At 39.3% G+C, this 288358-nt stretch overlaps 2 protein-coding genes across 7 annotated transcripts; both read left to right on the forward strand.

Annotated features, from left to right (window-relative positions):
• The first annotated feature begins 348 nt into the window (after positions 1-348).
• Positions 349-196300, forward strand: taf3 (TAF3 RNA polymerase II, TATA box binding protein (TBP)-associated facto). Of its 2 annotated transcripts, XM_048554559.2 has the most exons (7): positions 349-857; positions 25524-25766; positions 144013-145817; positions 158157-158239; positions 187840-188104; positions 193447-193553; positions 195444-196300. In XM_048554559.2, exons 1-7 carry the CDS (start codon positions 692-694, stop codon positions 195556-195558), a joined length of 2784 nt encoding a protein of 927 aa, XP_048410516.1. In that variant the 5' UTR covers positions 349-691; the 3' UTR covers positions 195559-196300. The 2 variants fall into 2 exon arrangements, with proteins under 2 accessions (XP_048410516.1, XP_059510449.1); XM_059654466.1 differs by lacking the exons at positions 349-857; positions 25524-25766 and adding an exon at positions 73341-73462.
• A 41242-nt stretch (positions 196301-237542) lies between these two features.
• Positions 237543-266681, forward strand: gata3 (GATA binding protein 3). 5 transcript variants are annotated; one of them, XM_048554113.2, is made up of 8 exons: positions 237543-237746; positions 239200-239246; positions 246505-246902; positions 248053-248592; positions 251446-251547; positions 253287-253432; positions 256309-256434; positions 264370-266681. In XM_048554113.2, exons 3-8 carry the CDS (start codon positions 246668-246670, stop codon positions 264667-264669), a joined length of 1449 nt encoding a protein of 482 aa, XP_048410070.1. In that variant the 5' UTR covers positions 237543-237746; positions 239200-239246; positions 246505-246667; the 3' UTR covers positions 264670-266681. The 5 variants fall into 5 exon arrangements, with proteins under 5 accessions (XP_048410070.1, XP_048410069.1, XP_048410072.1 ...); XM_048554112.2 differs by lacking the exons at positions 237543-237746; positions 239200-239246 and adding an exon at positions 245821-245980; XM_048554115.2 differs by lacking the exons at positions 237543-237746; positions 239200-239246 and adding an exon at positions 245821-245980 and having other exon boundaries at positions 253290-253432.
• The last annotated feature ends 21677 nt before the right edge of the window (positions 266682-288358 follow it).

A 288358-nucleotide genomic window follows, 5' to 3' on the forward strand; every position in this document is an offset into this window, starting at 1 on the left:
CGCCCCCCCCCCCCCTCTCCCCCTCTTCCCGCCCCCCCCGCCGCCCATCTCCCCCTCTTCCCGCCCCCCCCCCCCCGGCCGCCCATCTCCCCCCCCCCCCCCCCCCCCCGGCCGCCCATCTCCCCCCCCCCCCCCCCCCCCGGCCGCCCATCTCCCCCCCCCCCCCCCCCCCCCCCCGGCCGCCCATCTCCCCCCCCCCCCCCCCCCCCCCCGGCCGCCCATCTCCCCCCCCCCCCCCCCCCCCGGCCGCCCATCTCCCCCTCTTCCCCGCAAACCGCTTCCTTTCCCCGCCCCTGCGCGGTGATGGCAATTTATTCTAAATCGCCGTCGCCCGGGCAACCACAGTGACAGGCCTGACGAGCCGATGCGGCTGCCTCGATCGTTCGAGCTGCCGGCGTTCGATGGGTCGTGTCCGAGAGTCCAAGGAGCCGGCGGGCGTCGGGGGCACAACATGGCGGCTCGGGAGTGAGGGGCCGAGCGGCGGCGGCGGCGGCTCCGGGAGCAGTGCTGTCAGTTGGCTGGGCCGGGGAGTGATGGTGGTGATATGAAGGAGGGAGGGAGGGAGAGAGAGAGAGAGACGGAGTCCCAGAATAAGGCCATGCCGACCCGCCGCGCTTGAAGGACAGAGTTGGTGGGGGGGGGGGCCGGTTGGGTATTAGCTGTTTTATTTTAACAGTATTTTGAGGCCGGGATGTGCGACGCTTACGGCAGGGCCTTGCTGCGGGTGGCGGTGGCTCAGATCTGCCAGGCTCTGGGATGGGACTCGGTGCAGGTCACGGCCTGCGACATCCTCACCGACGTGCTCAACAGGTACATCGAGCAGCTGACCCGGGGCTGCCATCGTTACAGCGAGCTGTGTGAGTACCTGAGACCCTGTGATCTCCATCCATCGGGCACAGACACAACCTCACTCATTACAGCACACACAGTCTTCACCCAAACAGCCTGTCTCTGAACAGCCAGCCCGCGTTCTACACTTGTAGGCCTCTAGCTCCCTGGACTTCAGAAGATGGAGAGGCGGTCCAGGCGAAAACATATTGTTCCCAAAGGGGTACCTTGACAGGTTGGGTGCTGAGATGACTTTTCCCCACGCCCTCTGGTTGTTCGCCCTCCCCCTTCAGATTCCCTGCAGCCCCAAATATCGGCTGTGTCTTAGGGTCTGGAGGAGGGTTCACCGGGAAAGGTTTGAGAATCTTTGGAATTCTCTTCCCCCTCCCACACAGCCAGGGATGCTCTGTCAATTGAAGGCTGACATTAATGGATCTTTCGAGTATTACGGGATATTGGGATAGTGTGGGAGGACACAGGCCAGAAAGGAAATCAGCCCAGATCATCCTGAATAATGGAGTTGGCTCGAAGGGCCAAGTGGCCTGTTTCAGTCTCTCTTTCTAACATTTTCACCAAGCCTGGATGTTCCTGTTTGTAGCGCTTGTTGTTTACAATTGACAAGCTTCATGGATTTTGAGATTTCAGCTGATACCTCCAATCTGACTGAGCACGTTATTATCAGGAAAAGCTCGGCAGCTCTGGCAGCATCTGTGGAGGAGAAAACAGAGTTAACATTTCGGGTCCAGTGACCCTTAGAACCGTTCTGAGGAAGAGTCACTGGACCCACAACGTTAACTTTTTTTTTCCTACAGATGTTGCCAGACCTGCTGAGCTTTTCCAGCAGCTTTGTTTTTGTTTCTGATTTAGAGCATCTGCAGTTTTTTAAAAAATATGTTATTTTTTAGTGTTAGCAGCTGAACATCCCTGTAAAGTAAACATTGATTAATACTAACTTAATTTTTTTGTCTTCGGCATTGCCATTTAAGTGAAGTGGAGTTTAAATGATGGAGTACAAAATAAGCAGTAAGCTTCCACTGTTTTGAGCACTTAGTACCTGCCAAAAGCTTCCTTTATTTCCTTGACCAATAGTGTACATTGCTTGATATCCAAGATGGCCTTGAATTGTTTGTACTTTTACTTTCATTATTTCACTTTTGAATGACTCCTACTGTTGAAATGTAGACTAGCCTAGAAGTAGTTGCTGCCAGTCCTATTTGGTCAGAAGGGTTCTGAAGAAGGGTCACCAGACCTAAAATTTTAACGCTTTTCTCCTCCACAGATGCCACCAGACCTGCTGAGCTTTTCCAGCAACTTTGTTTTTTGTTCCTATTTGGTCAGATCCTGTCTTATGTTAAAGTCAGCCTTCCCTCAGTTCATAACTTTTACTTCTGGGCCATCTTTATCATTTTTCACAACAACCTTAAATTTCACTGAGGTATGGTCACTATCACCAAAGTGCTCTGCTACTCACACGTGCTTGGATATTCTCCCTAAAATTAAGTTGAGAACTGCCCGCTTTTAAAAAATATCCTGGTACATTTTAAGAATTCTGTTCCCTCTAAGCCTTTCACACTTTGTCTATCGCAGGTAATATAGGAAAGCTTGAAATTGCCTTTTACTGTGCCCTATTATTTTACACTTCTTGAGATTTAGCCGATATATGTATTCTTTTGGTAGTCCTTTACTGTTTGAGGGTGTATAGTACACTCCCAGAAATGTGATTTCCCTTCTTTAAGTTCTGCCCATGTGGTCTTATTTGAGGAACCTTCTAAGATATCATCCCTCCTTATTACAGTAATGACAAGTAATTGACTCCTTGATTAGTGTTATGACTACTCTTATGCTCTCAACTAGCCTGACGATTCTATACTCCAGAATATTGAGCTGTCTGTCCTGCCCCCCTCACAACCATACCTCAGTGTTAAGAACGAGAGCATATTTCTATATATTAATCAATCATCCTCACCTCACCTGCCTTATTTGCAAAATTCATTGCATTAAAATAAATGCCATCCAGCCTTGTGCTCCTTTGTGCCTTAACTTTACTATATATGTGTGTGTGTCTTACAGACTGGATTTTTCCTTTGTATTTGACTGTATATCACCCACTGGGCAATTTACAATCCCCAGCCACTCATTCACCTACCCACCACACCACACAGATATCGGTCCAGTTTCTGGGTCCGGTGGAAGCCATTGGACTAGTACAGGTCCCACCTTCCCTGGAAATAGACCCACTCATCGCGGAATCTAAAGATTCTAGACTTGCACCAATTCTTTTAGCCACCCATTTAACGGTGAGATCTGCCTATTCCTATGCTCACTAACACGTGGAACCAGATGTAATCCAGCGGTTGCAACCATTAAGGACCTGTTTGTCAATCTATAACGTAGCTACCTAGATTGTTGTTGTAGAACTTCATCCCTCTTTTTACCTGTCGTTCGTATCTATATAAACTTCAACTTCTGACTGTCACCTTCTCCCTTCAGATTCCATCCAGCCATTCAGTGACCTCCTTGATCCTGGCCCCAGAGTGGCAGCACAACGTCCTGTACTTGCATCTGTACCACAGAAATGCCTGTCTGGACCCTTCACCATTGAATCTCTTATCATATTGATCTTCATCTCTTTCTTCTCTTGTGCAGCTGGAATCTGGCTGCTCTTCCCAGAGAAGGCATCACTTCCTCCATTTTGCAACACTGAAAAGCTGTTATTGAATGAGATGCATTCTGGGATTTTCCTGACTACCTATCTATTTGCCTTATTCTGACTGGTGATCATGATTCCCGTTTCGACTGCACTTCCTTAAGCTGTGTGGTGACCATATTTAAAAATATGCCTAAGCTCTCAACCTCAAGGACCCACTGTATGTCTCCGGCCAGTGCTCAAGCTCTGAAACCATTGTTTGAGCTGGTCAAACCTGTGACACTCCTGCTTATGTGGTCATCTAGATTGCCAGGAACATCTACAACTTCCCACCTACCACAGGCCATACAACACAAGATTGAGCTCCCCTATTAAAGGCAAGTGCAATGTAATTTAAATCGTTTATTGTTTTTAAGAAGTCTAACTTTTTTTTAAAAGAGCTCTAACTTTTCCTTAATCCAGAAGTGGAGAAAAATAACTTGCCCGCTACGAGCTAATCAGCCCTCTGTTTTGTGCTGATATAAATTTTGCCAGCTTTTCTGAATGCTGGAGGGGTAATTTACTGCTCCAACTGGTCTGATCTCTTGTTCATACTCCCACTGGTTTCATAGTGTAGATCTCCTCCAAAACCTGCACTCCTTTCTCCTGCACTGGTGTGTAATGGCCCAAACTCCTGCGATCTCTCACTCTTTCTCGTTCTGGTTTTATGGCTCTGATCTTGTCTGTTTCCTTGACACGGGTTCTGAAAAAGTACTTAAATGAACACTTAAAATGTCTCAAAATATGGGGCAATGGCCCAATTGCTGGATAATGGGATTAGAATGAATATATGCTTGATAACTTGCCCAGATATGATCAGATAAAGGGTCTATTTCCATGCTATAAAACTCTATGATAAACCTCAACCTCAGACATAATCTGTTCTCTCCCTATTTGGTTTAAGAATTTTAGAAACTAATGATATTGACATCTAGCTGGTATCTTGTCTACATAAGCAAATTTTAAGGTGATTTTACTTAGTCTTTATGTAAGTAGCAGTTGTATTTTGTAATTACAAGTGCAAATGGCCATGCATTTTTGAATGCATCATGATATTTTGAATAAAAACTGAAAGAACTGCGGATGTCTTAAAGCAGAAACAAAAATAGAAATTGCTGGAAAAGCTCAGCAGGTCTGGCAGCATCAGTGGAGAGAAATCAGAGTTAACATTTCGGTTTGAGTGACCTTGCGTCGGAACGAACCTGTGATCCCTGGAATGCTATACCGGTTTAAAAATACCTTGATTCAATTTGGAACAAATTACGTGAATTTCTACACACCAAATTGTCTGTTGCAAAGTTGTTTTTGGAGAGGTACAAAATAACTTGTTCTGGAGGGCTGTTTTAAATGATGAGCTCAGAGACAAGACTGTAAATATGTGATAACTGACAAGCTATTATACAGGAATTGTACGTACACTTTACATTATAACACTATTTACAGAAACATCTATGATTTGTTGATGAATTTTACGGTTGTGCATAATAGGCATTATATAGTCAGTGTTTAGCTCCAAAGTCAAAAGTTAATAAATGACAGTTCCATGCAATAATATTTAGTCTCCTGCTGACTCTTCCTGTTACTGTCATTCTTTGTTCACCAGATATTTCTTTAGACTAAATCCTCATCTCTACAGCTGAGGCAAATAACAGTTTTGCATTTTACAAGATGCCTTTTGACACTTGTAAATAAGTTTATGAGGAAATGGCAGGAGGTTTGTTCGATAATTAAGATGCCATAGGACTCTATCTCTGTAATCTTACTTCCAAGATGTTGCAATTTTGTTGCATTAGAGGATTGTACTGAAAAATTGCATCCAGATATACAGATTGTGACTTTTGTATGCTCTTTGTATTTTGTGTATACATGTTTCATTTGACACTGATATTTTCATGATGAATTTAATAGTACCTATGGTATAAATCTGTTAATAATCTTACTGGTGTTCTCACATCTGCTCAAAACAGTTACTAATGACCTTTGACTTTTAAAGTCTAGGTTCAAAATAGTAAATGATTTCACTGCATACATGTAATTAAAACATTGTTTTCTAAATTAATTTTGCTAATTTTGTTAAAGTCAAATCAATCAATGGTGTTGTCCTTTAGATTCCCTTAACCTGTGGTACTCAAATAATTTTCCCACTTGCCGAATTGTGAATTTTCTGTATATTTAAAGTTATCACAATTAATTAGTCCATTCAAAAAACAATAAAAGTTAAATCAATGAGTACACATTTATGCCATGAGACAACTAGTGTACCATGGTGTGATAATTCTTAGATTTTCTGCAGAGGCAATAATGTACAATGGCAACTTAGGGCTGATTGTGGCTCCAAGTAAAAGTATGTTGCCTCAGATTAGTACTTTCCTGGAGGAACAGAAGTGAGACTTGAAATTGACTGCAATGTTGTGAGTTATTTGCAGTCTAGCATGCTGCAGCATTGTGCTACTAAAACAATTAAAACTTATTCAAAATATTTTTGTTTGATACTCTGAAACACCAATGACTTTTTATCAAGAAATTAGCTAGGAGGCACTTCTGAAATTAATTGTGAATGAACAGCATTAGTTTCAGTGAATATAGCTGTGAACCCAGCATTCTATTGTAATTTTATTCAAATAAACCATTTATTTGCTCCTTATGCTTTTGGATTTCAGTGCTTTTCGGTGCAAGTCTACAGATTGCTTTCATGAAAAATATGTTTAAAACGCAGTGAAGAATGTTACAACATAGGGATAGCAAGCCAAACTAAATTGGTCACTATCGCTGGATTTGCAACACAGTGATCTTAAAACATTCAGTCGCCCTCAAAATTGCTTGATTGTTCCTAACCAGACCTTAAAATAAAAGATCTTGGACACCAAATTTATAACTTAAACAAAAAGTAACAATTTATTAGTAAGAATTTAACAGTGGAAAAAGACACAAATAAACCATAAAGCAACTTAATAATTATCTCTAAGCCTAATCTTCTTTGAATCTAAAACTCTACACACATGGACAGACACAGTTGAGGGACAAATTGGGGGAAAAATCATAATTTGCCAGTTTGATAACCATTTTAATGGTGAGTATGGCAGATTCTAAAGCAAAACAGTCTCCTGCCCAAATTCCAGCTGTTCAGTTCCCTTTTTTTATCCCTCTATCAGCATTCTCTGTGGTTGGCTGACCAGCGTCAGTCCTCCCTTAATTGGCCAATTCAACTGTTGGATTGTAAGCATTTCAACATCTTAGTGCCCAATCGTCTACTGTCCACTTGGAGCAGTAATTAACCAGCACTATCTTTCCAAGCTAGTTTCCAACAACCAAAAATCAGTCTTTTGTTCTCGCCACTTTTAAAACAAGCTACTGTTCAAAGATCGATTCTTAACTTCAGGTCTGAGTTCCAAATCAAAAATCAGAAAAATAGTGATAGTCTCAGCAAGCATACTAAACTGTACAGTTTCTTTTAGTCTATTATTTATCCAGTAGTGTTACCAAGAAAGTTCAAAATTCAATCTCCAGTTTTTGTGGAGCTTTCCAATCCCAGCTTGTGGTAGTGTTGTGACAGTTAAATTTGGTTTTAGTGTCCCTGTATTCGGAAAGTAAAAATTAATTTAGTATTCATGCTCTTGATTTCTGTCAGCGATCTTTGATAAAAGTACACCCTTGCAGATAGGATTGTGCTGTGCCATGATGTTCCCTATTGTCAAAACACATCAATCACTGTAAATATTGACACTGATTTAATAAAATGGAAGCAGGCCCGAGGCTTTTATAGCAAACAAACAAGGAAATTCATAGTCCATGGAATTGAACCTCCACAGAGGCAGTGGTTTCAAGAGGAAAGGGGGAAAAAGTTGAAAAGAGGAACAAATAAGTTTGACGACTTATAAATAATTATGGATTTCAAGCATACCTGAAAGGGATGTTAGCATGGTAGCTCAGAAGATTGATTTTGCCATTTAGATGACTGTGTAACCACTGACCATCAATCACTTGCACAAGCACCATAAATGCCTTTACTGTTTAAGTAATTACATGTTGAGCAAGTTTATTTAAAATAATCCTTCATTCATCTTTTCAATACCAAGTCTGTTGGAAAATGGCTAGCAGGTTTTGAGGCTGATGTGTGGGCCTAATGGAAAAGGGTTAATGGACCTTTGCGGGAACTTGATTGAGTTGACCTCTCTCTGGATTATTGTTTTTGTCTGATATTTGGGGTAATCAGCTAAATTAGAGTTGGTGCTAAATGCACGAGTATTATATTAGGTGGAAAAAAATCTGCAGTTACTTATAGCACTGCAGCAAGTGGTATCTCCATAGGTTTTCTGAGTCAATTTGTATTAAAATGTGTCAGACAGTTTACAATCACTTGACCATGACAAGTAGCAAATATACTCAATATTTGGTGACTTGATCTGAAAGTCCTGTTAAGAACTACCTTGTTATTTGTGTGAAATTGAATTTCAGTACATTTTTACCGTTGGGGTGGTCCAGGATTTTGACATGATGACTGTGAAGAAACAGCAATATTGTTCCAATTCTGAGTGGAGTGTAGCTTGCAGAAGTTGCAGGTGGCTATGTTCCTTTGTGGCTGCTCCCCTTGTCCTTTTAGATAATGGAGGTCTTGGGTTTGGAAAGGAAATTTGATGAGCTGCTGCAGTGTATCTTGTGTATGGTACAGACTGCTGCCACAGTCCACTCATGGGGCAAGGAGTGAATGCCCTAAAAAAACATACACTCCCTTGTAGATCAAAACTCTGATTAAGTTCATCCTTAAATATATCTGACAACCCAACCTCAACTTTTGTTGGAGGTAGAACATTCTGTTGATTTACAAAGCTCTGAGAAAATAAATTTCTCTTCTGCACTAATTTAAATGACATCCACTCAGTCTTTCGTAACATCTACTCAGTCTTTCGTAACATCTACTCAGTCTTTCGTAACATCTACTCAGTCTTTCGTAACATCTACTCAGTCTTTCGTAACATCTACTCAGTCTTTCGTAACATCTACTCAGTCTTTCGTAACATCTACTCAGTCTTTCGTAACATCTACTCAGTCTTTCGTAACATCTACTCAGTCTTTCGTAACATCTACTCAGTCTTTCGTAACATCTACTCAATCAAGCTCTTCCAATTCCTATACACTTCAATGAGTTAGACACCTCTCCTGCTTCCAACCTTAGTTACCCTTGAGAAGCACCTTGAATTGCTGTAGATGGAACCAGAATGTTGCTGTAGAGTGAGATCCAGCAATACTAAAGGAACAGTGATGTAATAAATCAAGATGGAGAATGAAATGGAGGTGCACAAGCAGGTGTTAGTGTTCCCATATGTATGTTTCCCTTGCCCTTTGAGTTGAAAGTGCTCTCCAGTTTGGAAGGTGCTATCTGAGGAGCCTTGGTGAATTTCTGTACATCTGGAAGATGATACGCACTGCTGCTACTAACTGTCAGTGTTGAAGAGAGTGGATGTTTTTGCATGTGGACTGCTTTATCCTAGATGTTGTCAAGATTCTTGAGTGTTGTTGGTGCTGCACTTATCTGGCAAGTAAGGAGTATTCCATCACCAGTCCTGAATTGTGCTTTGTAGATGGTGGGCACGTAGTGAGAGTCAGGAGGAAGGTTAGTTACTGCAGGATTTCTAGCCTCTGGTTTGGTCTTCAAGATGTTGAATGTATATGGCTAGTCTAGTTCAGTTTCTAGTCAATGGTAATCACCCAGGATGCTCAGTAGTGGAAATGCCATTGGATATCAAGACATTATGGTTTGGTTCACTCTTGTTGGAAATTACCATTGCCTGCCATTTGTGTGGTGCAAATGGTTTTGCCACTTTTCGGTCCAGACTTAGATATTGCCCAGGTCAACATGGACTGCTTGATGCATTTGAGGAATCATGAATGGTGCTGATCATTGTTCTATCGACGACAAGCATCCCCACTCCTGCAAAGAACTGGCAAATGGAGTACAATGTGGGAAAGGTAGAGGTTATGGACGTTGGTAGGAGGAATAGAGGTGTAGTTTATTTTCTAAACAGAGAAAGGCTTTGGAAATCTGAAGTACAAAGGAACTTAGCAGTCCTAGCTCAGGATTCTCTTAAGGTGAATATGACGGTTCAGTTGGCAATTAGGAAGGCAAATCATTCATTTTGAGAGACTAGAATATAAAAGCAAGGATGTATTTCTGAAGCTGTATAAGGCTCTGGTTAGACTGCATTTGAAATATTGTATGCAATATTGTCCACTCCTATATCTTAATGCCTGTGGTCTATAACACACACGTTTGAGACACTTTTTCACAGTCAGACCATGCGTACTAAATGGCAAACAGAAATGGAGCTCTGGCAGAAAAATGAAGCTAGTTTCATGCTATAAGCTTTTAAGATTTGCTTATTCATCAAATAGCTGTAAGACAGCAAGGCCTAATTTTGCTGCTACCTCTTATGATCTTATGGCTAGCAGTACATTAAGTGCTGGAGCATGTCTTCAGTACTATTGCAACAATATCAGGGCTCACAGCCTTGGCAGTAATCAGTGTCAACTCTTGCTATTTCTTGATATCACGTGGACTGAATTGCATTGGCTGAAAACTGACACCTGTGGTACTGGAGCCCAAGATTGATTATCACTCGGCACTACTAGCTGAAGATATTGGGAATGCTTCAGCCTAATCTTTAGCACTGATGTGTTGGGCACCCCCATCATTGAGGATGGGGATATTTGTGGAGCCAGTGCATTATTTAATTTTCCACCATCATTCCTGATTGGATGTGACAGAAGTAGAGAGCTTAAATCCGATTTATCATTTGTACAATCATCTTACTCTGTCCTTCACTTGCTGACGTTATTCGGTATGCAAGTAGTCCTGTTATGTAACTTCTTCAGGTTGACACTTCATTTTTAGATATGCCTGGTGCTGTTCCTGGCGTACCCTCCTGTACTCTTCATTGAAGCCAGTCTGACCCTGAGATAGGAATGCAATCCTTGTGCCACAAGACCCTTGTATAAGTATTTGATAAATATGGTAGAAGAGAGATAAAGAGTTGGCCTAACCAAGCAGCAAAAAGAAAATTTTTTTTGGAAGCACTGGACACAGCTGAGGACAGTGGACGTAATTGAGTACTGCACCTATCTTCACGGAAGAAAATTATACTGCCAATATCCCAGTAAAGGGAGGAGGTGGTAGAGAGATTTACTGTGAAAATAGATCAAAAGTAGGCATTTAAAAGTGTTACAGCATTCAAAGTTGAAAAACTTAGTCTAGGCAATGACAGAAATTGTAGAGGTTTTGATCATAATTTTCCAGTCTTCCTTAGCTATGCAGTTTGTATCTGAGCATTGTTATTTGAATACTTTTTTAAAAGTGTAAAGATCGACCTGGCAGTTACAGCCTAGTCATGTCAATGACAGTGGTGTGGAATCTTGTAGTGACAATGATCAAGGATAAAATTAATTGTCACTTTGAAAAGTGAGTTAGTAAATGAAAGCCAGCATTCTATCAAAATTTTTCATAGTTTTAGAAGTTTGAAGTAATGAAATGTCAAGTTTTTGTTTAAGCTTTCAAAGAAACTACTTTGAGTGTTTGTGTTGTTGTAAATCTGCAAATGAGGTTTAGATTTACCAAAAGACTCTTCATTAGTAAGGGGTTCCACAGTGACAAATGATTGATTTTGAACAATCAGTGGGGTCTTCCGTGTGGACAGGAACTGTGAAACTGACAGATTTTCAATACGCTGTTCCTTCGGAAACAAGTTATTTGTATGTTTTTGACCAAAGGTGAAATGAGGCTATTGAGACCTTTCGACATAAGTGGTAGACAAAGAACATTCTCTGTAAAATTGAACAATACCTATTCGTTTTTAAAGAGGAGTATATCCAAGCACTGGAAGCATGCCACTGATAATAGTGCAGCAGTGTATGACACACGGCAGTTCTAAAGGGTGAAAGAGAATTTTAGGAGTTCTGAGTACATTGTAAGTGAATTTGATTGAGAATTATGGGACTAAATAACTGACATTTATGATAAAGTCAGTGCTTTGTGTTAATTTCTTGAGCTTACATGCATTCCAGTATTTTTTTTTCAATATTGACATATTTATGTAACAGATATACGGTAAAGGCTTCTCTGAGATTGAGCAAAAAAGAAAACGGTACAGGTGTAGGTCATTCCATCCTTCAAGTCAGCTCTGCTGTGCGAATAGAGAAGCTGGTAGAGAGTAAATAGGAATGGACTGTTTGAGGACATTAGCTGTTTATTATATCAAAGGAAATTTGTTTCAGATAAATAATGTCTTGTTAGAGTCACAAATTGAAAAGTTTTATCGCATAGTTAGCTATGGCAAGGTCATCCTTCATAGAATGTATACATGGACATATGAAAACCGATGTACAAGGAAGGCCCTACTGATCCAAGCAGACTACCCACTCTGTAGTGATACCTAGTGTAGCAAAAACATAAACTCACCACTGCCCTCAGAGCCATGTGATATCCAGGGGGAGGTGAAACTACAGCCAAAACCGTAGGCCACCTGGGGCTAGAAATCTGGAAAGTTCATCCCTGGCATCCTCAGTTGTTCAAAATGAATCCAGACCATCACCCTGCCTTCGCCATAATATCCCTCTATGAGGGAAACATGGGAAACCCTTGCTAGAAGGAATTGAGACTATTTGGCATTCTCCAAATGAGATTGCGAGCTTTTCCTCTGATCCACTATTTCCTAAAAGAAATTTCTCCCTAACTTGGTTGAACTAGTTGGTGTACACAAAGACTCTTGTTCTGCAATTATCTTAAAATCCACGATCAAATAGCCTCTAAATCTGTAGATTTTCTTGGAGACCCAGCTCTTTGAGTCTCTCTTGGTAAATAAGATACTTTAGTTACTTTAGTCAGCCTGTTTAGACGTGCTTTTATACACCTCTGGGACAGGGTGGGACTTGAACCCAAATCTTCAAGATATTTTGCAACAGTTTAAATTGAGTAGTGTCCTCTGTATCCTTTCCAAAGCTTCAGCACTTGAACTACGAACTCAAAGTGTTATATCTGAAATGTAAGCAATGCCTTATACAAGGCTAAAATGATATTTTTATGTTGTGAGTTGTCCTGTAAGTATACCCTAACACCCTCTTCACTTCCATTATATCTTCACAGCTTTGGTTGTAAACCTTGATGTGGCAATTCCCTACAAAGTCAAGATCTCTTAGTTTAATTATTGGATTCAATTCTTAGTCTGAATATGCTCAGCCTCTGCTTTTCCTTGCCCACACTGACCTATCCTTGTGTGTGGACTCAGTTGGCAGGGCAGCACAGTGGCTGAGTCGTTAGCACTACTGCCTCATAGTGCCAGGGACCTGGGTTTAATTCCAGCCTCGAGTGGCTATCTGTGTGGAGTTTGCACATTCTCCCTGTGTCTGTGTGGGTTTCTTCCCACAGCCCCAATATGTGCAGGTTTAGGTGGATTGGCCATAGTGTCCAGGGATGTGCAGGCTATGCTACACATACAAAGAAGATGAGTCAAACATGACCGATGAGGGAAGACAGAGACAGCATAAAAGCAAAATCATACAATGTGGTGAAGATTAGAGAGAAGCCAGAGGATTAAGAAGCTTTTAAATCCCTTAGAAGATAACTTAAAAAGGCAATAATCAGGGAGAAGATAAAATCAGAGTAAGTTTACTAATAAAACAAAATAGATTGCAAGAGTTTCCTTTAGTTATATTAATGGTGTGAGAGAGGCAAAAGTGTACACTGGACATCTGGAAGAGTCGTAGTGTTGAATAAAGAAATGGCAGAGGAACTGAACAGGTACTTTGCATCAATTTTTACAGTGGAAGACATCAGTAGCAAACCAGAATTTCAAGAGAGTCCAGAGAGAGGGGTTGGGGGGAGGGGAAGTGGGGGAAGTGGGTACAATGGTGAATGTAGTGACCATCACTAAAGAGTTGGAAGTTTTGAAAGCGGATAAACCACCCTCACTGATGGACTACAGCCCAAAGTTCTAAAGAAGATAGCTGAGAGATTTTAGAGGCTTTGGAGGTGATCTTTCAGGAATCGCTGGAGTCAGAGAAGGTCCAAGAGGATGGGAAATTGGCTAATATAACACCCCTGTTTAAGAAGGATGGGAGGGAAAAGACAAGAAACTGTAGGCCTGAGTCACAGATAAGCTTTTAGAGACCATTATTAGGATGAGATTACGGACTACTTGGAAGTACCTAGTGAAATAGGGCTGAGTCAGCATGGCTGTGTCACAGGGAGGTCGTGCCTGACAAATCTGTCAGAATTCTTTGAGGAGGTAATGAACAAGTTAGGCAAATGAGAGCTACTGGACACTCTATTTGGATTTCCAGAAGGTCTTTTACAAGGTGCCACACAGGAGGCTGCTATATAAGATAAGAACTCATAAATGTTTGGGCCAAGGTACTGGCGTAGATAGATGATTGACAGACTGGCAAAAGGCAAAGATTAGGGATAAAGAAGTCTTTTTCAGGCTGATAACTGAGGTGTCAGTGTTAGAGCCACAACTGTTCACTTCATAGATTAACAATCTGGACGAAGACACTGAGGGCATTGTAGCAGAGTTTGCAAGTGACACAAAGGTACATGGAGGCGCAGGAAGTGTTGAAGAATTGGGAGGGCTGTAGAAGGGTAGGGACATGTTAGGCAAGTGGACAAAGAAGTGGCAGGTGGAATACACTGTGGCAAAGTGTGTGTGACCATAGATTTTGGTAGGAGGAACAGAGGTGTAGACTATTTTCTAAATTGGGAAAGATTTCAGAAGCCTGAAGCACAGTTGGACTTGGGAGTCCTATTTCAGGATTCTCTTAAGATTAATATGGAGGTGCACTTGGCGGTTAGGAAGGCAAACGCAGTGTTGGCATTTATTTCAAGAAGCTGAGAAAACAAGAGCAGAGATCTACCACAGTGGCTGCATAAGGCACTGATCAGACCGCATTTGGAACATTGTGATCAATTTTCAAACCGTATCCGAGGAGGGATGTGCTGGCATTGGAGAGGGTCTAAAGAAAAATTATAAGAATGATCCTGGGGATGAAGAGCTTGTCATATATGAGGAGTGTTTGTGGACTCTGTGTCTACAGAATGGAGTATAGGATTGGGGGGATTTGGTTGAAACTCATAGGATACTGAAGGGTCTGGATAGAGCGGACATTGTTTCCACTCTTAGGCAAGATCAGGACTCAGGAACACAGCCTCCTGGTGAAGGGATGCCCCTTTAGAGCTGAGATGAGGAGGAATTTCTTCAGCTAGGTACTCATGACTCTGTCTAACTAATTGTTGCAGACAGCCATGGAGGCCAAGTCATTCTGTCTATTTAAGATACAGATGGATAAGTTCTTGATGAGCAAGAGGATCAAGAGTTATGGGGAGAAGGCAGGAGAATGAAGTTGCAAAACATATTGGCTATAACAGAATGGTGGAGCAGACTCAATGGGCCAAATGACTTAATTCTGCTCCGATAACTTATGGTCTTATTAACCATTCCTTGAACATCATTCATGGTCTTCTGATTCATCAGATTGGTGAAAAAGGTTTTCACTGCTTTCATGTTTGTCCGTGGTCCTGCTTTCCCATTGCCCTTTCAGCTGCTTCAATTGTTCATTATTTAATGCTGTCTTACGATCCCCCCTTTATGTTGCTTTGTCAATTAAATTTTAGTGCTTAGATGCAATTTTGTTTTTTTTTCCTTACCTATGTTCTGTCCCTATGCAGTTGTGTTGACCAACTGACTTGTTTCAAACCCTTTACATTTTAGTAAACTGAGCTTTTCATTGTATTGCATAAAGTCAATTAGTGACTTTGTCCAATCATGCAAACAAATCAGTGCAACGACTATTTAACTCAAAGTTTTCATAGATCATAGAATCCCTACAAGGTGGAAATGGGTCCTTCGGCCCCACAGGTCCACGCCGATCCTCTGAGCATCCAACCCAGATCCATCCCCCTATAACCCATCTATTCTACACACCCCTTTTTGCAGCGGAGAGCGGTCCGAGCCGGGCGGACGTGAGGTCAGGGCAGACAGGCAGTTGGGAAGGTAAGTGAGTGCTATTTAAGTACTTACCTTGAAGCCAGCGGGTCCTTTTTGCAGCGGAGTGCTATTTAAGTAGGTGTGTTTTCAGCCCCAGGTCCTACACGGTAGGGCCTCCCTCCCACCCTCCTCCTCTAACCTAATTAAGAGTCCACAGACTCACAGCAAACACACAAGGGCTGAGGGAAGTGCCTGGTGAGTAAAGTGCGAGTTTTCGGTGAAGAGGCTCAGTGAGGAGATTATGCCACTGTTGAAGAGGGTGAAGACATGACTGCCAAGCTGATTCAGTGTGCTGCATTCATGATGTGGGAGGTCAGGGACACTGATGATGTTTCTGGCTCCTATTGCTATGGTAAGTGTGTACACATTCAGCTTCTGAAGGAGGTTGTTGCAGCACTGAAGAAAGAACTAGAAGACCTCAGGCTCATCTGAGAGAATGAGAATTTTCTGGACAGGACCTTCAGCAAGGTCACTACACCGAGGATACCTGAAGAGAAGAAGGGGGATGTCGATGACAAAGGAAGACATGAATGAAGTACAAGATACCCCAGGGGAAGCACCTGTTGTAAACAGGCTGACTGTCTTGGAAACTGCCGAGACAGACGACACTGCCAGTCCGAGAGGTGGACAGGCCTGCGAGTCAAAAATTGCTGTAGAGGCAGAGCCGAGAAGTTGGACATCACGGAGAGCTGTCGTAATAGGGGACTCCGTTGTGAGAGGGACTGACAGGGGTTTCTGTGGCAACAGGCGAGATTTGAGGATGGTGTGTTGCCTTCCTGGTGCCAGGATCCAGGACGTCACTGATAGAGTGCGGTGAATCCTCTAGGGTGAAGGTGAAGACCCAGCGGTGATGGTGCATGTCGGCACTAATAACATCGGGAAGAAAAGGAGGAGCATTCTACAGCGGGACTTCAGAGAACACGGAAGAAGGCTGAAAAGCAGGACTTCCAGGGTGGTAATTTCCAGTTTGCTTCCAGTTCCTCGGGCAGGAACAGAGAGATAATGGACCTGAACGTGTGGCTGAGGGACTGGTGTCGGAAGCAAGGATTTAAATTCTTGGATCACTGGGGTATAATTTGGGGTAACAAATTTGGTTGTTATGGGAGATTTCAACATGCGGGTAGACTGGGAGAATCAGGATGGTACTGGACCCCAAGAAAGGGAGTTTGTAGAGTGCCTCCGAGATGGATTCTTAGAACAGCTTGTACTGGAGCCTACCAGGGAGGAGGCAATTCTGGATCTGGTGTTGTGCAAAGAACCGGATTTGATCAGGGACCTCAAAGTAAATTGTACAGGAGGGACGGTTTGCATCTTAATAGGTGGGGGACCAGCATTCTGGCAGGCAGGTTTGCCACTGCAACACAGATGTGTTTAAACCAAGTAATGGGGGGGGAGGGGCCAAACTGAAAATTTAAGAATGAAGTTAAAGGAAAAGTGAGAATAAGAGACGTTAAGAAGGACAACAGAATCAACAGAGCAGAAAACTCAAGAAGGGATCATACGGTATGGCCAAGTGAAATAGGGATTGATAGGAAGGGTGAGGGGAGGAACAAATTAAAAATATTATATATGAATGCATGAAGCATAAGAAATAAGGTGGATGAGCTTGAGGCTCAGTTGGAAGTTGGCAAGTATGATGTTGTGGGGATAACTGAGACGTGGCTTCAAGTGGACAGGGCCTGGGAAATGAATATTCAAGGCTATACGTGCTATCGAAAGGACAGACTGGTGGCCAGAGGGGGTGGGGTAGCCCTGTTGGTGAGGAATGATATTCGGTCCCTTGCGAGGGGGGACATTAGAGTCAGGAGATGTAGAGTCAGTATGGATAGAGCTGAGAAATTCTAAGGGTAGGAAGACCCTAATGGGAGTTATCTACAGGCCCCCAAACAGTAATCAGGAGGTAGGGTGCAGGTTGAATCAAGAGTTGAAATTGATACCAAAGGTATCACTACAGTTGTTATGGGAGATTTCAACATGCGGGTAGACTGGGAGAATCAGGATGGTACTGGACCCCAAGAAAGGGAGTTTGTAGAGTGCCTCCGAGATGGATTCTTAGAACAGCTTGTACTGGAGCCTACCAGGGAGGAGGCAATTCTGGATCTGGTGTGCAAAGAACCGGATTTGATCAGGGACCTCAAAGTAAAGGAGCCTTTAGGAGGTAGTGACCATAATGTGATAAGTTTTAATCTGTAGTTTGAGAGGGAGAAGGGAGAATCGGAAGTGTCAGTATTGCAGTTGAATAAAGGGAACTATGGAGCTATGAGGGAGGAGCTGGCCAAAGTTCAGTGGTACAATACCCTGGCAGGGATGGCAGTGGAACAACAATGGCAGGTATTTCTGGATATAATGCAGAAGGTGCAGGATCAGTTCTTACCAAAGAGGAAGAAAGATCCTAAGGGGAGACGGGGGCAGCCGTGGCTGACGAGGGAAGTTAAGGACTGTATAAAAATAAAAGAGAAGTATAACATAGCAAAAATGAGTGGGAAGCCAGAGGACTGGGAAGCTTTTAAAGAGCAAAAGCAGATAACTAAAAAGGCAATACACGGAGGAAAAAAAGCTATGAAGGAAAACTGGCCAAAAATACAAAGGAGGATAGTAAAAGCTTTTTTAGGTATGTGAAAAGAAAAAAAATGGTTAAGACTAAAATTGGGCCCTTGAAGTCAGAAACAGGTGAATTTATTATGGGGAACAAGGAAATGGCAGATGAGTTGAATAGGTACTTTGGATCTGTCTTCGCTAGGGAAGACACAAGCAATCTCCCAGATGCAGTAGTGGCTGAAGGACCGAGGGTAATGGACGAACTGAAGGGTATTTATATTAGGCAGGAAATGGTGTTGGATAGACTGTTAGGCTGATAAGTCCCCGGGACCTGATGGTCTGCATCCCAGGGTACTTAAGGAGGTGGCTCTAGAAATTGTGGACGCATTGGTAATTATTTTCCAAGGTTCTATCGATTCAGGATCGGTTCCTGCGGATTGGAGGGTGGCAAATGTTGTCCCACTTTTCAAGAAAGGAGGGAGAGAGAAAACAGGAAATTACAGACCAGTTAGCCTGACGTCAGTGGTGGGAAAGATGCTGGAGTCAGTTATAAAAGATGAAATTATGACTCATTTGGATAGCAGTAACAGAATAGGTCAGAGTCAGATGGATAAGGGAGAGCCAGTGGATGTAGTGTACCTGGACTTTCAGAAAGCCTTTGATAAAGTCCCGCATAGGAGATTGGTGAACAAAATTAGGGCACATGGTATTGGGGGCAAAATACTGAGTTGGATTGAAAATTGGCTGGCTGTCAGGAAGCAAAGAGTAGTGATAAACGGGTCCCTTTGGGAATGGCAGGCAGTCACCAGTGGGGTACCACAAGGTTCGGTGCTGGGACCGCAGTTGTTTACGATATATATTAATGATATAGATGAAGGCATTAGAAGTAATATTAGCACATTTGCTGATGACACAAAGTTGGGTGGCAGTGTGAAATGTGAGGAGGATGTTATTAGTATACAGGGTGACTTGGACAGGCTAGGTGAGTGGACGGATGCATGGCAGATGCAGTTTAATGTGGATAAATGTGTGGTTATACACTTTAGAGGCAAGAACAGGAAGGCAGATTACTATCTCAATGGAGTCAAGTTAGGTAAAGGGGAAGCACAACGAGATCTAGGTGTTCTTGTACATCAGTCAATGAAAGCAAGCATGCAGGTACAGCAGGTAGTGAAGAAAGCTAATAACATGCTTGCCTTCATCGCAAGAGGAATTGAGTGTAGGAGCAAAGATGTCCTTCTGCAGCTGTACAGGGCCCTGGTGAGACCGCACCTGGAGTATTGTGTGCAGTTTAGGTCTCCCAATTTGAGGAAGGACATTCTTGCTATTGAGGTAGTGCAGCGTAGGTTCACAAGGTCAATTCCTGGAATGGCGGGACTATCATATGTTGAAAGATTGGAGCGACTGGGCCTGTATACTCTTGAGTTTAGAAGGATGAGAGGGGATCTGATTTGAGATGTATAAAATTATTAAGGGATTGGACACTGTGGAGGCAGGAAGCATGTTTCCGCTGATGGGTGAGTCCAGGGCCAGAGGACACAGCTTAAAAATAAGGGGTAGGCCATTTAGAACAGAGTTGAGGAGAAACTTCTTCACCCAGAGAGTGGTGGATATATGGAATGGTCTGCCCCAGAAGACACTGGAGGCCAAGTCTCTGGATAGTTTCAAGAAAGAGATAGACAGAGCTCTTAAAGATCGTGGAATCAAGGGTTATGGGGATAAGGCAGGAACAGGATACTGATTGTGGATGATCAGCCATGATCATAATGAATGGTGGTGCTGGCTCGAACGGCCGAATGGCCCACTCCAGCATCTATTGTCTATGGGCATTTTAGCACGGCCAATCCACTGAGCATGCACATGTTCGGACTGTGGGAGGAAACCAGAGCACCTTGAGAAAACCCACACAGACACTGGGAGAATGTGCAAGCAGCACACAGACAGTCACTCTAGGGTGGAATTGAACCCGGGTTCCTGGCACTGTGAGGCAGCAGTGCGAACCACTGAGCCACTGTGTTGCCCATATATCAGTAGTTATGTTATAAAACGTGCTGGAGAATGTTGGATTGAACTGTTGCCCCAACTGGTTAAGGAAAGAGGTGCCTAAGTGCCCCATTATCAGATCTGTCCCAGATTCGATGCTGTACCCACGTTGAGTTACATAGAACATAGAACAGTACAGGCCCTTAGGCCCATGATTGTTGTGTCAAACTTTTACCCTAAACCTAAGATCTATCTAACCTCCACCCTTACCTTATACCATCATCCATATGCCTATCTAACTGCTGGTTAGATGCCCCAAATGAGGCCGACTCCACTACCCTCTCCGGCAATGCATCCTACACCCCTACTGTTCTCTCAGTAAAGAACCTACTTCTGATGTCTCTCCTATAACTACCTCCACTCACTTTAAAACTATGCCCCCTCGTAATAGCTACCTCCACCCTAGGAAAAAGTCTCTGGCTGTCTACTCTATCTATACCTCTGATGACTTTGTCCACCTCTATCAAGTCACCGCTCATCGTTCATCGTTCTAGAGAAAAGCTCTAGCCCTCTCAACCCTTCCTCATAAGATCTTCCCTCCATTCCAGGCAACATCTTGGTAAATCTTCTCTGCACCTTTGCCAATGCTACCACATCTTTCCTGCAATGAGGCGACCAGAAATGGACACAACACTCCAGATGTGGCCGAACCAGGATTTTGTAAAGCTGGAACATAACTTCATGGCTTTTAAACTCAATCCCTCTGTTAATGAAACACCCCATGTGCCTTCTTAACAACTCTCTCCATCTGGGTGGCAGCTTTCAGGGAACTGTGGACATGAACTCCAAGATCCCTTTGCTCTTCCACGCTGCCGAGAGTCTTTCCGTTAACCCTGTATTTTGCTTTCAAGTCTGTTCTTCCAAAATGAATCACCTCACACTTTTCAGGGTTAAACTCCATCTGCCACTTCTCAGCCCAGCTCTGCGTCCTATCAATGTCCCTTTGTAACCTAGAACAGCTCTCCGCACTATCCACAACTCAACCCACCTTCGTATCATCCACAACCTTACTGATCCACCCTTCCACTCCTTCATCCAAATCGTTCACAAAAATCACAAGTAGAGGACCCAGAACAGATCCTTGTGGTATACCACTGGTAACTGAGTGCCGTGTTGAATATTTTCCATCCACTACCACCCTTTGCCTTCTAAGGGTCAGCCAAATCTGAATCTAATCTGCCACATTTCCCCGTATCCCATGCCTACTTACCTTCTGCATGAGCCTACCATGGAGAACGGTATCAAATGCCTTACTTAAATCCATGTACACCATATCCTCTGTTCTACTTTCATTCACGTGTTTTGTCCCCTCTTCAAAGAATTCATTAAGGTTAGTGAAGCATAATCTACCCCTCACAAATCCATGCTGACTATCATGAATCAAACAGTGCCTTTCCAAGTGATCATAAATCCCATCTCTCAGAGCCCTTTCCAATAATTTGCCTACCACTGACGTAAGACTAACTGGCCTATAATTTCTGGGGTTATCCTTATTCCCTTTTTTTTTGAACAAAGGAATGACATTTACCTGTCTCCAATCTTCCAGCACTCTACCCATGGACAGTGAGGTTGAAAAGATCATCGCCAAAGGCCCTGTGAACTCTTCCCTCGCTTCCAATAGAATCCTTGGATAAATCCCATCAGGCCCAGGGGACTTATCTATCTTCAAGTTCCTCAAAATTCCTCGTACATCTTCCTTACTAACCTCAAACTCCTCTAGCCTACCAGCCTGTTTCACACAGTCCTCCTCTACAACTAAGTCCCTCTCAGTTGTGAATACCAAAGAAAAGTATTCATTGAGGACCTCCCCTATTTTAGGCTCTGTGCACAAATTCCCTTTACAATCCTTGATTGACCCTACCGTTTCTCTGGTCATTTTCTTATTCCTCACATACGTGTAAAAAGCCTTGGAGTTTTCCGAATTCTTTTCTGCCAAGGATTTCTCACGCCCCCTTATAGCTTTCCTGTGCCCTTTCTTCAGCTCCTTCCAGGCTAACTTATATCCCTCTCGAGTCTTTTCTGATCCTTGTTTTCTAAACCTTATATAAGCATCCTACGTCCTCTTAATCAGTCATTCGACCTCTCTTGAGAACCAAGGCTGCCTCACTCGACCACATTTTCCCTGTCTGTTAGGGACAAACATTTTGAGCACACACAGTTAGGTTAGGTGATTCAAATAATAGGGTGTCCTCATTTGACCTCAGCACATGGAGGGATAGAGTCATGTGAGTTTTTGCTCCTAGTTACCATGTAGCGAGTAAGGAACATGTTGTTTCTGGATATTTCACATGGCTGTGATCAGATTTGGCTGTGATTGCTTCTGTTTGACCTGTTGCCATGGTTAACCAGCCTGCCAGCATTCTCAGCCAAAGAATAGTATCCTGGTAACTATATTTCTTTGAGGTGGGACTAGAGGACCAAGAAGTAAAGAAGTTAACTCTTCGACAGCCATATCTCATGACTGACTTTTTTTTAAAACTACTCTTGGACTTTGGAGCAAGCATAAAACGTGGAAGCTTTGTTAAACATCCTCTGGGTGCAAAGATGAGTATTAAAAGGGCAATACTAATGGCTTGGCCATATTTCTTTGGCCAATGACTCTATGCTCAAAGATCATCTGTATGGTGAACTAGTCACTGAGACACAATGATTTTGGTGTCTGTTCCTCTGTGACAGCAACACCTACAAGTCAGCTATGAAGATGGGAAAAATTGCAAATGCGAGCTGGCAGGGTTTTGTTGATGGCTGTAAGCTGTGGATGTAGACAGTTTGGAAGAACATGGGAAAAGTGAAGAAAAGTCAAAAGTTCAGTTTTGTGAAGAAGAAGGGCCAGTGTAAAAAGAAGTGAACTAGTCATGAATTTTCTCAGCCCACTATCTACTTGAGCAGCAAATATGGCAGAGACTGCTGTGCCTGAGTGAAGTTTCTGAATCACACAAACTGCTTTTAACACGGAGTTGACCACTACAACACAAACCATCATAAGAAATGAAAGGCTCAAGAAATTTCAGTAACATTTGGTCATTTCTTTTCTCAAGGATAATGGAGAAATACTATGGTTCCAATTTGTAGTTAAAAATAATAAAAACTGCAAGAAATTCAGCAGCTGTAAATCAAGAACAAAAACAGAACTTGCTGGAAAAGCTCAGCAGGTCTGGCAGCATCTGTGAAGAAGAATCAGAGTTAACATTCCAATCCGGTGACCCTTCCTCGGAACTGATGGCTGCTAGGAAAATGTTGGTTTACATGCGGAAGATAGGGTGGGAAAAGGGGGTAAGGAGTAAATGATAGGTGGGAATAGCGCTTTTCTCTCTCTTTGGGCTGTATCCCTACCTATTGTTTACTCCTTACCCCCTCTCCCCAACATATTTTCTGCATATAAACCAACATTTTCTTAGCTACCACCAGTTCTGAGGAAAGGTCACCGGACTCGAAACCTTAACTGTGATTTTCCTTCACAGATACTGCCAGACCTGCTGAGCTTTCCAGCAACTTATGTTTTTGTTCTTGTAGTTAGACATGTAAGATTTGTGATATCATTAAGATGAATTTCACCCAAAATTATTTGAGCTATTAATTTAAAAATTAGCATAATTGCATCTTTCATTTTGCCAATTTTCAATGGGAACTTCCAAAAAGTAGTTAAATGTAATAACAAAAAAAAACCTGAAGGTATATTCATTTAATTAATGAATGTCCTAAGGACAGCACAGTGGTTTGGTGGTTAGTACTGCTGCCTCGTTTGCACCAAGGACCCAGGTTTGATTCTAGCCTTAAGAAACTGTGCAATCTCCATTTAGACGTTTTCCCGAGGTCTGTGTGGCTTTCCTTTGGATGCTCCGGATCCCTCCCACAGTCCAAAGATGGGCAGGTTAAGTGGATTGGCCATGGGAAATGCAGTGTTATAGGGATAGGGCAGGGAGGTGGGTGGGATGCTGTTTGGTGGGTTGGGAAGCATGTCGAATGGCCCACTTCCACGCTGTAGGGATTCAGTGATTCTAACTGCTAATTAAAATGTTGGATTATTTATACCACTGTTCCAGTGCTGTTGACAACACTGTCATGATAATGATGTGTACTCTAATGTAGGGGGTTCATAGCCAACAGAGGTGTATTTCACAATATGGCTTAAATGTTTCTTTTTTAAGACAATGCTGAAAATTTATATTTTTGCAGTCGTGTTGGCAAAATAAATAATTTTGAAGTCTTTGCTGAAAAACATCAAAGTTTAGTATGAGAAAATTTGGTAATTGCTGAGGGAATATTAATTGCTGAAAAGAGGTAAGTTTTAAAATTTATTAGACATCCCTGGCCGATCTATTGCCCATCCCCAAACGCCCAGACTGCAGTTGATGGTCAGCCATATTGCCTTGGGTCAGCAGTCGCACATAGGCCAGACCAAGTAAGGATAGCAGATTTCATTCCCTGAACAACACTAATGAATCAAATGGGTTTTTCCCACTAATCGGCAATGGCATTGGTTATCATTTTATTCTTAATCCCAGATTTTTATTGAATTCAAATTCCACCATTGCCATGGTGGGATTTGGAGCCGAATTCTCTGGTCATTATCTTGGTCTTTGAATCCATTGTCCAGTGATAATCCCACTAGTCCACCCTTTAAGTACGATCATCAACAAAGGGCTAATCACTAATTCAGGTTCATTTAAATTCACTTTATTGAGAAGTTGAGTGAGAGTTTGTATTGCGGGCAGCCTTCCAAAGAGAGAATGGGATGGATATTGGAATAAGTTCAGAATTTTGCTGTGATAAAACATGGAACTTGGCACCTAGTGATATCACCTAATCAAATCTCATTATTTTGACATCTACAGTGATTGATGTATTTACATATAGTTTATATAAAACCAAATTTATATTAATGCAGGTACCTTTTCTACAGTTAAACGCCCTCTTGTTGTTCAAATGCAGCACTTTGGTTACTTGCATTCGGCCAGCTTAGTAAATTCTGCTGTTGATTAGTTCTTTCAACTTACATTCTAAAAATGCTACAGTCAACAAGACATTAATAATAAATCATGACTGGTCAAAAGGTGACAGACTGAAATGTTGCTTCTGTAAAGTGGCGAAACTAGCCATATGAGTAACTGCAAGTTGGTTTACCACTGCTTTTCTAGTACTGACAGAGGGAAGTTTTCCTTCACAACAGCAGGAAAGTCGCAAGGAGAAGTTAGGTTCTTTCCCAAAAGGAAGGAGGGGAAATTGAGAGTTTGAATGCCTTAGTTTGCTGTGACCTACAACAAAAAAATAAATGAACAGACAGGCCTGAATGAAACAGTAATAGCCCTAATATTGTACTTAGCAACTGATTATTTATTTTTTCTTTACAATAATACTCAACTGTGCCATTAAACTTTCCTTTCTTTATGCTTTGCCAGATGGCCGGACGGATCCTGTTTTGGATGATCTAGGCCAGGCGTTTAAGTTAATGGGAATCAGCCTTTCAGAGCTTGAAGACTATATTCACAACCTCGAGCCCATTGGATTTGCACACCAAATCCCAGCATTTCCTGTCAGCAAAAACAATGTGCTTCAATTCCCACAGCCTGGAACCAAGAGCTTTGCTGAGGAAAAGGAGTATATTCCTGAGTACATGCCACCACTCATCTCATCACAGGAAGGTGAGATCTCTTAAGTATTAAACTTGACCATTTGGAAAGATTACATGAGCATTTCGTCAGAAGCACCAGGAAAACAACATATTAGTAAGGCCTTTATTTAAAGTCAACGTGGCAACTTTTTGCAGTGTAATATCCTCAGGTGACAAAGAATGAGGACGTGAGTGGATCATTTTGCACCTTTAACTTCCTTTGTCATTCAGTAAAACCATAGCTTATTTCATCTCACCTTTTATGCTGCTTAAAACTGCATTCCTCCTGCAAACTTTCAAAAGTTAAACCAGAGTAAGAATGAGAGAACTTGCACTTATACAGGTCTTGATCAATACTTCACAAAAATACATCACTATCAATGAATTACCTTCAAGGTACAGCCGCTGTTGCTTTAAGGGCTTTGATTGTACCTAGTACAGAGCAACCAATTCGTCTGTGTTTACTAACACTTTTTGGGGAGAAATATTGAACAGAAATTGGTGAATACCTAAATGTTCTTTCTTTTCATCTGAATTATTGAAATAAGCATAATGGGCATCAACTTAACCTGAAATATGCTATCTCCATCAGTACTACATTCCTCCAATTGTACTGAAATAGAAATTTAGTTTATGCGCTCAAGATTCTTTAAAAAGGACTACTTTAAATTAAATAGAAATTTCATTAAAGCGCAGGGCAATATTGAGGAATTCAGAGTTGTTTGTGGAATCCATCAAGATTAAATACATTCCAAACTTGCGTCTACAGTCTTCTTGATAGTCTTATACCTGAGCAGAAACCTCTTTCTGATGTCGGAAATGATCCAATTTGGTGCTAATGTGGTTAGGCATTTATTATTAGAAATTGAAAAGGAAATAAAGAGCAGTTAGATTTTTTAAAATTCAGAAATCTGCTAAATACCACCCATATTTGTAGCTGCTGGGAGCATACTCAGAAGATGAATGAAGGTGTAATGGAACCTAAATCAGATTATTCATGCATATTAAGTGCTTTATATTAGTTGCAAAATACAATGTGCTTGTGTTTTAAGGGCTGTCTTGATGCTTTTTTTTAGAACATCAAAGTTTTACTTATGATTTTTAAATGAGCTTGTAAATGGTCAAACTTATAAACATTTTTTAAGCAATTTATAATTTGGAGAAGGTGCCCTTGTGTCAATTTCTGTTTGTTGTACATATATTTATGAGCCAAGAGATTGTCTAACCTTTTGAGATTAACCTTTGAGCACATAATCTAAATTTGCTATCTATTAGTGTAGAGGGGTTCTGCATTGTATGGGGCATCGTCCTTCACATGGATCTTTAACTGGAGAACCAGTCTTCCTGTGTGAATGACAAAGATCCCATGGATCTTGCTATATACAAAATTGATTGACCTGTTGACCATAACAACAGTCATGTGCTTTCAAAGTAATTCATTATATATTTTATTTTACTTAATACTTGGAATGTGGCAACACTGACAAGGCATGATTTATTGTCAGTCCCTCAGGGTATTAAGGATCAAACATGTGCTGTGAGACTAGATTCACAGTTGGGTAAGAGTGAGTGGCAATTTCCCCTCCCTGAAGGAATTAGTGAGCCAGCTGTGTTTTTGTAACACTCTGGCAGCTTTCATTATCATTTTTCTTTCTGGTGTCAGGGTACAAATTACCAGATTTATTACATTCATTGCTACAATTTGTCATAATGGGAATTGTACCCATGACCTTAGATTATTTGTCAGTATAACCAATAAACTACTGTACCTCCTTTATATGAATTGCTTGGGATTTTCTGCAAGATTTAAAATAAGCTATAAAATACAAGATTTGGAGATACTGTTTGTAAATTTACCTCACATTTGCAAGTATTTATATAATTTACATGTGTTAAAATGTGTCTTTTATTGGTTGACTTTACATTATTAAGTCAAATGTTTTGATTTTCAGCAAAATGTTTTGGTCAAATACTTTGATCTGCTAGGAATTTCTTGTTTCATTGATTAAAGTTACAATTCTGCAATTACAGATAATCATCAGAAGGTCATAGTCATTCAGCATGGAAAATGGACCTTTCAGTCCACACTGACCATGTTGCTGAATTAATTTTGTCCCACCTCCCTGCATTTGACCCATATTCCTCCAAACCTTTCCTATGCTGGTACTTGTCCTAATGTCTCTTAAACATAGTGACTGTACCTGCATCGACATTTCCTCTGGCAGTTCATTCCCACACAAGCCACTATCTGTGTTTAAAAAAAAAGTTGCGCCTTGCCCTTTTTAAATCTTTCTCCTCTCACCTTAAAAAATGCCCTCCAAGATCTGAACTCCACCTTAGGGAAGAGACCTTTGCTGTTCACCTTATCTGTACCCTATCATGATTTTATAAATTTCTGTAAGGTTACCCTTCAACCTCCTTTGCTCCAGTGGTAAAAGTCCCAGCCTGTTTAATAACTCAAACCCTCCATTCCCAGCAACATCCTGGTAAATCTTTGCCAAACCCTATCCAATGTAACATGTACTTCCTATGGCAGGGCAACCAGAGCTGCACACAGTACTCCAGAAGAGGCCTCACCAACATCTTGTACAATATCAACATGCTGTCCCCACTCTTATACAGTCCTCAGTGCTATAGTGTGATAGTTGTCTTCTTGTGCGACCTTGCACTATAGAAAATAGCGCAATAAAAATAACAGGGCTTATGGAAAAGATAGGGTTGGGGCGGACCACCAAAAATATTACCTAAAATTGAAATAAATATAGTAGCTTCAGGGGATAGCACAGTTTAAATAAATGTTGAATTTAATATCTAATAATAAAATAATACAGTAAATTTAAACTTTGAAAAAAATTGAAGATAACATGGAGGAAGTGGCCTTGTGTCAATTTCTATCCGTTCACGATACATATATTTCTGAGTCAAGAGATTGTCTAACCTTTGAGATTAACCTTTGAACACATAATCTAAATTGGTTATCGCATAATGGGATGGAATCGCAGAATAGCCAACACATGTATATGAAAGTTCGCATTTTACAAACAACATCCAAATATTCGTCAGTCATGTTACAGCCAATTTACATTAACAAAACATGCATAATAGCAGAAAGGACTGTACTCAAAGGTCTGAGCAATGAAGACATGCTGGCTAACACTTTCTTAACTGCCTTCTCCAAACGTGACGCGAACTTCAAAGAATTATGTACCTGAACCCCTAGGTCTCTGTGTCCTACAACACTGCCCAGGGCCCTACCACTAATTATATATGTACTGCTGTTCTTTTACAAAAATGCAATACCTCTCATTTATCCAAATTAAAGACCATCTGCCACTCCTCAGCCCATTGGCTCAACTCATCAAGATCTCTTTGCATTCTTCGATCAGCTTCTTCACAGTCTGTTATACCAACAATTTTAATGTCATCCACAAACTTACTAACCATAGTTCCTTTATTCTCATCCAAATCATTTGTATAAATCACAGAAGTGGACCCAGTAACGATCACTGTGGAATATTGCTGGCCACAGGCCTCCAGTCTGAAAACCAATTCTCCATCACCACCCTCTGTCTCCTACTGTAAAGCCATTTTTGTATTCAATTTGCAAGCTCACCCTGAATATCATGTGATCTAACTTCACTAATGGTCCACGACAGAGAACCCTATCAAAGACTTTAGTAAAGACCTAGTAAACATAATCTACCACTCTGCCCTCATCAGCCTTTTTGGTTACTTTCTCAAAAAACTCACTCAAGTTTGTGAGACGTGATTTCCCTCGCACAAAACCATGCTGACTGTCTCTAATCGTTCCTGGCCTGTCCAAATACAAGTAAATCCTATCTTCTAGAATCACCTCCAATACTTCACTCACCACCAATGTCAGACTCACGGGTATATAGTTTTCAGGCTTTGCCTTACAGTCTGTCTTAAATAAAGGCACAGCATTAGCCACCCTCCAATCTACTGGCACATCTGTGGTTACAGATGATATAAATATTTTTGCTAGGGGCCTCACAAGTTTCTCCCTAACTTCCCACAATGTCCTCGGATACACTTGATCAGGTCCCAGAGATTTATCTACCTTTGTTAGACCTCCTGCACTTCCTCTTCTGTAATGTGAACTGTTTTCAAGACCTCCACGATTTATTTCCTTGAGTTCTCTAGCCTCCATTTCATTCTCCACAGAAAAACTGATGCAAAATGTTCATTTACTGTCTCTTCCATCATTTGAGGTTCAACACAAAGATGACATTGCTGATCTTTAATGGACCATACCCTCTCTAGTTGCTCTGTTACACTCAATGTACTTGTAGAGTCTATTTGGATTATTTTTAACCCTATATGCCTATATCTCATACCCCACTTTGCCTTCCTGATTACCCTCTTAAGAATGTTCTCACCATCTTTATACTCTTCAAGATTTTCATTTGATCCCATTTGTCAATATCTATTATATAATTCCTTTTTTATTCTCAATATCTTTATCTCCATTGTTCCCTACTCTTATGTTTTATTCCCACAAGAACATAACGACTGAACTCTCATTTTGGCACTTTTGAAAGCCTCTCAATTGTCAATGGCACCAACTCTACAAAGTATTATTCGGAAAGCAGTTTTAGTGATTTGAACTTGTCCAGTGAAATTTCATCCTGCATGAGCACGGAATTATCTTTCATTTTGTAAAGTTGAATTGTGTGACCCAAGAAGCAGTTAATAATTCATTTAAGTTGTTACTGCTATTTAAACAGGTTGTTATAGGACTATCCAACGTTTTTCTTAGTTTGTAACATGATGGAATAAGTTCAATAAATACATGTAAAGGCAAGTACATTTAGCATCTTTAACATGGACGAATGGTTATTTCATTTAATTTGCATCCATTGATGTTTATTAGAATAACATTACCTAGTGAAAGCATAGATGTGCGATCACGTTATTATTCATTCCATTGCAATTCTATCTAAATTTGATCTTCCTCATTACACATTTTCGCCTAACACACAGCAGTGTGTTTCTTCTATTTTTGCAAAAGTCATTTCTTCATTTGGGAGTTATTGAGAGATGTCTGAGGTAAGTCTTCAATTCCTTCAATTCAAGTCCTCAATGCCTTTCCACAACAGGGTAGTAAAGAGGAGCTGTTCAGCATTTTTAGCCGACTCAATTTCTGTCTAACCTGAGGCTGTTTAAAAAGATGAGTACTGTTTTGCACATTATATAAGCACCAGGAGAGCCCAGGCTTCCTGTCTTTGTGCACTGCATGAGTGTGGGCCATGGAGCTTCTTGGCAACATAGAAAGTTTTAAATGAATATTTCTAATTACTGCAAGAAAGTCAAAATACAGATTGTAACAAATCTTGGTCTACTCTTGGCTTTATTCATGAAAAAAAAAGTTTTTTGGACTTTTTGTGACCTCAGGATGTCCCACAGCAGCTTATCGCCACTAAGCTACTTCTAAAGTGTAGTCATTGTCTTAAAAAATGTGACAGGCAATCTGCACACAGCTTAGCTGCCCCTCTTCAAATAGAGTGAGAAGATCTTTTCAGCCCACCTGAGGGACAAATGGCTTTTTCAACAGTGCAGCACTTTTACTTTGATCTGAATTAATCATCTGACGATCAACTAATCTCTTCTAATAAAAGTCTGCTCAGTTTGAAAGTTTTTTTCTTGGTAAAAGAATGTGAGCATATATTTCTCCCGATGTTCAAGTAAACTGTAACATTTGCCTCCTACAAGAATACATTTAGATTTCTCGTTAGTGTATCCCTTGCCATGATCACTTCTCTGTTACGATACATAAGTCAGAAAAGCTGCTGCTAACTTTCTTGCTGCTGGGTCAAATGAAATTGAATACAACTTGAACAAATTTCCTCATGATCAGTTGCTGATTTAACAAAAGTAATTCTGCTTTCGTAAACTTTTAATTTATTGCATGTTATCATTATATGGGATACACTGGTACAGGAAAGGAACTTTTAAACGGTGTTGGCAGTGATGCAACACAGTTCACTTGGAGTCTGAATTGTTATGGCAACATGCACTTTTTACAAAGATAAAAGGAACTGCAGATGCTGGAGAATATGAGATAACAATGTATGGAGCTGGATGAACACTGCAGGACAAGCAGCATCAGAGAAGGCTGACGTTTCGGGCCTAAACCCTTCTTCAGAATTCATAGTCCAGCTATGCATAGCGATGACTGAGGTTCCAAAGTTCCTTCTGTCACTTGGCTGACTAAGAATCACACCTGCTGTTACTGCCTGTCATTAGTGTACATTGAAGGACTTATAGGCTCATACCCACCTTTTTTGACCACTTTATGAATGTATCTTCCTTGAGCATTCCAAGATGGCACTTGAGCCTGGAGCTTCTGGCTCAAGGTGCTACCCAATGAATGGCACCAACATGAAACTCTAACGCTATGTAAATAATTTTGAGTAGACCTTAACTTCCTTGCTTTCATTTGTTGTTTATTTTGTCCAAATCCTTCAGTTAGGCTACTACTTTAAAATCACTGCCAATTACCCTCAGTTCTGTAGTAGGGTACTGTGTGTATAATATGTTTTTTGTATATTTAAGGCATCTCTCATATTTATATCCAGTAGTTAAAATTGAGTTGGTTGCATTTGACAAGTATTGTCAGGATGCATTAATTTGCATACTTTTGGTAAAGATTACAGTTTACATAACATGAACAACTGTCTCACAAACCTTTGTAACCATTTGCTTTTAATCTGTTCCCTGAAATATTTACTATAAATTCCCTTCTGCCTAGCAAAAGAAAATACTAAAGAAACTTGAGCTTTATTCCTGTAGCTCCCAAATAGAAATTATCAACAAGTTCTTTTACAAACTATTTGAACATGAAGCTTGACTGGGTGTTCAAGGTAATACATTTTGCAGACTTTTCAGTAACTCTTGAATAGTTGATTTTTTTTTGGTTGGAAAGATTGATTCTTTAGAAGATGAAGTGGGAATCCAGATTTTAATCTGACAAAAGTTTGGGAAGGATTAAAATATTTCCGTCTGAAAATTGAAAATTCTTAAAATAATGACACTGAAAAGGCTTCTACAGGCTTTTTTAAAAACTAGATTACCACTAGCTTAATTGTACTGTTTGCTGTAGTAATTTAACCACACGGATTTACTTAGTTGTGCAGTGGGCTCTATTCAGGATCTCTGTCATGAGAAACAAACAATGGGACCATTAAAGTGTCAAACATTATCTCTTGGACAAACATTTTAATTATTTTAAATGGATGCCAAATTGAAGTATTTTATGGCCTGAAGTGATTAGTTGATGAGTTAGCAACTGAAGTATTAATTAAGTATTCTTGTAACCTAATGGCCTGCATTATCTTCAGGAAAATTATTCCATCGAGTCTGTGGTAGATGTGATGGTGCTGATCATATTCTTTTAACCTCCCAATTTCTTCCCTTATCTGGATTTGCATTACCCCTCAAGTAGCAATTTTCCATGTTTAAACATGTTTAGCTGAGAGTTTAGTATGTTCTTTCCCAATTTTCGCTCCTCTTTTACTGCTCTTGGACAGTGACCCTTTTGGGTTAGGAATCTTCAGCACCATCAGTCTTCCAAAAGCCAACTTGAGTGCCAATCTTAAAATGTGGTTCTGAACAATGAATATCAAAGCCTTTGGATGTTTCCACAAAACGAAAATTATGGCCAGTTTGCCAATTTTGGCTAAATCAGTTCCGACACAGTCAAGGTGCAATGACTACATAGTTGGGTCAGCTGTACTGTTATGACTTATACACAGAGAATGCAACAGGCAAAGACAAAGCTGTTGAATTGTTGCCCGTTTTATTAATCTGAGGAGTATAGATGGAAGTGATTGCTTATGTATGCAGATTAGATCACTCCAACCGACTGACCACCAAAGAATTTGAAAATAACAATAAAAATTCAAAGCTGAAGGTTTTCAGTAATACATGATCTAGATTGTTGCACATTATCCATAGATCTTCAATGTTTTACATCCAATCAAATCTTGTGAATAAATGAAGGACTTGGCTGTAGAATAAATTTTAGAATACATTCTTTAATTGAATGAAGATGATGTATAGAATCACTTTATTGAAAAGCAGAACTTGACTATTCCTGGATTGCTAATTTGCTTAACAATTGAGCCTTTGATAGAGACACTCAGGAGACTATTTAAATTGATATGAAATGAAAGAGATGAAAAAAGGTCAGAAATGTCATAATTGTTGCTATTAATCTTGGCAGGTATTAGTGTGGGAGTTAATGCTATTTGAAATAGGATAGAGTTGTCTTAAGTTCCAGTATTATCATCATTCTTCTCCTGAACGAGAACTTGATCTTACTTATGAGCATTGTGCTTAGATCCATCAAAGTATGGTGCATTTCCTTGGCCATTTTAACTAAAAATTGTCTTAAGCATTGGAAGACATGATGAGCTGATTTTCTTTTTGACATTTTTTATTAATGTCTTCTGGAACTGCTGCATATAGTTTGAGTGGAGCATCAATTTAGTTTTCTAACCTTCATACTTTTAAAGGGCCTTCACTTGGTAGAGCATTTTGTGTAAGCAAAAGGGTGATAATAGTTGTGTATTACAATACACAATGACTAAGGATTTGTGGTTGCAATTACATCATTGTTTCTGTCATTATGATGTGGAACTGACTGCAATTTTTTTGTGTCCATATGTGCTCATATAAGCATAGAAATGTAGACTTTGCTGTTAGAGATACCCTAATCATCCACAAGATGCTTTGTTGCAGTCTTCACAGATGTAGTCAACAAAGAATCAGTGATTTGAAATGAATTTAAAGTTTTTACATATTAGTCTTGGTTGAAACTCATTGAAAAGGTTGAACTTTGTTGAATGAGATATAACTAAGTTTTTAATGATATACTAAATCATAAGCCTTGCTGAGCCCTGAAAACTAACTTTCAAAGTGCAGAGTACCGAGAATATTTAAAATCATGCCACTTTTACATTTTTAAAGCTAGTCTGATAATTCAGCTTCAATCTTAATTCCATGTGAATGCTCTTTTCTTTGTTTTCTTTCTGTACACTGATTAAAATCTAAATTACAATCTGTTGTTTCTTATTTCCTGCTGTGCTGTCTGTACGAGTTCTTCTGATTGGCTTCATCCTGCTTGATGCTGTCACTGATTGTGGATGTCTCATGCTTTAAACCCTGTTAAATGCAAGTGATCAGTTGTTGTCAGGATCTGTAGCAAATGCTAGCACGAGTGTAGTCCATTACCATTGACTGCAAAATCTAGGCAACTGCTTTCTTGTTTTGAGAAACAAGCCAAGATTGATGCTATTGACATTGTCATTTCTGTTCTGATTTAACTGTTTTGTTTACATCACAAGAAACTAACCTTCTCTTTGAAAGGCCAAAAGAAAAGAAAAATAAGATCAGCAATCCAACAACTTTCCAGTTTAAGAAGAAAAGAATGGTTTAGTGGGAGGCAACAATGAGTCTTGATTTCAGAGTGTTGAAATGCAGGGTGAAAATAAAACACCCAGTACAGGATATTTAGAAATTAGCAGGAACAATATGCAAGTTCAGAGAAGCTTTGAGCATAGTGCTGACACCATTGTATCACTTATAACTTCACAAGTCTTTTTTTTCCACAGTAATTGGTTATTGCATATATATACTTTGCGGAATCCTAATATGTTCAGATTTTTGCCAACAGCCATAATTATGGACAGCTTCATGTACTTGAATTAATTTTATATGAGACACTGATTTCAAGATGTAAATGCAACACTTCTTAAAGACATTTGTGCAGTTGTCAAAAGATTTTCTGAAGTTAAATAATATGCACAGTGATAATCAGGAAACTTGAAGAATCTTTTGGTTTGAACTTGTAGGCCACAGATTTTCATAGGTTTTTGAAGGCAGGAGAAGAATCCATCTTATTTTGTAAAAGTGCAAAAGGCTAGATGTTTAATGGCTTTAAAGGTAAAAAAGCAGATGGGTAGTAATCAGTTAGAGAGTCAGAGGGAGTAAGCTAAAACATAGGGAGGCATAAAATTCCCATTTGGGGTATGTAATGGCATCTAATAACATTTTTTAGAGTTTGGGTTTTAAAATAGTGACATCTGGGGTTTGGATTATTTTTAGATGGGCTCAAAAATAATAATAACTTGGCCGGATAGTATTTCTGGAACAGTAACCTAATCCAATGTCTGTCAGAGAGCAGAATAATTCAGCAGTATTAGTGGAATATTGTTTGCATTGTGCTGATTTACAATGGGGAGTAACATTGACGGCCAGGAGTTTGTTTTTGGGTTGAGGATAGCTGCTATTTGAACAATTTGGAGGAGGCCTGACAGGGATCTCCTAAGAAAGGACTATTGAACAATTCAGTTTATAAAAAAGTTACTTCATTGCAAAGGTTTAGTATGTGCAACTTTCAGAGACCAGGAATGTTTGGTTAGAAATCTGCAGGTCATTAAAAAGCCGAGAAAGTCATTTTGTGAGTATTCATAAAATCTGTTCTGAAGAAAGAATCAGCTATGTTGAAATAAAAGAAATTGATACACAGGAGTAATTTCTCTGGATTTGAATTGCTGCAAGCTCATGCTGTTTGAGAATAGGCTGAAACTTTGTTTTACTGGGTTTTTTTTCCTAACTGTTCTACATTCAGATAAGTTTTTTTTATTTTCATCCTTTGTTTAATAAGCTTCTGCTTTGCGGCTCAAGAAACTCTGCAGCTTTGCATAAAAATATTTCAGTGAATGACCGCTTCATTAACTAAAACCAAGCATGTGATTTTTCAAGCCACACTAACTTCAAGAAGACCACCATCATCCCAAGATCTAAGAAAGCGCAATTAGAGACCATATGCCAAGGGTTTCATGTTTTCAAGAAATACCAATGCACCAGATGAGTGGGAATCAGTTACATGCAAGTGATTCACTTTTTGGTTTTTAATATTTTTGTGGAATAATACAGGACAGAACATGTTATCTGATGTTATGTGATAGCCACCTTTAATGCGGCCGCACTTGGAGTATTGCGTACAGTTCTGGTCACCGCATTATATGAAGGATGTGGAAGCTTTGGAAAGAATGTAGAGGAGATTTACTAGGATGTTGCCTGGTATGGAGGGAAGGTCTTACGAGGACAGGCTGAGGGACTTGAGGCTGTTTTCGTTAGAGAGAAGGTTGAGAGGTGGCTTAATTGAGACATATAAAATAATCAGAGGGTTAGATAGGGTGGATAGGGAGAGCCTTTTTCCTAGGATGGTGACGGCGAGCACGAGGGGGCATAGCTTTAAATTGAGGGGTGAAAGATATAGGACAGATGTCAGAGGTAGTTTCTTTACTCAGAGTAGTAAGGGTATGGAACACTTTGCCTTCAACGGTAGTAGCTTCGCCAACTTTAAGTACCTTTAAGTCAGCTTTGGACAAGCATTTGGACATACATAGAAGAGTGGAGGTTAGATGGACTTCAGATCGGTATGACAGGTCGGCACAACATCGAGGGCCGAAGGGCCTGTACTGTGCTGTAATGTTCTATGTTCTAACCTGCAAACTGGGTGTTGTACCTTTGTCATAGTCATGCGATACAGTCAAGGAATTATGAAGAATGGACCCTTTTTACATAAAGTTAAGAGGTCAGAAGACTTTTTCTATATGGAACGACACAAGGCTGTAGAGATAGCCTTCATGGCTGCGCAAGATATTAAAATACAAACTTTCAGGGCATCTCATTGAGAAATTATTAAAATGTAGCAGGCATGTCCTACAGATTAATGCTACCCTTATCCAAATAATTACAGAAACTGGCTCACTGTGGAAGTTTAGACATTTTGACTTTGAAGTGAAATTCTAAAGGTTGGGTATGGGAAAAAGTCACAGTAATATGTGAATTGGTGAAATTTTGACCTTATTGTTTGTCAAGTTATTAGATGCCGCTTGTGAGGACAAAGATAAACAGTATGGCCGCTTAATGGAAACTAGGATTCCAATGAGGAGTTTAGAAGCAACAAGGCAGAGAGACAGTTCAAGATCAGCAGAGATGAACTATATGCAAGGCAGTGAATTCATGTTAACTTATATCAGTCTTTGAAAAACCAAGCCAGGTTTTTGCTTGTTTCATGTTAACCCCGATTGGAGTGAAGCCAGAGAATTCTGCTGCTTCAAGCAGTAAACCAGTATAAATTTATTTTCTTCAAACACCAAACTCTGTCTTCGTTGTGCCAAAAACGAATCCAAGACCTGTAACATTTTAAGGTTTCATCTTGAGAAGCAAGTGCCACAGTGAATTTTGAACTTATCAGACTCAGGTACGTGCTAACTCTTTTGTAATTGCCATCTTTTCTTGTATATATGCCTATATGTGTGTATGAGTGGGTGGGGTTGTGTGTAGATTTCTGGTGTTGACCAACAAAGATTTTTTTTCTAAAAATGTACAAAACAACCTGTCAGTTCAGTCTCAGCACTCTGGGGTTAAAACAGTTTTATACAACAAAATACTGTGGCTATTTGAGATATCCGGTACAGAAGTTCAGCACTGCAGTGAAAAGTTTATAATGTTGGTTTTCATGGCACCATCTTGACAGGTACCTTGGACTTGATAGAGGTGTGCAAAATGATCTGAGGTACAGATAGAGTAGCCAGCCAGAGACTTTTTCCTAGAGTGGAGGTAGCTAATAGGAGAGGGCATAGTTTCAAAGTGAGTGGAGGTAGATATAGGGGAGATGTCAGACATAAGTTCTTTACTCAGAGAGCGGTCGGGGTGTGGAATGCATTGCTGGAGAGGGTAGGGGAGTCTGCCTCATTATGAGCATTTAAGCGGCTATTGGATGGGCATGTGGATGACAGTATAAGGTGGAGGTGGACGTTAGGTCGACCTTAGGATTATGGTAAAAGTTCGGCACAACATTGTGGGCCGGAGGGCCTGTACTGTTCTATGTTCTATGTTCTACCTAGGTATGGATTTTAGGGACAGAAAGAGGAGTAAAACAGAAAAGAAGTTGTGTAACCTGATACTGATTCATGGTATAAGTTAGAAGTAAGACGTAGTTAAAACGATAAACATTACAGTCAGATAAATAAACATTGCCTTGCAGTAGCTAAGCACAGCTGGTCTGAACAGCCTTGCAAGCTGCTGACTGCCTATGCCAGACCACAGTCCAACAACTGTCCCCACTCTGGCTCTCAGTCACCCCATATCTCCAGTCTCCTCTGCTTTAGCTCTCAACTGCTCCAGCCTGCATCGCTCTGGCTCTCAGCTAGTCCATGCTGCTCGAAGCCTCCAGCCTTCTCCACTCTAGCTGTCAGCTGTTCTAAGATACGTTTTCTTGTCAGAAAAGGAGAGAGAAAGTAAAAAGGGGAATAAAGTGATGGTTGATGAGTCCTGGCCTGAGGAGCCCAAAAGCTGCCGCCTATTCTGTCGCCATAAACAAATTCACTGAAAAAAAATCACATTAGTCCAGGATATAAATCTAGAGAAAACAAATATTTTTCTTGGTTTGAATTTGCTATCAGTAAATTCTCCTCTTCAAAGTTGTAAAAATAATCTCAGGCCTGGATGTACCTGTGATGAGAGAAACAGAATTAATATTTTGAGTCCAATGATGCTTCACAACACCTTTTAATTCTCTTCTGATTGCATATCTTAATCATATTTGGAAAGTCATAATCATATTTGGAAAGTCATATTCTACTATTTCTATGCTGTCCATGCAAACAATATTCATTCTTGTGACAAAAAAATGTACAGTGAAATATAAATGGTTTAAAACTGCTGTTTTGGGGCACTCAACTGCGTACAGTCTACCCTGGTAAATAGGTGTTAATTTATCCATGTAATGTGAAAATGGTGCAAGTTAAAATGCCCTTGTACCGTAAAATCTTTATAAGATAGCCTAGTTGTGGGTATTGGGATAATATATTGGCATGGTTAGAAGATTGGCTTGCTAACAGGAAGCAAAGAGTAGGAGCGTCAGCTTTTGTGTTCCTGAGATGCTGCTTGGCCTGCTGTGTTCATCCAGCCTCACATTTTATTATTATAGTAGGAACAAGGGGGTCATTTTCAGGTTGGCAGAATGTGACTTCTGTGTGCTACAAGGGTCTATGCTGGGGCCTTAACTGTTTTCACTTTAAATAAATGATTTGGATGAAGGCATTGAAGGTATGGTAGCTAAATTTGCTGATGATACAAATATAGTTGGGAAAGTGAGTTGTGAAGAGGATGCTACGGCCTCCTAGAAGTACCCAAGCCACAAGTACCCCTTAGACTCTTAGTCTCCCTACCAGGCACTCCATCTCACAGATTAGACAAGGAATTACAAAGGAGATTCAGGCACCTCATCAGCAAGTTACCCCAGTCAATCCACTCAGCCCAAGAATTCGTCAACTCCATCAAAGACATAAGGATAGATGATGAGGAGACAGTGATATCGTTTGATGGCACTGCCCTGTTCACAGCTATAGATATATCACTAGCGAGGGAAACAATGGCAGCACTGCTGTAACAAGAGCAAGACCGCAGTGAAACCATCTCCACAGACAACATGCTCAAACTACTGGACTTATGCCTCACCATCCACTTTCAATGGTCAAACATACAAACAAATCAATGGGACACCCATGGGATCACCTATCTCCGGGCTCCGAGTAGAGGCAGTGATGCAAAGGCTAGAAAGGACGGCCTTTCTGCTAATCCATCACTAAATGGAGCAATCTAGAGGAGATACACAAACTTATGAACAGCACCCTCACCGGAATAAAATTCACCAGAGGAGGAGAGGAACAAACAGCTGTCATTCCTGGATGTCAGGGTAGAGCACAAGACAAATGGGGAACTCCAAACGAAAGTACACTGAAAAGCCACATACACGGACCAGGTACTGAACCTCAACAGTAACCATCCCAACACACAAACGAAGCTGCATGCGAACACTATTTAAGTGGGCAACAACACACTGCAGCAACACAGAACTACGCCAAGAGGAAGAAGTATACCTCTTTAAGGTTTTCAAGGATAATGCATATTCAAAAAAACTGGGTCAGAAGATGGCTACACGAACAATATCAGGAAGATACTACACGCCCCAACACACTGATCATACTATGCTACATCAGTAACACATCGGAACTAACCACAAGGCTCCTATGACCGCTGGGCAATAGAGTGGCACACAAACGCACATCAACCCTATGACAAGTGCTCACCCGAACTAAAGATCCACTGTCTGCCTTGGACAGGACCAGTGTCATTTATAAGATCCCCAGCAGAGACTGTGAGAAACACTACATCAGACAAACAAGAAGGAAAACTAACAACGAGGATATATGAATAGAAACTGACTACAAAAAGCCACAACCAATACTCGCTCATCTCAAAGTGGTTCTCCTTATCCACTTTTCAGGAGTCAGGGGTGACATAATTGAAAGATATAAGATCTTTTTCAAGCAGTGGAAGATAAATTCATGATTACAAAAGGGTATAAAAAATTATTGTCGATGTGCAGGAATGTAGAGTTGAGGGTAAAATCGGATCAGCCATGATCTTATTGATTGGCAGAGCAGGGTTGAGTGGCCTACTCTTGTTCCTTGTTCATTGTTTGTTTTTTGAACTATAAACAATGGCAAGCATGTAATTCACAGCAGATACCCAAATAATTTTGAAGTTTTCAAAAATAGTGGAAGGTCATGTGGAGCAAGATTTTGGTGAATTTTGGTTTTCAATAAAAACAATTGCTTAATATTCATCTTGGAATATATTTGCTAACAGAGACTTAGCTGTTCATCGAAATTTCATTATTCATTTTCCGGGTAGATCCACATTTCATTTTGAAGTGTTTGTGATTGTTTTTCAATTGTGTAGTACTGCAGATTGTTTTAACACCTGCAGGTGGCAGTCTTAGCTCAAATTTGGCAATAGTTGTGAACTGATATTCAATGTGATTGAAGTAAAAAAATGGCCCCTTTGAGTCAGCAGGTCCAAAGATCCAATAAAATACAAGTGAAATGTAAATGAATCTTGGTTAACTAATGTGTGAACTAATTCCCTGAAAACTTAATTTGAAATTTCAAATGCATAATCCTACAAATCAAACACTTTGGATTTACAATCTGAAATTACCAGAATGTTTAATTCAGTATATTAAGAATAGAAATCTCTTTCACTCCCTCCTCTGTTATCATTATCATCATTTTAAGCATTTTTGAAAAAAATCTTTCCCCCTACTCTGTACACTGGAGTCTCATGGACTGAGGTCTCTGCCAATATTATTGTGTACTTGCTAGGAACTGTTTCTTTCTATTTATTTTCACTTCACTGTAAAGAAATAGCTCATCTCTGCTTAACGCTTCCTCATGAACAATTCCTGTTCGGAGCCTTCATAGACACATTGTCTCGTTTCTACACGTATTGTATTTCAAATCAAAGCAGAAAAAATAAAAGTACATATGTGGTCAATAGGTAGCTGTGGAATTAAAAATAATTCCTTATGGCATTTAAATGTATATTTATCAGAGCTGAAAATACTTATCTGTGCAAGAAAATGGCAATAAAGAATTGACAAGCATAATTTTGTATTTTTACTTAATATTCCCAACTTTTTAATATTTACATTTAATTTAGTAAAATTTACCATCCAGTTTCTAAACTCATTGCAAGTCTTCCTTTGAGATTAAAAATATTATGTTTGACTGGTATGTAAGTAGAACTTAAACTTTCCCTAGTTTCGAGTTTAACAATAAATCTCTTTCACAGTATGACTGTTGTGCCTTCTGTGTATTTGCCATACCGATATAACCAATATCTGAATCTAGATTAGAATGTATAGTAGATGTCCAAGCTAAATTGTAAGTCATGGACTATCTTAAACAGAGTCCATTGAGTATGAAATTGACCACTGCATTTTGAGACACCATTTGTTCTCAATGCTGTTGGAAAAATAAGAAGTATGACATTGTCAAACTCTTATGACAGGCACAACTTCTAGAAAGGTGGTGATTGAAGGATAGGCTGTGGCAGTGATCAGAAACTGAACTTGCATTTTCCTGGACAACTTTCATATTTGAAGCTGAAAGTGTTGAGACCTCATGATGCCAATTCTCAAGAGCAACACTAGTCATAAAAATCTTACCTGATGTTACTGACGATTCAATTTGGTGTTAAATCCTTCAAAAATTCACCATCTAGGACAAAGCCACCCGCTTGATTGTCACCACATCCACAAGCATCCACTGCAGCAGTGTGTGCTGTCTACAAGGTGCAGTGTGGAAATTCACCAAAGTTCACCAACAGCACGTTCCAAAATCACAACACTTCCATCTGGAAGGACAAGGGTAGCAGATATGTAGGCACACCACCACCTGTAAGTTACCCACCAAGCCATTCACCATTCTGACTTGGAAATATATCATGGTCCCTCACAGTCGCTGGTCAAAATCCTGGGATTTCCTCCCTCAGGGCACTGTTGTTTTACCTGCAGCGCATGGACTGCAGTTCATCACCACTTTCTCTAGAGTAACTAAGGACCTGCGATAAATGTTGACTTAGCCAATGAAGCCCATGTACCATGAATGATTTTTGTTTTAAAAAGCCAACTATTAACTTGCATTCTATTGTACCCACCCATAATAGGTCAAAAAGATTGATTTTTTTTGCTACGCATGAAGCTCTAGTGTTAACTATTGGTAATAACACCACGCGTATGCAAAAAATATAGCAGAATCCGCATACCTGGCTAATCTTTTCAGATACTTCTAACAGCTATTAATTTCAATATCCTACTTCATTTCTAAGGTTGAAGAATGTGCTTTCTTTACATGGAAGGCCTTGAATTGAAAAGGGAAACTAATTATGACACGTTTACATTTAAGTTGGTAGTGGTGGGGCTCCTGAGCCAGAGACCTGTGACCTCTGCTGCTGTCTTCTATTGACCTTAGTGCTATCGCTTCAGATCAAGATTCATTGGAGGCTAGAGACCAACGATTAATGCTGCAAGGCCATGGAATCTGCCTGTACATGCGTACAGATAGTATGACCTAATATTAACTTGCAATGCCTACAACATTATGGGTCTCCCATGTTCTTGGGACTGTGGAACTATAATATGGACTTTCTGGTTCAAGATAAATATGCCCACATTTAATCACTGAGAATCATGGCCACAAGCCTTTTTTGAGTTTGTTAAGAATTCTACAGGTCTCTTTCTATTTTTGTACAGCACTAATTATCCCTGTCACACACTATTAAGAAAGAGTTGACAGGAAATAATAGTTCACAACCAACCGGCAATGGAGCAAGACATGCAGGAACCTCTAGTGCCACATGAACTCAGGAAGGATCGCTTTTCATTTCCTCCTGACTCCAGCGTATTTAAGGAGAAGAATGCCTGGCTTGAATTTAAAAGAACAGGATAAGATTCCTTCGGCTTTCTCTGCCTTGTGTCAGAATAGTCAATACTGTTAGTTTCCTGATAGGTGGCTCATCTCAGCTGGATTCTCAGTTCAAAATGAACTTGTTTTGACCACTAAAGGGCATACCATTGGCTAGAAACTCATGCAGTATTTAGAAGAATTTGTTGTCAATGTCAGTTTCCTTTGCTGCTTTTATTAAGTTATTAGCTGTTGTTTACACACACTGTTTATTGATTTAAGAGAGTACTTTTATATCTAAGATGAGTTCTGCCCAACTTGTTTCTGCTGTATGGTGAGCTATATTTGTTAGAATTTTGGCGAGGACGCATTGGCAACATTTTGAAACTTGCTTCAAAAGATTGTCAGTGATTACTTGCATTTGTCTATGACAATTGATGAAAATGACTGTAAACGCTCATGTTAGCCTTCTAATATGTTGCAGCTATTGACACTTGTTAAATATCCTGCATGTAACAACAGCCTTGTTACTTATGGCAATTGTATTCTCAAGGCTTCTTTAAAACAGTGTATGCAGACAGAAAAACAAATTTTTATGTGGCTAAATCTGTATCTTTTCACAGAATGGGCATACATTTTCCTACAAATTAAAATTACATTTGGCAAATAAATATAATTACCCTCCAACACGGTGTTCCATCTGTATTTTCTCATTTTCCTAGAAAAACTGGTAGTGGTTCTTGTTAAGTAGAATTGTTCGACCAATGAATGAAAAATATGTTGAAAAACTTAGTGGCCGATGCACCCAAAGGTTTTAGGACTATTATGTGAAAAGGAAGACTGTTGTATGAAAGATAAAGCGGTTTCATTTTCCTGAGCTAGGGAACCTCTTATGCAAATACTTATGTTATAATGGTGCCTGAATCTTGCTGCAAAAATAAATGGCTTTTGGGTTGGATTGAATCCTGTTTTGTACTCGGACTTCTTTATCCAGTGTCTGTGAGGAGGCCATGTCCTCTAATATCCGATAAGTAATTATTGGTGTACACAATTCATTTTGTAGAACTGTTAATTTTTGCATTTCTTGCCATTGAAAACATGAGCTTCTAAATGTTGAAAGACATATGTAGAATTATTTTTAAGATGCTAACCTTTTTTGAAAATAATATTCTTTGTCTGTTGCCTCATAGCCTTCATGGTTCCTGCTAAAATTGTTTTTTAATTTGTGTTCAAACCATCTATAAAAGTTTAGCAAAAAACCATTCGACCCACAGTTTATCAAGCTTCCCTTCCACAGTCACAACTTTTTCCTAACCCATGCCCCCCCTTGCACTATTGTGACCCCTACACATGATCAGTACTACTTCTTTTACTTTTTTTTACTCTCCTGTCAGATTTATTAATATCACCTACAGCTCTTAACTTGCTTTCATGTGGATAACATTGTCGGGATGACCCTGAGAAACGCCACATATTTTAAGTTGTACGTCTGGCGAACGCAAAACTGTGGCAGAAGTTAATGTGGAGCACGTCTTAGTACCACACTGCAAGCAAATAACGCTTTTATTCTATTCAATTTTGCATCTTTGAATGAAATTCATTTTTTTTAACAAAGAAAAGAACAATGAAAGTTTTTACTCTCATTGTGAATTGCATTTATCGTGTTTAGGTAGTATTTCTTCTTGCTTAACAAAATTTTCAGAAATATGGTGCAGCTAAATAGACAAGCCTCTCAGTTCTCACTGTAGCTAACCTCTGAAAAGTATATGAGAACAGCCCAGAGGGATGGCACAACTAATTCACTGTCCCTACTCTTCAATTGACACATCCCACGCGAACACATTTCTTTTGTAAAGCTTTGTAATCTAATATGTTGTCAAGTTTCTGTTAAAGTTTTTGTATCATCTAAACATTGACCCTTCCTTTCTTGATTGCCAAAAGCGTATGGGTAACTCTGCAAATATTAGTAATTGAGAGAAAGCTGAATATAATAGATTCTATTGGTAGATGTATGGGATAAAATTCTTTTCTGCACGAATGCTTATGTTTATAACATTACTCCCAATATGTAGAGGTAACTCCTGCAGATTTGTATGAGAACACACGAATGATTAGCCATTTATTCTTTTTTCTGTGATAATGTGCAGTTAAAGTCAAAGCAATAATTTGAATCATTCTTTGGAATTAATTTTGTTTCTGAAATGTGACGTGCTACCCTGCAGAGGTGTACTTCATTACCTTTACATTAGATGGTGCTATTAAACCAGCATTCTCGTGGCCAATTGTTTGGTCACTGATCAAATCTGAAGCAGATGTCTTTATTCTTCAAGACCTCTTGTATAAGTGTAGAAGTAATATCTGGAATCAGTGCTATATTAACTTTTTTTCCATTATGAATGAGGGAGGTAGCTTGGATAATAGCTTGAAGGAATTGGGAATAGGGGTTGACGTTGTTTATGATGAATAGCGGTCAATCTAGTCTTCAATCTTCTGAACTTTTAAATATATATTAGTATATTCATTTTTGAGGGTCTGTTTTGAAATAAACATTAATATTTAGATTAAATGTCAAAATGTGTTTGTGACATTTAATTAATGAAATAGTCCATTTAGTTCATTGGAATTTTACACGTCCAAAGCTACATGTGTTTTAAAACTTTTTTTTCTATTCTGTCATTGGATTTTGCCTTTTGTATGATGTATTTTGTATCAAGTTTGCATTTGGGGTCATATGAGTTTTGAAGTAACATGTCAATTTAGGTTTTTAGAAAATGTCTTTTGAAGTTTGTTGAGAATGTTGTTTGCGATACTACACATTTTTGAGTAGCAATGACATTGGTCACCAATTATTTTTCGAAAGACATTGGTAGATGCAAATGTCAAGTGACCATTTCCTCACCAACCAGAATAATAGAACACTGGATTTGTTGTTAGGGTGGTGGTGGTGTTGGGTTTATTGTTGCATTTTGTCTACATATAGCCACTTTCTAAAGACCATGCTATGAAGTAACGTTAGTGAACACTGAGGTTTCTTTTAGCGTAATTCACAAAGAATGGATAAATGGGTATGAATTTGAAGTGATTTTCTATTCCTTTCTCTAAAATATGGAGATTTTAGTGACAGTCACTGAATATGTGGATACTTTCTTTAATGGAAAGCAACTTCATTTTAAAGTTGAAATAATGGATGCACATAATTAAAAATAAAACATGCAGTATAATATTTAAAAGGAGGTCAGACTTTATTGCACAAATTGACAACATTATGTGATTTGTAAAGTGTTCTCCAAAACTTGACTATAGTTATGTAAATTTTTGATCAGTTTTGCATAAAACTGTTTTGGTTGAAATACTTAGAACATAGAACATAGAACATAGAACAGTACAGCACAGAACAGGCCCTTCAGCCCACAATGTTGTGCCGACCATTGATCCTCATGTATGCACCCTCAAATTTCTGTGACCATATACATGTCCAGCAGTCTCTTAAATGACCCCAATGACCTTGCTTCCACAACTGCTGCTGGCAACGCATTCCATGCTCTCACAACTCTCTGCGTAAAGAACCTGCCTCTGACATCCCCTCTATACTTTCCACCAACCAGCTTAAAACTATGACCCCTCGTGCTAGCCATTTCTGCCCTGGGAAATAGTCTCTGGCTATCAACTCTATCTATGCCTCTCATTATCTTGTATACCTCAATTAGGTCCCCTCTCCTCCTCCTTTTCTCCAATGAAAAGAGACCGAGCTCAGTCAACCTCTCTTCATAAGATAAGCCCTCCAGTCCAGGCAGCATCCTGGTAAACCTCCTCTGAACCCTCTCCAAAGCATCCACATCTTTCCTATAATAGGGCACCCAGAACTGGACGCAGTATTCCAAGTGCGGTCTAACCAAAGTTTTATAGAGCTGCAACAAGATCTCACGACTCTTAAACTCAATCCCCCTGTTAATGAAAGCCAAAACACCATATGCTTTCTTAACAACCCTGTCCACTTGGGTGGCCATTTTAAGGGATCTATGTATCTGCACACCAAGATCCCTCTGTTCCTCCACGCTGCCAAGAATCCTATCCTTAATCCTGTACTTAGCTTTCAAATTCGACCTTCCAAAATGCATCACCTCGCATTTATCCAGGTTGAACTCCATCTGCCACCTCTCAGCCCATCTCTGCATCCTGCCAATGTCCCGCTGCAGCCTACAACAGCCCTCTACACTGTCAACGACACCTCCGACCTTTGTGTCGTCTGCAAACTTGCTGACCCATCCTTCAATTCCCTCGTCCAAGTCATTAATAAAAATTACGAACAGTAGAGGCTCAAGGACAGAGCCCTGTGGAACTCCACTCACCACTGACTTCCAGGCAGAATATTTTCCTTCTACTACCACTCGCTGTCTTCTGTTGGCCAGCCAATTCTGTATCCAATCAGCTAAGTTCCCCTTTATCCCATTCCTCCTGACCTTCTGAATGAGCCTACCATGGGGAACCTTATCAAATGCCTTACTGAAGTCCATATACACCACATCCACAGCTCGACCCTCATCAACCTTTCTAGTCACATCCTCAAAAAACTCTAAGGTTTGTAAGGCATGACCTACCCCTCACAAAGCCGTGTTGACTGTATTTGATCAAGCCATGCTCTTCCAGATGGTCATAAATCTTACCCCTCAGAATCCTTTCTAACACCTTGCAGACGACAGACGTGAGACTTACCGGTCTATAATTGCCAGGGATTTCCCTATTTCCTTTCTTGAAGAGAGGAATTACATTTGCCTCTCTCCAGTCCTCAGGTACGACTCCAGTGGAGAGCGAGGATGCAAAGATCTTGTAATGATTTGATGGAGAAAACATTTTGTATCATAATAATCAAAAATCACATTGTTTACATTGCAGTATCTTAGTTTTTTCAGTTGAGGGGCATATTTACTGCAGAGCTGCTCAACCTGAATTTATTTCACTGTATTTGATGTAAATTTGTCATTCCTTTAATAAGATTGTCAAAATAATGCTTATCTTCCTGAGATGTGTAGATTTCTGTTCTCCAGCTAACGCTGTAAGTGTATCTTAGTAACTTGCAGACAAGAATGAGTTCAAGCGTTGTGAATTTCCAAAGGGCCTGATGATCATAATTTTGTATGAGCATCTGAAAAACAGAAACAAATTCAGACAAACTCAGTAAATTATGTTTATGATTGTTGGCCTTCCCTGGTGCTGCTCTGTTGTGGGAGAAATTTAGGGAATGGAATGGGTTAAAAACTAAACCTGAGAGTACCAGAAAAAGAACTTCACCTAGCAGTAGTTTAATAAAGTGAGCCGACTAATAGCTCTACCCAGAGATTGAAATCGGAATCCAGTATACCAACAAAAATGTACTGGGGCAGATCCGTCCGGTCCAGCACTTTTTGATTTAGGATTGCAACATCAAAGAATATAAATCAAGGTTCTTCTAGTAGAGGTCAACTTCAGTGTAATGCTATTATTTCAGTTATGTTTGAGGTAGGTAGAGTGGGGAGGTGGATGGAGAAGAATCAGTTGTTTCAGCACTTCTAAGATATATGATTTTCCTTCATCATTCTGCCTTCACCCCTGGCAACATTGGGTTAGCCAGATTTATATCTTTTCTAACTAATCCTTTGGTGAGATGGAGCTGTCTGTATTTTACTAAAAAAAATGAAGAGTTTGTAGTGCTGTTGTAAATTGTCTCGATCACTAGTGAATTATATTCAGATTTTGCGAGACTAATATGCAGAGTCGTCTTATTCTTGCCCCTGCAATTGTTTTTCAAAAAGAGCTAGATCAATTTCACAATAGTTTTCCATCTACCAACTGATATTGCTGCTGATATACCCTTCCAATATTATCTCTACAGCTCTTATCTCTCTACGTTTCACTCACTGGAGGCTATCAGTTTTTGTAGTCTTCAATATTTCTTCAGAGGAAAGTCCACATAATTTAAAAAGACTATTTTATTTACAAAGATAAGAGCTTTGGGATCAATGTGGTCAGAATTTATTTTTGTTTAGTATCAAGTTCATGCCCTGATTTTGGAAAGGACTGATACTTAGATTTTAAATATATATCCTGACTTAGGACTGGTGCAAAGAGTACAAATTTCTTTCAAAAATGCTTACTCTCTACATAATCAGACATAATATTTTTCCCCTTTTGATCTTGAATCTGGCACATATTTTGAGAAAATATTAAAATGAATTTTACATGTGTATTTCATTGCTCTAATGTTATGTTTGCGTGTTAATGTTACTGCAGTGTTTTACTGTTTGATCAATAGTGCTGGTTAGTGAGGATAATGGTGTCATAGACAGCATAGGTGCTATAGATTGCAGAAAAGGTGTACGTATAAAATTATAGGAACAATGTTTCATAATTAATTCCATTTGTTTCGTGCTACTAATTATTTATTTTTATTCTTACATGGGACGAGGGCATCACTTGCTAGGACAGCACTAAATTATTAAGTTAAGAATCAACCACATTGCTTTGGATCCAGAGTCTCACAGATCAGACTGGGTAAGGAGAGCAGATTCCCTCCCCAAAAGATATGAGAGAACCAGATGGATTTTCCCAACAATCGATAATGGTTTCATGGTCATCATTAGACCTTCAATTCCAGATTATTATTGAATTCCAAATTCCTCCCTCTGGACTAACAGTCCAGTGGATAAAACCACTAGGTTGCCACTTCCCCTGATTCATTATCCAATATTCATCATTGGGTTTAAAAATAATAATTTATATTTCTCAGACAATTTACCCACAATTGGGATGAGAGAGAAAGCTATTGAGCATCAAACTGAGATCACTTATTTGTTAATCTTTAGGGAGTAAACTAATTAACTAAGTTTTCATTGACCATTTAAGTTTCTCTGAGTGCCTTCTTTCAATTGTTCATTAATGGCATTTAGTCATCCCTGGTGAGGCTAATATTTAATGCCTATATCTAATTGCCCACCTCTGACCTTGAAAGGCTGTAGTGCATTGATATAATGCTGCTGTTAAGGAAAGAGTTCCATGATTTTGATCCAGTCATACTAACCCATGACTATGTGTATTGCTAAGTCAGAATGGTGTGTGCAGTGGTGTTGCAAGGCCTCCTGCTGTTATCCTTCTCATTAGTAGTAGTTGGGATTTGTAAAGTTCTGTTGAAGAAGCCTTAATGAGTTTTTGCAGAGCATCATGTAGGTGATACACACTGCTGCTGCTGCGCATCATGGAGCGAGTAAATGTTGAGTGCAGCAGATGTGATGCCAGTCAAGTGGGCTGTGTAGCCCTGGATAAGATTGAGCTTCTTGAATGTTGCTGGAACTACATCTACCCAGACAAGTGGAATATATTCCACCACATTCCTGACGTGTGCCTTGTGGTCACTTTGGTGAGACATAAATTTAGTCTCCCAGCACAGAATACCGACTCTCTGATTAGCAGAGCAGGTTCCAGTATTCATATGGCTGGTTAGTCTTCCAGCATATTTAAGCTATTTGACCATTGGCTATTACAGTTAAGAGGATCCAGTTCTGTAGTCCTGTTTCATATGAGTGTGTACAGTTACCAGTGGTTTGAGGAATGGAGGTATGAGCACAGATGTTTTATCCCTTCAAAACTAGGGATATACTGCGTCTGTCTGAGGCATTTTTGGTGGACTCATTATTCACACCATAGATTGTATCAACCCGTCAGCCTGTTAGGAGACATATGAAAATTGATTTCATTTAAGGATAATATGAAGCTTTTCATACTACATGGGAAAAAGTGTATTGTAATAGAATCCGTACAGTGTGGAAATGTGCCCTTTGGCCCAACAAATCCACACCAACCCTCAAAACATCCCACCCAGACCCATTACCCTATAAACCCACCTAATCTACACATCCCTGAACATTTGAGGCAATTTAGCATTTCAAAATTCACCTAGCCTGCATGTCTTTGGATCATGGGAGGAAACCAGAGCACCCGGAGGAAACCCACACAGATATAGGGAGAATGTGCAAAATCCATACAGACAGACAGTCGCCCGAGAGTGGAATCGAACCTGGGTCCTTGGCGCTGTGAGGCAGCAGTGCTAACCACTGAGACTCTGTGCTGCCCCATAGCATCCCTACAGTGTGGAAACAGGCCCTTCAGCCCAACAAGTCCACACCAAACCTTGGAACATCCCACCAAGACCCATCCCCTGTAGCCCACCTAATCTACACCTCCGTGAACACTACGGGCAATTTAGCATGACCAATCTATCTAACCTGCACATCTTTGGATTGTGGGAGGAAACCGAAGCACCTGGAGGAAACACACGCAGACACAGGGCGTATTAAAATGCATATAAAGACATATAAAAATATGAAAAGGCTGTTTTGTTTGTTTTCTGAATTATCCTAATAAATGCAAGATGAAAACTTTGACAAACTGTCTTTTTTCAGCAATGCTGAAATTCTGACAACTGCATTATTGCAGCTGGTGTGCTTCACAGCCATCAATTTCTTTGGCAAAACACCCATAATGCTGTCCTGGTTTTCAGGTTATTAGAGCTTTCTATGTGAATTTACTGTAGACATTGTTGATCAGGAGTTTTTTTCAAAATAAACTTGGTGGAAATGTTCAGTTTTTACTTGAAATGTTAACTCTGTTTCTGTCTCCACAAATGTTCGTAGGGTTGGAAAGTTTGAGTTGTAGGGAGAGCATGAATAGGCTGGGGCTATTTCCCCTGGAGCATTGGAGTTTGAGGAGTGACCTTATGTAGGTTTATAAAATCATGAGGGGCATTGATAGGGTGAATGGTCAAAGCCTTTTCCCCGGGGTAAGGGAGTCCAAAACGAGAGGGCAGTGAATTAAGGTGAGAGGGGAAGGATTTAAACGAGTCCTTAGGGGCTACTTTTTCACGCAGATGGTGGTGTATGTATGAACAGCCAGACGAATTAGTGGAGGCTGGTACAATAACAACATTTAAAAGGCATCTAGATGGATATAGGAATAGGAAGAGTTGAAGGGATATGGGCTAAATACTGACAAATGGGGCTAGATTAATTTAGGGTATAATGTTGCCTTGGACGAATTGGACTGAACGGTCTGTTTCCATGCAGTAACTCTGTCAGTGTTTTCAGAATTCTCTTTATTTCAGATGACCAGCATTTGCAGTATTTTACTCCTGTAATTTTTTTGGTTTTACTGTAATTTTTTGAACATTTCTTTAAAATAAATATTATCCCCATTGAGTTCCCTCTGCACTTGATAATTCTTTGAATGGTGTTTTATGGCAAGAGGGTGAATGATGTTATAAGTTTCATAAACACTTGCAATTGCAGATCCTTAAATCTGCTGTTCCTAATGTACGTAATGGTAGTTGAACAAATTGAAACTCACATTTTCATATTCAGGAGAAAATTTGTGCTTTCCTTGTGTACTGATTGTTTCTGATAATTTAGATCAATTTTACTTTGGAATGTTCTTGAGCAATTTGGATTAAATTTGAATCGAACGTGATAATGGCAGAGTGAGCACATTTTTCAGGATAGCCTTCCAGAGTGCATGCCGTGCCCCTGTTTTAGGAACACTGCCTTTTTGTGTTCCCAGGCACAGAGGGTTGTGCACGCATTTCTTTGATGAAGAATGATAATAGCCATAGTTTGTAGTCTTTCAATTCAAAGATTAAATTGTTTTAGCTTTCCTCTCACCAGTTCTAATTTCTGGTGGATAATACTTCAAAAGTTTGTCCTTCAGGTTAGAGCAAATCAGAAGTTCATTGGACATTTCACTGGTTTGTAACATGTTTCTGTAAAATAACAGATATTGAATTATACTCCTCTAAAGTTTTGGAGTAGATTTGTAGCTTGGGTTGCGGGTGTTGAGGTTGGTTGGCTTGCCTAGCTGGTTTGTTGTTCCGCAGATGTTTTGTTACCATGCTTGGTAACATTCACAGCGCAGCCTCTGATGAAATGTTGGTGTGTTTTTCTGCCTGGCTTTTAAACTCTAGGGTCTGTTGTGATGGATTGCCTCACTTCTGGGTTTCCTCCGTAGTGGAATGTATATGGGGTCGAGTTCAATGTGTTTATTAATAGCCTGCTTCGTGGAGTGCCATGCTTCCAGGAATTCTCATGCTTATCTCTGCCTTGCCTGTCCCAGGATCTTGGTGTTGTCCCAGTAGAAGCCATGGTTCTCCTTGTCCATGTGGATTGAGATGAGTGAGTATTGGTCATGTCTTTTTGTAGCCAGTTGGTGTTCATGTACTCTTGTTAGTTTCCTTCCTGTTTGTCGATGTAGTGTTTCTTGCAGTCTCTGCAGGGGATCTTGTGGATGACATTGGTCATGTCTGCAGTGGGGAGTGCGTCTTAAGTTCGGGTGAGCACTTGTCATAGGGTTGATGTGAGTTTGTGTGCCACTCTGATGCCCAGCGGTCGTAGAAGCCTTGTGGAATTATACACCAGAACTATTGTCCTGGCCAACCTTGATATATTTCAAACCAAATTTTGAAAACTTATATTACCCTGTTGAAAATAAACAAATGTCTTCTTTGAAGGAAAACAGCCCAGTGTACAGTAACAATGGTGCACTGTTATCTTTACAAGCTTTAATAATTAGTTCAGTTAACTTTTGTAATTTTGAAATAACAAAATAGTAGATTTGGTGTTTAGAATCTCCTCCTATTTTCTTCATCATTGGTGTAGGAATGAAAAACTATAACCTTAATTTGGTTTTGATCCTCTATTGAATAGCATGAACTTTCTTAGCTTTCTAAACTGTGACTTGATCTTCAGTTAATGGTTGTTGAAGAGTCAAGTAACTGGGGCTTCTTGATGTTGTTTATCAGTACTTGAAGCATGAGTAAACTTCAGCAGGTGTCAAAGTCTCTGTAGCCAAGTGTGCTAAGAATCTGTGTGATTATTTGTTTACAGGGAGCATTTGCTCAGTGACCATTTCGTTCTCTTCAGCTTCAGCACTGTTTGTTTATTATAACGGACTGGCTAAAAAGGTTACTTGCTCATCACAAGTGTGGTTATGAGGCTACTACAGTATTTTGCCATTTTGGCTTCTGCTCAGCTGAATCTATCCACCCAGGAGTAATTGCATTGATTTTTTTTTCAGTAATATTCTGGCTTCCCCCTAACTTTGGTACTGTCTAAAAGCAAGTTTAGCAAAGCATTTTTAACAAGATAAGTTTATTGAGAAAAGTTTTGGTAATGGGAAGAAATTGATACTTTTCAATAACAAGCATATAGGTTAAGAGGAAAAGTTGAAATATTAGCACAAAACTTTCTTTCCACTGAAAGATGTTCACATTATGTGTCACAAAATGCATTCTTTTTAGTCATTTTAGTATTTGCAGAGTCCATACTTCAAACGAAAAAGTGGCATACTGGATATCTGGCAATCACTTTTATGCTGCCCCAATATTTTCAATTCTTTGCCCTTACTAAAGAACAAAAATTGCCAATGTTACAAAAGTGACTTGCGTTTAGTATTCGCATGTTTCACCATAGCACGAGAACAGTTGTCTAATCAAGCAAGAAGGATGAAGGGCAAATGTCAGTGACTGTGCAGAATCATTTTCACAAGTAGTGAGGCAAATTATTTACTAGTTAGAAAGTGTAGATTCCTCTGAAAGTACATTGGTTAGAAAGATCACAGAAGAATTGCTTTATCTACTTTTTTTAAACAATGTCCAAATAAACTTCAGTGGATCAAATTTGTGTGAATTAAAAAAATCACTTTATGCTTTATACTTTTTTTTTGCCAAATTGGAACTTTTCTTTTGGAATAAAAGAACATTCAGTTGCATAATATGAACATCTGAAATGCACAAGAGTGAAGAATGAAATAGAGCTGTTGAAAAAGTGTTAGGGTAAATTTTATGCCCCTTCTACAGGTTTGTTATCCTCTTTTGCATTTTGTTGTGGTCTTGCTCAGTTTTAATCTTCCCTCACCCCCCTCCCCCCCCAATATTTCCCCTGATTGACTATGTGGAACTGAGAACAGGCAGAATATTGCTGTATTCTTAGAAATATTTATATTTTGCCCGTTTAAAATTAAAATAAAATCAACAATTTGTAGAGTAAAGTTATCACAAAACCCTTGTTGGCACCAAATACTGACAACCATGCTGTTAAAGTTTTTGTTAATTTCTGCAGCACACAACAATTGAATGAACACTGAATTAGTCAACAGATGATCCAATGTTTTTTAAAAATTTGCATCAAGTCTAGGGCTCTTGTTTTGCAATGACAGTCTCTATCTCTGAGCCAGAGGACCCTGGTTCAAGTCCAACCTGTTCCAGCACTGTGCAATAACATCCCATACAGGTTGCCTAGAAAATATCTACATCAAGAACTTAACATACTGGTAGAAGGGCTTCTAAGCTGTATAATCAAGGTTTTGCAATTCATTAACTTTTTAAAATTTATTTAACAGGGACAAATATCATTGGAAAGGTTAAAATTATGATTTATGTGTGGAGATTTTAAAGTTTAGTCTTTTGTCAATTATTCGTTGAAATGGACTTTACTAGATTTAAAATTTGCCACTGCCTGATACAATTAAAACACTGCGAATGCTGGCAATCTGAAATTTAAAAATATGCTGGAGAAACTCAGCTCATCCAGCAGCATCTGTGGAGAGAGAAACAGAATGCTTTGAGTCTGTTATAACTGCTGTGCTTTGAAGAAGAGTCATATCAGACTCAAAACTCAGTTTCTCTCTCCACAGATACTGCCAGACATGCTGAGTTTCTCATGCTCTTTCTGTTTTTAATTCAAATATATTGGGTGGTTTGCTTTGGTAAACTAATGGTCGATAAGCTTTGAAATAACTTGAGAAATGGAAACTGAAGGCGTTTAAAACTATTACGAAAAAAGAGATCCAGTGTCATAACCCTAAATAACTTAATTAGCTGGTTAACTTGCTAATTCTTTGCACTTTAATACTTGACTTCTAAAAGCGAAATGTTGAGTAGGATAGCAAAATGCAGAATATTGGCCAGATTGCTGTTTGTCTTGTACTACCTGGATCCCTGACTTTAGTAAAATAAGCCATTAGTAATATAGCTGCTTGACTAATCATGGTAGCAAAGTTGCTTGCAGTAGCTTACCAATAGTCATTCATTGTCAAGTTGCGAATCACCCTTGAAGCACATAGTCGGTTATCTCATTGTCATGTAAATTTTAAGTGAGAAAGTTTAGATCCACTTTTAAATGTGCAGTTGGTTTCCCTTGTCCAACGTTCTGCTCATTTCAAGTCACTTAGTCGAAACAGTTACCTTGGTTACTGTGAATGGTGCTAGCTTTTATAGCCTACTGTAAACAATTCCTCACTTGGCCTTGAATAAGGGTCATTTTGTGTCTTGCAGAACACAGTTAGCTGGTGATTTCAAAGTCTGTGCTGCATTGTGTACAAAGATTTCCATCCAGTTTTCATACACAAGTTGCTTTTTGAATATAATGTTATGTAATGTTTCTCTGTGAAGATTTACATTTATATTCACTCTTTAAAGAATGTACTACAACTGTTGACAGAATTGCATTTCATTTAAACGTTCGCCTAGTACCCTCAAATTATTTTCATCAAAGCTGTCAGGAATTGTTTTTTGACTTCCTAGTCAATTTCATGCTCAATTGTAATAGCCTTGTAATTGGATGATCTTGATCACAACCAGATGACCCAAACTGTCCAGCAGTACTTGTGAACTATGCATGTATAGAGCATTTATTTCAGAATGTTTGAGTACATGTTAGATTAAATAAAAACTTAAGTGCATAAATGAAAGGTGATAACTAGAGTTTGGACTTTCCAATGGCCAGATAATAGTTTCTGAAGTGTAGATAAAAATTATTGATGGGGATCCTGCCGAATCTTCCCCGTAGCAGATTCTGAAGGAATTAGCCTGGAAATTGATGTTCCATTGGGCAATTCCCATAGGCCTGGAACCCTCTGTAAGTATCCTTTTAAACTGGAGAATTTGGAGAGTTTTGTTACAGTTAGTAAATAGCTACTCAAGAAATATTAGGCTATTAAATACCTAGTCTAACTCCTGACTAATAAATTAACTGCCCTTCACGAGTACTTCAAAAACCCTAAATGCATTCTTCAGACTTTGATCTGCACCACCCTACCCCAGGCTCGGGATCCAACATCTGCTGTCCCTCAAGACCTGACACAGAACTGATATTGCCACTCCAACATACTCTAAACACACCATTACTTAGCTTTCCACCTTGCATCCTGGTGACTATCCATCTGAAACTGTTACCTGGCACCCTGCCCCAGCACCCTAATCCCTACCCATTTGTGACCCTATTTGCCTGCATCCCTATCATCCTGATGCACTAACTTGTCCTCCACTTGCCTCATGTACTTACCTTTTTACAGGTGTTGTGAAAGTGGCTGCCTGTGATGCAAGTGCTTTAAATTTCAGAATACAGCAACTAACTGTTGTCAAAAAGGGAACACAATTTGCTTTCTCCCGACTGTTTGACACTATGAGGGACCTGTCAGAATGAAAATATGTTTCAACATTTGATTGGAATCACCTTTCAGAAATGTTGAGCTCTTTTGTTTCGTAACATAAGTAATCTGTGTGCAATTGTCACTTTTTGGAAAATCTGTTCCTAGGTTTCTTCACCATACTGTAGTAACTTTGATTTTATCCCATTTGTTATGTTTTTGTTTATTATCTACTAAAATCTAAAGAGTAAAATCAAAGATAACCTGTTGCATTAATGTTGTTTTGTCCTCTGTAGTCTTGTAGTGACTTCTTTTCTGACTCTGGTTTATATTTGCTTATAGATCAGCAATTTTAAAATATCATTTGTTTGTGTCATATTGAAACCATAAGTACTACTAATAAGATAGTTGTTTGTTTTTTTTAACGACTCTATGGAAGACCACCTGTATTTATTTGACTCTTGTATCTAACACAGATGCAGATTTGCCAGATTTTGTTTTACTTGAAATGACCTATTTGGCAGTATTATTGACAAAAATCAGTCATATCTATGTGAATCAAGCCCATTTAATTCCAGTGATTTGAGTTGCCTTTATTTTTCAGTTGTGTTGATAGAGATTTGTCATTTTACCCCCTGTTGCTTCTTTTCAAAGGCCTGCTGTTGAATGATAGTATTGGAAGCACTCTTTACCAATCTTGCATTTATTTGCGGAGTGAAACATTACAAACATGGAATACCAACCTCAATCACACAACAGTTTGAATAAGTGTCTCTTTAAATGTGCTCAGTTAAAACCCAAAGTAATGCCCTCTACTATATAATTAAGCATAATTGTAATGCAATTAATTTTCCTTTCCAGTAGTTTAGGAGGTTTAGTTTTATGCATAACTAACCTTGTAAAATTTACTTGAAAAGTATGTTGTCATTTTTCTCTCTGCGTTAGACATCAATGAAGTATCTGATCAGTTCTGGAGATAGAAAATTTTCTGAAGGAGGGTCTAGGTCCGAACCGTCAGCCTTCCTGATCCTCCTCTGCTGCTTGACCTGCTGTGTTCATCCACCTCTACACCCATTTATCTCTGATCAGTTCTGTTTGAATTTATCATTCCTCCTTGCAAGGACAAAGAAAATGTTTCCTTAAACAGCAAATGACATGAGTCTTGTACATTGGACCTCTGTTCGTCACCCTTCTGTGGCCCACATCTTTAATTATTCCTGAAAATAATTGTGGATAAAGGAAGAGTCATTGTTTCGTGTAAAATCCACCAGTATCAGCCTCTTTCTGCCTAAGAAAAAATCAACGCCTGAAATTCAGCTTGTTACCTATATTGATAGCAACCTCACCCCTCTACTGGAGTATAGCATGTGTAGCTCAAAAATTTGGTAGCTGCTGATCACCTGACACAGAGGTTTAATAGTTAGCACTGCTGCCTCACAGGACCGGAGACCTGGTCTGATTCCACCCTCTGGCAACTGTGTGGAGTTTGCACATCTCCCCATGTCTGCATGGATTTCTGCCATATGCTCCAGTTCCCCGCACAATCCAAATGTGTGTAAGTTAGGTGGACTAGCCATAGGAAATGCAGAGTTGCAGGGAATGGGTAGGGGGTTGGGTTTGGGTGGGATGCTCTTCAGAGGGTTGGTGTGGACTTGATGGACTGAATGGCTTCCTTTCCCACTGTACAGATTCTATGATGATATGAATTTTTGTTATCTACTGTCTCGTCTTCCTCTTTAATAGCAGAAATAGTAAATCTTTATCTATAGTTTGAGTTTGTGCAGATCTTATGATTTTTGGCTCTGGTTTTTCATAAGAGTGTTTAAAATTTTAAACTAAGTGAAAACAGAATATTTGTATAAGGTCAGGATTCCAACTAAACATCTTGGCATTCAGTGGCATTCACCATCACTGAATTCCCCCACTATCAACATCCTGAGAGCTACGATTGACCAGAAACTGAATTGAACTAGCCATACAAGTACAGTATCTACAAGAACGGGTTGAAGACAGGGAATCCCATAGCAAGTTGCATATCTCCAAAGCCTTTTCTTCATCATCAAAGTGCAAGTCAAATGTGAGATGAAATGCGCCACCTGCCTGGATGACAGTAGGTCCAACAACACTCAAAAAGTTTGACACCAACCAAGGCTAAGCTACACACTTGATTGGCAACACATCCAGACACATCTATTTCCTCCACCACCGATGCAAGGTAGCAGTAGTGTGTACCATCTGCAATATGAACTGCAGAAATTCACCAAAGCTCCTTATACGGCATCTTTCAAACACAAGGCCAATTGCATCTAAAAGTGCGAGAACGGCAGATCAAAGGGACCAAGACCATCTGTAAGTTTCCCCTATAACACACTCAACATCCTAACATGGAAATATTTCGCTGCTGTTTCTGCAATGTCACTGGTTCAAGATCCTGGAATTCCCTCCCTAACAGCATTTGGTTTGATTTGCTTTGATTTATTGTCACATTGACGGAGATACAGTGAAAAGTGTTGTTTTGCATGCTCTGCAGGCAGATCTTACCATACAAACTGCATCAGGTAGCAAAACAGAGTTCAGTGTTCAGCCATAGACAATGTGGAGAGAGAGCGAGAGAGATCAGCATTGACATTTGAGAGGTCTGTTCAGAAGTCTGATAACAGCGGGGAAGAAGCTGTTCTTGAATCTGTTTGTACATGTGCTCAAAATTCTATATCATCTGCCCAACGGAAGAGGGTGGAAAAGAGTGTAACCAGGTGGAAGGGTTCTTGGATTGTGATGGTTGTTTTCCCAAGGCAGTAGGAAGTACAGGTGGATTCAGTGAATGGAAGGCTGGTTTGCTTGATGTACTTATCTGTCCTCGTGACTCTGTAGTTTCTTGTAGTCTTGGGAAGAGCAGTTGCCATACCACGCTGTGATGCATCCACGTAGGATGCTTTCTGAGGTGTAGCTAGAAAAGTTGGTGAGTCTGTTCGTGGACATGCTGAATTTCTTTTGCCTCCTAAGCAAGTGGAAGTGTGTTGTGCTTTCTTACATTGATATGGGTGGACCAGGATAGATTTTTAGTGATCACCACACCCAGGATCTTGAGGCTGTGGGCCATCTCCACCTTAGCACCATTGATACAAATGAGGACATGCCCTCCACTGCTTGGTTTTGCTGACGTTGATGGAGAGATTGTTGTCTTTACACCATGCTGCTAAGCATTCAGTTTCTTTTCTGTGCTCTGTCTTGCTGTTGTTTGAGATCTAGCCCTTCAACAGTGGTATCATCAACAAAGTTGTAAATGCAGATGGGTGAAATTTGGCCCCACAGTCATAGTGTTGCGAGTATAGTGTGGGGCTGTGGGGGCACCAGTGTTCATGATTATTGTGGAAAAGATGTTGTTGCCTGTTCTTAATGATTGCAGTCTATGGGTCAGAAAGTCAAGGATCCACTTACAAAGGGGGAGCTGAGACCTTGGTCTGAGAGTTTGGAGATGAGTTTGTTTGGAAATACAGCATTGTGGGCTGCCAACGGCTTATGTACTGTAGTAGTTCAAGAAGACAGGGCATTGCCATCTTTTCAAAGGGAACTTGCAATTGGCAGTCAATGTTCTTCCAAACAGTGACATCCACATCCCATTTGTTTTTTTTATATGGCTGAGTAGTGATTCAGTTACAACTACTGTATGTATGCACACACATGGAAAGTCGCTGCCTCTGTGAACGCTTACTACTACCATGGAAAATGCTGCCAGTAGACTTGAGTCAAGGTATTCTTTCTTGCTGAGTATTGAGGTTTCAGTTTGGGTCTGTGGGTAACTTTCAGTCTTAATGGTAAAGTTTCCACAAAATCCAAACTTTGGTTTAGATTGTAACTGAACAACTCAGCGTCTCTATTTATATTCCTGCTGGGAGAAAGTTGTGACTTATAATTGCTACAAGTGGTAGCTAGTATTACAAATCTAGTCATCATGGAACGATGCTGCTTTTATACTTGTGAAAATAAAAGGAAATGAAATGTCTTCAACTAATACACACACAGTGAACTTGTAATACTCATCAATATGGATTAGGAATGGAGGATTGAAATTTGTGACTTGATCAGCTTGTTTACCTGATTGACCTGGGATTGTTTTGCTTGACACGCATCAAGTGTTTATGACCCGAATGTTTTGGTGAGACAGAAAGATGAAACTTGGATGTCATGACTTGTGCATGACTAAATTAACATCCATCTGCACTTCTTTTTGTTAATTTCCTTTTTTTTGCTGTTTTCTTTGCTGATACTTTTCCTTGAGGAGATCATCATTTGTAGAAAACAATCGAAAGGTCTGATTGATGTTTCATTTTTGAAATAGATTAGAACATATGTGGAACTTTTGTTCTGGGGAAAGTACAGAACCTATTTTGTGGTCAAATCTGATATTTCACAAGCAATGAATTTGAAATCATTCTATTTTTGAAAACATTCTTTTAAATATAATTTAGGTTTTCCACATCTGTTAAATAGTCAAGAAATTAATTAATTCTCAAAGGGTGTATTGACAGGATTAGGTAAAGATGGGTGAAAACATAGTCCTATGAAGTTAAAGCATTAACATGACATTGTTGATTTTGTTTCTGTGTTGTTGTTCTTTTAATTAATGCCCTAATGAATTGTACATCTAACATAATAACTTGGAATCTTTTCACCAGTGCCGCATTCTTGTGTCGACGTTCATGTTTAGTTATGTGGAAGTAATAGAGAAAATAGTTTTGAGTTTGTCACGAAGGAATATGAAGGCACCTAATTTGCTAATGTTCCATTTTCTTTTCTAATCCTATCTCTGAATGTTATACACCTTGATTTCTGTGGAAAGGAAATGAACACCAACTTTGCCCTCAGTATGAACTGCAAATCAACATGCTTATTTAAATGTAACACTGTTCAGTAACTTTATATCATCGCTAGTGTCTACGTTTATCAGTCAATAAAATGACCACTTAAAAGTTCTTTACAATAGAAGTGATATCTATGTATTTGTTTAGAACAAATAGTATTTTTCCAAGAGTAATATATCTGTATACATCTTGTTTCCAGTCCTTCTATTTGTCAGAATTATACCATCAATGCAATACATACCATTTCACAGTAATCACAGTTAAGCAATATTGTGAAAGAAAACAAATGTTCCATTTCACGCCATTTGCTTTGCATGAATGCTGTATTAATTCTGTTACAATCTATCGATGAAACCTTTTGGATATAATTTCAAAATTATATTTGAGTTGCATTGTTGTCCCATTGAACACAAATCTCCATCATAAGCAGTCTTAGATGTATTGAAACAGCCACCTGTCAAGTTGAGATTTTGGAGGAAAATCCCTTTAACTGTTGCAGCTAATAAAGGGTTCAGAATGTACATACGCATGAATAGCTCATGTTGATTAATCTTTGTGCTTTCAAGTTTTATTTTTGCACAGGTACTCAGTGCATATCATTGTTCAGTTGAGTGTTTTTAATGGCCAACAGCTCAAATGGGAAATTTACAACCCTCTCAATGAACTAAAGCCTTTTTGAAGAATAAAATTTAATTTTTTATATATAATGTTCAAGGTAATAAATATTGTTGCCAAGGTGCTCTTGATGTCTTTTTTAGTTGATTTCAGAGATGTTAGTCTTTTGTCGATGATGACCAAGTGCAACTTAATATTATTTATTTTTTACAATGTAAGCCACGCTTTAACCGTGTTTTTGGCTGAACCTGTTTCGTATCCAAACGTTGTATTTATACTGCAGAATTACATTGAATTTGCAGCAGAGAAACAGGTTATTCAGCCCAGCTGATCTGCACTGGTGTTTATGTTCCACATCAGCTTGTTCCTACCTTACTTCAACCTTACACAGTCACAATGTTCAGTCACTCTCGTGCACTCATCTCTTTCCAGAATGACATAGCAGCTTCTCAGATATCTTATGGTGATAACCTAGTGGTATCATCGCTGGACTGGTAATCCAGAGACCCAGATAATGTTGTGGGGACCCAGATTCGAATCCTGCCATTACAGATGATGGAATTTGAATTTTTAAAAAATCTGGAATTAAGAATCTAATGATGACTGTGAATCCACTGTTGATGGTTGGGAAAACCTATCTGACTGACTAAATGTCCTTTAGAGAAGGACTCCAGATCCACAGCAATATGGTTGTTTTTAACTGCCTTCTGGCAATTAGGGATGAGCAATAAGCGCTCTCTATCCCAGTGATACCCCTCATCCCATGAATGAATAAAGAAAGAAGATCTAATTTGCCACCTGCCTTCATCTACATATGAAAATGTGCAGAAAAGATCCTGTGAGCCACATTGGATAACTTTGTGTAATTGACTCTGAGTTTCAGAGTGTGATTTAGCTAGTCACCAATGATGGCTTTTAGTTTGGGTAGATTAGTAATATCTTCGAAGAGGTGGGTGTGTCATTTATTTAAGCATAGTACTTGGAGACCTATACAAATTAGGACACTTTCTGAAGTCTTTCCAAGTGAGAAAAAATAAGAGGAGGTATTGTTGCTTGCTCTGCACTTGTGAAGGAGAGAGAATGACAGCAAAGTGAGTAACTGCTACCACTTGCACTCCTAGGGATCAGAAAGAGAAGAAATAAAGACATGTTATTTGTGTCGTCAGTGCTCTAGCTACAGTGGTGCTTCCTTGCTTTTGTATTCTGCATTTTGTTCTATTTTGCAGCCTAATTGTTATTTGATCACTGTTATTTGGTCTGGTGTAAAAAATCTAAAACTAGAATTAACCCCTTTTTTTGAGCCACTAAGGATTATTGTTCTTCAGTGGTAGGATCACTGACAGAATCATATCAACGTGCAGTGAATTACAGCAAAAATACTGCAGCTCATGCTAGAATCTTAAGCACCTGTGAGGAACCAGAAACCAAGGTGTGACTGAATTTTGAACAGATGAGGTGGAGTCTGGGAGTTGAATAGTGTGATTTGCTTCAGAGACAGAGGCCCACCAACAGCGTGATTTGCCCCAGGACCCACACTCCACACCCTCTGACAGATGGCCATGGCTATCCTGGTTTTTGTATCAGAGATAATAGGAACTGCAGATGCTGGAGAATCCGTGATAACAAGGTGTGGAGCTGGATGAACACAGCAGGCCAAGCAGCATCTTAGGAGCACAAAAGCTGTTGTTTTGGGCCTAGACTTTTCATCAGCAAAGGCTTTTGGCCTGCTGTGTTCATCCATCTCCACACTGTTATCTCGGATTCTCCAGCATCTGCAGTTCCCATTATCTCTTCATCCAGCTCTACACCTCGTTATCTCAGCTTTTGGCTTGGTTAAATGAAATTATTCAGTACCATAAATTTAGACATAAGTTGACCTTTGAAACTTTGGAAAATCCTCCCAAAAATGGTCTCAACTTGTATGCCAAGTACAAAACGGTAGTCTCTGAGCAACCTTGGTTTTTTCGCCACAATATGAGACCTTTTCATTCCATAAAGCAGCTACATCCATCAGCTGTTACTCTGAACTCTCTGCTGGACTTCTGACTTTTATTTAATCCACTTAAGTACCTATGTATATGTTGCATTTATGGTGACGATTGAACCATTCAAGAACCCAATTCAGTAAATGCTTCTCAAGATCAGGCTGATCCCTGTTCTTGTAGTATATTTGGTCTTAGGCATCATACTAACCTTGCATTCCTCTTCCTGCCATTCCACTTTTACACAACTGCCCTCAGTTCCTTTATTCAGATCGTTAACAGAAAACATGAATAGTGTGGCCCCAACCCTAATCCCTACTCAATTCCGCTAGACACCGAGCTCCCTCACTATATTATAGTTATTTGATGAGTTAGCAAATCTTAACAGCTGACAACTCGAAACCAGCTTCATCTTTTTGTCAGAGACCCATTTCTGTTCGCCATTCACTATGCGCTGTGAGAGAGTGTCTTAAGCTCATATATCTTAAACCATATGAAATTAAGATACAGGAGCAGAATTAGGCCATTTGGCCAATCAAATCTGTTCTAATGTTTAATCATGGCTCATATGTTTCTCAAGCCCACTTTCCAGCTCTCTCCCCTAACCATTGATCCCCTTACTCATTGTGAAGCTATTTATCTCTGTGTTAAATACACTCAGTGACTTAGACTCCACAGCCCTCTGCAGTAATGAGTTTTGTAGATTCACCACCCTCCAGCTGAAAAAATTTCTCCGCATCTTAGTTCTAAAGGGTTGTACCTTCACTCTGAGGCAGTGTCCTCAGGTTCTAGTGTCTCGTACTTCTCCACATCAACTCTATTTAGGCCTGTCAGTATTCGATAAGTTTCAATCGGATGACCCCTCATCTTTCTAAACTCCATCAAGTATAGACCCAGAGTCCTTAACTGCTCTTCATATGACAAGTCGTTCATCTGTGGGATCATTCTTGAAAACCTTGACTGGACCCCCTTCAATACCGGGACATTGTTCCTGAGATACAGGCCCAAAACTGCCCACAATATTCCAAATGCAATCTGACCAGAGCCTTATAAACCTCAGCAGTACATCTCTGGTCATGTATTGTAGCCCTTTTGAAATGAATGCTAATATTGCATTTGCCTTCCTAACTGCTGACTGAACCTGCACGTTCACCTTGAAAGAATCATAAACTGGAATCCTAAGTCACTTTGTGCTTCAGATTTCTGAATGCTTTCCCCATTTAGAAATGGTCGACACTTCTTCCTACCAAAGTGCATCGCCTGCATTTTCCCAGACTGTATTACTTTGTCTACTCTCTAGCCTGCCCAAGCACTTCTGCAGCCATCCCACTTCCTTAAAACCACCTGTTCCCTCCACGTATATTTGTATCATCTGCAAAATTTGCAATAATTCCCTCAGTTTCTTTATTCAGATAGTTAACATATAAGATGAATAGTGTGGCCCCAACACTAATCCCTGCTGAACTCCGCTAGTCACCAACTGTCAGCCTGGAAAACCTCCCTGTATCCCCTTTCTCTGTCTTTTGCCAGTCAGCCAATCTTCTCTCCATGCCAGTGCCTTGCCCTTAACACAATGGGCTGTTATCTTATTTAGCAGCCTCCTCTGTGGCACCTTGTCAGACGCCTCTGGAAATCCAAACAGAGCATGTCCACTGGCTATCCTTTGTTTAACTTGCTTCTTACTTTCTCCAAGATTTCTAAGGATTTGTTAGGCACACCTCACCTTGACCAAGTCATGCTGAATCAACCCTATTTTGCCATGCATTTCCAAGAATTCCACAATCTCATCCGTAATAATAGACTCTAAAATTTTACCAATGACAGAAGTCAGGTTAACCAACCCACGAGGTTCCATCTTCTGCCTCCCTCCCCGCTTAAATGGGGGTGTTACATCCAGTAAAACCGAAAGAACTGTGGATGCTGTAAATCAGGAACAAAAACAAAGTTACTGGAAAAGCTCAGCAGGTTTGGCAGCATCTGTGAAGGAGAAAACAGAGTTAGCATTTCGGATCCGGTGACCCTTCCTCAGAACATTAGTCATTTTTCAGTCCTCTGGGACCTCCCTCATTCTAGTGATTCCTGAATGATCACCAGCAATGCTGCCACAGTATCCTCAACCATCTCTTTCACAATCCTGGAGTGTAGCCCATCTGATCCAGGTGATTTGTCCACCTTCAGACATTTAAGCTTTCCCAGCATCTTTTCCTTAGTGTCGGCCACTACGTTCACCATTGCCACTTCCTGCATAAAGTTTTCATATGCTGGTGGTGTATTCCACTGTGAAGACTGATGCAAAGTACAGTTTCTTCAGCAAATCTTTGTTCCCCATTGCTATTTCTCCACTCTCATTTTTCAGTGCTTCAATATCCATGCTTGCCTTGTTTTTCTTTCTTATTTCGAACGTAATTCTTGCAATCTTCTCTTATATTATTAGCTAGCTTATCCAATATTTCATCATTGTCCCCTCCCATCATCTGTCTTCCCACTAATCTTCACCACGTTGTACACTTTTTCTTTTGCTTTTATGCTGTCTTGCTTTATCTTGTCAGTCCTTGCCTCGTTCTCCCCTTAGAAACCTTGAAATCCAGCCCTTGTCAGTTGCTTGATGCCACATGCCAATTTGTAAGCTGAATATAACCTTCCACATACATTTCTGAGCTGAAAAATGATGGTCAATTTCTAATGCCCTGACATTTATTTATGAGCTGAAAAATGAAGGATTGACTTATTTGCAACCATGGGCTTAAGCATGCAATTTGACCTTAAAAAGGTGTTGCCTTACATGCCATGTTGAATTATATACTGTAGCTTATGGTGCATTTTATAAAGTTAAAAGACATTGAACTATTGTGAAATAATTTTTAAAATATCTCTTTCAGCTCATTTTTTAAAATTAGAAAATATTGTCACTGTCTTTATGCGTGTGAGACACAAATCTCTTCCACTTTTCGGTTGTTACTGTTGAAGGTTTTAAATTAGGTGATTTAGTTTTGATATGAAATTTTTTTTTCTATTAAATTTTTCACCAAATTTAGCATTTCATACTAACTGAGGAATAAAGTGGTACTGCAGTGTAAAATTATAGATTTATTAAACAACCAATTTGTCAAGGAACATGTTCAAACTTTGTGGTCACCTGGCTACTTAAGGGATTATTGTGGAATTTGTTGGCAAATTGGTTTCCAAAATGTGACGTGCATTAAAATAATTTCCACTTAACTTATTGAATGAAACCAAAGATGAAAAAGTGTGTGCTACAACTGCTTTAGGCTCAGTAAACTTTGCAGCTGGCAGTCTGTTGCCTGGCAGCTTGCCAGTGGTGTCATGTACAGTCATTGATTTGGCTAAGGGCCAAAGGCTTTGGTCAGAGTTCATTTCCCTAACAGGGGTGGATTTAAATTTGGAAAATAACATAATACTGTATACTATTTTGTGATGGTGCTAAGATTCAGAATTCAGTCAAAGAATAATATTGAGCAATGCCAAAAGTCAGCAATGTTGCTTTTTTTGCCTGTGTGCCAAACTTATGAGTACACCATAGTGCGTACTATAAACACAAAAATGGATGAAGAATGTGTCTACTCTGTTGAGCAGATTTTTTTTAATCTGCACTGAAAGAGAATGATGCTGTAGTCTGGAAGTCTGACTAATTCCTCAGAATCTTCTGTATACTACTCATCACAAAGGAATTTGGAAAGTGCTTAAACAAAAAGAAATCATTAGAAGTAAACATAGGGACTTCTGAGATTGGATTTATAAACCTTGATTTTATAAGAATTGAAGACTCATGGTTTATAAATGTATTGACTATTTTAGAAAGAGCACCAACATCCTAAGTAGCAGGACATGGAGAAATGAATGGGTGTTGGTAAAGTGGGAAAACTCTGAAAGATTTCAATTTGAAATGCAATTTGTGCTGCAGCACAGCCTAGGTCAGATTAATGATGGCCAACTTTAGACAGACATTAGGAAATACTTCACACCGAGGGCCATCTTTAGTGAAAATGAATTGCTGGTAAGGACTTAAACTAAAGCCTCAGATCTATGTAAATAGCAAGGATGCTTTAATGGGACGTAGAAGAATCAGTAACCTGGAAGATTTAGAAAACACGTGCTGAAGAGTCACATTCATCTGAACCAATTTGAACATTGTTCTCCAAATTCATCAGTGTACAAATTCTGAGATTCATGGTCAAAGGAAGAATAATTACGAATGGTCAAAACTTTTCGAGGAACTTCCAGTGTATGCATGCCTCTGGGTAAAGACTACTGTCCAAGCAGCATTTAACGAAGAGGTTACTGAAAGAACAGGTTTGATGCAACATGAGACCAAAAATGTATAACCACGTCAGAAGAGGTAATGGAGTCTAGTGTGAACAAAGCCTTAATGGTATGAGTGTTTGACAGTCCTCCACTCAGTTTTATAAATGTAAGGAGAGTTCCTGAGGGAAATATTTGAATGTTGATCAAATGAAGTGCATTTGATAAAATTTCATGGTTCAATTAATGGCTATGGAATAGAATCCTAAAGTATGAGTGTAACATTGCCTTGAATAAATAATTGGTTTCTTTGAAAGAACAGTTATTTTCAGAATGTAAAATTGCCAACAAGGTTGTCTATGAGGACGTCTTGGGATTTTTGCTATTTTTAGTGCCGTCTGTTTTTGTTGGCGTCTTACTATTTCATGGGCACAGTGTTCAGATATGTGTTTTAGAACAGCCATCACAATGGACGGTTTATAGTACATAACAGAATTTAAACTATTTTGTTGACTATTAATTCCTTGGGTTTGTATGGGTAGAGGTGATATTCAATCCCTTGGAAAATCAGATGATTACATGTGATCAATCAGATCTTAGACATTATTTCCCAGACTTTTCCTCCTGTCAAAGGTTCTAAGTCTTGAAGTAGTTCGTTTCTGTCACGTTTAATTTTGTGAATCTCTTGTCATCTCTTAGAGTCTTGCCGTTATTTATTAAATTTAACATCTGAGCAATGTGATTTTCACTTCATTCCAAAGCTAAACCTGCATTGTAAATCTGGTATCAAGGCCCAAGCTGACTCCCAAGCAAATGGAGTCAGACTTCCTGGAGGCAGTAATTTTGCAAAATTTGGTTTGTCACTGCATGGAACATAAATCCACTGCGTTGTCAAATCGGTATTTCAGAGCTTATTGGGCTTCCTCAATAATTATTATACAACTTTTAATTTTAACAATAGCAAGGTTTGTCTATTTTGCGTTCTCTATTTCTTTATATTTTCGACTGTTTGAAGTGAACACTACTCGTGTATGTTGGCATATGCAGAAATCTTTTCTACGCAGGAGCTACATTGGTAGGAGCCAAGAAATATAAACACAGTTCTGCTTGACTGAAAGCAGAACTCCAGCTGCTGGTCTCAGAATGAAACAAAAGCTCCTGAATGATTCAATGTGACATCTAGTGTCTTTCTCCCTGGCATCTTTGAGTTTTCAAACAAGTTACCCAACATTTTACTTCCATAGAAGCCAGATGGGTGAATTATTTCTTAATTTTCAACAAAGAAATCAGCTGTACTGGGGAGTAAATTCTGGAATATTAGAAGATCTAGCCAGCAACAAGTCTGCTGTTCAGTTGGGAGATATACAATTCTGAAAGAACCAACATGTACAGAAATTTCATAGACTGGCACACTGAAAAATAGAAAATAGTTTGTTTTTGGGCCTTTGGACCCATTTGGATTAATGCCATTATACTTTCAAGATCAATAGCTAGTACCATCAATCACACTAAATCCAGGTTGATTCAGTCTGTTATCATTGACAGAATATCGTATGTTTACAGAATTAGTAGTGGCATATTTAGTGGGTCTTGAGCTAAACTCAATACCATCTTCAAATGCTTAGAAGATAAAAGTAAGAGTGATGATGCCCAGCAGACCCTATAATGTCTCTCCACTTCTGAATTCCATCTACATCAGTTATTGTTCACAAAAAAAACTGCGATTTGGAAGCTGAGTTTGATCTTGTGCATGAGTTTTATTTTTAGTCAGTGATCCATTACACTGAAAAAGAAGTATTGAATAGTCACTCACTATACTCACTCACTGTTAATATAGATTCTGAACAGAATGTTACTTGTTTTTTATTGTTCCACATAAATCTCAGCAGCAATTCTGTGTTTCCGTGCAGGTCAAACTAAGGCTCAGAAATCCAGTTTCTTCTGTTTTTGAGGGATGTACATGAATTGAGCAAATTGATCACAAATCCTGCCTTAACAAGGGAGAAAGGCACTAAAGAAAACTATGACTATTCAAAAGCTTTAGGTTGTTATAGAATCACGTGATTGGTTTGAAGGAAAGGATAATTCTGAGAATAACACTAAATATTTGCTCCATGCCTAATCTTTTGATTTATGTGGGTAAAATAGCATTTTGCAGTACTTCCCTAAATTTCCTTTGGTAAGTCATTAGTTTTAGCCACAAAGACAGATGGCAAGAGTGAAATCTTTTTCATTCAGAACATATGCTTCCATTCTCCTGCAAATATTTTATGGCATCTAGGATCCAGGAACACTTGAGTACAAAGTTAATGAGGCACAAGTAGAATTCAGTAGGAGAGATTGTGCACTGCCCTGAGCAGTAATGGGTCAGCTTTCCAGCAAAACAAAACACTCCAAGAAATTTCATTTCAAACTTCCTTTTATTAAAAATAATTTGAACAAGTATGTCTATGAGCAACATTTAATGGCATGAAGAATGAACGCACACAGATTACTCACAGGCAAATTCCAATTCCTGAGCTGAAGAGAACATCAAAATGTTATAAGGAGAAAATAATTTGCTAAGTATGCTAATATATTCTGATTGTTTGTTTTAGCAGTGAAAAGTCCCACTATATAAATGAATGAAACCTATATCTTCAGTACTTTGAAATTATGATTATTCTTCTTCTCAAAATATTGTTATTACTCACCAGTAGCAATCATTGTCTATTCCTAATTACACCAATGGGGTAAACCACCTTGAACCACTCCAGGTGTATGTGCTGTTAAGAAGGGCGTTTGACCCAGCAACTGCCAAGAGTTAGCGACGTTGTTTAAAATCAGGATGATGTGTGCCTTGGAGGGATATTTACAAGTTGTAATGTTCCTGTACATCTGCTTTTTTGTTTGTTTTATTTTAATTCATTCTTGAGATGTTAGCTTCATTGACTGGACCAACTCTTATTGCCCATCCCTTGTTGTCCTTTAGAAGTGGTGAGCTGTGTCCGTGAACCGCTGCTGTCCATTTGATGTGAAGTTCCAGGATTTTGACCCAGCAACACTGAAGGAATGCCAATATATTTCCAAGTCAGAATGATACTTGCCTTGAAGGGGAGTTTGCTGATTGTGGTGTTCTTACACACCTGCCCCTGTTCTTTTGGATGGAAGTTGTCTTGGGTTTGGAAGATGCTGTCTAAGAAGTCTTGGTGAATTTCTACAGTGCATCTTGAAGTGGTAAGCACTTCTGTGGAGTGAACGAATGTTTGTGCATGTGATACAATAGGATTACTTTGTCCTGGATTGTATCAGACCATGTTGACTGTTGTTGCAGTTGCACTCCACCAGCCAAGTAGAGAGTATTCCGTTATGCTTCTGATTTGTGCCTTGTAAACGGTACATGATCACTGGGGAGTCAGCAGGTTGGTTTCTTGCTACCGGAGTCCTTGCATCTGCTGTGGTCTTGTAATCACCGAATGGATGTAGCTTGCCTTGTTCAGCCTCTGGTCAATGGTAACTCCCAGGATATTGATAGTCAGGGATTCTATGATAGGGATTGAATGATGTCAAGGCAAGATGGTTAAATTTCCAGTTGTAGGAGATTGTCATTGTCTGGCACTTGTATGGTGCATATGTTACTTGGCATTGTGGGCCCAAGCATGGATATGGTGAGAACGTGCAAACTCCACACAGACAGTTGCCTGAGGGTGGAATTGAACCCGGGCCCCTGGCGCTGTGAGGCAGCAGTGCTAGCCACTGTTCCATACTGTCCTACGTTCTAGGTGTATCCTAGAACTTTGTGGGAAGCTAGGGAAGTCATTGTTCAGTCCCTTGCTGAGATACTTGTATCATTGATAGCCACGGGTGAGGTGCTGAAAGACTGAAGAGTGGATAACGTCATGATATTATTTAAGAAAAGTGGTCAGGAAAAGTCAGGGAGCAATAGACCAGTGAACCTTAGATCAGCGGTGGCTAAGTTGTTGGAGGAGATTCTGAGGGATGCGGTTTACGTGAATTAGAAAGGCAAGAACTAACTAGGTACGGTCAGCTTGCATGTCTCACTAACTTAATTGAGTTTTTTGAAGTGATGAAGATTGATGAAGTCAGAGCATCTCTATGGACTTCAAGGTATTTGACAAGGTACTGCATGGTGGACTGGTTAGCGAGGTTAGGTCAGATGGAATCCAGGGAGAACTAGCCATTTGGATGCAAAATTGGCTTGAAGGTAGGAGACAGAGGATGGTGGTAGAGGGTTGTTTGTTGGACTGGAGGCCTGTGTCCAAGCTGTGTGCTGTAAAGACCAGAGCTAGGTCCACTACATTTTTGTCATTTATGTAAATGACTTGGTTGTGAATACAGGAGGAATGATAGGTACGTTTGATGTAGTGGAGAGTGAAGAATCTTACTTCAAAGTACAACAGGATTTTGATTAGATGGGCTGAGGAGTGCCAGTTGGTGTTTAATTGAGATAAATGCAATTTTTTGCACTTTGGTAAGGCAAATCCGGGCAGGATGTGTACACTTAATGGTAGAGTCCTGGTGAATGTTGCTGAATAAAGAGACCTTGGGGTGCAGATTCTTATTTTCTTGAAGGTAGAGTTGCAAGTATACAGGATAGTGAAGAAAGAATTTGATACGCTTGCCTTTATTGGTCAGTGCATTGAGTATAGGAGTTGTGGATGTCCAGGACATTGGTTAGGCCATTTTTGAAATAATGCATTCATTTCTGGTCTCCCTGTTAACTTGAAACGTTCAGAAAACTCTTACAAAGATGCTGTTCGGGTTGGAGGGTTTGAACTATAGGGAGAGGCTGAATAGGCTGGAGCTATTTTCCCTGGAGCATCGGAGGCCAAGGGGTGACCTTATAGAAGCTCTCAAAGTTACGAGGGGCATGCAGTATTTGAATAGTGTAGGCTTTTCTACCCAGGGAAGAGGAGTCCAAAACTAAAATGTGTTAGTTTGAGGTTAGAGGGAAAAGATTTAGAAGGGACCTTAAGGGACAACTTTTTTTGTGCAGAGACTTGTGCACTTAAGGAATAAGCTGCCAGAGGAGGTGGTGGAGTCTGGTACAATTACATTTAAAAGGCATTTGGACGGGTATATGTATTTGAATGGTTTAGAGGGATATGGGCCAAATACTGGCACATGGGACTAGATTAACTTAGGATATCTGGTGGGCATGGACAAGTTGGACCGAAGGGTCTGTTTCCATGTTATACACCTCTATGATTCCTATTCCATCATGCTCCCATCTTGTGCCTTATCGATGGGAGACTGGTTTTGAGAAGTCAGGATCTGAGCTACTCACTAGTTTCTGCATTTTTGTTTCTGATTGAAGGATACTTAGGAAATTATACCCGTTCCACACAGTCATCAGTGGGCGAGCAGTGTGCACGGTGTTGCCCTGATCAGAGAGTAGTATCAATATGTTGAAATGCTACCATTGGAGCACTCCTATATCTTGGTATCAATTCTATGTAAGAAAATTCTTTGACAGTAGCTACTAAGATTGCAGATACTATTTTCTCAGAGTGACCCTCACCTTCTGAGCTGCCTCAAACATCAGTGAAGCACAAAAATATAGTATAACTTTCTTTTCCTTGGATATAATTGTAATAGTTGCAATTGAATTTATGACAATATGCCAAGTTGCAGCTGAAGACGGCCTATTCCTCATCTTCTGCAAATTGCTGTATTTTGTGTGTTCATTATAGTTGATGTGACAATCAGCTTGCTGTTGAAGTCAGCTTTTGATTATCTATTTCAGTCACGCTTGCACTGTGGAAAATTATGCCTGGATTTTGCTGTAATTTGAATGATTCCCTCCAGTTTTTAATAGGTGTGGATTTTCTTTTGAATATATCTCTTCTACTTTAGCTCTTAAAGTGAAATTGAAAGCAAATACAGGCACCTTCCCTAAAGATGTAAGGGGTTTGGCAGAGCTTAGAATCAAGACCTGATGGTTCAATGGTCAAAGTAGATGCATAGAAGTAACTGACTCACTTGATAAAACTTCACCGTTCTTAAATAATAGTCTTCTCTCCAGTTTGCATTTTTGTTTCTTGAGTTGGATTATAAAACAAAGCCTGTTCAAGTGTTTCTCCTCTGTGACAATTGAGAATATTTATATACGACCATTTTAAAAACAAAGACGGTCCTGATCTGATAAAAGTGCGTTATTCTGTAAATTTATACCATGTTTTGCACTGCTTTTAACCTGTCCTTAAATGCTTCAGATCTTTCTTGTTTTGTGGGAGACAATGATAAATTAACTGGTTTTTTGCTTCTAAGATTTCTGTTCAATTTCATGGAATTAAAAACATGAAATGAGTTTGAATATTCACAATCCTGTCCTGAAGAGGGTTCACTGGACACAGAACTTTGCTTTCTCTCCACAGATGCTGTCAGACCTGCTGAGGTTTTCCAGCTATTTCTGTCTTTGTCTTTGAATATTCACAACATGGTTCCAATTGACAGTAGGCCCTAAATCACAAAACTTTGCATTCATGTCATTAGCCAGACAGATTCCTTGTATGATTGATAGAAAAAAATCTTGTTCCTCCAGAAACAATGAGCAACAAATATCAAATTTCACCTGTTGCTACTTTGTTTACTTCAAGCCTTTTGGTTTACTGAACAAATCAATCGGTTGCCTCTTACCAATTTGTTTGCAATTGAGAATTAATATTTTGTTAAGTGTGTGTTCCTAGCTTTTACATTACAGAAGGGACACACAATAAAGATCCACAAATGGTTTAACTAGATATTTCTCTCATTGTTTACACACCTTATTATGATTATCCCACTGTTCAAATTGCAGATCGCTGGAACCTGTGCGTTCACTTATAGCTTGTTGACTGACAGTTGAGCTATCCTTAATGAATGTTCTACCACGTTCCCTTCACAGATTTCCACATGTGTAGTACAATTGCATTTAATTTCATTATCTCCACTTAGTCTAATGTGATGAAGTGATACAGCTTTAGTGCTCATACATCCCAACCTAACAGAACGGCAAAGAACCATATTCCGTGTGCCACCATTTCCATTGTGGTCAACTTGGATTTTAAAATAAGCTGATTTCCCTCATTTTAAAACATATTTAGTTACTATCTTTACTAAAACAGTACAGTTCATTTGATAATACCAAATAATTGCCTACTAGGTTTCTCTTCCTATCAACTCTGGGCAGCTGCTCCACCTCTATATCATAATACTAAAGTACTTGATGTACCTATGTAAAGGAAAAATATATATTGTATTTCAAACCCCACCTCTTCCTCCGTTACCTTGACGACTGTATCGGCACTCTCTCCGCGACTCCCTTGTCTGGTCCACACTCCCCTCCAACCCCACCACACGCGGCACCTTCTCCTGCAACCGCAGGAAGTGCTACACTTGCCCCCACACCACCTCCCTCACCCCCATCCCAGGCCCCAGGATGACCTTCCATATCAAACAGATATTCACCTGCACATCTGCCAATGTGGTATATTGTATCCATTGCACCCGGTGTGGCTTCCTGTACATTGGGGAAACCAAGCGGAGGCTTGGGGACCGCTTTGCAGAACACCTCCGCTCGGTTCGCAACAAACAACTGCACCTCCCAGTCACGAACCATTTCAACTCCCCCTCCCATTCTTTAGTTGACAGTCCATCATGGGCCTCCTGCAGTGTCACAATGATGCCACCCGAAGGTTGCAGGAACAGCAACTCATATTCCACTTGGGAACCCTGCAGCCCAATGGTATCAACGTGGACTTCACAAGCTTCAAAATCTCCCCTTTCCCTACTGCTTCCCAAAACCAGCCCAGTTCTTCCCCTCCCCCCACTACATCCCAAAACCAGCCCAGCCTGTTTCTGCTTCCCTAACCTGTTCTTCCTCTCACCCATCCCTTCCTCCCACATCAAGCCGCACCTCCATTTCCTACCTACCACCTCATCCCGCCTCCTTGACCTGTCCATCTTCCCTGGACTGACCTATCCCCTCCCTACCTGCCCACCTATACTCTCCTCTCTACCTATCTTGTTTTCTCTCCATCTTCGGTCTGCCTTCCCCTCTCTCCCTATTTATTCCAGCTTCCTCTCCCCATCCCCCTCTCTTGGTGAAGGGTCTCGGCCTGAAACGTCAGCTTTTGTGCTCCTGAGATGCTGCTTGGCCTGCTGTGTTCATTCAGCTCCACACTTTGTTACCTTGGATTCCCTAGCATCTGCAGTTCCCATTATCACTTGTATTATTATTTGTTGTGTTTGGCATAAAACCTTTAGTGCAGTGTAACAGAGATCAGATTACTGAAATGTCTATGTAAAGGTAATCACCTGGGCTATTCCTCCCTCAAGTTCTTCTAACACCTGAAGATTAGATATTGTCCATTAATGCCACTATTACTCTTCCATCATCCCCTATAAAAAGTGTTCAATCTTATGTCATTCTCCGTAGCAGCATAAATTCATCTTAGATCTAGTTTGAAATGACATTGCTGCAGAGTTTATCAGCAAGTGCATCTCAAGTACTTTTGTACTTCACCATTGTCAACTTGTCGTCATACTTCTTTGCTGTACTTCAGTTCTTCCCACCTTCGAATCTAACCTTTTTCGGCCTTTCCTTCAGTTATCTCTATTATCACTGCTGCCAATTACTGCATAACCTGGTATCCAATTACATTCTTCACTCTTTTGTAAATGTGCCTTAGGGTGTTGTGCTACTTTTGTGCTCGTGTATGTAAATTCTTCTTTTTCATAAACCAATATTGTTGTAGTGTAGCAATGGAATTATTTTTCTTCTTTAGTGAGTAGCTTTATAATTGGATGAAATGATCCAGCACAACAACAACACTGCTCATATTTGGAATTATAAAGCTGATACCATTTAATAATGGCTGATAACAAGGTCTAGTTAACAACTCGATGCTCAGAGCCATTTCTGCCAACTTCACAGGTGAAGAAATAATCATAGGAGCTGAGTAAGTAAATGTACAATGTACTGCAACATTTAACTGTGCAGCCTAACAAGGAATTGGGTTGGATTGATGGCTTGTGCTCAATTGACCTGAAACTATGCAGTTGCCCTCACCATTCTTGAGTAAAGGAGGAGAAAGGTCACCTTTTGATCTGCTCCTGATCCAGCGACAGCTGCTGGAAAATGTTCATGGATACTCTCCTGGGTGAAAATTCAGATTTACTTGATGCTAGTCCCCCCCCGCCCCCACCCTCCGCATATTCTACGGGTACTTCCACATTTGCTAGCCTGTGTTCGCAAAGGGCTGTTAGTATTTGTTGACCGTATAAGGGCATGAACCTCCAACTTGCTCTCAATGCTAATTTATTCGTTATCACTGTCCAAGCCCTAATTTCCACAATTACATCATTCATCTCTACAGTGACTACAGATGCAAAGTACCCATTCGGAACCTTTGCTGTGCCCTCTGGTGCCACACACACATTGTCAATTTGGTCCCTACTGCTTCCTACTCTTTCCCTGGTATTTTCTTGCCCCAATATGGTTCTGGAATGCCCTTGGCATTTTCTTGATGCCTTGGTTAATTACTCTCTACACTTCCTTTTGAAGGTAGATGACACCCCCCACATTTTCCAAACTCTTTTAGAGCATCTGATGTTTTGAATTTTCAGTATCTACCATAAGCTTCCTCTTTTTTTTCCCCTTATCTAATCCTATATATCATGTGATGCCCAAGGGTCTCTGGATTTGTTGGTTCATTCTTTCATCTTTACCGTAATGTTTTGATTTTTTGACGTTTTGAGTATCTCCCCCGTATAATTGAAGCACAACATTGTCACTGTTATGTTCATTTCTGTAGTGAATGTAATATGGTCAGCCAGTTGGACCTCATAGAATGTGAGTTCCCTGATTGGGGTTGTGAATCTCATCCACTCAGGTACCCCTAACTAACAGATAAGAATAGAAATGTCTGACATCCAACTCAGTCTGAGAGCTGGCTCACGAGGGAGCTGGATTAGTGTCAAGGAACCTCGACATGTAAATCAAGGGTCACTTGGTAATGGGATACTGGCCTCTGTGGAGTTATTTCAATTTCCTCGTGTAATAAAAAAGAGCACCCTATTAACCTTTTTGACTACATGCTGTACCTATATACCAACCTTTTGAGACTCAAGCACCAGAACCTCTAGATTCTCCAGTTCTTAAGAATTCTGCAGCCATTCTCCATTCCAGTAATTTTCGTTTCTTTTAATTCTTCTTGCTGAAGTGAAATACTTCACATTTTCTCACATTATGTGCCATCTGAATTTATTTTGCCAACTCACTCAACCTATTTATAATCAGTATATCCTGTGTTTTTCTTAACATGCTACCTAACTTGGTGTCATCTGTGAATTTAGCTACCATACCTTAGCTCCCCTTATGTAAATCATTGATGTAAATTATAAAATATTGAGGCCCCAGCACAGACCCTTTAGGAACTTACTCCACACCCAACCAATTATGGACCCATTTCTGCATGCTTTCTGATTTCTGCCAGCCAATCTTCTATCCATGCTATGTGTTACCCACTATACCATAAGCTGTTATTTTCTGTAAGAGCCTTTGATGTGGCGTCTTGTCCGATACTGTCTAGAAATCCAAGTATAATACGTCCACCGACTCTTCTTTATCTACAATGTATGTTACACCCTCAAAGAACTCCAATAAATTGGTTAAACATGATTTCCCTTTAACAAGACCATACTGAATCTTCCCAATTACCTTGATATTACAGTTTAGTCATCTCTGTGTAGCTGGTCAACCTGCCTGAATATGAAATTACAATTGAATTGGTTCCCATGACAGCATTGAGTTAAGAGGGTCAAAGAAATCAGTTTAGCTATGCTCCCTTAGGAAAACTGATAATATAATCCATCAAAATAGTTTACATGCCTTTGCAAAACAAGTACATTGACTAAGCTATGCATCATTAGTATTGTAAACCTTTCAACCCTTTTTCATTGCAGCCAAAAATTCCACATATTCTTGAGTGTTTCAGCTGTTGTTTACAATTGTTCACTGCTTTGTCTTTAGATCCACCCCATTTTTTAATTTTCTCCCATCACCTCCAATGAAATAGGTTAGAGACACTGGTATTTTCGTTAAATTTTGATTTTGTCTGACTAACATGAGTGTATCTGCTTAAAAAGACAGAAACTACAGGCTTTTGAACCTGCTTTGCTCCACACTCTGCCAAGAATTGTGCCATTGGAATCTTTGGACTGTGGGGGGAAACCAGAGGACCCAAAGCAAACCCGTGTCCGTGTAGCTTTCCTCCCACAGTCCAAAGATGTGCAGAGGAGGCGGATTAGCCGTGCTAAATTGCCCATAGTGTTCAGGGAGGTGTAGATTAGGTCGCTTATAAGGAGATGGGTCTGGGTGAGATGCTCTGAGGTTCGGTGTGGACTTGTTGGGCCGAAGATCCTGTTTCCCCAATGTAGGGATTCTGTGCAAAGTGATTGGACAGTGCTGGATACTAAGGTTGCCATTTTAATCCTTATGTGGGCAGTTTGAACTCTTCACCTTTGATATGCAAATAGCTGGCCTGTCTGGAACTACCCACATCATGAATTGCAAGTTTCACCTGACTTCTATATAACTGAAGTTACATTGAGCTGCTTGACCCAAGTCCTTCCAGCACAATTGTCAGAGCTTTACATTTCCTTCATGGTGCTAAAATGTTTGAAATATTAGCAGCACAACAGTTTTGAGAAAGCTGTTTCTTGGGAAGTAGTTCCCTAATTAAACTGGTATATCAGCAGTAACTTCAAGAACTTCTCTTCGTATGAAGTATAATATGACAAAGATAACTTTGCCAGGCATTACTTCCAATGCTGTAATATTTGGCATAAATATTTTCACAATTTAGAAACCTGAATTGGATTTATCAAACAAAATATCAACCAGGCTATCCTACTTATTTTTTGAGGTATGTTGAGTTGTATGTATGAATTGATATGTTTTGAAGCCCCTTGTCTATTTTAGTTTCTTCATTCTTAGAACAGCTTTGTACACCCAACTATTCTGTCAGTATTCTGCAACTAAGATTATATTGGCTTTTTCAAAGTGAATGTTAGCTAAATTGTATTGAGTAAATTTATTTTGAGAAAATATATGGATATATTTTAGAAAACAACTGAGCCTTTGTTTCTTTTAGGACAACATAGAGTATGGATTGCATATTTAGAGAATTTCATTGGGGGTGGAAAGATGAAAGAACTTCTTGTTCTGGTCCATTTATATTTGCTTCCTTTTAATCTTAAAGTAGAAGCTAGAGTATAAGGGAAATCATTCTGTGAAGAATACAACCTTCCCCAAATTGCAGTGGTAGATTGGAAGAATCTTATTAATTAGTGAGTTTTGAGAAGATTTGTAGCTCAGGTTGAGGTTCTGGATGTGAGTTTGCTCGCTGAGCTGGAAGGTTCGTTTTCAGACGTTTCGTTACCATTCTAGGTAACATCATCAGTGAGCCTCCGACGAAGCGCTGGTGTTATGTCCCGCTTTCCATTTATCTGGTTAGGTTTCCTTGGGTTGGTGATGTCATTTCCTGCTTTGGTGATGCCATTTCCTGTTCTTTTTCTCAGGGGATGGTAGATTGGCTCCAAGTCAATGTATTTGTTGATGGAGTTCCGGTTGGAATGCCATGCTTCTAGGAATTCTCGTGCCTGTCTCTGTTTGGTATGTCGTAGGATGGATGTGTTGTCCCAATCAAAGTGGTGTCCTTCCTCATCTGTGTGTAAGGATATGAGTGATAGTGGATCATGTCGTTTTGTGGCTAGTTGATGTTCATGTATCCTGGTGGCTAGCTTTCTGCCAGTTTGTCCAATGTAGTGTTTGTCACAATTCTTGCAAGGTATTTTGTAGATGACGTTCGTTTTATTTGTTGTCTGTACAGGGTCTTTTAAGTTCATTAGCTGCTGTTTTAGTGTGTTGGTGGGTTTGTGGGCTACCCTGATGCCAAGAGGTCCGAGTAGTCTGGCAGTCATTTCGGAAATGTCTTTGATGTAGGGGAGAGTGGTGATGGTTTCTGGTCCCGTTTTGTCTGTTTGTTTGGGTTTATTGCTGAGGAATCGGCGGACTGTGTTGATAGGGTACCCATTCTTTTTGAATACGCTGTATAGGTGATTTTCCTCTGCTCTGCGTAGTTCCTCTGTGCTGCAGTGTGTGGTGGCTCGTTGGAATAATGTTCTAATGCAGCTTCGTTTGTGGGTGTTGGGATGGTTGCTCCTGTAGTTCAGTATTTGGTCCGTATGTGTTGTTTTCCTGTAGACGCTGGTTTGAAGTTCCCCATTCGCTGTTCGCTCTACTGTGACATCTAGGAATGGCAGTTTGTTGTTGTTTTTTTCACAAAAGAGGAGGAAAACAACAACAAACTGCCATTCCTAGATGTCACAGTAGAGCGAACAGCGAATGGGGAACTTCAAACCAGCGTCTACAGGAAAACAACACATATGGACCAAATACTGAACTACAGGAGCAACCATCCCAACACCCATAAACGAAGCTGCATTAGAACATTATTCCAACCAGCCACCACACACTGCAGCACAGAGGAACTACGAAGAGCAGAGGAAAATCACCTATACAGCGTATTCAAAAAGAATGGGTACCCAATGAACACAGTCCGCCGATTTCTCAGCAATAAACCCAAACAAACAGACAAAACGGGCTCAGAAACCATAACCACTCTCCCCTACATCAAAGACATCTCCGAAATGATTGCCCGACTACTCGCACCTCTTGGCATCAGGGTAGCCCACAAACCCACCAACACACTAAAACAGCAGCTAATGAACTTAAAAGACCCTATACAGACAACAAATAAAACGAACATCATCTACAAAATACTTTGCAAGAACTGTGACAAACACTACATTGGACAAACTGGCAGAAAGCTAGCCACCAGGATACATGAACATCAACTAGCCACAAAACGACATGACCCACTATCACTCGTATCCTTACACACAGATGAGGAAGGACAACACATCCATCCTAGGACAAGCCAAACAGAGACAGGCACGAGAATTCCTAGAAGCATGGCATTCCAACCGGAACTCCATCAACAAATACATTGACTTGGAGCCAATCTACCATCCCCTGAGAAGAAGAACAGGAAATGACATCACCAACCCAAGGAAACCTAACCAGATAAATAGAAAGCGGGACATAATGCCAGCGCTTCGTCGGAGGCTCACTGATGATGTTACCTAGAATGGTAATGAAACATCTGAAAACGAACCTTCCAGCTCAGCGAGCAAACTCACATCCAGAATCTTATTAATTCTTCTTACCTTGCCATATTTCAGCCATTTTAGCTCAAACTGGCTCAACTGTTGTCATCTGTCAGTCTTCATGGAGTTCAGCAGTGATCAATACCTTACTTAATACTGGTTGCAGATCTGGAGGCAATAAAAGCCAGAAGATTGGGTGCTAATTATGTTCTCCTGTTTACTCAGTCATTCTCTACTGCCTTCTGATGGTAAGAATGCCTGGGAAAAAAGGCAATCACTGTTCTAATTGGGGGTTTGGAGGATTGGAGGAGGACAGAGTGAGCGAGAGATAGTGAGTTCCTCATGATCTTCTGCTGAATTGTGTTACAGTAAGTTTGAAAAGATAGGTCTGCAGAGGAAGACTACAATTAATAGTAAAAAAATTCTCCCTGAATGTTAAAGAGGACGGCACTTTAAGACTGACTAAACTGGACAGCTACATCTGTTTTTTAATAGGTAAGGCTAGTATGTATTTTTGATCTATATCAATTCGATAAATTTTCTCAGTGAAGTTCAATCATCACAAAGAGGGTAATAATCAACATATGGAGGAAAGTCGAGCTATAAGAAGTCCATGTGGAATAGCTCTTCCATGTAATGTTCCTCTGTTGTATTTTAATTGACAAAGACAGTGAAATGACATCTAGCATATTTCAGTAGCGTAAAAGTAGCCCAGTTTCTATGTCCTTACCAGTCTGTCAGTATCAAATCTAACTGAAAAAGATAAGCATAGGTTGGTAATGGCTTTATACACGGAGAGTTACGAGACTGTAAATATTGCAGAGCACTACCTTTGCTGGTATAAGAATATTAATTTACTTGGAGAATTTTGAACTACTGTCTGCATTCTGGGACATATCTCCTGTTCCTCTGCTAATTTCCGTCTCTGGTTTCAGAAAATATGTGATAAACATCTGGTAACTTAGAATCAAAACCGGGAACCAGTCAAAGTATCAAGCATCAGACAGCTAGATAGACTTTGGAACAGATAGATAGAATTTGCAAATGTGACTTGAGTGGACAATATCAAACATCTCTTTGGTGAGATAAATTGTGGCTCCTACCATAATGCCATAGATATTCCTGGTTCTGAAAGAAACCAATTCTGACAGGGTATAACTAAATGAGATTGGATGTGAGTATCAGTGTTAATTGACATCAGGTCTGTACTCAAAATCAATTCTGTATCTTTACTTGAGAGTAGTAACCCTGCGGCTTTACTGGCAATCCAGATGCTGTCCTATTTTTGACTTCAATGACAAGAGTCAGTGAAAACTCAAACACAGTAGGAACTGCTGATGTTGGAGTCGGAGATAACAGTGTGGAGCTGGAGGAGCACTGCAGGTGAGGCAGCATCAGAGGAGCAGGAAAGTTGACATTTTGGGTTGGCACCCTTCTTCAGAAAAGGAGGAGGGCGAAGGGAGCGCCGAAATAAATAGAGAGGAGGGTTGAAGCTGGGGAAGCTAGGTGGGTTGGTGATAGGAGAGTGCAGGTAGACAGTAGTGGGGATTGGTCAGTGAGATGGGAGGAGCAGATAGGTGGGAAAGAAGGCAGACAGGTTGTGTCAGGTCAAGGAGGCGGGGATGAGAGGGAGGGTTGGTCATTGGATGAGGCCAGGATGGAGAGATTTTGAAACTGGTAAAGTCCATATTGAGACCATTGCATTGTAGGCTGCCAAGGCGGAATATGAGGTGCTGCTCCTCCATTTTGCAGGTGGTGTCATTGTGACATTGGAGGAGGCCCAGGATGGATATGTCACCAAGGGAGAGGGAGGGAGAATTGAAATGGTTCGTGATTGGAAGGTGTTGCCATTTTGTCAAAAACAGAGTGCAAGCGCTGTCTGAAGCAGTCTCGAGCCTCCACTTGGTGTCTCCGCTGTAGGGGAGGCGACGTTGGGAGCAGCAGATGCAATAGACTACATTGACAGATGTGTAGGTGAACCTCTGTCTGATGTGAAAAGTTTGTTTGGTGCCTTGGATGGACGTTGAGGAGGGAGGAGTAGAGACAGGTGTAACACTTCCTGAGGTTGCAGGGAAAGGTGCCGGGGTGGTTGGGCGAATTAGGAGTGTGGAACGAGCGAGGGAGTCGCAGAGAGCGCGGTCCCTTGGAGCAGATGCGGCGGAGGCGGAGCAATTGGGAATAGGGGATTGCATTCTTGCAGGAAAGTGGATGCAGAGAGGTGTAGTCTAGGTGGCTTTGGGAGTCGGTGGGCTTGAAATAGATGCCAGTTTCGAGGCAGTCACCAGAGATGGAGAGAGACAGCTTTCAGAGATGGTCCATGTTCAGGCTGGAGTGAAAGTTGTTTGTAAAGTCAGTGAGCTGTTCAAGCTCTTTGTGAGAGCACGAGGCAGTGCCAATACAGTCATTGATGTAGCGAAGGAAGTGCTGGGGGATCGTGCCAGTGGAGCTATGAAAGAGGGATGATTCCACGTATTCTATGAAGCGGCAGGCATAGCTTGGCTACCAATTGCACTTGCCCAATGTGGATTGCAGAATTTCAAGAATGCAACTTTCTATCACCACTTTAAAGGCAATTACGTATCATCATTAAATGATAGTCTATCAAATAAGTCCCAAAAACAAATATAGAAACGGTTATTATAGCATAGATTATTGTGTTTTGGTTGTTCAACATGCAAATTTTTAAGGACTTTTTGGCAGAGTATTCATATGGTGTCTGAATCAAAATAGAATAATGAAACGGATTTCTACTGAAATGCAACTTTTTTTTTGTATGTGACTCCAGCCTTTAGGTGTCAATGTTTTTATGTCAGCCGTAAGTACGTCGGAGCTGATGCAATTTTATTTGCTTTTGTTTGCCTTAAAAGAAATGGCTTCCTAAATTGTTTACTTAACAAATAAACTTTGTGCGAAAATAGGTGTTCAGACAGAGTCTCATCTGAAACTTTCGGGTGTTGTTAATGAGAAACAGAACTATGGAGCTCTCTAATACGTCAAACTAGTCAAATTCTTAAATCATTGTTGAAAAAAAAACTTCTGCATTTTAATGATAAGTGACTCATTAAATGGCTTTCATACTTGATTTGTGTGTCTACAACATTTTGGGATGGAAACTTTGCAGCTGGATGAAACTAGAGCAAAATTGTTCTGACCAATATAGCATTTGCAGATTGAAACAGTAGAGGCCAAGTTATTTTTCTGATGCATATACTGTAAAACTATGTGATATTCCTTGATGATATTTCTAATATTTGTTTACTAAAACACCCTAGTTTGTTGATAAATTGGTTGTTAATGATTAAGCAGATTGAGGTTTTATTTTGTTTCTGTTTTGATTTGTACACTGAAGGTCAAAATATTGTACTTTTCATCTGAATACCAGTTATCAAACTTCGTGGGAAATAATATTTTTGCTGCAGTTTTTAGCTACCCATTTACTTGAAACAAATCTTTATTGTTACAAAAAAATTATAGATGCATGACAAGGATCCTGAATGTGACTTGTTGAGGGGTTTGAGTGGCGTAAACTGTAAATGCAAAGGTTGAGTGGTTTCGATAAATCACAGCCTTGAAATTGAGATTTGAAACAACTCACTGGTATCAGTTGTGATTTCAATTCTAAATTTTTTTATGTTTTAACGTGTTTTTAGTCAATTTGACTCCGGGAGGGGATTCTGATTTATACGTTATATCCATCATAAATGACAGTGTTCACTGAAGAGGTTTAATCAGTAATCTGAGAAATTCAATTTCCACAATATAGAGTATTATATCTATAACTAAAGTATATCATGATGGACCACCTGTCTCACTAACTGTGTCATCAGTATTGTGGATTGAACAGCGAGGGCATGTAGTTAATAATGTAGCTAAAGATTTTTTTAAAAAACCTCAATGTTCAAGATCATGCTGGAGAAATGAAGTATAATGTTCATATTATAGCACTACACTGTTATAGCAAGTAAATATGTTAGAGACTGGAATTACTTTATTAATGTAATGGTACAGTGCAGCTTTCTATTACCAAAGGAGCTCGAAGATAGGATTTAATCGCAACATAAAATGTGGGGGGAAGATTATGTTGCAGTGCAGTCAGGAGTTCATTTAGTAACATATAAAAGTAACAGTAATAGCACTGAATGCAAAGGCCAGTCTGCTGAATACAAACAAAGTATTGAGAATGCTGTTATGCCTCATAGAGCTGGCGCTGGTAGAAATGCACTGATAAATGTGCTGATAAACCTACGAGAAAGGGACGCTGCCACAAAGCCTGTCATGGTCTAAGGAAGTGTCCAGTTAGAATAAATTTCATTGCGTGGTCAAATACAATGAAATTAAGCATAATTTGCTAAAGTGAAATGGCAGTAAGAAGGCTTGAAAATACTCCTGGGAGCAGCAAGCGATCAATTTGCAATGCATTCAGTGGAGGAACTGAAGTAAGCACAGTCAATAGACAGAGGCATGTCTGCCTCAGGAACCTCACATTTCAACAGACTAGTGTTAATACTGATCAAGAATTTTGCTGTACTTTGTGCTATTAAGTAGACAATTGGATTATATTTGCAACGAATTTGTAACAGAGCTGCCATGATTGTATGTATACTTTGAAAACAAAAATCTACTTAGATGAATTATAAAAATGTTCAGTTACAAAAAGAACAAATCATTCAAGTGGTAAGATCATTCTTGTGTACCTATCCTAAGATTTAAATTAAAATAAGTTAGATATTTGCACATTGTTGCTACAATATTTATCATGACTTTGTGTGTATCCTCAACTTCAAGATTATGAATATTGTGCATATTGACAGTTTATTTCACCACTAGGTTTTGGAGGAAAATATAGTATTCAATACTCAGTGTATTATAATATTTCCCAAAGGCTTGCTGCCATATTAAGTTACTGACTAGATCCATTATACTGTTATATTGTGCACCATAAAACTGTTAAATGTCTCTTTTGTCCTCAATTATAAACTACTCTTTTCAAATTCAAATGACTTTGGAAGAACCTCCATGTTAACTGGACCACTACACATTTAAAAAAATACAAATAAAAATACTGCTATCGTCTTTAGCAGTTTGTAATCTGATCTCTTTGGTGGAATTAATGCCTTGTAAATTCACTTACAACTTCCTATTATCTTTCACTTAAAAGCAGAGTTCGATTGGTACGCTATGAAAATGTAACAGTAGAAAAATCATTAATTCTGGAATTCTGAAGTAATGCAGAAAATGAAGAATGGGTTATCAGCATCTTAAAGAGAACGCAGTTGTTATCCTTACCAACTGAGAAAGATCACATCCATAATGTGAACTCAACCTGTTTCAGAGACTAGTCAGCCTGTTACACATTTAATGTTTAAGTACTTATTGTGCTTTTGCAATGCAAATGTAAAGACGCAATTTTTGTTCCACTGTTAATCTTTGGTTTGCTCTTAAAGTCCAATCTTACTCATCTCAGATATGTACATGACAACTCGCTTTGCATCTGTGCTGAGGTCAGTCTCAGCTTTCAGAAAGTGCAATGCTTCTTTTCCTCAGCTTTCTACTCTGTTGTTAAATGATTGACCAACTATTGAAGAATAAGCATTGCATATGCTCTGTACCTGTGAATAATGGGTGCAACACGTAATAACAGTTTTAATATTCATCTGAGTATTGAAGGGTCACCCATAATCTTTTTTTATAGAATAAAACTAGTTGGAAGAGTTGGAATCAAAAAGTAATAATAAGGCTGGATGTGGTGAGACGCCGTCAACTATTTGACGACTTCAAGGGTTATTATCACCTTAGCACCATTATTCAATGTCATATAGATGCCAATGTATAAAAGTCAACCTTTGAAGCCATGGAGTATCCATCCAAAAGCAGAGGTCAGCTTACACACAGCGTGTAATGACGTCATTATGGGAGAGTGCTATTTTGAAATATCTTTGGCATCCAATGCAAAGGATGGGCATGTCTTAAACTCCTGCACATGTTTGCAACGCAGACCGATCCCATGGGCCTAATTTTAAGGTAGCGGCAAGTAAATCACACGTTTATAGGATGAAAAGTTGAAGCTGACTTCAAATGTGAGTATAACATGTCCTTGTAAAGAGGGCCATTGTATATGCTGATGAGATGCAAAATCATGATTTTTGGGGCTGAAAAGTTTATACTAGGTCATTCATACTGTAAAAACTATGTTCCCTTTTTCTTATCAAGTGTGGAGCTGGATGAACACAACAGGCCAAGCAGCATCTTAGGAGCACAAAAGCTGACATTTCAGGCCTAGACCCTTCTTCAGACCCTTTCTCTTCCCTTTTTCTTCTTCCTTCTGCAGAGTATTTTCTTTCTTCTTTTCATCACTTCTTAAATCAGCTGCATTTCTTACTCTGATTACCATACTTTCTTCAGAGAGGAAGGAACGCAGTAGTAACTGGTACTGCATCCTACTGCGTTCTGAAAAATAAAATATTAAGCTAATGCAGAAATCCTCAATATGACAAATAAATCAGCTGTATTCTGATGTGAATTATATCCAATTTTAGATGACTTTTAATGCACTTACTGTAAAAGTACACTTTTGCATTATATCTAACTCACTGGGTCATTTAATAAGAGCAAGCAGGCCACAAAGTGGGACGTTTAATTTCCTCTATATTTTCTAGATTTTTTTTGAGATTCACAATATATTTATGTAATACCTGGAAATATTCAGCGTATAAAATGTTGGTTAGGCCTATGATTATTGTATACAGTTCTGAACTCCACATTATTAGGAGGGATATGATTGTCCTGGGGAAGAGTTTGGAGGAGAATCACCAGTATGTTGCCTGGGCAGAGTTTCAGTTATGAAGAGAAATTGGATAGACTGGGGTTGTTTTCCTTGGAGCACAGGAGATTGAGGAGTCTGAAGAACTGAAATGTTAAAATTATGAGGTGGCCTAGACAAGAAAGAACTTTTCCCCTTGGTGGAGGGATCAATGATCAGGGGCATAGATTTGAGGTAAGGAATAGGAGGTTTGAGAAAACGTGAAGAAAAATTTTCATTCGGAGGATGGTAAGAACCTGGAGCTCACTGTATGTGTGGTAGAGGCAGAAACCCTGATAGCATTTTAAAAAGTATTTGGATATACACTTGTGATGCCAAGGCAGTGGACCAAGTGCTGGAAAGTAGCATTAGAATAGTCAGAGAAAGCAAGAACTGCAGATGCTGGATTCAAAGGTAACACGGTGTGATGCTGGAGGAACACAGCAGGCCAGGTAGTTTCAGAGAAACAGGAAAGGGGTGGCACAGTGGCTCAGTAGTAAGCACTGCAGCCTTACAGCGCCAGCGATCTGGGTTCGATCCCAGCCTTGGGCAACTGTCTGTGCAGAGTTTGCACATTCTCCTCATGCCTGCGTAGGTTTGCCCCGAGTGCTCTGGTTTCCTCCCACAGTCCAAAGATGTGCAGGCTAGGTGGATTGGCCATGCTAAATTGCCCGTAGTGTTCAGGGGTGTGTGGGTTATAGTGGGATGGGTCTGGGTGGGATGCTGCAAGGGCTGGTGTGGATTTGTTGGTCCAAAGGGCCGGTTTCCACACTGTAGGGAATCTAATTAATCTAAAAAGTCAATGTGTCAGATCAGGACCCTTCTTCAGAAATGAGGGGGGGGCGGGAGGGGGGGAAGGGAGCTCAGAAGTAAATAGAGAGTGGGGTGGGGCTGGGGAATGTAGGTGGGATGGTGGAAAATGGACTGGAAGCAGAGCCTAGCCAGGAAGACAGTAGAGCAACAATGCCAGGAGTTTCTGGCTGTAACTGAGGACACAGTACAGAGGTTCATCCCAAAGAAAAGAAAGATTATCCGGGGTAGGATTAGACAGCCATGGCTTACAAAGGAGGTCGGGAAATGTATCAAAGAAAAAGAGACAGCCTTTAAAGTGACCAAGAGCACTGGGAAGTCATAAGATTGGGAAGGCTACAAAAACAAACAGATGATAACAAAGAGAGCAATAAGGAAGGAAAGGATCAAATATGAAGGTAGGCTAGCTAGTAATATTAGAAATGATAGTAAAAGCTTCTTTCAATACATAAGAAACAAACGAGTGGCAAAAGTAGATATTGGGCCGCTCCAAATTGATGCTGGAAGGCTAGTGGTGGGAGATTAGGAAATAGCTGAAGAACTTAATAAGTACTTTACATCAGCCTTCACAGTGGAAGGCATGAGTACTATGCCAACAATTAGGGAGAGTCAGGGTGCAGAGTTGAGTATGGTAGGCATTACAAAAGAGAAAGTGCTAGAAAAGCTAAAAGGTCTAAAAATCGATAAATCTCCTGGCCCCGATGGACTACATCCTAGAGTTCTGAGTGAGCTGGCTGAGGAAATAGCAGAGGCTTTGGTCGTGATCTTTCAAAAGTCACTGGAATCAGGTAAAGTCCCAGATGATTGGAAAATCGCTGTTGTAACCCCCTTGTTTAAGAAAGGATCAAGGCAAAAGATGGAAAATTATAGGCCAATTAACCTAACCTTGGTAGTTGATAAAATTCTAGAATCCATTGTCATGGATGAGATTTCTAAATTCCTGTAAGTGCAGGGTCAGATTAGAACAAGTCAGCATGGATTTAGAAAGGGGAGGCCATGCCTGACAAACCTGTTAGAATTCTTTGAAGAGGTAACAAGTATGTTAGACCAGGGAAACTCAGCGGATGTTACCTATCTAGACTTCCAAAAGGCCTTTGATACAGTGCCTGTGAGGGCCCATGGTGTTCGAGGTGAGCTACTGGCTTGGATTGAGATTGGCTGTCTGACAGAAGGCTCTTTTTCGGAATGGCAACCGGTGACGAGTGGTGTCCCGCAGGGTTCAGTGTTGGGGCCACAGCTGTTCACCTTATATATTAATGATCTGGATGAATGGACTGGGGGCATTCTGGCGAAGTTTGCCTATGATACGAAGATAGGTGGACAGGCAGTAGTACTGAGGAGGTGGGGAAGCTGCGGAAAGATTTAGACAGTTCCAGGAAATGGCTGATGAAATTCAACGTGAGCAAATGTGAGGTTTTGCACTTTTGGAAAAAAGAATGCAGGCATGGACTATTTTCTAAATGGTGAGAAAATTCATAAAGCAGAAGTACAAAGGGATCTGGGAGTGTTGGTCCAGGATTCTCTAAAGGTTAACTTGCAGGTAGAGTCCGTGATTAAGAAAGCAAATGTAGTGTCGTTTATCTCGAGAGGTGGAATATAAAAGCAGTGATGTGCTTCTGAGACTTTATAAAGCTCTAGTTAGGCCCCATTTAGAATACTGTGTCCAATTTTGGGCCCCACGCCTCAGGAAGGGCATACTAGCCCTGGAGCGTGTCCAGCGGAGATTCTCACAGATGATCCTTGGAATGATAGGTTTAACGTATGATGAACGGCTAAGGATCCTGGGATTGTACTCATTAGAGTTTAAAAGGTTGAGGGGGGATCTAACAGAAACTTACAAGATAATGTATGGCTTAGAAGGGGTGAACACTGGGAAGTTGTTTCCATTAGGTGGGGAGTCTAGGACCCATGGGCACAGCCTTAAAATTAGAAGGGGTAAATTTAAAACGGAAATGAGACGACATTTCTTCAGCCAGAGAGTTGTCGGCTTGTGGAATTCATTGCCACAGAGTCCAATGGAGACTGGGACGTTAGATGCCTTCAAGGCAGAGATCGACAAATTCTTGATCTCACAAGGAATCAAGGGCTACGGGGAGAGTGCAGGGAAGTGGAGTTGAAATGCCCATCAGCCATGATTTAAATGGCGGAGTGGACTTGATGGGCCGAATGGCCTTACTTCCACTCCTACGTCTTATGGTCTTAAGGTGAGTGCAGGTAGGGAGTGGTGGGGATTAGTCAGTGGGGTGGGAGGGGCGAAGAGATGGGAGAGAAGATGGACAGGTTATGTCAGGTCAAGGAGGCAGAAATGAAAGGGAGGGTTTGTCGTTGGATGAGGCTGGGGATGAGGACATTTCAAACTGTTGAAATCCATGTTGAGGCCCTTGGGCTGTAGTCTTCTGAGGCGGAATAAGAGATGTTGCTTCTCCAGTTTGCAGGTGATGTCATTGTGGTACTTCTGAGCTCCCTTCACCCACCCCATTTCTGAAGAAGGGTTCCAACCCAAAACGTCAACTTTCCTGCTCCTCTGCTGCCTGGCCTGCTGTATTGCCCCGCATTGTGTTATCTTAAAATAATCGGATGTTTGTTTTTGACCAGTGGAAAATTGATGGTCTGAAGGACCTTTTTCTGTGCCATAGACTCCTATGACGCTGTGACACTTAGTTTAATTGCTTATTTGTATCTTGTTTTTAAGTAATTTGGTAAGGGACTTGCGAATATCAGTTCTGATTGAACGAATGGAATTCATACTTTTGAGGCATGGAGTGAGAATTCATAAAATTTTTCTGAAAGGATCAGTTGTCAGTATTTAACAAGCTTCAGTGCTAGACATCAGTTATAATTCTGCAATAAATGAATGATATGAAATTAAATCATGAGTACTTTCCATTCATCTAAACTGGGATATAAAATTTATCCACAGCATGATGCCTAATTAAATAAGGACCTCTCTTTCATATGAATTCGGAACGACTTTCAGAGTAGACTTGATGGACTGAAAGACCTAATTCTGTTCCTCCATCCTATGGCCATGCGTCTTATGCCTTCAACTCATCTGGTTTAGTAAAAGAACCAGAGCAAAATGTTTCATCTACCTTTCCCAACAATAATTTATTAAAACGCATTGTTTCGAGTTCTGGGTTTGTAAATCAGCTGCAAGAAAAGTTCAAGGTAAAATTCTTAACTAAAGTACCTGGCTAAATGAAAAGGACAAAGCTCATCATGTTTAGGAATGCTAGCACTGGTTGGTAATGGTCGGGTCTACCATTCTTTCATGCAACTTTTTAAAAACTTTGCTCAGATGCTTTGTTCCTGTTTGCGTAGTAAAAGGGAACAATGTGTTGTAGAACTCTGATTTTTGACAGGTGATTCTTCACACATAACTCCAATAGCGCCTAGCTTCCCTGTTGTGTGGGCAAATGAATTAAACCAGTGTGACACAACTCAAAGGCTGGAAAAGAACCGCCAACATTTAGTGCACATAATTTCTATAATTGGTGTTGACATGATTCATTACTATTAAATTTCTAGGGCTGCTCAAGCATGCAACATTTAACTGGGAGTCTGTACACTACCTGGAAAACCCTTCTTTCAGGGAGCCAGAATCATTGCTAATTTTTAAAAATATTTAATTTATATGAAGCCAGTTAACAATTTTGCAGGCATTACCTTGCTTATTCATATCTCAATATATATTATGATTATTGATTTCATTATGAAAAACCTGGGTGTGAACCATCGTTTTCTAAGGACACGTAGGGATGATTAATAAATATGGAATTACAGCATTGTCTACATCTAAAGAATAAAAATAACATTTTAAAATTGATTTAAATGCTTATTTTTTCATGAGAAATGCATTATGAATTGATAAAAATCATACTTTTAATAATCATTTATTACTTTAAGGAAAATAACAGATTTGGCAGAAGGAATCAGTAGTTCCTTCACAAATGTGTAAGATAGGGTTTATAGAGTTTTCAAAGAAGTATTCAGCTATTATTATTTTCCATTTTGTGTTTCACTGTCAAATGAAGGTCACTTTTTTCCATACATTTACCCATTCACTTCATAATCCATTTTGCAGTGTGCTGGGTGTAACTGATTGTATCTTTTAGATTCAAAGACAGCAATTCATTTGCAATTCTAAACAGGAGTTGCCATTATACATTGCAGGTCACTGAAGGTGAGAGTCATTTCTGTTTCTTTCTGTAGGGTTGTACTAGTTCTTTAGTGGCTATGGTTCACTTCATTGCTCTGCGGTATTCAATAAAGGAAGGATTTTGCATTCAGCAGGGTGGTCAGCACAGTCGTAGCTCACAGTGAAGCACTAATCACTGAAGAATTGTTTGTTGCATGCTCAGCAGCTGCTGAGTTTAACCTGTGTATTTTGTGATTAGACTTTGCTGCCATCAGGACAGTGCTGGCTGAGTTGTAGCTCTTCTGCTGTGCATCCCAGTCAAAATAGATTTTGAATCAGGCAACATCTTAAATAGTTGTTTCCTGGAACCAATTGTAAGTATGGTTGATCAGTGGTGAACTATGTATGTGGAATGTTTTGCCATGGCAGCTTATGTCGGCAAGAGGTAAAGCGCTGGAGCAACTGAGCAGTAAAACCCCATGTTTGTATGTACTGTTGAAGCTCATAATTGCTGATAGATCCAATATTTTTACGTTCTTAATTAAAAGTAACATTGGGTTTAAATGGATATCAGGATCCAAAGTAACAGCACCGGTCGCATCAACGGCGGAATGAACCTTTAATCACGCAGGATATAAGGAAAGTTTGCAAACCTGTATGCTGAGTGAGTATACCAAGGGTTTAACAAACATCTCATTATTTTTCAGCTGTAAGTGAACATACCAATGTGCATTAGGTTATTTTCTACTGCTCTGTACAACTTTTATTCTTTTTAACATTTGGAGATGTGGACACTCCATAGCATTTCAGGCCGAGCTGATCTTGATTTGATAGTTTCATGTTTTGTTTACTTTCATACCAAGCAGTGAGGAAAATGTAAGATTATGATTATTGTTTAAATTTTAATAAGTTGGCCCTGTTTTTGCATTTTGTCACCTCCCAATCTGGATGCACCAAGTTGTGTCTTAATGTGTAACTGAGTTTCTCTCCTGTATTGTATTCTTAAATACCATTGTTACCAGCTGCTTAAAAATATGAAAATATTGAACAGAATTCTACACTAAGACACAGTCATTTACCAGTAAGTAAACACCTGTGAAGCTGAAAAGATTTGAAAGCCTGACACGAGGCTTTTTTATGAAAAATTGATTTTCCATTATGTGAACACAAAGCTGAGTGAAGAGATGAACTGTGAGCAGGTTGCAAAGATGTTTCACTATGATTTGGGCAAGTTAAGTGGGCAACTGCATGGCAGATGAAGTATAATGCGCATAAATATGAGGTTATCCACTTTAGTAGGGAAAAAAAACAGGAAGACAGATTATTATCTTAATGGCAATAGATTGAAAAAGGAGAAGGTGCAGTGAGACTTGGGTGTCCTTGTATACCAGATATTGAAAATAAGCATGCAGATGCTGAAGAAAGCAAATGATACGTTGGCCTTCATAGTGAGAGGGCTCAAGTACAGGGGCAGGGATGTCTTGCTGCAGTTGTACAGGGCCTTGGTGATTTGAAGGGCCAAATGCCCTACTGATATACTTCCACTAAATTAAATAGTAGACAAAAGAATTCCATATAACAAATTAAGCTCATGTCATCCAGTAATATCTAGTTTCACAGATAGTAGGAACTGCAGATGCTGGTGAATCTGAGGTAACAAGGCATAGAGCTGGATGAACACAGCAGGCCAAGCAGAAACAGAGGGGCAGGAAGGCTGACGTTTCAGGCCTAGACCCTTCTGAAGGGTCTAGGCCTGAAACATCAGCCTTCCTGCTCCACTGATGCTGCTTGGCTTGCTGTGTTCATCCAGCTCTACACCTTGTTATCTCAGTTTCTAGGTTCATCTATTTTCTGAGTGCTTTGCATATTGGAAAGCAACTTTATAATCTATAGACTTTCTACATAGATGGAGTCACATGACATGTTATGAGTTCAGCAAAGGACGACTCTGGTGATACAATGCACACTGACGCCAAATGGTTAAACACTCTTTTTGTTCTTATCAGCTATACTCAGGAATAGATTAAATAATCGTTGCTGGTAAAAATTGTCAGCATGAGAGAAGGTAACTTGCTGCCAATTTAACAATACTAACAGTAAAAATATTGCATAATGTTGTACAATTTTGGGAATCAAAAATATGAACAGTTTGTTAAAGATAAAATAAATTGCAAATTTCAACCCATTCCAAAACATGTACCATTGAACTGCTGCAACTGTTGTTTTAAATGTACAGTACAAAATAACATAAATGTCTTAGCAGCCTATTGCAGAATTTCACGAACAGACACGTTTGATTCCTTTTTATCCCGTAAGAAATGTTTTTAAAAGATACAATTGTCTCATGAAGGCCCAGTTAGTGCACTTCAGAGAGGCATTAAATATTTTTTAAACATTTTTATTACTGTAAATAGTGATCTTTACAAAATAGATTAACTGTGGCTGGTGTAAAACTGAGCACATAGTTTAATGAATCATCGGTACTGACTGTGGATATGTCATGATCTATTTTTTTTTAATTGGTCAATCACTTTACATGCAATAAATAGAAAATAATTTTGGTTTTTCATTATTTTGTTGACTTCATTTAAGTGGATCAAATGTGAACATAGAGGCTTGACCTGACAAAAGTTTGTTCATGCTTTCATTTAACTATATCATTCAAAACATCTCATTGTTTGGCAATCTTTCCATCTTATTTCGAATAAGTATTTTCAATTATTTTTGTTTTTGCATTGCCTTCCCAATCTCTACCCTTTTCGGGTTCTATTCCTTACTCGAATTTGCAGTAAGATCTAGAGAAACTTATTAAGTTTACATCTGCAGTTGGAAGTTCTCTTTCATTTAGGATTTCAAATGATATAGGCATTGTTGCTTAGTCCAGCATTTATTTCCTGTTGACATTTGCAAGGAGATGGGGGCCACAGCCCTGAGCCCAGCACATCATGTGAGTATTCTCACAATGCTGTTTTAACTTTGCTAAAGCATAGGATTAACAATACAGCTCCAAAGTCAAGGTGGTACATGTCTTGGATGGGTGATGTTTTCCATGTATCTGCTGCCATTCTCTTTCGAGATTGACAGGTCAGAAATTTGGTAGATGCTGTTGAAAGAACCTTGGTGAGTAATTGTAAAGCATCTTGTACTTAATATTCATAATTACCCCAGTGCATTGGTGGAGTGTTTGAATGTTTAATATGGTGAATGAGATGCCAGTCAAATGGGATGCTTCATTCGGGCAAGTGTCAAACATTTTGGGGATTGTCTGGATGACTGCGGCTTCAACAAGTGGAGAGTGCATACTCCTGACTTGTGCCTTTTAAATGGTGGACACGTCTTAGGGAATCAGGAAGTGAATTACTTGTCAAAAAATATTTTCCAACTTGCTTTGCAGCCACAATTTTATATGGCTGTTCCAGTTCAGTTTCTGGTCAGTGTCCCAAGAATATTAATGGTGGTTAATTCAGTGATCACAATGCCCCTAACTGTTAAGGGGAAATAGGTTTCCTTTTGTTTGAGATCGTTATAGCCTAGCGTTCATATGGCTTAACTGTTGCTTGACTGGTCTTGTTGCATATATATATACGTGGCCTCTTTCAGCATCTGAGGAATTGCAAATGATACTGAGTTTATTGCAATCATCAGCAAATATTTCTGCTTTTGGCCTTATGATAGAAGCAAGGTCATTGGAACAGCTGAAGATGGCTGGGCCAAATACTTCTGCAGCAATGTCCTAGGATTAAGATGACCGACTTGCAACAATTATGACTATCTTCCTTAGTACTAAGCCTGTCTGTAACTAGTGCAGAGTTCTCCCCCACATTCCCATTGACTCTAGTTTTGGTCGAGGTCCGTGATAGCTGATTCAATCAAGTGCTTCCTTAATGTTAAGGGCAGTCTATTTTACCCATTCCTCTTTGGTTTAGCTCTTTCATCTACGTTGGACCAAGACTGTAATGAGATCAGAGCTAATTGGCCATGAAACTCAAACTGAGTGTCAATTTGCACGTTATTGCTGAGTTAGTGTCTCTTTCTTTATTCATGGTGGGAACGTGAGTATCTCTGGCAGGGCCAGTCTTTGTTGCTTATCCCTAATTTCCCAGAGAGCACTTGAGGGTCATCCATATTGCTGTTGGTCTGGAATCAGAGCAAGGCGAGACCAGCTAAAGATGGCAGATTGGAAACAAGTACAGAAAATGCTGGAGCGACTCAGCTGGTCTGATCTCATAGAGTTATACAGTATGGAAACAGACTCTTAAGTTCAACTCCTCTGCATCGACCAGACATCCCAATCTGACTTAGTCCCATTTGCCAGCATTTGGCCCATATCCCACTAAAACCCTTCATATTCGTGTACCCACACAGCTGCCTCTTAAATGTTGTACCCTCCTCCTCCACTTCTGACAACTTGTTCTTTACTAGCATCTGTGAAGTCCAGTATGACTCTTATTCTGAAGGAGGGTCCAGACCCGAAACATCAGCTTTTCTGCTCCTCTGCTGCTTGGCCTGCTTTGTTCATCCAGCTCTACACCTTGCTATCTCGGATTCTCCAGCATCAGCAGTTCCTACTATCTCTCTCCAGCATGAACTGTGTATATTTCATATTTCCATCCACAAAGATGGCAGATTTCCTTCCCTTAGCACTTTGTCTTATTGACAATAGAGATATAGTCAATGGGGTAGCAATTGCCTGGATTGGATGTGTCATGCCTTTTTGTGGACAGGCTTGTGCAGTTTTACACATCACCAGTGTGGTTGTTATTCGAACAGCTTGACGAGGGGTATGGCTTGTTTGAATGCATAGACTTATAATACTATTACCAGAATGTGGTCAGGATCCGTAACCATTTCTTGCGATCGTGTAGAATGGGCCAAATTGGCTGAAAACTGGCACCTGTGATGCCTGGCAGTTAAGAAGGAGACTGAAGTGGATTTTCCATTCTGCACTTGATTGCAAATGCCTTAGCCTTCGCCTTCTCTTTTACACTGAACTGTTAGGATGTCCCATCATCAAGGTTGGGGATATTTGTGGAGCCCCATCTTCCAGTAAGTTGTTTAATTGCGCACCGCCCATACTATTAGATGTGACAGGACTGCAGATCTTTTGACTGTGGGATTACTCAAGTCTGTATGTAGCATGCTATTTTCACTGTTTTGCATGGAATTTATTCTATGTTGTAGTTCAACCAGGTTGACACTCACTACTAGATAAAGCTAGTATTGCTCCAGGAATGCAACCTTGTGCAGTTAATTGAAGCAGATTTGTTCCCCAGGCTTTATGGTAATGTAGAGTTGGGAATATGTCCGTTTGTGAGATACGATTTGTGCTGAATACAATGTTGCTGTTACTGCTGACCCACAGTGTCTTTTGGATGCACAGTTTGAGTTGTTCAGCCTGTACAAAATCTATTTAGCGTTGACCTTATTTACAATGTTTACATTACTCAACCTCAATCTTCGTAAAATTTGAACAATTTCTCGGTCACCTTTATTGACGGCTGAATTTTCAAAACGAGTTTTGCAAATTTTTAAGGACTTCTTTACAATAAAAAAAGAAAAAGAGAGAGGTCAATATTTGAACCCACACAAAATTGAGAGTTCAACATTAACGTTGTAGGTTATCTTTCTGTTGTGTTCCAGAATTGTGGTTATGTTGAACATGATTGTAGTTCAGTCCTGTATCACATCATAAAACGTTACCACATTTTATTTTGTTCTTAGGTATTATGTATGGACCAATGCATTTGGGGCTAAAATGAGGTTTCTGGATGGTTTCCTTTTGATTTGCTACGCAGCGACAGAAAATAAATTTGCCCCCATATAAAATATATCAGTTTGGAGACTGGAAAAAATACTAAAAGCTTGGAAACATAGCATTCAAAAGATGTGGCAAAGACGATTTTTAAAATTATTTGTGCAATGTGAATGTATCTGGCTACGGCACCACTTATTTGCTCTGGTGGTGGTTATTTGCCCCCGTGAACCACCACAGTTCTCGGGATGTTGGGACACCCACATTGATGTTTTTGAAGAAGTCCAGGATTTCACCCAACAACAGTGAAGGTACGCCAGTATGATTCCAAAACAATGGCAGCTTAGAGGGGGCTCTTGCAGCTCCTGATGTTCCCATGTATCTGCTGTCATGTTTCCAGGTAGAAGAGCTCACAGGATAGAAAGTGCTACCTTTGAAGCTTTGGTGATAGTGCATCTTGTGGATGGTATACACTTCTGCCTTTGTGCATCGACAGTGGAGAGTTGAATGTTGAGCTGCTTGTGAGTTGTTGGAGCTGAACCATTCGGCAAGTGTTTAGTATTATATCCCAACATTATCCACTCAAACCCTTTTTAGATACTGAACAGGTGCTGGGAAGACAGAAGATGAACCATTTCTGCACAATTCCTAGGCCTGTCCTCTAGTTTTAGACTCCCCAGGGGAGGTGAGTCCAAAACTAGAGAGCATATGTTTAAGGTGAGAGGGGAAAGATTTTACAGGGACCTAAGGGGCTGCATTTTCACAGAGTGTGGTGTGTGTATGGAATGAACTGCCAGAGGAAGTGATGGAGGCAGATGCAATTACAGTAGTTAAAAGGCATCTGGATGGGTATATGAATAGGAAGGGTTTAGAGGCATTTGGGACAAATGCTGGCAATTGGAACTAGATTACTTTAGGATATCTGGTTGGCTTCGACAAGTTGGTTGGAGGGTCTGTTTCCATGCTGTATATCACCATGTCTCTGACCTGTTGTTGTCATCACAGTATTTGTGTGGCTCCTGAAGTTCAGTTTCTGGTCATAGCTAATACCCAGGAAGGTAATTATGATGGTAATGCTGATGACTGTCAAGGGACAATTAAAAGATACTTCCGTGTTGGAGACTGTGGACACTTGTGTGACATAAATGACAATGTTCAGTGCCACATATTAGCCCAAGCCTGAAGTTCTCTAGGACTTGCCATTTTATGGACATGGACAGTATCTGTTCAGTTGTGAATAGTACCAAACATTTTGCAATTATCAGCGAACATCCACACGTCAGACTTTGAGATGAAGCAAAGGCCATTGATGAAACAGATGAAGATATTTAGATCTAGGACAGTACTTTGAGGGAACGTTGCACCAATGTCCTAAGATTGAGATTATTGGCCCCCATTGCCCACAACCATCTTCATTTTGGCTTTGTAACTTCAACCAGCAGTTTTTGTCCCTGATTTCTATTGACTCCTGATTTGCTAGGGCTCTTTGATGTTACACTTTGTCAAATGTGGCTATGATATCAAGAGCAATCACTATAATCTCACCTGTGGTGTTCAACACTATTGTCCATATTTAGATAAGATTAAAATTAAAGTGGGAGCTGAGTGACCCGAGCGGAACCCAAACTGAGCATCAGTGAGCACTGCTGCCTGACAGTATTGTTGTTGACCCCCTTCCATTTCCGATGATTGATTGAAAATAGTCTGCTAGAGTTTTAATTGGCCAGAATAGATTTATTCTGCATTTTGTAGGCAGGGCCTGTGCAGTTATCAGGTTGACCAGTTTTGTAGCTATACTGTAACAATTTGGTTAGTGGCACGTCTAATTTTGGACGCAAGTCTTCAATCCTATTGCCAGACCTCAACTTTTTTAGTAACCAGTGCATTCTGCTATTTCTTGATAAAATGTGGATTGAATCAAATTGGCCATCTGAGACTGAGATGGATCATTTACGAGGCACTTCTGGCTGAATGTACCTGTAAATGCTGTAACCAAGACTTTTGTAGTGATCTCCTGGGATTTCCCTATCATTGAGGATGGAGAAATCTGTGGAGCTGCTGCCTCCTGTTCGTTGTTTAATTGTCAATCAAGGCCGGATGTGACAAGACTGCAAAGTTTAGATTTGACCAGCTGATTGTGACATTGTTTGGCAATCTCTTTTAAATTCTGCTTCTGCATTTTGACATGCAAATAGTTTTGTGTTGTAGCTTCACTAGATTTTTCATATGCTTGGTCCTCCTGGAATGCCTTTGTGTACTCTTTATTGAACAACAATTCATCTCTGAGCTTAACAGTGATAAGAGTGGGGAATATGGTTACAGATTGTGCTTGAATACAGTTCTGCTGCTGATGACCCAATGCACCTCTTCAATGCTCAGTTTGCAGTTGTGAGATCTATTTAAAGGTGAACACATTTAGCACTGTTATAGTGCTACACATCACGTGTTGACTGTACTTTATCTCCCTAATGACTGTGTCATTACTCCTACCATATTCTCATGGACAGATGTATCTGAAACAGGAAGATTAGTGAGGACAAAGTCTTGCTGAGATATCCTTTTGGATGTTACCGCCTCAATCAGACGTGATGCTGCTAAGCCACTCTTGGGGATGGACCCAGGGTACATTTTGTGCCCTATCCTCCCTTAGTGCTTCTCCCAAGTCATGTTCAAAATGGAATTGTACTGATTCATTAGACGAGAGGGAACTTGGTATAAGCAGAATGTTTCCTTGTCCTGGTTTGATCTGATGCATGAGACTTCATGGGTCCAAAGTTAATACTGTGGAGTCCCAAGGTAACTCTCTCCTGCCTGCTGTATACCATTATAGCGTCACCTCTGGTGAGTCTGTCCTGCCAATGGAATAAGACACATTCAGGAATGGTGATGATCGTACCTTGGGTATTGTTTATAAGGTATTTTCTAAGAATATGACGTATCAAGCTATTGCTTGACCACGATGTGGAATAGTCTCTTGGACTGCTTTCTCAACTTTGGCACAAGACCCTAAAATGTGAGGAAGGAGATTTTTCACAGTCAGCAGGGCTGGGTTGTTGAAGTAATTTTTGGTGTCTATGTTACTGCTAAGTGGTCTGTCTTGTTTAATTCCTTTGGTAAACTTTGCAGTAGTTTTCATACATTTGAGTGACTTACTACGCCATTTCAAAGGTTTAGTTAGGGGTCAGCATATTTCTATGGGTCTGGAAACCCATGTAGGTCAGACGGGTTAAAAAAAGACAAAATTTCCTTCCTTAAAAGATATTGATGAATGAGATGGGTTTTATGCCAATTGACAATGGTTGCATGTTGCGCTTAGACATGTATTTAATTTTAGATTTTATTCAAGTCATATTTCACTGCTGGCCAAGATGGGATTCAAAATCTCATCACCAGACTGTTAGCATAGAGTTCTGGAATGCTGGTCCAGTGAATTATGACTGTGCCTCCACCTGTTGTCTCTGTATTCATTCTGTAGTCTTTTACTAAATGTAATTTGACATGTTAGCCTTAATTGAATAGCCTGACATCTTAATGTTTTCACACGTATCAAAGATAAAACACTTTTTCAACTATTTTATGATCCAAACTCACCTTTATTTCTGACAATGTATTTTGTTGTATTTATTTCTTAGGAAAAAGCAAAGGGTGACATGCTACTAGAGGCTTATTTGGTTTTTTTTTGCATAGCTGAACATTGCAGAACTAGTGGTCATTAAGAGGTGCACAACTTTTTGACTAAAAGAATTTAACTTTCTTTCATCCTGCACAATGCTTGGTAACTAGTTCTGCAATGTTCAGCTATGCAAAAAAAAACCAAATAAGCCTCTAGTAGCATGTCACCCTTTGCTTTTTCCTAAGAAATAAATACAACAAAATACATTGTCAGAAATAAAGGTGAGTTTGGATCATAAAATAGTTGAAAAAGTGTTTTATCTTTGATACGTGTGAAAACATTAAGATGTCAGGCTATTCAATTAAGGCTAACATGTCAAATTACATTTAGTAAAAGACTACAGAATGAATACAGAGACAACAGGTGGAGGCACAGTCATAATTCACTGGACCAGCATTCCAGAACTCTATGCTAACAGTCTGGTGATGAGATTTTGAATCCCATCTTGGCCAGCAGTGAAATATGACTTGAATAAAATCTAAAATTAAATACATGTCTAATATTAGCTATTAGCAGAAACTTGGCAAAAGTTTTCCCTTTTTCAGTCAAAAAAGTGCTGGGTTTGTTGAGCAGAAGGTAACAAAGGCAGAAAGTTCAATATGATTTCAATGGTAGAAATGATCTACAGCCTCCTAAAAGTAAATTTTCTTTTACTGTTTTAAAATGCAATCATGATTTCTCTTGTTGGGTTGATAGAAGACTGATGAGATGCAGTGGCACTGATTGGGTTTTGGGCATTCGGGGTTGAGCCTGGAACAGTAAAATGCAAGGAATAGGAATTGAAATCTGTTCGCTGATGACTCATTTGGAGAAGCTGATGATTATTGCTGTCCATAAATGCTAAAATTGGTTTCTCGTCAAATTACTTACGGAATAATTATATTGAGCTTCTCATTTTAATTCTATAAATTCTAACCCTCCTTGGCTGTAGTCTGAAGATGTTAATTTTGGTCTCCTTTCATCCTTAAATAGTCAGTACTGCAAAAGCATTATCAAACATTAATCGGGACAAAGGACAGCTACAACTTGAGAGAGTTTATTGTAAAAGCATCCTAGAAAATCTATTAGAGATAATGGGAACTGCAGATGCTGGAGATTCCAAGATAATAAAATGTGAGGCTGGATGAACACAGCAGGCCAAGCAGCATCTCAGGAGCACAAAAGCTGACGTTTCGGGCCTAGACCCTTCATCAGAGAGGGGGATGGGGGGAGGGAACTGGAATAAATAGGGAGAGAGGGGGAGGCGGACCGAAGATGGAGAGTAAAGAAGATAGGTGGAGAGGGTGTAGGTGGGGAGGTAGGGAGGGGATAGGTCAGTCCAGGGAAGACGGACAGGTCAAGGAGGTGGGATGAGGTTAGTAGGTAGCTGGGGCTGCGGCTTGGGGTGGGAGGAAGGGATGGGTGAGAGGAAGAACCGGTTAGGGAGGCAGAGACAGGTTGGACTGGTTTTGGGATGCAGTGGGTGGGGGGGAAGAGCTGGGCTGGTTGTGTGGTGCAGTGGGGGGAGGGGATGAACTGGGCTGGTTTAGGGATGCAGTGGGGGAAGGGGAGATTTTGAAACTGGTGAAGTCCACATTGATACCATATGGCTGCAGGGTTCCCAGGCGGAATATGAGTTGCTGTTCCTGCAACCTTCGGGTGGCATCATTGTGGCAGTGCAGGAGGCCCATGATGGACAATAGAAAATCTATTGTTTGTGGACCACTTTCACTTTTGTGTTTTAATGGGATTATACAAGTATGGTTTTGTTACACTTGTGCAATATTTTGCAATGTTTGCTTCTAGCATTTGTAACACATAGACACACTTCAAAATTAATATTTTAGTTTTATGTATATTTTCCTTTAGTGTTCTGTCTTTTCTTCAATGTAAACTTTTCTACTACTGACTTTTGTTCCATGTAAAGTAAAATATTTGTGCCTAGCTGTTCCTGCATAAATACTGTGCAAATTATTTTACTGAGTGCATTTGTTTACAGTGGATGGCTGGATTGTGTAACCCCTTTGGGTGCATTTGGTCTGTATTCAAAAAGTGAGTGTTGTTATCAGGAACAAGTTACAATTCTACATCATGACTTTTCTGATTATTGGTATACTCAGTAAATATTGATGATTTAATATGGAAACAGACTTGGCATAATTACTGAACTCAACAGTGTGATGGGACTGAATTAACAGTGCTCGATAACTTTATTTACACAGTGTTCTTTCATGGTCTTGTCATTTCAACAGAATATGTTAATTTAGTTCCCTTGCAGTGCTGAACTAGGTAAGTCCTTGAAAGTAGCTCCTGCCATCAGTTGTCACTGACATACTAATGCTGCAACTTCTGCAGCAAGAACAAATTTCCAGAGTTGTTTTTAATTTCTAAATGATGGCTATAGATTAAAAGCAGAAATTGCTGTAAGAATTCACTTAATGCAAGAGAGGAGATACCATACATTCTTCTGACAACTTCCCTTTCCTGTTTTTTTACCACTAAAAACAAATCACCACCAAAATTACATTGTATAATTATGAAATTCTTAGCTTCTATCATGCATGATGGAGCTGAACAGTTTATTTTTCAGTAATCCAAGTTATTTTCTATTACAAAACAATGCCAGCATGAGAAAATATTTATGAAATAAAGGTTTATTTATATTTATTTTCCTATTTTTCCTTTCTTCTGTCTCTGTAGCCTCTTATATCATTTTGAACATTATTCATCATTGTTTTCCATTAATGTTACTTTCATATTTATTGACATTTAATTTTTTCAGTTACACGTTGCTCAATGTTTTCAGGCAACTGTTTGCTAAGTCATCTTGGATGTCTTCACATTCATGCAGTCCACTTCCAAAAAAGCTTACTTTATCAATAGGTTATAAACTGTATTAGCTGGTAGAGCAGCTGATGTTTACTCTTTTGATAAAGTAAAGCAATTTTTTTAAAGGTAACCATAAAAGTGCATTTAAAACTTGCATTATTTCTTTGTGACTTGTTTCTTTTCACCATTGTCATCAATGATTTCACCAAGACCATGTTGTCTGATACTACCAAGCTTGAAAACAGTAAATAAGGCATTAAGATAAATTCCATGAGTAATCAGGCAGCACAGAGAGTGAATTTAATAAATGAATATTGTATAAATAGAGTTAATAATTATTTGAACTGATGGTAATGGCTCAACCATTCAAAATAAGCTTTCTGATAAATTACTAAATGTTTCAGTTAATAGATATTATTCAGGAAATTAACACTTAAATTTTAATTTGTTCCTTTATTAGGTACAATTCGCTGAGTAATTTAAATGTCTGTCAAATGCTGGATGAGCATTTGAGCAGAATGCCAAGCAAAACAATTTGATTCATAGGCTTTGTTGTGAGTCATAGAATCCCTACAGTATGAAAACAGGCCTTTTGGCCCAACAAGTCCACACCAACCCTCAGAGCATCCCATCTAGACCCATCTCCCTATAACCATATTATATACCCATCTAATCTACTCATCCCTGCACACTGTGCGCAATTTAGCACAGCCAATCGCCCTAGCCTGCACAGCTTTGGATTGTGGAAGGAAACCGAGCACCTTGATGAAACCCACGCAGACACTGGGAGAATATGCAAACTCCACACAGACAGTCACCCGAGGGTAGCATTGAACCCGGGTCCCTGGCTTTCTGAGGCAGTAGTGCTAACCAGTGAGCCACCGTGCCACCTGTGTTGTGTTCCTGTTAAATTCAAGAGGGTCATAGAAGTGTTCAATTCATGTTTGTTGTTTATAAGTTCAGATTCAGCCATTGGATAACATAGATTCTTCAGTCCATTCTGTGTTGGCCATGAGTTCTGTCGAAACTCTGAAATTAGCATGAGCTATAAAAAGAAGACAAAATTAACCCGATGCTGTAAACTGCAAAACAAAATTTTCTGTAATTGTGCAGTCTATACAGTTATTATCAAATGCTAATATGTTTGAATAAGTTGAAAATGCTCACTTAATTGCCTGTAAACAAAAATAATCACTGACTCCAATGCAACAATGGTTCGATCAGGAAGGCTGTGAGCCCATTTAAGTAACTTTCAGCAGCTTATAGAAATACTGTTAATTTTCCTTTAAGATAATTTCCAGGGTAGAACAGAATAGTTTAAAGGCATTTATAAGAAGGATGTTAATTTTATGCCAAATAGTTTTAACTTGAAATTTTGTCCAAGTGGGATGATGCAGCGACTGCCTCAATAGTGAAGTTCAGGAACGTAGGAAATAAATTCTATTCCTTGAATCTTCAGTTGCAAAACAACTTCTTGTGTTTTACTTGAATAGCAGTACGATTTGTGTGATCTGATTTGATAACTGTCACCGCAATGTTCAAAGTGGTAAATTAGAAGTAGGTAACAGTTACATGAGACTACCCATGAAACATGTAATTCACATATTCCAGGATTAAACTGTTGTCACTTGGTACATGTCAGGTGAAAAATTATTTGTGAACAAAGCTAAGGTAATGTCCACGAATTCACTCGTAAAGTTTGTCCACAGCTGGAAAATCAGACCAATAATGTTCAGGTGGGTAAATTGGTTTGGTTTTAGTGCAACTCCCAGCCCTCGATTTGGTTGTGTATTCTGGACTAGCATTTTAATACTGCATTGATAAAAATGCTGTACTTAAGGTGAAACAGCATTATTTAAGGAAGAGCCAACATGGCTGACCAACATCATGGTAAAAAAGTCAATCGTTTGTGATTTGTGAGATGTTACTGCCACACCTGCCTACATAATTGCATTTTAACTTAGTGTAATGTTTATTATTTACTGAAGAGTCTGGATATTGAGCTAAAATCTACAATATTTGACTTAAATCAATTCAAATTCAGCACTAGTGAGAATGAAGTCGTCGCTGTCTTCGGTTGAAACTGAGGTATGTCATGGGTAAATGATTATTAACTAACTCTGCTCCCTCAAATCATCATATTTAGTAACTATTATAAAGTATTGTCCCTTGATGTAATTCACATTTGCTTAAATGGAAAGGCCTCTTTTGGGGAAATAAAAGGCAAGATGAGAAAAATAAAAACAAGTTGAGGATCATTCCTTTTTGGTGCATTTTTTTAAATGACTTTAATGGAATTGTGCTAATGACATTTGAAGGAAATTGATATTTCTTTTGCTTGCACTATGCTAGGTGTCACAGTAAAGGTCATGGAATAAGCCTTTTTAAAATGTAATGCAGGGTATTGTGTCAGTTTATTAAGTTTTATTTGTAGAACTAACATGATGTTGAAACATGAACAATAACGGCACCAACAGCAATGCTAGATTAAAATCCTAAAAAAATTATTTTATGAGTTTGTGTATTCTCTGGGAAGTGACCTTCAACAATTCTTTGGGAACTATTTGGAATATATTGCATCAAATCTTCAGATAATGTGTAATTAGATTTCAGAACTGTACTCTGTGATTTTGAGTTATGTGGTGGCTGATTCATCTGCAGCTGGCAATTAAGAAATCGAAGATAATTTTATAGCTGTATTTTTGAGGCTACAAATTATTTTATCCACACCTATTATGTATCACCTTTCATGTTTTTCATCCATTTCTCTCAAAATCATTTTACTGTTCAGGCATTTCTGAAGCATGATCCATTGTTCCCATCAGAGAGTTGACAGGAAAAGTTTTTAGTAATTTCATTTAAAAATAATTTCCAACTTCCATTGCAGAATGGAAATGCTAGGAAACAATGCAATTATGTTGTTCATTTGATCATTTCAGTTTGTTCCTGCATTTGTACTAGGGATAGGAATCTTCAGTGTCTTACTTGCATTTTTGACTAGGATAGACTCATCAAGTTATGAACTTTGCCTTAGAAAACTGCAATTTCCTTTTATTTTTCTATATTCAGAATAACATATCTGAATTTTACTTTAAAAAATTGGATCACTGTTAATATGAAGCTAACACATATGAGTGATACAGTTCAAGTGTTTGTTTTTAAAGAAACCTATATTTTATGATGAAAATGAGAAGAAAGATTTGTCATTATTGTAGCAGTGCAGAGGGAAAAAAGTGGTTATTCCACAATCTATGCAGACCTGATTGTGTGAAATATAGGGTTGGGTTTGCAGCAAATTGGATTACAAGAATTGGCTTGGATATTATGCATATTTTGTTTAGGCTCAAACTCAGTAACATTGTTGCCATTTATTGTCCTGTTCTTTGTTGTTAGGGCAATTAATTAAAATTTTACAGTTATTATTCATCACAAAATATTTTGGTTTTGAACCTTTCTTTTCAGCAATAAAGAAATATCACATTGTTTACTCTGTTACAGAACTCTATGCAACTTGAATAAGGACAGTTTCTAATAATTAAGCAGTAAGTTGATGTGAACTCTAAAATTTATATGTTGTGTATATGGCTGTAGGTGTTTTAGTAATGAAAATACCCTGCTTTCATTAGTGTCTGTATAATTATCGTCTATAAAAGTGTATTAGTACTCAAATTGCAAAGCGCACTCTTTTGCACATTTAAACATTTCCTGTTTAACTTCTGTTAGTTTCTTTAAATTGAAAGTGTGTTACTCCCAGAAAAGAAACTTTGTATGAATGTTTTATGAGTGTATTTAAATATGTTTATGCATAATTTACTGAAAACACTTGATACAATTCAGCAACTGAATTATTCCTTTCCCTCACCCCTCTCGTTTTGAAAAATGTAAAACTGAGAAATTGGAGTTCTTTATTTAAAATAAAATCTTGAATAAATTTACTTGTAGAACTGTCAGTGTCATACTTACAAAAGTATGTTTTATACACAAGATAGTCAGCACATTAGAGCATTGACGTACAGTGTGAGAGCACAGCATAAAGTAGCAACACAAAGCAGAGTTGGAAAATTAAGAGTGAGTGATTCACCTCCTTTACAGCTATTCAAAGTGGCATTTGGGGTGAATTTCTTTGGGAGGCTGAAATGCTTCAGCAGTAAGTAGAGGTATCCTATACACACAATCAAACACAATCACACTAGAACAAACGCAAATCAACTACTTGCAGTGAGTATATGACCACGTTATTGATTCAGAAATTGTCAGCAAAATAACTTTACTTAAAAATCCTTACCAATTTGTAAATGTAGAGTATTTGCACATGTAACTTTTCCTATTTAACATGGAACAGCGTACTAAAATTTAGTTGTCATGAGGGTTGCAAGTTTTTAAAAAGTCAGATTGATTTGGTATTTTGGGGTTTAACAATAAGGCTAGTCTAGTCAGAATAATTTGATTTAACCACTGTGCTAAAATGGTAATAGTTTCAATATTTAGTGCACATTTTATTAATTTTAGTGTATCAATTTCATAAAAAATAATTTAACTGGTAATAGACAACTGCAAAGCTTTAGCCAAGACTTAAAATGATTGGTATTTGAGTAGATTGGTGATTAAAAGGGCTTGCGGGAAAGAAGCTAGGAATTCAAACACTCTCTTCCTCCTCCTAAGCAACAGCATACAGAAACTTCGCTTCCTCTGTCATCCCAAAATAAGTAAAAACAGTATTTCTTAAGCCAAGGGTGTAACTGTCACGACATTCCTGGCAATTTTATGCTTCAACTTAATTCTCTCACATATATTTATACAAATACTGTTTCATTCACTCGACACTTGTGTGCTCTGCAGCATTTTGTATTGCTTTTCCTAAATGTTTCTCACTAAGCAGGAACAAGGGAAGAGTTTATTGTTTTGAGATCTGCTGAGGGACTAAAAGTACTTCAGGCGTGGCGACTAAAGGAGCTTATTTGGTGGTGGGGGGTACACTTTATTTTTTCTCAAACTGGATCTGAAATTTTAATTGTTTAGAAATTGCAGTTGTAATTACAGTGTCTTGCAGTGGACTTTAGCTAGGTGGTGTCTCGGCAAAACGGTGTCTGTGCAGTTTCACATGCCAATACATGCTGCTGCAAGCAGTATGACTAGATGACATCCATTGTCATTCAGCCGTTTCTTTCTCATGGAGATGCCAGACGCCAGGCGCCAGTGTGTTTGGTCTTTTCCCCATGATTGCTGCAAGAATGCCAGCCCACAACATGGATGGCACGTAACCAGCAGATAAGTGGAAGCATGTAATACAAATTAGGTACATTGTCATATCTTGTAAGAAAAAGCCTTTACCTTACTGTGATATGTATTTACTATACAGGATTCTAACAGAATTTTTTTACATAAGCCTTTGCACAATTCATTTAAAGAATGGCTTATATTTCACTGACTTACAATGGAACTCTTTCAACTTTTATTTGCTATTAAATTGTTTCATTGTTGTGTGTGACTTGACGAAGAACTTTTTAATTGAAGCAGATTCATTCATTCAGTTGGATTCTATATGACTTGTACATACATTTTTTGTTGTTATTTGCTGAATACCATTTACAAATTCAGGATATTCGTTTGTTCATTAAAATCCAAACACAACTCTGATGAAGGGTCCAGGCCCGAAACGTCAGCTTGTGTGCTCCTGAGATGCTGCTGGGCCTGCTGTGTTCATCCAGCCTCACATTTTATTATTTTTGTTAAGTCTTGGATTTCCTCCAGCAGCATTTACATTATTTACATTGCAATATGGCATAGTGCTGTTCATTCTAGGAATAACACAGTTGTTATTTGCAATATTTCTGACTATTTAGAAATTTTGTCCAATGTTTGCCCTGCTCAGTCTACATGTATAATACAAATGGAGGCTTTAGAAGCTCATTTATTTTGCTCATCTCCTATATTGACTAGTTAAAAATCCTATTTATATTTACACAATACTTATGCCTTGTCAATGTGGGAATATTCCAAAAATTTGAATGTAAGCTTCAAAATTTTCTCAAATTTTTCAAAAGCCTCTTCATTGAGTTTTACTTTTTAAAAGTTTATTATTCAATTCATAAAAAATGAATTGCAATTTCAAACTTGGTGTTTTTTGACATTAAATTTAGTATTTATTCAATTTTATGACCATTGGTTTGGTAATGGGTGATATTGTCATCTGATAAGGATATCCAGTCTAGTCAATTGTATGCAGGCCACTGGTTTCTTTCATGTTTTACTTGGAAACCACAGAAAATGTTGTGCTTGAACTAATATACTTAAAGACAATTTTCATCAAAAATAGTTTAAATAGAACTTTGTTCATATTGTTAGTGTGAAAAGTCAGTATTTTTAAGGATTGGATGAAAATATGATCTCAGTGGATAGTATTATTTTAGTAAAAATTGGGTAGGACAATGAGGAGGAGTTACTCCAATAGGAAAGCATTTCAGTCCTCCAAAAGTGATGATAAATTTCATGAAGTGACCAAGTTGTCCACTCAAAAGCTGAAGTTGTTTGAATCATATCTTATTTGGGATAAGCCTCCTCAATTCTCTGTCATGCCTTTGACTTTCTTCATGCCTTGTTTACTTCTGTTTTGCAAATGTATTTTGAATTAGTAGCCAAATGTCTGTTAGATGAAATCACAAATAATTACACTAGATAGTCCCCATTATTTTCATCAAGGATTTTAATGCATTGTAAGCACGTAAGCACGCTTTTTTCTTCAAACTGTACAGGCCTTTGAAGTGCAGATGAAACATGGTTCTTTTGCCACAGTGATGGTGATTTTATAAAATTACAAGCTGGTAGCAATTGAAATGCAGTGGAAATAATTTTTCCATTGATCTTAGCAAGTAAACGATTTTTAACTTTTTTTTCTTCCTCCGTTTTTGAGGCAGAGATTTTAGTGCTATTGTCGTTGGATCTTAAGACTCCTAAATTTCTTTGACCTTTCAGATGAACCCATCCTGAACGTAAACATTTTCTTGACACAGTTAGAAAAGGGGCCAGCAGATCTGGAGAGTATTAGTGGCGCTATATTTTGAGGGAAGTGAGGTCCCCAGGTAATTCTTCAGAGTTCCTTTCCAAGCCACAGTACGTTTAGGCTACATTTTTTCAAGTAGCAAATAGGGTTCACTGCCAATGCCTGTACAGCTTTTTGAACTGTGATTAGTAGAAAACTTAATTAGCCTTTGCCTCTGCTATGAACCTGGGCTTATACTGTATAACTTCAATATGGTCTTTGTATATTTGATTTCTACTTTAAAAAAAAACTTGGCTGCTAATTTCTTGGAGTCTAAATGATGCCAAAATATAAATTGAAAACAATCCAGTGCAAAAAAATCTATATTGGCCTTTAGGATGTGAGTTTGCTGTTGCAATTTACTGCAAAATTTACAAATAATTTTTTTCAATTCAAACAAAATACCTCCTATCTCATTTCAGAGAGTATGGAACAGTGATGATTATACATTTAAGCATTATGAGATTAAACAAGGTCTGTTGAATAGTATGTCTTCTAGGTATCCATTCCTTCCTCCAAACTAATGCACTTTGTGAATCTGAAATGGAAGTTAGCTGAAGGCTCGACCATGTGTTATAATACGAGTGTCACTCCCGTTTTTCCTTTTCCTGAAGTCTTGTAGAATAATTTTATGGTTTTAATACAATACAGCATTGGGAAAATGGCACAAATACATTGGTTGAACATCTTTTGATCAAAAAGATAGTAAATTATGTGAAGAAGTTCTTTTGGGAGTCTGCTTTCAAGGGAAAATCTTAAGTAAATTTGAGAAAATCTTCAGTAAATGTAAGACATATGTAAATAGCCTTATTGAATTATTGTAACTGAGTTAGGTGTGCTTTTGGAGTAGTGGAAGACAATGAATATCTTATGCATTTTAAATAGAATTGGCATTCAATCCTGAAATAGTCATTGTTCTCAAAATGTATATGAAAAAATAATTACATTAATCGTTGGAAATAGTGACAGAAATGGTTCTTTTTAATCGTCCTTGATGTCAGCTGTACATTATAACATCCTTCATTTTATTTGGATCAATGTAGGTCTTGTTTGGTGCAGTAGTAGCATCTCTATCCCTGGACCAGGAGGCCTGAATTCAAGTCCCACCTACTCCAGAGATGTGTAATAATGTTTCTGAAAAGGTTGATTAGGAAAATATGTATCTGAATCCATCTGATACTTTAAGGATACTTCATTGTTTATGGACAGATTCTTCTTTTGTCATTTTAATTATTTATTCCAATTTACACAGCAACTTTTAACCAAATAACACTAATATGAAATATGAAAGGATCTTTACTTTAAATTTATTTTAAATTTGACTTTATTTTGTTTAACTTTATTTTAAATTTTTTTTTGATAACTGAGCCAGTGCAAAGTGTTAAACCCTGTACAAGCTGACGACTACATCAGAGAAGCATACAAGCACTTGAAAGGAAGGTGTTGTTTTCTTGAAAGAAAAGTTACAGATACAGAAGAAAAACTGAAGACAACCAGAAAAGTGAAAGAAATATTAAGAACTAAATACAAAAGTTTCAGGTGTGAATAAGAAATCTCTGGGAACCTTTTAAATAGCTAATTGACCCTGATTAACCATTCCCTTAAAGGTTTTTTTTGAAAAGTCCTGCTTGATGCCCAAGAAAACTAAAGCAGCAAAAATGCCAATACATTTCAATAATGTAGCATTTTATAAATGCACAATTTAATAAGTAATCTTTTATATAATTCCAAGTTTGTATTGATTTAGCCAAAGTTTAACAACACTTATTAACCTACTAAAAGTTGCATTATAGATGTTGATCAGCATTACATTTATATGACTTGCATTTTCAACTGAGCACTGTTTTTCAAAATAATTTTAAGAATTATTTGGTATTCAATCAGCCAATTCTATATATTGTGGGGTACTGGCTCTGTTTTTGTCAGTGTTGTACTTTATATTGACTTCAAAAAAGCTGTATCTAAATATAGAATCTTCGTGAACACTGCACCAAATTTCAAAACTGCATATTACATTGAACTTTTTACACTCTGGCGTATTCTAGGTCAGTGTGCTCCAGATTTTCATTCTGCCCCTCCACATCCCCTTGTACTGTTTATTGCAACTTTTGAAACAAAGCATGTTTGGCCTAGTCACTCGGGAAGATCAGAAGTTTGGAAGGACTCTAGTCACAGTCTATAGTCAGAGATTGTATCTGTCAAATTCCCACATACAAAGAACTAGACAGATTCCACTTCCACATGAGCACCAAGAATTCACCTCATGAGGTCTTTTTGACATTTAGTAGAGTGTGAAAAGATATAAGGAAAGAGGGGATTCTGACAAGATGGCACCAATAATTTGTATGTATAACCTCAAAGTTTACAAGGAAAATACTAGATCTGAAAGGTGTACTTTTGGAAGCCCCCAGAATGACTGGAATTTGATGTGGTTGAGATGCTCTTATTTCATGTTCCGCAAAAAGGACCATTTCTACAGCCAAGCCCATATTTCCTCTGGGTCCAAATGTTACATGTGTACAGAATATGGGTAAATCATAAACTTGCATTACTAATAACTTCCCTGAACGTTGTACGAACTGGTAGATAAAGATATGAATAGAAAAGTAATAGAATCAGTCATGAACTTAACTACTTAATGGTAAATTATTATGGTTTACTTGACTTCAAAAAATCTATTTCAAAATAAGACATCTTGAAACTAACATTATTTCTCATAACTTGGACCACACATCCCTGAGAAAAAGGTTATCACTTAACTTGGTTATTCATCAAGTTGTATGATCTGCTGCCCAAGCCTGTCAAGAACTGCTCTGAACTACAAGTAGAAAGAGAAAAAAATTTGAAGTGTACCTTTTTTATGTTTATGACCTCAAAGTGTTTTACAGCTAATTAAACACTTTTGAAATGTAATCATCATTCTAATGTAAGAAAACATGACTGCTAATTTGTAAGCAGCAAGATCCTACAGACAGCAGCAAAATGTGCATTGGGTTTATTTTTATGTACCTGAGAGTATGGGTAGGGTCTCAACTTAATATTTCATTAAAAACGTTAGCTCTTTCAACAGTGTAGCACTCCCATCAGTACTGCCCTGACATGTTAGCCAAGGCTATGCATTTGAAAGTCTAGAGTCGAGATTGAACTTGGAACTTGCCGATGCAAAGACAAGACTGAGCTGAGACTGGCACTTAGTCCATAAAATGCAACAAAGATGTCATTTGAAACAGATTCACAGATATCAATGACCTTCATATCACAAATCTGTGTTATGCTGCTGATCCATTTCGAGAATAAAACTGGGCTGTGTTTGATGAAGGGAGCTCACTTGAGACACAAATCATTGCTGATGGCCCTTCTAAGCACAAATAAATCCTGAACGTTTTGCCACAACAATGTAAATTCAGCACAATACTTGATATTTGTAGAATGGTGCAGCATAGAAAGCTGTTTGGTCCAACTTGATTATGTAGGTTCTTTGATAGAACTGACTGTTTAAACACTTGCCTGGACTTTGACCATAGCCCAGTAGTTTCTTTTCACCTTTTTGTATTTTCCACATCACTTGTGAAGGTTACTATTTAAAATGCTTCCAGCACCATTTCAGACATTGTATTTCAGATTACAACAATTTTCTGTTTCCAATTTTTCCAATTGTTCCAAAGTTTCCAATTGTCAGCTCTAATTCTTTGCCAAACACGTTAATTGTGTGCAATCTGGCTACTGCCCTTTCTGTGAATTCGATATTCTTTGGACGTGATTTTCACTTATTTAGTCTTTTAAAATCATTTGTGATTTTGAACATGTCTAACAAATCTCCTCTTACCCTTTTCTACTCTAAGGAGAACAGCACCAACATCTCCACTTTCTCTTCATTCTCTTCATTACTGAGGTTTCTCATCCCTGAAGCCCTTCTGTAAATCTCTTTGGCAGCCTTTCCAAGATTTTGATATCCTTCTTAAAGTGTGTTTTCCAGAATTTAACACAATTGTGCAGCTGAGATCTGACCAACCTTTTCTCAAGGTTCAACACAACTGGTTTGTTTTTGTACTTCATGTTTCCTTTAAAAGGCCAAATTTTTTTTTAACAAGCTTGTCAACTTGCCCTGTCACCTTTATTGATCTATGTACAAAGACCCCTCCCCCAGTCTGTTTCTGTACAGCCTTTAAAATCATGCAGTTTGTTTCATTGTGTCTCTGTTCATTCTTATCAAATGGTTTCACTTCACATTTTAGCCTCTGTTAGATTTTGTTTGCCAACCAGTCGATGTGCTGCTGAACTTTGTTAATTTGGTCCTCATTGTTTACTACGTTCCTAACTTATGTATCGTTTTGAACTTTGAAATTGTGCCCTGCGTATGCCTAAGTCGAGGTCATTAATATATTCAAAAGGAGTGTAGCTCTAATACTGAACAAATGGTTGCAAATCTCTGATCTCATTCATGCTCCATTTAGTGTTATTTAACTTTTATTCATTTAATGGCTGATCTCACAAATTATCTCTGGTGCTCAATCTGAGGATGGAATTTTGCTTTCGACATCGTGATGGGCCGATGCCCCATCCCTGAACTTGCACAGTGCTGGTTAAATTTACATATGTAACTTTGAATCAGATGGTATTTATACATTGTTGCAGACTAAATCAACTTTTATTTTGTTGTATTTTATTCCACGTTTTTGTCCATTGTTCTTGATTATTCTGTGGCAAAAGCAATATCAAACATTTTTCTGTATTTGCAGAGAATTTATGGAAGGTGTGCAAGAAACTACTCATGGCAGAATTTTTATTTTCTTGTTACAAATTGTTAGAGCAAAAAAAACTACCTCAGTTTCTAATTGTTAGTGGGAAAGTGTAGTATACATTAAATGTTTCACCTGAGTGCAAGTCAAATTCCTTACTGCAAAAACGGATCATGTACTGTACTATGTCATCACTTGTTCAACTATAAAAAGCAATTTGTCATTCCTAACCCTATGTTTATTGTTTACTGTTCTCAGCTTGGCGCCAAGCATTGCAAAAACTAGAAGTTAAAAACATTTTGTTTTGGGGACGAGCACAGCCTGTGGTTTTACCGTCGCTCCGATCAAAAGGAATCTTTTGTATAAACAATGTATAGTAGGTTGTGCTTCCTTGCTGAGGCATATGCATTACAAGCCAACCACAGCAAGATGTGGGTTTGGATGTCCCTTTTGGGTTTCGGTCTGTTGCAGCTATTTTTTTTGCTACACATACCATAGTCGTACATTGGTGCCAGTGTGACCTGGGGAAAGTATGCATGTGGTTCCCTAATCATTTGCAGTGGTCCAAATCATTTAGCCTTCTCTGCTGTGATGTCATGCCGATCAAATGATTTAGCTGTACGTTTTAAGTGCTGCTACTGAGCAAACCTTCAAAGAGTCACCTTAATGACTGCTTTTGTACAACTGAAGAATATTAACTGTTTCAAGTTACTGGAGCATTTTGAACAAGATACAGAATAATAAGGAACCTAATCACATTTATATCTGCTTTTAAGTGAAACTTTTTTTGTCCTTGTGGTAATTTTATAAATATTCCACCAATACATTTATGCAACTTCATGCCAGCAAAGTTTTGCTTCCTTTTAAAGCCAGGTATCAGCAGGTAAAATCCAAGGTGACTGCCAGCAGCTTTTTTTGACATTCTCCGTGGATAGTACTTTCTAACAGGAATATCTCGTCTTTCTGACACACCCCATTTAAAAAAAATCTGAATTCTATGGTCGTATCTGTTCTGTTCTTTGTACTTCATTGACCTTCCATTCACAAACTTGAAGTCACTGTTATTTGTTTTTGACATGCATCAAAATCTCTATCACTTTGCTTGCATAATATGAGAAAGGGAGGATTGGATCATTTCTCTTTCACTTTTTCATTATTAATGCAATTAACTCCTAGTTTTTCAAAATTTGGAAATAATTATCAGAAATTTGCTGATTTAAACCTGTACATGCTTAAGATATCTTGAACACGAGGAATTATTTGTTTTAGGGAGAAAATTCTCTGACCTATTTTGTATGTATGAATTATGTTAAAACGAATGAGGAAAACATCCTTATTTTGAAGTTAGAAAAAATAGAAAGTATTAAACATCTTTATACGATTATAGTAGGCCACAGGACTGAGCAATTGCAGAGAAAATCCGTCGTGCAGCAACAAATGAAAACCCGAGCGAAACATTTGCACTTCATTTTCAATAGCTGAATGTGTCAAAATTACTGCCATTTTAAAGAAAATATATGGAAGCCAAAATACAAAGTATGATACCTTGTAGAAAGCAAAATTTTAAAATATATTTCTCGTTTTGTTCATAAGAGCCAATTATTCAAATAAAAATTTTGAAAATGTAATCAATTGAAGCAAAGTAATAATGGATATTTCCTCATAGCAGAATATTGCACTACATAGGAACCATTTGAAAACCACCGTAACTGTTTCACTTATACAAGTCTTAAATGTTAAGGAGCAGCCTACAATGATAATTTGACTGTTAATAGCTAATTTTGTTACAATATTTGTGGTACAGTGGTAATGTCCCTGTGTCTGGATAGGAGGTCTGGGTTCAAGTCCCACCTGCCCTGGATGTGTGCTGTAACATGTCTGAACAGTTTGATAAAAATCTATGCAATTTGTTACGAATTTTAACTTTTTGAGAACTTCTCCAGTACGTAGAAGTAAAATCAAATGAAATAGATATTTTAGTGTAATATAGGAACTTACTATGAATCAAATGATGGATATTAAGTTTTAATATACAACTTAGAATTTACGCATTTTTAACTATTCATTGTTGAATTGAAAGCATATGGAGTTTGCAAAGTGAATCGTGTCTGGAAAATTCAACAGTTAGTCTCAGATTGAAAATCTGAAAGTTTTCAGCTAACTTTTTCTCTCACTTCACTTAAATTATCCACATGTTATCCAACCTAAAGATGGTCATCCTAATCTAGGTGAGAGATGGAAATAATTTGAGGAAAAGCCATTCTTGTATAAATGTGTTCTTACACTGAGCAGTCAATATTGTACATGACTGCAATAAATAGAGAATTGGCTGAATATTGTTGAATTATCTTTGGAAGTAAAATCAGTCTGTTTTGTACAAACACACCACCCCAGCACTTATTCTTTCGACCTTTTGTTTTCCTGTGTGAATATATCCAATGAGAAACCAAAGCCATTACTAATTGTGTGATATGACGTGGAGGTGCCAGTGTTGGACTGAGATGGACAAAGTCAGAAGACATACGACACCAGGTTATAGTCCAACAGGCTTATTTGAAATCACAAGCTTTCAGAGTGTAGCCCCTTCATCAGGTGAAGTGAGAGAGAAGCACACAGAACACAGATTTTATGAGCAGAGGGAGATCATTGGGCAGAGGGATCAAAAGACCGTGCAATGGTGTGAGTGGAGTGCCAATTAATACGTCTCTACAGGTGATCCGAGGTGTTAGACAGTCATGTAAAATGTCAACAGCTGAATAACATGCGAAGGGATGACCTGCACAGGGGTTCTGCTACAAAGCGACAGTTGCATTCCGCCACAGCATCATGTTATAGGAATTCACACTATATAAATAATGGGGCCTATGGGAAAAGCAGGGTGAGGGGCCAAAAGGGCACATAACAATTATATTTTCCAAAATTCTTCCTCACCCATGTACCTTCACTCTTAAACTGTCATTATAATTTCAGCTATATCAGACACGTGCAAAGAGGCAATACATTTACGAATCTGACCTTGTATTTGCAAAGTGACAGCTGGGCTTTAAATCGGGCTCAGCCACAGTAAATCCTAGCAGTACTGCTTGATGGTGCAAGCATGATCCAAAAGAGGCGAGTAGTGCAAATTGTGTGAGATCGAGCTCAGAGCCAGCAACCCTCCATGAAACTCCCTCGAAATTGACACGTCAGCAATTTTTAGTAAAATTCCCTCCTCCATTTAAATGCTGATCTAACCTGACATTCCATCGGTAGAGACTTCTGGATAGATTTTCAGATAAGTGAAGCAGAGGAATCTGACCTTTCTTTTCTGTGTAGCCTATCGGCGTTCAAGTTAAGTGTAGGATTAAAATGCATTGTAAACCTGAGTAACATTGTATTCATTATACTGCTGGAAAAGAACAAACCATGCTCTATAGAATCGTGTTAAAGCCCATTCACATAGCTGGAACATGCATTATAGGAGAACCCCTTGTAATCTGATTTGAGGCAGAAAGATAATTATAAAAAATTGAAATTTGTGGGTGCTGGAGACCATCCAAATTACTGAAATATCAAGATTATTCCAGTCATTTGGTTTGTCTCCACCATGTTATTTTTAATTTTTCGCAATTGTCTCTCTGCCTCATTTAAACGGATTGAAGGTCGTGCCTTTGCGATGTATTCAGTGGTTGACGCTTTATTCAGTGTCTAACACTTGGTCACATGCAGAGACTTATTATCAGACACTCCACACTAGTTGTATGATCTTTTGATTTCTCAGCCCTTGATCTCTCTGCCTTATAAACTGTGTCTGTGCTCTTCTCTTTCACTGCACCTGACAAAGATGTTGTGCTCCAAGAGTTTGTGATTTGACCATAAGACATAGGAGTGGAAGTAAGGCCGTTCAGCCCATCGAGTCCACTCCACCATTTAATCATGGCTGATGGGCATTTCAACTTCACTTACCCGCACTCTCCCCATAGCCCTTAAATCCAATAAAATCATAAAACATACTGAGCATTTCAATCAATCTGTGATTATCAAATAAATTGTTAACAATTAGTTAACCTGAAAATTTAAAACTACCTTGCTATATTCATGCCACAAAAGAGCACTAAGTCTTTCACGCTTATGTCAAATAGTATACCATGATTATTTTGTTTATCTTTTTGTTTCATCATGTTTGTATTTTCATTCCTGAAAAGTTGTATTTTGAAATGTCATGAGCATACACATCGTCATTGTTTCATGATGGTCTAAGATGTGTTTTATACAGCTCATAGACATTACAACTAAATAGTTGCATGCAAACATACTATTGACAAATTTTTACCTTTTATAAAATTAATTTTTAACTGTTTCCTGTGCTTTGATCTATACAAATGATTTTCTTAACCAACTTGCCACTTACATTAGGGTTTTATATTTTTCTGTACATGTTTTTATGGCCATTCCCCCAACTAATGATAATTACTACGAGATTTTAAAGTTATTTTCCACCCACGTTACAGACAATAGCAGCTGACTTTGAAGGCAGTGCAGGGGGTTGTCTTTGGGGAAGCTGGCTTAATGGTGGTTGTAGCATATTGCAGCCACTTTGAAACCCAGGCCAAAGATGTTGTCCACCTTGTGGTGTGAGACCAGTAAATGGAGTTTGGATGCCAACCATGCAGAACTCTGATCTGCCTAGATTACTGTGATCTAGTTTACTGATCTGTTACCTGGCTAGATCTTCAGAATTGGAGTAGAATCCTACATTTTCCAGGGTGCACAACTGTATAGAGAAATGTAATTACTTAGAGCAGGAAATGAGGAGCCTCTGATCTTTACATTTGAGATAAACTAGGTTTACATAGCAGTTGCCAGAGTCCATTAAATTATCCAATAACTCACCTGCTCGCTGAGGTGGAGGGTTAGTTTTCAGACGTTTCATCACCATTCTAGGTAACATCATCAGTGAGCCTCCGACGAAGCTTCGTTGGAGGCTCACTGATGATGTTACCTAGAATGGTGACGAAATGTCTGAAAACTAACCTTCCAGCTCAGCGAGCAAACTCACATCCAGAAACTCAACCTGAGCTACAAATCTTCTCAAAACTCGCTAACTCACCTGCCTACAACTACATACAGAAAATTCCAAACTCTGGGCTTGGCATTCTACTGGATTGACAGCACTAAAACCAGATATGTGAACAATTAGTATGACATTTAGAATTGATTAAAAATTGAAAAGCACTGTGCATTGCTGCTGAATTTGAACTGGAGGTGTATTTTGAGGCTACCTTCCCAAGATGACATCATGCTACCATGAATCCTAAACTAATACAGCCTTGACACAAAATATAAATTCAAGTTATTATAGAGGAGATTAAGGAATTGCTAAGGCTACTTTTTACTTCTGTGGATACCTTTAAATAGTTGGATACTTCATTTTAAATAAACCATGTGTACGGAATTGCAGGATGCTTGAGATATAGTCTTTTGTGCAAAATTAGATGGAAGAAATTATCACATTTGAGCTTATAATGCTCCCAAAAAAATTTCATAATTATTAGACTGTTTATCCCATACATTTTGAAATTTCAGTGATCTTGATTGCTATGATAATTCCTCCCAACTGTTCCCATTAATTTTAAGACATGAATGATTTGCTAGACAACCAGCCTTCTGAGGATGTTTTACATTGATCTTTTTGTGATTCACATTCTTCTAATGTGTAATATGTATGGTGTAAACTGATTGGGACATGTTATTCAGAGCAGAGTCAAGAGAACGTACATCTTTAACCTACGTTTGTCATGTAGAAGGCTGTGAATCATTTCTTAAGTTCAGTTTACAACAGTAAATAACATAAACCGAATCATTTCACCTTTCCTCTGAACTTGTCATAAAGCCTGCAATTCCTTATCTGCATTAGCAACGAGAGGGTTATATTTAAAATACTTATAACTAGAGGGCATTCAGGTCTGGTAGGACATCATCGTGCACATAGCAGGCCACCACTCAGAACAATGAGTCGTCCCTAATCCTTGGCCCACAAAATAGATTGGCAGAGATATAGTTTTCATCTGTTGAAATTAGTGAATGAATCATGGATGGATAATGTATCATTTAAAAAAAAATTATTTTGTAATACAACCACCTTTTGGTTCCTGAGCTCTTACATACAAATCGTTAGAATCTAATTCACTAATAAGGTTACAAATGTATTCATGACAATTCAAAGCTATTTTTGACGCTCAATTCGTTTGGACTATCCAATAATTTGAAGTAGAAGTACATTGCACAGAAGTTTATTCATGGTCTGACTTAATTTTCCATTTATATTTCCCAATCTGCATACTGTAGTCTTGTCGTTGTTAGGAATACATATTTGTATTTAGGACTATCTAGAAAATAATGAGATTTTGAATTATTTGGATTAAAAGATGTTTGTAACCATGAGAGTTCTTGGAATTGAAGCTGATGGTTTAATGTGTGTTGTAGTTTCTTTCTGTTCAGAATCACATGACTTCACACACCTAGCCCATCCTTGTTCTTTTGCAATCCCCTGCTTCCTCAACACTACCTGTCCCTCCACATGTCTTTGTGTCATCCTCAAACTGTGCAACAGTGCCCTCAGTTCTTTCATCCAGATTGTTAACCTATAACGTGAATAACATGGTCCCAACTAGTCACTGCCAACCTGAAAAAGATCTCATTATACCCACTCTCTGTCTTCTGCCAGTCAGTCAATCTGTCTGCCAGGAACTTACCCCTGTCTATCCACTCAACATTCCTCATTAAACCTACCTTATTTCTTTCTTCCTTTGCATTTTAATGGTGACGCAGAAACCTCACTTTTCTACTGTGCATTTAGCCAACTCTCACGATTCTTCAACCATTCAATATGTTTACCCTATGTGAAATACCTTTGTATGTTATGTTTGTGTTACACTAATATAAGTCGCATTACTTATGATAAAATCAGCAGCTCTCATATAAATATGTTAGGGAAGCAATTTGATAGGAAAATGCTGAAGGTTATACAACCAGATCAGTTTTTTTAATTGATAAAATATTGTTGGAACCCCGTACCTCATATCAAACTTTTTGGCACTGAGCTAAGCTGATGTATTTGAACTCAAAATAAATATTGTCAAAAACCTTCAATTTGAGTATAATTAAAAGCAAAACCTGTGCAAGAAACAGCTTCTTGCCTAAAGATGGCCTTAACTGCGCGTTTATCACCAGCTAGAAAATGGAGTACCGTTTTCCAATAAAACAAGATATTTTCTATGATTAGGCAGATTTGAATTTATCCAGAGATACATCACATTGCTTTAACTGTTCTTAGATCTACATGCCTTTGCTTACCCATGTACTTTTATGCTGTGGTGTTGATGTCATCAATCTTCAGCAACAGTTACTCCTCTGGTACTTATCTGCTTGGAACTGTAAAATACAAAGTCAGTTCTTCATCATATTTGTTTCCTTTTCAAGTATTTGAGGCTTCTGCAGCTCACACTTGGTGCACTTATTTGACATGATAGTGATGTCTTATTCAAGGAATTTCTTTGCCAATATACACTGGCAGCAATGTGTATCAGTTATAAGATGAATGAAGGTTGCTTGCCAAGTCTCCTTGACAGCCTCTTCCAAATTCTTGACCTTCATCTCCTAAAAACACAAGGGCAACGGACACATGGGAGCAACACTTCTGCACATGATTATCTAAAATCATACATACACTGACTTGGAACTATCTTATCACTGCTTCACTCTTGCTGGATCAGAATTCTGTAACTCATTTTGTAACAGTATTGTAGTTCTACCCACACCAAATGGACTGCAGTGATTTGAGACATTTGTTCACCACCGCTATCTTCAGGGCAATTAGGTTTGGAACATAACTGCTGGGCTTGGCTATGACACGTGTGTCCCTTGAATGAATATGGCTGAGGGAGTTGGGATGAAAAGCCATTATACAGATTCTTTACACACTAGGCCTGTTTGGAAGAGGATGTTATTTCACAGGTAAACCACAGTGGAGAAACAGTAAGGGTTGGAATGGCTGACTGTTGCGCATTGCTATGAAGTTAAGGAGGATGAGTAGGGAATTGTGGCCAGAATGATAAAAGACATTGCTGCAGTCATGGAATTTCTTGTAGAATAAGGCTCGTTACATGTTCTTCTTCCTCTCTGAATCTGAATTTGTTGCACCATTGTCTCATTGTTCTGCAAGATTGGTATGTGAAACCTTTAATCTATTGCTGTTTCCACAGTCTTCAAACATTGAAACCTCATGCTCGGCATCATTTACTAACTGCAACATGTTATTTACTGACTTGCCTCAACAGTGCTTTAATTATCTTCAATCTTGGTATCATGTACCATGGCTCTTGGCTTTCAGAATATTAAGAGAAATGTTTTTATTTGCAGTTCCCATCAGTTTTCCATTTTAATCAGCGATATGTGGTCCTCGAATAGCTTCTTTGATTATATGATACAGCTACAAACTTTACACATTTGAGTCTTGAGGGATGCTGCACAAACAATACAAAGACTTGTTATTTGGCGGAAATTTAAAGAGTTTTAAAGAGCAACTGGTAAATGAGAATACGAATGAAGAAAATTAAGGAATTCTACAGAAAAGATCAAAGTGAAACACAAAGTAAGAAGACCATTAAGAGAGGCAGAAACAAGAATAAAGAAGTTAGAAAAATAAAATGAAGAAATCTTATATTGTACCAAATAGTGAACAATATAACATTCTGATGAAATCCCTGTTTTCTTGTTTTACGAAAGCCTAATTTCAATTCATAGTTTTAATTCTAGTTTGGTATTTGCGCTGAAATAAAACAGGCCAGGTGGAATTTTTAAAAGATGCACTAATTGTGTATACCACTGCTTTATAACAGGTTCACAAAAAGTTTTGCAATTGTTGTGCGTATCTGATACTTATGATTCCAAAAACTGAGTTGAACGAAATACTTCATCAGAATATAGTAGTTTATATATTCTTTTATTTATGAGTATTCCATTATTTTTCAACTTGCATACCTGTGGATTACGTATATTGACGATAAAGGAGAGTCATAGAAAGTGGAGAAGCCTGCCATATGTTCTCTGAAAATATTGCTAATCACTCAATGACCCTTTAACATGTAACTAAATAATTACCTGTTATTAGCATTAATGGTACTGGAAGAGTTAATCCTTTTTTGTCATTGTCTGCTGGTTAATCCTTCTGTAATACATTTTCCCTCTCCGGCATCTGTGAGTTCTCCTTCTTTGCACATCCCTCTGTGCTTGCAAACTAGGGGGGGAAACGTGATTGTGGGAAGTAATGGAACCACTGCAGGCCAGTGAGGAAAGTAGGCCTTATCTCAAGCAATTAATCAAGAAACTCATATTGTGTGACAATTATTCAAAGCCAGTTCAAAAATAGCTCAGAGCTGGAGGTCCAAAGATTATTTTTCCAGAATTTTGTCAAGGTCATTACAAGCATTGAGCAAGCCTGTAGCAGTGTATAAAATACATGGTTGACGGGAAATGATGGTGTGTTTGAGAATGTGTTGTGGTTTGCCGTATTCTGGTATAGAGCATCATAATCTAATAGGCATGTCGGGTTGTTCACAAATTTAACACCATTTAAACTAGAAAGAGATAATTCTGGAATACATGGTGTTTTTTCTGTGTTTGATAAAAGTGTAATACCATTTTCCTATGGAGAAAACCCATCCAAATGCAGACCCTCAACAACAGAATGAACATCTATATGCCTTGCAAAGCACAGAAAGCAGCTCATTTTTTGAATAAGTGCAGATGTGGTCATTATATTTTGGACCAGCAAATAATTCTATTAATTGCCCCATAAATATCACCTGGTAATGCTGGCGTTGGTTCTGCCTGTGTACATTTCTTCCTCTTCACCCTCCCCACTCCCACAACATTAATAAAGGTCTCCTGCAAGAAGTAGAAACTGCAGATTTGGTCCTGAACAAATTGTCAACCATATATTTGCATTCTTTTATGCAGCATTTCTGGTGTATATGGCAAGTATACAAAATATTTTCTGAATGCAGCACAGGTAATGTAGTTAAATTATAAACAAAATTTTGAAATTGATCCAGCTAAAAGATAAGCCAAGCCAAATTAGCAATATAAATATTAAAAATATCTCTCAAATCAAATGGGCTTTCATGCTCAAAATATACAAATATTGTGCCATTTGAAGAGTTTATATAGACGAACAGCACGAATGGACATATACAAAGCACACTTTTTTAAAAATTTCCCATGAGGTTCCATGACAGCAAGTAGAATGGTACACTGGTAGAATTGATACTTAATTACTAGAAACATAGAAAATAGGAACAGGAATAGGCCATTCGGCCCTTCAAGCCTGCCGTGGCAATCAACACGATCATGGTTGATCATCCAACTCTGTGACCTTCTCCATCTTTCTCCCCATACCATTTGATCTCTTTAGACCCAAGGTCGATATCTAACTTCTTGAAAACATTCAATGTTTTGGCCTCAATCACTTTCTGTGGCAAAGAATTCCACAGACAAGTCAGTCTCTGAGTGAAGACATTTCTCCTTTTTTCAGCAATTGTGTCATAACTGCTTCGGACAGGCATGAAAAACCAGCTGGTCTTTCTGTGTTAGTGTTCAGGCAGCTTCGGCTATGGAGTTGATAATCAAAAGCAGAACAAAGATGCAGAGTAAGTGTTCCGGGTTGATCACACCACCTGTGCCTACGATTGCTAGGAAATATCAGTACTTACATAATGTAATCATGCCCTATATGCGTGGTATCTCTTTATCTGATTACCTGGTTGACTCTCAGACCAGAAAAATCACTATTTGAAACTTTGCAATCATCAATTTAAATTTCCAGAATGTATATACTGACAAATCTACTTGTAAAATTACACTTTTGTTTCCAGTTATTGGTTTAGCTCAGTTGATTGGTTGACTTTTATGATGCAGAGACACCAACAGCATGGGGTCAATTCCCACCCCACCATGAAGGACCTTCTGTCTCTTTTGCTCACCTCGCTTGAGGTATGGTGACACGTGGGTTAAAACTCATGAGAGAGCCGCCTTATGGTCCAGGATGGCTGTGGCAATTTTGCTTTTACTTTATTATGCAATCATATAAATATTAACCAAGAAAAGTGAAGCGGTCATTCAGTAGAACACCTAACTCAGCTGTCTGTTTACCTCAATGTTATTGTAAATGTGTCGCTCTTACTCCAAAACATTCCCCTGTCTGGTTAAGTTTGAAACCCATTTAGAACCCAGTGCCTTGTAAGATAACCTTGCACTATCCAACAAGGCAAAATATCTTCATGATACAGCAGATTATCCAGTTCACAGTCATCAAACAAGGATTGAGTCTTTGAATATTCTTTCATTTACCCATGTATTCTATAGATCATCTTCAGTTTGGGTTGATTTTTTTTTGCCTGCTATTTCTTCTTCTTGAAAAATGAATTTTTGACATTTAAGCCATCATTAGCAAGGAAACACATTATTCACTACAAGCTTTTGACAAGGTGTAAGTTATTATTTTGAATTGCTATGGTGAGGGTACCCTGCAATATCGCTCCTTTGGAATTCCTTGATTTTCATCTGGCGATGGTGAGAAAAGACCATTTATATCTACTGTTAGAAAGCTCTGTGACTTGGAAGGCAACCATGTACCTTTTGTCCTCTTGGATGAAGTTTCATATTATTTGGGGACTTTGTTCTTAAATGGAAAAATGACCTATTACTATATTGTTTGTGTTAAAAATGCAATGACTCAGAACTGAAAAATGCAGTGACTGAGAATGGTGATACATTGTTTGAAGTTTTAACGGCTTGCATTTAAATCCCTAAAAAAACCCCGAGGTGAATTGTTCAGTGCAATAGTGACTAAGATAGAAAAAAAACAAATCGGGCTATTGTCTAGCAACAAGTTTGTGACATAGGGGACAGAAGCAAGTTTGTTTGGAAAGGCAGTATGCAGCTTTACTTTGGAGAGACAGGTCATACCAGAGAGATAGCAATCGTGGTACAATTTAGCAGTCTCCAAAGTAGTTTCATAGAAGTGCTGACTGGCTAAGGTCAGTCAGAGAAAAACTGTAAGAACACTGTTGTGGAAGAAGAGTTTAAGGAATCCATGTTAAGAAATAAGTGAGCTATGTTAGCAGTTTGTTAAGGGTCTCAGGAAAAAACTTTAAAGAAGATGGCATTGAGTGAACACAGGAATTTAGCAAAAAGAAACTGATGCAGTCATGCCAACTGAACAAAGAAATTTAAAGTGGAGAGGCAATGCACTTCACTGTGTTTTGAGGAACCTTAAAGTTGTTGTCAAGGGTTAAAGGAATCATTATTTCTGATAATTATTAGGTTGTAGACTTGCTTGCCGAGCCAGTGTGTTTGATTGCAGATGCTTCGTCACCCTGCTAGGTAACATCATCAGTGCGCCTCCAGTGATGTGTCGGTGTGCTATCCTCCTTGGTATTTATATGCCTCGGTTTGCTGGGGCGGTTGGTATTACTTCCGGTTTTGTTCTTCAGTGGTTTGTGTATCAGGTCCAGTTCAGTGTATTTGTTGGCGGATTTCTGGTTGGAATGCCAGGCCTCTGGGAAACTGGGTGTTCTTGTACATCAGTCAATGAAAGCAAGCATGCAGGTACAGCAGGCAGTGAAGAAAGCTAATGGCATGCTGGCCTTCATAACAAGAGGAATTGAGTATCGGAGTGAAGAGGCCCTTCTGCAGCTGTACAGGGCCCTGGTGAGACCGCACCTGGATATTGTGTGCAGTTTTGGTCTCCAAATTTGAGGAAGGACATTCTGGCTATTGAGGGAGTGCAGCGTAGGTTCACGAGGTCAATTCCTGGAATGGCGGGATTATCATATGTTGAAAGATTGGAGCGACTGGGCTTGTATACTCTTGAGTTTAGAAGGATGAGAGGGGATCTGATTGAGATGTATAAGATTATTAAGGGATTGGACAATCTGGAGGCAGCAAGTATGTTTCCGTTGATGGGGGAGTCCTGAACCAGAGGACACAATTTAAAAATAAGAGGTAGGCCATTTAGAACAGAGTTGAGGAGAAACTTCTTCACCCAGAGAGTGGTGGATATATGGAATGGTCTGCCCCAGAAGACAGTGGAGGCCAAGTCTCTGGATAGTTTCAAGAAAGAGATAGATAGAGCTCTTAAAGATCGTAGAATCAAAGGTTATGGGGATAAGGCAGGAACAGGATACTGATTGTGGATGATCAGCCATGATCATAATGAATGGTGGTGCTGGCTCGAAGGGCTGAATGGCCTACTCCACCTATTGTCTATTATCTATTGCCTCCAGAAATTCCCTGGCATGTCACTGTTTGGCTTGTGCTATTGTCATAGATCAATCATAGAATCCCTACAGTGTGGAAACAGGCCCTTTGGCCCAAGAAGTCCAATTATGGATGTGTTGTCCCAGTCAAATTCGTTTCCTTCTTTGTCAGTGTGTATTGAAACCAGTGAGAATTGGTCAAGCCCATTGGTGGCTCGTCGGTGTTCATGTATCCTTATTTTCTCCTCAGTTTTCTTCCCGTTTGGCCTATGTAATGTTTCTCACAGTCCTTGCATGGTATTTTGTATATTATATTAGTATTATTGGTTTTGGGTATAGTCTCCTTTGTGTTCGTCAGTAGCTGTCGCAAGGTGGTTGTTGGTTTGTGAGCTACCCTGATACCTAGAGGTCTGAGTAGTCTTTTGGCCATTTCTGATATGCCCGTGACTTACAGCAGGGTGACTAGTGTGTTTGGCCGTGCAGTATCTTCTTGTGGTCTGTTGTGGAGATAATGGCGGATTGTGCTTATTTCTTTTAAAATCTCCATATAGGTTCTGTTGTACACAATTCAGGGTTACTCTAGTGTGTTGTGGCTCATTTGAATAATGTTCTAATGCATCTCTGTTTATGGGTGCTGGGGTGGGGGGTTGCTGGTGTAATTAATAACTTATGAAGATGGATCAGAACTATAAACTTTTAAATATGACACTTTTTTTCCCAAATGACATGGCTAAAATATGACTACGCGTAAATTTAATAGTCTGCAGAGGAACCCTGGATTATCACAGCCAAAGGAATCTCAAACAGCAAACTTTCAGAGGGAGGTAGGCAACTCCAAACAAACTGGACTGCAGTATTCTGTGGCTTCAGAGATAGAGGGGCTGACTCCCCCTCCCCACAGAGTACAAAGTTGCCCCTTGTGTGACCCAAACTTAGGTGTTTATGCTTTCTCTTTGAAAAATACAGGAACACTGGTGTTTAAAAGTCAGTTTCAGCCATCTTCGGTGTGTGCTGTGAGGATCAGAGTTGAGAAAACCTCTAATCATCCCTGCACTGCGAGTGAAAAGGAACAGAAATTTTTGTTCCTCTCTTTGTTGAAGCCAGAAAGCAAGAGAATTTGCATTTGGAATAAAATAGGTCAAAGGGTTTTCAGCCAAACATCTCAATGCTTTGCCTACCAACATCATGGTACTGGTACCACCCACTGTAATGACTTTAACATTTAACTGTCTGATCTTCACAAACAATCCAGTGACTGACCCTTTTTTTTCAACATTTTATGATTTTTTTAGACTTTCTTATTTTGTGTTCTGTTTTTATTTTTTTGTTTCTTCTCAATCTTTCTTTTAAATTACGAAATCCAACTTAAATTAGTTCCTCTTAAAACATAAATTCATTTCATCTGGAAGAAAGGCGCCCGCAGGGAAAGGATTCTTTCTGAATTGTCACCAGTTTGGGGTGGGGTCATGGGAGTGGGGTGGTAGGAGAGTGTATACAGAAGGGTAGCTATCTCATCTGAGTATCGTTGTGTTATAAACACCTTTACATCAAATAGAATTAGAAATGTTGCGTAACACTGTTTAAAATTTTAGCTTCATTTCTTCATTAACCATTCCATGGTACTATTTAATGAAGAATAGGAGTTCTCATAATATCTGACAATTGACTTCCTTTGGCCAACACCATCAAAAATAGTTATTTGAACTTCACCTCGTAGCTGTTTGAGTTTTTGCCATGTGTAGGATGTCTGAGGCACGTGCTCACTTAGCAACAGTGACGACTGTTCAAAGTATTTTATGAAGCACTTTGGAATATCCTAGGACATACAAGACACGACAGAAAGATCACCCTTGCTTCCATCCTCTAATGGGAAAGTAATTATGTAAACCTGTTATCCACCCTGGAAGTATGAATACAAGCAAACTTCTGTTGATATCCACTTAATTTCTTTGCAGTTGAACTTTTTTGATAAAATTTAATGGCCAAGGTTTTGCAGTTTTTGGACTAGCAAGTACCTTCACCACTGACTTTGAAGAAAGGTGCATAGGAACATCAAACTGTCTCTGTGGCAAAAACTTGAGCTCTCTCGATTTGCAGTTGATTATGGTATTATTATATAGTGGGAATTCCCAGTTTGCACTGCAGTGATATTATCAAGCTGCCCAAGCAACAAATGAAATTAAGGGTAAAGGAAAATGCTGTGAATGCTGATATAAACTGATGTAAACCCAGAAAATGCTAAAGGAACTCGGCAGATCTGGTAGCATCTGTGGAGAAAGAAGCAGAGTTAATATTTGAGTCAGACTTTTCTTCAGAACTCTTCAGAATTGAGGATTTAATGCACAAGAATGCAGAAAGAATTAGAAAATATAAAACACTTCTAATTGCTTTCTTTGATTACAGAAAGGAAAGTAAAGATTGAAGCACATACAATGGATTAAGTTGGAAATTGAAATATCATGAAAATGCTTAATCATTTCACATTCGAATTTGAACATTGTTGTTATTCATCAAGATTGGAGACATTTAATGACATTACAGTTCAGGGCCAGATCAGCATTCAATGGGTTTATTTATTCATTCATGGGAGGTGGGTGTTGCTGGCTGAGCCAGCATTTATTTCCCATTCTTAGTTACCCCTGAGATGGTGGTAATGCCTTCTTGAACCATTGGATTTACTACTGGGATTGCCTTTAAAATATTTTTTAACAATGTTTTATCATTTTATTGGGTTTCTAACAGTGACATAAGACTTCGGGAAATTCTTGCCAGATTGATTGATTCCACTGATTGTGGGCTTAGGGAGTCCACAACACAAAGGATGTGACAGCGCAGTAAATGATCAACAGCAAATTCAGGATTTCCATTTTAATCTGCACTTGGGCTGATTCCTGAGATTATAGTCAAGTGTCTCAGGGATAATGAAGGTGAAAGCTGATGGTTAGTTCGCTGTCAAAAACCCACAAATTTCACACCAATATCATTTATGATTATATAGTGTGAACAACAGAGGATTACTTTGTCCCATTTGTATAAATTATATATTTGCAGGTTGTACATTTCAATTATTATTAAACCCTGTTAATAACTATTGTACATCTATAAAGCCACATGGCCTTTTAAACAAAAGACAGGACCTACTTCAGGTAAAACTAAGCTAGAAGATTGAGTTTAGTCACATCTGTTATGTGTTATGAAACTTTTTATTAAATGAAACATGATGTTTTAAACAGATTGACCCTTCACATTATTTGTATAACAACATCCTTTATTCACGTGGAGATTTACAAATTGCAACCTATATTGTCTCTTGATTTTGGTTGATTAGCAAAGTAGATGAGCAGCAAAACCAAATTATTTAGAATATGAATGTTTTGGTACCTGTTAGTGTTCAGGATTTATATTTGCTTTTCTAATTTATAAGAAGAAATATCATTGGGTTTTAAAATTTGTGCAGAAATGAAGATAACACCTTAACTGTATTATACAATATTTTAGATTCCAATTGATGCAAAGGTGTTAATAACACAACGATATTCAAAGTGAAACCTGACTGTTCTTGAAAGTTATTGCTGAGCAAGTCCTTAGGTGCATGTCAGTTATTTTTGAAGCTTTTAAAATCTTTGCAAATAACATTTTTAAAGATATCGGATTAATGTGTTTATATGAAGATTGCAATATTGCCATTTAATTTACAAAAACACCTGGAAACAAGTTCAAGAGCTGTCTCGTAACACTGTGTAATAATGTAAATGTGTAGAACTGCCATAACTCTATTATTCTAGTCGTCTTAATGTTTGACAAATTATGAATCATTATTTTTATGCCTCTTGTATGTTGAAAAAAAGACTTCTTGTAAGAAAAATAATAACACTTTTTTCTCCTGTAGACAGTTTCCAGTGCCATTAGGGATTGCAGTTATTAAAAAGTATCTACTGTCATGTTGTTATCCATCTGCTGTAACAGATGGACAACTTACTCTTTGACCTTGTCATTTTGATAAAATCCTCCTCATTTTTGTATTAGTGCAGACTTTAAAGTACTATGGCCATTATTAAGTAACTAATGTCACATGGTAAAGAAATACAGCAGGACTAAATTCACCTTGCAATTTCAGTGTATGCATCTCTGTCGATTTTTTTTCAGGTCAAAATGGGAAGAAAAACATGGCGCACGACTCAGATTTTCCCTTTTTAATAAAAATATCCCTTTACCTCTTGTAAGTTTTGTTTATCATTTATGCTTTTCCCACAGCAAATTATGACATATGAAAGAAAACACGTTGTTTAGTCAGTGTCTCTCTCAAGGTGAAATCAGCTGGTTTGCAAAAAGTCTTTTTAAAAAATGTATTTTGTCACACTTTGGAGAGACAACATACCTCCTCTCTGCATTTAATACTTGTTAGAACTGATGGGGACCAGTCAAGTTTATTAGCTGGTGACTGAGTAATAGCCTCTGACGAACAGAGGTGATTTAAAGTATTGAAGTCGGGCTGGGGGTGGGAAGGAGAGATGTAAGAGAAGTTGTTGTTATCGTAGTTTCATATCATAAGCAACTGCTGGGCACCAATTGAACAGCGTGTGCTATGTCAGTCAAGCAGCCTTTCAGAACACTTAGCATTGGTGGTAACTATAGAAACCCTCCAACCATACCCCTATCTTATTCAAGCAGGAGTTATATGATTCAGTCGTATTAACATATAGATTACACCATTCATAATACTGTAAATTGTTTCACCTTACTGTGCTTACACAGTTCAGTAGCTGCTTTACTCTTCAGTATAGAAATGTGTGTCCTATGTCATAAAGTGATTGTTATTTACTTCCTTAAAATCAAAATAACTCTCTGATCTAGAACCACAGGGTACTATTAACTCACTTTCTTCCTTTTACGAATGTTATGTTAGCTCCTCTTGTGATCCGGCATAATCATGATAATCATCCTTGAAATGACAATACTGGCAGGAGGAGAAAACTGTAATCTGAATGTTGTGGATTAAATGTATTAATAGATTGGTATTGCTGTTAATTATCACGGTCATCATAACTGTACTTCATAGCTTTCTGCCTTGCTGTTTACCAAGAATAGTGAACTTGAACAGCATTTCTTCAAGAAATGGTGCTTTACAACCTTTATTAGCCTTGTGTAATTATTTTCTGATTTTCTGTCTGAACTTGCAAAGTTGTGTTCAAAAATATTTCTCCCTGAGACAAGCTATATATAAATTTGTAAATCACCTGTGTTTGAGAATAGAGCCGGACAAGTGAAGACATGACAAACCACTGTCTTCATGCGAACCTCCAGCAATGACTTGATATGTAATATTTGCAATCAAATCTGCAAATCAAGATTTGATTTATATCACATACCAGACAATACCACCTTGACTGTGAACAATTGATTTCATTGCTTAACACATATGTTCAAATGATGGGAGGCTTCATCCATCCAAATCATGGTTGTCACATCCCACTAACTGTGCCAAAATGGTGCTTGGTATTGAATAATGTTTCACCTTACAGTATCATTCCTTGCACAGCAGTTCTCAATTGCTGGAAAATTTCAATTACCAAATTATTAGCTGAGAAGTATTTTCCAGCTTTGACAACCTGATGGGCAAAGTTGCATCTCTATATCTAAAATACCATTGATTACTTTATCATCCCAGTTGTAATATTTTCATAGTTTTGTTTTTCTTCCTGCTGCATTTGATCATTAATATCCTGTTTTAGTTGTTTAGTTTCATATCAAGTCAGTTTTAGAAGAAATGAGGGAAAGAAATATTAACTTAATTGACTTTCCAAATGGCCCCTATGTTAAATACAGCTTAGCTTTATTAACCTCCTATGGCCAAGGCTGTGTATATAACAGATGCTAGGGTGACAGCAGAAGGCTGTAATTCCATCTCTAAGTTGAGCTGACATTTGTAGACTGCTTGTGTTCTGCTACAATCTGTCTTCATCAGTACCCCTCTAAGCCTCTGGTAATTGTAGTGCTAGTGGTAACTTAACAGGAAGTGAATTGTCTTGTTCAGTAAAAATTAACTCTTATGTTGGAGCCCTGTGTTTGTACAAAGTAAAAGAAATAACGACAATCGCTTAACTCAGGAGCTGTGTCACAAAAGCAGCAATGGGGGCTTGCATTTATATAGCACCTGTAACTTAGGAAAATATCCCAAAATGTTTGATGAGGGCATAATCAAAAGGTGTGATGGGAAGCTAAAGCAAGTTAGATCAGGAGAGGTGAACACCCACTTAAGGCATTCATGTTTGAGGCCTGCAGAGTGAAGACATAACCTGGTGGAGTAGTGTGTAGACATTGCACAAGAAGCTAGTTTGAGTTGAATAGGTAGGATGTTGTCAGCATGCATGTTCAGGTTAACCTTGGGTGTGAAAGTGATGCTAATAAGGTGCAGGAGAGAGCTAAGTCTGTACATTTGGAGGAGAGCTCTTGTGGCACAGGGGTAGTGTGCCTGCCTAGGGGCTAGAAACCCTGGGTTTAACTCGGACCTGCTTCAACAGTGTGTCATAACACATCTGAACAGATTGATTATAACTATCTATTCCCTTTGAGGATTTTAAAGATATTGACATAAGACTAGAAGGGAAGCCATTGCTGAAATTGCTGTTACTACGATTTGGATCAGTTAGAACAGAACTAAGTGAGGAACTAAAATTATAGTTTCAAACACTCATCAGATCAGGCAGCAGTGTGAAGAGAGGAGGTACTGTTAATTCTTTAATTTATGACCTTTCATCAGAGTAAAGGATGTGCCAAATGAGCCATTTTCGGTTTTAATGAAGATCACTAAATTGAAGAATTAACTGGATCTCTCTTTGACCACAGGTTGAGTGTTATGTTTTTATTTCAGATTTCCAGCAATTGCTGTAGTTTTTTCTTTTGTTTAATAAATTATTGTACATTTTATTAATGCTTCACTTCATTGCATTTCTAATTAGCAGATGCATCTCTTTTGCTGCTCTCTGTCTGTTGATGAATAGTCCTTATGAATTGTGACCTTTCATCAGACAGCAAAAGTATGTTTTTCTCAAAGAAGAATTCTGTCCTGCCTGAAGACTAACCTTCCTTCCTTCCTTCCTTCCTCCTCCCCCACCTCTCTCTTCTTTAGTCTCTCTCTGCCTCTTCCTGATGTCTCAACAGGGTGTTCTCATGCCTAGACAAAATGTTCTGCTACAATGTGATCTATGCGTGTATCGATGCATGTATTTTGTTTGTGTGTGTGTGTGTGTGTGTGTGTGTATATATATAAATGTATATGTACATATAGTGTGCATTAGCTTTTTCCTGAGCTGAGACCATTTCTGCACATCTTAAACAATACTTGTTTTGAATTGTTGTTTGCTTACTGCCTTTAAATCGATAGAAAACTTGTCCTACAGTTATTCCTGTCAAATTGTATAAAACAGTTAGAAAGTAGGAATGAGGTCCCCGCATAAGATTTCAGCACTGCAGAACTTCATTTCCTGTGGCTGATGTAAACTATTTCCCTGTGGCTTTTTCAATAAATGCAGTATTGTTGTAATTAAAGTCTTAAAGCAGAAGGAAAGAACATAAAATAACTAGGTAGAGTTGAGAATGAAAAGAAGCTCCAGTGTTTCATTTGGACTTTTAAAATGTTGTTGGACCTACATGTATGCTTTATTTATAAACATAACCTTAAAGTATCAAAATTATATCTTTGTAAATTTCCTAATTCTGTTTATGCATAGTGCGAACTGTTTTTAGCCAGCCTTAACTGGCCCTGTATGCTGTGTTTTACATTGTAATTGGAGAGTGAGCTTGGTAGTGCAGTGAAGCTTGACACTAAGAAAGCATTGTTTCAAAACAGTGTCTTCTCATAGTCCAGTTCTGAGGAAGGATCACTGGACCCAAAACATTAACTCTGTTTTCTCCTCCACAGATGCTGCCAGACCTGCTGAGCTTTTCCAGCAACTTTGTTTTTGTTCCTGATTTACAGCATCCGCAGTTCTCTTCGTTTTTATCTTCTCATGTATCCTATTTTCTTGTTTAAATGAGGTAGATGTGGGTTGTATCAATCTACACTTGCTGCCCAATCCAGGAAACACCACCACCATCCCCGCGACCCCTTCACCTCATATCAAGGTCCAAATGGACTAACATCCCACTAAACTCAAGACAGAAGAAAAGTTTTAGGAGAAAAATGCCAACAAGCATGTGAGTTCATTAATTAGATGTTGAAAGATTAATTAATGTGTCAAGACCCTGAAGAACCCGTGCACTCACATTATCGACCAAGCAGTAACGAACATCTTCCTCTTTTGGTCACTGACCAGGTATTACTGCCTCAGTGTAACACAGAAAATCTGCTAGAGTTGCCCAATAGGCATGAGGAATTTCAGAACACAAAAGTTTAGCAAAAGATGATGGTCCGAGTCAGGAGAATTTTTTTTGCAGCTGTTTGTTTGGACATGAAATGTACAGTCATAAACAAGGTGGACAAAGAATCCATAAAGGGTACATGACTAAATATTTGAAAAATAAAAGCTTAAAAGTTTGTGGAAGAGTAGAGAAAAGGTCAAAGTGGAAACCTCTGAGAGCTAGCCTAGACATGGTAAGTTGAATGACTACATAAATGCTTAACATAAAACAAATTTTTATATGAAGCTGTCTTATAGTACTTGTCAAAGAAGCAGACTGATTTGTGTTTCACAGATAACAAAATATACACAAGTTGGTTCAGTGTCAGTAATTGTTTTAACGGCTCCACTTTTTCAGAACGTTGTGAATGTTGCAGGCTGCAAGTTGCTAAATTGAATCCAGGTTTCAAAACAACCTCCAAAAAGGGATATACTGCAATAAGTGTGGTTGCTTTTCATTCTCCTTGACCTTAATCTTTTCAGCAGTTAAACACCAAATATGAATAGAAATTCCATTGATAAGCAGTTTGAGTTTTACTCAAACACAAATTGAATTTTGCCTTGCTTGTTGGCGTATAAATTTGGTAAATTAGTAAATGTTTAGTAGATTGATGATCCTGCATACAGATCAGTGCTGTAAAATGTGACCATAGAAATGTACTTTTTCAAGTGTTACAATTGTCTCCCTGCTGATGATCATTTCAAAGGCTCCTGTTTGTGAAGAGCTCAGGATCCGCTTGTGAATATACCTGAACCCAAGAGGTTATTGAGTGCAGATCTGAAATTTGTAGCACAGACCAAAATTATAACTCATCAATTACATGTGATAACTCAAATCTTTTTTGATAATTGGTTGTAAGGTACAATTTATACTTTCTCTGCCAATTCCATAAATGTATAACCCTTCTATGGTTTGAGTTGCAGACATCCACACTGAGTGCTCAGGTTTAAAATCAGAACAAAGTATGATGCAAAAAGTACCCCAGCTGAACAGCAAATACTATTTGTGTATCATCTTTACTAGTGACTTGAGATGATCTGAACCAATTTTACTGAGCTGGATTCAGGTCCATCCATTGTCAAGATAAGTGATTAGTGTTATTTTCCAGTCTTATTCCACTTCTAATTTGTCTATGTGTAAACAATTCTGCACGCTGTATTTTGCTTTTAATTCTTTATGCATGTCAGCTGACATCACTTACATTTGAATTAGAAAGCATTTTCATGTTACAGATTTTAAGTCTAGAGAGTGAGGCTTAAGTGCATCATTCCTCCCAATAGCACCATTGTTCTCCTGTGGATAGTTGACCAAGAACATGTCTTTGTACAGACGAGGTGATGAATTGATTAATGGGTTATGCAACATTGCATCAACAATCTAATACAAGATGGGTGCATATATGTGCTGATGTTATCAAAAATCTGTGTTAAGTTTGCCACTTGTGCTGATTTCTGCCTTTAAAATACAGCAATTATTTTTCAGCTTGCAGTCTTAAAAGAATCCAGTAGTTTTAGTCTCATCTGACCACCAAGAGTTAGAGAAGCCAATGGCCAAGCACAAATATAAACATTGCTAGAAAATTATTTAAGCCCACTGAGGCATTAACCTCTCAAACTGTACTAACATTTCAGTGCATTGCTGACAGAGTTTTATTGTTATCGGAATTCTTTGCTTTTGTATGAGACATTGTCTGAGATCTATTTGTATTAGCGGTGCAGGTAGACATAAAGTACACAATGGCACCATTTAAGATGTATCAGTATCCCAATATCTTAGCTAACATTCCATTAACATCAAAAAAAAATTGCAACTAATCTTAAATAACAGGGTGTAGAGCTGGATGAACACAGCAGGCCAAGCATCATCAGAGGAACAGGAAAGTTAATGTTTCTGGCCTAGATCCTCCTTCAGAAAATTCTCCAGCATTGGCAGTTCCTACTATCGATGTGCAATTAATCTTATTTGTTATTTGTGTGACCTTTCTTTCAAAATTTGCCGTTGGATTTGTCACATTGGTCGTGAAGCTCATTGAAAGTGACAAACTGTTGCAAATGTACAAGTTCCATCTTTCTAAATTGTACTTCTTTTTTCCACAGAGGAAGAGGAGGAGCAGGTCCCCACTGATGGAGGTACATCAGCAGAAGCTATGCAGGTTCCCCTTGAAGAAGAGGAGGAGGATATGGAAGAGGAAGAGGCGGTTAATGATGAAAACTTTCCTGGAAAGAGACCACTTGAAAGCCCTGACTCTGTTGACTTACCAGTTGCAAAGAGAGCTAGAACAGCTGGCTGTAAAATAGAGAGCCCTGATGGTGTGTTAGAACCAAGGGAACCCTTGAGTATGATTAATTCTCAAAGGGTACCTCCTGTTTTGTCTCCAGTTGCACCACCTGATCATTCTAGCTCATTGCCTCTTTCACCTGAACCTCCAATGCTTGCACCTATACCAAAACCATCACAACTGTCAACTCCCAAATCTTCCGATTCAAAAGTGCTCACATCTAAAATCAAATCTAAAATTTCCTCTTCACCAATACAAAAAAGCAAATCCCCTAAAGGCTCTCAGTTGGCGTTTTCAGGAAGTCCCATTCGTTCCCCAAAGACTTCATTGAAATCAGACAAAAAATCACCTATGCGTACAAAAAGCCCTAAAAGTCCTAAAAGTCCAAAAGTACCAGTGAATGTCTCTCATTCCACAGCCAAGAATGAAACTCCAAACCGAACACCTTTGTCTGTCTGTAATTCTGGGTCTGAAAAGCTTGGTAAAGAAAATATTCTCACAAAGCAACCACATACATCAACAGAATTGGAAAAACCAAATGTTTTGGATACATCGCCAAAAAAAGTGCCAGTGCCTGATAAGAGTATTGATGACTCTATTGATGCTGTAATAGCTCGAGCTTGTGCCGAGCGGGAGCCAGACCCCTTTGAGTTTTCTTCTGGGTCTGAATCTGAAAGTGAAATCTTCACTAGTCCCAGAAGACTTACTATTTCAGAGTCATCAACACCTCGAATGCTTTCCTTATCTAGCAGCTTTAGCAGGGGTAGTGTTACCCCTGTGTCATCATCTGGGCCAACAACGAGCACAAATGTGTCATGGACTTTGGATGATTCCATTAATGAGGTTGTCAGGAAGGCAAGTTTAGGTACACCTCCGTCTGTACCTCCATCCGTGCCTGAGCTGTCCTCTCCTTCTGCTTCCCCACCAACTCCAGAACCACTTCTGAAGCTCTACGAAGAACGTACAAAGCATGCATCCTCATCTGATGTGAAGAAAAAACTTAAGAAAGAGATTAAAATGAAAATCAAGAAAAAGGAAAAAGAAAAGCTAAAAGATAAGGACAGAGAAAAAAAAGAAAAAGGCAAAGACAAGGAGAAAAACAAGGATAAAGAAAAGGAAGCCAACAAAGACTCCAAGATATTTTTCAGGGAATTTGGTAAAGAACATGAGAAAGATCCATTTAAATTTAGAATTAAAGACTTTGACGACAGTGAGGTAAAATTAAAACATAAAGATGGAAGTTTTAAAAAGGATAAAGAAAAGCACAAAGAAAAGAAGAAAGATAAAGAAAAGGGGAAAAAGGAAAAAGAAAAAAATAAAGACAAAGATAAACATAAAGCTAAGGCCCCTTCAGCGGCACTTGGGCATATTCCAAAAGAGGTTCAGTTGCCCTCATTTAGCACCCCAAGCAGTGTCAAGACTCAATGTGTTTTACCAGCAGTGTCTCCAATGGTTCCAGAAAGGCTATTTGAGGAAAAATCTAAAGAGAAGGACAAGAAAAAAGACAAAAAGGAGAAAAAGAAAAAGAAAGACAAGGACAAGGAAAGGATGAAGGAAAAGGAGAAAAAGGAGAAAGAAAAGAAGGAAAAGGAAAAAGAAAAAGAAAAGCATAAAAATGAAAAAGTAAGTTATGTTATAAAGTGTGTATGGAACCTTCACTATTTGAACATGACCACAACTAAACTTAATTCAAATACCAGCAATGTCAGTATTTGTATTAATAATTGCTTTAGGAATGGTGGTTTTCATTTTTATTAATCACCTTTAAAGACCTATTATGCAAAATTGGCCTTCATTGAGTTAAAACAAGCCTGAATTTTTAAATTTAAGCACCTTGTGATTAAGAAAACCCCTCAGGTTGGCTATCTATTTACTAGGTTTAAACCTAATTATTTTCATCAAGGTGTACATATATTTTAAAGCTGAGCCTTCAAGTAGTTTTACCATATTGAAATTTAATGAAAGGTTAGTGCCGAGTGATGATTTAAATATATTGTAAAATTTCATAACTGACTAAATTGTTTCATTACTGTTAATTTTGAGATGTGAATTATACCTTTGTCGGACTTGTTAGAACAGCTACAGATTTCTTTTCGTCCTCCTGCATACATGCAGCAAAGAAAATCATGAAGCCAGAAGACATCAGATGTTCCTAGATACTATTGTAATTTAGATTAATCTGCTTAGATAAGCTTCGAAGTTGTTTTCTTGCTGCAAGACAGGATTTAAAAAATGAATTTTTCAGAGAATCACTCCAACACTTTCACTTTGTGATGGCGCTTCATGGGTGTCCTACAAGAAATGTAGAGTGACAAAACATTATCAGTTTGTGCCTTGAGGTATGTGGTAAAAAGAATCTAAATCCAAGAAGATTAACAGAAAAATGCAACACACTCCAAAAAGGGGCTTATGTGACTGGTATTATTTATCCAGGTGAAAAGAATGGTGCTTATATATAAGACTGTGAACAAATCCACTGGCAATGTATTTATAGTACTCCACAAAGGAGTCTTATATTAGTGGCCCTTCACTATCTTGCTTTGAACTCTGTCACCAGCCCAACTTTGTATACTAGTCCACTTATTAAATTCAGCTTCTTGTGAAGTTGTCTTTTTTTTCTCAAACATACAAACTTGTTTCTATTCACAGGCATTTCAAATCCATAGTGCCCTCCATTGCGTGTGCACATATATTTCTATCAATGAGAAATAAATGCCTTAATTAAACCATCTATTGTGTGACTGATCATCTGTGATCTACTATGTTATCTTTCACATGAATGCAACTTCAATACAAAAAAAATTTTAAATGATAGCAACTCAGATATAATGTTAGTATTTCAAGAGCAGAGACGTTTTAAAAAGTCAGAGTTTTACATCAGTGGGAGGCAAAAGCATTTAAATGAATTTCAAAGGAATTTAGCATGTGGAAAATGTGAAAAGCATATGAACAGAAGGAATAGATGCAGGAGTAGGCCATTTGGCGTTTTGAGCCTGCTCCACCATTCAATAAGATGTAGCTGATTTGATTGTGGCCTTGACTACACTTTCCTCTGCAATGCCTCTTCGTCAAAAATCTCTCTGACTCAGCCTTGAATATATTCAATCCCAGCCTTCACTGTTTGTCGGTGAAGAAAATTCCAAGCACCAGTGACAGACTGCAAGAAGAAGTGCCTCTGCATCTCTATCTTAAATGGTAGACTTCATATTTTGAGATAGTAGACCATTACTTGAGACCCCTTACTCTGAGGTAATTTATTAATCCAACCCCATTACACATCACCAAATCCAAAATAACCTGATCTCTGGTTGGATCAACAACTTATTGTCCTAGGACACAATCCTAAATGCACTTCCTCGCACCTATCTTTGTCAGTTTGATTTTCCCAATCCTCTCAGTGCAACTTGATAAAGAATCAATTCCTACTTAACTGAGTTAAGTTCTTCAAATATTCATAATGAAAGACAAAAGAAATGTAGTATACTATGTATAGATTTTTTTATAAAGAAGGATATAACAAAGTTCCTCAGTTTATAATCTTGTTAAGGAGATAGTCATTGAAATAAACAATAAATTAGTGAATACAAAGTTGACTCAAAATTGAAAGGGCAATCAAAGTATAAACATTTCTTAGTAAAATGTTCTTAAAAGTATCACACTCTGTAGTTTAAGTCTTTGGACTTGTTCTTGGACAAGTGAGTTGGAACAGAATGTTCAAAGCAGATTTTCAGGGGAAACTAACAAACCATGCAAGAATATAGTAGGGTTCGGATCAATTGTTGATGACAAATCCAATGGAGATATATCTCAAATAAGCAATTTACAATATTTTAAAAAAAGAATTTGTTTTGAATTAATTGGTTATTCAGCATTTTGAATGATGATTGTGTCAAAAATGACCATGAAGAGAGGCATACAAGATTATATTAGCACAGTGCTAGAACGTAAATTAAAAATGATAGTATTTTTACCTAAGCCATTTATTGTATCTTATGTGAAGCACTGATTGTAATAATGGTTTGCTTTGCCAGAAGAAAAGTATTGTTTACCATAAGACAGATTCGTTTAGAGAAATAGTTATTTGTGTTTCAGGGACCTGAATTTTCAGAAAATGGTGAGAAAATTATCTACATTTGTAAAGAGTAGACCTGACACAATTTTTCAAAGACATGGGAAGGGTGTTGATGAAGCTTATTTAGATAAATAATTAATCCTTTAAGGATTTGAAAACAAAGAATAAATAGACACTTGTAGCACAATTTTGTTTACAAATAAGATGTAGAATAAACTGCACTTGAAATAAGTAACTTCAGAGAAAACTAAATGTATTTCTGAGGAAGGGATGGTGAGTACTGTGGTTAAAATCAAACAAAGAGGGGACAAATTAGGATTTTTCATTCTTAAAATGTTCTAAGTCCCTATGACCATTGCACCATCTTAATAAGAGAATCAAAAAGAGTAGACTCATATTCTGCTTGGCAACGGATGGAGTGGCTATCCCTTTTTTCTTCGCAGAGACACTAAGTACTTATCAACAGCAGAGTACATGCATTTTCCACTTAATGATTCTGGCCAGCAAATGACAATCCCATTTATGATTTAGAAATTGTGTGGGTGTAAAGCCGGCTGAGTTTAAGGGTGTTATCAGTTGTGCCTACTGAATGACATTGTGGTGTAATTAAAATATTGTGTAATCGTCTTTCTACAGCCCTAGTAGAAACAGCGGTTGTTGTAAAACCTGAAGTGTGAATTATTAAAATAATCTATCGTGATTTTTGTTTGTTTCTCTTTCTCGCTCTCGGGCTCTCTCGCGCTCTCTCTCTCGCGCTCTCTCTCTCGCGCTCTCTCTCTCGCGCTCTCTCTCTCGCGCTCTCTCTCTCGCGCTCTCTCTCTCGCGCTCTCTCTCTCGCGCTCTCTCTCTCGCGCTCTCTCTCTCGCGCGCTCTCTCTCGCGCGCTCTCTCTCGCGCGCTCGCTCTCGCGCGCTCTCTCTCTCTCTCTCTCGCTGTCTCTCTCTCCACTTCCCTAACCATTATAAAATTACTGGGCTTTAGGTGCAACAAAATTGTTTGTTTAATATTTCCTGTGGCTGTCAGAAAGAACAGTTGACTTCCAGAATGTCAGAAGTATTCTAAATCCACCACTATTATTATTTATCATCATCATCATCATCATCATCATCCAATTCAATTAATCAGTTCCTTTTGTATTGTTTGCATACCTAGCCTTTGATCAGTGGCGTACGTTAATGAGACAGTAATCTAGGTATTGCTTTCTTGATACTCTGGAATGTTACCAGTTCCACTTTATGGTACAATCTGTTGAGACTACTTAATACCATGAATGAATCTAGTGTAAATTTATTTTATCATTGCACTCACCTTTATTTTATCTTGCCAACATCGACAAATTCCAACCTGTTGTGAATAATTTGCCAGGCATTGGACTAAATATATTAAATGTTTCAAGCTACTTTCCGTTCTATCCTAATTGATATTATCTAAATGCATTGCGTGTGCATAATTAATTGTTTTCCTCATCTTTAAACAAAATGCTCACAAACTCTGAGAGATTCTGAATCATACAAATATTTGATGACGAAAGAAGAGCCCTAAATATTTTTCTGCAGCTAGCAGTTTATCTGAAGCCTTTAGCATTATCTTTAGCACAAGAAAAACATGTGGCAATTTCTGAGAGCTCCTTCTCCCTTCTCTCCCTAAAATTTTTTCAAATTCCTAATCTGATGATCTTTGCAAATGTTTGGAAGAACCTCCTCAATGGTTCATTCTCCCTTGATGTATTCCTGTTCTGTCTTTTGAGGTGCAGGTATGCTCTGCCTCCCCACACTTTCCTTCTCCTCCTCCTCTTCTCCCACCACCAGTACACATGTTTTTCCAAGGTCATATTTCACAGACTTTAAGAGAAAACACAGAAGAATTTCATCAATTGGTACCTCCCAACTCAAGGTAACAATCTAACTTGGTTTAAACAAGTTCTAACTTTCATGCTATAACAGAATGTATCTAATCAAAATATTACACCTTTGTTACTCATTGATTACTAAGTTCCATTGTGATGATGCTATGGTTTTACGAGGTGTATTTTGTCCTTCTTTTATGAAGAAAGGTTGTGACAGAGGTGGCAGGTTGTCTGCCCCAAAGCCAGTAAAGCAAAGAGCTTGTGAGACTTGTTTTTAAAAGTCGGAGCAATAGAATTATTCCAGTAGAAGCAGCCTGAATGGATGAGGTCAAGCTCTCTCAGAACCTGGATTTTTCGTCTAAGTTTTAGCCTTCAGTAGCAGTTGCTGGGGTCATAAAGGTGAATGGAGAAACTCTTACTCCTCTCTCTGTTCCAGCTAAAAGCTGATGTTCCCTTCCTGTTGCTAGAATTGCATGTGAGACATTCTATTTTACTGACTTTGACTTTGTCAAGGGTGTGCTTAAGGATGTTACTATATTGGAATAGTTAATGAGTAATGTATTAATTTATTAAACAGTTGATAGTTACAGTTAAGCCAATTCTTTTATTTTGTCTGTATTTTAATTATAGTGTATGAATGAAATGGGTTTTGTTTCAAGCCTGGTAGTTAGACCAATCGAATTCCATCTGGAACACAGCGCCTTATAGTTAGCCTCGACTCTAAAGCTTTCTTATTGTAAAGGTATCTTAATATATTTTGAGGGGGTTTGGTCTGGTCCATAGCATCATTGATATATAGGCTACTACTCAAAAGTCACTGCCTATTAACGAGTATCTCTTTAGCACATTGCACATTAATAACTCTTAACTTTAGCAAGATTGCTGAATGCCATCTCTGATGGAATATATTAACTTGGGTTCATCAGGTCAGTTTGATTTTGCAGATATTCTACAAACAAGACATCTCTTCATTGCTCATTGGTTTTGTGAATATTTCATTGGCAGTACTGCTCTATCCATAAAGCAATATCTTGAGAAGAGATCTAATTTCTCTCTTTGAGTGTAGATAACGGTCTGCTGAATCATCTAGGTCTACTGTCAGTAACAAGGGTCTGCGCCTGGCATGCAAGTTTAAAAGACACATAGGAACAGGAGTTCATTCAGCCCTTCGAGCCTGCTCCGCCATTCTTCACAATCATGGCTGATCATCCAACTCGATAGTGTAATCCTGCTTTCTTCACATAACCTTTGATTCCATTCACCAAAATTGCTATATCTAGTCGCTGCTTGAATACACAGGCTCACTACTCTTTGGATAAAGAAATGTCTCCTCATTTCAGTACTAAATTGTCTACACCGAGTCTTCATACTATGTCCCCTGGTTGTGGACACACTCACCATCACGAACACCATACCTGCATCTACCCTGTCTAGCCCTTTAGAGTTTTATAGGTTTGTATGAGAGCCCCCTCATTTGGCTGAACTCGAGCGAAAGCAATCCTAACCTAGTCAATCTCTCCTCATGTGTCAGTCCTGCCATCCCCGGAATCAGCCCGGTAAACCTTTGATGCACTTCCTCAAGAGCAAGAGCACCTTTCCTCAGAAAAGGGAATCAAAATTTCACACAATATTTGGGATATGGTCTCACCCAGGCCCTGTACAACTGCACCAACAAATCCCTGCTCCTGGACTCGAAACCTTTCACAGTGAAGGACAACATACCATTTGCCCTCTTCACTGCCTGCTGCACCTGCATGCTTACCCTCAGCGTCTGGAGCACAAGGACACCCAAGTCCCATTGCATACTCCTCTCTCGCAATTTACAGCCATTCAGGTAGTAATCTGCCTCCTTCTATTTGCTTCCAAAGTGAATTACCTCACATTTATCCAAATTATACTGCATCTCCCATTGATTTGCCCACTCACCCAACCTGTCCCGATCATGCTGAAGGAGCTCTGCATCCTTTTCACAGTACACCCATGCCACCCAACTTGGTATCATGTGCAAACTTGGTGATGTTACGTTTTATTCCCTCATCCAAATCATTAATGTATGTTGTGAATAGTTGGGGTCCCAGCACCAATCCTTGTGGCACACTAGTTACTGCCTACCAATTTGAAATGAACCCATTAATTCCTAATCTTTGTTTCCTCTCTGCCTACCAGGTTCCTATCCATCCCAATACATTTCCCCGTTCCCATGCACTTTAATCATGTACATTAATCTCTTGTGTGGGACTTTATCAAATGTTTTCTGAAAGTCCAAATATACTTTCTTCTCTGCTAAAAGGCAAATTTATTTTGACTTTTCTGAACAGACAACTATGAATAAAATTTCTTCATGTCTTTTTACTAAAGTCATTACCTTCACCGAGCTTGGCCATTGTCTGAAAAACTGCAGTTTTACTCCAGTTAAATTGTCATAGAAACATGCTCTGCTTTGACCCGCAGAGTGATATCTTTACAACATGCCAATTTTCTGTTCGTCAATTTTCTTTGAGTAGTAACTTACAGTGAAAATGGATGACCAGCTAATGTCAGCCTCCTCCTGTCTTGCACAGGTGATCATTCATCATGTGGAAGTCTTTGATAGCAGATTGTTTGACTATGGGCTGGAGAGGGAGAGACAAACTGAACCTATTCTCATCTCAATTTCAATAATTTTCCAACACGATTCCATATAAAAGGTTCAGGGCCAGCCGGTTTTCTGCGTCCTGCCCTGAGTATAGAGAGAACAAATGCTACACAAACCCCAAAGTTGAATGGTTGTATATTATGGCAAAAAGCCGTAGGATCTGAAACCACTAATAGTTGAGGTAGGTTTGGCTTGCTAATGGTTAAAGATCTTCCCACACATTGTCACTTTTAGATTTGTTCACAAAGGCATGTTCTGTAATTAATTGTACTAAATCTGTCTTAGGATAAATGTGAAACATGAGACTTTCTATTGGGTACCTCAAAATCTGTTTTTGAGTATTGGGAAGATGTGGTATCTTTCTTTACTCCTCGACAGTTCCTTTACCATCTGGAGGCACTTGATCTGTCAATAGGTAGTTCTCCTATTACATGACAGTTGTATTCTTGTGTGACCTCATGCTGTAGAAAATTGCCCTATTATAAAATCACATTACAGGAAAATTGCTGTAGAAAATCGTTCCACCTGTACAATTTATCAATCTTGTTACAGCCAATTTGTGTTAAGGAAACACTCGTTATAGCAGAACTACCTGCATATAGTTTTACTATCAACTGTGCCTCATTTGACAGAAGATAACGTTCTCTAACTAACCTCAACAGAAATCTGTTCCTTTTTGAACTTACTTTCCAATTCCGTCAATAAATTCTTCCTCTTCACTTTATGCATTATATTCTGAAATCAAGACTTAGCACAGAATCTTCTACTCTCCAAATAATTCCTAAACTTCAAGGTTTCTAACATTTGTTTATCTCTCTTCCACAAATTTCAGGCTTTGTAAACTCAAGCTTGGACTTACCACAGCTAACATACCTAATCTTTTAAAAACTGAAAGAACTGCAAATGCTGCAAATCAGGAACAAAAGCAGAAGTTCCTGAATAAGCTTATCAGGATTGGCAGCATCTGCAGAGAGAAATCAGGGTTAACGTTTCGGGTTCGGTGACCCTTCCTCAGAACTCCCCTCAGTTAACTCTGACTTTTTCTTCACAGATGCTGCCAGACCTGCTGAGCTTTTCCAGCAACTTCTGTTTTTGCTCCCGATGTAAAATGTACCTTTATGGACATTATCTAAATTCTTAACATAATGAGATAACAGCCTGTGTAGATTTCAGGTACCTTTATCTCTAATCAGGCTTGTCAAACCACTTAAAAGTAAAACCAAGACCTGTGGATGCTGAAGATCTCAAACCAAACACAAGTTTCTGGCAAAATTCAGCAGGTCTGGCAGAATCTGTGGGAAGAAAGCAGAGCTGCTTCAATTCCAGTGACTGTTCATCAGAACTTTTGATAAAGAATCACTGGACTCAAATCGTTAACTTGTTTTCTTCCCCCAGATGCTGCCAGACCAGCTGAGCTTTGCCATAAATTTGTGCTTTTTTTGCCAAACCATCTTTTGGAACTACTTTGCTTGAAAGAACATCGAAGTAGATAAGGATGCTTGAAATCATACACAACTAAACCTTAAACAAATCTTCCATAGGTCACTTTGGACACCTAAGGCTACCAAATATACTAAAAGGAAGACCACAATGAATACTGTCAATATTACGACCCTTAAAACTTCTTCAACTAACATCATGCTTCTAATTCTCCCTCTTGTTCATTGGATATACCCTCTGGTATGATATGTGGATATCCATAAAACCAGATGTTATAGAAAATTATCTGTGCTGTTTGAGTTCAGATAAAGAATAAATCACTTGAACATCATTCTTGCACTATGACATCTGAAGTCATGAATTATAATATTGTATTGTAGCCAGTTAAGCAGGTATGCTTTATGTAATTTATTATACTGATTGTGAATTCTAAATTCTAAGTAAATTTGCAATATATCTTGTTCAGTAATCCTGAGTGTTGGCATCGCACATCAAAGCAATTCCGCGGTTACCTCGGTTTTCCACCCACTAACTGTGAATGGGAGGAAAATCCAGTTTAGAGTGAATTGGATATAATTGTTGAGCATAACACCTGCCAATAGCACAAAATATCCTTCACAAACTGCACATTTGTTCAATGTTAAAATGGCAATTCTAAATTGATCCTTGTCATTTTCAAGGTTTAATTCGTCATTTAAAGGTTTCAATTTTTGCTTGCTGATAATCCCTACTCAGTTTCAATTATTCCTATTTTTACTTGGGCAATCCACATTTACTAGAAAAGGATTGCAGTGAGAAAGGAGAATAGGTTAACTGGAAACAAATCCACTATAGAAAGAATTGTATGTTGTTATGGTATTAGTAAATATAGACTTTATATGGTAAGCTTCCATCATGTGAATATTGTAAACTGATCCCGCTTATGAACTGAAATGGTCAAAGCATTGTTACTGACCCACAATGACTGCTTTGATCATGTGACCATAGATTTAGGCATGTCCAGTAGACCCAGGGATAAATGAAACCATCTGCACTGAAATTAATATTTTACCTCAAGCTATCAAAACAAGGCAACTGAGATAATGACAAGATTTTGCATCTCCAGTTTTAATTCACGTTTGTGATGATTTCACATGAGACATGGAAGATTGACTGCAGAATATCCAGCTTGAAGAAAGAATGGGGCCAGGCTCAGGAATCTGTAAATGAATCCTATTTCAACAACTTCTTTTGATCAGCATAAGAGAGAAAGAAAAATGGATTTGTAAACAAGAGCTAGAAGACTCAATCTCCCTTTTTGTTTCTCTCATCATCATGGAATACAGCACCTAGTGAAAACCGAAATAGGGAAAACAACCATTCATCAAGAACAAAGATATGTACAGATTTTGCCACTGCTGGGAATACCAGTCAACAATTAAGTTTTTTTTTAAAATCTGTGACCAAGCACCTAAAGGAGTCTAAGGACTTCTAATGTTTGTAGAGACACTCTCACTTTTAAACTTTTCATTTGTGCTTGTGTATGAGTTTGATGTTGCATTTAATTATTTTTTACCGGAGTTAATAGTTGATAAAATTCATTTTTCTTTTACATAAGAACAACTTGTAGTTGGCTCCTTAATTTTGGCTAATATGACAAATTGATTCAAGTGCGATAGCTACATGCTAACAAGAAATAAAAATATTTGTTGCACCTAACTGGAAGGGGCTGAAAAGGGGGGAGCCAATTTCCCCTTTTTTACTTGGTTGTAGTAATAACGCATATTGTTATCACCATGAACATTTGTAAGTAACAGTTGGAATTTCTTATTCACTTTTGTAGGAGTTATGTCTGTGCAGTATACTTTTTAGTATTTTATTTTCTCCTGTTGGGGACAGTTTAATCTCAGTAAGGATTGATCCACTTAGAGCAGCGATGAGGAGATAATGGGAACTGCAGATGCTGGAGAATCCAAGATAATAAAATGTGAGTTTGGATGAACACAGCAGGCCAAGCAGCATCTCAGGAGCACAAAAGCTGACGTTTCGGGCCTAGACCCTTCATCAGAGAGGGGGATGGGGTGAGGGTTCTGGAATAAATAGGGAGAGAGGGGGAGGCGGACCGAAGATGGAGAGAAAAGAAGGTAGGTGGACCGAAGATGGAGAGAAACGGCAGGAAATGCTACACTTGCCCCCACACCTCCTCCCTCACCCCTATCCCAGGCCCCAAGATGACATTCCACATTAAGCAGAGGTTCACCTGCACATCTGCCAATGTGGTATACTGCATCCACTGTACCCGGTGTGGCTTCCTCTACATTGGGGAAACCAAGCGGAGGCTTGGAGACCGCTTTGCAGAACACCTCCGCTCAGTTCGCAACAAACTACTGCACCTCCCAGTCGCAAACCATTTCCACTCCCCCTCCCATTCTTTAGATGACATGTCCATCATGGGCCTCCTGCAGTGCCACAATGATGCCACCCGAAGGTTGCAGGAACAGCAACTCATATTCCGCCTGGGAACCCTGCAGCCTAATAGTATCAATGTGGATTTCACCAGTTTCAAAATCTCCCCTTCCACAACCGCATCCCTAAACCAGCCCAGTTCGTCCCCTCCCCCTACTGCACCACACAACCAGCCCAGCTCTTCCCCTCCACCCACTGCATCCCAAAACCAGTCCAACCTGTCTCTGCCTCCCTAACCTGTTCTTCCTCTCACCCATCCCTTCCTCCCACCCCAAGCCGCACCCCCATCTACCTACTAACCTCATCCCACCTCCTTGACTTGTCTGTCTTCCCTGGACTGACCTATCCCCTCCCTACCTCCCCACCTATATTCTCTCCACCTATCTTCTCTTCTCTCCATCTTCGGTCCGCCTCCCCCTCTCTCCCTATTTATTCCAGAACCCTCACCCCATCCCCCTCTCTGATGAAGGGTCTAGGCCCGAAACGTCAGCTTTTGTGCTCCTGAGATGCTGCTGGGCCTGCTGTGTTCATCCAGCCTCACATTTTATTAGCAGCGATGAGGAGGATATTTTTTAAGTGTTCAAGTATATTCAAGGCTGAGCAAAACAGATTTATAATCAGTAAAGGGAACAAGGGCTGTGCAAAGTAGGTAGGAAAGTGGAGTTAAGGTTTATTAAATCAGCCGTGATCTTGTTGAGTAATAGTGCAGATCTGACAGGCTGAATGGCTTACTTCTGCTCCTACAACTTATGGTCTTCTAGTTGTCTCTCATTTGTTTTTTAGCTTGGCCAAATATAACCCCACCTACGCATTGTAGTTAGAAATGGACAACAGTTACTGCCTTTCCAGCACTGCACTTATCTTAAAACAAATATATGGATACTAAAACGTACAATGTTTGTAATTGATTCCAATGATTGTATATTTTAATCCCACTTTGTTGCACCATATTATGGTTATGATTTGTTTCATTATCCACATAATAAATTTTTTGTCTCAAACTGGCCATCGGGGAAAGCAACCAAGGATGAATGATGACTTTTCCTCAGAGCTAAGAAACAAATTTCCTGCTGTCAGATTTTTGATATTGAAGGGGGCCTAAAAAATGGAAGAATATGATTTAAAAATTAAGGGTGAATATTTAGTTCATTATAAGCCCAGATTTATTATCCTAGCACCCATTTTAACTACTGACTTCTGCTTCAAAGCCTCAGATTCCCTTTAAAGGTTGTTGAAAGTGCCAATGAATTTTTCTATCAACATTAAAAACAACCGTAGCCCTAGAACAGGGTCGTGCATGCAACTGCATTTGATTGTGACACTGGAGTGCATCAAAACAAACTGTAATTATTTAAATACAAATATAATTTACCTGTTCTTTTTCTCAACATTAGAATTATTTGACTGAAACTGACTTTTGGCTTTTGCAAGATGTATTTTTGAAAATTTCTAAGAGTTTACATTTCTAACAGTTTCCAGTACATTAATTAGTGTGACCCTTCTTATCACTGTATTTCTGTCCCAGGCAAAAACCGAACCAATTGTACCAGCTCCTTCCCCTGTTATTCCAAGGCTTACACTGAGGGTCGGTGCTGGCCAGGACAAGATGTGAGTACTTTTTTTAAAAATTATTTTGTGTGGTCATATTGTTCACATTAAGATAAAGATCAGTGCCATTTTATGTAAAACATGTTAAATTTGCTGAACTAGCTTAATAGTTTCTCCAGCGTTCTTAGTAAAATGACCTTATCCAATGCATTTCACTTCATGTTGTACTTATTGTAAAATAATTTTGTTAATGATGGGAAGCAAAGTATTGAATAATTAAATTATCATTTAACCGGAAACAAATCCACCAGTGTAAGTGTTCCCTTATCATTGGAAATTTCCTGCTTGCTTCTGTGGATCTGTTCTACAAGTGCAACATGCTTTCATTAATTATCTTCTCAGTTTTTTTTTAGTCTAGCTAACTAAAACACACGGAATAGTAATGGGAATTAAAAGGGAAATGTTTGGGTCAGTAAACAAACTTGATGAGGGAATAGACAGTTTCATTCAGATCTGCAAGCTGCAATGCATCAAGTATTAAAATGGTAGTTTATGGACTTGATGTAACTATAAGCCTTTGAATCTTATGTAATAATTTGTGGTATCTGTCCAGTACAGTTAACAGAAACTTTTGTTGTTCTAATGTCTTATTGATTTCTAAGTACTGTAGAAGGCAACCTTGTACTGTCGTCTTTGGAGCATAGACCTCAATGACTTCATAAAATTCTGTTCTGTTGATTCCATGCATGAGGGTTAAAGGCATGGAAAAGTCAGTTCATCATTTTATGGCACAGGGAGGTCAGCTGTGGTCTGCAGCTTGAAATTGTGATGAAGTTTGTGAAGTATTATTTGGAAGTTTGGACCCTAAAGTGGTTTTTGGTTTTCAGTTCTGTGAAGGTGATTTTTTTTTAATGGTCAGAAACAATTTTAGTATTGGCACAAAATAGCACTTCTAAGAAATCTTGTGACTTAAGCTAACTGACCAGACAAGCTACTCATTAAAATAATTGCTGAAATGTTTGCTAAATTACCCTTTTACAACCTAGAGAAAGAAAGATCAGAAGCATATTTAGTTCAGTAGAAGAAAAACACACCAGTTTTGGGAAGGCAGTATTATCACTAGACTGTTAATCTGGAGACCCAGGAAATGTTCTGGGATCTTAGGTTTGAATCCTGCCACGGCAGATGGTGGAGTTTGAATTCAACAATAGACTGGAAATAAGAAGCTAATGATGAACATCAAACCAAATTTGATTGTCAGGAAAAATCCATCTGGTTCACCAGTGTCATTTGGGCTAGGAAATCTGTCATCCTTACCTGGCCTGGCCTACTTGTGACTTCAGACACACAGCAATGTGGTTGATTCTTAACTGCCCTCTGGGCAATTAGGGTTGGGCAAGAAATGCTGACCCAGCCAACAATACCCTAGTCCATGGATGAATGAAAAAAAAATGTGCTGTTCAGCAGCTTGAAAAATGCCAACGTAATTGGAAGAATTGTCTTCCCTAGAGTTTAGTGAGGTAACTCAACTCAACAAGTTGGCCTTTTTATGTGTCACTGAGAGAATCACATCTAGTTAACAGACAGAGAGTTGGTGAATGGAAATAATCTCAACCTTGTCAGTGGGAAAAAAATGTAATAGAGTGATAGTTCACTGGGGTTGAGTGTCTGTAAAGGATATTTCTTAGAATCAGAATTCGATATTTTTGTTGTTTATAATAAGATACTTCAAATTTTTTCTTTCATATTATTAACTTATGTCTTTTAGTTAAATTGGCAGCCTCACATGAACATGTTCCAAATTGCAAAAAAAAAGTCTATTAAACCGGTTTCATTCAAGATGCTGATTTGTCCAATATTGCCATCAGCTGGGATCATTACAAAAGCATAAAATAGTGGACCATGGGAAGACTGAGAAAAATATTTAAAATATTCAGTACTTTATGGTAATTTGGTTGTAATATTTAGCCCCTTTGTATATTTGCATAATATGTTCCTGGACCACAGCATAGCTGATTTTTATTCTCTGAAAGATTGGCTCAGCTATGATGGATAGCACCATTGCCATGCTTAAAATATTCAAACAAATCACCCCTAAGCACAGCATCTCTCGTATTTGCATGGGTAGGATTTGGGGACAGATTGTAGTTCATACATCTGTTTCTGAAAACTTTTAAATGATCGGCTGCCTCCACTGTAATCCAAGTTTTGAGACTCCTGGAGTGTGAAGATTTTTCAGAGCAGTTTTATTCTCAAAGCACTTCTTTGGGATAGCCAGGGTGCCCTTTCAGAGAGGCAAGGTACCTCTTTAAATCTTGTCCTGGGACACTTTTGATGGGAATAAGTCACCCTTTGGAAGATTTAAGACACCCTTTGGGATATAGAATCACAGTATGCTTTTGCATTTGAAAAAAGGTAAACTAATTTTGTTTATTCATTTAAACTGGAAGATCTGCGGATGCTGTAAATCGGAAACAAAAACTGAAGTTGTTGGAAAAGCTCAGCAGGTCTGACAGCATCTGTGAAGAGAAATCAGAGTCAACTTTTCAGGTCTGGTGACCCTTCCTCAGGATTTCTGGTAGTGAGGAACACGTTAGCATACAGAAGTCCAGCTGCGGGGAGGGGGTGAAGAGTAAATGATAGATGGGGATAAGAGAGAGAAGAACAGTTGACCATATAAAGGCATGGATAACAATGTGGCTAGGACAACGAATAACTGTTAATGGAGACTGTTAGTGGCTAACAATAGATAATGTGTAACGGCACTCTTTGTGATAAGACCTAACATGTGGGATAGGGGGCTGGAATATGGGAGAGTTCAGGCCCTAAAATTATCAATTCGACATTAAGTCCAGAGAGCTATGGGGTCCACAAGTGAAAAGTGAGCTGTTGTTCTTCCAGCTTGTGACTTGATGACTAACCTGGTCACATGAAGGGCTGATGTCAAGGCTCATCTCACCTCTGGAGTTCAGCTCTTTTCTTCACCAAACTGCTTTGTTTGGTGGTACAGGTGCAGTGCTGAACCTGAATGTAGCTTCACTGGAATGAGGATTGACGCCCATGCTGTTGCCATTGAATTGATCTGCATATTAGCCAAGAGAGCTAACCAGCCACCCTTGAAAAATCTAACAAAATGCAATTGCAGTTGAACTGGTTTCAGTAAAATTTAGCTTTGACACCCTGAAAAGCTATTACAAATAATTGACATCGGATTAATGGGGATGCTCACAAACAAGGGTCTAAACTCGTACTCACTGTCAATAACATTGAGAATAAAGCTAATTCCCATAGTACATTCTTTCAGTTAGCAAAGAGTTTAAAAACAAACATCTATACCAACACTAAGAACATGTCTAGAGTTCTTTTGTATCTATGGCTGTTTATGTATTTTGTAGTATCACTGGAAGAGTTGTGTGAATGGTTTCTCATACTGATGGACATGCAGTTTAAAAAAATACCTTTGAGAACAACAGGAGAAACCCTATCGTGGCATACAAGAATGCTAGAGATTGAATAAAACATGATTTACATAACGGCATGAGTTTTTGAAATACTTAAAATCATTGAAATTGGAAAGAATTCCAATTGGCAAATGATACAGCTTTCAAATATAAACTATAGTTCTGATTTGAAACTGATTATAGTAATGTATTTGAACAGTCCTCAAATGATCTCTTCAGCTTGATTCACTAAATCTAAATTTACATCCAGACAGTGCTGAGTGGTATTCTGGTTTAAATTTAACTTTAAGGTTTTCTTTACTCATTTTATATTCAATAGACTTTTTTAAAATACTGGAGTTCCTTTTAGTCAAAAGATGCTTTTTATACTCGCTCCTAATCAATCAATTGACTTCCGAAAGTTATTGAAACTTATACAGGGAAGTCATAGAACAAAGGATGACCACCACCTTCCCAGGCTGATCAGGACAACTAAACAGGTTTAATCTATTTACGATGTTGAAAACAGCATTTGTCCATATGTTATCAGAGTCACTACAAGCTGAATCCACTGTATAAATACATAAGGTTTGTGTTATGTCAAAATGAAGAAAAGGACATGTAAAACAAAAATACAATAATAAGAATTCGGAAAAGCACCTAAGTATGTATCAGTGCTTTTTGTACAAAGGTTACTAAAAGAGAGAGTACTGACCTTGGGAAAACACTAAAATTTTCTTATTGGTCCTCTCAGTTTTTAGATGGTCACTTAGTTTTGTCAGTGCATCCTGAGATTACCCAAATCTGTTCACTGTGCAGTAAAACTTTCAACAGTGAGACAAGGGGCAGGAAAGCTATCTGATGTAATATAAAGTTACCAAGTTCAAGTTCTGTAATTGAGAAAAGAAACTAGTGACTGTTCCCTACAAAAAGCTCGAGCAGTAGATTGAGCTAAATTCCCATCAGTCATTAGCAGGACCATTGGCCTTGTACAATACTGTGGGCGCAGGCATTAGTGAGAGCAAACAAAAGCAGGGAGCATCAGGAAATAAGCTGGGAATGTTGGTATCTCATTCATGCAAAAAGGCATAAATGCCAGAAACTGGAAATAGGAAGTGTAAATGCCAGAAATATACAGTGTGCCTGTCATATCTAAGAAAACGTAAAAAACAGGAGACATACTCATCATTAACAATCAATGTGCCTTTTTTTTCTGCCATGTATGGCAGTGACCCAGCTCTGGGGTTCAGATGACAAATCTAGATCACGTGCTTTACTTACATGAATTGATGATCTGAAGCGCCCACAAAGATTATATTGATGCATTGTATTTCAGTGACAAGTATGTGGTGTTTTTTCTTAAGTACATTCCCAAAATGTATGTTATTATGAAGTAGTATCAGTTCACTATATTTGTGGGTAAAAATGCAAAAAGAAGGGTTTGCGTATGGCTCATCTCAAAACTGGGATGATGACCTGAGACAGTTTGGTTGACGTTATAATGACACTAATGATGTGTGAGAATGAAACACAGTGATCACTTGTATATTGTAGTACTTAAGTGATTGACCCCCAAGGCCAAAAGATGATGAGTTTCATTCCAGGGCAGCTTGTCCCCAGTGTAATTACTTACAGGAGTGTAGCACAACTGCATACATGAGCCACAAGATGAGCACAAATTGATCACTTTGCTCTGTGTATAATCTTCTATTAATTGTACATCGTTGAGAATAAGAATCAACTGTTTGATAAAGTTTGTAAATTTTTTTTTATAGAGTAAGTCTCCCTCACCTTTCAAACAGGTACTTAAAGAAGAAAAAAAGCATCATGCCTTACAACCAAATAGGAGATTCACGTCTGTGATTGATTTGGAGTTGGAAAATCTCTTTTGGTCAACATTTAATTCTGCCCAGTATTAATTTTTATGTACACACACCCTTTTGCTTTGTGTTTTATTACAGAAGAACATCCAAGATGTATCATACTGTGTAATCATACAAAAATTAATTCCTAACTAAGAAACAAATATTTGTTTTTCAAACCAGCAGTTTGAGTAGGAATTCAAAGGAGGCGAGAAATACTGAGAGGTTCAGGACACAGAAGGCAGAAGCTGTGACTTCCAGGGTTGGATAAAAGACCATGAGGATGCACAGGGGATCAAGCTGAAAGGCTGCTGAATTTTTGGAGGGCAGAGACATGGAAGGATTTATTTAAAGTAGATCAGGTGAATTCGGGTGTAATTGATATCCAGGTCTTATGATAAATGAGTTAGGAGCAGTAGAGAGCCATTTAGGCCCTTGAGTCCAGTATGCATTAGTGTTTGAAACGTAGATAACATTGAGTACACAAATTTAGAGGTAATAAATGTGTGGCTAAAGACTTCATTACCAATGGCTTCAGGCAGGACAGAGATGGACATTGTTACAAAAGTGGAAATGGCTAGTCTATAATGGAGAAGATGAGAAATCCGGAACTCGAGCCTTGAATCAGGTAGACTGTTGAGGATTGATTCAACCTCACAACAGTTTCCAAGGAAAATAGAATCATAACCTAGGCTGACACTGCATTTTCAGACATAACCTCAGTTTAACATCTATTTGATAAATGATATGTCCACTGTCTCAAGTAGATGTACAAAATCCCATGACACTTTTCAAAGAAGATCAAGGATATTCACCTGATGTCCTGGCAAATATTTATCCTTCGACCAACGTAAGTAGAAATTTTAAAATAAAACCAAGAACTGCAGATGCTGGAAATCTGAAACAAAAGCAGTAATTGCTGAAGCTCAGCAAGCCTGGCATCATCAGTAAGAAGAAAGCAGAGTTAACGTTTTGAGTCTGGTGACTCTTCATCAGGGGTTCTGATGAAGAGTCACAGGATTTGAAACGTTAACTCTGCGTTCTTCCCACAGATACTTCCAGACCTGCTGAGCTTCGCCAGCAGTTTCTATTTATGTGTAAAGAGAAACTTCCTGTTTGCAAAGTAGCTAATGAATTTCTCTACATTGCAGCAGTGACAACAGTTTAGAAAATATTTCAGGAGCACTAAAATGCTTCGGGGGGGGTCACAAAAGGTGCTTTATAGTTGCAGGTTTTGTCTCACATTTTTAAAGCAGTTAACCGCTGATAATAATGACTCAAGCTGTAGTATTTTTCTATGGGAATGTGACCCTTAAACATGTTTCCTAAGCATCCATTGAGAAATTTTGCTTTAACTTCTATAAAATCCATTTTTCCCCATGATAACTGACCCAACAATTAGTGCCACGTGGCATGAAAAGAAGACTTCAATGTTTGCTTGTCAGATTTACTGACGTTATGTAATGCTGTGCAGAACACTAATTATTTCATAGAGTCCTTTCCCAAGGTGATGTGGAACTTGCTCTGCCTTTCTTGTATCACAAACAGTTTTCTGTTATTGTTGAATACTGCACTTTTTATAAAACAAAGAGGCCAAGTGTGCTCTGCAAGAGTCAGAGTTTGAAGCATTCCAAGATCAAATGGAGTGTGAAGTCTGTACTGTACAGATCAAGAGATACACTTACATGATGCAGTAGTTTTACAATGAAAAGATATTCTGTAAATTCCTTGTTTATATAACATCCACATTCCTATAGAGAATCCTTCATGATGCTTGCTCTATCATAAGAGAAGTCACCGTATTCATAGGATACCATAATAATCTTGACTATTGAAAGAGGTGGCTCAAGTATGCTATACCCCCTGTGCAGATTCAAATAACATCTTAAATTATACTTATCTGGACATATACACATGGTGGCACAGTATTCACTACTCAAGTGCTAGGTAGAAGGTGAATTCTTTAAAAGGCAATGTTTCCTTTTCACTACCAGGCTACAGCCTCTGAGATAAATGATTGCCAAATAATTTTACCAATTTATACTAATATTTATCATTTTCTCCAGATTTAGTTTCTCTTTTCAAAATTCCACTTATACTTTATATTAGCAAGAGGCACTAGCAGTTATCCTAATGATTATGTATAAAATTGAAGTAGCTATAGAAATTAGTTGGCAGCATGTTGACAGAGTATATGTTAAAATTGTTTCCACATTGAATGCAATTTTACATAAAAAGGTAACAATATCTCGATTTCTTGTGATAGTTTAATGAGCACAACCAAATGGGCTACAAGAATATTTAAGGTGGCAAACAGTTGGAGGCCCAAAGGCTGTGCTTGTGTAATTATTGCTAAACACTTTTAACAGAGGAATGGTGAAACCTCTCTGAGGTTACACACGAAGTAGCATTCAGCATTTGCGACGGTCTGGACGAGAAAACAACCTTTGACTGAATAAGGCTTTTAGCAGCACTGTCATAATATCAATGACTTAGTTCAATTTTTATAACTTGTGTTTGTATGGCACCTTTACTATAATCAAAGAAAGAATTATCAACCAAATTTGACAGAGAGCCACAAGGTATTAATTGAGCAAAAGCTTGGTTTCAAGGAGCACCTTAAAGGCCAATGACAGATGTAGACTCCCTTTTTTCAGGAGAAAACTCCAGTATTGAGGTGCTTGGTAGCAGAAGGCACAGCTATCAACAGGGGAATGATGAAAATCAGAATGCATAAGGGGTCAGATTTTGAGGAGTGTGGAGATTTCATTGACTCCAGGATTTCAGGAGGCAACAGAGATGGGGAGGGACAAACGAGGGATTTAAAAACAAAAGTTAGAAATGTTAACATGGGTGGACTGCAAACCAGAATCAGGCATAATTATCCTAGTGATTATAAAGAAAATTGAATGTGAGATATCGAAGTTATTTGGCAGCTTATATCATCAGAGGTGATTGATGTACAAGGCTTGATGCATGTTAGGATGCAGGGAGCATAATGTGATTAAATACCCTGAAGCATGATATTTTACTAACCTTCCGGCACATGTTCAAACAAACATTTTAAGTTGTCTTATTTCTCAAACATTTCCCTTTATTTAGTCACTATTCCATTGTTTACAAGTGGTATGTCTTACAAAAAAAGTTTTTGAAATGGCGTGGAGTTTCTGTAAAAGCACTGTTTGTAACAGGACAACCTACCAGAAGATTTGCAATAAAGAATGCAGGTTTATCTTGCAGAGATGTTTAGTGGCAATGTCACTGAAAAAGTAGAAGTAAATGTTTAAATTCTATATCAGTTTAAACTAGTGTATGAATGATTAGATTAGATTAGAGATTAGATTCCCTACAGTGTGGAAACAGGCCCTTCGGCCCAACAAGTCCACACCGCCCCTTGAAGAATCCCACCCAGTCCCATCTCCCTATAACCCACACACCCCTCGAACACTATGGGCAATTTAGCATGGCCAATCCACCTAACCTGCACATCTTTGGACTGTGGGAGGAAACCGGAGCACCCGGAGGAAACCCACGCAAACACAGGGAGAATGTGCAAACTCCACACAGACAGTCGCCCGAGGCTGGAATTGAACCCGGGTCCCTGGCGCTGTGAGGCTGCAGTGCTAACCACTGAGCCACTGTGCTGCCCAAATGATGTTTTGTTTAAGAAGCAATAACATATTGGAAGGCAAGAAAAACAATGGGGGAAGCAATTAGAGTGATGTGGATTGAAGAGAAAGTGAATGGTTCTGTAGGCTAGATAGTCAAACCCCAATGAGGCTTAATTTGCTGTCAGTGTGAATTCAGAGCTTTTCTGTAAAAAGTTTATCTATGGATATGATCAACACAAAAATTTAATTGCTTTGTTTAATCACTTTAAGAGATCGTATCCTCAATGGATCTAAAATTTAATTGGCATGTTTAGATTTTAAGCATTTGTGTTCTGACCAGGTGCCCCTTAAAAAAATGAGTTTCCACTAATGATTTTTCTTTAATCATCTTCTATTGAATAACAACTCTTAGTAATAATCACTAACTGTGCTAATTTAACTGATTGCTTAAGATTTATTAGTTTTAAGGGAAAGTAGTGGTAGCAAATTACTTTAACGCCATTGATACCATTGCACAAACTGTATTTCACTTGTACCAACTGTGACGCACGGCTGCATTTTTAATTTGAACTCAATTAACCCTTTGCACTCCACAAGCTATTTTTATTTATTTCATCTGAATCTTACTACAGTAATCCATTAACAAGTCAGTGGTGAGATAAAATTTTAATTACTGCTGTTTTACTGTTCTTCGAATTACGTGGTTTAAATTCAATTAAAGGATTCAGAATCTGTGAGATCAGTGATCTGAATTCAATAACTAGAAAGGGTGATCATCCCATCATGCTTTCATTCTTACAAATACAATTAATTATTCACTTTTTTACCTCTGCATCATGTCCTGCTTGTGAAGCAGACAGTATCTGTCTGATGCACATGAACTGAGCAGAACTTCATTCAGAAAGTTTGGGGATGGATTTGACTCTCATTTCAAGTTCTAATAAACATTTCTAACCTGTGCCAATTTTTAGTTTTGGTTTTACTGTAACCACTAGTTTCTTTGGAAGAAAGAAAAGATCTACAGACATCTTTGCTGTCAGTGTTCAGCAGACCCCAGGGTTAAAGAACACTGACTTCATATTTCCATGTTGTCGAAGAAAGAGAATGTAGTATTTGAAGAGTGCACACTGCCTCCAACTTGGTGTATTATGACATTAAATAGTGCAGAAAGGGTCATTTGTGAAGTGCCAACCGGTTTCAGCCTTGATAAGATATATTCTATTTATGCATTTATATTATCACAATAATTACAGAATGTTCAATTATCAAATTAAATATTGCACTTGACAATTAATAATAAGAATATTTTCTGTGCAATAAGTATCAAAATAATTTTTGACATCTGTGGATAAGGTTGGTCAGATGTAATTAATTGATTTGAAATTACATATATGCGTCAACAAATTTATAATATAAATGGGTATTTATTGATGCAGAGTGGACCAGAGACCTATAATTTCTTTAGGAAGCATTATGCTTGCCAAAAATTAGTATTGTCTAGTTTCTGTGTAGTTGCTACGTCAAGATCCTTATCAACCTTGCAAAAAGTGTTCTGTTCAGTGCATCAACCAAGTGATCAAACACCTTACACAGCAATCTATTTAATGACACACTATTGCAATGGTTATAGGCATATGTACTATTTCTTCCACAAAACATTAATCTACACCATCTGTTGGAAGAAATGAAAGCAGACCATCATTAACTAAGCCAAATCACCAGAGTGACATGACTTAAGCGATGTTGTACAGACCGAGTGCCAGAAATATACATCAGTAGCTTGATGCAAATTGCTGAAATTTGTTGACAACCATAGAGAAACTTTGCAGACCTTTCCTTTAAAAGTTGAAATGGTTATGACAGATTGCCAATAGAAGGAACAAATCCGTTGGTCTTTTCTCATTCTATACTTCCTGTTTTTATTTTGTTCATTAATTATCTTATATATAGTTAATACTGCAGTTTGTTCCTGAGACCAAAACAATATCAGACTGTACGCCTTTGCAAAATTATATTCTTCCATGTCTAGGATCATGGTTTGGCCTCCGTGTAGTTCGGGGAAACGGTAAACGTGATCTTTGCAGCATGTCACATTCAAATTAAGTCCTGCAAACAGGTTGAAGAGCTGAGTATGGTATTCATTCACCTTACCAAGGCTTTTGACAGTATAAATAGGCAAGGTCTGTAGGAGATTCCATAAAAATATAGCTATCCTGAAAAGATGATGAATGTCATTTGCTTGTTTTGGGATCACACGATGACCAGTAATATGGAAAGTGGTGTGTCAACGGATTCCTTTTCTGTTCCCAGTGGCGCCGGTCAAGGCTGCGTGTTGGCTTTGACTCTATCTTGCCATATGTTTCTCAGCCACATTCCATTATGCACTCAAAGACCTTGACATAGGAATACATGTTCAGTGCAGTACAGATCGCACCTTTTCCAACTTGCAAAAGCTTGCACAAAGATGAATGAACAGCTGCTGCGCGGTTTCTTGTTCAGAGATGACTGTACTCTCATAAGACATACACCATAGGACATGTAACCGTTTGTTGATCACTTTGGCCTGATGATAAGCCTGACAAAGACAAGAGATCTGTAGCAACCTGTTCCTCGTATTTATACGATCCAGAGTCACTATCAGCATCACATCCCTACTGCAATCCAGAGGTTTTGCTGTTTTGTGAGCATCTTCTCCAGTAATACTGTATTGGATGACAAAATCAATAAATGCCTGGGAAAGTCAAGTTTAGTATTTGGCAGATTTATTCTCAGACTTTTGGAAGAACATAGAGTTAACCTCCAAACAAAGGTCAAAGTCTACCAGGCAATGGTTCTTGCAACACTTCTTGATGGATACAATACTTGGACAATCTAACAGTTTCATATAAAACAACTAAAAGTGTTTGATCTCCGTACCATCGGAGAGCTATTTGCAGCATCAGGCAACAGGACTCAATTACTACATCAAGATTCTCATAAAATATTACCTAGCATTGAGTATTGGACAGAATATTTAAGAAAGTAAAGAATGACCAAAAATTGATAAAAATGGTAAAATTATGATGAGAGAAAACTCGCCAGAAATATAAAAGCAGATGGTAAGAGTTCTTCAAAATATTTAAAGAAGAATATTGTTACCAAAGTGAACAGCCCTATAGAAAGTCAGAGGATTAGTTATGGAAAATAAGGAGAATGACAGATGCATTGAACATGTAGTTTGCGTCAGGCTTCACCGTAGAGCAATCAAGTAACATCCTAGAAGCAACTATGAATCTGGAAACAGAAGAGAGGGACGAATTCAGGAAAATCACAGTCACCAGAGAAGTGGTACAAGGCAACCTAGTTTTAAATGAAGTGTCTGGTGACAGAGTTGACCCACCAGTTTAATTTTCCAAAACTCTTGATTCAGGGGATCATCCCTTTGATTGATAGAATAACAAATGCAACTCATTTATGCAAAAAGGGAGGGAGGCAATGCAGAAAATTACAAGCGGGTTAGCTTAATATCTTAATAGCACGGATAGAAAATTGGCTGGCTGATAAGAAACAAAGTACAGATATAAATGGATCTTTATAAGGCTGACAAGACATACCAATTCATGTGTCACAGGAAATGGTGCTGAGACATCAGCTGTTTACGTTTTACATAAATGATTTGCCATAGGTATTTCATATGCAGTATTTGCGATCAGTTATACAAATTGAGACTTACTTTGAAATCATGAGGTAACATGAATCTAGCCTGTAAAACTAGCCTTTTTTTTGCTGAATGTATCTGTGAAAGTGATGACAGAAGCCAATTAACATTGAAGCAAAAGATGTCTATAGCCTAATAAAAGCAAAGTATTACATATGCTGGAAATCTGAAATAAACACAGGAAATGCTGAGGGAGCTTTATTTCGCTTTCCACAGATGCTGCTAGACTTGCTGAGTTTCTCCAGCATTATCAGCTTTCATGTCTATCCTCGTGTTTTGAGGGATTGGCAGTATTGGATTCTTGTCTGCAAAAATTGTACATTACAACATTTGACTTTGCAAATTTTCAATCTTGCGTGCTTTAAGTTAATTTGGCCCATTGAATAAACATATTCCTTATTAAAAATTCAAAATGACAATCTATGTGACAACAATGGCATATTGCTGTTTTCCTGATCTGTTGTCAACAGATTTGATGGCATTTATCTACGGCATTGCTGTACTGCTCAGTTTCATGGGATTGCAATTATTTGATTCCATAATCAATCACAGCAAGAGCCCTTTTAAAATTGCCTCCTTTTTCACCTGCTGAACTGTAGAAACTCCAAGGATTTACCTTTGGGCCCTTCCTTATCTGCGCTCCATGCCTTGGTAATCATTTACCAATATAAGATCAAACAGTAACATGAAGCTCTGTATAAATCAATGTTGTGCAAACTGGCTAGGGAGCCTTTAAAGAATCTGAGATCCACGTATGTTATTGTGGCCTTTCTTATAAACATGACTCAGAATTTGCATTTATTTTGTACCTTCTACCTGCTAAAGACATTTTCATGCAGAGTTTCTCCCTGTTCCACACATCCTGAATATTCCTCCATGCCCTATGGTATCATAGATCATGTCAAATCATTCACCAGAATGGTGCTCATGCATGTATTAGCCTTAACGGTAGAGGTGTCAGTCATGCCACTGTGGAAGAAACAGAACTAAATCCAATTGTGCAGTCATCTGATGTGAATAAATTTATCCTACTGATCACGCTTTAATTATTTTTCCCTGAACTTGAACATTGAGGCCAATTCATTCATTGGCTAATGTGGGCCACATGCTTACATTGTCCTTAAATCCTGTGTAAACTGTACATTATTTTGGATTTTCTTACTCTGGATAAATACTTTGACTACTTTTTAAAGATATAAACTTTCTGCAGTTAGGGTTTGACATGTATTTCTTGTATCACAAATCTACTCCAATAATTTTCCTCAAGTACAAAAACAAAGTTGCTGGAAAAGCTCAGCAGTTCTGGCAGCATCTGTGGAGGAGGAAACAGAGTTAACGTTTCGGGTCTGGTGACCCTTCCTCAGTTCTGGACCCGAAGCATTAACTCATGTTTTCTCCTCTACAGATGCTGCCAGACCTGCTGAGCTTTTCCAGCAACTTTGTTTTTATTCCTTAAATTTACAGCATCCGCAGTTCTTTTGGTTCTTAATTTTTCTCATGTAATGATCTCGGCCATGTATATATTTTAAATTGAGACACAAACATTATTGGGTTGGATTAGATTGGAAACATTCATTTTAGGCCTGATTTGATCTCCCAATTGATGATTTTACTATCAGTGAGATTGTGGTTAAATTAAAGAAATGGTGTCTTCACGTTGATTTCTCTTGCCACAATTGAAAAATCTGTGCTCTAACCTAGCTATGTTTTGTTTTGAGGTGACTCACTTTTCTGTCTATCTTGAGAAACCTAGTTACTGAACAGTTGTCTGAAAACTATAGAATTAATTGTGTGGCCTTAAGTGGGCAAAGCACTTAACAGTGTTAGGTAATTTATATCGCAGGCCATATAATGTTTGTACACAATAGCTAAATAAAAGGGTTATTAAACTACAGCTACGCTTTATCCGCATGATGAATGTGGATAACCTTCCATCAATATGTGTGGTCAGGGGTGGAAAGGATTGACTCATTGGTAACTTGTCAAGCAGCAGGCTTGCATTTCAGCCTCCGCAGCTTGTGACCCAGTCCATATACTTGTCTTTTTGTTGTCGAGCATTAAGTAAAGAGACACTGGTGAAAGCCCCTCCTGCAGCATGTTTTCGTGAATGCAGCCAGTGTTTTTAGCAGTTAGCCCACCGTGACCAACAGTGCAAATGGTGAAACGTAAGCAGCATGGGGCCATTATTAAGCACAGCTGTGGGCGGTGTTTGTTTCCTCGTTGAAGACTATCTATTCAATTGGCCTGCTGTAGGAACTGTTATTCATGAACTAAATGCAAGCAAAGGTGATACTTTAGAAAGAAAACGTGGGAGGATAATTGTACTGCGCAGAACAAACTCTTTTCAGAAAATAGAAATTCTCGTATAACAGGTAAATGGCAACTCTTTAGCTAAGTTTTCAACATTGAGCCGAGTGAAGTTAACCATGGAAATCAGTTTAAGCTGGAAAGTAAAGAAGCTTAGTTGCAAAAAAAATTGAATGGAATTATTCAGCTCTAATTTTATATCAGGCCAAACACTGTCAATCTTGACAACTGAAATGGCTCGTGGACCAATCAGATTAGCTGTTTGGTTAATACGAATAGAAGCTTTTTTCAGTGCAAAATGCAGTACTGTGTAATAATCTGATATCTGCTTACACTCTGAAAGTATAGGACAGGATGACAGGCAGTTGTAAAGATGACATTCAGTAGTCATTGTCACCATATGCGCTTCACTTCAGCAATGGAAAAGTCTCTACATAGGATGAGTGGTTTATTTATAGCATGTCATCCTGAACAGAATTAGATCTAACAGTACAGTTACTTGCTTATTTAAAAACTCTTTCACTTACCACATGAACAAAAGGAATGTCGACTCCAGAGATATTTGTAAATCATAAGAACTCTTTATAATACCTGAGTAACTGCTGATTTTCGTAGAACTAATTGCCGTATTCGGGTGAAGAAAGTTTCATGGAGCTGGAACAGCTTCAGCTAGGCTTTCCCTGCCTCAATTACTTAATGGTAGGGTGCAGCTCACAAAGGAGTGGAAAGGTTGTTGTTGAACTATCAAATATCTAGAAATTAGGACTCCAACCAGTCACTTGATATTTTCTCTAAACCTATGGTATCCTGTCACAGATGTTTTGAATATGACAATTGCCAGAGTGTAGATCCTAATAAGTGTACTAAGAATAACTGAGTCAGAATTGCTGGGGAAACTCAGCAGGTCTTGAGTTTTGAGTGTCTTCTTTGGAACCAAAGAGAGGTGGAAACATGATGGGATTTACGCTGTTGATGGGGAGATGGAGGAACAAGTGGAACAAAAGGGAATGATAGAGGATGAGGGATCTGGTGTATTTTAGCATATTAAAAAGTTTATTTTCCACAACATGGAAAATTTCAAATTCTGCCAATGAGACTGGTATGCAATCTTCAGGGAGGTGGCTTCCTCATTGGCCACTCCAGCACTCACCATTCTATTACAGACAATGGGCGAGCTCCTGACATAGCTAGCATGATCAGCATTGGCACCTTTTTGAGCTTGGCTGGAGATATTCAATGCTGAGGTAGCAGTTGACTGCAAAGGTGCCTCAATGTAGAATTTGCTTTGCAGGCAGAGATTAAAATCAAACATTATGACCTGGTAAACCCCACAGAATAGAGAAGGAACATCTCAGGAGGAGATGTTTAGGCCACGTATGTGGCCCTTCTGTCTTGTTGCACCATCAATAGATTCTTGAGGCTCATGTTCCAAAGGCCATTGAGCTGGCAGCCTCTACCTGTAATGGAAGGCTGCTCCGTGGACTGTATAGCTGATTGTGCTCTCACATCACCCTGAGAGAGATTCGCACCCCCCCCAAAAAAAAACTTTCCATTTCCAAACCCACCATTGCGAGCCTGAGCAAATTCTGATCCAGCAGTCAATCATGCTGTGGAGTTTTGGTCAAATTGTTCCTGAAAGTTGTAGGTCTGGACACCATCAAAAGAGCATTCCCGGTGTTGAGTCTGGTGTTAACAAACGCGTGAATAAGAATTTCCATGGTTTCAGGCTAATGTGGGTAAGATAATGCATTTTAGAAGTAATTTTTTTCTTCTTACCTTCTCTACAATATCGCAAATATCAGTATCACAGAACCAGAAACACCTCAGTTGGAATTTTAGCTGTTAAAATAATTTATCCCTTATGTAAACAAACATTTCCACCCTATAAGCAATTGGAGGTTTCCAATAAATGCCTACTTGATAGGCACCCCATTGTGAGAAAATTATACTTAGGAAAATCAGTCATGCAGCACAATTCTTACAGTGGTGTATGTTAACAGTGGCTGAAATACCTAGCAATTTTGTTTAACTACATGTGTTGGCCAGTGCCTTGTCAACTTTAGTAGTCCCAATCATCAGCAAAGTGATAGAAGGAGTCGTCAACAACAGAGAGCAAAATATATTTGTTCAGCAATAAGCTGCTCACTGAAGCTCAGTGTGTGTTCTTCCAGGTCCACTCATAATGAGCTTATGACCTCATTACAGCCTTGAACAAGAGATTTGAACTCTAGTGGTGAAACGAGTACAAGTCTTCTTAATATTACAGCCGCAGTTGACAAAATATGGCTTCGAGAAGTCAAGCAAAACTGGAGTCTGAGAGAATTAGAGGGGAATCTCTTTGCTCATTGGAGTTATACTTAACACAAAGGAAGATGGTTGTGGTGGATGTTAGTCAGTTGTGTCAGTCCCAGAACGTCAATACAGGAGTTCCCCAGAGTAGTTGTAAATGGGTGCTTCGTGGATTATGCATTATAGTTTATGTCCCTGCACTATTGCAGGATTATCCAAGATTTGACAACTGAACATCCAAGGATATTCAATGTTTACGAAGGACAGTCAAAAATGAGAGGGAAATTAGGTAGTGTTGTTAGTGAAAAATGAAATCAGTGCAATGGTGAGGGATTATATTAGGGCAAAACATCTTGATGTAGAATCAATCTGGGTCAAGCTAAGAAACAACAAGATAGGGAAAACATTAGTAGACCTCTAACTGGTCATGGCGAGGTAGGAGATGGCATTAATCAGCATCATATCTAAGTTCTACAGTCCTGCCACATACACTCATCAATGATAATGGATAATTAAAAAAACTTACTGGAGGAAGGTGCTCCACAAACATCTCCATCCTCAAAAGTGGAAGAGCTCAATCCATCAATCTCATAGGCAAAGCTGAAATAGTTGCAACAGTCTGCAACCAGAAATGCCAAATGAGTGATCCATCTCGGTTTCCTCCAGAAGTTCCGAACATCTCATCAAGAAAGGACTGGATGCATTTGATACTGCAAAGCCTACAGGGCTTGACAAAATTCTGGCAGTAACACTAAAGAGTTGTGCATCAGAATTTGTCATAGCCCTAGACAAACTGTTCCAGTACAACTACAATTCTGACATCTACCTGTGAACGTAGAAAATTTCCTAGGCATGTCCTGTACACAAAAAACAGGTCAGATCCAACTTGGCTAGTTACAAACCTGTCATGCAGCGTTCACTTTGAGCTCGCCTCCTCACTGATGCTCCATTTGGGTTCTGCCAGGGCCACTTAGCTCCTGACCTCATTAAAGCCTTAGTTCAAACATGGACAAAACAGTTGAATCCAGAGGTGATGTGAGAGTATCAGCCCTTGACACCAAGGCTGTGTTTGACCAAGTGTGATAGGAAGGAACTTTAGTGAAACTGGTAGTTGATGGTAATCAGAAGGAAAACTTTCAGCTGGTTGGAGGCCTATCGTCTCAACCCCAGGACATCTCAGAAATTCCCTAGGATTATCTTAGGTGCCACCATATTCAGTGGCTACTTCAATGACCATCCCTTCATGAAAAGTTTAGAGGAGGGAATGCTCATTGATCGCACAATGTTCAGTACCGTTTGTGACTCCTCAGATACTGAAGCAGTCCATGTCCTTATGCTGTAAGGGTTGGACAATATCCTGGTTTGGACTGACAAATGGCAAGTAATATTTGTGCCACATTAGTGGCAGGAAATTACTATCTTCAACAAGAGACAATCAAAACACCACCCCTTAACATTGAATGGAATTAGCATCACTGGATCCCACACTATCAAGATCTTGGAAATTTCTATTGACCAGAAACTGAACTGAACTGGACTAGCCCTATAAATATTGTGGTTGCAACAACAAATCAGTAGCTAAGAATCCTGCATGGAATAACGAACCTGCTGACTTCCCAGAACCTATCACAGTGTGAAAGGCACAAATCAGGAGTGTGATGGATTGCTCTTCACTTAATTGGATGAATGCAGCTCCAACAGTACTCAGGAAGGTTGACAGTATCAAGAACAAAGCAACCTGCTTAATTGGCACTGCACCAATAAACAGCCACAATGTCCACCACTGAGACTCAGTAACAGCAGTGATGTACCACCATAGAGCACCATCACCTGCAAGATTCCCTCCAAGCCAGGCACCTTCCTGATGGAAATATCTTGCACTGTTCCTTCAGTGCCTCTGGGTCAATGCCTAGTTTTTAAAGACAAATGTTAGCATCCTAACAGTTATATGTTGCAGTTAGTTGACTGAACACAACAGGAAGTGTACCCCAACCGAGGCTAATAATTAAGGACAAATCTAAAGAGCAGTCATAAAGTTCCCAGAAAAAAAAACAAGCCTGAAGATTGGGAGCAGATTAAAATTTCGCAAAAGAGGACCAAGAGATTAATTAATAAATTATGAAAGTAAATTTGCAAGAAACATTAAAGCAGACTGAAAGATCTTTCACCTGTATGTAAAAACCAAAAGATTAGTGAAGATAAATGTAGGCACCTTCGAGTCTGGAATGGGAGAATTAATCATGGAGAGCAAGGAAATAGTAAATCAATGAAACAACTTCCTGTTCTGAGGAAGGGTCACTGGACCCAAAACGTTAACTCTGATTTCTCTTCACCGATGCTGCCAGACCTGCTGAGCTCTTTGAGCAACTTCTGTTTTTATTTCTAATTAAACAATTATGTTTGTTCTGTCTTGACATAAGAAGACAAGTAATTTTTCAGAAATGCTGGACATGTAACAGTCTACTAGGAAGGAGAAATGAAGATAAGAATTGGTTTTTAGAAAGTGCTGGAGAAGTGAACGGAATTGAAAACAGATAAATATCCAGGCCTGATAAACTACAGTGTAGGTATTAAAGGAGATGTCCATGGCAGATACATTGGTTATCATCTTTCAAAATTCTTGAATCGTGCCAGCAAATTTGAATGTGGCAAATGTAATTCCATTATTTAAAAAGGGGGCTGGGGGTGGAGAAACTAGGGTGATTGTAGACCATTTAGCCTAAAATTACCAGTAGGGAACTACTGTAATCCATCATAAAGAATGTGACAATAGAGCAATTAGAAAATGTCCACGGAATTATACAAAGTAAACATGCCTTTATGAAAGGCGAAATCATGTTTGACAAACCAAATGAAGTTTTTGAGAATGTAACTAAGAATAAATGAGGGAGAGCTCATAGATGTGGTATATTTTGATTTTCTGAAAGCTTTTGTTAAAGTCTGATATGAGTTTAGTTTGCAAAATCAAAACAGATGGGACTGGTAGTAATATACTGGCATGGATTGAAAATTGGTTAGCCAGCAGGAAACAAGGTAGGATAAATGGTTCCTTTTTGGAGGGTAGCGCAGGGACAACTGATGATTGACGTACCACAGGGGTCAGTGCTTGGGCTGCAGCTATTCACAATATGCAGCAATGATTTAGATGAGGGAATTATAGGTAATATTTCCAAGTTTTCTGGCTACGTAAAACTAAGTGCAATTGAGGGTAATGAGGAGGCTGTGATTTAGGGATGACTTAGACCAGTTGAATCAGTGTGCAAATATGTGGCAGATGCAGTATAATGTGGATAAATATGAAGTTTAGGATAAGCAGAATAGCATGGTGTTACATAAATGATAGATTGGGAAATGTTGATGCATAAACGGACCTGATTGTCCCTCTACACCAGTACTGAAAGCAAACACAGGTGCAGCAAGCAGTTGGGAAGGCAAATGCCATATTAACCACCATTGCAAGAAGGTTTGATCCCAAGAGCAAGCAAATCTTACTGCAGCTGTACTGGACCTTGGAGAGACCACATCTGGAGTATTGTGCGCAATTTTGGTCTCCTAAGATTTACTTTCCATAAAAGGATTTCAGTGGAGGTGTCTGAACACTTAGGGGGGTGGCTAGAATTTACAAATGCATGAACTATGGGGCATCTCTGCAAAACTAGGAAATTCCTTCTGGCCTTTTCATTAAGTCTAGAGGGTGTCTGTCATGATGAGAATCTGGGCCATGGTAGAAACCAGGAACCAAATTTATTGGTCGAGGTAGACAAGGAATCCACTTCCAATCTATCAAGAAATCGATTAGGTTGGATAATTCCAATGAATTCCGATGATGTAGTGAGCTGCATTAAGTTTGAGGAATGAATAGGTTTAATGATCTCAATGAATTTCTTACACCATCTTGCTATTTTCTATAGTAACTGTATGTCACATTACGAACAATGTGTTTTATTGTTTTGAAAAAGGAAGCAAGCTGTAACACTGCTGCTGATATCTCCATGAACAACATTCTGCAATCTCTCTGTCAACTGACCCTCAAATATTATTCTTCATATGATTGCCATTCCTCAGTTCACTCTCAGCAACATTAATATCCTCTCCTTTCCTTAGCAATAATGTTCTGCCCTTTCAAAAATAGCTGCACTAGACAATTCTTTAAAAACCTGTGCTTTTCTCTAATTTTCAACGATTAAATCACCTTTAACCTCCTTCTTCTCCTCAATCCTCCTATTCTTCAGTCGGTACCATCGCTATCTCACTGTGAACCTTTTTACCATTCCTTCCTTTTAGGCTAATTAACCATCTCACCAGCAGCAAAACTGCCCCTTTCAAATTAAGCAGTGACATTCTATTTGACAATAACATGCATGCCACTCCTCTATGACCAGTCCTCAACCTTCAATGGGAATGACCTTTTGAGTCTCCTTCCCAACCCACCTGTGTTGGAGTCTAAAGTCTTGTTTCTATTGTTTAACCTACAGAATTAATACTATTGCTGTTGCTGACTTGCCATTGAAACCTCAGAAATTTACATCCTGTCTCCCAGAAATCCATGTTTCATCCTTTCAACAAATACATTTACTGAACTTCTCAATGTTCTAAACCACAAATATGCCAGACAATACGTTAGCAAGGGTAATTACAAATTGTGCTTTATTATTCTGCTTAAAGCAAATTCCCCAATAGAAATGATTAACAGCAATCTTTTAAAATTCTGACCAGCAGCAGCTTCCTTTCTGCTTTCAGCAGTTTCCATGTGGTCCCAATTTTCCCCACTTCTCTTGTGACCGTGCTGACTCAAGACAATAATCCCACAGCCCATGGCTAACCCCGGTACCTTTCCCAGATGCCATGTATCGTGTCAGAACTCAAATAATTAGTAAATATATGCAGGTTATTTGGTCACAGAGTGTGCCACAGCTGGCAGAATATAAATAGTAGTCTATGATGTGAACACAATTGAAGCAGAATTCAAACCAACCTTGTCCTTTCCTGGCCTCAATAAATGTGATACTTATTCTAGAATCACACAAAGACTATCCAGAGTAAGAACTGTAGATGTTTCGCCCCTCTGCTTGGTTGAGAGGCACTGACACATTTTCTAATCCCTAAATGGATCCTTTTATAAAATGTGAATAGGTCAGGAATTCTTTTGCGATCTATCAATTTCATTGCCTAATTTAAAAAGCTTTCCCAGTTTGTAACTGACAAATTGTTATGGATCTCATTTCGGTTCTACTATTATCTTTTACTCCATGGCATTCTATTGAACAAATCATGCCTAAGTGCAGTTTTAATTTGGCTTCACATTGCATTTTAATATGAGGCTTTTGTCAGGACACATAGCTTGGTACTGGAATTCAGTTGTTCTAATTTTGTGTTTTGAAGTTCCGTGTAAATTCCTTGTCATGTTGCAAGTGTTTTGTGCAATGTCTTTTTGTGATAACATGTAATCGCATTAGAATGTGGATATTGGTATCAATCATGTGTGATAAAAAGATATGATTGCACTAGAGTTAATGAATCCATACAGTTTCAGCCAGCACTGTATTTAATGGTTGTTTCTTTCGGTTACTGCACCCCTTTCGATAATGCATCTTTGATAGAAGTAAGATTTCAGTGCAAGCTCAGAATTATGTTGCTAGTTTACATTGAATTGATTGTAGCACTAATTTGGATAGAAGCTGAGTGACAATTCCCAGACTGTAGTTTTGAGTTCACTAGACATCTGCAACTATCCTGTATGCCTTTTTCCAGCTATTACTTTAGGAAGGAAGTACTGCGTTAGATAATGTTTTAAAAATCCCTTGTAATTGCCAGCCTAATAACCTCCTGCCTTTGTGTATGTCCCATTTCTCACTGATTAAACTGTTTAGCTATTTCAAGTCATTTTAGCAGCAATGCAAGCATTATTTTCATAAACTTTACTTTCCCACATATAAGTGTGACTCAGAACATTTCACTTCTGTCAGGAAAATGATTATTTGAGGGAATGACCCACCCACTTCCTGCATGGTATTTTGAATCCATGATTAATTCAAGTCAATGGTTATTAATTGTTTAACAGTGCAAGAATCTTTACAGTCAATAAATGTGAAGCTGGAAAAGCTCAGCAGGTCAGATGGCGTCGAGGAGCAGCGAAGTTGTCTCAGGCCGAAACCCTTCACCAGGACTGAAAAGTTGACTTCCCGGCTGCTCGGATGCTGTCTGACGTGCTGTGCTTTTCCAGCTCCACGTTTATTGACTCTAATTTCCAGCATTTGCTGTCCTTTCTGTCTCCAAGAATCCTTACATCCTTGACAAGTACAACTGGCAGCCAAAAATCGTTGTGTTGGATTAGTTTTAATCTTTTGTCCATTTAATCACCTTCAGTTTTTTATTCTTGTGAATTTTCCTGTCGTTCAAGATATGTGAATGTTGTGGAATGGATTATCCTTGAGCATTCAGGGTTTGAATCAATACAAGTTGCAAATTATACCTCTGTCCACATTTGCCCTACAGTATTACTATGTGCAACCACCAGAGTTCCACCTACTGTATAAAAGAATTGTTTAAAAAACAATTTTTCATTTGCCAGCTAATGACTTGAGAAGTAATATTCTATGTTCCACATGAACCACCCTGTAACCCTCTTGAATGAAATGTCAGATTCGTGCTGAATGAAAAAGTTGCTTTGAACTGATTGAGCTGTCACAACCCATGTTACATAGGTTCCTTATACCCAAAAAGCAGGAGATTCCTATTCCATCTGTCTGAGCTAAATTTCATGAATTATTGTTGAGTGAAGGAAGAACATCCAGTTCTTGTGTGAGTTATATTGGTTACATTGTGTATAATTTACTGTCCATCATTGGATTTCTTTTTATTTTGACTCCGAAACATACCTTGTTTATTTTTACTTAAGATTTGCAATTTAGGAATTGTGGCATGGCATAATGTAAGATGATGATTGAGTCAGTGTTAATGATGCTGTAATTCATCACTTAACTTTAATGATAGATCATTCTGCCAATATGAGTTACATTGTTACCATTTGTATGTTTTGTAAAATGGGGCAACGGGAATTGGCCTTGGAAAACTAAAAATTAAAGAGAATGAAAATAAGAACCGAAAAGATGAATTTGTATATGAGAGGAGAAATGGATACAGAAAAAGCAAGGCTGATAATATCATAGAATGGCTATGGTACTGATGGGGCCATTCAGCCCACAGTGTCTGTGCAACTATGTTAGTCTCATTTTCTTGCCTTTCCCCCACAATCCTACAAATTGTTTCTTTTCTAGTAATTATCGAAGCCCTTTGAAAAGTCATGATTGAATCTACCTGCACCAATCCTCTAAGGTCATGTGCTCCAAATCCTAACTATTTACTGAACGGAGAAGATTTTCAACATGTTGCCTTCGATTATTTTGTCATTCATCATAAATTGGTGCCCTCTCTTGGCCCTTTCATGAATGGGAATTGTTACTTTCTGTCTGAATGTTTCTCTGATCTATCTCCATAACTTAAATCTCTCATGCTTGCAAAAGAAAAAGGAAGTAATTCACTTCCTTGAAGTGATATATAGTGGATAGAAGTCCAATTATGTGTGCCAGATTACAAATTAGGGTTTAGACATGTGCCACTCAGCAAGTACAAGCTATTGCTGTAAAGTTCCATCATTTAACATGCTTTAACCATTGCTGTCTTTTTTTTTCTCTTCCCATTTTCAATTAATCTTTTTATGTTTTTCAAAAGTTGTACAGTTTCCCTATCCAAGGGAATATTGGGCAACTTGCCAGTTGTACCTTTTAATTTTGATGTATTATGGTGAGGAATGGCTCGGAAACTGATCCATCCCTTTGTATCCCTAGAGAAATACCTGATATGTACCTAGCTTCTCCATTGAACCTTCCTGATGTTCTGACTAACTGTAACCACCAATATAGGAATTGGGCGCTGCAGGCATTTATTCACCCAACTTTTTTTTAATCCTTCCAGTTGTGCTGAAGTGTTGTAGTTTTATCCAGCTAACATGAGGTATTAGTCTGTGAAATAATAAATCTTAATGAATAAGTAACAGCCTACAATGATCTTGGTGAATTTTATTTTAATACACTTGGTGCATTTACATCTACCTTGAGCACACCGTCTCTAATTTGGGATCCAGCTCAATAAATCTAAACATAACGTTATTCTCGGTTTGTTTTTTAAGGTGAAATAGTAATGGACTTAATGCCAAAAGGTTATAAAACCTAACCTCAAGCACTCTTTCCAATACCTGTCAAAATCTGACTGTTGCCATCTAATTCCACCCACATGAATTTTGTTTTTCTCTTTAATTTCCTGTGTGCCTTTTTCCAAAGTCAGAACATTATGTTATGGAAAGGTCATGTTGTTTGCTGCCTTCTTTAATAATTGCTATGTTTAGGTGTAATTTAGCCTTCAAGGTTAGTCAGTCATGGGCATTATGTAGTTTCAGCTACACTATAAATTGCTGATCACATTTCATTTCGCAAAATGGCAGTGGTTTGGCAGCAACTTGCATTTATATAGTGCCCTTAATAAAACAAAATATTTATGTGCTTTTGCATCCAAGTTGAGTGATGAACATATTATGACAATCATTTTGCTCAACTGCAGCACATTGCAACAAGATTTACAAGCACAAAAATGTGTACTAAGTGTAAGGGAGCTGAGGCTAGGATGTGTTTTCTTTCACCATAAGGTTATATTTTAGCAGGTTTGGTTGATGCAAGCAAGTTTTTCTTGGCACCTAGAGGTAGAAGAAATTGTTAACTTTTCAAATTGTACAAGCAATATTTAGAATGTAGATGGAAATTATTTGAATTGCTGTATGCAAAACAAATGTAGTTTCTTAAAATCCTTTGCTTAATTACATTAAATAGTTTTTGATAGTACTTAACTGGTGCTTGACATAACCTTTCATACAGATATCTCCCTGGAGACATTCCTTGTGCCTGGTGCAGAGAGTTTGCCAATGTGTGGCGCAGAGAATAAAATTTAACAGTATTGTGCAAGAAAATGAATGTCACACCACAGAATTTCTTCTGAAAATATTTCATTGAGAAGGAATTGTGAAAACTTGTAATTAGCTTATTCTTAATAAAAAGAAAATTCATTATCTTTCATTCCTTCCACTTAGATTCTTGATTGTGTATGATTGACCTTGAAAGGTTTCGCATTTTTAATATTAAATACCCTTTCTTAAACTGCACATTGGGACTGCTTTAGCTAATCACTCAAGTACCTCCTGCAAACTAAAATAGTACGATAGATTTTATCTAATACACATACACACTACCTTTCGAGCCTGTCAGTCATCATTTGCCTTACCATGTAGGCTTTGTTAAAAATCAGAAAATAAAATACAGTCTAAAATTATTAACTTCTACTTAAGGACTGAGATAGTTGGCTCAATCTAGAGTGCAGTGCAGAATAATGTCAAAAATTCTTGTATCATCTAAGGTTGATCTTATGGCCTGCCTTCTCTCCTAGTCCAATAATGATACCATAATTTTGTAATACTCACCCATTACTTCAACATTTAAATTAGCTCATAACGCTACATAGCTTTTCCTGACATCCCACTCTACCTCATTTCTTGTTATCTATTAAAATGTGGAAGTGCCAGTGGGGCGGACAAGGTCAGAAGTTACATGACACCAAGTTATGGTCCAACAGGTTTATTTGAAATCACAAGCCTTCAGAGTACTGTCCCTTTGCCAGGTGATGACAAAGTTGGATTATAACCTAGTGTCATGTGACTTCTGATCTTACCTGTTAAGAGGCATGGAACCGAGTCTGGCAGCTACAGTTGAGATACAGACTGCATGTAATCTAATTGAACAATAAAAATTTGCAAATAGCTGAAAGGTGTCTTTCAGTATTTTTGGTCCTGTCCAATCTACTATGTTCTTGCTTGATTGTTGTTAGTTTGTAACTTTACGTTTCTGTTTATTAATCTTCTTTCATATTTGAAGTTAGCACATTTTCATTGCTTTAGAGACATAGCCATAGAAGTCTACAGCATAGAGAAGGGGCCTTCACTCCATCAAGTCTGTGCCAGTCAAAAATAGAACCTAACTATTCTAATCCCACTTTCCAGCACTTGTCCCACAGCCTTGTATGTCTTGGCATCACAAGTGTAAATATACATACATGCTTTCTTTTGTCACTGTAACAGTAGTCACTGCAGCTCGAGTTATGGGAGGCATTTGTGGTATTTCAAAATTTTGCAGAAGTCTTTTCTGTCACTTTCCTTATTTTGACTATCCTTTGGATAAGAGAACATCAGTGGGTTTTTTTTTTGACAGACCCCCGAATAGATGCAGAGAAGTGGAGGAGTGGATTGGGAGGCAGACACTGGAAAGGTGCAGAAGTCACAGGGTTATAGGCAAGGGTGACTTCAACTTTCCAAATATTGATTGGAAACATTTTAGTTGCAATTGTTTAGATGGAGCGGATTTTGTCCAGTGCGTTCAGGAAGGGTTCCTGATACAGTGCGTAGAAAGACCAACACGAGGAGAGGCCATTTTGGATTTGGTGCTTGGCAATACCCTGGGTCCAGTGTTAGACCGGTTGGTAGGAGAACATTTTTGGCAGTAGCAATCATTACTCTGTTACTTGTACAGTAGTCATCGAAAAGGATAGGTACATACAGCAGGGTAAGGTTTATAATTGGGGGAAGGGTAATTACAGTTCAGTTAGGCAAGAACTGGGTAACACAAAATGGGAACGGATGCTATCAGGGAAGACCACTATTGAACTGTGGAGATTATTTAAGGAATGCATACTGCTTGCACTCAATATGTTTGTCCCTAGCAGGCAGGGAATATGTGGTCGAGTGAGGGAGCTTCGGTTCTCAAGAGTTCAAACAACTGGTTGAAAGGAAGAAGGATGCTTATGTAAGATTGAGGAATCAAGGAACACAAAAGGCTCTAGAGGGATGCAAGTTATCAAGAAGGAGCTGAAGAAAGGGCTTAGGAGAGCTGTAAGGGGGAATGAGAAAATCTTGGCAGAAAGGATCAAGGAAAACTCCAAGGCTTTTTACACGTACATGAGGAATAAAAGAATGACCAGAGAAGGGGTAGAGCTGATCAAGGATGGTAAAGGGAATTTGTGCCCAGAGCATAAAGAGATAGGAGAAGCCCTGAATGAATTCTTTTCCTTGGTATTCACAACTGAGAGGGACCTAGTTGTAGAGGAGGATAGTGTGGAACAAGTTGGTAGGTTAGAGGAGTTCCATGTTAGTATGGAAGGTGTACAAGGAATTTTGAGGAACTTGAAGATAGATAAGTTCCCCCGGGCCTGATGGGATGTACCCAAGGATTCTATGGGAAGCGAGGGAACAAATCACAGGGCCTTTGGCAATGATCTTTTTGTCCACACTGTCCCCAGGTATAGTGTCAGGAGATTGGGGAAAGGCGAACATCATTGCCTTGTTCAAAAAGGGGAATAGGGATAACCCCGGAAATTACAGGCCAGTTAGCCTTACGTCAGTGGTGGGCAAATTATTGGAAAGGGCTCTGAAAAATAGGATTTATGATCAGTTGGAAAGGCACAGTTTGATTCGTGATAGTCAGCATGGATTTGTATGGGGTAGATTATGCCTCACAAACCTTAGTGAATCCTTTGAAGAGGGGACCAAATACGTGGATGAAGGTAGAGCAGTGGATGTGGCGTACATGGATTTAAGTAAGACATTTGATAAGGTTCCCCATGGTCGGCTCTTCTCTCTGTCGTAAAGATTCATGATTGGATGCACTGTGGGCATTCCTTCTAGCATCTCCCATATTTGGGTTTTAATGAATGAACACTTCCTTTTCCAGAAAATTATAAGGAGGTTGGTAAGGGTTGTGGAATGAGGAAAGTACTACCCGAAACTAATGCCGTGTAGACACCAACAATTGACATAGGGCAGCAGTTCGATGAAAAACCCAACTATATTTTTCTTACCATCCCTGGCGAAAGTGTAATTTTGTCTAATTAAGATTCCACTGCTGCCTCTGACATTAGCTAGTTCAACAGAAAACCAGTACTGAACTCGGAGCTGAGGAAGGGTCACTGGACCGGAAACATTAACTCTGTTTTCTCCTCCACAGATGTTGCCAGACCTGCTGAGCTTTTCTAGCAGCTTTGTTTTTGTTCCTGAACTCAGAGCTCTTCTGGTTTGTGTGGCTCAGTGTCACATCGTATGGTACATTCAAGGAGAGTAATTGAAAATATTTTCACAGGACCACTCTACACTACAGCCTGGTCCAAGCTAAATAACTTTCTGTACATGGTTTATTTTAGTGACATGAAAATGAATTTTAGCAATTTTGTTGATTCTCTTTTCCAAGTATGAGAATGAATTAGAAATGTAGCAAACTATCTCCTTATAACTAATTCACCACAATAATAAACATTTGGTGGCTGTGATGCATTAACTTGTTTTTTTTTTAATTGGTTCTTTCAGTGTCATCAGCAAGGTAGTTCCAGTCACAGATGCAAAACCATCACCACCTGCGAGTCTCCCAAAAACCCCACCACCACCATCTCCAGCACCAGCTCCAATTCATATAGCCCCACCAGTTACACCAGCTTCTCTTCCTGTGCCTGCAGCAGTTCCATCACCGGCTCCTACTCTTCCTATTATGTCTCCTGCAGTTTCAGGCTCTGGAGCAGGAATCTCGAAGACACCAGTCAGAAGTGTGGTTACAGAGACTGTCAGTACTTATGTGGTGAGTAGTACTTCAGGAGTTGAATTCACATTTTTCCAAGTACCGAGCTTTTATAAGTAGTCTCAACCTTAAATGATCAAAGCAAAGAAGGAATTACAGACAAAGCAACTTATTGTATTGGAACGATATTTTCTTTTCAGGACTGTATAGATCAATATTGTCCTTGTTCTGCAACATTATGTTAACTTTAGAGTTCCTTGAAGAAAAAGATTGCATTAAAAGCTTATTTTCACTTCTCATCTTTTCACATCTTACGCTGTGGTACAATTCGGCAGGGCTACTTAATACTTTGTCATTTCTCATGTGACTGTCACAGACTGCTTACTACGGAAAGCACTGTAACTGAGCTCCATCCTGTGCTTACCTAAGGTGCGCATGAACACGTGCTTCACCATTAAAACTCTGTTTCAATCCAAAGCAGGAATCGTGGAAAGTCTGAAGCTAGCTGAAGCACCTGTACTTTTGTCCCTGCTGAAATCAATAGAGCATAACAGTCTGGGCATCAGACTAACCTGAATGATTTGGTTTCATGCTGAGCAATTGAGTAATCAACTAAGCCTTGAAAAGAGATTCCCTATTTATTTAAATAAGTGACCTGTGGCTTAGAAAATCTAGAAGAATTCAGAAGGTTTTCTTGTTCTGCCAGCAAATCAAACTGTATTAAACATTGTCATCTCATAAAAAGAACCTGTTCAGTCTTTAGTCCTGAATGCAATCTTAAAGTTTACATCCATGAATAATGTACCCACATAGTTACATAATTAGTCTTCTGAAATAATATGATCTCAGTTAAAATTAAGTATAATATACGGAGACTGAAATAAATTTAACCAACTTTTACTACAACTACAAACAACATTTTGCACAAACAAATAGAAAACCTCTTATATAAAAATGTTCAAAAGCACTTAACAGACTTTTTGTACATCAAGGAATGAAGGGAGAAGATTTCAGGAGCGTTTGAAGGAGGAGAAAGTAGTAATTGGCAGAAAGTCTTAGATTGAATGTTCTAGAATATATACCCAGATAGGAAAACGAGGAAGGGGAAATAGAAAGAAGGATGGTTGCAGAAACATATGACTAAATGGTTTAGCTAAGGCAAGAAAGCAAAAAGGCGACCATGGTTTGAATGATGAATATAATACATTTGAAGCTGGAATGTAGCCATTGAAGATGGACACGCACAAGTATATTAGGGAGTGGGAGTTAGCATAAGACGAAAGGCTGTAAATGGGTAAGTTAATGAGACCAGCCTATTTTCACCCCATGCATCACTTTGCATTGTTGAATACCTCAATTGATTGTATAGAGCATTAATATGTTAACTCATGGGTTTGTTTTTCACAGTAAACTTTGTTGTCTTGCACCAGAGAGTCTATCATTTGTGAATGTAGAACCAGAGAAGGAAATGGTTACACCCTCCTACACTGTTCACCTGCCTCTCGTATTAAATCTGCTAAGTAAGCTGGTTCTGTGCTTTGATTGTGCATTGTAAGAACCACAAGTATATGCACTTCTCAGCAAAGTATAAACGATGCCTGTGCATTTGTACTTTATCTTTTATATAAATATTTCCTGCTTCTCAAAGTACTTACGTTAGTGGTGGGTGTAATGTATGAGACAACGTGATATGCACCATGGTTTACAACTGGTTAGTAATGAAATAACAAACTCAAAAAACCATTTTCGAGAACTGTGTCCACTTAACCACAGTTTTCTTTTTTGAAATCTTATTTTCTCTGTAAAATATATTCTGAAGTTATTATACCAAGCATTAAACTTTGTGACATGCGTAGCGTAATCTTCGCATTCAGTTAGCCCGTAAAAGCATGTCTCTGACCAACTTTAGAAGCCGTGTGGTCTTGGGGGGAGTGTGTAAACAGTGGCATGGCAGACTAGCAAAGAAAATACCACAATAAAGCACTGAAATGTGAATACCATTGTTCTCTGATCATATCTCAGTATTTCAAGAAGTGAGCCACACTGGGATTACTCCCTCATTTGGTGCATGCAAGCACTCTGCTGCATTACATGAAATTATTTTGTATTGGTCATTGTTCAACAGTTGAGAAAAACAGACATAAAATGTGTTAAACACTAGCTTTTTCCAACAAGAAGGCAGTGACCAGTAGGGTACTGCAGAGATCAGAATTTGGACCTCAGCTGTTCACATTATATAATCAATGGTTTAGCTGAGGGAACTAAATGTAATATCTCCCAAGTTTTCAGATGGCATAAAACTGGATGGGAAAGTGATCCATGAGGAGGGTGCAAACATGCTTCAGGATGATTTGGACAAGTCGAGTGAGTGGGCATATACATAGCAGATGCAGTATAATACGGATAAACATGAGGTTATCCTTCTTAGTATCAAATACAGGGAGGCTGATTATTATCTGAATGGTGATAGATTGGGAAAGGGAGAGATACAGCATGACTTGGGTGTTCCCGTACACTAGTCACTGAACGTAAGCATACAGGTGGATGAGGCATTGAAGAAAGCAAATGGTATATTGACCATTATAGTGAGTGAATATTTGAGTACAGAGATGTTTTGCTACAGTTGTACGGGGCGTTTGTGAAACTACAGCTCACATATTGTGTGCCGTTTCAGCCACCATATCTGAGGAGGGATGTTCTGCCTATGTAGGAAGAGCAACAAAAATTTAACAGACTAATTCCAGTGATGATGAAACTGACAAGTGAAGACAGACTGGATCAGTTAGGACAAGATTCACGGGAGTTTAATTGAATTAGGGGACCCTTAAAGAAATCTATAAAATTCTAACATGTCTAGACAGGGTAAATGGAAAAAGGATTTTCCTGATGACCAGAGAGTCAAGAACTACGGGACACAGCCCATCTTAAATCTTTAGACTATTTGGACTGAAATAAGGAGAAATTTCTTCGCCCAGAGTGTGACGAACCTGTGGAATTTGCTGCCATAGAAAGCAGTTGAGGCCAAAACATTGAATACTTTCACAAATAAGTTAGATATAGTTTTTTTTTAGAGCTAAAGGGATCAGAGGATGTGGGAAGAAAGTGGGAACAAGCTCATAAGTTGGATGATCAGCCACAATCACATTGAATGGCAGAGCAGGCTCGAAGGGATGAATGGCTGACTACTGCTCTTGTTTTGTATGCTCCTGTGTAACGTAATGAAGATTTTTTTAACCTGGCAGTTCATCAGAATTCAGTCCATTCCTGTCAGACGAGTACAAACCATCAGACTAAGTACATGACATTTCACATACCAAATTCACACAAGACGTTTTGTTACTGCAAGCCTTTCACTTTCAAGCAGCCTGCCTGTTTTGAATCAGTGATAATGGGGACTGCAGATGCTGGAGAATCCAAGATAATAAAATGTGAGGCTGGATGAACACAGCAGGCCCAGCAGCATCTCAGGAGCACAGTGCTCCTGAGATGCTGCTGGGCCTGCTGTGTTCATCCAGCTTCACATTTTATTATCTGCCTGTTTTGAAAGTGAGTTTGGTTAATTTGAGCATCTGGTAAGGAATGTCTAGAACTTGTTGCACTTGGGTTCCCCATGCAGTATTTTAAACAGTATCTGTTTGAAGAGGTAGAAACTGGGTCCTGTCAGTTAACATGCGCTCATTGGATTAAGAGGTCGATGTTTAAAATCTGAGCGGGAATCCTTTTAACCTGAATCAATGTTTTTGAGAAAGGAGGGAGAAAATTAGGTCGTGGAAATCCAAAGTTAATATGCATGTAAGCCTGTTATTTCATATGCCAATTTTTTTCTTCAGGATGTGTTGCATTGTAATTAATTGTCTGGTTTTCCAACAGGTAGTATATGTACATTTTAGTAAATTTGTTCCAGTTACAGTTACACACGTGGAAGGTGTAGCACTCAAAAAGCCATGAAAGCACATAGTGATAACTTGAGAAAATGTATTAATGTCACTGTAGCAATTCATTCTCATTGACTTCAGATAGGACACGAGACATATCAGAAGAACCCTTGTTAACAAGAAGCTAGTACACAACCTAACTGAAATTGCAACATTTAGGAAGAATTATAGCAGTTATGTAAGCCAATGTGCAGATGTCATACTTTCTTTCAAAGCGGCCAAGGAGACTCGGTATCTTTGTTCCATGAGCTCTGGGTAATAAATTTCTCTCCGCTATTTCCATAGCTAGATTTCATCTCTAAGGGATGCTGCACTGCTTGAGTAGATGGAACGATACTAAAATGCTGCAGTTGTCAGTCAATTTAATAGCCTAACACTAATTCATTTAGTTGCCTACGTCTCTGCAGTATCAGTGAACTCGCATTTAAATTTTGAGCTACATGGATGAATTCCCTTTGCTTAGCTATTCCCAGCGCATTTTTTTTTTGACCTCTTCAGTTGATGGTGCTGAATTACAAAGACATTGAGTTACACAACATGGAAACAGATCCTTCGGTCCAAATTGTCCCTGCTGACAGGTATCCTAAATTGAATTAACCCCATTTGCCTGCTTTTGGCCCAAATCTCTCTCAAACCTTTCCTATTTATGTACCCAATCAAATGTGTTTTAAATGTACCCACCTGTAACACTTGCTCTGGCTGCTTATTCCATACATGCATCAACCTGTGTGTGAAAACATTGTCCCTCAGGCCCATTTGAAATCTTTCCCCCCTCACCTTAAATCCCACCCTGGGAAGAATACCTTGGCTATTCACCTTATCTATGCTCCTCATGATTTTATAAACTTCTATGAGGTCACTCCTCAGCCCCCAGAGAAAAAAAATCTTAGCATATCCAGCCTCTCCTTATAACTCAAACCTTCCAGTCCTGGCAACATCCTTGTAAATTTTTTCTGCACCCTTTCCAGTTTAACAACATCCTTCTTATAACAGAGTAACCAGAATTGTATGCAATATTCTAAAAGTAGCATTACCATTTGTATTTGGACATCACGCTATTCTTGTTGACTGTTGTTGACTACATTTCTCAAGTCATCATTCTGTGTGGATCCTATCAGATGTACAGTTGTACTTTAGTGAACATGCACAGAAACCTTGGCAATTTTTCTTTACCCTTTGTTCCTCGCATCATGTTAGGTTAGGAACTATTTATTTCACTATTAAACAGACCAATGTTTTCATGTCCATGTCAAATTCCCTTACAGAGTACCTGCCATTCCTACAACCTCTCAATCGTATAGTATTTTTTTTGAAACTCAGTGAAACTGGGATCAAAAGTAATGTTCATCATATGCAGTGTGTGAATGGCAAATTTGATACTAAATCAGTGAGAAAATTTATGAATTTAATTGTTAGACATTTATCTCAAAACAATGTTGTCTTTGCTGCTTCCCTGCTCCCTAACAGATCCGAGATGAATGGGGAAATCAAATTTGGATCTGTCCTGGCTGCAACAAGCCGGATGATGGCAGCCCAATGATTGGGTGTGATGACTGTGATGACTGGTACCATTGGTAAGAAATCTTTTGCCTTGAATTTCTTGAATATCTGTGAAATGGTTGAAATAATCAACAGTGACCGTAAACCCACTGTGCTGTATTGAAGAGAGCACAAGCAGCACAAGAGGACATGTGTTTATGCTGAATAATTACAGTAAATCCTATAGTCAAAAATGAGTCATGTTAAATTTAAACAACAGCCCTCCTTACGTTTGTTCTCAGAGCATTTTTTAAAACGTGGCAATAGCTGACAAATTACATCAGAATAGTAATGTACTGTGCCCTTAATTTGTTTGGGCAGCAGTTTGTGATTACAGTCAGCACTTTGCAACATATTGAGGGGAAGGCAACTGTTTCTGCACCTGAGAAAACCACAGGTGTGAAGATGGAAGGAAACTTGAAGCCAAGTTGGCACACGAGCACTATTATTGTGAACCTTCTGGTGGTCCCCTCCAGAGGACCCGTACCCAGATCCAAGGAAAAATTGCCTGCTGTCTCCACCTGTAGACTTGGAGGAAGCATGATTTGAATTAAAAGGTGGGAAAGAATTAGGAGAAAGTAAAAACATTTCGAAGAAACGATTTGATACATGAAGCCAGCTTCAAAATGCTCACAAAGTATTACAGTGGTTGCAAGTTGTATTAATGATCTTTTGATAATCCCCAATCTGCCTTTGACAACATTTTTTGTAAATCTCTTAAAATATGGTTTCACTTTATTTCTCTGCATTACTTTTATTGTCATTTATAAATATACCTTTTGACTTTCCCAAGTGAAGGGTTTTTTTGTGACTTTTAGCATATATTAATATTTGACCTTACTGAAACCCAATTTCAGGAAGGCAAATAACATCATGTGATCAAGTTTGAGCTCAAGCAGAACCATAATCCAACACTTGATGTTAAAGGCACCAAAGGCTTGACCTACCTCCAGGATTAGTTTCACATTACTTGCTTGTCTGATGCCTCAGGTGTTCAGCCATTGAAATGCAACATATTTTAAGGTTTTACAGCTGCTACAAATTTCATCAATTTATTTTCAATTTGTTGAACCATAATTTCCTCGGAAGTAGAAGTAAAAGTAAGGCAAATGACACACTTATTTATAGGCTTATGTTACAGCAACTTCAGGCAAATGGATCTGTGGTTAAATGTGAACCTCCCAATGTTACTCTTACTATTGCGTGGCTCTATTGTTAGCTTTGAAAATTAGCATCTTGACCTAGCATCTCTTTTTTTTCTTGTTTTGTTGGCCCCTGTATGCTTAATAAAATCACTATAGCAAGTTAAGTCTTAGCATCACCATTCTGTCAGTTAAACATTAATGATTTATAGTCTACTCCTCTGATATTGAAAAATAAGTATCGCAAGTGTCTTGGGGTTTAAAATATTTTAAAATGTCAAATGTAAAATTTTAGTTTTCTTTGATCCCTCTCAGTCCACCAGTTTGCCTTTTTTTTCTTTTACTAATTTGGCACTGGATTCAACTTTTATTAATTCACCCTACTTTGCATGTCTTTCACAGTTTATTTCACAGTCATTAAATCTGTTTAGTTGAAGATGATATTCTGCAGATTGATCTATTCACATGTCTCAGATCTTTCCTTGCTGTGCCATTTTTAGCTTGTGCTTCTAGCATTTTTGCAACAAATATTTTTGAATGGAAGGTCGTAGTCGTTATCTTCCCAACAGAAAATAATTTTCAATGCTCTACTGCAGAAAACTCTGGCCCATATTTTAGGAGCATTGCAATGATCAACGGTGAAGTTAATTTCTGCTGTGTTCTTTAATATGCCTGACATTTATGTTTGTTGATCGCCTGCTGCATTTTTTTTAGAAACGAAGAGCGTGAATTGTTCATTTCTTGAAACCTTAGCTTACCGGAAATGTATTTTATCTTTATCAGGCCTTGTGTTGGGATTTCTGCTGCACCGCCAGATGAAGTCCAATGGTTCTGCCCGAAGTGCATCAATAAGAAGAAGGAGAAGAAACACAAGAGAAAGAAATCTCGAGCACATTAAGAGGCTTTTTGAACTATGTTCCTCTTTTTTTATATAGATTTCTCCTTTTTATTTTCAGTTTTTGAATGGGCCGCAATGGTAGTGAACTATATAAAAACAAAAAAAAAACCCAATGCAGTGTGAGACTTGATTTACTATCTTTATACAATGCAGAAAATGTAAAATTGCTTAGAGATCCCACCTATTTCCAAGAAAAGGCTAGAGAATTAAACCCATTGTTAGCCATTTTGTGTAATTAATTGTATACTTTTAAAATGAAAGTTTGTATTATATACCACAATCATTTTTTGCATTCTATATGGACTTGTCATCCTATAGTTAAGCTTGTAATATATTTTATCTTCTCCGCTTAGAACTCTCATTGCTTTAATGAACAGTGGCTTGGTGATTGTAACCAAAATAATGGATTGGTACAGTTTATTAAGAGAATAAATTACATTTTTTTTAGAAAGGGGTACTGCTTTGGCCATGATATGTTTGTGCTGATTACTAAGGAATATGATGGTTTGTGACAGGCCTTCAACTATTCATACTACATGTGGAAACATTTCTGTCAAAGCTGAAGAACATCATTTGAAGTACACCAGGATCTTCCAAGAGAAAAGTAATCAAATAAGTAACTGTAAAATAAAGTGAAAAACATTCTTCATAAGTCATCAGGTTTATAAAGTACAAGAGGAAGGATTTGATGTTGGGATGGGATTTATAAAGTACAAAAGGAATAAATTGATGTTGAACTTCTTAGACCTCAGCTGGAGTATTGTGTACAGTTCTGGGCATTGTTATAGATTCTTGAATGTGCTGATTCCATTAATATGCATTCAGTTCTATGCTAAAGACATCCACATTGCCTCTGCTGTATTCATCAGGAAAAGGACAGCCACAGCTCTTCTGTATGGTGAACTGAACACTGTGCCACAACCGAGCTGTATTACTCTATAATCTACTGGATATCCATATCTCTGCTCTAAGGATATTGGCCAATGAGTTATAAGATGGCAGATTTTGAATTGGACAATGCAAAGCTCGTTACCATTATTCATGACCTTTGTAACCTGATTGAGGAGGCATTGGATGTGGGGAGGTGAAAAAGGAAAGCTCAGTCAGCTGAAAGAAAGGCCCAAAGAAAACATGGCAACAAATCCTGTTCCTCCCCATTCCCTCTGCAAGAAACGCAGCAGATAACAGCCATAACAGCATGTATTCATGAACCCTGTCAAGCAATGTTTAATATAGTGTTTCCTCCTAGGTACAAACCAAAATGTCACCAAAACAGAAGGGGAGAGGTGTTGGCATTGTGGTATGAATGCTGGACTGTTAATCCAGAGATCCAAATAACATTCTGGGGACCTGTGCTCGAATCCTGCCAACACTGATGGTGGAATTCAAATTCAATAAATATTTGGAATTAAGAATCTAATGATGACCATAAATCCATTGCCAATTGTCAGGAAAACCCCATTTGGTTCACTAATGTCCTTTAGGAAAGGAAACTGCCATCCTTACCTGGTCTGGCCTATGGATGACTCCGGACCCACAGCATTGTGGTTGACTCTTAACTGACCTCTGGGCAATTAGGGATGAGCAATAAATGCTGCCTAGTCAGCGATGCCCTCAACCTGTGAATGAGTAAAGAAGACCTCTGGAGAAGAAATTCAACAACAGAAACTTGTGTTTGTTAAGCCATTAATGTATTATACTGTTCTAAGACGTTTCACAAGAACATTATTCATGAAAAAAAATTGATTTCAAGCTCGCTTGAAATTATATTATAGCAGATGACCAAAAGCTTGGTCAAAGTGAGGTGGATTTGAAACAATATCATAAAAGGGAGAAATAACTAGAGATCCAGGGAAGTGAATGGAGGGAATTCAAGAACAGCAGCTGAAAGTGCAGCTGCCACTGGTGAAATGATCAAAATTTGAGATGAGCAAGAGACCAGAATCAGAGAAGCCTGGATACCGCAGAAGGTTGTGGGCTGGATAAGGTTTCACAGCTATGGAGGAACGAGACCAGACTGGGAATTTTAAGAGCAAGCATTGCTGGAACATAAACCAGTGTAGGCTAGCAAGCACAGTAGTGATGGCTAAGTAGAATCTGGCGTAAGGAAGGACAAAGTTTTTAACAAGCACAAGTTTACGGAGGGATCCAGATGTGAGACCAGCCAGAAGTGTATTGGTGTTATCAAATTCCTTGTCCTTTTTTGTTGTGTGTATGCTGCAATAGCTAATTTTGGATAAACTGTGCTTAAAAAAAAAACAAAAAGGTGGCAAGTCCAAGCCCTAAACTTTATTCTGGTTGAGGCTGGTTATTGGCAACTTTTAGGCTGATTCATTTAGAAGCATTGCACCTAATTTTGTGAAAATAATTAACTAGCATTGCTTCAGTTGCAGATTTCCATGAAGTATGTAGTAGTGGGAGCAGATAATTGTATATACATGAAATGTAAAAAGAAGGTTGTTGAAAGGGCAAGGATTCAGAGAGCACGTAACAGCCTTTTCTAAGTGACAATGAAGAAAATGCAAGTAAGGTGCATGAAAAGTGCATCTGTTCTGAAAAAGATCCAAGACATAGTTGAATCGTTAAAGATTCTAGTTCCAATCTGAGCTTTTCTAAATCCCTTTCACTATCACTGGTTTCCTAGCAATGCTTGACACCCATTTCATTTGGGGCTGTTTTAACATTTAATGTGCATGTCTGCTCAGCAGTAAATGGCATGTAAACACCTCAGATCCCGCAATGAACAATTACATGAAGAAGCTGCTGATTTGAGGTTGGAACTTCCATTACCATGGCCACCTCAACGCCTAAAAACTGCAGTGGCTGAAAATGGGCAGATCTCCAATAAGGCAACACTGTGTCCCAAATCCTGCTATGGACCACCCAGGATTTACTGCTTCAACACTCCTCTAGCATGAAAACAAAATGTCTAAGCTACCATCTTAACATCAGCATCAACAAGAACAGCCAGTGTTTATATAGCGCCTTTAATGTAGCAAAACATTCCAAGGCAAATTGACTAAAAACAACATGGAGCCAATAAAAAGGAAATGCTTGAGAACAGCCATTAAAAGATTGGTAGAAGGAATGGGTTTTTTAAAAGACTTAGAGAAGAACTGTGATGTGAAGAACCCGGGGAGAAAATTTCAGATCTCAGCATCAAGGTTGCTGAAAGCACAAACACCAACTGGACAAAGGAATTAGGTTGTATACAAAAGACCACTGTTGGTGGAATTCACGTTGTGGTAGAGAATTTTACGAGGGCAAGAAACAAAAAATGGATTTAAACAGTGACAGGAATTATTATAAATAAAGGTTTGGGGACCAGGGACCCACGTAGGTCAGGAGCTTAGGGTAGACAGGTGAGGGACAGATGTATTTTGTGTAGTCACCATTGTTTTACTAGATCATTGGGCTGCTGTCTCAGAGGGAGATGACGGGTGATGCTTTAACTTGACAGTCACCATACCTCAGGCAAAGGGAGAGCTTGAGAAGAAAAAGAAACCCCACTGCAACATCAGTCAGTGCATGAATTGAACCCATGGAATTGGTATGAATCTGTGCTGCAAACCAGCCATCCAAGCTAACTGACCCCCTCAGAGAGTAGATGGGCAACAGAAGTTTGAATGAGATGAGGTTTCTAGTGAGTGGAGAATGGGAAACGGGCCAAGAGACTTCTGAAAATATCAAGCTCGGAGATAACAAAAGCATAGCTTAGTCATTCTTCGAGGCAGGGACGTAGATGAACAACATTACAGAGATGAAAAAGGAGTCTTTTGATGGATGAGTGATCAAATTTGGAAACTTGGCAAGAAGATGAATTGGAGAGTGAGTTAGTAAATAGCCTAGTCTAACTGGGGTTAAAGGGTGATGGAATTGATAATGCGGAGATGAACTATGGCGGGGGAACACTTTGTGCCTCTGTTCCACTCGTCTCGGGTGAAAAGCCTTCTCTGTCTACAAGGTTTGAGGACTCTGTGAAATCCAATTCAAACAATTTCAATCCAGCTCCGAAAGATTTTTAAGCCTTGCAACTTGGAACAGATTGATGAATCAGAATCACTTTGGTATTTTTGTCTGTTTTATCCCATGCTCCATACTTCCATGCACGCAGGAAATTGTTTCATGAGGCAGGAGTGCTGGTTTTTTTTTATATGTGACCCTTCTATATGTGTGTGTGTGCCTACACAGGAAACGTCGGCAGCCTGCTCTGTTAAATTAACTTTACGGCTCAGTTCAAATTTATTCTCAAACCACCATCCACACGTGCATATTTACCCACATGAGGCATTGAGGAGATGAATGCCTAACCAAAAGGCACTGAGATTAACTCTAACCTTTTTATTATCGTTATGTTTGATAGTTTCACAAGAATTTTTTTTTAAAAACTGTATTTATCACTGATATAACAAGGTGTAGAGCTGGATGAACACAGCAGGCCAAGCAACATCAAAGGAGTAGGAAAGCTGACGTTTCGGGTCTGGACCCTTCAGAAACTGCCACTGTCGTGTCCAGATTCATTAAGTGAAATATTGCAATTAGGGGGTATTTCAAGAGCACAAGAGCTTTGTGTCCCCATTCAACATCGGACAGAGTTCCAACAGTATAGTTTCAATGTGCAGGACCAAAATTAATTTGATATGAATTTGTTTGTTGTATTGATTTCACATCAAAGCATTAAAGTGATGTGCTGCATTTTCTGTACATGCATTAGAGAACAATTCAGTTTAGTCATGCACCAAATGATTTTTGGTTAAATGAAAACTCTATATTTTAGATAGAAAAAGGTTTATTTGTAAACTGAGAAAGATACAATATTGGAAAATGTAGATCATGTCTGGTTTTCTTCTGTGTCTTGTATCCCTACTTATAAATTTGGCACTGATATTATCTTGTTTCTGACAACATTGGAAAATCTTTCCAAGAAAAAATACACCCTTACAATTAAGAAGCACATGGTATCCAAAGGATAGCACATGAATCAATGCTGACTACTAAGCTGCTGATTTAATGGTCTCAGTGATGCCAGTGTGCAGAGAAATAAAAACGTGCATCGATATAGCTAAGTATCTCTAAAAGCAGTGGAATATTTCTAAGGGCATTGACTGTTGCTATGTCTGCACATGACAACCATTGTTTAAAGAGTAATCTGTCTTGAAACAGCAATTTTAAAATGATTCATTTATTTGTTCTTACGGCAGTGATTGAGTGGCAGATTTGAGGAAGGTTACTAGGAGAATTCTTCAAATAATGCTATACAGTTCTTAATATCTCCCAAAACCACCAGAAAATTCAGGCCCAAAGGCTAGAACTCCTGGAAGTGTAGCATTTTTAAAAACTTTCTTTGAAGTATCAGAGTCTATGAAAACTCAACACCTGGAGTGGGGCTTCCATCTCCAGTCTTCTGCTGCTAAATTGAGATTGAGTTAAACAATCTTTGCAAGATAAGATTATTAAAAGAAGAAATGCAAAATCTGGTATTGTGCCTCTCTTTCACAATTGGTGTTCCACAGCATAATCTCAATGCATATCATTCACCCTTATTCAATTAACTATGGTGTCAAGAATGACCAAACCTTGAGAAAATGGTAAACTGTCTATGAAATCATTAGGAGTTTACACAAATAGCTTATCTCGCTGGCATTGTTCATAGGTAAAACAACTCATCTTCAGAAATAAGCAGTTCTGAAGAGTTATATTAAGCTTGAAAGGTCAACTCTGCTTCAGTCTCCACAGATGCTACCAAAACTGCTGAGCTTCTCCAATTCCTGTTTTCTTTCTTTCAGATTTCCGGCATCCACAGTATTTTAGTTTCATTATTGTTCATAGGTAGTCTGGCTTTAGAAACCCTGCTTTAAAGTTCCACTTCTAATAAAATTTACTTAACCTGGTGACTACCTGAGGAATCAGCATTACCTCGACATGATTCAAGACTAATGCAGATGGAAGTTGTTGTAAATTGGCACTGATTATAAATCCCTAGCTCTTACAGTAAAAGCAAAGCTACATTGTCAAGATGAAAATAAGTGGGAAATGGCAATGGAAATGGATTATTTCAATTTTAATATTCTGAATAATAACTGTTACATACCAGGTGTGCAACTCTTTTATATACATAGACAAATACACCGACAACAATCGTTCAAAAACCAAATATTCTTTTTATCTGATATATATTATAAATAAATAAATAATGAGTAAATGCATTTACGGAAGTTATCCGACCTTTGAGATCAAATATGATCTGTAGGCTTGCACTTGCTCTCTATTCTCACTCTCCATTCTCAGTTTGACATAATTTAGACTCTTAATTCAGCCTTGATTCACTCACAGAGAGGATTTTCATTCCAAACTCTTCCATAAAAGTGGACCTGCTTGCATTCACCAGCTATTGAAACAGGTAAAAAAAAATTTCACAGGGAAAATATCTTGAGTAGTACTTTATTTTTTCTAGTACCTGAAGGTTGTATCAATTTGAGGCAGAGTATTGTATATTTGACGTATCATATTTTTGAAGTGTTTTGGCGGGAAATGTGGGTGTTGTTTATGCTATTTGTTTTCATTCACCCTTGTTGTTTATCAGTTTTACTTACTTTAGTAGATCTTCATACAAGTTAAGATTTCTATACTCTCATAACAAATGTAATTTACAACATATTGAGTTAGCAAGGAACATTTAATATAGGAGCAGCAGTGTACCAGATGGAGAATGATCAGCATACCCTAGTGAGCAGCTTTACAGCATAACGTTCCCTAGTTACCAAGATTATGATCTAACCCATTATAGATAATAAAACAGAGAACAACACTTGCCATAATCAATGTTCTGGGCATGAGCCTTAGAGAGAAGCTCATGTGTCTTTCACATGCAGTTACCTAATTAGAAATTATGGAGTTAATTTCTTAAAAACAGGGTTGTGTCTTATTCACACAGTCTTCGAACGTGGGCATCATTGACTGGGCCAGCATTTATTCCCCATACCCAGTTGCCCTTGAGAATTTGGTAATGAGGTGGTTTCTTGAACCGTCACTGTGAAGTTGCCCGCAAAGACCTATTTGTCTTTCTAATGTGGATTTCATCTTCCCTGTTCATTTCACTCTGTCACCCAGCAACAGTTATATCATCAAGCAAGGTTAGCTGCTAATTGCATTGAAGTATTCTCACAGTCAGCAAAACATGAATCAAATGCCACTGGATTTTTCATTGTTGATTTGATATTTTCACTTTTATTTAAAATTTTACTGAAAAAAGTTGTTTAAAAAATATTTAATGTTATTTCAGCTTTGGTATGTATATGTACCTTTAGTGTACAGCTTCTGTCTGTATATGTATCTTAGTAAACGCTACCTTCGGGGAGAAAGGTAGAATCTGAAAGATCATACACCAACTATTTATTCAAAAGTTGATACAGCATGAATTTATAACATAATAATGAAATTTGATATTATCATAGAATCTCTATCTTATGGAAACAGGCCATTCAGCCCACAAGTCTACACCAACTCTCTGACGAGCATCCCATCTAGAAGCCCTGCATTCTGCATGGCTAAACCCCCTGACCTACACATCTTTGGACTGTGGTAGGAAACTTGAACGCCCAGACCAAACCCACACAAGACACCAGGAGAATGTACAAACCCCACACAGACAGTCACCTCTACCTGGAATTGGACCCAGGTGCCTGGTGTGTGAGGCAGCAGTGCTAACCAGTGAGCCACCCTTTACACAGATGTAAAATTAGTTTTTCAGGTATATTGAAGGTGTTTAGCAGCAATTATGAAATTAGTACTTTGTTAAAAGCTCGATTAAATCTCATTCAAAAAAGTGTAACTTTTCCGAGGGTATCTATAGCAAGACGAATGGTTTAAACAACCAATTTTTATAAATCCCTTGATATCATCTTGATTGTAGCTTGTAAAATATTCAATAGGGCACTTCTGGACAAGTGGTGACTACTTCTGGACTTTTATGATAAGCTACACATTTGTAGAATTCAAAATAAAAACAGGAAGTGCTGGAGAAACCCAGCAGGGTGGGCAGAGATAGAAACAGAGTTAATATTTCCAGTCTGGTATAACTTTTCTTCAGAACACACTATTTCCATTTCAGAATTCTCCAGAATGTTGCTTTAATGATTGAGCACATATATTGCTGTCAATTTCAGAGAAGTGCTGACCACAAAAACTAACAGTTTCATTCTCATGACCACTGTGAAATTAGGATTTTGCTGTGGCAAAGCTTTTTCTTTTAATTTTAGAGAATGAATCATCGTAAGGTGATATGCAAAACAGATATGCCAGATGTGTGAATGGCAGAATTTGGATATGTAATCTTAATAGAGATCACAAAGAATTTAACAAATCAGTTAGGTGATGGTGAGTAGATTTCAGCGCACACAAATTTAGTGAATTAAAAAATACTAAAATTGGACACTGACAAAGACAGAAGGTGAAAAGGGAAAAAACGTAGCTGTTATTATTATTCATTCGCTGGAGGAGCTCAGCTATTATACAATTATTATCTGAAAAGTTAATCAAATATCAAGGTCCATCTTATTGGCAATAAAATTAATCCTGACCTTGTGTTGATCACTGGTGATACCATATTTGAAATATTGGTCTAATTTTTTTACAAGTCAGCATTGCTGTTGCAGATCTTCAATAGTTGAGAATATGTGTCAGGAATTCAGACTGATGAAATTATTCCATCAATCGATGTTAAGCACACTGACCTCTGTCCTCTCAATTCCCAAAATGTACTCCTGTTACATGAGACTCTGAGCTAGAAGCAATAACTTGCAATAGCTACAACTTTGTGAACTTTACTTATAAAGGGCATTAATGCATTGAATACGGTTTAGGGAACATAAACAACAATAATGTTGTGTCTAGGTTTATTAGTTCTGAGATCGGAATTACAGAACTGAACCTTTTCCAGAGAAAATAGAAAATTGAGATTCAAAACCTAGACATGAGTTAAATTTTGAAAGTAAGAACTTTTGAATGTAATATTAAAATTAACGTGTATTGTCCACTGACTTAAAATAATTGTGAGAACAAGAAGAGAGATGAGAAACTGTTTTTATGTTGCAAGTTTTGATCTGGAGTTCACTGTGCTACAATGGAAGCAGATTTAATCATCATTTCTGAAATAGAAGTTGAATGAATGGTTGGAGGAAGATTGAGACCTGTGGGACAAATTGGACAGAACTATCAAAGAGCTGACATCATTGTTAAATGACATTCAGTACTATATCATAGAAGCATAGAAAATAGGAACAAGAGTAGCCCATTTGTTCCTTAGAGCCTGCTCCATTTTTCAATATTAGAACAGCTGATCATCCAACTCAATATCCTGTTCCCACTTTCAGCCCATACTCCTTCATCCCTTTAGCCCTAAGAACAATATCTATCTCCTCCTTGAAAACATTCAATGATTTGGCCTCCATCACTTTCTGTAACAGAGAATTCCACAAGATTACCACTATCCGGACAAAATGTCCCATCTCAGGCCTACATGACCAAACTCATAGACTGTAAACCTGGTTGTGGACTCCGAGGTCTTTGGGAGTATCCTTCCTGTGTTTACCCTGTGTAGTTCTATTTGAATTTGTAAATTTCTTTGAGATTACCCCTCATTCTTCTAACATTTCATAGTAAACATATTTTAAGGAGTTTTTTTGACAGAGGTGTGGGTTTGAATATTTTGCCTAGTAAGCTGAGCTGGCAAAAATGGAACTAAAATGATAGGACCTTGACCAAATGGGCTGATGGGCCAAGAATTGGAGATGGAGTTTAATTTAGATAAATGTGAGGTGTTGCATTTGGTAGGGAATATCAGGGCTGGACTTATACACTTAACGGTAAGGTCATAAGGAGTGTTGCTGAACGAAGAGACCTTGGATTGCAGGTTCATAGTTCCTTGAAAGGAGAGTCCCGGGTAGACAGGATAGTGAAGAAAGTGTTTGGTTCGTTTGTCTATTTTGGTCAGTGCATTGAGTATAAGAGTTGAGAGGTCATGCTGTGGCTGTACAGGACATTGACTAGACCATTTTTGGAATACTGTGTTCAATTCTGGTCTCCCTGCTATCAAAAAGATGTTGTGAAGCTTGGAAGGGTTCAGAAAAGATTTACAAAGATGTTGCCATGGTTGAAGGGTTTGAGCTTTAGGGAAAGGCTGAACATGGGCTGAGAAATGGTAGATGGAGTTCAACCTGGATAAATGCAAGGTGATGCATTTTGGAAGGTCGAACTTAAATGCTGTATATAAGATTAAAGGCGTGATTCTCGGCAGTGTGGAGGAACAGCAGGATCTTGGTGTTCAAGTGCATAGCTCCCTCAAAGTTGTCACCCAAGTGGATAAGGTTGTTAAGAAAACATATGGTGTTTTGGTTTTCATTAACAGGGGGATCAAATTTAAGAGCCGCGAGATTATGCTGCAGCTCTACAAAACTTTGGTGAGACCACACTTGGAATATTGTGTCCAGTTCTGGTCGCCCTATTATAGGAAAAATGTGGAGGCTTTGGAGAGGGTGCAAAGGAGGCTTACCAGGATGCTGCCTAGACTGGAGGGCTTGTCTTACAAGGAGAGGTTGACTGAGCTCGGACTTTTCTCTCTGGAGAGAAGGAGGAAGAGAGGTGACCTGATCGAGGTGTACAAGGTATGAGAGGCATGGGTAGAGTCGACAGCCAGAGATTTTTCCCCAAGGCAGGATTGACTGACACGAGGGGTCATAGTTTTAAGGTGTTAGGAGGAAGGTATAGAGGAGACGTCAGAGGGAGGTTCTTCACCCAGAGAGTCGTGAGCGCATGGAATAGTTTACCAGTGGTAGTCATGGAAGCGGAGTCATTAGTGACATTTAAGCGACTGCTGGACATGCACATGGACAGCAGTGAGTTGAGGGGAATGTAGGTTAGGTTATTTGATTTTTGGATTAGGATTATTCCACGGCACAACATCATGGGCTGAAGGGCCTGTACTGTGCCGTACCTTTCTATGTTCTATGCTGGGGCTATTTTCCCTGGTGCATTGGAGACTGCGTTGTGACATTATAGAAGTTTATAAAATCATGAGGTGCATGGATAGTGTGAATAGCCGAGGTCTTTTCCCTGGTGTAGGGGAGTCCAAAACTAGAGGGCATAGTTTTGAGGTGAGAGAGGAAGTACATAAAAGGGTCTTAATGGGCAACTTCTTTCATGCAGAGGGTGGTGCATGTATGGAATGAGCTGCCAAAGGAATGGGTGGAAGTTGATAAAATTACACATTTAAAAGGCATCTGAATGGGTACATGAGTAGGAAGGGTTAGAGGGATGTGGGCCAAATGCTGGCAAATGAGACAGGATTAATTTAGGATATCTGGTCGGCATGGACAAGTTGGAGTGAAAGGTTTGTTTCCATGCTGTACATCTCTATGATTCAATGACTCCCGATGAACTGAATCAGGAGATTTGCCCAACATTATAACCATTATATATGATAGGCTTCCATTTGTATATTTGTACCAACCATCAAGAACAAGATCAGCTTATCTACTCAATATGTATAGGCACCAACTATGAGATTAACATACAGAGCAGCTTTGTCTTCAAGGTGACTTCACTCTCTGAAGTTGAATATCCTTCTTATAGATTTATTTCACTTTAAAAGAAAATTCTACATTTTTGCCCATAATAAGTAATATTATTGCAGGCAGTCCCTGGTTAACAAACATCAGACTTATAAACACTTGTATTTAAGATTGAAATCTCATACAGGGGTATATTAATATTAATTTTAAAGATTCAACATGCAGACATTTGCTCATGAGTACGAAAGGCTATTTTATATTGTACTGTATTCGGCTCCAACTTATGTGCCAATTAACTTACAACTTACCCGTTCCTAAAGTGCTTATATTATGCTTAAACCTGCTGCCACTCAATTAGTAATGACGATTCTCTGACTTTTCATTTGGATAAATCAAATGGGCATTTATGGAACTTCTGGAGTTTCAACTCCAAATGCTTCCCTATTTTGAGGCAAAATCATGTTGCATGAATCTATTAGATTCCCTAAAGTGTGGAAACAGGCCCTTCGGCCCAACAAGTCCACACCATCCCTTGGAACATCCCACCCAGACCCATTCCCCTGTAACCCACACACCACTGAACACTATGGACAATTTCGCATGGCCAATCCACCTAGCCTGCACATCTTTGGACTGTGAGAGGAAACCAGAGCACCCAGAGGAAACCCACACAGACACGGGGAGAATGAGCAAACTCCACACAGACAGTTGCCCGAGGCTGGAATTGAACCTGGGTCCCTGGTGCTGTGAGGCTGCAGTGCTAACCACTGAGCCACTGTGCCGCCCCAATCTCAGTAAAGTTCTATCCCATATTTAATCTATTCTTTATCAGCTTTTCACAGGATATGGACATCACCGGCAAGCTACCATTTATTCCCCATCACTAATTGCACTTGAGAAGGTAGTAAGGAGTCACATGCTTGAAAATATCTAACAGGCTTTAACCACATTGCTGTGGGTCTGAAATCGCATATGGACCAGACGCAGTATCGATAGCAGATTCTGCCGCAACCTGGTACTTTCAACGTCACCATTACAGAGACAAGGATTTTATTCCAAGTTTGTCTAATGAGCTGAATTTGTTTCACAGCCATCAGGACAAGATTGTGAACTCAAAGGCTGAATGCTCCTGTGAAGATGGGATTAAAGGTGGGGATGGGAAATCAGAACAGCTCCCCAATGTAACTTCCCCCAACAACCCTATGATGCCCTTCCTCTGCACAGGGACTGGGAACCAGGTTGCTTGCTTACTCCACTGGTCCAATTGAGTCCTCACACGGGCTATTTAGTTGTGACACAGGTACGCTGCGTACATTGCAGCAACTCCTCCTCCATGTCTGAAGGCCACTAGTTCAATCATGATGGCAGATTCAGTGGGCTTTTAGAATTGGAGGATCCATGCCCCAGTGGTTGAGCCATAGGATGAAAGATCAGCATGCTTTCTCTCAACAGGCCTGAAAGAGTTTCCCTTCATCCTGATAGCTGTGGGCCTCTATGGCTTCTAAGCAGACAACCAATGACACCTCCATATTAAGTGCCATCATGCTTATGTCCCTCTGCAGAGCCACCTGCTGAAATATGCAGGTAACTACACATAGATATTCATACATGGCTGATAGATAGAAGGGTCCAGACCTGAAACGTCAGCTTTCCTCCTCCTCTGATGCTGCTTGGCCTTCTGTGTTCATCCAGCTATACACCTTGTAATCTCTTCCTACATGGCCTTCTGTTTTTTGAGTCAATGCAACCCTTATTCAAGTCCAATCTTCCCTTTCTGAGCTGCAACTTTATGCAGGAAATCAAATGTCTTATAACTAACATATTGTATACTTGTAGTAAAATTTATTCCTCCTTATTTTCTATCCTTTTAGTTATTATATAAGATTATAATAATTGATTATGATTATTTCTTAAACCTGACTATTCAATTTTTGTAATCTGTGCGCATCAGGACTAAACCTGATTGGATTGCCATTGTTTTCAACTTTTCACCATTTCAAAAGACTATGCTCTATTCTTTTTCAGTGAATTATATCATACTTATCTCCATTGAAATCCATTAGTCACAATTTTGCTTACTGTCTCTGCATATCAAGATTTGTTCATAATTTTATTCTTCCATCCACGTATCAAACAATACCACCAGCCTCATCACCATCTACAAACTTCCTTCTATATTTTGTTTCCAAAGTTATTTTTTAAATTCTCTCATGGGATGTGGGCATTGCTGGCTAGCCAGCATTTATTACCTGTCCCTGGTTGCCCTTCAGAAGGTGGTGGTGAGCTGCCTTCTCGAACCACTACACACACTTGCTGTAGGTTGATCACAATGGCCCTAGTGAGGGACTTCCACGACTTTGATACAGCAACAGTGAAGGAACAATGATATATTCCCAAATCAGAAAGTCTGAGGTTCAGATACAGATGTGGGACACCAGAGGGACCTTCCTTCTGATTTAAGTACACACTCATCCCTACTTATAGTCTTTTCACAAAGGTGTTAGATATAGTTCCTAGAGCTAAAGGGGTCAGAGGGTAGGTGGGTGAAAGCAGAAACAGGGTACTGAGTTGGATGATCAGTCATGATCATATTGAATAGCACAGCAGCTTGATGGGCTGAATGCCTACTCCTGCTCATATTTTCTACATTTTATTGTTTCACCACCTCATGAATCATCAAACCAGATCAAAAATTTGCCATGAATTCCCTGAATTTTAATTTTAGCTAACAATCTCTTACATGGAATTTTATTAAATGTCTTCTGGAAGTCCATATCCTTTAGTTCCTGCTGAATATGATTTAACAAAGATTGATGGCCATGAATTTCACATTGTAAATTCATGCTGGCTTCCCCTAACCAGCTCAAATTTCTCCAAGTGCTCAACCTCGCTGTCTTTAATTATAAATTCCAAAAACCTCCTCAGAACAGCTGTTAGTATAATAGGTTTATAATGCCCTGGCAAGGCATGGGATATGTAAGAGTTCAGACTCCATTCCTTCAGTTTACAACTTTATTTTCAAAAAATTCCTGTGAGTATTTAATTCCAATTGTATGGGATTGTAGGGAACCACAAATAAATTCAGTTCTTCCATTTGAATGAACATCAGTGAACTTTAACTCTGCAATTCTCAATGAATTTAATAGAGAGTTCAAGTGCAGTTGAAGAGCTGTTGACTAAATTTAAATCATTGTGCTAATCAAAATTTGTAAATTCATATTCATACATTGTTTAAAACTTGTGTTAAATTAATTTCATATTGAAACAAATTACATTAGTGAATTCTTGAAATTAATGCTACAGTCTCTCGGAAGGGCACTGCATACTAACATGGTCACCGGAATTGTAATGGTTATAGAGAAGTGACAAAGCATAGGTTCAAAGTAGGTGGTACTAGCAGAATTACGGTGAACTCTTGATTGAAAACAAAATCAGATCTGCCCAGTTTCTCTGGCACTTTCTGCTTTTATTCCAATAAGGAATGTTTCACTACATCACCACTAAACTTGAATTGATTTACTATACTTGAATTCACTAAAGCACAATTACTGTAGATCCAGGATTGGCTTGCAGAGTCTCCTGAGGACGTACAAGACACAAAGATTGGCAAATATCATTGGCATTTCGAGGCATTGATAATGAAGACACTATATTCAAGGGGTTTGCTCTGCAGGTATGTTTGGATTGATGTGCTTGGGGAGAAATAACACAGAGAAACAGGTTAAAATAAATGGTATCAAATTACAACTTGCAAGAATAGAGTGACTTAAACAAATTTTTGAAGCTGACAGCACAATTTTATAAAGTACTTAAGAAGCCTTATGGATCTATTGCATTCCAAAAGAAATAATTTATCCTAAACTTTTGCAAAGCTCTGGTTAGACCACAGTGAGAAGATTGTATACAAATTTGTGCACCACAGTTCAAGCCCCTGAGAGGGTGCAGAGGAGGATCACAGGTTTATACCAAGAATGACAGGGTTCACATATAGGGAGTGGTCGGAGGAGCTGGAATTGAGCCAAAACTCTGGGGCATGGGTCTGTTGAGGAGCAAGTAGGGAATAACTGTTTCCTCTGACAAATGGGTTAGTACTAACTGTTTGTAGATTTTAAATTAATGGAAAATAATTTAGAGAGGAAATGAGGCTGGAATTTCATCACATTGAGAACTGTAATGATCCGGAATGCACTGCCTAAAGGTATGATGGAATCAGATTGAGGGAAAATTTCAGAAAGTATTGGGCATGCACTTGAAGAAGAGAAATTTGTGGGGCTTTGAGACAGAAGTAAAGGTTTGGGATTAAAATGCACAGTTTATTTTCCAAGAATATGCAGAAGTATGATAGCTTAAATTGCTTCCTTCTGTTATGCAAGATTGTATGGTTTTATACAATGAAGGTTCCTGGATTAAATCTAATTATGAAAAAGTTCTAAACTGTGGTTCGCTTTCATGGCCAAACAAAATGCAATAGAAATAAGATCATATCTCTTAGTAAGAATTGAAACCATCAAGAACTGCATTGCATATGTGTTTAATTCTTCACCTGGAAATCTGTACAGACTCCTCAATCGTTAGGGAACTTGTCAGGTGTCTCTGTCTGAAAAAGCTTTTAAATATTTTTCTTTGGGATTTTAAAAACTTAAGTCATGTTTAAGTGAATTGCTACCATGTGAAATAACTTGGATCGTAGCCTTATGAATCATGTAATAATCACTTAATTTGCCAGATGTGACCTTCACTGCCTCAGTCCTTAGACAAATTAGAACTTTCCGTACGCTGTCTTGTTTTCTTATTTCAGATGGAACAAATCTGTTCCCCAGTAATGCAATGTTGCATTTCATGTTCAGTAGTCAATCTTCAGTTCAATGGGTGAGGTTAAGTTCACAATGACTGACATAGGGTGCAATTAGCATATTAGCACATATTAGAGGTAATGCTTTGGGAGGTGGTGTAAGCAGTTCTACATCTGGAATCCACCAAAATCTCTTTTTAATGAAGGGCCTCAGGCAGTATCACATGGATTCAAAAGGCAGAAGCCTCATCTTTTTAATTTGAAACTGCATTTAATTTTATGATCCTTGCATTTTAAAGAAAATCTTTTCTACTGAATTATTTTTTTCTGTGCCAGTGGTTTGCAAGGGAAGAAACCTGTTTTCCTTTTAAGCAGTTTTCACGGTACTTTATTCTCACACATGAAGTGAGTCATTAACGGCCTCACTGACAATTATCAGGACTTTTGGAACATGCTGATATCTTTATCCATTAAGTCTATTCAGGAAAATGTTGTGGTGTTCCTTAATGCTGTTCTGCTTTGTCTGCACTCTAGGTTTCAGTTTCCATCTCCCATTGTGACCTCTATTATATATATTGTTCTGTTGTTGTCACTTTATTTATTTTTGTGTGATACCCATGGCCACATTTGTGCATGTATGTATGAGTGTATGTATGTCTATGTGTATGTTTGTGTATATATGTGTGCGTGTCCGTGCACGCGTTTGTGTGGATGTACATGTGTATTTGCGTGTGTGGGTATGTGTGCCCATGCATGTCTACGCATATGTGTGTTTGTGTATGTATGTGTCTGTGCATGTATTTGTGTGTGCATGTCTATGTATGTGTGTGTTTATGTGTGGGCATTAGAACAGTCAGCAAAAGTTTGCAAGTAACCTCTTGAATTTGCTTCATCTTCAATATGATCGTGGCCGGTCTCACCTTGGGCTCATTTCCACTTTGCTGCCTGCTGCCTGTAGCCATTTTTAACTGAAAATCTGCCTCTCCCTTCCCTAACTTTATTCAGTGTCCCAGCATCCACTGCATTAGGGGGAGTGAATTCCACGGATTCACGGCACTTTGAGAGAAGTAATTTCTCCTCATCTCTGTTTTAAATCTGCCACCCCTTAACCTAAAGCTATGACCTCTTTTTACAGATTGCCCCACATGGGGAAACATCCTCTCTACATCTACGTTGCCAATCCCTTTTAGCGTCTACTATACTTCAATTAGATCTCTTCTCAGTTTTCCAAACTGCTCTTCATTTGTCCCTTCATTAGACCAGCATGTGTGTCTGTGTCTTTGTGTGTGAATGTACATGGGTGTGTAACTAAGATGAATAAATTTGAAGAAAATGTGTTCATTTTACAAGTTGGCTGCCTCTGTCAGTGTTGTAACCAGCTCCAAATGAGAATTGCCAAGCCTGATCCCATTTCCTAACCCCTGTCTTATTAAGACTTTATATTAATCCAAATTCTTACAATGCATGTTTTGTACAAAATGAAAATAAACACATTTGAAATATCAAAGAGGAACCAGGCTGCTGAAGGTCTAGAGTTGCTAAAGTCAACATTGACATTGGTGGAAGGCAACATGCCCATGAGGAAGTTGAGATGTGAGGACTATGGTTGAAAACATGCATCCCCAACATGGAGCCTCAGCCACATACTGGAAACACATATATGAAAATTGGCCCCCTTCCTCTTGATGAGCTGGAGAATTGGGGAGCATAAAGACAAAGCTGTGCAGAGGTGATAATATTGTAAGATTGTAAATATGTTATCAGGGTAAGATTACAAAACATAAAGCATAGAGCTGGTGAGCTACTGAAGGTGGAAGGTGTTGCAGCAATAGTGACATTACATATGGGCCCATATGATTGTACTTTGCAGAATATTTTAATAATTTTCCTCAAGTATTTATCTAGCGTTGATTAGTTGACTAGTCTAATGTGGAGGCATTGCCAGGCTTTGGAAAATGTGGCCTACAGATCGGGCATCACTCTGGTGCTGAAATTCGTATACCACTTTACTCATTTGTGTGACAAAATGTCTTTTTGGCTTTATGATAGAACCCTGTTAGTAGTGAACATCACTTATGTTGTTGCTGCATAGTATATACATTGTAATTCCTTGTGATGCTAGGTATGTAGGTCATACATCTCAAGGACTGTAAGTTTATATCAAACAGTATGTCCTTGCAAAAGCTCGCAAGAAGCAAGGTATTGACTGTACTAAACCAGCCTGTGCTTGAAAAATGCACGACATAATGTCTAACTTTAGATGAGTCTCTGTAATTGGATAACATATCCTGGATAACCCAGAATGTACAAGGAATTATGGTGATGACAAATTTAGGATTGTCAGTTAGGCTCACAGTGTGGTACACTTGGGTAGACAAGAAACTACAAATATTAATTTGCAGACAGAAACAACCTAATTGCTGATAGCCATTCAGAGTTCATTGCTCAGAGTCTACCTGATTACTTTAAAATTTAAACAAAGCCTGGCAGTTAACTGTCAATCAACATTAATAGGTGCATGCCCAATGGCAACACCTGTACCGATCAATGTCCACTAGCCAACCACCCAGTACTCTACTCTCATGTTGTTAAAATGTTGGATTTTCACTTCAAATGAGTGCAAGATGAAAAGCTTCAACAAGCCGTGCCTTTTTCAGTAATTCTTCTTAATTATTGTGATTGATTTGGGTTCAATTACAGTACTGTACTCCATACTCAAGGTATTGGTTCACATCTCACCGAATCAGCAATCAGGTAAAACATTGGCTTGGATTCTGTGGCCAGTGGTAAAGTCAGGCCATTCATTATTGACCTGCTGATAAAGTTGTTGGCATCCCTAAGGAGGCATTTCCCGCTCCAGATATCAGCTCACTTCAGGTGAGCCATCATTGTTGTCATGAGATTGTCTTGATGTGCACTAGAGATGATGCCAATGATGCATTAAATTTGGAGTATTTAAACTCAACACACAAGCAAGGTTAAAGTACTTAAAACCATTCATTTTTAATTTAAATGTTATTGATTTAATTATATGATAGTTCAACTGGAAGCTAAAATAAAGATAAATAGATTTTTAAAAAATATTCAAAGTTTTAAAAATATAGAGATTTTTGATCATTGATCATTGACTTACCACATTACAAAATTAACTTTCTCAGGGTTATTTGGGATATTTAGCAATCATTAGGAAGAGAATATAGCATTCATTTCTGGGCTGCCTTCTCTGATGGGATGATATGTTTGAGTCAAGATGGTTTGTGATGCATTGCTAAACCTGCAGGTGACAGTGCGTCATACATTGGAGAAAGCGCATTGGTGATTTGAGAGGCTGCATCTCGTGTAATAGTTTAAGGCAGATAATAACTGGTTTAAAATGGTTCAACAGAGGAATATAGGCTCAGGAGAATGCTGGTCAGCACTTCAAACCTGTTCTGTCTTTCAATTAGACTCCGACGGACTACTATCTCATGTGCAACTGCTGACGTGATCTTAGTATCATTGTCCAACAAATGTCTATCAATTTCAATTTTGAAATTTCCAATTGCCCCTCAATAACTTTTACAGAGGGTGTGTTCCACATTTCCACTGCCCTTTGTCTGAAGAAGGGCTTCACTAGCCTGAACTCTGAGCTTTAATCTTAAGGCCCATGTGCCCTTATTCTGGAAGTGCCCACCAAGGAAATTGTCTTTCTCCTGCTACATTACATTCCCTACAATAGAGAAGATAAACATTGGCATTCACCAGCTAAAAACAAAAATTAGAGCTAGTTATCAGTTTCCAGCACCAGCTCCCCTCAACTTAGATGACCCTCAGGTTAAAACCACCATCAGTCAAATCTCTTTAACAAGAATGTAGCCCTATGGTCTGGTCAAAATTATGATTTCGCCTCAACTTTAGATGGTTATGGGGTGATTTGAGAGAAAAAAAAAGACGTGGGAATAGATGAAGAAAAGCTTCTTCTGCTGGCTGGGGTCTCCAGGACCAGGATATAGTCCAAAAGAGTCAAATATTTTAGGAGTGAAATTAAGCAACACTTCCACACAGAAAGGACAATAGAAGTTTGGACATTTCTTCTGCAAACGCAAATTTAACCAGAAGATACTTAGGAACATCAAGAAATTCTCTAGTCCCTCCAACCTATTCCCCCATTCAAGCAGTTCATTGTTGATCTGAAAACTAATTCTGTACACCTTCCTTAGTTCTATATTTCTTAAAACCTTAGGCGGACGAAGTCTAACAATCCCAGAAACAAAAACAGAAATTACTGGAAAAACTCAGCAGGTCTGGCAGCATATGTGGAAAGAACATGAGCACTCTGAGGAAGGGGCGCTGGACCTGAAACGTTACCTCTGATTTCTCTCCACAGATGCTGCCAGACCTGCTGAGCTTTTGCAGCAATTTCTGTTTTTGTGTCTGATTTAGAGCAGCCACAAATTTTTTTTTATTTTTGTCTAGTAACTAATAACCTCAGTTTTGAAACTAACGCTTGCGCTAGAATAAATTTCCATTGGCAGAATAGATTTCCAAACTTCTACTGTCATTTCTGTGTGGAAGTGTTGCTTAACTTAACTCCTAAAATATTTGACTCTTTTGGACTATCTTCTGGTCCTGGAGACCCTAACCAGCAGAAGAAGCTATTCTCCGTCTATTCCCATGATTTTTTTTTCTCTCAAATAACCCCTTAACCATCTAAAGTTGAGGTGGTGTCATAAAAGTCTGACGAAACCGTAGGGCTACATTCTTGTTAAAGAGAGGTGACTGATGGTGGTTTTAACCTAAGGGTTATCTCAGGTGAGGGGAGAGGTTGAGTGGGAGTGTCCTTCATGCTAACCTCAGCAGGCGCTGGAATTGGGCCCATGCTGTTGGTGTTGCTCTGTATTGCAAGCTAGCTGTCCAGCCAACTAAGATAACTGATGCCGTTCAGCCCTCTTAAGTTCTAGGGAGTATAACCCTAATCTGGGATGTTCAATCAGTTTTTGCATATATTTAACTTATGTGAATCAGAAACAGCTGATGGCCAGACCAGGCATCTGGGTATTAAGACAGAACAGAACTAGGCTGAGCTCTGCTGCCTTCCCATGTGACCTGTCCACTGTCACGATTTGAGATCAGAAATGAAGAACTGACGTTTGAGAACAGACGCCAAAGGAAATGCAGTACATGAGGAATCTTCTATCATCAACTTCAGGAAAACAGAGGGAGAAATCAAGGGGGAAGACCTTTCAATTGTAACTGTTCCAGAAACATGCATCAATTTAGACTTTTCATGCTCCAAAATATTATCAGGAGGCAAAATCAAAATAATGTACTTAGTGTTAAAACCATCTAAATTCAGAGACAAAAAGATCAGCCCAAGGCACCAGCTCTTTATTTTCTTATATGTTATTAAGGGAAGGTGAAATAAGTGGTAATGAGGCTCAGCTAGAATGTCAACACTATTAAAGTCCTCCTGAGCCAAGTGGCCATTTTCTGTGCTATAAATTCTATATCATATAAGTGCTGTAAATCAAATTCTAACCTGATGATATTCATTCTGAATTACATAGTAATCTGATCCTTCATTCAATTATATATTTCACCTGAGATGCTGTTATTTAGCATCATTTGGCCTGGCACCATGATCTTCCCTTCAGAAACTGTCAGCTAGTTGCTACATCTCCAAAGGAGCTAACCTCTCTGTTCAATCTTTCAGCTGATCGAATGAAGGAAAGATATTGGTGCTAACTGACAGTGTGTAAAGAGCTCATTTGTAAATGAAAAGAATGATAATCTCACAAAATATGTTTGTTTAAATAATTTATTTTGCTCATGGCGATTCCTTGCATAAGTAACAACGCCCAGGAGTGATGTGCCAAGATGTGAAAAGTATGTCTTTTATCATTTCACATCGGCTGTGTGGCTTTCCAGACATGTTAGATGACATTCGTTTTCCCCTGCTGGCTAGCCCTAGGGCTTTTGTCTAGTTGTGAAACCTCCCTGTCACTGTTTCATTGCTGGCTTCTTCTTAAGGAAAGTCACTGTCACCCCGCAGTGATACAAAATGAACAAAATAATGATGTGGAAGTAATTTAGACATGGCACTTCATGGCTATTTTGAAACCATTTGGAGGAAGAGAGCGCCCACCTTATTGAGTTTTTCATTGATTACAGCTTTTGTTTTGCAGCCAATCATACTCCGAAAGGGAGTCCAGTGGTGCAGTTTGTACTGTTGCTTCCCGTAGGTCAGAAGGTCTGAGTTCAAATCTCACGTGCTTCAAATGTATGAGATATTGTATCTGAATGGGTTCATTAAAGAGAAAGAGTATCAGCAAACACTGAACTCCCGAACTTTTCCAACTAAGTGAGCTGCCAGAGGAAGTGGTAGAGGTGGATACAATTACAACATGTAAAAGGCATCTGGGTGGGTACATGAATAGGAAGGGTTTAGAAGGATTTGGGCAAAAGGCTGGCACATGGGACTGAACAAGTTTAAGATAAATGGTCAGCATAAACAAATTGGTCCAAGGGTCTGTTTCTGTGCTGTACAGCTCTATAACGCTATGATTCTAAGTAGTGATATGATGCCATGCAATTTCGACCCCTTAACTTTTAAGGTTAAATCGAGAACGATAAGCAGACAATTTTTGTTTTGAAAACATTGGTGCCAGTTACTGGCTGTGATTCACTTAGTACACCTGTTGCCCTCTGAATCCATTATTTTACAGTGAAAAAATAGAACTGCACTATTGATGATTAGACATTCAATTCATAGCATTAACCAGGAAATAGGAACATGACTTCTTTTTCTTTCAGGTGGTCTAGTGTTGCATTATTGTACATATTAAATGATCCATCCTTGTCTGGTTATCAGTGTACAATGTTGTAGCTGATTCACCATGAGGACACCAGCCTCGATTTTATATTTCTTTGGGGTAGTGCGACTTTTTCTTAAGGGACTGAAGTCCATTTGTATTGCCGACTTGATGCTTAGAGTACTTCATAAGACTGAGGCTGAAAACTGCAGCTGTGGCCCAGCAAGTCCCACTCACACCTCTCAGAAGTCAGCAGAATGTGCATTCAAGTTCCAGGCTAGAGATTTGTGCACAAAACCCAGTCAGACACTTCCACTCTCAGATGCACCGCATTCTGGATGAGACTTTAAACTGAGATCTGCCTTTTTTATTGCTGCTGTTTTATTGGAAATGTGGGATGTCCCTCAGTGTCTGACTGTGGAGATGCTTTCCAAACCGAAGAAACATTTTCTGAAACATTGTTTGCTAAGATGCATTTTGGTTCTTCACTGGAACTGTGAGGTCATCTGGTGAAGTTGAATTTAGCATCTGAGGTGAGTCTTTGGTGGAGTCGCTCCTAATCACTCCATGCCCCAAAGTAAAAGTTAAAGTCACAGAGTCGTACCAGACCACAGGGCTGCTCTCTCATTAGAGAGAGATGACTGACGGTGGTTTAATCTGAGGGTCATCCCACATCAGGCGAGGGGAGAGTTTGAGAAGAAGAGTCTTCATGGTAACCTTAACCAGTGCAAGTATTGGATCCACACTATTGTACTCCAGCTGTCCAAGCTAACTAATCTTCGAAGCAGATGATCAGTTCTAATAGTGATTGTTGTGACAGATTTCAAACAGATCAAACAATGCAAGACTGGGCATCTATGAGGAAACGTGCACCATCAGCAGCAACAGAATCATACCACAAAATGGCAAGGGACATCACAATGGCTCTGCAGTTAGCACTGCTGCCTCACAGCACCAAGAACCCAGGTTCAATTCTATCCTCAGGCAACTATCTATGTGGAGTTTGCACTTCTTCCCCCGCCTCTGCATGGGTTTCCTCTGGGTGTTCTGGTTTCCTCCCATAGTCCAAAGACGTGCAGGTTAGGTGGATTGGCCATGCTATATTGCCCATAGTGTTCAGAGATGTGTAGATAAGGTGGGTTAAAGGGGGTGTGTCTGGGAAGATCTGAGGGTTGGTGTGGGCTTGTTGGGCCAAAGGGCCAGTTTCGACACTGTACGGATCCTATGATCTATGACGCATGCATGATGCTGACAATTAATAAGTTCAAAGTCAAAGATAAGAATGCAAGTGAAATCTGTCAAGTGCTTGCTGGTCTATTGCCTCAACACCATTGAGACAGAGTCTGCTATTTCTAAAGTCATTTGTGTGGGCAAAACGCAGACATCCTCAATGTCTTACCACATTATAAATTAAACCCTTAGACTTATCTAAGTAGTCATGGTGGGAAATTCCAGTGCAAAGGACCATAAGTAGTGCCCATTTATCTACCAACACCACACACTTCCCAACCTGTCTGCACACGTTGATGTGTTGGGATCCTTGTAATTCTTCCATTTTTTCACATTGTTTTCTTGAGGGTTTGATGTTCTTCCTCTAAATCTACACTGTAACCAGTGAGTACCTATCCCTCTAGCTTGCCCTTTAATTCATTTACATCTTTCCTTCAGCTATTTGCTGTGGTAGCAAGTTCCACATCGTGTCTGCTCTTTGGGTAAGCACGTGAATCCTGAATTTGCTTTGAGTTTCTAGTGTGTTATGAACTTTCAGTCAGTACTTTTAAAATGTGGACACTCTGAAAAGTCATGTCTTCTCTGGCATTTTTGAGCTCTTTAAATATGGACATTCATAGCCATCTAAGGGAGCTCACACATCCCTTCATTTAAGGATGGATTATCAACAAAAGAGAGCTATAAAATTCTGGCTGTCTTGTCTCTATTATATCCTGGATAAAGGAAAATATCAAAATTCTACGTATGTGAGATGGAACTATCAACATTCTATTCCCTTGTGATTGTCCTTTATCTAAACTAGAATGGTAGTCACAAATTGCCAAGGTGCTAAGCAAAACCAGGATGTGTAATCAACATAATAACTTTGTTTGGGAAAAACAGTGTTGAAGTAATGGAAATCATATGATGTCAAAGCCATTTTGTTGTCGGCTTTAAAAACCAGCCAGAAACTGTTCTACCAGAACCCATTTAACTGGCTGCAGGCCATCCAAGCAGCTAAGATAATAAGCAATACTTTGAGAGTTGGAGGCCATAAACAAAAATGGGAACTTCCCCAAAAACTGACTCCAATTTTGAAATCGCATTCGAACAAATCTCCTGTAAATTCAATTCTAAGAACCTTGGAACTTACTGCGAATCCATCACTTTCAAGACTTCCAAATGCTTTAAAACATTTTTTTTATCTAAGAAACAACAGGTATGCTGTGAAAGAGATTGTTTTGGATATAAGCAGTCACTATTTTTCGAAACCTTACTTGTGTGTGTGAGAGTGCATGTCAGAAAAGAGAGTAAATTGTTGTGTTTAAAAGTTCATCGTAAATGTATGATAATAAGTAATTTTTACTTTTAAAAATTAACCAAAGTGTTTGCTGCAGCATTATTTAAAATTGGGATATTCATTCAGAGAGGAAAAAAAACACTCAATCGTTGAATGGAGATACCCTAGTCACCAGCAATAAAAAAAATGTAAATTTTGTCTATTATGTTCTGTTTGGATTTCTTGGTGACCCTTTCATATTGATGGCCTTTAGTTATGTGATTTCTGACAAAAGGATACCTTTTCTCCAATGTATACCTCAGACTGTGAATGTGATAGGAGTAAGAATAGCAATCTAAGTGAAATACATGTTGTGTGGTTTCCCCTTTCAAGAATATGGAAGAACAAGGGCTAAAATCCTGAACAATCATACACAGTGTGTTAAAGAAGAAGAAGTTGTGCTAGTGAGTTAAGGACTTGCATGTGCCAATGTGCCAAAGAACTCATGTCTGCAAGTGAGCAGAGGTATTCATATGTACAAGGGGTTCCAGTATTAGTTTGCTAAGAAGGTTGCAGTCAATGAACCATCCATTGTTTACCCCAACATTGCAGGTAAAGGACTCTTTCTCACTCTCAGCGCTGGAAACCAGATAAGCAGCAATCTACTTAAAAGGATACAGGGCAAGAAGGAAGATTGTTTTGCTCTGAGTGCTACCAGCCAAACTCCTATAAAAAAGGAACAGGACAAATGAATTCTCAAAGTAAACCAGTGAACTATTGATATTACCCTTCCTACTGCACATAAATGACCCATAGACATGAATCTTTGCATCTTCTGACTTTTATTTATTATTTTGGGCTTACTTCTTATTTCTAATCTCTGTGTATGTGTGTTGCATTATTATTTTCTCTTGTGTTTAGTAATTAATAACACACCCTTAGGAAAGGCTGATTAAATTGGCTCCTTTTAAAACATACTGATTTGGTGTGGGAGGCAAGTATTTACAAGGGAAAGAACTCTTTGTATATTAACCTTGTTGAGATGAACCAGGGGGATGGCTCAATAAAGAGGGAAGGCAATTCATCCCTCTTCACCTGGGAGTTCAATAATTTGGCATAACCCATCAGGAGCTGTAATAACATGGCACACCTTGCCCATGGACTGGTTCAATCAAAGTTTTTCACAATTTTAAAGTCCTCAATTAAGCAACCTCTCCACCTATATTTTCTCAAGAGAAGGTAGATTCAGCTTGTCAATTTTTTTTTCCTGATAAGTAAGCTCACATATTTCTTGAATTATCCTTCTAAATCTCCTTTACACCTTCTCTCGTGCTTTTCTCTCCACTTTAGGTGTAATATATGCTTTGATAGGTTACAGCAACCATTTCTGTACTTCATTCAAGTCAGACGGCAGACGCGAAAAGATTAGTTTTCCAGTTAGCATTATTTGTACTGGTTTATCACCATTTGTATTGAAACATGACTGACTGAAAGTTCGAGGCTTCAGACTCAGAGCTTACTGCACAAGTGGTTCACACCAGCAAAGCCTTAAGCCGCACCCCCATTTCCTATTGACTAACCTCATCCCGCCCCCTTGACCTGTCCATCCTCCCCGGACTGACCTATCCCTCCCTACCTCCCCACCTACACTCACCTCTACTGGCTCCATCCTCGCCTCTTTAACTTGTCTGTCTCCTCTCCACCTATCTTCTCCTCTATCCATCTTCAATCCGCCTCCCCTTCTGTCCCTATTTGTTTCAGAGCCCTCTCCCCCTCCCCCTTTTCTGATGAAGGGTCTAGGCCCAAAACATCAGCTTTTGTGCTCCTAAGATGCTGCTTGGCCTGCTATGTTCATCCAGCTCCACACTTTGTTACCTTTCCTCATGTGCTGTCTATGCATGCTGACTCACTTTGCATTTCAGAACTTTTGTGAAACTAACACAGCATATTTGGAAAAGAATGTAAGTAATTATTAATAAAATGTATTATTGTGTCTCCCAGAATGTGTTTAAGAGTCATTGAATTGCACTTAAATACAGTCAATACTTAAATATAGACAAACATGGAGGCCAATTTTGATCTAATAATACCTCATGCCAGATCATCTGAGAGAATCTGTATGGCACCGTCTTTATTATCTCAAATTGTTCCAGTCATGGAGAATACTTTACAAACAACATAACTTTTTTTGCTATGTTTATTCTTAGGATGCCATCATAGCTGGCAAGACCAGTTTGTTTTACCCATCTCAAATTACTCCAGATAAGATAACGGTGAACAGCCTTGAACTGCTGCAGGCCATTAGGTATAGGTCTACACCCGGAGCATTTTTATTTGTGACTTAATATAACTGGGTAACTTTTTATGTATTGGTTCACAAGGCAACTGAGAATCAAACACATTGCTGGAGACAAGACAAGGTAACAGACCTCGCAAACCAGCTGAGATGTTATAATAATCCAATAGTTTTGTGATGGTTACTAATGAGATTGCACTTAATGCAGATTTATTCATTAATTCAACTTTACTCTGCCCCGAGTTGTTGTGGTGGAATTTGAATTAGTGAGCTGCTTTTTCAAAGTGGCATTGGAAACTGCAGAAATTGAACTGAGTTTCCTTGTGCGAATCACAAAACGTTATCATGCAGACTAGCACATAATTGGAAAGGCTACTGGAGTGTAACTTTGGTGTTTAACACAAGTGAGGAGGTACAGTATAAAAGAAGGGAAACCTTGTTCCAACTGAGACCCCAAATAGATTACTGTGTATCCTCTTAGAGCAGGAAAGCTGACATTTCAGGCCTGGAAGGTTCCAGGCCCGAGATGTCAGCTTTCCTGCTCCTGAGATGATGCTTGGCCTGCTGTGTTCATTCAGCTCCATACCTTGTTATCTCGGATTGTCCAGCATCTGCAGTTCCTACTATCTCTCTTACTGTGTACCCTTTCAGGCTTCTTATTTAAATTACAACATACTTGAGTCGAGTGTAGTTCAGAGAATCATTGGTTGATTCTTGGGGTGACAGGGTTACCTTATGAGGTAAGGTTAGGCCTTTGCTTGTTAGAATTAAGAAGAATGAGAGGTTATCACATTGAAGCCTATAAAGCTGTGAGGAGTCTCCAAAGTGTAAATGCTGAGTGAATGTTTTGACTCAGAATCCAATGTTATGGACACAATTTTAGAATAAAGCTCTTTCATTTAAGGTAGAAGTGGAGAGAGGTATTTTTCTTTGGAATAGCTATTAATTTACTACCTGAGAGAGCAGGGAAGGCTGGGTTACTGAAAATATTCAGGTCTGAGTTAGACAAATTTTTTAATCTAAATGGAAGTCAAAGATTATGGGGAGCAAGCAGGGAAGTGGAGTCGAAGTCCCCATCAGGTGAATCATGATCATACTGAATAGTGCAGCAAATCCAAGAGGGAAAATGTTCTAGTCTTGTTCCTTTAGTTTATGTTATTTTGTAATATGCATGTAATTATTTTAGTTTCAGTTTATTTTTGTGCTTTTCTTCATCAACATTTTGTCCAGCTCTTTTTTTTAAAGAAGATAATCACCAAAACTATTGTTAACAGGAGTCTGTTGCAAACATCTATTGCTCTGATTTTCATTTCTAATTTTCAGTTTAACATGACGCTTGCCAATTTTTACTCAAGCCTTTGTTGTGTGATCACATTTTAGCTTAATAAAACTGCATGCATTATTTATACTGATTGGAATTTAAAGATCTGGATCAAGTTCCTGTTCAGTCTTTTCTCTTTTGAACACAAATTAATTTCTTAACTGTGTGGATTATTTTTTAAGAGCTGGAATCATCCTTGGCATTTTCTTCTGAACTCTCTCCAAAGTGCCAACATCCTTTTGAAGGAAAGATGTCCAAATTAGTCACAACATTGCAGATTTCTTTTTTTTGACTCTTTACTCTTTAGAGCGCAGGAATTGAAAAATCAACTGAATCTAAAATACTTTGCTAAATAATTGATGTGATTGACAGTAAGACACAACAGAGTTACTGATAAAGATGGTCACAATCTGATTTGGGTGTATAATTCAAAGGCCAGAGTGATCAATTTTGTTCTGGAAGACAGAGTGCTCTTTTTTTTAATTGACATCTTCTTTGAACTGTTACTTGTTCTGTTTCCCAGAAATCATGACCAAATGGCTGTTTTGAATTTTTTTTATTCCCGGGCTGTCAAAATATTTTACCAGTAGATTTCGTCTTTCTCCTTCTTGCATCTCTTTTCAGACAGTTTGACAGCTATCTTTCTTATTGTGTCCATATTTTTAACTCATACTTAAAAAAAATGTCTGGCACATTGGTCTTTCTTCACCAGTTTGAAGTATTAATGGAATTTATTGGATTGGAAACTTAACTCTGTTTCTCTCTTCACCCATGCTACCAGACCTGCTGAATTTCTCCAATATTTTCTGGGTTTTTTGTCTTTGAAGCAACAATGACACGGATGAATTAAATCAAGCATGGAGGCTTGCCTTGTGATTTTTACTAAACAATCTGTAATCCTTTCTTTGCTGTTAACCAAACTATTTCTTTATTTGCCAAAGATTCTTGTCTCTTACTTTACTCTTTCCGAAGGCTGTATTCAAAAGACCACAGTGAAAAGCCTCAAATGTTTGATTATGGTATTGTCAATAGTTTTGCAAGATGAAGACATATAGTTTAGTCTGATCATCAAATATCTTGCATCTGGAACTTAGAGTGATCTATAAGGAGCTCACTTTGATCCAAAGCACAGCGTACAATTAGTAGCCAAATCCATCTCCCCCTTCAATAAGCATTCACCAATCTCTACCCATGTGTTGCCTCCACTGTGCATTTTCCACATTAAAAGTTAGCTTGCGCTCTTAGTGAGTCTATGCAGATTGTCTATGCTTTTCCACTAATCGACTTATCTAACATTAGCCGCTTCGGTCGGCTACGAGTTTTATTTTAGCAGAGTCCCATGTAAAATGTGACGTGATCTGCTGATAATTCAAAATATTTAAACATTTTCTGCTAGATTTATTTATTGCTACTGAAACTATGCCTCCTGCTCAATCTAACTGGAAAAGCCTGGAAATGTATAGTAGATCCGTTTGGGTCTTAAAACAAAAGGTGGGAAAATCTAAGTATTCCAGTTGGAGCGCATTCTCAAATCAAGGATGTTTTTCTCTGTCCTTTTTGGTTGCATTGTTTGCCGTTTTATATTCTGACTTCCTGTTTCCATGATATTCTGCATAGTGTTAGCACCATGGCGATGTTTTAAGGTGAATTTGTTTGTGGGGCTAACACGAATTTGTCGAAACACAGTTTTTTCAAATTTTTTTGGTTATTAATTCATTGGGTGAGATTGTACTGGAATAATTCCATTTGGAAAGAATCTGCTCTGGGATGCGGGTACAAAACGTGTATTTAGCAGAAATTTTAGATAAGTATTCGTTCATAATTCAATAAATACTGAGCTCTATAAGCGGAATTACTTAAAAGGCGAAAACAAGTGGTCAGGAGTCACTTTCCTGTACGTGCAAATGTAGATGTACAATCTGTGGAGAGATCTTCCGTAAAACTAAAACAATTGACCCGAATTTCTGCATGTACTCTATCGCACATTACATTATAACTAATGCGCATCTTCCCGGTCCGCTATGAGCTGGGTAAATTGTAGAATTGATTTCTTAATAACGTAAACACATTGGCTGACTCTGCAATGAAAACAGCTAACATATTCAAAAAGAGGTTGACATGAAATTGTGTTCTTTGTATGCCTGGTACATTTTCTCTGCATTTAAAACGCCAAGAGCCAGGTACATTTAATAGTCTCACTTCTGGGAAGATTTCATCGGGTCTGACATCCATCATCTCCCGCAAATCATAGGAATATTGTTACTGAGAAATGTAGAGAAGGGAAGAGTCAGAAATTAATTAAGGGTCTCATTATTTATCTGCTGACAACATTTCTGTTTAAGTAGGCTAATCACGAAAAGCGCTAATGAACGCTAGTTCTTTCCGGTTATCTTTAGCTTTAATATCGCGTACGTTTATAGAGGTCTGAAATATTTTCTCAAGCTGCTTAATAGCTGACAGTTAGTATTTCAGTGCCCATTCATAACTCGGAAAACACCAGGACCCCTTGTTTGATTTCCTTTACAAATATCAATCTGGAGAGAGTTTCTGTTTATCTGGGATGGCTCCTAAATTAGCTCCAATGTGCCGAAACGTTTAGCAATAATAACACGAAATATACGTCCCGGATCACAGCTGCGACTAAGACAATGTAAAATGCTTTGTGCAAATTCAGATGGATGGCAAAAGCAAAATCGAAAAATAAACAGAATTCGTGCAATGGGTAAATAGGTTAATGTTATTGGTGTATCAGATTGGCGTTTCTCAGAGCTAGTAGTAAAGGTAGGAGGGTGGATTAGTGAGGACCGGTTCTTCAGGAATCGCAAAACTTGCCAAAGTCCAGTGTAGAGGGACTCGCTTCAATCTCTGGTGCAATAGCGCATTTTCAAATTGTAGGGAAGAGGGCACGGGGCAGAGCCATCTGCTGGATATTGCCATCATTTCAGCGTGTCCCTCGAGTTCTGGCCGCCACAGTTACCAAGGGGAGGAGGGGTGGTTTGTAAACAGAGAAAACATCAGGGAGAAAGCTCTCTCTGATCTGACTGTGTACCGCCAAGAAACTGAAAGATAAGTGGATCACGTTGAAACAGATAAACAGACAATAACGCCTAGTTGTCTGTCTGCCTGCATTGTAATCAGAGCCATCAAAAGAAAATATTAAATCTGAACGGCCCGACTCCTGAAACATAGAGGGGATTTTTTTCCCCTCTCGACAACAGATGCAGACAAAAAAAATCATAAATAACAGGGCGTCGCTGTCTGGCTCTGCGAATATTTGCATACACTTCGAAGTTTCCGGAAAAAGCTTAAGTTTATGAGGATGATTAAATGTTTTTGGGTCAATGTTGTGTCTCATGCTTGACTGCTTAAGATCATTTTGGATGTAATAAAACAAAATCAGCAGCTGTTATCTCAGTCTTAAATAGTACCGGAATTCCACCCGAATTAAACTTTACAGTTAAACTTTGAACACCTCTTTCTCTCTTAAACGGCAACCCGTTCGGTTAATTCGAGGTCCGAGTCTGTCGCCCTTTTCTAACAGAAATATTGCCAAGTATTCAAGCAGCCGTTCAGTAATCCAGCACATTATCGATTTCTACGCTACTTTGATGTACAGTGTTACAAACCCGAATGTCTCTTGATAAATTCCTGTAACAATATACGGCGCGTAAATTGGTATAATGAAAACCGTCTTCTATATTCTCCTGAAAGATGTTTCTGGTACAGTTTCATGACAAATTGGGGAAGAGCGATTGGTCGCGCCTCCATTTGCAATCGCTTACAAAAGCACAACGTATCATCAAGCCAGGCAGACAGTTATCTAAAGGCAGCTAAACAAATGTATCTTGCTATTCCTTTATCTGCTTGTTAACAAAATTGTTATCTAACTCCCCTAAACATCAGCATTACTCTCCAAGCCTTTGTCGGTAATGAAGTTTGGAGCCCATCAATTAGTCCCCAGGCGTTTATTATGTAAAGGAGGCAATCAATTGTTGTTCCAGCTACCTTGTCAAAAGTTTTTTTTAAAAAAGAAAACCGGGAGAATGTGTTTACAATTGTGTAGCCCTCCTACTTCCCAAAATCCCTGAATTCTGAGAGTGATTTGTGTTTTGAAATAAGTTAGGAATTCAATGGGACGGACAGGTTGCCCGCTAAAGCGCTGCATTCAATGGTGAGAATTGAGTGGCCGTTGGAAGAGGGTGAAAACAGACTGTTCCAAAAAAAAGTCACAACCAAACATGTGCAAATCAATGAAGCCAGGACTTGTTTTTAAAAACCAATACATGCGCACACCTTGCCTAATGTCCAGTTGCGGGCTGATTAGTGTCAACAATCCCACGACGCCAGGTTATAGTCCGACAAGTTTATTTGAAGACACAAGCTTTCGGAGTCTCAATCCTTTTTCAGGTGACTGACACCTCAATAAGGACTGAGGTTCCGAAAGCTTGTGTCTTCAAATAAATCTGTTGAATTATAATCTGGTGCCGTGTGATTTTTGACCTTGTCCATCCCAGTCCAACACGGTCAGCTCCACATCAGGACTGATTAACGACAATGTGCCTATTTAATAAATGTTCACCGCTTAATGTTGGATACATGGAGATAAACACCCTGTAAGAATACATTTATATAAGCGCGTCCGTGTCTGTGAGTTTTGTATTTCAAACTCCATTAGACGCTAATGAAGATCACTAATTCGATGTATATTGCATTGCGGTATTACAGACTCGAACAACACGTCATAAAGCAGTTTAGACTTCTTTGGGAGGATTTCCTCACTGTAACACCGAACTGCTTCTCCCCGTTCTAGGCTGATTATTATAAACGAGCCTGCTTAACCAGCTGTTCTGTTCTGCTTTGAAAAGATTGTCCTCTTTATTTATCGAAACGATGTAAAGTGTATTTCTACTGGAAAGGTTTTGTGCGTGCGCGTGTGTGAGAGAGAGAGACACTGGGGGATAAAATAAGACCCAAAGTGTAAACCTGTTCAGTGGCCGATGACTTTGTGGCGACCTTTTTGAGAATGGCCTATGCATGCGGAATAATGGTCTCCTTACAGACATGGAAATGGCTTAGTCCTATCGCTTTCTCCATGGCAACGATCAAAGTCATAATCTAGGAGGGATAAATGAGTTATGAAAACGCAGAAGTGAAGACGGGATTAACCCGATCCGTGGTGCAGGATGTCAATCAGAGAGTCTCGCGTCGTTATTAGCTTTTCCCCGAACTCGTCTGGTTTTAGTTAGTTATTTTGGGGGCCGGGGGGCGGTGGGGGAGCACTCCTCACAACCCCAAGGGGATAACTTTTGCACTCATCTCTTTCGAATGCACGTTTGTCAAGGCTCATGGTGCTGTCAAAGACCTTACAATCTCCCATGTGAGCCTTTTGAGCGACTTTAGAAACCAATTTACCGACAGATACGCCGTTTATTTATTGGGGATTATTTAGATCATTAGATGCTGGCGGCCTTCAAATTTTACGGTGCTTAGAGCCCGTTACACCCCCAACTGAAAGAAATTCTCGCGTTAACCCTATGAGCTCGGATATTGCTCCAATTAGGCTACAGACCACTGGAGGACCTGTGTAAAAGAACACATTGTCCCAAGTGAAGTCCTCCTGTTCTCCCCCTTACTATCGCAAATCCTAGCTGTTAGTATGTTGTTAGATTGTGAATCCTTGTTTAATGATCGATAATAGATGGCGCGCCTGTTTGGAGAACTGACCAGCAGATAAAACATCCTGGAAGCTAATTATGTGAGCCCCACAGAGAGGACGTGCCATCTGCGAGGAAAATATTGTCCGTGTGCCCCCACAGTGGGCACTGTGATCCACAAGGCGTGTTTTTAAGCTGAAACTTTTGTTTATCCTGTCCTGTCACTTGTGGATCCCTTCCGCTATAGGGTCCTATGCACTTCGAGGATAAATTGGGACGTTCACTCGACATCACGCCGCGCGAATAATTAATTCATCTGTTAAATCGATAAAGATTAAACAATACACGGTGAATTTGTGTCTGCACGTTTTCCAGACTGTTTATCTCCTTAAAAAAACCCGCATGTGTGTTACAGAACATTGTATGTAGAATGTACTTGCATAAAACTCAATAAGTGTGCATGCAAACCCATCACTGGATAAATCCATACGAAGCAATAAGATGTGTGGGTTCACTCCAATAATTTATACCTAGATGAAAATTCAAACTCATAAAAAAAATCTTGCTTCTTCTTTGTCAAGAATTAAATCATTAACTTCCAACAATGTCAAATATACCATGGCAATATTCAAACATTCCTCTCCCCAAATTTGTCATTGAACGGGAGTTTCGAATGTGTGGCGTTCACTTGCAGTTAATGAGACCAATTAAAATCCTGGCGAGTTTATCTTTTTCATTGTATAGTAGATATTATTCTGTTTATTTAAACGGGTCCCAACTCATGACAGAGCCACGTACAGACCAAAAAAAAGTAGTTTACGAAATACTGTGACACCCCCCCCCCCCCCGCCTTTGATATCGTGGTCTTTGACACTCATTGAGGATTTCGCAGCTATAAGTAAAATTCGGACAAACTATGGCTGGAACCAAAGCCTCGTGAAATGGGGGCCATCAGCAAAACCTGATAGCCTCAAAGTTGCACTCTGTAAGGAGTTGAGGACATATTAGCCGTGTGGAAAGGCAGATTCCGAGCTAACTACCGACAAGACGTCGCCAAGCGGGGTGTAAACGCTAAACGACCTGTATTTGTTCCAGCGATTGCAGTGAAACCGAACCCCTTTTCAGTGGAGTTCCCCGACTCTCCACAAACAGCCATTCACTAAGCAGCTTAAATACGGTCTAATAATACTTTAATGAATTCCCGAATGGAGTACAACTGAAAGCAGCCTACACAGTGCGGACAGCAGCAACCTCAAAATCACAGCATTGTTAGTGCTGCACCAATCACAATTAGTCAATTAATTTTAAGTAATGAAAATTTAAACTTATCTTCCAAATTTAGTTTATCAGTGCAGGACTGCAGAATAAAGTATTGTAAAGAAAAGTACCTGTATCCCTGTGCAATTCGAATGTTACTAAATATTTCTTAATTTCGTGCGAATTGTGTAAAGGTATTTCAAAACGACCAGATCAAGGGAGATTATACAACGATGAAACATTGATCTAGTCATCACGTGTATGAGCAGTAGATCCAGTGGACACTAATTCCCTTTTCTAATGATGTTTTCTTTTTCATTCCGGTGGAAGCACTGCACTTACCTACCTCTGTTTATTCAAGTTAACTTGAGTGCCCCTGTTAGTATGTACATGGTGCAAGCCATAACTGAAACTTACTGTACGACAGGAGCACTGTGTTGCGGTGGGGTGTGGTGTGTGTAAGTAACTGCTGTACAGACTTGTTACTGCGGTTACAATTTCACCTAGGTATATTGGTCATTATGTTGGCTGGGCATGCTACTAAAATGACGACCCTCATTTGGTAAAGAACCTAGCTCTGGGATGCCCCTCAGTGCTCAGATCAACAACTTTGCCAGCTTCATGTAGAACATAGGACAGTACAACGCAGTACAGGCCCTTCGGCCCACGATGTGGTGCCGACCTATTATCCGACTCTAAGATCAAACTACCCTGCGAACCTTGCATTTTACTATTATCCGCATTTAGAATAATTCGACCAATCAGCGACCCCTGCGCAACCAGTTTTGATTTGGATGCGGGGTCTGTCACTGAATGGATTATATGGGTTGACATCCCCCACACCATCACCATGCAGATTGGGGGAGAATTTTAAGTTTTGGGATGACAGGTAGCCGACCCTATAGCTCGAACGGGGGCAATGTACTCAAATCCTGAGGTCCTTGCTTCCCTAAGATATAATTCATTTCCAATTCCTCCTTGACCCTGTGACTTTTACACAACTATATTTAAAATCATTTGTAGCTCGAAATTCGACAACTGACATCGAGCAGTGGTTGCTAGCACCTGCTGGGACTTCTCCTTTTGGCTCTTCAGGCAGTCCACAGCCACGAACTGATAACGCTCACGGCGAATAGATGTCTCTTGTACATTTCCTTGTAATAAAAATCAAATGCAGTGAAAACTTTGCCATCAAAAACAATTGCTGAAGAGGTTATTGTCACGGAGGCTCGCCTTTGTTTTAAATACAAACATGCGCCTGGGAGGGTTCCGGGGGCACAAGAAACGCTGGGATTTGAAAAAGGAAAGGGTGACACGAAGATGCGCATCCAATAATTAAAGTTGCAAATATCATGCAAATTTATTGCTGAAGATGGGACGAAAATGCGGGTTAAATGCGCGGAGCTAATGTCAAAAACGGGAACATGGAAAATGACTAAACATTTTCTCGAGTGCGGGTGGATATTTATGTGGTCCAAAGTTGGAGCGACACTTCTCAATTCTGGCAAGCTGGTGGAAAGGGTAACCGAAATGGGCCCGAGACATCTCTGTTCTTATTGCTCCTTCCTAGAAGTCGGTGCTGATGTTAAAGAACAGAAAGAAGAACTGGAACGTGCAGCTTGGGCATCACGGATTTGGCTTTGAACCACAAACAGATAGTGAGCCCAGAAACGAGCAAAAGAAAACTGCGCGGATGCAATGTTTGAATTTGCTCGGAATAAATGGGGAATGATGTAGTGGATAGAGCTGCGTGCTCTAAATCCAACCTCCGTTGCTCCAGATTGCTTTTGTTTTCCCAGGCAGTAAAAGTAGAGCCAACCTTTTATCTATTATCACCAATCAGTCAATCAGGGAAGAAATTTTCAACACGCGATTTGAAAATGTGTTCACGAACGAAAACTTAACATTTTTAATAGACAAAAATACAAACAGACAAAATTTCTGTGGGAGCTGGGCACCAAAACTATTCAGTGTAATGGAAAGCGCACCTTCCTCGACAGGAATCAATACATTAAGAAACAATGAAACTAGCAGTGAGCTTCCTACAGTAAGTGCGGCCAATAATATGACTGCAGACTTGTCCAATTTTTTTTGACAAAACCTATCTCCAGATCTTGACTGTATTTTGACAATCAGAGCTTCACTACTTATATATGTCTCACAATGATCATCGATATTGTACAAGATAGATTCATAGATATCCAATGTTTATAAGATTCGATATTCTATGCATTCATGGACATTGTCTATATATGCACTCATAAATCGAGTCCATAATTAATTTGTGGGCCCTCAAATACATTTTATGCGGTCTTCAGGGAATGTGGATGTGCTTGCTATTTGAATGAGGTTTATTCCTGAACATGAAACGCCTTTCATTGCAAAGGAATAAACGCTAGGGGTGGAGGAGGAGGTGGAGGTGGTGGTGGGGAGGGGGTAGCTGGTTGTTGAGAAAATATATTTAGTAAATTGGTCAACCCTGCTTTTTTTTAAATGTTCAAAATATGTGCTCGGGATCTTCAATGGTGCGCCGCATCCTTAATACTTATCATAACAAACATTCTTTTTGTTCCTCTCTTTTGCAAAAACGTTCAGTTTGACGAAAATATCTTGCGGTGTTTTGGGGAAAGGGGGTAAGGCGCACAATTTCAGGTCGATCTTGTTAATTTCAGGTTGGAAATTGACACACTAATTAAACAGCACTAGACCACTCAAAGGCAGATTATTGGCCTTATCAGATCGACTATATTTTCCCAATTAAAATCGTAAGGCATTTCACCAGGCTGTGGATGAAAAATAGGGGACTTTACAACGGTGACCATCGTATTTTTACATCAGATTCATTGTGATGTATTAGATGCAATAAATTACCCGATGTAACAAAACATTGGGAGTTGAAAGGCTGATTATCTGCAGCACAGAGATAAGGCTGCATTATTCGAAATCATTATGAAACCGACGTTTGCGCTGACTTCTTTCTTAATCAGACCTTCTTATCCTGGCTCCGTGAGCAGCACCGATAAGGAGCAAGTAATTTATAATTCGCCACCTTCACTAATATTTAAAAAGTCAAACCCAAGAACGCCATAAAAAAACCCGAACGCAGCCCAGATGAAAAATTGTCGGTATTAACACAATTTAATTAAATTTGCAGTCGCGGCGTCACGGATGGAGGAGGTGGGGGGCTGCGAGAAAATTGACTTTTTTTTAAGGATGTGACTGTGACCATTTTAGTTGTGACTGGGTGCTGTTTGGAGAGACATTGAGAACATATTACCATTTTTTTCATAAATCAGATGCCCATGGTTTATTCCATCATTGGTCACGATGTTAGATCAAGATAAAATATCATGGAGGGGTAAGATATCCGGGGGTGTCGTACCCTTATGGGGACTTTATCTCTCGTACTCTTCCCGTGCCTGTTAAAACCATTTTCTTTTTGCTGTTGCAAAATTGAGCTCTATTGAGGATGAGTTGTTTCAATTAAACTATAAAGGCTTCTTTTTTAATGTCCACGGGATGATTGCAAGCGATCAACAATCATAAAACTGCTGATATCGAAACTTTTCCAAACATTGCCAATTGTTTCCGCTTAGCAGACCTGGTCATTTTGTTATCGCTGGGTTGTGTTTCATTGATTTAATAATAAAATTGTTAAGCAGCTCGTATGGACAACCTTAGTTTTGTCTGGAACGATTATAATAGCAGAGTAGAATTCCACATTGAAGCAAATCTCATATGTTGTCACACGTTATAAGTGTGTAATCTTAATCCATCCAGTGCCAGACTCGTATATTTCGTTATTATATCCCCTTACAATATGAATATGTACCAAACAGTGTGTCTGTGCTACAGGGGGCGAAATATGTTTCTGATTCCGTTCTCGCTCTCTCGTGAGTCATGTAATGTCCACTGGAAACACCCAGAATGTTTATTTCTCAAAAAGCAGATAAAAAGCAAACAAGGCTGACGGATTAGTGGGCGGTTGTCACAATATAAAGGAGCAGTGCCAAGTGTATTGGACACACTGTCTAAAATCTTACCTATATTAATATATGTCAACTGGTATCAGTCAGATAGCCGAAATTGGATTTTTTTTCACAAGAACGACATATTGTATTGGCAAAGTAAAATTCTTCACTGCCTCTGTATTCGTTTGCAACCAAAGAAAGGGTTTTTTTTCGCAGTTTCCTCACCGACACGTTCAAACACCGGTCCTGAACTGCATTCCCACTTGGCCTCCAGAGATAGCATTGATAGTTCTATCGATCGATTAAGAGAGGATGGGGCTGCGATAAACGGGTTACATCCAGTTTCACGGAAATAAAATTATTTGTGAAAAGGATTGCAGAAGATTAATATTCAGTCAAATTAACATACATTCAAACATTGTTGTTCGCCTTCCCACACCCCCACCCTCCCAAAAATGTATATTTGTTGGGCTTTTAGCATCTCACTGTGGTTCTGTGAAATAAATCTGAAGTGGGCAATACGGCATATTATGATAAATAAAGATATTGTGCGTGTGTTTTGTAGTTGCAAACAATAGAGTCGGGAGAATAGCGCCCGTGTAACGGTGCCCGTCATTCGACGCGTCATCTATTTCACACAGCATATATTAGGAGGGGGGAAACAGATATTCACTTCATTGTAATGCATCCGCAATAAACATAAAGTCCATTTCTTCCATGCCCTGGCTTTCTCGGAATTATTCCTTTTTCCGTAGAGGGGGAGTAAAAGATAATCTGTAACTCGCCCTTATTGTTTCCGAATGTTATCATGTATTGTTAGTGACTTAATTATCTTGAATCTATTAGCTTGATTGAATTCGCTTGGCGAAGATAGAAATTGTGGCGATCAGTTTACAAGCAGATACAATGAGTGATATTAAAGTCCCTTTCATCAGTCCAGTGCGGTTTTAGCCATCACACCCCCACCCCTCCCATTTATACCAGCCTGTTATAAAGTAACTGAAACCATAAGCGAAGTGAGCTCATGTTTGTCAGGGCGATAGCGGTGTGTGTGTGAGGGCCTAGTTATAACTAGGTGTAATATTTAATTCATCAGTTTACTGACCAAGGGATGTGAGATCATGTCTCCCTCAAAATTCAGTTTTAATTTTGCGCGGTGAAAACAAAATGCGACTCTCACCGTAACAAAATCGTCACTTTTTTTTCTTTGCAAAGATACCAACAGTCAGCAACACTTTTGAAAAATTATCTTTTCATTAAAGACATCGATTCCAAGAAGTGTACTTAGGAACATCCCCTGTCTGTTTGACGGATACCTCCACGCAGTTTGTAAGCTTGAAGGTCTCTGCTTTCTCAAACATGGTCACACTCCCAGTGTCTGACCGTGACACGCTCCCTCCCAAAGTTTGGCGCAAATAGCCAGGTAAAATGAGACCCGTCCGTTTATTTCATTCACTCGTGTCTTCGCTTAAGGTAGAGAGAGAATTCTGCAGCCGAGGAGGCAAGAGATGTCGAGATGACATTAAGCAATCAAAAACAGCAGTGTGCTTTTGGTGAGAAAGTCAGTTCCGCTAATATAATCGGCAAGACCTTTCGTTCCTCGACATTTTAAACCCCTCTTTCTGCTTTACGATCATTGAAATAACTGCAAACAGCGTGAAATAATTTGCATTTGGAAGATACCAGGTCCCACTCACATCACAACCGCGTTTGTAAAAGGACACGTTTGCTGTATTCTTTTCCCTCCACACCACCCCCAGCCCCGCACAACCCCCCCACCCGATTTGAAATTCAGTTAAATGAGAAATTAATCGTATTTCGTGGATGGTCAGTCTTCGACTTGATCTGAGCCACCTTAACAACCCGGAAGAGAACGCGAGAGGCTGGCTTTACGGCTGAATGCAGAGTTTGGTCTGATTGAAATAGCGAGCCGGGCTATAATTGCACATTGCTCGTCTGTTTGTCACGGGGCGATAAGTTTTGGGAGAGAGATCGGAGAAATAAAAACACAGCGAGCTGCGAGCGCCAGACTCCACACAAGAGCTCAAGAGGTCAGTAAATATTTATATTTTCTCAATATCTTCCCCACGTGGAGCGAGGCCGACCCCCAGAGGCACTCAAACGGAGGGGTGGCATTAACAAACAGTTCGTTAAACCGTGAATAACATAACCGGGAATAAACGCGCTGACAACCGCTGAAATCGCACGGTATTCTGTAATCGTTACCGTCAATACCTTTACTGGATTGCATTTATTTCTGAGAATCACGTTCAGAATTAAATCATCAATCCAAGGTCGATTTCACACTTTGATTCAGGATATCAATTACTTTGCAAACCAACCAAATGCTGCAGTGTACCTGAGTGAGCTTGGTTGGAATTAAGACACCGGTGCTCGAAGCTAACGGTGAAAATACACTATTCATCTGGGACAACACGGCATTCAGACCTGAGCATTGTGTGCGTTTTTTATCCCCGAGAAAAAAAAACAGCGTTTGAGTAACTATGTGCGTGAGGTGAAACTCATCTGAATGAATTTCCAATTCTGACCTTCGAATTAAGTCTCGTCAGAACTTCATTTGAGTCCAACAATGAAGAAACTGATCACATCAATAGCCATTGTCCGACGGCAAGGCGCATTACAGTGGATGAAAATAGCCTGCATATATTCGTACTTACTACTAACCATTAGAAGTGGCGATTGGGTTACTCTAGACATTGTTGTCATTATCAAATAACTGTCATATAGTGCATGCGTATGAGAAAGCGGGGTAACTGCTGTGGGTCGGGGGGGCAGGGCGTGCAGCTGAGAGAAGGGGGACCACATTTTCTTGTTCTGGAAGGGACCACGGTTAAAGAACATGGAGGGATGAGATCAACAAAGTTATAGGTAACACACAAAAAATGCACAGTTGGAACCGTAGGGGGTAAGAAACAGCTTAATTAGCCTGGGCTTTAACCTAAAATATGCAAGAAAACGCTCAGAAACGATGACTGTCACCGTGCCGATGTTATTTAACACGCTAGTCATTCATTTTAGCTCCATTTCGAAAATATCCCCAGATTAGAACCTCGGCAAATTGTGTTTTTATTTGTGGATGATTAATATTATATTCATATTCACCGTAATTGTGCCCCACGGCGGAATTTATGAACCGGAATTAAATCCAATTTTGGGGGGGGGGTGGTTGGTAAATAGGCAGGTAAATTGCGCTGTTTATCTCCAGGCATCCTCTCAGCAATGGTAAAACCCACTGCGGTTTTGTTCAGGAACCTTCCTGCTGTTTGGCAATGAGACATTTTATGTAAAATGTTCCGAATAGAGCTGGATGATTAGGAGCTGCTCCGGACTGGGCCAGTGTACTGAGCAACACTGTTGAGACCCCGCTAGAGCAAGAGAAACAGAAGGTTGAGGGTCATTCTGCAAGGTCGTCATCTCACAGCCGCAGTGTCTCCTTGCAAACAAAATATACTGATCAATTTCATGTTCATTTCACTCTTTCAGAAAAGCGTCTCTACCTCCTCTTGGCAGACTCGCCAACGGGAACATCAGTAAGTGGACTTTTCATTCATGTATTTGATTATATATCTGCTCGTGTATATGACTTGTTTGTAATCCTCATATGTGTGCACTTATGGATGGATTTTGGATTCCTCAGAGTAAATGCATGTAAACACATGTGTGGAGACACATATATGTGTATGTACGTATGTGGAACTTTTGAAATATCATTCCTAGGGATAAAATAACATATAGGGGCATATCGATTTGCATTTCTATCCGGGATTTCAATTTGTCATTATTTAGGATAATCGTGGCTTATCGATTGGAGCAAAATGTTGCACATTTATCTGGTTACTTCTGGACAAACAAGAAGGCATACACTGTCAGTCCTCAGCTCCAGTCCCTCTCTGCAGTCTCACACACTGCTGTCTCCTCACTCCTACTTTCGACTCATCCTTTTATCTCTCTCAGTCGCCGCTGGAAGAACCTTTCTTTTGGCATTACAGAAGTGTCACTTCTGTGTGTGTGTATGATGCTGATTGCGAAACTGCAAACTTACTGTGGCATATAGATCAAAATAAGGGGGAAATGAATGAGCACAGACACGCACACAGTTCTTCCTTTGAAATCTACCCCAGAATAGATTTGCGATCAGTTCGCCGTGCGCGCCGTGTTGCTGATTTGACCCGCAATGAAAACGTTCATCTTTTAAATGCGTAAGTGTTTCTGGTTATTTTTTTTTAATTGAGATGTTGAAGTGTTAAAGCTAAATGACTGTGTTAGGGGGAAAAAAAAGCAAAGCAAAGATTCTGGAGTCCCAGTGCATCCGGATACAATCTGGAAAAAGATCGAGATAGATACAGCATTAAAACAAAATCACTGAAATTGTTGGCAAAACTCGGCATCTACAGTTGCTGCGAGACCTGCTGAGTTTCTTCAGCAATTTTTAGTTTTGTTTCAGATCTCCAGCATTCGCAGTCCTTTGTTTTATTTTCGCACCAGCTCATTCACCAGCTAAACTTTGCGATATGTAATATAATGTCTGCTGAATAATATGGCCGGTTTTTCTCCCTTGCCATCTCGTCGAACTTATAATATTGAGGATAAGTAAGAACGAAGGGAGCCGGAGACAGAGAGGGATGTTCCAATTCTAACTATCGGCGCTTTCATTCCCTAATCTGCTACATTAAACATACACCATGTCACCTGTGAGAGGCGATAGGTCCTTCCGAATACTCAAGGGGGAGAACACTTGAGTTCAGAATCGACTGTCGGAGTTATCTCCGCGCAGTCATTGGCCGCTATCTCAGTATATGCCAGTCGAGTCTTCTACCTGACAAAGCTAGAGATATGTCAATAGCTCCGACCAGCTCTCCTCCGTCCCTCATTCTGTCACAAGAAAACCCAATGACTGGCTGCCCTATGACAGTAAACTGGACAATTTAAAACAAAACATAATCTGAAATACATGTTGAGTCTTTTACCGAGGCCGAGAGACAATGCTGGGACACGCTATTAATGCCATATGTTGGAACTTACCAGGAAGTATTTATTTTTTTCTAGAATGCTTGCCTTTCAATTGTACATTGTACAATTTGGCCATAGTCACTGGGACAGTTCTATTGCCCTTTTAGACAACATTGGGAAGAAGGGGCTAACACCCTCTCTCTCCGTTCTCGCGCAGATGTAATTCCGCTTCCAGTTTAAAGCATTTACAAACGTGCAAATTGTTTAGACTTAATATTTTCCGGAAAATTGTGAACCAACAAGACACTTAGCCCGCCGTACACTTTGCCGTCCTCAGCCTTGAGGTAGTCCAATACCAAAAAGATCATTGTGTGTGGGTTCGTTCAGCTTCCAGCAGGATAACCAGCTTGTACACAATTTCTCAGACAATAGCTCACCAAACTTTGAGAAGAAACAACACGTTTTGTTTTAACAAAGCGGAACTGTTATTAGGAATCTGCAGTAAATCCAACCTAAGTCGGTATTAATAGAACGCTCCTTTAGGGAAAAACAAGTCGGAGCTAACCATAGAGTGAAACCCACCGGAACTTACTAAGTTGAAACCTGAAATTGACAAGTCATGGCTTTAGTCGTTCACACGCACAAGGGTTTTACACACACACATAGACTTACACAGATACACACAAGTAGACACACACATAGCCTCACACATTACCCCCAACCTCCTTACACCCACACACAAAACATCCACAAACGCATACATTGACACGTATACATACAGATTCGCACATTATCCTCCTTATACACACGCAGGCACGTACAAGTATATGCACAGGCACACAGACTCACACAGCCACTTATATACACAAGCACAAACACACACATACACATGTACATACATGCTGACACGTATGCACAGGCTCACACAGCCACACACGCACATATACACACAAATATACACACATAGATATACAAGAGAGGCACACAGGTATACACAGACAAAAGACACACTCACCCTGGATCCAGAGCGTAACACATCACTAGAGGCACATTCTCACAACATCTCGAACATTTCTTTTTCCCTGTGAAACTATTGTACAATCAGCGATTAGTCATTTTGCGCTGCTCTTTTTTTATTTCGTCTGATCAACGTGTTGATCAATTTTCTGATGAAAACGCATTTCTCCTGTGTGTCACCATTTAAGTATAAATCTATCAGCATGGTAACACCTTTACTCCTTCTGTAAGTGATAAATCTGATAAGAATCGAATTAGCACTTAAATAAGAACGTTCTGGCGAAGTGCGGAGGACAATAAATAACACCTTGTCCTTTGTGCCTACAGATGTCTCGTTTTCTTTATCCAAACCATTCGCTTGTGAATGTCAGATCAGTTCCATAAATCTAGAAAATTCTGCGTTTTGTATCATTGGTCGATTTAGAAAGAGATGTGCTAGTGAACTGATGAACAAAAAGACGTAATTAAGATGCGAAAGAGAATATATGATGCCCAGAGAAAGACCAACGAATTGCATGGTCTCGTTTTATTTTAAAAGCTTTATAAATGTTATTTTTTGAAGAGCAACTGATTATAATCTATCGGGGTATTTCAATATCTGGTTTTAAAGTATTCCATCCTGTATCTTAGATACCAACTAATCCCGTTCGCTCGTTTGAACGGATCTCGATAATTAATGCAAGTTAGTCTCTACGTCTGAAGTTTTTCTTGCTAGTCAGCTCTGCCTTGAGGCTCGCTGTCCTCAGTATAACCCTGTGCCTTAGCCAGGGGCTATTTATATAACTTTACCTGTAAGGGGAGCGGTGATTGAACCGAATATTAGAGGGCGATTGAGACAGAAGATCAAAACCGACCGCAAACAGCACAGGGTAACTCTGAGCCGGTTAATTAAACAATCATTTCTGACGAGTCAGGGTCTGCCCGGTTACACGTGGTCTAACTCCAATGCGGTGCCTGATCACAGCTCAAGAGCAAACATCCTCAGGCTTTACGAAAAGATCAATGTGAATCGACGAATAATGCTCCCAAGGCAGAGTGTATGTGTGTGTTTTTGTGTTCTTTAGGGTGGGAAATAGCACTGGCATCAATCGTAGTGGCGCGTCTTTTAAAATTCAAATCAAAATGAAGCACTCCTCCAAAAAATACACAATTGCATTTTTTACGCCAGTTGTTAAAACAATGGCGCCCATTAGCTCTGCTTCTGTCAATCAGCACACACCATGAAACTGGGCGGGATTACAGAGACAGCAAAAGCATATTAGCCCACAACACATACACACACACAAAGGTCTTCTTGGGAGACTTGTTAAAGTTACAATTGCAACAGGAGTATAAAAAAAAACACGGGCAGATGCGACAAATCCTCGTCGCGGGCCACCGAAATGACCAAAATTCGTTTGTTTTGGCCGAATCGTGTGTGGTCGCCTCAATAAATTGTGGTCTATAGATTGTAATTGCAGTACTGGCTGTTCCCGTGACATTACTCATCCATAAACTTCCGCTTAACTACTAGGGGCTTGTTAGGCTTTGCTGAGATCCTACCTGCAGCGTAGGGATGGGGTCGAGGTTAAAATGTCACCGGCACCATTGTCAGCATTCAAAACGGAAGCGGTACATGAGGGAGCGGGTGGATTCCCTCGTCCCGAACCCGGGTTATAGATTGGGTTTACAGTCTCAGTTCAAAATTCCCTTTACACGCAACGGGGCATGACCAAGTTAACGTAGTTCAGAGCGAACCGTGACTATATGTATTTGCAAACTCTTCTTGGCCTGTGGAGCGCTAATTAAGCATCTTTAACTTCGGTACTATTTGTTAGCTTGGGAAGCTTTCTGAAACACGAAAGGGAGGAAGAAGTGAGGGTAACACAGAAAAATTATAATGGAAAATAGAAAAAGCTGAATTAAAAATAAAGCAGCGCACCATTTAGTAAAAAAAACCGTTGAGAGCATACGGAGTAAATATGTACGGTTTATAACGTTGTGGATCAATGTTGCCAGCCGCAAGCATAAGGTAAAATCGACCATGATATTAATTCCTTTCCACGGGAATATTCGAATTAATTCAAAAAGGAAGGCAAAGTTTTATTTTTGAGAGGTGAAAATGGTCATATGGTTACGTGAGTTTTGAATGATGAGTCTGAAAATTGATTGAAATAAAAGGTTTTTTCGCATTTTTTTTGGCAAAGCAGGAACTGCGGTGTTTAGGGTTCCCTGTACAGTGACTGAGATCGAATTGGAGTTATTTGGGCTGTCTACTCAATATATAATGGAGACGTTCAAGTGTGTTATAAGGGACAGAAAGCAGAAGCACCAATGCATTTTAGGCTTAAGCAGTGAATTGCAATTTGGGCAGGTGACTGAGGCTGGTTAACTAAGGGTGCACATCAGAATCTCCAGAACCTTGTACATTAAAGAGGCTTGCGGGTGCAAATCAACTTGAAGAAAAGTAATATCCCACCACCCCCACCGAAAAAGGGAGAAATCTTTGATCTAAGTGAAGAATATTCGCTCTCTGACCTAAACAAATCTATGTTATGCGTTCTGTGGCATGTCGCTTCCGTTGGCCTTCTAACTGAAATTCCCTCTTCACTGCCTCATTTCCTGGCTATTTATTCAGCTAATGACGTCACGTCAAGTGGCGTCGGCATGGCTGGCCATTTCAGTCAAATGCAGAGCATCAAAAGAGCAACCTCCCATTTCCCCAATTACATACTGTTAGCCTGTGTAGCCGGCCTGGGAATTAGACTCTAAATACCAGCCCGCGGCCCTCCTATTCCGATGCAGTGAACTGGAATGATTTGCCAGTGCGAGGCACTGTGCCTACCTGACACGATTCAATTCCGAGAGAATAGGGGGCTCCCGATCTACCTGTCATCATTCTACATTTCACTTAGGCACCTCTAACAGCCTTTCCCAATTTCAAAATAAAATGATTTCCCACCCCCACCATTCTCTCAGCAAGACTCCATCTACCTCTTCGCGCACAGATGCTCCTGTAGCCCAGGGTCCCTGCTTCTAAATCAAGAGCTACGCGGAGCTATGCGTTCAAGTTTCATCTGACACGTGTCACAATATTTCTGTACCAGGTAGATAACGGAAAACATCGAGCAACCCCTCTCTCCTCTCTAATAAGACTTTTCATCAAACCTACACCTTAGAGCAAGGTGTCGGTTACCTGTCGTAATGTCGTTTCACGTGGCGCTCTCTCTCTGTGTCGATCTTGTGCTTTACAAAGTTCCCGTCAGGCACGATGGGACGTTCGATCAGCAGAACGGCGCTACATAAATGCAAGTTGTTGTCGGTCTCCGCACGTCGGATATGCAGAACGGCCGAATCTGACCTCTGCCTGCCGACAGTTACCTGTCATTTACACTGCATCTGCTCGCATGTGAATGAATATTTTATTACTTTCTTCACATGTGAATACATACTTAATTCATTTTGCCTTGGACCTGAACCTCAAGGACTGCTTACGGTAAAGCGCCCAGGTGTTGCTCACATACAAACTGAGAGATTTAAAACGTGAACATGGATACGTTTTCACGTACCAAATCACTGGGTGTTCGGACAGCATGTGTGCTAAAACAAAAGTTCCAGAACGAATCATCTGTTTTAAAAAAGGACTTTTCAATTAAAAAATGATAATTTTTGAATGACTTTGTTCGGGTTGTAGAGGCAAGTCGGGACAATGTTACATTGCGGAAGCGGGATGATTGGCATTTGTAGTTTGCCAATAAACTCTGACTTCTACAACCACCATCGATTCCACCCCCCCCCCGCACCCCCCAAACCCTCAATCCGTCCCCAACACGCCACAAACCTTTTCCATTAATCAACTCTGCCTCTGGAGGAGGAGACTTCCTCTGATTGTTCGAAGAGAGAGAAAAAAAACTCCATTCGGCCCCTCCTCATTCCAACCCTCTGACAATGGGTGCCCAAGGACTAGCCAATGGGCGTGCTTGGGGGGGTGAGGGGGCGGGACCCGTCGTCCACCAATGGGAGGGAGGTTTGGCCGGCCAATCAGAAAGGGGGTGGTGTGTGGTTGGGCGGGGCCTGAGCCTCCGGGGTGCAGTGGGGGTGGAGGGCTCTGATTGGCCGCGAGGGGGTGGGTTGTTTTTAAGTTCCGACGCGCCGTGCATTGAGAGCCGACTGGCGCCATCCGCCAGTTCAGAGAGAATGCCTTCACTGTGAAAAAAAACTGGGACGTAAACACCGTCTGATCAGCTCACGCTCCTCCAGCCCCTAGCTCATGTGCGCGACTGACAACCTCCCGAGAGCCAGCGAAGGAACAGCAAAGGTTCGTTCTGCGCTTCTTTCTCTTCCTTTTCCACAAAAAAACCCAAAATGTCTCAACCCATTAGCTCCCCTCTTGAAAGGACGAGTGCGTTGCGAAGTGGTTCATTTAAAAAGAACAAATATTATAGAACAAGACTGAAATTAAATAGCGTCAAAGCTCAAATTCAGCAGAGCGTTATTGATTAGGGATTTACATGGTTAATGTTTGGTTAAAGGTTTTTATTTGGGGGTAGTATTGGATACCAAATGGATTCAGGCAATGGAACTAATGGTTTTTTTTAATGTTCCTTGTTCAGTTAATAACTTTATTCGCATTCAGCGATGCGGGACCTTCAAGTGTTCTCGGTCGTTTTAAATTAGTTTCGATTTTAGACTTACTTGTTTTTCTCTCTCCAGACCCCCCCCCCCCCACCACTTCATGAGGGGTCAGGTGTCAGTTTCAGATAAAGTAACCTTCGCTTTCCTTTCGTCTCTCCCTCTCTCTTCCACCCTCCCCAACACCCCCACCCCTACCCCACTGTACAGGTGTATGAGAAAGCAGCGCCGAAGGATCAACTTTAAGTGGATTGTGTAAACTGAAAAATAGAGCTCGGACTTTGAAGGGAACAGGGACTGTAAACCCAGAGAGAAACACACACACACACACACACACACCAAAAAAAGGGGTTGCATTCGAAGGTTGGCCGTGATGGAAGTGGATCAGCCCCGCTGGATGACTCACCATCATCCCGCCGTGCTGAATGGACAACATCCCGACTCTCACCACCCAGGCTTGGGACATGGGTATGTGGACTCAGCGCCCTATCTCCCATCCGAGGAAGTGGATGTACTTTTCAACATCGATGGCCAAGCGAATCACGTCGCATCATACTATGGAAACTCGGTCCGGGCCACCGTGCAGAGATATCCACCACCACACCACGGTGAGAATTTGTTACTTTTCGCGTTTACTGCCGGGGCGCATTGTAGACTCAGTCCCTGTAACCACACACATGTTTCAGTGTAGAAGTGCAGACGCATCAGTTTGCCTTTTGAGTGAGATTCTTATTTTTCAGAAAAAAGAAAGCCTTAGCTGACAACTTGCAAACTGACGCTTCTAACTTTTTTTTGCTTTCTAACATGTTTTTATCCGCCTTTACAACTTTATTCCAACTGCTTTTGATAATCACAAACGCCAGGGATAGAGAAACAAGATGAATTGTGCTGCCGTTTCTTGATCCGAATGGTCGAAGCCTTTAGAAAGAGGGGCGAGTTTAGCGTGAGTACTTCCCGGATGTAATAGAGAGGGGCTTTTAAGTTTCCATAGAAAGATCCCGCTAAATCACGATGCCTGTTGAACCTGTTGATGCCTGTTTCCAGTCGCCCGGGGATTATTGCATTTATTGTTACTTATCGCGAAATTTGACATTTCCGAGCTTGGACTCCCTAAATGTTCTATTTTGCGACCATTTGCAGCGTGGGCGTTCATTTTGTGACTTGTTGAATACGGTGAAATACTGTTAGTTGCGGTGTTTGTTCGTGACAGGTTTAGTTGTAACTGGGAGAAAGCTGTATACATTGTAAACTGAAAGTACCTTCATGGACTTTTATTTCTCAGCTGTCACTTTGCGTTTTTTTTATGGCACACACACCACAGAGTATACAAAAAAGAAACGAGCATTTGTAACTTAAAGGATATGTCTGGATTTCACTTTGCGCAGTCCTTGCCACGAGAGTGAAGTACGATATTCAATGCTGTACACTATATCAAAAATGTTTATGGTCAAAAAGAATGCATTTCAAAGTGTTTAGCTTTGCCTAAAATGAAGCAAAATGCTTCTTTGGGTCAACTCATTATCCTTGTTTTGTTTTGGAAATGTAGTTAAGAATGAATTCGGGATCATTTAAACAAGTAGTTAAAGTAGCAAGAGGGGCTGATTAATTTTAACATAAAATTATCAAAATTTAAAATGTTCTAGGAGTTACAATGGGAAAATAAGTTGCTAAGACTGAAATTGCGCTATCAATAATAGGGTTAGGGGTTTGGATGTAATGCTATGTTTACTGATCCGCAGTTTTATTTTGTCATTTTAGGGAGTCAGGTTTGCCGCCCTCCTCTGCTTCACGGCTCTCTGTCTTGGCTTGACGGAGGAAAATCCCTGGCTTCTCATCATAATGCTTCTCCTTGGAATCTGAGTGCATTCAGCAAGGCTCCACTCCACCACAGCTCCCCAGGAGCTCTTTCTGTCTACCCTCCATCCTCATCAGCCTCCCTGTCAGCAGGACACTCCAGCCCTCACCTCTTCACCTTCCCCCCTACCCCTCCCAAGGATGTCTCCCCTGACCCGACCATCTCCACCCCTGGGTCGACCAGCTCCAGCCGCCAGGAGGACAAGGAGTGCATCAAGTACCAGGTGTCCCTGGCTGAGGGCATGAAATTGGAGACAGGATCCTCTCACCCCAGAAGCAGCATGGCATTGGGAGGGTGCTCATCCTCAGCCCATCACCCTCTGGCCTCTTACCCACCTTACGTCCCTGAATACAGCTCCAGCCTCTTTCCATCTGGCAGCCTGCTAGGAGGATCTCCCCCGGGCTTTCCCTCCAAATCAAGACCGAAAGCACGTTCCAGCACAGGTAAGCTTTACTCCATTTCTTACTCAATAACACATCCAGCAATGTGGTGCTCATAGAAACTCCTGGGGGCACTGTGAAATCAAGGTTACTGTATCAAATTGATCATTTTTCCTGCATGCTTATCATGTAGATTGCAGTTGCTATTTAGTTAGTTAATTATGAGTTAGATATTAATCAGAATCATTTAAGATAATGTGAACTTATGATTGGAAAAACAAGTGTTTAACCATTGGACAAGGGTGCATAAAAGACCTCAATCCCTTAGAAAGCTTTAATGAAGGTACTGGCCTGGTTCAATAACTGCATGCAAAATATAAAATACCTATTACTTTGTGGGCTGTAAAAGTCCCAATCTGATTTACTTATGAATTAAACAGGTTTTTTTAACCAAATGAAAATTTCCTTTGAATTTCAATTTGTGACAAGTAAACCACATAACACTCGCCAATAGGGGTTAGTGTTCACTTAGAATTAAGAGGAACCAGGGCACATTTGCAGTAATACAAAGCAAACTGTGATTATATCATTATTAGTGATAAAGCCTAGAAAGGAACATTCTTGTTCCGGATGGCTAGAAAATTCTAAAATCTCTCCAAATACTCCCACAAATACACACACAAAAACTTGTGCACATGAAAATGCTAAACAATTTTAACAAGGAATACAATAATGTACACGACTATATTGATCCGATTTTCAAATCTAAACACTGAAAATAAATAAGCTATCTATGTTAAAATCAAGTCACTCCTCCCATTTCCTCATTGAGCAGCACAGGTATAGTCAGTCGTTCACAGATTGGTTGTCAATTGTATTGGGAGTTTAGATGTCAGCTTGTTACTCGACCAACCCGAAGACTTTGAAACAGAACCAACGTCTTTCCCATTAAACATTGCACCTTGCAATAAAGAAAACACAGCCTGCTATTTTAGCGAGCTTTTTCTATTATGTAGCATTTTACTGCTGAATTTAATCCACTGCTGTTTTTGCTGTGAGGACTGGAGCCAGCGATCCTGCTGATTCCGATCGGCTTCCCTGAGCTGTATCGGCGGAGCAGTTAGTGGGACAAGCAGACTGGCCCTTTTCGTGTTTCTGTGTCTTAACTAATCCAATTATTTTCAGACTGATGCACGCGACAGTTTCATTGTTTATCCAGAGCTGTGAACTTTAATAGATTCCGGACGCGCAAGGTACAGGCCAAACTGCAGAGCAGTCAACAGAGAGAGAGGGAGGGAGAGGTGGATGTGGGTTGGAGGCTGGAAGACTTAAACAAATAATAACTGCCATACTGTCGGTGACTGAATAATCAACTGAGCCCCAGACTATGCAGGCGGCTATTGACACTTGCCGTAATTAAGGCAGGAATCAGCCATTGAGGATGCAAGAGCAAAATACAAAAATGGGCATTTATGGGCAAAATTGAACGCTGCATGTCTTAATTAAGACATCTGTTTGACTTCTTAAGTAATAACGCGTTAGGCAATGGGTATAGAAACCACAGCAGATCCCACAGAAGAACATAGAAGTGGTTTCTCTGCTCAGCAATTTTTACCTTGTTATTTCTTTAGCGATTTGAGGAGTTTATCAAAACACAGATTAGAACAAAGCTTCTGAGCGTTGTCTGAACTGTGTCACCAATATGTTCCTCCACACCCCTACAATTCATGTTGCTGGGATAACTATGAGATTAATAACTATTTGTCTGGCAGATTAGATCCTGGGGCTAACTTATTGAAAATTACTTGCATCAGCAGCATTTCGACAAAGCGGTTCTTGTAGTTTTGTATGTGGCAGCGGACTCGGCGTAAGTTGATACACGCTAGGAGAGAAAAAAAATGTTTAAAAATAGGTCACTTTTGTCCTCAGTCTGATGTATTATTTTTCCGCAGGGCTTATGAGAGACTTTTAAAATGCATTAGTTTTAGGTATTTGCGGTTTGGAAAAGCCAAATCGAGAGCAGGTTTTTGCGCAACAATATTCTCTCTTCCCCATTTTCCCTCTGTAAAAAAAAGGCAATGAATGCAAATATTTTCAAGGTAAAATACTGGGAGTGTGTTTTTTTTGATCTTGCCTCGTCTGTATTCTTCTGTAGAAATAGTGTATCAAGCTGCAACTTTTGGAAAAACGGTTAAAGCTTGTGGTTAGGGCGCGGATGCCTCTTCTCAACGTATTTACTTAGTACTCTGTGCACGGTCTGTAAAGATTCACTGAGACGCGAAAGAGTAACAAGGCCAGAAAAGAAACGATCAGGGGGCAAACTAAAGGAGAGAGTAGGTTTGTGATTTATAAGTTGAAGGTGGTAGTGCAGAAATAAAAGTAGGAAAATATCTGTAGTTGTGATATTACCAGTTAACTTTTGCGGTTGTCACAGTGTTCACGCACCAATCGGAACAGAGAAACATTGGTACTGAGACAACGGGACGTGTTAATTTCCTCCTCCTCCTCCCCCTACCCTACACCCTTTACTGTACACCACCCCTTCAAAAATACACGTCTCTATACTGTCCCCTCCAGCTCTGTACTCTCATTTCAGGCTCACTTTATTTCCAGTCTGACAGTGTTCAATAATAACCCCCAAATTGCCAGCCAATTACTGACTCATGCCTTTAATGTTCTGCTAAGCTCCAAGTGGGTCTTGGTTTGCGGCGAATTTTGGACTGTGAAAATGATAATGTTTTGAATTTGAAGACACCTCAGGATTGATCACGATAATCCTCCCTTCCCCCTTTTTTTGAATGTTTATTAAAAAATCTAATGCACAAGAGTCCCTTTGAATGTGTCTGAGTCCATTCTTCAGACTGACATACAGAATAAATGAGCAATGCATTGACCGTTCCCCTTCTGTTTTTTCAGGGGATCGCGAAAAAATACTTCGTGACTGTAAATTGCACCATTTGGAAGTTGACCGATCAAGCTGTAGTGAACTGGGGATATGTGCATTCGACATTTTAATAGGTGTGCGACTTTATGTAGGTCAGGACATTGTCCAGTCAATGGCATATGATTGTCAAAAAAAGATGTCAACTGTCAACAGCTAGTAGTGCTCACATAGTGTTACAATAGCTGATGTGCATTTTATTTTGCTAAACTGATGGAGACAGCCAGCGTTAGCACAGTTGACATTTTTGCATCTCAAACTTAAGATTTTTTTCCAGTATCCATGACATTTTATTGTCTTGCAATTTATTGAAAACTGTGAAATGTACAAATATCCGCTGTTTTATCTTTTGTGCGTGTTGGTACATACATTATTCATGTTGTTAACGTTATTAATATAATACACGCCTTGCTGACTCTTATGAATTTGACCCGAGGTTGGCAAATATAAGACTGGCAAATATTATTTTACGACTATTTCTTGTGCATTATGGAATTTGCCAAAGTCTTTAATTTACTCATTTACTTATCTATTGGTCCTCTAATAAACAACGAACATGAAAGTTTAGGAATAAACCTTTCGCGAGCGTTTACAAATAGTTTTAACGAACTATCCTGAGCCACAAGCTAAAGACTCCACTCAGCCTAATGTAATTTTGGGCTTATTGCATTGCAAATATTTGCCTAAAGAGTGAGTTAGAATCAGCTCTTCCGTACTTTGATGTCCACTCTGGCGCCCGGCACATTATGTCGAAATTAAATAAAGGATCATTTCAAAAGAGCGATGGAAAGTACTAACCGTCAGACTTAACACTAAAACATTTCACAAGTACCTTTATAAGGTGATGTGTTCAACGATAAACGAAAACAAAAGGCCCTGCCGCTTACACTAGGGGAAAGCAACCGTGAGAATACCATGAGGTAGCAGAAAGCAGGAAGATTTCAGCTGTACCAACTTGGGTTGCAGAGGTGGCTTTGAAAAAGAGGCTATTCGACTTTTGGCTCTCAATATTATCACATAATTTTTAAATTTTACAAACGCAATAATCGAAACCAATCGCTGTGTCTGTCTAACTGTGTGATGAAAACTGTCCAACTTTATAATATATACAGCAAAGTAAACCATATATAAACTTCCTAGCAATATGCACACTATGTATTTATAGTACTTGCAACTAAAGAAAGATATAGACATAGTACTTAGGCAGTTGTTGATGCTGTTGTAAAGGGATGTACAGGTATAGTGATGTGGGTTATATACTTGGAATTAATTGCTGCACACTTCTGACAACAGACAGTTACATCTTTGCACGTACACTGTAATCTAGAATTGCTGACGAGGCAACATTTTCACATGCACTAATTTTAGCACAAAATACCTGGACAAACACACACACTTCACGTGTGTATATTTACTTAACAAATATCTGCCTACACCTAGAAACTGGGGATGTTAATTAGTCAAAAAAACTTAGTCGAAAGGACGAAAACAAACACACACCTTTTTGCTTTTCGGTTTTTTTCCACCAAGAAACGCACAAAAAGGTTAAAACATTCATGAATGTGGAGCTCTCACGTGCCCAAGAACGGTACTATTATTCATGTTTTATTTACTAAGTAGAAAGGCAATTAGCCACATCTGGATTTCCAATTAGCCTCATGTGGCTAGTGGTTTAATCCAATGGACAGCGTTGCTGTAAAATGACATAAATACAGCATGCATTCCCAGCCGTATTAAACAAACAAAGCAAACATCATCTCATCATCTGTGGTGTGTTAGAGTGATTGCAAGTGACTGGCTTGTGATTTTGTTTTAGAAGGTCGAGAATGCGTGAACTGTGGAGCCACCTCTACCCCCCTGTGGAGGAGGGACGGCACTGGGCACTATCTGTGTAATGCTTGCGGTCTGTACCACAAAATGAACGGCCAGAACCGACCTCTCATCAAACCCAAGAGGAGACTGGTACGTAGCAGGGGATCGAATGATCAAACAGCAGCTTTTCATTTCCTGATCTCGAGTAAAATGTTTCTTTGGGGGGGGGGGGGGGAAGAGTGGTGGTAGGTCGGCTTGGGGGGGCGGCGGTGTGTTGCGGAAATTGACACTATACTTCGAGTACTGCAACCAGTTCTTCAAATGTTTTGAGAGGAAAGGCGGCTGTGAAAGCGCGCGGGTATTTCTAGTTCTGTTTCTGACGCCCTGAAAGAAGACAGAATATTCACCCCCTTCTTGTCAACATCACACACTTGCACGCATTCCCTTCCCTATCCACCCCCACCCCCTTCACGACACACACGCACTTTTAATTCCCAGAAGCTTTAATTCATGATTGAACACGTTTCAAACTCGAAAGCAAATGAATTTGAGGTAATTTTATTTCAAATGAAATCCAACTTAAGTCTTAGTCAGTAACACGTCCCCCGACGTGACATTTTTAATCTGACTTCCTGAACAGTTCATAGAGAATGCGCTCATCGGTTTTCCGTTGACAATGTTGTTGGCTTTTTGTTTCAATCCACGTCACATAATAGGAGCCACCAAAATAACCTCTGATACACTTCACAGCGCACCGAGACTTGACCATCTAACGTAACCTCCAGTTAGACATTTTCTAATTTACCTGTTCAGAGATATTATGACACAGGTCAGGTGGGACTTGAACCCTGAACCTCCTAGCTCAGTGGTCAGAATAGCACCGCTGCGCCTCAGCCCTGTTCACTGGGGTTTTTTTTAACATTAATCCGTTCAGAGATGTTATGACACGAACTCGGGCCTCCTGGTTCAGTGCTGAGGACACTAACCACTCTGCCCTTCCCGCTGGCCTCCAGCGGGGAGGGGTATTGCTGACACCTGAGCCAAAGAGGCAGGCTGGAAACGGTGAGAGATTTGCCATTAATTTTCCTTCCAACCTGCCTCACAGAAGTCACGAGATGGCCTGAAATCGCTTTCAAATGGGCCCCCTCTCCTATCGCTGCAATGACGAAAAAAATTGTTCATTGTAATTAACTGCTAATCAGTCAGCATGTATTTAAGGTTGCATCAATTCTATATCTTTGTTCAGACCATTCCCGCTCCCAGGGCAGTCTTTTGTCCTCTTGTGAAAATGTTGATTCTAATGACTGAGCCCCTAATGGAATTCCAATCTTTCACTGCCTCGTTAGGATAGGAAAACTTTCTAGGGAGGGAAATGTTTGCAGTACACTTATTTGGCAACAGGTCGCCCCTTTCTTTGCTCTCTTCCCAGCCTACTCCACCCCTCCCCCCCCGCGTCCGCATCCTATCCCTGATCTCTTAATGTAAAAAGCTGACTTCCTATGCTAAGGCAGCCGGATATCTGCCGGCCTGAGATAACTGCTTTCCACAACAATATCACTTCCCGACCTCAAAACACAAAGGTGTTTGAACAAGAAATCAGGAGGTTTGGGGGTTTGAAATTGAGAGGGGAGGGGGCGGTGGGGAGAGGCGGTGGTGGGAGGTTGGGGCTGTTTTAAATATAAAGTTTGGTGCAGGGAGTTTTGGGTGTCTGTCTAAACGGGATCAGCTTGAAGTTTGTCATCAGCAAATAAATATGTCGCACTTTCTTACTGCAGACTAGTGAGTCTGTGTTCTTATTACAATAACACGTATCAAGACGTTGTCATCACAGGTTTATTCTGAATTGTAAAACCGTTTTTGTGTCTTCCGAATTTTGTCTGCTGTTTATTTTGTATTTTAAAAAAGTGGATCTGTGCATGTGCTAAAAAAATACACTTTGCATTTGGCTGCTGGGAAAATGAAATCGAGATTAATAGCAGAAAACGCTGGGTCCCAGTAAGACAGCTCTATTGCCAACAAGGCATAGACCACACCCCGGTTATTAGAAAGGTACAAGAATTTCACCCCCTAACCTCCCACCCTAAGTTCACTCCCTGGAGCTCCCTCCCGAAAGAGACGCAAGACACACTCCTGCCTCAACCTGCCCAAACATTTCAGGAAAAAAAAGGGCATTGTCCTTTTATATAAGGCCGTTTCGTTTCTTAATGACTGGCAGGGAGTGCGTGGACCCCGTTCATTCCAAACGGCTCAACTGAACTAGCTGGTTCAGGTGTAAATTTTAAGTTCAGTATCGATTTAAAAGAATAACATGGCAGTCTTGTTTCTATATTTTTTAAAAATGGAACTGAGTGCACACACACACACACACACACACACACACACACACACACACACACACACACACACACACACACACACACACACACACACACACACAGTAGCATTTACAAGTCTTTTAAGTTCAGTCCTTGCCTTGCAATTGTTTCATGATTTGTGGAACGTTTGACAGGCGCCGTTTAATAAGTTTCTGTTCAGTTGCCTGGATGTTACTCACCCATTTCAGGGGTTTGTAAGAGCATCAAAGCCACTAATATTTGTACAGATTTCGTTTTGGATGGGTTTAGGCTTCACTGAGCAGATCCTTATCCATCCATTTACCTGGTGGGTTGTACTGAGCTTGGTCTGCATTTCCAAGACAGTCAGAAACAAAAGGGGCGCCATTTAAGCCGTAAATTTAGAATGGGGAAAAATGTCATAATAAAAAAAATACATTTGTTTTGAGCCTTTAGTGACCCCCGCAGCATTAAGCGGCAAACGTCGTGTTACTAGGTAGGAAATACAATTAAATATTTTACCTAGGCTTTAGGAAAATATTTTTTTCAGTTCGGGATCTATAAAGAAATGTCTTGAAGAACAATGTTTATTTACTAAATGGGTTGCACTCACAGCTTTGAGGATTTGATCGTGTGTGGAGATTTTGTGTGTGCTTTTTTTTTAAAAAGATCCTTTGTGTTTTGTTATTGCAGTCTGCGGCCAGACGGGCAGGGACCTCCTGTGCTAACTGTCAGACTACTACCACGACACTGTGGAGACGGAATGCCAATGGAGACCCGGTCTGCAACGCCTGTGGACTCTACTATAAGCTCCACAACGTGAGTGCAAGCAAGCGCCCCCTGACCAAGCGGGGAGGATCACCCTCTTTCCCCTAACCCCTGGCAACCTTGCATCCTTGGAGAAACTCAGCAAGCCTGGCAGCATCTTGGGAGATAAAACAAGAGTTAACGTTTCGAATTTCATAGCCCTTGAATGTTCCAAACAAGGGTCACAACTCCAAACGCGAACTCTATATTTTCTCTCTATTCATGCTGCCTCACCTGCTGAGTTTTTTTTCCAGGATACGATTTTTAACTAACAATTAATTGTTCTTTGGAGGGCTTTGGGTTTCAACTAACCAATATGCTGGAAGTGCTGATACTGGGCATTGAAGGGACGGAGCGATAGGCCTCTTCCTTTCCGATGCTGAAAATCTGAAAGACAGAAATTGCTGGAGAAACTCAGCGGACCTGGGCAGCATAGGTGCAAAGAGAAACAGTTAATGTTTGGGGTCCGGTGACCCTTATTGGGAGTGACCGCCAGGCGAACAATCAATTAATCCTTACGGCGCATCAGTTCTCAGAAGGATCCCAAACTCCACGCTTTGCTATCCCAAATGTTAACTGTTTCTCTCTATATAGATAATGCCAGACCTGCTGGATGTCTGTTTTTGGTCTCGTTCTGTGCCCATTCATTCAGCTATCAGTACCTGTAATTCTAAATACAAAGACATACAGTGAATTATTACAGGGATTAAAATGGCGTGGTGAAATACTACCGGATGCTGGAGATTAGCAAGAAAAAGCGAATATCTCAGCAAGGCAGGTAGCATCTGTGGACTGGAGGAGAGAAAGTGGACTTTTCAGATTCATGATCTGTACCTAGGACAGGAAAACATGGAGAGGTGACAAATTTCAGGCGGTTGCAGAGGCACTAGAGGGTAAACTATATCAGAGATAATGGGAACTGCAGATGCTGGAGAATTCCAAGATAATAAAATGTGAGGCTGGATGAACACAGCAGCCCAAGCAGCATCTCAGGAGCACAAAAGCTGACGTTTCGGGCCTAGACCCTTCATCAGAGAGAAAGGATTGAAGGGTGCGAGGCCGAATGAGACAAGAAATCTAAAAAAAAAGAGGCGGATTTTCAGCGAAAGCTTACTGCGATTAAATGAAGCTTCTGATTAAAGTCAAGCTGCAGTTTATTGGAATGACTGTTGTGGGGCTTGACGTGAGGTTAGTTTTAAAATTGACCCTAGTCAGTTAAATTGGTACGAATTAAACAAAAAGTCAGAAATTGCTGGAAAACTCAGTATGTCTGTGGAATGGGACAGCAGAGTCAACATTTTGGGTCTAGTGATTCTTCTTCGGAACCTTCTTGACTTCTGAGGAAGGGTCACCGGACCCGAAATTTAACTCTGTTTTCTCCTACACAGGTGCTGCCAGACCTGCTGAGCTTTTCCAGCAACTTTGTTTTTGTTGTTCTTCCGAACAGACCTGTGTCTTGAATTCCAAAACATTAACTTCTGGTTTCCTCCAGATGCTGCTTTGCTTGCTGTGTTTTTCCAGCCTCCTGTTTGTCTTTCTTGGACCCCAGCATCTGCAGTTTTTTTAAAATGTAACACAACTTTAGCGGAAACGCTGCAAATGAAAAGCAATCCTTGGAATAACAGGTTTCCAAGAGAGAGATAAGGAATAAATTAACTGCCGGCCCCGCTGCATTTGGACGCAGCTACCCCGCAAAAGGAAAATTGTAAGGAACAATATCGGAATCTAACAGGTGATTAAGAAGTGCAGATTGGTGAGGCCAGAAATAAAATGATAATGGACATCTTGAAAGGTAAAGGTGTGGGAAAACAGCTGTTGGGCATAATGAACATGCAGTCTCACATACAGGCTGTTGTGGATATCACACAAAATAAAAAAAAATTCAAAAACACCCTAAAGTTTCGTTTTGACATGGACATTCGTTGAAAGACGCGAGGGAGAGAGAAAACGTACAATATTAGAAAACCTGCAGTAAACGCATCACTTAAACCCATTAATATATAAATTAATCAGGGAGGCGCCGGGGAGGAAGGGTTGGTAGAAAAGTTAAAATACAGAAACTATGCGGGTTAATGATGTGGAATAAATCCAGCCAATCAAAGTAGGTGAGCGATGCTAAACATGAGATTGAAGGCAATTCAGTTGTAAATGAGCTGGGACTGAAGGGCCGCACCAGTGTAATTGACTTGAATTGGTTCACGTGTTAATATGTGTCGAACGCTTTTAATCTAATTCTATGGAGTGAAGGTTGACAAAAGGGCGAAACCATGAGTGCACGGTTTAAATTGGAAGCGATACCTTTTTGATTGTGTTACTCGTGAAATATGAGCAGGTTTGTTCTGCCGGGGAGGTGGGAATGTGCGGGAGAGACCACCTCTGTTGTCAGTTTATTGGGGAGGATTTAAGGGCCTGTAGTAATTGTCACGTGAATGGCGCCAGTCTAATTTAATCAATTAATCCTTACGGTGCATCAGCTTGGATAGACTTCATCTGGTGTGCATTTCTCTGGCAGCTGCCAATAAACTTTAGCCCACAGGCTTTTGAGTCATGTTTGTTGATTTAGGCTGTGCCCCTCTCTGTCCAGTCTTATTATGAGCAAGTTTACAAGAATGTCGCAAAGTATTACACTGGAAAAAAGATAATGACTAGCCTGCAGTTACTCATTTATGAGAGAGTTCAAGCAATTGCATGGGCCCTTGCATCTCTGCTAACCTTTCATATAGTTGACAGTGTGTTTAAGCAGGTATAGCACACATAACCTAACTGACTATTTGCAGGTAAAGAACTTCTATTAAACAAACAATTTTGTTTGCCCTCCAATAATGTGCAGTGGCAATATGTTTAAGTGGCAAAGAGTAGGTTGGTGGTCCCTAATGTCTTTATTAAATCACTTTGTGGTGTGCCTGGTAACTACATTTATTCTCCATTATTTACCTTTGTGTTGTGAAATACAGCCTTAATAATGCCTCATTAACCCATTGTACCACATACCCCATTGTCTGTAGTATGCTGTGTGGTCTGTTCTAGGGGCAATCTACTTTTTTTTTGAATTAAATTGTAAGAAGATTTCATTAGCATAAAGCCTTCATTGCAAAATTAGGAAGTCAATAAAATGTTGCTCTACGTCATGATGCAACAGTTCAGTTTGCAAATAAAAATCGTTGGATATAGTTTTAGTTGTAGTTCAACAAGTTTGAGAGTTATTGTTATAACAAGCAGATGGAGCAGGTAGAGACTGATTTTCTGTACATGAATATGTGTTTTGTTCAAGGAGTGCATTTACTCAATTGCTGACGAATTAAAATACATAGAACCTATGAGCATTCAATCATCATTAAATGAGTAAAAAAAATGTATGATCTAACATTGAATTAGGGAGGCTCAGTACAGATTTGACAGCTAGAAGTGAACTCAGTAAATGCCTGGGTAACATCACCTATCTAGATGATAAGAGTGAATGCAGAGGATTGGGCAAACAATAATGGAGAAAGACAAGGGCAAACGATAATAACATTTTGACCATAGCAAAAAGAAATAAAATTATCAACATTGTTTTTAAAAAAACTCCATGATTTCTTATGATTAATAACATTCCTTTTAAGTCAGTCAAAGGCATTTGTTGAAATGCACCCGTGCTCTAGTACTGTATTCACTGTGCTGTTGGGGAGAAATAACGTGTATATGTTCACGTGTTCTAGACAGCTCAAAGCACTTCACAGGAGGAGGAATTCAATTGAAACAAAAACATGTTATCATGTGTGCGTTTACTTTGATCTGCCCCATGGATCCATTACACATTTTTCTTAGTTTCATCTCTGTAATAAAATAAACTTAAGTAGTGTTTCAGAATTTTAAATATGTAAAATGTTTGTTTATACTATAATAGTTATTTTTGGTCACATTTAGGTAAGGACTAACCATTGTTATTTGGGCTGATTTGATAGATTACTTCCTGCTTATAAGGCTCATTAGAGACTTCACTGTCTGCTTCTCAGTCTGATCATTGTGGCCATCTTCCTGGTTGCAGCTCCTCTTGTTGTGCTTAGAAAAGGAGAGATGAGGTCCAACCAAAACTTTATCAGTAACCACTTCAGAAAGCTGTAAGGTGCAAACCACAAACTGAAAGTTTATTCTCTGTTGCACTGTGGAGGACTTACTTTAGAAAAATGGATACTGAAAGTAGACAGAGGTAGTAGGAACTGCAGATGCTGGAGAATCTGTGATAACAAGGTGTAGAGCTGGATGAACACAGCAGGCCAAGCAGCATCAGAGGAGCAGGAAGGCTGATGTTTCGGGCCTTGTTTCTGAAGAAGGGTCTTGGCCCAAAACGTCAGCCTTCCTGCTCCTCTGAAGCTGCTTGGCCTGTTGTGTTCGTCCAGCTCTACACCTTGTTATCACTGAAAGTAGACAGCTGCTTTGCCCAGTCAATGAAGGCACACACCTGAAATAAAGAATGAAGTTGGGAGCCATGGATGCCATTTCACAATACTCTTTGGGCAAGGGAGCGATGGATTAGACTAAATTGATAGCAAAATTAATGGACTCAGATTGGGGGAATTGGTTTAAGATGGATACAGCTTGGGCTTTCTTTGTCTGAGATGGTAAGTGAGAACTTTGAGAAAAGTTTCAGTTGGCCTGAGGTGTCAGTGAAGTCCATTCTCTGAACTTAATAAGGAATGTTCCACATTGATTGGTCCTTATTTTCTTTGCTAGCTAACTGGCTGAGGGGGTGTTGTAGTCAAAAGGGCTGGGGTGGGGAGGAATAAAGGTGGTATGTTTACCCATTGATACACATGCAAAGAGTTCAAATACAGTGAAAGCTGAAGCTTGTTCAAAAACAATAGCTTAATGTGTCCAGCAAGCAGAAAGAAACATGTGCATTTGATGATGACTTTCTGTTTCTTAGCAATAGGTGTGTTTTTTTTCCAGGAAGTGGTGTGGTTAAAGCCATGGGACTGTGCTTAGTTTAGCAGGTTTCAATGAGGACAGGTTTTTGGTTGCTGAAACTGGGTTCTGCAGCCCTGGACTGGGGATTCAGGCTTGTAATCACCACTCCAAACGCCTGCAACAGGACAGTGCAAGTGTTTTAGCATGAGTAAACTCAGGATTTGGTAATATTATAGTAAAATAGATGGCAGCTAACTGAAACCCACTTATAGGCATCAGCTCAAATACCAGAAGTTGTAGAGAACTCACACCCAGCAAGAACTGATATCTTTTAAGGAAAATGAATATGTTTTGGAAATTAAGAATCAACTCTAGTTGGTTGAATTGACTTCGTCGAGCTTATTTTCTCTTAACCATAACTTTCAATTTGCAACAGAGATTTACACAATCTACTCAGCAATTTATTTACTTAGTTTGTCAAAACAAAAGTTGGAATTAGAATGCTTTGAAGACTCAATTGTAAACTTAATAACTTTTGCTGTTCTAGCCATTTAACAAACAGTCACCTAGTGTATAATGTAATGTTGCACTGTGTAGTGTGCGATGTTTGACAGCTATGCTGGTTATAAAGCAACAGAACTACAGACATGCCCCAGTGTGTGAAGGAATAAGTGTTGTAAGATCTGTGGAGTTCTGTGCTGGAGGGAGTGTTGAGATCAGCATTTTGACCAATCTGTCTGGTTGACTGGGTGTGATCACCATGCCTACATACATTCAATTCTGCATCAGCAATTTATACTTTTTAAGTAAGGAAAATGAAACTATTTAAAGTAATTTAAAAAAAACAAAAATTGACAAGTTTTTTTGAGGGCGATTGATTCTGTTTTAAGTGTTAAGTTGTTTGCCTTGGTTAACGGGTCAAGCATGAGAAGGGATAGCGATAATAGGAACTGCAGATGTTGGAGAATCTAAGATAACAAGGTGTGGAGCTGGATGAACACAGCAGGCCAAGCAGCATCTTAAGAGCAGGAAACTGACATTTCGGGCCTGGACCCTTATTCAGGAACGTCAGCCTTCCTGCTCCTCTGATACTGCTTGGCCTGCTGTGTTCATCCAGTCATGAGAAGACATAGTTTTAGAGTAAGAGCCAGGGGATTCAGAGGAGATTTGGCGTGGGGGGGAAAAAAGCTGTTTCACTCAGCAGGTGATGGGAATCTGGAATACACTACCTGGGAATGTAGTGGAGGCAGGAAACCTTTAGCTTTTAAGAAATATTTGGATGACTACTTCAAATATTATAACATTCAGTTATATGGGACAAGTGGAGCAAATTGAGATTAGCAAATTTATAGCAGTAATTCTATCGGCATAGAATTCATGGAGCAATGGGCCTTTTCTGCACTGTGAATCTATAAATGCACAATATGCATTGTGAGGTTTTAATAATCAGAGTTTAATTAGCATTTAGCATAGTTACAGACCATTTGGTCCCACTGTTTCTGTGCTGACTCATTTCACTCCCTTCAAACAATCTATAACTGATTGCATGAAAATGCACACAGCGAAACAATAAGCTCTTTCACTGATACTTTGTGGCAGTCTTGATGCAAAGACCTCTATTTGTTAATTTTCTGCATTTGCCTAATCTGCTTGTCAGGACAAGTTTGGAAAATAAAGGGAAGGCAACAGTTGATTGTGTTTTAGCAAATAAGCGTTCTGTGCATTTCTTTCTGGTGCTGCACCAGAGTTATCGAGGGAAGTGTTTAAAATGTAAAATCATTTCCTGATATTTAACTGCAAGAAGTTTATTGTTTTCGACTGAATGCTGTAAATTTTCTGGAAGTCTGAGGCTCATCTGCCTGAAAATTTCACTGCAATTCCCTACAGTGTGATGCCTTGAAGGTGTTAGCTTCCATATAAAACTTGATTGACAGCTGTTGAAGTAACTAAAAAATCTGAAGACTCAAATTACGTAATGAAATTGTCAATGAAAATGAGTTAGATAGCACTCACAAAGACTTGAATACATTCCTTTTCTCCTGTTTACTTATCATATCACTTTCCACATAGCATGAAAGAAACTGATAGATAAAAATAAGAAACACCTCAGGCTTAGGGAATAAACACTTTTGTTTTGATTGCAAATAGTAAGAGAATTTTTTGAAGCTCCTTGTTCATTTGTATAATACATAGATATATTATTGAAAACATACTGTCACAAACAAAATTCAGCAAATTGTGCTTGCTTTGTTGTGGCATATATGTTACACTTTAGTTGACAAAGAGATTACATGCTGTTCAATTCCCAAGTATTGTATTACAGAGGTAGTAGGAACTGCTGATGCTGGGGAATCTGAGATAACATGGTGTGAAGCTGGATGAACACATCAGGCCAAGCAGCATCAGAGGAGCAGGTAGGTTTGACGGAAGGATCTCGACCCGATACATCAAACTTTCCTGCTCCTCTGTTGCTGCTTGGCCTGCTGTGTTCATCCGACTTCACACCATGTTATACCAAGTATAGTGTGTGAGCTCATCTTAATCAGGATAGCACTGGGACTGCTGGAATTAACCTGAGATTTGGTGTTGGGGGTAAAAAGGAAGATTTCAATATGTTACTTCTCATTCTATTTGAACATATGAATTATGAGCAGGAGTTGGTCACTGATTATACCTGTCTAACTATTAGAATCATAGCTGATCAGGTAACTCCACATTGTTGCCTGCCCCGATAGCCTTTCACCCTCTTGCTTGTCCAGCTGAAGTGAAGAGTGCTGGAAAATGCTCTGCACTCGTGTGTGAGTTTGTTTCTTATCTGTGCATGCTGGCAGAGAGCAAGATTGTGTTTAGCCATCAGTGGTCAGACAAGCTGCCAATCCTCTCAGCCTCGGCCTGCCCATGAAGGCTAGCTTCTTTCTTGGGGGACAAAATTGCTGCTGGTCGCCATGGTGTCGTTCCTCAGCACAAAACAGTGCTTAAAAGAGGAAATCGTAGGTTTTGGGAGGAGTGGAGCAGAAAAGGGAGAAAATATGATAAAATATCTCCTTTCTTCATCTGTAGATTAACCGACCATTGACCATGAAGAAGGAAGGAATCCAGACCCGGAATAGGAAAATGTCCAGTAAATCTAAGAAGAGCAAAAAGACCAACGATGGTCTGGATGAGTTTTCAAAAAGCCTCATGGACAAGGCCAGTTCTTTCAGCCCCACAGCCCTCACGAGACATGTGTCGCCGATCCATCATATTCCACCCTTCAGCCACTCAGGCCACATGCTGACGACACCGACACCGATGCATCCACCTTCCAGCCTGTCCTTTGGACCTCACCATCCCTCTAGTATGGTCACTGCAATGGGCTAGAGGTCTCCCATTCAAAGCTTGGATTGGGGCTGCAGAGCAAGCCTGCTTTGCATTAACATTTTCCAAATGAAACAAAAAACAAAACGAGCACCGTCCACCCAATTTCAGATGTCAGGAAGCCTCTGAGACTGGACAACTACAAACTATACTTCTGTTAGTCAGCTTCGTTCAGATAAGGGGTTTCCCAGACATCATCTCTAAGGAGCGCATTATGCTGTGTATGTATTGCTCCACCACTGACTCCTCAACCACCATTTGTGAATACATCATTGTAGACTCATCACCTCTTTATTTGTAAGACAGGATCTTGTGCTGTGAAATATAATTTTAAACAAGCTACCACCCAACTTCCCTCCCTTTACCCTCCATCTCCAATCTTGCAAATACCTGTAAAATATACAATGATGAATGGATCAACTGTGAGACTGTGTGGGGGTTCTGTTTGTACCCTGATCAGCCATGGATGGTTGAGGACCCTCGAACCAAGAGGATGATAAACAGAGTTTGAAGAAGAGACAGCAAACTGACAGAGAGCCAGGCTACTCCTCTCTGCTTGTAAAACTGCCGAAAACAAACTCCCAGATCTACTGCCTCACACCAGCGGAAGTTGTTTGATGCATTACCTTGTAGACAGACCGTTTATCTGGCTTTAGCCTCCACATAGGAAGTACTATCAGTTGCAGGCAATCAGTGTTATACACGGATATTGCCTATGAGGACTCTGGACAGCTATTGTCCTTGACTGAAATGCATTGTGAACAAGTTCCTGTAACTGTTGTTTGTATGTAAGTAATTCAGACTACCAGAAGATGATGTAGAAGAATTATTTCATTACACGCTATACAGACTGAATGGTTGTATACATTTAACAGAATTATTATTGCTAGTGGAAAAAAAAAGACTGCTACAGTTTTTTTGTTCGATAATTTTCTTTCTTTAAAAAAACATAAACTAGATTTAATTTTGTTGATCTAATGCGGTTCTGCTTGAGAGGGTTTTTAATTTTGTTTTGGGTTGCTAATGTTTGGATGGTTTCCTGGCACCACAGCGTCTGTTTTTGCTTGTCCCTCTCACCACAATATTTCTGCTTTTGTGGGTGTACAGGAAATATAAAAATTGCATGTTAGCACTATTGGCTTCACAGCCTGAGGCCTAGTGACAAAATACTGTGGTTCTGGTAATGTGTACCTCCTGTGATCTTCAGGTCTTGCTCTAAGGGTTTCTGTAGCTTTGAGAGTCAAGTACTGTAACTGTTGTCTCCTTAACTTCACATAAAACATTAAAATAATTATTAAAGAAAACTTCAGCTCCATGTGCAACTTTTAACTGCTACAGACTATTTTAATTTTTTTCCAAAAGAGATGTGAATAAAACATTTACAGCTTCTAAAGTCTATTTACAAGCCCTTTCCTAAAAGGTTTTAAAAAAAAGCCTCTTTTGCTTTCAACTTGTCCAATCTTTTCTACCTCAACCACATGAAGTTAATAAAGGACTAAATAACTGTAAAAACTCATTAAATTCAGCACATCTGGGAGTTAACAAGCAAGTTATGGTCAGTCCTGTTAACAGTGCAGTGCCAGTAAGCCACCCAAAAACACTGATGGTGCTGTGCACCCTTATCCATGGTGCAAAGCGTACATATTATGTAATAACCACTTGTGCATCTTTTTAGTGGCTGATTTTAAACATATCATCCATTAAACATTTAATTTTCCTTTTTTTTTGTTGTAAAATAATTCCTGTCTTGTTCTTATAGTTTTCAAGGTACTGACAAAGCCAAAAAGAATGTGCAATATGACATAGAAAACTGGCGGCGTAGACAAATGTGACAGGTTCTAAGTTATTTGTACATTATGCAGTACCTTTCAGATGTGGAGCTTTAAGGAATACAGTATTTCTCTTTTTTTTCTAGTAAAGTAAGTTATTGGTGAATAGATATTACCTGACCTGTTCCTATCTCTTGTAAAGAATGGAATACTATGCTACTTGTATTAATAAATGAACAAAGTGTATCCGTTTGAATCTAGTGTCTTATGTGGTGACCTGGCTTTTCGAGTTCAAAGCTCTGCAGCTTGAGCTGGATAAAATCTGTGAATTATCCACAAAGTGTTAGGCCATACATTTGAGTTTGAGTTACGTGCCATTGTTTCAGTTGAGGGACAGAAAGCTGGCTTGTCATCTGTGAACAGGTATATATTTGCAAGTGTGTTTTAAAATACGCATGTTGCACTCTGTCTCTATACTACTTACAGTATTGATTCTCAAATGTTGCTGTTTGAAGGGGCCCCTGCAAAATGGACGCATTCCTCTGGATTGCATGCAAATACTGACACACTTCCAGGGACTCCTTGTCGTAGGGCCTGAAAGCTGATGTCAAACCTGTTGACAGGAAGAACAAGGAAGGTTCACTCAACCCCGAAATGTTAACTCCAGTTTCTCTCCACAGACGCTGCCAGCTCTGCTGAGCTCTACCAGTAACTTCTGCTTTTGTTTCTGATTTACAGCATCCATAGTTTTTTTTTGGTTTTTGCTCAGGTCTCAAGCTCTTCTTAAGTCAAAGTATATGTTGCTCGAAATATTTGAAAAGTAGAAGTGCTGCAACATCACACTAGTAAAAGCTCCATTGAGCCAGGGAGTCCTAATTGTTCACTGGATTAGGCAAACTCAATACTGAATACAGCATCATGTTTAATCAAAGATGCTCTGGCTTTACACATGTAGGAAGGTTTCACGTCTCATAATAAATTCAATTTTCAGAAACTACTTGAAGTAATGATTGGAAACAATCAAGACCACTTGGTAAATTTATCACTCCACTTAGGTGTTATTGTTTCATCAGACTACAGTTCGGGACCATCTCAGCCCCAGAAATCTTCCAATGTATTATGTCCTCTAAGCTATCATGCTTAGAAGGGGTCGTTTTTAAATGGATGAGATATTTATACATGAGGAGATGGTCAAGGAGCATGACCTGAAGGTCCACACAGTTTTAAAACACCAATAGGCCAGAGGATTTACTCTCAATGAAAAGTGTAAGTTATCCAAATAATCTGTTTGCTCCTTGTGTTGACAAAGATGGATTAAGGCCAGATCCATAGAAAATGAAGGCTGTTCAGGATAATTCCACTCTAAAATTGGTTCACCACCAGCAAAAAATTCTAAGCATGGTAAACTAGCTGGCACTTTTCTTGCCTCATTTGGCACCGAATAATTAGGCAACTACTCAAGATGCAAGGGACTGGGGATCTCATCTGGAATTTGCTTTACAAAAATTCAAGTACATGTTAATGTCCATAGGTGTCCTGGCCCACTACAATCCATCCTCGCCAGATAGCATAGCTGCAATTGCTTCAGCTACTCATTTAGAGCCGCAGTGCTCTGTCTGGCGCACCAAGCTGAGTTCCAGAAACAGGTCTATTATGCCTGCAGAGCATTGTCAGATACAGAAACACATTACAGAAACAGAAGTTGCTGGAAAAGCAGGTTTTGCAGCATCTGTGAAGAAAAAAATCAGAGTTAACGTTTCGGGTCCGGTGACCCTTCAGAACTGACTGGGGAACAGAAACACATTATGTAGTTATAGAGAAGGAAGTTCTCGTTGACATATGGGCGTGTTCTTTTCAGACCACATCCTTGGTTTGAAAGTGTGCACTCAGACAGACCATAACTGATTAGTTTCTAAATTAGATGAGAAAGAATTGGCAAAGGTGCCTCCATGATTAAAGAGATTCTGACTACTTCATATAAGGTTTGCCTATAACATGGAAGGGGGGTGCTACTCATGACAGTGAATGTGATCTCCAGAGTGACAATCAACAACCTTACAATGAATTATAAGGAATTTACTGATGAGGATGAATTGTATACCCAGACTACAGGGATACGGCAGCCTGAAAATCAAAACAGGCTCAATCAAGTATGGCAGGAAAAAAAGGACTGAGAATGTGTTGATTTGTTGGTATTGAGCCGTAGGATGGCCAAACGAGAGACCCATGAAGCATTGACAGCATATTCCAATTGTAGACAACCTACTACTGTTTGCTGAAATACTTGTCATTGCAGCATTGCTATGGCAAGATATGTTAGACAAGTATAGTATGGGTATTTGGGATTTGCCAAGTGTACAACAAGATCCGCTCATCAAAGTGGTGACCGAGATGCTCCTCCAGTATTGCGGACAGCAATGGGTAACAACATGGAATGATACAATCGTCTGTGAGTCAGTGGGCCAACATCAGTTGTATATTAGAGTTGCACAGAGAAACTGCAGGAACTTTGTCTCATTGTCGGCTACCTTAAATGATCCTTACCTAGTACTGCAGGAAGGCAATAGTCTAATGCTGTTATCATTAGACTAGCAATCCTGAGACCCAGGGGCCTGGATTTTAATTCCATTAAGGAATTTGAAGTCTGGTATTGAAGGTCTAATGATAGCCATGAAACACTTATCAATTTTCAGGAAAAACCTGTTCAATTCACTAATGTCATTCTGGCAAGGAAATGGCTGTCCTTACCCAGTTTGGCTGACATGTGACTCCAGACCTACAGAAATGTAGTTGACTCTCAACTGCATGGACAAGTGGAGATGGATAATAAAAGCTGGGCTAATGAGTGTACGCACACGTTGTGAATGAATGGAAATAAAATACTGGTAGTGATCGCAAATACCACAAGGCACTGGGTAGTCATCTGGGAAAATAACCACAATTTGTAGCACATTAATGTTAGTAACATCTGTGCAGTTGATCGCTTTAACCGACACATTAAAGTCTGAACATACTTAATTAATATTCAGTTTCACAACTATCTACCTCTCCCATGTTTTCCTGTGGAAAACTAATTTAATGTTGCTGTTTAAATCTCTATTCTGTGGTCCTTGTTCCAGGGCCTTGACTGTGAAGTCTTTGCAATGAAATAGCTGGCCAATATTGTACAGGCAGATATCCAGAAGGTTCAATGGAGTGAGATATTAGAGAACTAACACTGACTGTGGACCTATTCCCCAGCGAGAACTGCATTTCGGTGATGGAAATGGGAGAAATCTGAAAGATTAAAAAGAAAAGAACTTTACATTCTTAAACATGAAAAGTAATCATAATACTGTGCTCTCAAGCTTGGTATCAATGAGACATAATGTCTGGTTTCTGTTGGTTGGAGAATCCAGAACATGGGGACACAGTCTCGAAATAAGAGGCAGATCATTGAAATTTTTTTTCACCCTGTGAGTGGTGTATCTGTAGAATCCTTTAACGCAGACAGTAGTTGAAGCCAAAACATTGAATGTTTTCAAAAACAAGTTAGATGTAAAAAGGATGAAAGGGTATGGGGAGAAAATGGGAACAGTACTGAGTGTGATGATCAGCCATGATCATATTGAATGGTTGGATATGAGGTGCTGAATGGCCTACTCCCGGATTTATTTTCAATGTTCCTGTGTTTCTATGACTGAGATGAGGAATAACTACTTCACTCAAAATGTTGTGGACTTTTAGAATTCTTCACCTCAGCGAATGCTGCATCATGGAATAGGCCTGGGATAGACAAAATTCTAGTCCCTTGGGGTACTCATTGGTGTTGGGTGGGAAAGTAGGATTGGAGCCCAAGTTCATGCCAAGTGGAAGAACAGAACTGACACAATACCTGGTCTATTCCTGTGCCTTTTGGTCTGTTCTTGTGTTAATTTATCCATCCAGAAACATTTTACATTGCTACCAGTGGCAAGAATATCTTGAATTTTATTAATTGTGATGAATTTGTTTAATAATGTAAAGTTGATCAAAGGGGATTTTCATGTTGAAACATTTAAGGATTAGCTTTTGGTATTTTGGGATATACACTAGCAAATTGGTTGTTGTAAATAATGAGAAGTGGATTGATATTCACAAAATGACATATATTAAAGTCACAGATAAAATGTGAGGCTGGATGAACACAGCAGGCCCAGCAGCATCTCAGGAGCACAAAAGCTGACGTTTCGGGCCTAGACCCTTCATCAGAGAGGGGGATGGGGAGAGGGAACTGGAATAAATAGGGAGAGAGGGGGAGGCAGACCGAAGATGGAGAGTAAAGAAGATAGGTGGAGAGAGTATAGGTGGGGAGGTAGGGAGAGGATAGGTCAGTCCAGGGAAGACGGACAGGTCAAGGAGGTGGGATGAGGTTAGTAGGTAGATGGGGGTGCGGCTTGGGGTGGGAGGAAGGAATGGGTGAGAGGAAGAACCGGTTAGGGAGGCAGAGACACGTTGGACTGGTTTTGGGATGCAGTGGGTGGAGGGGAAGAGCTGGGCTGGTTGTGTGGTTCAGTGGGGGGAGGGGACGAACTGGGCTGGTTTAGGGATGCAGTAGGGGAAGGGGAGATTTTGAAACTGGTGAAGTCCACATTGATACCATTAGGCTGCAGGGTTCCCAGGCGGAATATGAGTTGCTGTTCCTGCAACCTTCGGGTGGCATCATTGTGGCACTGCAGGAGGCCCATGATGGACATGTCATCTAGAGAATGGGAGGGGGAGTGGAAATGGTTTAGGACTGGGAGGTGCAGTTGTTTGTTGCGAACTGAGCGGAGGTGTTCTGCAAAACGGTCTCCAAGCCTCCGCTTGGTTTCACCAATGTAGACCTCCACTCAGTTCGCAACAAACAACTGCACCTCCCAGTCCTAAACCATTTCCACTCCCCCTCCCATTCTCTAGATGACATGTCCATCATGGGCCTCCTGCAGTGCCACAATGATGCCACCCGAAGGTTGCAGGAACAGCAACTCATATTCCGCCTGGGAACCCTGCAGCCTAATGGTATCAATGTGGACTTCACCAGTTTCAAAATCTCCCCTTCCCCCACCGCATCCCAAAACCAGCCCAGTTCGTCCCCTCCCCCCACTGCACCACACAACCAGCCCAGCTCTTCCCCCCCACCCACTGCATCCCAAAACCAGTCCAACCTGTCTCTGCCTCCCTAACCGGTTCTTCCTCTCACCCATCCCTTCCTCCCACCCCAAGCCGCACCTCCATCTCCTACCTACTAACCTCATCCCACCTCCTTGACCTGTCTGTCTTCCCTGGACTGACCTATCCCCTCCCTACCTCCCCACCTATACTCTCTCCACCTATCTTCTTTACTCTCCATCTTCGGTCTGCCTCCCCCTCTCTCCCTATTTATTCCAGTTTCCTCTCCCCATCCCCCTCTCTGATGAAGGGTCTAGGCCCGAAACGTCAGCTTTTGTGCTCCTGAGATGCTGCTTGGCCTGCTGTGTTCATCCAGCCTCACATTTTATCTTGGAATTCTCCAGCATCTGCAGTTCCCATTATCTCTTATATTAAAGTCACGCAGTTTTATGCGTCATTAACATCACTTTTCAATGTATATATTTTTCGTGTGTGTGTTTATTAAAATAGCTCCTCTCACAGGACCACAAGTCCACCAACAAGAAGAGATCTTAGGCTGTACAGCGGTGTTATGACTTGTGCAGTAATAAATTAACAATGTCACAAAAGATATGGTTGCATGGCTTGTATATTAGTGGCCCCCAGCTCTGTTATCAAAATGCTCATTTTTCTTTCTAAACAAGGGCTCTGCAGTGCTGGGTTACATATCCAAATTTGTTATGTTTGTCCTGTTAGCCTGATGTTGCTCTTGCGATTGTGAGTGATGGGAATTATTTTCAGTGTTGTCAGAGAAAGCTCCACTTCAGATAACACAAGAACCAGCTCTTCAGTAATGCAGTATGTGTCATAGACACCAGTTAGAGGTACATATTGCCATTTTTGGACTAGAATACAGTCTGGCATGTGGAAACTCTTTCCAGAGCCAAAACTCAGATTTTCACTTCAAGCCCTATTTTGTGTTAGCTAAGTAAAACATTCTCTTTTTAACCCATGGTGAATTTTTAGGAATTGGAAGGGACTTTTTGACCCAAGAAGTCTTACTCATATATTGAACCTGAGATGGATCCTATTTACTTAATCTTTTCTCAATTTTCATTAATGATTCTTTCTCAAATAAAATGTCTAATCATCCCTTAATTCCACCCACGTCAGTGAGAATTTTGTGAGCTTTTACTGTTCCTCCTTATAAGCAAATAAATTGGAATGCAAATTTTGAATTCAAATGAGTGGAACCAGTACAGAAAGATATCTTCCATATTCAGAGCAGTCTCTGTTCTGCCACAGAATAAGGCTGTTTGATATGTTCAAAGGTGGAGAGTTCTTCTTTTGGTCACTATCACTGGGAATATCTGCTGCACTGTACAATACATTTTTACCTTCCCATTAACCTGCTCCCTCTGTACAGCAGGTAGATTGCTCTGGGCTTGTTTTGTTTTATTTTCATTCATGGGTGAGGGCTAGGTCAGCAGTTTTTGCCCAGACGACAGTTAATACGCATCCACATTGCTGCAGGTCTGGAGTCACATGTAGGCCAGACCAAGTAAGAATGACAGATTTCCTTCTTTAAAGGACTCAGTGAACCAGATGTGTTTTTCCTGACAATTGGCAATGTATTCATGTTCATTATTACACTCTTAATTTCAGATCTTTTTATACTGGATTCAAATTTCACCATCTCCCATGGCTGGACTCAAAGCCCGGTCTCCAGAACATTATGTTGGCTCTGAATTAACAGTCCAGCAATAATTCCCTTAGGCTATCATCTCCCCTGTGTTTGAACACAGTTTCAAGCAGGGCCTTATTCCTGCTTAGTCTGTAGTGGACTTTGTGGGCTGTGTTTTCTCAGATTAATTTCAGAACACACAGTGTTATATAGTTCCAACAAAGGAGGCCGTTTCCTGACACAAGTCACCCAACTTAGAAGAGCCTCATGGATCATGCATCCTGTTGAAATGGAATGCTGTGTGAATATGAAAAGGCAAGTTCTGAAACTTATGCGAGTTCTTACAGCCTAAGATCTCTTCTTGTCGGTGGACTTGTGATCCTGTGAGAGGAGCTATTTTAATAAGCTCACACACGAAAAATACATACATTGAAAAGTGATGTTAATGATGCAGGAAAAAGGCCAATGTCCTATGAAGTTATTTTATTTAATACTGGGGACTTCAGCATGACACAGAACCACAGAAAATGCAAGAAATTGTTTATCATTGATCACAGAACTGAAACTTTGGACAGAATTTAACTACTTCCCTTGACCCTAATGATGTGTGGAGGGGGTCATTTAATCAGGCAGTAGCATGGTAGATGGAGGTGTTACAAACCTCTTGTATTCACCCTGATGAAGTCCATGGTAAGAAGGCAATCAATGACCACATAAAGGACATCATCTCACCCATCACTGGCATTAACCCAGTAGTGGGTATGGAGGGATTTGGGAAGAGCACCATCCTGACAGCATGGCAAGCAAGCCCATATGGGTTGTGGGTTCCTGGGAGTGTGAGACGATGGGGCTGTCCTTCATTCAAGGGAATGGCCTGACTGAGGGAATCGGCATCAGGGAGAAGGTGAGTCCATTGACAGCCACTGCTCTGTCCTTGCTGTTAACCCCTCACCACCATGACCTGACCTGACCTTGCCTGGCCTGACGTGCCCACCCAATCACTCAACCGTGGCCTTGGTGTTGTTCCTTGTCCTTTGCCACATGTCATACCAGCAGCAACCACTGCCTCCCTACTGGTGCTCTTGTTCAATAGAGTTGCTGATCTCTGATTGGTCAGAAGCTGTTGGTGGCCAGGGACTCTATCCTTGGTCCTGGTTCTGGGATGAGTGTGCTGCTACCCAGGTAATTGACTGAGTGCTAGAAGGAGTGATGTGAGGTGTTCTCTATATCTCATCAGCCAGCTAATGAGATCCCTGTCACTTCCATTGAATCTTGCTGGCTAACTCTGTTCTTCTTGCCACAGATTTGGGGACTAGTCAGTGTCTCCAAAATATTGTGCTTTATTTCAGATTTCCAGCATCCCAGTGTTTTGCTTTTGTGTGGAGACATAGCTGGCTGTGTTATCATGCCTGTTAAAAATAAAATTTGATCAATATTGTCACTCAGTTGGGAGTAGGATTAGCCCATTTAACCCCTGACATGTGTCCTGCCATTTAGTTTGAACATGGCTGGTGCTCCATATTCTTTGACCCCTCACCTGACAAAAAAAACAGCAATCTCACTCTCGAAAACTCAACTGACCCTTCTGTTTGCCTGCTCGCTCCAAATTTTCACTACCTTTTGTGAAAATGTGAATTCTTATTGAATGTGTTCCAACAACATAGAAACACACAAAATAGAAGCAGAAGTAGGCTAAAATTGTTTCAGAGATAGTAGGAACTGCAGATGCTGCAGAATCTGAGATAACAAGGTGTAGAGCTGGATGAACACAGCAGGCCAAACAATATCAGAGGAGCAGGAAAGCTTGATGTTTTGGGTCGGGACCCTTCTTCAGAAATGGGGGAGGCGAAGGGTGTTCTGAAATAAATAGGGAGACAGAGGGACGTGGATAGAAGACGGATAGAGGAGAAGATAGGTGGAGGATCTGAAGAAGGGTCTAGGCCCAAAACATCAGCCTTTCTGCTCCTCTGATGCTGCTTGACCTGCTGTGTTATAAAGCTCTATACCTTGTTATCTCAGCAGAAGTAGGATGATCAGTCCATTCAGCCTGCTCTGCCAATTATTGTGATGCTGGCAGATTACTCAAATCTGCACCCAGTTCCTGCTTTCTCCTCACACCCTCTGATATCTTTATCCCTAAGAACCATCTGTATTAGGGAACATAATTCAAAAAGTAACACTGCAATGAACAGATGTTGGACTCAAACTTAATGTCAAATACCATGAAGATACATATTCAAGCCAGCACCTTATATATGTAACTTTCTGGCAAGAATCATCAGTATAAATGACATGTAAGGTAACAATCTTCAAGTGAAATGTAGCATCATAGAATATAGAGTCATACAGCATGGAAACAGATCGTTTACTCCAACTAGTCCACACAGTTCTCAAACTAAACAGGTCCCACTTGCCTGCATTTGACCAATATCCCTCCAAACCTTTCCTATTATCTACTTATCCAAATGTCTTTTAAAAGTTGCACCTAGACCTGCGTCCACCACTTTCTCTGGCAGTTCCGTCCACACATGAGCCACTGTCTGTGTAAAAATGCTACCCCTCATGTCCTTTTTAAAACTTTCTCCTCTCACCTTAAAAATATGGCCCCTGGTTTTGAACCCCCCCCCCTCCCCACTGTAGGGAAAAGACCCCTGCTATTCACCTTATCTATGCCCCTCATGATTTTATAAATCTCCATAAGGTCATCGCTCGACCTCCTAAGCTCCAGTGAAAAATATCCCAGCCTATTCTTACAACTCAAACCCTCCATTCCCAGCAACATCATGGTAACTCTTTTCTGAACCTTCTCCAGTTTAAGATTAAACTTGCTATCACTTGCTTTCTCTATATTGCCAGCTCGCAGTGCAAATCTGAAAATGCAAGCAATTTCCCTTTTGTTTCCTGGCAGCATCTTCCTACTACCCAAATTCCTGCTCCCACCCAACAGCCAGCCAGTGACTTCTCCCAAGCAGACAGGTCTGGATGTGATTCCTGACACGAGGCCTTCAGACTAATATTTTCTTCAGATTATGACATGCTAGCTTGATGTTTATCCAGCTCCCAAAGCATGCACTTATCTTGCCCGCACCCCCCCCCCAAATAAAATCAGCCCTCAATCAGTTTCCAATTCTGTGCTTACACAAAAACAAACAAGATTGAACCACCAGCATCGTGGGCATCCGTGGACCATGTGACATTGTGATCACAGAGTAAGCTAATATCCCATGAAATCATGGAGAAATTACACAATGGAAATAGCCATTGGGCTATCACGACTGACTTGGTTAGGGCATTGGAAATCAAGCTATTCCCAAAGTCATCACAAAGTTAAAGATTATAAAGTAAATGCACCACAATTCCCAACTTTACCTGATTTTCAGACCCAGGTTGACAGAGAGCACAGACCAGGGTTTCTGTATGTAACAACAGTTACTATTTATTTCATGTAATGAAACTCTGATCACAGCTAAACCATTATTATCCATTGGCATATAACACTGGTGATTAAAAGCACACACACACACACACACACACACACACACACACACACACACACACGTACTTTATAGGGAAAGAGGGAGGTAGTCCACTTGGTTTCTATTCACGGGTTGCTGAAATGATCGTTGTAATTCTTATGCTGATCAGAACATTGCTTTTCAGTCATCTTTCTCTGGATACTTCCACGGGTTTGTAAGAGACAAAAAGTGGCCTGATTTGCTTGTAAAAAGTCTCTGGCTTATCAGTTAATAATTGCAGATTACCACAACCGCCCGCAGATGAACTGGATTTTTTCAGGTTTAAAGTTAGTTTTAACTGCAGTAAACAGAGAGACAGCTCCTGTGCTGGTGGAGATCAAAGCACTTCTCACTATAGGTCTTGTTTCCAGCATCTAGCTGTTCAGTTACCTGAGATCGAATCACATGGTCATTCAAAGCTAAAAGGCTTTTGCTAGCAATAACTGGTCACTGGTGTAAAAACCAATCAGCTTCTTGTTGCCACTCAGCTACATCTATACTCAGAACCTCTCGGCTACAATTTATCTGCAATCACATGAGTTATAACTTAAAACTTTTAAAACAGTTCTTTGTCATTTCATTCCAGAATTTTTTTAAAAGTGCAAAAATGAAAAGGAATGGCCTTTATGGATCCAAAAGCTCTGAGTTGGAACTTACTTTTCACATGAATAGTTGGAGTTGTTGGTTGGTTTGCCAAGCTGACTGGTTTCCACGCAAATGTTTCGTCTCCCTTCTAGTTGATAGCTTCAGCGCAGTGTAGCCTCTGTTGAAGTGCTGTTGTTCTGGCCCGCTCTGAATTTATATGGTCTGGTCTGTCATGGTGGCCTGCCTTGGTTCCAGTTTTGTACTGTAGTGATATGTAGGTGGAGTCAATTCCAAAATGTTCGTTAATTGCATTGGTGGTTGAAAACCAGGCCTCCAGGAATTCCCTTGCTTGTCTTTGTCTCACTTGTCCTAGTATTGTAACTTTATCCCATTTAAATTGATGTTGTTTTATGTTGGAGCGTATTGAAATGAAAGTTGGTGTTTATATCTCCTGGTGGTGAGTTTCCTGCCCAACCGTGCGATGTAGTATTTCTCACAGCCGCTGCATGGTATTTTATGCATTACATTTGTCCTGCTCATTTTGTGTATGGGGTCTTTCAGCTCTGAGAGTAACTGGTGAAATGTGGCTGTCGGTTTGTGTGCTATCCTTATTCCAAGAGGTCATAAGAGTCTTATAGTCAGTTCTGATGTGTTTCTAACATTGGGTCAGGTGGTCAGTGTGTTGGGGCGTACAGTGTCATCTTGATGTTGTTTCTTTGCCAGGCATCAGTGGACAAAGCTGTTAGGATAACCCCTGTTTGCAAAGACTCATTAGAGGTGTTTCTCTTCGTTTGTGCACAGCTCCAGCGTATTGCAGCTTGTTTAAACAGGGTCTTGACACAGCTCTGTTTGTGGATGCTGGGACGGTTACTGTTGTAATTCATGATCTGGTCTATGTGTGTAGTCTTTCTGTATATGCTGGTAAGGAATTCACTGTTGTTCATTTGTTCCACCATTATGCCTAGAAACAGGAGTCGATTGTTGTTCTCTTCTTCCTGATCCCAGTGAATATGCTCTTAATCAGGTGATGTGTGTCTTCTAACTTTGCTTGTTTAATGATCACAAAGGTATCATCCACGTATCTAACCCATAGCTTAGGCTGGATCTAAGGGACAACTATGTGTTCCAGTCTTTGCGTAACAGTTTCTGTTATGAGCCCCCAGATGAGTGAACCCATGAGTGTTCCATTAATTTGTTCGTATACTTGATCATTGAAGACAAAGTGTGTGGTAAGGCATAGTTATTGGTAATTTTAGCATGTTGTCCTTGCTGATGGTTTTATTGGAGGTTTGTGTTTTTGAATTGCAAGAAACACTACATAGGACAGATGGGCAGGAAACTTGCCACCAGGATATTTGAACACCAACCTGCTGCAAAATAGCACAATCAACTCTCCCTTGTTTCAATACACTCTGACAAAGGAGGACATCAACTTAACTGGGACAAATTTACAGTTCTAGGACAAGTGAGATAAAGACAAGCACGAGAATTCCTGGAGGCCTGATTATCAACCGCCAATGCAATGAACAACCCAGTTGAAATTGACCCCATCTACATAGCACTACAGTAAAAACCTGGAAAAAAGACTGCCCACCATGACAGACTGGACCATATAAATTCAGAGCAGCACGGAACAACAGTGCTTCAATGGAGGCTACACAGCACTAATGATGTCACCTAGAAGGGAGGTGAAATATTTGCATGTAAACCAGTCAGCTTGGCAAACCAACCAACAAACTCAACTGCAACCCGAGTTACAGATCTTTGTTAAAACATTTGACTGGTTGTCATCTCAAGTGCACATCCTGTTTCATACCCCTTTAACCCTTTTGTCCAATAACTGTGCTGCTTATCGTCAATGTTGCCAAAGACTCTGCTTCTATCACTAATTTCCTAATAAGGTTTACACTATTTTAGCATCTTTTATAACCTCTGGATATCACGAAGCACTATTGAACAATGATGTACTTCTGAAATGTAGTCAGTCTAGCAGCATGGGAATCAATCTGCTCAGAGCAAGGCATGAGATAATGACTAGATTAACTGTCTCTTTAATTACATTGATTGAGGGATAAGAATTGACCAAGGTATGATACAGGTAAATAAGCAACTCACCAAAAAAACATGAAAAAATTGGAGTATGAACGTGGTGGTTGTGCTGGAGTTCTATTTTCATGGAAACAAGTTAAGTTCACAAGAATGCATCATTTCCAAGTTCTGCTGTTCCTGTGCTCTCCTTTGATGGGAACTTTCAAACCTATGTTTGATAGGACCTCAGTTTACCTTCTGGTCTAAAAGGGAATACCTTTGATTTAGGTGCAGTGGTTAGACTGCAGTGGTTCAGGAAGACAGCCCACCACCATCTTCTCCAGGATAATTAAGGATTAACAATTAATGCTGACCTCACCAGTGAAAGCCACATCCCAAGAACAGGCATTAAAAAAAAACTGGACCTGAAACGTTAACTCTGATTTTTTTCTTCACAGAAGCTGGCAGCCCTGCTGAGCTTTTCCAGCAACTTCTGTTTTTGTTCCTGATTTATAGCATGTGCAGTTCTTTTATTTTTATTTAAAAAAACGTTTAGCCTGCAAAAAAGCCTCAGTAACTTGTAAGACTACATTTACTTCGTAAATATTCCCACAGTTAATAGACGAAGTACCATTTTATACTTATTTACAGTCTTTTGCTACACCTTACGCACTTGGCTGGGTTAAATAACCTTAAAGTGAACAATGAAACTTTCAGTGAACATATTTAAAAGAAATGCATGTAGTCCCAAGGGAATGGTGGTGGGATACACGCCTTAAGAAGAAAGAAAATAATCAGAACGGAGCAATTGCAAAAACTCAACATTTAACTTTGATTCTGCTGTACAATTCAACACGGGGTTGTTGAGCGAGGAAAGGAAAATAGACATTACAAGCATAAACTATGTACGTACAGCCCTTTATACAGAGAGTTCGGAAAGTAAACATTATGATTGCCTAATAGCTGCTGCAAAACTTTGGAATTTTTGTTTCCTGCCCTTCTGTAGACTGCAGATTCCAAAACACTTTGATTGCTACAATTAGACAGGGGAAGCGCCTAAAACTACAGGCATTGAGCCTTTGCAAAAGGGCTTCTTTACCTCTTCATGACCTTTCTTGGCACAGGATGCTGAGTATCAATGCTGGGAGGCAGGTAGGTTGCCTCAGCTAAGTTTTGTTGACAGATGGGGTGATAAAAAGTGGCAGACTGTACATTTCTCTGCTGCCGGAGAGGCTATAACCAACTGCCTCAGGTAGTGGCTGCAGAATGTGTGATTCATGATGCTTGCTGGCTGCTACTCCCTTCAAGATTTTTTACGGCACCAGAGACTGTAAGGTTTCGTTGAGGGAGGGCAATGCACACCTGAGGACAGGTGCAGAGTGAAAAATAAAATGACTCAAGCATTGCCTCAAGTCAGCTCCAGTTTCAAATGACAGGCTTGCAGAACTATGGGTACCTACATCCATGCAGTTAAAGAGGCTGTGCTTTTATTTCTTGGCATGCACAAGCAAGGTTCATATCAAAAATAAAATCTTAGGTAGCATTACATTTAATGCACACTTTCTTTACAAATGACACATGTAAAAAAGGACTCATTTGTATCATCTGACAACACTAAACTGTGCAATATTCCTGTACAGTAGATCTCCTGCTTGATAATTGTATGATTTCCATATATGTAGTTGTGGAGATGACAACCATGTTGTAACTTTCCTCATACTTTCAGGCTTGTTAAGACAGAGAAATACTGAATTGTTTAGGTGCACACTACAGACTAGCAAATCTCAGTTTTCTTTTCAAGTCTGCACCTCCTGAACTCTGTAACTTCTCCGGTCATACAACTGTCTGAAAATTCTCCAACTCTTGTTTTGCTCAGTTATTTTCCTGACAAATTAGCACTTCCAGCTTCAGCTGTCTCAGCCCTCTTCACCTCCCTCTACTCCTTCAACATTCTGCTTAAATCTGACCTCTGACTTGGAAGAAAAAATCATCTTGGTGTAGCAATTAACAGGAAATCAGATGTCTCCAAGTGTTTTACAGCAATGAAGTAGATTTTAAAAGTGTTCTTGTAATGTAGGAAATGTGGCAGCTACTCTTGTGTACAGCAAGATCCCAGAAACAGTCATGTGACCACCACCACAAGGCCATCAGGTTTTGTGATAAGAAATGCAGAAAGTGTACGAGAATCTCAACTGACCTGCCAGCATCTTTAGAGAGAGAGAAGGAATTGAAGTCTTGAGTCCACTGGACTTCAGCATTTTTTGTTTTTATTTCGGATCTCCAACATCCATAAGATTCTCTTTTCATTTTATCTGCTTTCGTGATGACGACTGAGAAATTTGTAATGCCTAGGAAACTAGCCCTCCTGCTCATCTCCAAAAAAAAGGCAAGGTTTTTTTAAAAATTCATTTGTTTATTCACTAAAGGACATTAGGAAGCCGGATGGGATTTTTTTCCCCAACAATTGGCAATAGATTTATGATCATCATTAGACATTATATTCCATATTCTTATTGCATTCAAATTCCACCATCTGCTATGGCAGGATTTGAACCCTGGCCCCTGATCCTTACATGGATCTCTGGATTAACAGCTCAGCAATATTACACTAAACTACCACCTCCCTGTGTTCCCTTGGAGTGGCAGATGGGGTTGTAGTTCAAAGTTTCATTCAAAAGATATCTCTAACCGTACAGCACTCCCTCAGTCCTCCAAGGAGTGTCAATCTTGTGCTTTGAGTTTGGGTCCTAGATTAAGATTTCAGCTGTCTTTGCATGGGTATCAGTTTTTCTCTAACGTTTGTCCTGTGAAGCATCTTGCAACATTTGGCTGTATAAATATAGGTTGTTGTTGACATTCGCTGAGATAACTCGAATAGTGTCAGGAACACAACTGAGCCAGAGAGGGGAATATCACATGCAATGTTCCCCTCATGCTTGCTATCAATTTATTTCTGATGAGAAATGTGCAGGTAAGGGTGTTGGGCCAGAATGAGATCATCCAAGCTATGGTGCAGTCTCTTGCCAGCACTCTGCCGCTGTCACAAATGTAACTGCATCCAGTCCCAGAGGCAAAATGTGAAATAAACCCTGGGTGGAGGAAGACTATTCAAACTGGCAACTCACCAGTGTTCAGCTATCTTCCAGAATTGGCGAACCGACGCACAAGGCTCTGACTGGTATCACCAAATTTCCAGGCTGTGGGCCATCATGAAACAAATGTAAACTGTTGGGAGTTACAGAGAGCCTTTGTTGGCCCTAACCCTTTGTCTATCTATTTGGGTTTTAGTAACTCCTAATAAGATCAATTTTGCATTTACCTCCCAGCCAGGTGCATGCGGCTCAGGCTTGGAGAAACTGGCAGCATGAAAACATTTAACGACAGGAATCTTTACGAGCAGGATTTCTATACAATATGGGAGCAATCCACTTCTAAATGACAGTTGTATTTCTACTGTGCAAAATTTAATCCTGAATTGGTGGCCTTTGCTTTTTTACCTTTATCTTAAGTTTTACCTTTTCAACTGTTGTGTGCAACATGTACTTTAATTAATCTAAATGGATTTGCTTGTACTCTAAGGTAGGTAGGGATTGCAATCTATTTGGCAGAAAATGCCTTTATTTGTCCCTTGACCTAAAAAAACGCAGAGAAAACTGCTAAGACCTGGAGAACATCCAGCTCCTATAATTTGCAGCATGACAATGAAGTGAACTCTACTGCCTATGAGTTTGGTCAGAATGTTTCCCAGTTTTCTCCTTAGCTACTTTTGCCATGTTGATTTATTGCTTTATACTGCAGCTCATACCCACAAATGAGCCGCACGTACATGTTACAGTGTATTAGATGTCTAGCTGCGGCAAACTATGTCCAGGCCCGATTCTAATGTGACGAAGCATTAACTCTGACAATCTCTCCAGCTTGAATCCAATTTACTGGGACCAGGAGGCAAAGGTAGACATTTGCGTAGGGAATTCTTAACAGCACATATGGGTTTCTCTCAACCCCAAACCCACACAGGCTGCAGTGCAAGCTACCAGCATTCCACTTACTTGCTTAATTAATTCAAGTCCTTCTGCAATTTGCCATTGATATTTCTCACAATTTATTATCATACATCCAGGCTTAATATCATCATCCAGCTCAGGTATATTTCTACCTGCTCGGTCATACAGAGTGAAATGTGATACATACTATAAACCACAATATTTCTGGCATTACTATGGCTCACCAACCAGCATATTATGAACACAATAGGTACAGGATATTAAGATATAAGCTCAAACATCAAATAGGAAATGCATGAGTAAGACAACATTCTGTTTCCAACAATATTTTATTTTTCAAAGTCAATAGTCCAGACCCTGGGAATAGAAAATATTTGGATATTTTGGTTATTGTCCAACTTGGCTTCTTTGCTTTGCACTTTGGCAATAAAGAAGCAACTCTTTCTTTTGAACTAAAAAGAGCAATAGAGCAAGACAAAAATGACAGAAACTGAAAACTGAGCAAAATTTAGCAGACCTTGGGACATCTCCAAGGCTAAAGTCTGATTCTGAACTGCTGACCCAATTTAACTTGCTAGCCAATGAGGTTTCACCTCTGCTCGGGACATACCCACCTTCAACTTGAAAGATTTCATGCTTTTTGTTTTCTTCACTTATGCTAGCTGTGCCAGCTTTTATTGCTCATCCCTAATTGCCATTGAATAGTTGGGTGACAAGCTGCCTTCTTAAACTGTTGCAGACCATAAGATACAGAAGCAGAATTAGGCCATGCAGCCCATTGAGTCGGCTCTGCCTTCTGATCATGACTGATATATTTTTCAACTCCATTCTCCCTGTCATCTTTGATTCCCTTGCTCAACAAAAATCTATTTATCTCGGTCTTAAAAACACTCAGTGAGTTGGCCTCCACAGCCTTTTATGGCAATGAGTACCACAGGTTTACTTTGCTCTTGCATGAAGAATTTCCACCTCATCTCAGTTGTATAGGATCATTCTTTCACTCTGAGGCTGCGCCTTTGAGTCCTGGTGTCTCCTACTAGAGGAAACATCTTCTCCACATCCGCTCGATTCAACCCTCTCAGTGTTCTGTAAGTTTCGATCAGATTTGCCCTCATCCTTCTAAACGTCAATGAGTACAGACTCAGAGTTCTCCACTGTTCCTCACATAATAGGGACTACATCTTTGGGATCATTCTCATAAACCTCCTCTGCACCGTCTCCAACACCAGCACATCCTTCTTTAGATACAAGGCCCAAAACTACTCAAGAATTCCAAATGCATTCTGACCAGAGCCTTTTACATCTTCAGAAATACATTCCTACTCAAGCATTCTGGTCCTCTTGAAATGAATGCTAATATTACATTTGCCTTCCTAATTATCAAGTCAACCTGCATGTTAATCTGAAGAGAATCGTGAATTATGACTCTTAAGTCTCTTTGTGCTTCAGATTTAGAAAATCGTCTATGCCTGTGTGCATCCTACAAACGTGTATATCCTCACACTTTCCCAAATTGCATTCTATCTATCATTTCTTTGCCAATTCTCCCAGACTGTCCAAGTTCTTCTACAGCCTCCCCAACTGCTCAACACTACTTGTCCCTCCACTGATCTTCGTCCATGAGCTATAGGAAACCCATGATTTCATTGGGGGGGAATTATTTTTCAGTATTGGTCCATTATTTTGTTTAAACATTTCGATTATTTCATTACTCAAATAATTCTATTTCTGGCATTTCTGACCTGTTGAATCATAATCTCCTCTGAATGATCTTGTTTTTCTGAAGTTCAGTCTGAAGGTTTTGCTAATGTTTTCTTACAGCCCCCCTGAACAGAACTTGTCTATCTGCTATGTACTCATAAAATTGTTATAAAAATAGACTGAAATAAGTTGCAACTGATACAAAATATACTACCAGCAAAAATCAACAGCACAGCTTCAGGAACAAAGCTCTAACCATCTGTTTTAAAAACAAATTCCAAAATGATCAAGAGCAGCAGCACATTTGATTCATTGCTGAAAAAAAGACAAATTTAAACAATTACAATGAAATAACTGCACGGAGGCCAGTATTGCATCACCAAGTCACCCTTTATTTATAGGTACACAGTACCGTGGTTGTGTTCAGCCAGTTCAGAATCAGTCCCTGAAGTAAATTGCTTCTCTCACTTAGCGGAAGCAGATGGCCAGCATTGATGTTCCTGCTGTCATTTCATACAACAATTTGTACTACCAGGGAGAAGGTGCTGATCAGTTGGCAAGTTAATATTTCGAAAGGATAGGATGTTTGGAGTGTACAACCAGAAGTCATAGTTCCTGGTGGTACCAATAGCATTTGCAAAAAGAAGGATGAGTTTCTGCAAGCAGGATTTAGAGAGTTAGGGAATAAATTAACAAACTGGATCTCAAAGTTAATAATTTTGGGATTACTTCCGGTGTCATGTGATAGCCAGACCAGCAAGGAGACTTAACGGTATCAATGTGTGGTAGAAGATTTGGCATGGAAGGGTTGTGTTTAGATTCCTGAGGCACCGGAACAAGAACTGGGGTAGATGCATCCTGTACAGGCTGAACACTATCCCAGCAGAAACAGGACAAACGTCCCCAGAGGGGCTTCCTCTAGTGCTGTGGGGGAAGGTTTAAATCAGAGTATCAGGAGGATGGAAACCTGAGCTTTGAGACACACAAGAGGGAAACAAAACTAGAAAGGCGAGATGCAGAAATAGAAAGGCGAAGGAAACAAGGTCTATCAGCAAACTGGGCCATGGTATAAAAAGGGGTGTGAAAAATATTTTCAAAAGCCCAAAGGCATTCTGAATGCATGGAGTGTTTGCAATAAGATAGATAAATTAGAATCTCAGCAGATGCAATTGGCCCATCAAGTCTGCGCCAAGCCTCTGAATATTATCCCACTCAGACCCATCCTCCACCCTATCCATGTAATTCCCATGGTTAATCCTAGCCTGCACTTCTCTGGACATTATTGACAACATGGACAATCCACCTAGCCTGCACATCTTTGGACCACGGGAGGAAAGAGTACCTGGAGGAAACCCACGCGAGCCTGGGGAGAATGTGCAACCTCCACACTGACAGTCACAAAGACTGGAATCAACGCAAGATCCTTGGCACTGGGAGGCAGAAATGCTAACTAATGAGCCACCCCAAATTCACCATACCAATAGTTTAAATTGGTACGATATGATTATATAGCTGAGTTAGACATTTATCATTGTTCCTTTGTTGACATTGGGTCAAAGGAGATATTAGGACAGGTATCAAAATTGACCAAAGGGGCATATTTTAAAGACTGTTTGAAAGGAATAAAGGGAAGAAGAGAAGTGGAAGACTTAGATTTATGAAATCAGAACATAAGCCTAGGGTTAGGATAAATTTAGAAACCATCAAAAGATGACCCAGAAATTAATGCAAAGGGTAAAAATAGAACGACAGTTAAAATTTTGTAAAAAAGAAATGGATTGTCAGTGCTTTTACAAGTGGATAAAAAGCAGCTAAAATAAACATCAGTCCGAGAGGCAGAGACAAAATTACGATGGAATGAGGAAATGGCAGAGACATTCAACAAATATTTTCTGTCTCTTTACACAATAGGAGCCATTACCTACATGCAGGAAATAAAAGATAATCAAGGAATTAAAAAGAGCAAGACACTTAAAGTAGTTAACATCAGCAAAGAAAAAGTATTTGAGAAACTTAAGGGATGAAAAATCTGACAGATCCCAGAGTTCTAAAGTTCCAAAAGAGGTAGCTCTAAAACATATAGTGGATTTTCCAAAGTTTTCCCAGATTTTACACCAGCCTGGGAAGTTTGGAAGTTAGAAACTGTGACAGCCCTATTCATGAAAAGAAGGGAACTGCTTACAAAGAACTATCGGGCAGTCAGCCTGAGATCTGTCGTTAGTAAAATGCTGGAATCTATTATTAAGGAGTTCTTAACAACACACTTAGAGATTGGACAAAGCTAATATGCTTTGGAAATTGTGGTTGACAAGTGTATCTTAATTCTTGAGGATGTAACATACAGGATTGATAATGTGGAGCTGGTAAAGGTATAAAATGCCAGAAAAAGGTTGATATACATGATACAAAGCTCATGGAGTTGGAGGTAACATACTAAAATGTATGAAATACCAGCTAACAAGCAAGCAGAGATGAGGTATAAATGAGGTGTTTTCAGTTGGCAGACTGTAACAAGTTGGGTACAGCAATGGTTATTATTGAGTCTTCAGTTATTTACAATCTGTATAATGGGGACCAAGAGCAATGTATCTACATTTTTGCTGAATCAACTCTTTAATATAAACTTTGAGCAGGACATGAAGGGAAATAGAAGGGAAATTGGGCAACAGAAGGAATACAGTGCAGGGAAATGTTAGGTTATTCCCCTTAGTAACAAAAGTAGAAAAGTTTAACTGCTTGAAAAGACCTGAAATTTCTAGATGTTCATATTCAGGGAGAATTGGGCATACAAGAAACACAGAAAATTAGAATAAAGCAGGAAATTAGGAACACAACTGAATTCCTGAATCATGGATATTGGTGAAGATCAACCATGGTAGCCTTTAATATAAGAGAATTGGAGTACAAGCATACAATGGCCTTCACATATCGTCCAGAGCTTTGGTGAGATCACACCTGGAAGATAGTACACAGTTTTGACCTCCGTATTTAAGGAAGGATACACTTACTTTGGAAGCAGGGCAGCAAAGTAGAACATAGAACATAGAACGTAGAGCAGTACAGCAGAGTACAGGCCCTTCGGCACATGATGTTGTGCCGAACCTTTACCCTAAACCTAAGGTCTATCTAACCTCCACTTCTACCTTATACTATCATCCACATGCCTACCTAATAGCTGCTTAAATGCCCCTAGTGAGGCCAACTCCACTACCCTCTCCAACAATGCATTCCGCGCCCCTACCACTCTCTGAGTAAAGAACCTACCTCTGACGTCTCCTTGATATCTACCTCCTTTTACTTTAAAACAATATCCCCTTG

Source organism: Stegostoma tigrinum, chromosome 25, assembly GCF_030684315.1.
Source record: "Stegostoma tigrinum isolate sSteTig4 chromosome 25, sSteTig4.hap1, whole genome shotgun sequence".
NCBI classification, from domain to species: domain Eukaryota; kingdom Metazoa; phylum Chordata; class Chondrichthyes; order Orectolobiformes; family Stegostomatidae; genus Stegostoma; species Stegostoma tigrinum.

Coding starts and splice junctions, on each gene's coding strand:
- taf3 (XM_048554559.2), top strand. CDS start 692: ATGTGCGACGCTTACGGCAGGGCCTTGCTGCGGGTGGCGGTGGCTCAG. Junction 25,767..144,012: donor ACTCATCTCATCACAGGAAG/GTGAGATCTCTT, acceptor TTTTTTCCACAG/AGGAAGAGGAGGAGCAGGTC. Junction 145,818..158,156: donor AAAAGCATAAAAATGAAAAA/GTAAGTTATGTT, acceptor TTTCTGTCCCAG/GCAAAAACCGAACCAATTGT.
- gata3 (XM_048554113.2), top strand. CDS start 246,668: ATGGAAGTGGATCAGCCCCGCTGGATGACTCACCATCATCCCGCCGTG. Junction 246,903..248,052: donor ATATCCACCACCACACCACG/GTGAGAATTTGT, acceptor TTGTCATTTTAG/GGAGTCAGGTTTGCCGCCCT. Junction 248,593..251,445: donor GAAAGCACGTTCCAGCACAG/GTAAGCTTTACT, acceptor CTGTTTTTTCAG/GGGATCGCGAAAAAATACTT.